Raw genomic sequence first — 223,178 nt, 5'->3', positions numbered from 1 at the left:
GTAGTTTCTGATTTCACCAGTACTGCATGAAGAGCAACTTCACCTGACGCCTGGCATCCAGGGGCTTCTCCAGTTACAGAGGGGTCTATCTCTCTCCTCGGGCTGGAGGGAAGTATGCCCTTCCAGCACCACTCGTGCCCCAGACCCAAAGGCCTTTGCCCGAGAATGCTCAAGGCACAAATTCCAAAGCTTCCAGTGGCGCCAGTTCAGCAAGAGGCTGTCACCTCCCGGTCCTCCCCACAGCCGCGTCCCAAAGTGTTCCTGGTCGCCCTTTGTCACAGGCTGAGTTGCCAGGACGGAGGCCGCCTGCTGCCCCCGGCTGCTTTGGCTCAAGGGAACCGCAGGGGAGCTGAGAGAGAAGGTTGTGACTAGACCCAGCACAGCTGGGCTCCAGCAGGAGCCTTGAGACACCACCGCAGGGGAAAGCCCTAATCCTAGATGAGCAGAGCAGGCAGTGATGATTGAAAGGCACTCTGCACGTGCTCTAGAAGTAAAGCCTCCTATTGCCCTTGCCTCTAGGTGGGGTGGGGTGGACCAGAAAGCCCCCAGGACCTCTCCACCTGCCATCCAGAAGCCAGGAGTCCATGGGAATCCCCCAGAGGCCGCCAGGTCTATGCCAGTCAGGCTGAGGGAGGGATCCATTCGTCTGCCCACTGTCCAGCCGCCCCAAGAAAGAGAGGAAGCCACAGCCGTCCCGAGAGGCGTGTTCTGTTTTATTCCACGCAACTCTTTGATTCCCCTGGACAGACCCAGGCTAAGGAATTATGTCCGATACATCGCAGCGCAAAAACCAGTCAGTGCAAATTGTGAGTAACTGGATTGTTTCCTGTATATATGCACAAAGAGCAATATGACCATTCCATACTGAGGCGTTGGTGACAACCAAACTGCAGACTTGGCAAAACAAGAAAGAACAGAAAGATGGCACCGCATCGTGGACTGGCGGGTGGGTGGCAAGAGCAGGAGGGGGAGCCCACAGACGTGGCTGGCCGGACCAGCAGGCGGTACAGTGCAATTCCGGGGAAGGAGCCAGAGGCAGAGCCAGCTCAAGGGAGTTGCAGGCAAACCAGGGCCCTAAGCCAGCCCACCCAGCAGAGCCCCTGGCCCGCCCTGCAGGGGGGCTTCCCAGGGAACGGGCCTTCCCTGTTCTCCTCTGAAGGACAGCCAACCAGCCAGCTCTGTGTCCAGAGGCAGGGTGGGAGGGGGGCTTTGCAGGGGCACTTAGCAGGGAGCGAGGCAAACCAAGGGCAGCAGCAAGGCAGCTGGAAGGGGAGGGAGGGGAGGGAGGCCCACCCTGGCCACCAGGACGGGGAGCCCTGGGACTTGCAGGGAGCGTCGTTCCCATTCCTTTGGTCCCTGGGACTGGCTGCGTGCAGGAGGAGCCCGGCAGCCGGCAGCCCCTTGGTCGGAGATCCAGCTGGCCTCTTGGACAAGGATGGCAGCAGGTCATGCGGGGCCAAGGTTTCAGGGGCACTTGCCAGTCCTTGAGCCCAGCTGGTGCTGCATGTCAGCAGCAGTGGCAATGGGGGGTGGGGGAGGCGGCCGAGACTTGCCTTCTGGGCCAAGAAGGTGCACCAAGCCCCAAGGCAGCCTGACCCAGTCCTGCCAGGCCCAGAGCTGGGAGAGCTTTCTTGACAGCAAGCAGCTGGCAGGCCTGACCTGCCAGTTAGGTGTGTTCTGAAGGGATGGCCAGAGGCCTGGCAGAGACCAGGGGAGCACCTGGGGGAAGGTGAGCCCAGGAAGGGAAGCAGGAACCCGGCCTTCCATTCCACCTAGGCCTCCTGGCCACTTCCAGGGCTCAGAGCAATGACCGTGCCCAGGGCCATGTGCAGAACGATCTGGGAACCCCCACAGGCAATTAAAAAGCATTCTCCCCCCCACCCCACTCCCAAAGACCTCCCCCCCCCACTGTGCTGTGCAGAGGGAAGGTCAGCAGGTCAGGTGATGGGCTGGGAATGAGCAGCTCCTGCCCCAGCAGTGCCAGGTGCGAGTTGGCAAAGGCTGGGGGTGGGGCAGTCCCCTGGGGCCCCACAAGGTGCCCAGCAGGACGGGCCATCCTCTCACCCCGCCCACCCTCCTGGCAGTGAGTTGCCTTGGCAGTTGTGGGTTGTGCTTGGCTTTTGTAGGGGCAGGTGAGAAGTGGCAGTTTCTGCATCAGAGAGGAAAGCCCCTGGCCTCCTCCTCTTCCAAGCATGAATGCTCCCCTCCCCCTCATGCAGATGCTCACCCTCTCAGCACCCCACCCAGCCCATGGCATCAGGACTGCCCCTTCTCAAGAGACCTCCCCCATGAGCAATCCTTTGGGCGGGGCTTCCTGCATGGATGCCCCTGTGCCTGGGCTCCTGGGGCAAGGAGCAAGCCTTGAAACCATCCTGGAAAAGGCTTGGAAGGGGGCATAGTAGAGAGCAGGGGCAGCGGGGAGCCTTCCTGTTAGAGGCCCTGCACCCAGAATGGGCTCCCCACCCCAGCTCCAGCTGCAACAGGAAGTGCAGCCTTTCTGCAGCTCCCCCCCCCCCAAGAAGCAACCCCACATTGGCCCAAGAGACAAGCACTCCATGAGGCCAGGCTCTCGGTTCTGCTGCAGCCCTGCCCAGCTAGGCAGCACTATGTCAGGGGGATATGTGGGGCCAGGGTGGGGCATAGAGGGGACCTCAAGATCTCTGACCCTGTGGGTGGCATCCTTGCTTCAGAGGCAGTGCATGGGTGGGGGGCAGGCGGGGGCTGGCCTGTGGAGGGCGCCCGCTACTTGGTGCCTTCCTCAGGGTTGCCTTCACCATCCGTCTTGGCCTCATCCTCCGTCTTCTGGTCATCCGTGTTCAGCCGCTGCTGCTTCTTCCGCCGCACGCACTTGACCGCGACCAGCACCAGGATCACCACGGCCAGGAAGCCACCCACTGTGGCTCCCACGATCACTGCCACGGTGGAATCGCGCTCGGGGGGCTCTGTGGAGACACCGCCCGGAGGGTCAGCCACATCGGGAGTGGGGGGATGGGAGGATGGCAGCCAGCCGACTCTCCCAGCAGCTGGGCTCCCCTCCCCATGTGAGGCAGGCCTGGCCCCAAAAGACTCACGGGGTGGGGGAGAGGCGTCTGGAAACCAAGGGAAAGGGGGGAGGCCTGTGGTTTGCCAGAGGAGGGGGCTTCAGGGGGGCGGGTTAGAGGAGGCCTTCCTTGGGGCCCGGCACCTGGGCAGGACAGGAAAGGTGGTGGGCGGGTGGGACTGAGATCTGGCCTGGAGCATGGTAGGGAGGGGCTTCCAGGTGCCTCCCCCACCTGCATATGCACTGACCTTCCGTGATGACCCTGAGGCTGATCCTGCCATGTCCCTTGTGACGGTCGGGCGGGTTCATCACGTAGCAGTGGTAGGTCCCTTCGTCGTCCAGCTGCACGTCATGCAGGGTAAAGGAGACGTCATTCTTGGTGGGGTTCCCGGTGAACTCCACGCGATCCCCAAAGCGATTCAGCTCCATGGGAACCGCCTTCAGTTTGAACTGCAAGATCTGGGGAGGGGGAGATGGAGAGGGTGCTTCTGAGCACTGCCAGAGTGCATTTCCATGGATGGGGCGCCCAGAGGGCCTCAGAGCCAGAGCCGCCCCATCCAAACCTGATCATGGCGATCCCTCATGCCAGTCTAGATTTGCTGGGCCTCGGCTCTCAGGGTTCGTCTTGGTGGGCCCTGCGTGCTGCTGCCCCCTGCGATCTGGGACATGTTACATGGGCTTCCGAATGAGAGGCGTCAACTTCTGGGCAGGCTTTGGTGCCAGCAACAGCCCCTCCCCCTGCGCCTGGCCTACGAACAGGCCGAGAGGAGCCGGTCCACACGTGAATGCACCGCGCCTGGGGCTTGGTTAGGGTTAGGGTAAGAGGTAGCCTCAGCTCCCTGCGCCAGACACTCACTGGCTCTTCTGTGCAGTTGTCACATCTCTGGTAGGTCCAGTTGAGGGAGAACTGCTTCTTTTCCACCTGGTAGCAGGAGTTGAAAGTGCAGCTGAGGCGGATGGAGGAGCCGTTCAGGGCGTAGATGGTGGCCGGAGCCGTCACCTCCATGGCCGGGCTGCCTGGCACTGCCAAGAGAAGACAGCGGCCTCATCATGGGCCTCCTCCTCTTCCACACATGACAAGCAGCTCATCCCGCCCCACCCGCAGCCCCACCAGGTCACCCCCGCAGCCACCCAACCCAGGACCACACCCTGCCGCTTGCTGAGTCCGGCAAGCACCTTTGCGACCAGTAGCGTTGGTCGCAAAGGTGCAAATCACAACGCCTTGGAACGGGGGAGTTCCCCCCACTCCCAAGCTCTGTGCTGCGGTGGGTGCTTTTTAGCATCTGTGGGAACGCTCTGGAGATGGGGGTGAGCGGCAAGGTGGCCATGTTGGCTGACAGCACCAGCAGCGAGGTGGCCACGTTGGCTGCCTCAGCAGTACCAGCAGCTCTCCCAGTGGGAGCGTCTCCTCCAGGGCGAGCGGCAGCAGCAGCAGCACCAAGCCGAGCGCGTCTCCGCTGGGCTGTGCCTTGGCTATCGGCGTGCCTCCACTGTCCAGGTGCCTGGCCACTGCTCCTGTGCTCCGGGGGGGGTCCCCCCCGCCCGGTGTGGGCCACAGCCCTTTTCAGGCCAGGCAGTGGGAGGCAGGATGTGCCCTTACCTGCCCCGTCCTACTCTTCTACCGTAGGCCCAGTGGTAGAAGGCCCCCCTGGGCAGGGGGCCTTCGCTTCCTCCACTACCACCACCGGCCCCTAGGGAACGCCTCGCCAGGGCCGCCTCTGCCACCTGCAGGGGTGGGGATGCCGCCTCCGCGCTCGCCCAGCTCTAGCAGGGACAGGCAAGCGGCGCTTTCCTCGGCAGGGCCCGTTCTCCGGGCCCACCAGAAATGCCCCCCCCGCCGCGCTCAGGGGAGCGCGAGGCGGGGGCTTCTCCGCGGACTCGATGCCGGCAACGGCGCGGGGGGAGGGGGCACACGACCATGCCAGGAGAAGGCGCTCCCCAAGCGGAACGGCCCCCGCCCCAACCTTTCCCTGCGCCGCGCGCGGTGTTGATTCCCAGCGGCGCCAAGGAGGGGCTGGGGCTGCTGCCCCCCCCCCGCGAATGTACGCTCCCCCTCGGGGCAGTGGGGGGGGCTCGCTCTCCTGCCGCGCTCGCGGGCCAGACCCTCCAACCCTCGGCCAGCGCGACTCACCCAGCGCCAGGAGCAGCGCCAAGAGCGGCGGCGGCAGCGGGAGCCGGGGGTCTTCTCGGCGCATCCTGGCCGGGCGGGCGGGGCTGCGCTGCTGGAGGCCGCCGGGCGGGCGGGGACGGCGGGGAGGGGTCAGATGCGGCGGCGCGGCGGCTGCGGGGGGGTCCTGGCCGAGGCGCACATGATATTGGGGCCGCCGCTTTATTTCTAAGGCGCCAAGATGGCCGGCTGGAGGCTCCGCTGCCGCTACCCAAAAACGGGGGGCATAAAAATTCTCTGGTTGGTGAATCTCCGGAAAGGAAGTGGGAGGGCAGGAAGCCGAGCGGCTCCCGGCTGCTGGTTGCGCAGATCAGCCGCAGCCGGACCCCCACCCCACGCCACGCCAGGCTCGCGTGGGCTGCCTAGTCGCAGGAAGGGGCGGCGGCAGGGGCAAGCTCCCACTTCCCCCCCTCCGCTTGGGATTCGCTGTCCTTCAGTCCAAATTGCACGCCATGGGCCGCGCCTGGAGCTGCCCGCCTCCCGGACGGGGCCCCAGCCTGGCCCCCCAACTTGAAGAGCAGTGAGGCTGCGTGTACCCTAAGAACATGAGTGCCCTCAGGCTGAGTCAGACCAAGGGTCCATCTAGTCCAACACTGTTCACACAGCGGCCAACCAATCCTGTTCCCAGGGCAGCTTGTAATGTTCCAATGCAATGCTAACAGCAAAACAGAAGAACAGCACCTGTGGACACTTCACAGGAGCCAGCTGGCCACCCTGGGGTGCCCCAGAGGGAGCAAAATGCCCCCTAACCCCAGATAAATGCCCATTGGCGAGAGAGCACACGCTGCAACTCCCCTCCCTTCCTAGAATCATAGAATAGTAGAGTTGGAAGGGGCCTATAAGGCCATCGAGTCCAACCCCCTGCTCAATGCAGGAATCCACCCTAAAGCATCCCTGACAGATGGTTGTCCAGCTGTCTCTTGAATGCCCCTAGTATGGGAGAACCTACGACCTCCCTAGGTCATTGGTTCCACTGGCATACTGCTCTAACAGTCAGGAAGTTTTTCCTGATGTCCAGACGGAATCTGGCTTCCTGTAACTTGAGCCCATTAGTACATGTGCTTGAGTACATCTTGCTATGTACTGTTTTACTCTGTACAGCACCATGCACATTGATGGTGCTATATAAATAAATAAATAATAATAATAATTAGTCCATTTCCTGCACTCTGGGAGGATCAAGAAGAGATCCTGGCCCTCCTCTGTGTGACAACCTTTCAAGTATTTGAAGAGTGCTATCATGTCTCCCCTCAATCTTCTGTTATCCAGGCTAAACATGACCGGTTGTTTCAGTCTCTCCTCATAGGGCTTTGTTTCCAGACCCCTGATCATCCTCAATGCCCTCCTCTGAACATGCTCCAGCTTGTCTGCATCCTTCTTGAAGTGTGGAGCCCAGAACTGGACGCAATACTCAAGATGAGGCCTAACCAGGACCAAATAGAGGGGAACCAGTGCCTCGCGCAATTTGGAAGTTATACTTCTATTAATGCAGCCCAAAATAGCATTTGCTTTTTTTGCAGCGACATCACGCTGTTGGTTCATATTCAGCTTGTATTCACCATCTTATAACTGTTCATTTGGTTTCTTTTTCCTAGATGTAGAACTTGGGGGTTATCCCATTTAATTCTGTTGTTTTCAGCCCAGCACTCCAGCCTATCAAGATCACTTTGAAGTTTGTTTTAGCTATCCCACCCAATTTTGTGTCATCAGCAAATTTGATAAGTGTCCAAATCATTAATAAAGATGTTGAAGAGCACTGGGCCCAGGACTGAGCCCTGCGGCACCCCACTCGTTACCTCCCCACAGTTTGAGAAGAGTCCGATTTTGTAGCCAACTGTGAATCCATCTAATAGTTGTTCCATCTAGCCCACTTTTAGCTAGTTTGTTAATCAGAATATCATGGGGCACTTTTCCTAGGTGTAGAATTTGGCATTTGTCGCTATTAAATTTCATTCTGTTGTTTTGCCCTTTTTGAAGATAGGGACAATATTAGCCCTCCTCCAGTCATCCGGCACCTCACCCACCTTCCATGATTTCACAAAGATAATAGACAGCAGTTCTGAGAGTTCTTCTGCTAGCTCCTGCATTACTCTAGGATGCAGTTCATTGGGCCCTGGAGATTTGAACTCATTCAAAGAAATTAGGTGTTCTTTGACCATTTGTTTATCAATCTCAAACTGCAATCCTGCCCCCTCAGCTTGTGCTTCACTCTTTCCAGGGGGGGTGTCATAGACCCTCCTCACCCTGGGACACCGTCCTTCCACCTCAGCAATCCACAGCCCTTTCAGGCACTTGTCCAGGGCAGCCCAAACCCAAGGGCCACTGCAGCCATTCCTCGATCGTCCAGAAAGTTAAGAAGAGGAGCACCGACAGAGGTGGCAAGGAAACAGAGCTCCATCCAATGGCAACCCTTCACCCCACTACTGCTGCTGCCACCACCACCTCCCCCACTGGGGAGCAGCTGGCCAGGGCCTCTGCCGGGTGTCCCACAGCTCCCTCCTGAGCTACCGGCCCTGCCGGTGCTTCCTCTTGGGAATGGAGCTGTCGGCACCAGCCAGCCACCTGGGAGCCAGCCACAGGGAGGGGTAGCAGAACTCCCGAAGTCACCCTGGCCCAGGCCCTGCGCATGTGGGGAGCCAGCACACTTGAGCCAGGTGGCATGGGGAAAGAGCTGGCAGGGCCATCTTCTGCTTCGGAATCTAGATGCATGCCCTGGCCTCTGCTGGAAAACCAGGTAGGGTGGCAACGTGAAACAAGAGATTGCAGCGCAATGTGATGGGGTCTGCTCTACCCCCCTCTTCCCAGCCTGCTCAGGTGGCTGCAGCTGTCAACCATCTGTGCAGCAGAGAGCTGGAGGCCTGGCTGCTGCAAAGCCTTCTGGGAGAGGTCAGGGCCCCCAAAGTGTGGGGCAGTAGCCAGGAAAGGCAGCGGGTATTGGGCAGGTTGCCTTTCTTAGTACATATGGTAGGCTGGCCCATCCACATCCCGCCCCCCCACCCCGCCCAGAGCCAGCCCCGCCCTGCCTCACTGCTGCTGTCCATCGTGCTGCAGCAGGCAGCAGCCACACATTAGCCAGCCCCACTGGGCTCTGCCCCACCTGCCCACTGGATGCTTCCTTCAGTAGAACAGGCTGGTGGGCCATCCCCATGTAGGGACAGGGAGCTGCCTTCCACTCCCTGTAGCCCAGGATTAGCATCTCCACTAGCAGCCCTGGCTCCCCCTCCAGGGTGCCAGGCTGGGCGTTTCCCTAGCCCTCCCTGGAGATGCCGTAGGGCAGAGCTGGGGACTGAGGGACCTGGCACCTACTCCAAGCAAAGCAGTGGCTCTGCCACTCAGCTAGGACCATGCATGCAAAGGCACCACTTGCACACACACACACACACGCACACACACACATGCAAGAGCCCTGTAGGTGTGGCTCTATCAAACAGTATACGTCAGGGAATATAAATGTAATGGGGGCTTCACATATCCAGCAGAAAGAGAGGGCTTCTGGTTCTGGGTACCACACATAGGGGAGGAGGAGGGAAGAGCGAACGAGACCGGAGCAAGGGCTGTGACTACCTTGCCCTGCTGGGCCCCCGGCCCTCCTCACCAACCCCCAGGAGGCTCCCAGGGGCAAGGAGCTAGCAGCAGTGAGGCACAGCTCTCCCTGCCCACAGGCAGAAGGCATCCCCTGCCCACAAGGGCTATCTGGATGGGAAGTTCAGCTGCAGCAGCAGCAGCCCACGTCACTCTCCTCCTGGATGGCGGAGCACCCCATCAACATGCCAAGGCCATCTCCCTGTGTGGGACAACATGCAGGGCCCACTTCTGCAGAGCCAGAGGAGCCCTGCCCTGCTGAGCCAGTCCCTTCTGCACCACTAAGCTGCCTGTCTCTCCTAAGAGGCTCTCTTTGCATCATTCTTCACTGCAGAGAATGTAGGGCAGGTGCTTGTGCCCGAACTGCTGCTAGTTTCAGGGAGGGAGTCTGAAGAACCAAAGCAAAGAGTGGTGAAAAGAGGTGAAGTTCTAGACCATGTCGACTAATTGAAAATAAACAAATCGGAGGGTCCAGACGGTCTCCACCTGAAAATTTGTCATCGGCCATGTGAGATGGCTGAACTTCTAACAAAGGTATGTCACATGTCCCTAAGGTCAGCCTCTGCCCGGATGGCCGATGAGACCCACATTCTTAAAGGGGGACCCAAGAAATCACAGGCCAGTTGCTTAACATCTCTTCTGGGTAAATTAGTGGAATGCATGGCTAAAGATAAAATGAGTAAGCAAACAGAAGGACACACTCTTTTTTCTCCCCTCACTCCATCCCGCTCTGGCAGCCAAATTATTCCCCCCTCCAATCTCTTTATCTGTCTGGTATGATTTAAGGTTAATGTCAAATCCAAATCAATGGATAAAGTTATGCCCATTTACACATGTGTTGATAGGTGGTGACGGACCAAGGGTTCTCTGGAAAGGCAAGTTCTCTGTTTGGGATTGTTAGGGAAATCCCTGGCTTGCTGCATTCTGGAGTGAAGTAATACACTTCACACACACACACACAGAGTAAAACCATTAAGTGCAGCATATAAAACAGTGGAGGCTGGCAGCTCCGATGTCAGGTTCATGAGGAAAGGAATTGAAAACAAAACTGCCAATAAGGACTTTATGTAAATCGATGATGTGACCACACTCGGAGCGACATGTTCAGTTCTGGTTGCAGCATCTCAAAAAGGGCTTTGCAGAGCTGGAAAAGGAGCAGATAAGAGCAACCAAAATAACCAAGGGACTGGAGGGTCTCCCCTAGGAGAAAAAGTGACATCTGAGGGGTTTCAGCTTAGGGGAAAAAGGCAGGTAAGGGGGACGTGGTAGAGGTGAATGAAATTGTGGCTGGCATGGAGGAAGTCCCCTTTCTCTCCCTCCCTCTCTCACCATGGGGTTCATCTCATGAAGCTGAATGGTGGGAGATGCAGGACAAATAAAAGCGCACACACACACACACACACACACACACACACAGGGCAGAGTCAAATTGGGGAATTTGCTATCACAAGGTATAGCAACCAACAACTTGGATGGCTTTAAAGTGGGATTGGAAGGGATCCATGGCTGCTAGCCAAAATGGCTATTATCTTGCCTCCACTATCAGAGGCATCAAGCCTCTAAGCTGCTGGGGAACATGGGAGGGAGGGAGGGAGGGGCTGTTGTGCACTTGCCTTGCTTGTGGGCTTTCCACTGGGGCATCTGGTTGCCCACTTTGGGAACAGAATGCTCGACTCAGTGGACCCTTGACGTGATGCAGCCGCAGGGCTCTGCTGACGTTCTTACGGTTATAAACCACAGGAGAACACAATGCAGCACAAAAGAATTCCAGCAGCAAAGAAGAACCAACTCAGCGCTTTTGTACTGAAGCAGCCCTGAAAGTGCAGGTGAAGCCACAGGGCTCCTTCAGGAAGGTGAAAGAGATGAGCTCAATTCCACTTCGCCAGGGATTAGAAACCATCAGCTACAGCCAGTCATTGCACAGCAATGCTCAAGTTACTCACACGCCCCAAGCCTTCGCATCATAGATGTGGAAAAGCACAGAATGTTTGCGCAAGGAGAGCAGGCAAGAGCCCCGCAGAGAGAGGGGGCTGCCCCACAACCCTTGGACCCCCTGGGCTCTGGCAGGACATGGCCAGCTTTACCACACCACAAGGAAGCCATTCCACCATGCAGGAGAGCACCCCACCCACCTAACCCACCCCACCCAAAGCTCAGCCCTCTGGCAGTGGCTCAGCCCACCTTGTTCCACTCTTCTTGGCTGCTGAGAGCACAAAGTCATCCCCCCCCATATGCACACACTCTCCACAGGCCACCCCACCCCCACTGCAACGTGCAAGGAGTAATGACTGCTCCGGTTGAAAGTTGCCCTGTCTCCCGGCAGCCACTCCTTTGCCCTCAGCTCTGCAATGTCTCAGCATGCTCCAACACGCAGCCTCCCCTCGCAGAGTTCAGGACCAGAGCCGTTTGTGAGCATGAGGCTGGAGGCAGGAAACAGGTAGTGCACAGCACACAGGTGTGCTGCCAGGGCCCAGCCAAAAGCTGAGCCAGGGCGACAGCCACAGCCGTCAGAGCTCTCCCAGAACAGGAATTGCAAGAGGCCCAGAGGAAGCCTGGGAACAGGTGGCCATGTGTGGAGTCCACATAGGTCACTGAGGCAATCCCACCCGCCTTTCCAGACTGTGGGCTGCAGCAAGGCCCGGGAGACAAAACACCTCTTGTAGCCATGCCAGCTAAGAGGAGCCTCCATGTTCAGGAGCAGCACACCTGTACATGGCTGGTACTGGAGACAAGCAGGGCAGGAACATGTTGAGAGCTGCTGGGTGGCTGCTGTCAGAAGCAGAACACTGCCCTAACATGGATCTTGGTCTGACCTTGCAAAGCAATCTCCAGGACTTTTGGAGTGGGGGAGGGGGTGGTCCATTCAAACACTGATACGTTCTTAGCAAGAAGGAAAGAGACACAACAAGCCAATTCTGTACTCCCCAAAACCCAGGGAAAGGGGCGGGGCTGAAACATGCCTTTCTCAAGTCCATGGCGGCCCTGTCAACAAAAGGAAGAGTAGACTGAGCTGGTTCAAGATGTTTATTGACTCCAAGAGAGAGGAAACCTCTTTTCCAGCTCCTCTCTGAGGAAGACCCACCATGGAATGGAACGATAGAGAATAAGAGAGAATCGAGACCCCCAGCAGCCACTCAGAGAGGAGGGGCCAGCTGGCAAGGAGGGAGAGGGGGCTCAGACCAGGAGAGGCCCAGCACTTCAGCCTCTCAGCCCAGCAGCTGCAGGTTCACACACGTGTCCGCGTTCAGGCCACCATTCTCCTGATTGCGTACAGCGGAGTCACACCAACCAGGAGTTGCAAGAACAGGCATGTGGCACAAGGCCCGTAGCCACACTTGCCTTTGTTGGGGGCCCCAGTTTCCCGCAGCTGACCTTCTGCCCCCACCCCCGCAAAACAGCAAGCACAGCAGCCGCAGGGGGAGGCCCTGCAGTGGCCCTTCTGCCATCCGGAAAAAAAGTACAGTGAGTCCCTGTGGCACCCTGAGCCAGGAAATGCCTGCAGCCACCTCTCAAGGTCATTGGAGCTGCCACGCATGGACTGTTTCAAGGCTAGCCCAAATCCCGCATACACGTGCCCATGGCAACGGACCGTCGTTTCCCAGCTGCAACAGACACAAGCAGCCTGTCGCAAAGCTGGCAAGCATTTCAAGGCATTTTGCTCCTGCTGCTGCAGCAGCTAGCGTGGGCCCAGGAGCCAAGACGCTGGCTTTCTTAGGTAGCTGGGAGGTTTGTACAAAGTCACAGACAAGGACTGGCTAGTAACTGTGTCATCCCAGCACACGATGCCTGCTACAATACGGCTGAGTCCTATGTAGCACATGGAGATGCGACAACTCAGGAGTAGATGATACGCAGAGACCTGGTGAGCTCCCCAAGAGTTTAGCCGTCTCCCCCGTCCCCGCTGCATCAGCCCCGCTCTCAGTCCAGACACACAGGGCAAGAGATGAACCAACAAATAAGAAACCGAAAATTGTGTGTCTTCCCAAGTTGAAATAAAACTGGCCCTATGGCATCAGCGTCCTCCTGACACTCTCAAGGCGAAGTCCTATTCACCATGGAATCACTGGGGCAGATCCTGGCGGCCTTCCAACAGACAGTCCAACGGGTGGCCTTTGCCTTCCAGTCAGTAAGGACCCTCCTCATCGGTGTCCTGGGCAGGTAGCAAGAAGAGGAGATCAAACGAGGGTCCACAAACATTTCACACTGCACAGTCTTGGCAAACTGAGATGGCAGCTATTCTGCCAAGAAGCCCCCCTCCCCCCACCCCCGGCCCAGACCTAGCAACATCCGCAGGGAAGCCCCTGCATCATCTCTGAATAGCCCAGCAAGAGAGCAGTGGTGCTCCCCACACCAGCCCAGGGTGCCATAGAGGCTCCTTGCAAAGCCTGCCTGTGGGAACTGGGCCCTTCTGTGGGGAGTGGCATTGCACAATGCTGGACTACGAGGTGAGCGCACACACCCTGCAAAGCCGCTTCCTGGTGCAGCTGCCAAGATCCTTCAACGCAACACTATTCTGTATCCTTGCTGTCAACTTCCCTGAAACTTTGCTGGTTTCAACACCCAGTGAGGGAAAACCAAAGTGCTTTGCAATCCAGACCTAAACTAGCTGTAGTTTCCTTGTGTTTAGCATCTTTTATCACTTACCGCACAGTTGACACCTCTAGGTGCAAGCCAGCCCCCCCACCCCACCCCACCCACACATCCCATGCAGGCAGCAAGAGGGACGAACTCTCTGTAGGTCTATTGCAAATGGGCTCAGCCTTTCTGATGCTGATGATGCCCTGATATCTCTATTGGGTCATGGCTAAAGGGGAGTTTGGCCACAGGCCCAGGGTGCTTTGAGTCTTTCTCCTGCCAAGCCAGGGGTCAAGGTGAACCAAACAGACCACGAAGCTCGTTTAAATCTCCCCTGCGTTCCCCCAAGAAATTCACATTGGGCAGCTTTCCCCCCTGAATTCACAAGAACGGGTTCCTTCCTGTGCCAACTACATCTGGCAGCAGCAGGCAGTATTTCCCTGACTTCTCACCTCCCTTCTCTAGTTCCCACCCATGAAGACAAGTGTTATTGCCTTCACTGGCATGTGAGAGGCTGACATCAGGCAGCCCTGGCAGAGAGGAGGTGAGAACTCCAGAAAGACGGTGGCCCTTAGGGTGCTCGGCTGTCTTCACCCTGATACCCACAGAGGCCCAGGCCTGTGGAACCCTAACATGATGGTTGTTTATTGCATCGTGCTTGTTTCTCACTCTGATCCCTGTCCTCTTAAGCTTAGTAAAATATCTCTAAATTGGACCCTGGTGTTGGCTGTCTGCCTCATATGTCCATAGGGAGTAATCCCCCTCCCTTCTCCCCCACACCCACCCACATGCCTGATCTCTTGTCTTTACATTGTCTACTTTTCGAGTTAGAAAGGAAAATGGGGAAATGAACTGAAGCTCTCTCAGCAGCAGTGGGCCAACTGACTATGACACCCTCCCAAATGCAATGACCTCTAGGCTGTGGGAATCCCCTGCATGCCACAAGCCAGGGGGAATAAAGGCTGGGGGGGGGGGGGCTAGCAGTGCCAAAGAAAGAAGACGGCACAGCAGTCAAGCTCCCTTGAAAGGCTGGTGTGTATCTGTAAAAAGCAACTGGTGTTCCAATGGCAGATTTCCTTACCAGGCACTGCACACACCATCTTGTCAGCCGCTCCCCACAGCCAGCCTGCTCCGGTCTAGAGGAAGAGCACAGAGGAGAGGAGAGATCAGCCCTTCCCAACTCCAAAGCTGCCAGGGCCCAGGATCTCATGGGCAGCCAAGGGGCCCCGGGTCCCAGTCAGCTTGCGCCGAGCCAAGCCCCTCTCAAAGCAGCCCCTGGCAACCCCAGCTCCCCTGTTAGCCCTACAAGTGGCTCCTTACTGCTGAGGCCTGAGAGCTGCTCCTTCATGAGACTGGCCAGGCCGGACTGGAGGGCCCAAGCTGGTGGGCAGCAGTGGCAGACCATCTCTACATGCCCTTCTGTCCGTCCATCTTCTGGTATTATGCAGGAGCCACCAGAGGGCAGGACACATACTGGGGGCACCAGGTAGGGCAAAGTGGGGGCAACCCCCAATATGCAGACCACCACTTGATTCTGTACATATACCAGACACCCCCCTCACCCAGCTCTGAACCCCCCCACTATCCAGTGCTGCCCTATCTGCTCTGCCCCCCCCCTTGCCTTGCAGCCCACATGGTGGCTGGAGGAGTGAACGGGGGTGTGGTGACACTCCTGCCCATTTAGTGGCCTAGAGAACATGGCTGGGGCCAGGGCCTGACCCTGAATGAACATGAGATGCCCTCACTCATCAGAGACTTCAATGGAAGACTTCTTGCAGCTGACGTTTTTCTTGCGCTTCAGCAGCCCGAACTTTTTGCCCATCCGAATCAGCAGAAGAGTCACCACGACAGCCGAGGGCAGGAAGACCAGGATGGAAAGCAGCCCGGCTGATGTCAGCTGCAGAGAGGCACCTGTGGGAAGAGGCGGGAACCAGGCCATGCACCCACAGAAGCAGCAAACTGGGCCTCTGAGGGCAATGGCAGTCCCCCTTGGGCAACCCCAAGGATGTTTCCACCCCATGCGAGAAAAGCAAGGCGAAGCCTCCCACCCAGCAAAGATCGACAGGGCATAGGTGGTTCCCAGGGAACTCACAGGACAAAACAGGATGCAAGTGACCCTGAGGCTCTGCAACTCCCAGGGAGGGAAAAGGGGAGACACCAGAAGGGCTGTCTCTAGCCGTGGCAAAAAATGTGGCATCTACTTGGGGGCCCTCATCTGCGCAGCCTCCCTCCCCCCCTCCCCCCACTGTCCTATCTCTTGTCAGCACATCCATGCCTCTAGGACCAGGGCAGGGAAGCAGCTCTAAGGCCCATCCCAAAGATTCCAGGGAGCAACTAGATGGTGCCCAGCACGCCAGCCAGGAGGTGGGGACTTCAGAAACATCCCCGGGGGGTGGGGTAACTTGCTGGGCAGATAGGGTTGGCTCTGCAGGGCGGGCAGCTGCCTCTGGGGGCAGCCATTGACCCACCTCTCTGAGTGACAGTGAGCAGGGTCTGAGGGATGTTGTGCTGCACATCTGGCGGATTCTTCACAGTGCAGCTGAAGGTGCCGTTGTCATTCAGCGTCAGGTTGGCGATCGCAATGGAGGCATCCCGCTTGGCCACATCGCCAGCCCAGGAGACTCGGCCGCGGAAGGTGCCCCTGTTTGTTGGGTAGGCGTCGGATTGGTAGTGGAAGATCTAGAGGGGGCAGAGAGGGGGAGCGCTGCACCTCAGGGTGGCCAAGAGCCAGAAGCACAAGGTTCCCTTGGTGCCCGGAGCTGATCCCCAGCACGGCTCCGGAGCTCATCCCGGCTGGAGACCCTGCCTTTGCTGCTGGGAGGAAGCACTTCTCCGGGCCACCAGAAATGCTTTGAGCAGCCCCCACCCACCCGAGAGAACAGCAAGGCAGAAGCCCTGCAGCCCCCAGCCCGTGAGAGCTGAAGCATCAGCACTAAAGGAGTGCACAGGAGAGGAGGCCCGCCCGGGTGCCAGAGGACAGGCAGCGAGAGTCACTCACCGGCTGCAAACTGCCCCCTGAAAGGGGCCGGAACGTCCAGTCGATGGTCAGCTTCTCTGTGACTGGAGAGGAGGACTGGAACCAGCACCTGAGGGTCACTGGCTCCCCCACAAAGGCCTGGACTTCCGGGTCAGCCTGGATCTCCAGAGAGCGGACTCTGCCAACTGCTGCAAGCAGAAGCACCCGTGACGGGTCAGCGGCTTGGGCTCAGGGGGCAGTTCCCACAGGGGGCAGCACTGCCTTCGCCCTCATCCCCAAGCCCCGTTTTACAGGATGCCGCGTTTAGCCCAAAGGCTTCGCCTGGCAGCGGGGAGGGCGCCAGCCGGGCCTCGGGCCCTGCAAAGGGCTGGCAAGCAGCCCCTGCCAGGGAAGGGAGCGGGGCCTCACTGCAGCTGCCCGGCTGGCCGGCTGGCTGGCTGGGGAAAGGATCCCAGGCAGGACGCCGCACCTCCTGGGGCGCCCGCAGCTCTGAGAGCAGTAGCAGAAAGCCCAGGTCCTTCTCTCGAGGCCCGCTGAGGCGCCCACGCGTGGAGGGGCCGCTCCCGCGGGGAAGCCGAAGCTGTCCCTCCGCGACGGCGCCCGCCTGGCTTTCGCCGAGGGGCGGCGCTCTGGTCCCCCTCCGCGTCTGGCCCGCCGGCCCAGGCCCTCGCTCAGCGCCGGCCCCGGCTCAAACCACCCGCGCGCCCCCACGCCCCCCCCCCCACTCCCCGCAGAGGGAGGGGAAAGCCAGGCCCAGCTGCCTCACCGAGCAGGAGCAGCGGCAGGAGGGCCGCCCCGCCAGGCTTCTGCCGCTTCCGCCGCCCCAGCAGCGGCCCCATTTTCGCCTCGCCGGACGTACCTGTCTGCCAGGTGAAGCCGGAAGGGGCGGGGTCACCTCCCAATGGACGCCCAGCGAGGCGGGCTGCCTGCCTGGCCGAACTCTGCGCGTGCTCAGAGGCTTTCGCGTGGTGGCAGTTGAAGGAGGCGGCGGGACGCAATCCTTTCAGCGCCCCTCTTCTACCGCGGGCCGGCCCTCCTGGCCTCGGAAAGGAGGCGCTCAGCTGCGGGTGGCGGACCCGGCAGGAGGACGGGACGGGACGCGGCCGGGCCGTGCGGGAACGGCGGGCAGCTGCGTTCATTCGCCCTCCCGCCGCCTCCGGGGGGACTTCTGACTCGGGAAGAAGGCCGCTCCGGCCCTGCCCAGGTCATAGGAGGCCAGCGGCCCTCCCCACATCGGTCATGGCCGTCCAGCCTGGGCCAATCCAGCCACCAGCGCGAAAGAAGGGCCGGGAAGATCTGCGGAGCCGAGACGTCCAGCACACGGAACAGCGGGCGGCGGGCGCCCAGGGCCCGTGTCGCCACGGGACGAAGCCTGTGGAAAACGGGCCCGTTCGTCTTGCCGGTCTTTCGACGTCAGGCCAGAAGGGGGAAAGGCCATTTCACAGAGGATGCGCACTAGAGAAATTTAGTTTTCTAAATATTTCTGTTGGTGCCTCCTCTCCCCCCCCCTCCGCTTTCATGCACCAGGAGCATCTAGAAGGGGGGCTCCCTGCAGAGCCTGCCCCCCTCTCCTTGTCTCAGGGAAGGGAGGGGCCTCAGTGCTTTGTGGGGGTGGTTGGCGGGAGGGGGGGCAGGATTCCAGAGCTTCCCCATCGCTGCTTAACAATAACTAGGCAGGCTGGACTTCCCTGGGCTCACCCACAGTTCCAGCCCTCACCCCCCCCCCAACTTCCTGCGGTTTGGGCTCACAGCCCACTTCCTAAGGGGCCTCCAGTCCCTCCCTTTCCCCACCCGCCATTCCTCGATTCCGGATCTTGGGTGGGGGCTGCAGCAGGAGTTGCACCCTTCACCCCCGTGGTGCTTTTCATGAAGCCAGTTCAAAGTCCGTTTGTTTTTAACCCTGAAGTTTTCTAGTTTTACTAGCTTGTGCTGGAATAAATTTGTTAGTCTTTAGGACCATTTTTATTACAAAACTCAAGTTTATTTGCATACAAATGTTAACAAGACTCTTAAAAATAAATTACAGTATAATAGTAAGTTTGAGACTCTACAGATGTGATGTCACGTGTGACCCATGGGGTTTTGGGTCAATGAAAGGCAGTGAAAGCAGCTTTTGAGTGCTAATACAAAAATAAAGAGGTGCTTCCAGTGGGGGTGCTGCCCTGCCAGCTGCTCTGGGTGCTCCGGGCCCAGTGCTCTGAGCAAGCTCGGCTAGCAAGGCCCTCCCGCACCATTGTACTGATCCTGTTGGAGGAGGGGGGTTGGAAATGGGGAACTAGGCAGACAAATGAGGGGCAGCTGGTAAAAGGCCCAGAAATGCTGCAAGCCAGGAACCTTCCTCTCCCCGCCCCGCCCCCCAAGTTCCTTCCAGTTGTCAAAATACTGAGTGCTCCTGCAGATACTGGAGCTGCTCCACATACTGGTCATAAATCCCCCATTTGGAGCACTAAGGACTTTGATGCTGAGCAACACAGAAGGCTTCCAGAAAATTCAGCTCTGTGTGTGTGTGGAGGGGGAAGTTCTTACATAATTGTTTGGGCAGAAGGGTTGAGTTCCTCTGAAACTGGGGAAGGCACCGCTGTATTTGTGCTGGTGGAAGAGCAACTTCGTCATGGCTGCAAAGGAGGCCACGTGTTGGAAGGCCCTGTAGCCTCACCTACCCCTTTGAAAAGGAAGACTGGCCGGAGGGCCCGGAGAGGAGGGAGTGGCCCTTGCAGCTCCAGGACTCTGTCTCTGGCAACAACAGGCCCTGCTTCCAGGAAGAGCCTGTCCAGCTCAGCCTCCCTTTCTTGGCAGCATTTGCAGGATTGCCCCCCTGTTTACTTTGCATGGCATTTGCTGGAGGCGTCTCTTATCCAGTGTTCTAGAAGTGCTGTGGTTATTTTAAGGGCCAGAAGCAACAATAAAGGAGCCCCTCTGCAATCCCCACCCCCATGTCATATAATCATAGAATAGCAGAGTTGGAAGGGGCCTACAAGGCCATCTAGTCCAACCCCCTGCTCAATGCAGGAATCCACCCTAAAGCATTCCTGACAGATGCTTGTCCAGCTGCCTCTTGAATGCCTCCAGTGTGGGAGAGCCCACAACCTCCCTAGGTAACTGATTCCACCGTCGCACTGCTTACATGTGTCCATGTAAGAACCTGGCCAGGTTTCTTGCTTCCTTTTGCACGCCAGGGGCTCCGTTTCTCCAGCGGCCTTCCCACCCCTGCCCCCCAGGGCTACAGCCAAAAGGGCCTTGGAAGGTCAATGGTGGCCCGTCGAAGCCTCGTGTCACCTGCCGTCTCGGATCCAGAACTCTGAAGAACCAGCCTTGAGCTCCCATGGCATCGATGGCACTGGGGGTGGGTGGGCGCAGTGGACCTGGGAGGAGAAAAGACATGCAGGCAGGGCGGTCATCCCTCGGGCCCTTGCTAAGCTGGAAAGCAATGCATGGACTGGTGATTGCCCAGAATGCGGCAGCAAGAGCAGCGCTGCTCAGAGGAGCCACCAGGCTGCAGCAACAGAGTGTCTGGGAGGAGGGAGAGCCATAGTCTGAATACCTCTGAGATGGACGGACCTCCTGAGGCCTTTAGGCTGGGGGCGGGGATGTGGGGAATCAGCCTTATTTATTACATTTACAGCCCACCTTTTTTCCTTCAACGAACCCAAGGCGGTGTACATAATCCTCTTCTCCATTTTATCCTCACAACAACCACCCTGTGAGGTAGGTTGGGCTGAGAGTCTGTGACCAGCCCAAAGACATTCAGTGGGTTTCCATGGCCAAGTGGGGACTAGAACCCAGATCTCTCGACTTCCAGTCCAACACCTTAGCCACTACACCACACTGGAGCTTCCTTCCCTACTCCTTCCACTCAGGTAGCCAGGCAACATCTGAGCTGGCTCCCTGCACAGCACCCACACTGGATTCCCCACCACCACCACCACATCCCTTGGTGACAGAAAAGCCCTCTGCAGAAAGCAGGTAGGAAACCCAGGACACCTACCGGGCCCCTCAGGCCTCCTCTCCTGGCGGGGGCATCTCCTCCTCCTCCTCCTGGACCTCCTTCAGCATCTTCTTCTCGGGGCTGAGATTAAAGGCAACAAAAGCAGCAGTCAGAGCACCAGTGAAGCAGCCCTGGGGCGCAACATGGGAGAGTCCATCCTGGGCTTGGAAGGGACTATGGGGCAGCAGGAAGGCTCCCCCCCCCCCATCCTAGCAGACAGCGGAGCCCTGGGCCGCCGCTAGGTGGGTTTTGGCTCCGGCACCTGTCCTTGCTCCTCCCTTCCTGGGTCTAGCCGAAGCCACAGCCCTGGTGTACTCAGCGCAGCACTGTGGGAGTCGTGATTCTGAGTTAGTCCCATGGCAGATGTGCCACAGAGCGGCAGATGCGCTACTCTCCTGGGAGCCAGCGCTGTCCCTGAGCTGACACTCTCGACCTCCTGTGCTTGGCTTTAACCTCCTCCCTGTCACAACCCTGCCCTTTGGCACCCACCCAAGCGCCACAGGATGCAGGCATTCCTGGTTCCTCACTGCAGCTTTCACAAATGCTGCCGCCCCCCCAAAACCACGTCCTCTTCATCTCTTCTGAAGTGCTTCCTGCATCCACTGGCCCTGTTCCCAGGGTGCTCCGAGGTGGCTCCTCCAGAGCCGGGCAGGTTTCCTCTTGCCAGCTTTGGTAACGCCCGCTGCAGACACTTACAGCTCCGTCTCCACCATCTCCGTTTTCTTGTCTTCCCGTATCCTCCGCCGATGGCGGCAGACCACGACCACGACCACGACCAGGATCATCAGGAGACAGGCGGTGCCGATGGCCAGAGCCAAGATATGGATCTCCGAGAAGGACACTGTGCAGAAATGGAAGGCATGAGGGGTGCAGAAAGCCCCTGCCCCCCCAGAGCCCTCTCAGTTCAGCAGACTCCCCGCCGTCCCCCTCCTCAGCTCACAAACCTTTCAGCACAACGCTCAGCTGGATCTCGCCAGCGGCACCATCCACATCTGGTGGGTTCTTCACGTGGCACTGGAAGGTCCCGTTGTCACTGGGGCGCACGTTCCCAATCACGATGGAGGCGTCACTCCGGTGGGCATCACCATCCCACATGACCCGGTCCGCGAAGCGGCCTGTGCTTGGCGGGTAGGCCTGCTCGTTGTAGTAGAACACCTGGGAGGGGCAGAGAGAAGCCAGACTCAGGTTCCCGCTACTGGTGGTCATACACGGCACTCGTTTCCTGCTCCGTCCGTCATTTCTCTGTTCGTGCGCCCCCACCCCACTCCCCACAGGAGATTTTGAGACTGAATATCTCTGGAGGCCACAGGACGTGGTTCTGTGAGGGAAGGAAATGGCTGGGGGCAGGTGGGATTCGCCACCTGTCGAGGCCAGCCCTGCCATGCAAGAAGGGCAGAACGATCTGCTTCAGGCAGTGCACAGGGGCTGCGGAAGAAGGCAGGAACTGGTGTTTACATGCCAGCTGCCCTGGCTGGGGCGAGAGGGGCACCATTTGAGCCATGCATGGGGGCCACAGAAACTCCTGGGCCAGCCCTGCCATCAGAGATGGATTGTCCTTGATGAAGCCGATCCCAAGGGGAAGGGGCAGTTGTAAGGCCTCAGCGGGAGGGGCCGCAGCTCAGTGGCAGAAGAGCCCGCGCTTTGCACGCAGAAGGCCCCAGGTCTGATCCCAGGCAGGACTGGGAAATCTCCTGCCTGAAACCCCAGGGAGCTGCTGCCAGTCAGTGTCGACAATATTGGGCTAGATGGACCAGGCTGGGTCTGACTTGGCGCAAGGCATCTTTCTCACATCCTCAGGAGGTTGTCAGCGCATGGATGTCAGCTCTTCAGACTGCAGAGCCGTGATCAGAGAGGGGACTGCAATGCAAGCTATTTCCACGATGTCTTCAGAGTTTTGGATGCCTCCCTTCCGGGAGGGAGCTGGCCAGGCCAGGCCAGGCTCAGCTGCTTACAAGCCCCTGCTCGTCCGGTGTGATAGGGCTCTGAGGACTCATGGCACAGAACAAGGGGTCACCCACTCCCCCTTGCTTCCCAGGGGGTGGGGGGCAGGCTGCTTGTTCAGGCATGGCTGTGAGTGGATCGTGGGTGTGGAGAGGTTAAGCGGGGCCCAAGTGCAAAGCCACCAGGCCTCTGCCCTTGGGGAGAGGCTGTGCCACAGGGCACCGAAAGGCAGAGCAGGATTCACCGTCTCCATCGTGCCCTTTGTCTGAGACTGGAAGTTCCAGGACACTGTCAGCTTCCGCCCGATGGGGGAATGGCTGCGGAAGGTGCATTTCAAGCGCACGTCCGTCCCATTCAGAGCTTCCAGGGATCCGGGGGTGAAAATTTCCACAGCCACCACAGGCCAGAGCACTGGAAGAAAACAAGCAGAATAAAGAAAACATTGCAGGCAGCAAGGAAGAAGCCCCAGTGGCAACGGACTAGCTTGGCAATGCTGACCTCCGGAACTAGAGAGGAGGCTCTGCCCTCAGGGCTGCTCCTCATGGCCTGGCCCAGGCTGCACAACCATCCCAGAAGCTGGCTGGAGGACATTCTGGCTTCCGCTCCTGAAGGGACCCTCGAGGAAACGGGCCCCTGGGTCATACTGAAGCACAGGAGCTTTGGCCTCCTCCTTGCTGGGTGGCAGGCAGGTGGGAAACGAAGCGAGGCTGCTCCTCCAGACAGGGCAGGCAGCCCAGGAGGCAGGCACCTCCAGAGTCAAATATGCCCCTGCCGGTTATTATTATTATTATTATTATTATTATTATTATTATTATTCATTGCATTTTTATACCGCCCAGCAGCCGAAGCGCCACAAAAACTAAAACCATTCAAAGTATAAAACAAACAGTATAAAAACATGATATAAAATACATATTAAAATTCTAAAAGACCGTCAAGTTGACAAATTTCCTCTAGCAGGCCATTCCACAGTCTGGGAGCAGCAGAAGAGGAGGTCCTCTGGGTAACAGTTGTCAATCGAGTTTTGGTTGACTGAAGTAGATTCTTCCCAGAGGACCTGAGTGTGCCGGGCAGATTGTACGGAGACGGCGATCCCGCAGGTAGCCTGGACCCAAACCACGTAGGGCTTTAAAGGTGATAACCAACACATTGTACTTCGCCCGGAAGTTGTCTCTCCTCCCCAGACCCAGAGAGACCCAGGTCCTTTGGGAGGCCCCCGCCTCGCGAAAGCATCTGGAGGAGACACACGGGGGCTAAGGCAGAATTCGGGGGAGGGGGCAGGGATTAGCTTTCTATAATCCTGGGCGCGGCAGAAGCTGGGCAGCATCCGCCGCCCCCCGGGAGTGTGTTGCCCCTCGAGCTGCCTCGCTTGGCCCGCCTCCCCCGCCGCCCCCCGGAGGCACGGCCGCGCCTGTCCGGGACGAAAGCTGCTTAGCGGAGGCGACTCTCGGTTCTGCTGAGCCCGGCGGAGGTGACTCACGTCGGGGCGCGCAGGAGGAGAGCGAGGCCGTGCGTGCTGCATCCGGGTACGGTTGCACAACAGGCGGCCCGCGTCCAAAGCGGCGGCGCCCCGCCGGCCTGCGTGATGCAAGGGCGGCGCTCGGGCGAGCCCTGCCCCGCCGCGGCCCGGGGGACGGCGAAGGGCGCCGAGCCAGGCGGCAGCCGCGAAGCCCTCTTCGCGGGGTCATTGGTCCCGCGGGCGGGGAGAGGGGTCGAGGCCTGGCGGGGGGCGGCGGGGGCGGTCGCGACCTCCCAGGGAAGCAGGGCCTCGCCCTCCCCTTGGCAAAGCCGCCCCGAGAGGGGCAGGCGCAGCGAAGGGCCGCTGGCGCCCGTCGAGGCCGCGCAGGAGCGCTCCAAGCGCAGCCGCGGAAGCCCGCCGCGCGCCACTCCTGCTCCCCCCGCCCCCACAGGGCCCCTCTCGCTCCGGCGCCAGGCCAGCGGGAGCCGAGCTGGCCACGCCGGGCTCGGCGCGCCTCTCGAGCCCAGGGGCCAGCCCGGCCTGCGCTCCTTCCCTGGCGCGCCGCCCGGCTGCGCCCCCTCCCCCGCCCCGCGGGGCTCCAGCAGCCCTGCCGCCCGCCCGCCTGCTTGCCTGCCGGGGGGCGGCGGTGTTCTTCACCTAGCAGCGGCAGCAGCGCGCAGGCGGCCATGGCCGGGCGGGGGCAGCCGTGAGAGCGGGCCGCAGCAGAGCCCCGGCCGCCGCTCCCCTCAGGTGCTCGGCTGGCGCTGGAATGAGCGAGGTGGAGCCTGCCGGGCGCTGGGCCCGACTGCGCTCCCGCCCTCCCCTGCTCTCCTCCCACGGGCCGAGCCAGCGAGGCGGCCTGGGAACACTCGCCCCGCTTGGGCCCTCCCGCCTCGCCCGCCCAGGGCCAGCTGTGGGGCGACGCCTGCCCCCCTCCCCGCCGGCCGGGAGCAGCCCCTGTCCTGACGCCCGAGGTGTGGGGCTGCCTGAGAGGAGTCGGGGGGGGGGCTACCGAAGCCCTCTCCGCGGAAGAGCCCTGCTGCAGCGGCATCAGGCCAAGGGGCGAGGGGGGGCTGCACCGAAGCCAGCCTTCTGCTCGCGCACTGGCCAGCCAGAGGCCCCAAGGGGAGGCCCGCAAGCAGGACGGGAGCGCCAGCCCTCGCCGCCCCCCCCCCCCCATGCAGCTACTGAGAGGCTTGTCGCCCCCAATACCGGGGAGGTAAGAGATAGCCATGAGGACTAGTAGCCATGGATAGCCGTCTCCTCCTCCATGAATGTGCCCCGTCCCCTTTTCAACATCGTGACATTTTGGGCCAGCGAATCCCCTACTTTGTGCTGTGTGAAGAAGTCCTTCCTTAGAGCTTTATCACGCCAGCGTTATACTGTGCAATCACGGAGTGTATCTTCCGAGCTGGGGCGCAGGAGCAGGATTTTAAAGAAATGCTTACATCTGCGTAAGATTTAAAGATAAAGACCCCAAAATTGGCACAGTAATAGATATTAGGGAGAGGTTTAAGCATACCAAATTTGAATTGAATTGAGTCATCCGTTGATTTTTTTAATGATGTTTTACATTTCCCCCCTTAAACTCACTTCCTGGTATGCAAAGGATCGCTGTCGCCCGGTAGCAAAAACAACCACCACCGCGAAAGCTTAGCGCTACGGGGATAATCCGAGGGAAGCAGGGACGTGGGATGGAGCTTTTAGTCTGTCCTGAATCTCTCACCAATCGGACCCCATTGAGTTCTAGTATTATGAGGGAGTGAGAAAAACATCTCCCTTTCCACTTTCTCCACACCAGGCATAATTTTGTACCGTTCATGTTTGTGAAATAAAACACCTCCTTTGCTTACCTCATTGCTTTTTAGCATACTTTTATATCTGTCATGTTCCCTTTTACCCTGAGCTAAAGAACCCTAAACTTTTTTCTCACAGGAGAATTGTTCCAGCCCCTTGGTCATTTTATTTGCTCTTTTCTGCACTTTTTCCAGCTCCAAAATATCCTTTTTGAAATGCAATGACTAGAATTGTACAGTGTTCCAAGTGTGCTCACATCGTAGGTTTGTATATGACCATTGATACTGGCCATTTTATTTTTAATAACTTTCCTAATAAATCCTATCATGGAACTTGCCACACATTGGGTCCACGTTTTCATGGAGCCACACATTGGGTCCACCACAACCCTGAGATTCCCTTTCTTAGTCAGTCACCGCCAAGTCAGACATCATCAGTGTAAACATGATTGGGATTTTTTGCTCCATGTGCATCAAGTTATAGTTGCTCATAGAGAAGTGAAGTGAATTTGCTATTTTGATGCCCATTCCCCCAATTTGGAAAGATTATTTTGGACCCTAAATAATTTTATGTCATCAGCAAACCTGACCACCTCACTGTTCACCCCTAACACCATAAGAAGAGCCATGCTGGATCAGACCAAGGGTCCATCTAGTCCAGCATTCTGTTCACACAATGACCAACCAGCTGCCCATGGAAAACCCACAAGCAGGACATGAGTCCAACACCATGTTCCCCAGCAAGTGAGGTACATAGCTATACTGCCTCTGATACTGGAGTGAGCATACAGCCATTAGGACTAGTAGCCATTGCTATTAAAGCCATCCAAATTGTTAGCCATCACTACATCTTGTGGAAGTGAACTCCAAAGTCTGACTATGTGCTATGCGAAGAAGTCCTTCCTTTTATCTGTCCTGAATCCCCCCCCAATATGACCCCACTAGGGTCTAGTATTTTGAGAGAGGGGGAACAATGTCACCCTGCAACTTTCTCTATGCCGTGCATAAATCTGTACACCTCTGCCACCATTTTTCTAAGCTAAACCATTCCAGATGTTGTAACTCCAGATCATTTGCAAACTATTTAAAAAGCACTGGTCCCTACGCAAAGCCTTGGGAGACTGATGTTGTTTCCACACATACGCATTATGAGAACTGTCTATTTATATCATTTTCTTTCAGTTCTTTAACTACACGCCATCGATTGTAAGACACACACTAATTTCAGTACCACCAACAGGAAAAAACCCTAAGACACACACACGATTCTAAGACGCACCCCATTTTTAGAGATGTGTATATGGGGGAAAAAGTGCGTCTTAGAATTGAAGAAATACGGTAGTTACGGATCCATAAGAGAACCTCTCCGTTTATTCCATGCCTACTACATTCGCTCATGAGTCATTGGTGAGGGGACTTTGTTGAAAGCCTTTTGGGAGCCTGAGTAAACAATGTCAGCTGGATTACCCCTGTCACACAGTATGAACATAGTATGTATTGTTGATAAGGGTTCATTGCTTTTCATAGACTCATAGAATAGCAGAGTTGGAAGGGGCCTATAAGGCCATTGAGTCCAACCCCCTGCTCAATGCAGGAATCCACCCTAAAGTATCCCTGAAAGATGCTTGTCCAGCTGCCTCTTGAAGGCCTCTAGTGTGGGAGAGGCCACAACCTCCCTAGGTCACTGATTCCATTGTCGTACTGCTCTAACAGTCAGGAAGTTTTTCCTGATGTCCAGCTGGAATCTGGCTTCCTTTAACTTCATAGGAGTGCTATCCCTAACTATCTGTATAGGCTGACTGGAAGCGATCAGTAACAGATGTGGCTAGTTGTGTGTACATGTTATGAGAGAACGATGAGTAATAGGCTGTGTTCTTAGAATTGAAGGGAAGTTCCCACAAATAGGCTGGTCAAGCTCTGGAAGCAGTTCAGCTTAGCAGAGATATCTTCATCTACGTGTTACCGGTGTCAGCAGCAAACCGAGTTACATCTAAGTTCTTTAAGAACTCTCGGATGGAGATCCCATCTGCACCCAGTGGTTGGCTGGTTGGCTTTCAGTTTGTCCACAAGGTCTGGAACATCATTTCTTGTCACCACTATTTGCTTCTGTTCCTCGGACTCCCCTCCTGAATAGATCAGTTCAGGCACAGCAGGCGTTGCCCCTACACCTAATAATAATTTATTTATTTATTTATTACTTGGAATAATAATAACAATAATAATAATAATAATAATAATAATAATAATAATAATAATAATAGTAATTATTATTCATTACCCGCCTCTCCCTCTGGATCGAGGTGGGGAACAACACAGAATACAAAATATTATAAAATACATAAAACTGATTAAAACATATAAAAACTAATACATTAAAATAATAGCCAGCGAGACATCTTAAATTTCAACTGGGTGAAGACAGGCGGAAAGAATGCATTCAGCTCCTCTGCTACAATCTCCTTCCCCTCCTTTTCTCTAGTACCTTCCTGGACGCTGCTGATTAGCCATGCTGGTGACTTTGTGGTACCTTTCCTGGCCTGAGGTCTACATTCTTCGCTGAGCCTCCCAATTAGTGTGGTTTTGAGTAACCACCGAGCATTCCGGAGAGATTGTCAGAATTGAGGGTAAAACGGAAGTTGAAAGGGAGAGTCAAGAGGGTCGGATCTGTTGCTCAGTGGTTACTCAGTTTGACCCTCTTGACTTCCCTTTCAACTTCTGTTTGACCAGTCCCCTCATGTTAGAGATGTTTCCACTTTTGAAGTAAAATGTGAGTGTGTTGGACTTCTTTGGCAATTTTCCACTTGCATATAAATTGAACTTGATAGCACTGTGGTCACTGTTTCTATTCACTTCAACAACACTCAAATCTCCCAGGTCCTGAGGATTAAATGGAGGGTCGCCTCCCCTCCGGTCGGTCCCATGACCAACTGTTCTAGCACACAGCCATGCAAGGTTTCTAATTGAATGGGCACAGACATAGGAGCACCCCAGGCAGGGAGAACCTGGTGGCGGCGGCGGCAGCAGCAGCAGCCTTTTGTGTCGGTGGCCAGGGAGAGAGGAATACAGACAGACGGGCATCTTTTCCAGGAGTCGCAGCACCACTGACCCTGCAGGGCCTTAACCCTTCCTGGGACGTGGGGAGAGTGATTGTGGCTATTCGGTAATGATGCAAAAGCTCAAGGTCTAGAAGCAGGCGGGTGGATGAAACGAGGCTGCATCCCAGGGTGCCTTGTGCACCACAGGGGCCTGCGACTCCCCCTCCCCCAGCGCATGCACAGCTCCTCCACAGCTGCAGGGCGCATGCCACTGGCGCCAGGCCTCAACATGCAGCAGCAAGGAGGATGGCTCGACACGTTCCTCTCTGAGCCAGGCTGGGGGGAGGGGAGAAGAGAGAGCTGCACCTGCCCCACAAAAGCAGGAAGCAGATCTGACAGAACTGGACTGTTGCATCTCGGCCTGTTCTCCCTCGGTTTGTCCCGGAAGGCAGAATCAGCAGGGCTGGGGAGTATCAGCTCTAAGGTCCGCTGCAGCCACAGTGCTGTAAGGGGGGCATTAAAAGAATCCTGCAGCTGAATCAGACCGGCGGCCATCTGGCCCTACACTGGCCATTCAGATGCCCCAGTCGGAAGCCCATAAGTGGGGTGTGAGAGAGCGATCCCTCCCTGCTGTTGGCCCCCTTAATTAGTAGCCCTGCACAGCCGCTGCCTCCTCCTCCTCCTCCTCCTCCTCCTCCATGTATTTCTCTAAGTGCCCTTTCAGCAGTCCATGGCCATCTCCACATCTTATGGCAGCAGCTAGCCCTTGCACTAGCCTGGCCCACCTAGCTTGCAGAGCGTTCTCCTTCTCCTTCATCATCTTCTTCTTCTTCTTCTTGGGGAGAGGGGCCTGTAGGCTCACCAGTGGAGTGCTAGGGCCCAGAGGGGGCTCTGGAAAGGAGGTCCCCACTGTCACAGGGTTTCAAGGGAGCCCCAGAGAGGTCCTGGGAAGGGCTCAGGCCCAGGAGGAGGTAGGCGCCCCTGCGCTTCGCCCTTCCGCCTTGCCCTTGGAAGTGTGTTCCCTTCTGCCTTCTTCAATCCACAGTTATTCGTTAATAAACCCCTTACTGTAAGTTGGAGCACAGCTCAAGGGCTTTGAGGGCTGATGGGAGCTATAAGGGGCAAACTGGCTAATACTCAGTACTTGGCAGGGCCCGCAGGCTGACTTGGGGAAACTGAGGCAGGGCTTGCATTAGCCTCAGAGGACTGAGCCTGCTGAACCCTCATGTGGTCCTAGGACCAGCCGGTTCTGCCCTCCTCATTCCAGCCCTCACAGAAAGGCCCCACGAGACGCCCAGCGGTCGGCAGCCGCGCACTCTTCCTGACGGGCCACATGCAGCTACCGTGCGCTTCTGCACTTCCTGGCTGGGCTGGGCTGCCACAGGCGCGTCAAGCAGCACTGGAAACACTGAGCCTTTGTTTCTCTTTGCCTACAGACCAGCCAAGCTCAGCACTTCTGGGGCACCTCAAAAGCTTTGCACCTCCTTCTCTTCCCAGGTGCAAACGCAGCGGCACTTGCCGGATGGGATCCAAAGCAGCCGTGAGAAGAGCAGAAAGCCCAAACATGCACCTGGCCGCCTGGCTCGGTGCTTTGGGGGCCGCCCTGTTCTGTCTGCGTAAGTACAACTGGCCAGTCGCAGTGGAGGGGTTGGGGGCACGTTGGGGTCAACAAGGAGCCCTGCTGGATCAGGAAAGTCTGGCTGGGTCCATCTAGTCCAGGCCTTCCCAGTAGTGGCCCACTAGATGCGTCCAGAAGCCCACAAAAGCACATGGCCGTGGACTCCATTCCACCCCCAGCCTCCATTTCACTTGCAGCCATTTATAGTCTCCCCATCCCCACCATCCCTGCTGCCATGAATGTCTTTAATCCCCCTATAGAGCCAATGGTGGCAGCAGCCCACCAGCAGCCCACCTTCTGGCAGAGAATTCCGGGTGTTCATTAACTGTCTGTTGTGTGAAGCAATGCGGCCTTTGGCCTGCCCTGAATCTAGCAGTAATTCAACAACAGCCATTTCCCCTCCCTCACCAAGCGATCCCCCTCCCAGCTCAGGGGCTTGGATTCTCCTACGGGTGGTTTTGGGATGGCAGTTCATGCAGAGACCACAGGTGTGATGTAAAATCCATGGCACTGGAGTGGTAGTCCTGGGAGCCACGGTTGGGAGTAGGGAAGTGGCCACAGCAGATCACCCAGAACTTGCCCAGGCTCCTTCTCTGGAGAGAACAGGGCCCACACGGTCAGAGATCTTGCCCTTCTAGTATCGGCCCTGTCTCTGTGGGGGTGCTTGATGGACAGCAACCACCTCCCCACCCCACCCCGAGAGCCTGATGGCTGAAGCAGGGGGTGAAAGGGGGCCCGGCAGCCTCTTCCGCTTGGCAGCCTGGCTCTTCAGCAAGCGTGAGAGACAAGCTCATTTGTTACAGGAAGCAATCAGTGTGGGGAATGGAGGGACCCAAGAGTGGGGCAAGGTTCTCTGAGCTGGCCTGGCCCTGCAGAACAACAACAGAGTGAGCAGACCAGCCAAGGGTCTGAACATGGGTGCAAACTTTCAGGTTCCACAGGAGTCCACTTTTGGTAGGGGGATTCGCAGCACAGATGAGCCCAGCAAAAGGATGCTGCTGCCTCTTGTTGTTGACCCAGGGATGGGGAGGGTCTCCTTGGTGAAAGAGCTGGCGGATCTTTCAACAGGACAGCTGGAGCTGGCTTACAAGCTGCCTGGCCTGGAAGAACAGAACGGGTGAATCCATCTTCCAGGTGTGGGCAGGACATCAATGGTCCTGGAGGCCTAGAGAGGCCTTATGAACCCCTTTCTGCTTGAGAGCTTGGCCTCCTTCCTCTGCGATGTTCTATGAGCCCTCCAGCATGCCCCCCCCCACATACATACATATCAGTCTGCTCTCAGCTGGGCAGAAAGAGCATGCAAGGAGGGGGCTGAGGGGGCAGGAAGTTAAACTGGAGCTGCAGGAGCCTTGCCCTCCCTCCACGGCCTCAGAAGAAGCGGCTTTGCTAACTTTCTGCAAAAGGAGCCTTTTGTGGGTAGGGGTGATGGGGGTGGAAAGGGGGCCTTTGCTTTTGACATGGGGGTGTGGGAGGGGGGTCACTGGTAGCGGGATGGCCAGCTCCTCACTGCCACTCTCTTTTCCTCTTCACAGCCAGCCCAGTCTGGGGAGAGAATGCAGGTAAGAGGGGGGCTGACATGCACCAGCACCGGAGGCCACTTCTTTCAGGCATTCCTTCGGAGGGGGGAGTGTGGGATGGTGCTGCTATGGACTGGGAAGAGGAGGCACTGGGTGAACTGGGACTGGGAAATGGGTGATTTGGGGCACTGATCCGGCCTCCCATGCGCCAGGTGAAGCCTTGCCTCCTTTAAACCTAGCCCAGCCTAGTTGGGTTCAACTTGCAGTTTGGGGAAGGCGGCTTCTTTGCACATGCCTCTCAGGTTGCGTTCTTGGACTCTGCACTGGGGTTCCCAACAAGAGAGCAGTCTGGTCAGCAGAAGGTTAATCTATTTACATATCCTGTACCTTCTGCATAAATTTGGCGGCTAACAAACTAACAATATAAAAATACAATTAAAATTAGAGAGAGAAAATAAAATATACAAACCTACATAACAACCTAAAATAGCAACAGCCCGTTCAAATAGTCAAAACTGCTCCAAGCCTAAAAGGGAAACACTTGTGCCCCACAAGAGTCTGGGAGAGCAGAAATGTTCCCCACAGCCGTGGCTCCCTTCCTTGGTCGCTGGCGCCCTCCCCGTTGCCCTGCGACGCATGCAGGGAGGGAGGGGCGGAGACCCCCTTCTTCCAGGCAGGGAGGGGTCCGAGGTTTGGCCCAGCACCTGGCGGCCCCTACTTCCACACACCCGGGCAACTGAGTCCATCTGCGTGGAGGAGGCCCCTCTCCTCACTCAAGGCCTCCTCCTCCTCCTCCAGAGGTGCTGCAGGGGGGGCGGGGGGGGTTCAGGGGGCCGCTCCTTCAGGGGCCTCTGCGCACCCAAAGCTGCGGGCGGAGGGAGAGAGGGCCGTGGCGGGGGGGGGGCGAGCTGGGGCCTTTGGCCGTTGCCCCAGGGCCTCCCTTTCTTCTTGCTCCCCCGCCGCAGGGATCCGTGTGGATATCTCTGGGAAGTCTGTGACCCTCACCTGCCCCCTGGGGAACGCTAAATGGGAGGAGAAAGTGGGGGGCGCGTTCAGGGCCATCCTCAAGCACACCGACGTCGGACCCTATGTCATCACCGCGGAGAAGGAGCTGAAGGCCGTCGAGGAGGGGAAATACTTTCGCTGCGCCGTCGGCGGCGGCGAGGCCAGGGCGATTTTCCTGAAGGCCCGAGGTGAGGGCTGCTGCTCGCGAGGGCGGGCGGCCGGGGTCGGCGCTGCCCCCGGCCCTTCGGAGGCGCGGGAGGCGCAGGGCTCGCGGCAGCTGCCCAGCGCGCCTCCCGCGGGGGAGGAGGCGCGGCCCTTCCCCGGCCCGCGAGGCTGCCCTGCCCTGCTTGACCGGCTTGCTCTCCCGCGCAGTGTGCGAAGGCTGCGTGGAGCTGGGCGTGGGGCTCGTGGGCGGCCTCGTGGCGGCTGACCTGCTCATCACCCTGGGCACCTTGGTCCTGGTCTACTACTGCAGCAAGAAGCGCGCGGCTGGCTTCGGCGGGGGGCTGGCCAAGGGAGGCCCCCGCGGCAGGCCCCGAGGTGAGTGCCGCGCCGGGGCACCCGCTCTCCGCAGGGAGGCCGGGGCCGCCAGCCCCCCCCCCCAGCGCCTCCCTCTTTTCTCTGACCTGCGGCTGGAGGCTCTGGACCAGAGGGTGGGCAACCTGAGAGCTGCGGAAGGGTCCTGCTCAGCCAAGCCAAGACCTGGCTGGAGGGTGGGGGTAGGACCGACCACAGAGGCGGCTGCGGTGGTGGTGGTGGTGGTGGCGGTGGCGGGGCGAGGGTTTACTGCTCCATCAAGACACGGGGTCCTGAAGCACCTGCCAGGCCCTCCTTCGTGTGGACAGAGACTGTTCCCCCAGTTACCAGCCTGGGATAACAGCTGCCTCTCAAACATGGCTATGGTAACAACCACGCACTCTGCATTTTGTTCCAGGCCCAAAAGTGGACCGTCCCCCACCGGTCCCAAACCCAGACTACGAGGTAAGCACAGGGTTGAGAGGCTGGAGAGGGAGCACCCCACCAGGCAGCTAGGCTGGGCGCCCCAGCCCTCACTAGTCCCTCACTCTCCTGGGGCAGCCCAGCCCTGCTTCCCGGTCAGCAGCCCACCCCCTTCAGGGGGGAGAGAATGGGCCCCATCTCAGGGAGGGCCCTGGGGAGTAATGGCCCTCTTTGTCCCACCAGCCCATCCGGAAAGGCCAGCGTGAGGTGTATGCTGGGCTGGAGCCCAGGGCCTTCTGAGCCACGGACACGGGCAGATGCTGGTGGAGAAGCGCCACGAGGAAACTTCTTCTCTGCTGACGGGCAAAGGGCTCATCGGATGCGTTCACCCCCTTGGGCATCGGCAGCTTCCCCTCCAGGAGGGAGGTGTTGCCCCTCCCCTATCTCTGTTTTCCACAGTCTAGCAAAAAACTGCTCCTTGGCATCTCTGCATCCCTGTGACCACCCTGGGGTGCCTCCGGAGGGCCGGCCTTTCCCAGCCCCTCGCATGGCCCAGAAGAAGACGCGCCTCCATCTCAGAGCCCTCAGAGCCGTGGCTGGAGCTCCTTCAGCCTGCCCTGGAGACGGGGGTGCTGCCGGGGGCAAAGAGGTCTCCCCAGGGCCCTTTCTCACACCTGGACAGATCACGGGAGGGGGGGAAGCTGCAGAGGGACAGGACAAGCGGCCCTCCCCTGCCCCTTTGCAGTCACAGAGGGAGGGGGCACCAAATCCGCACCTGGTCTGGTTCTCTTGAATCCACAGCCCCCTGCCCAGACCTGAGTGGGACCTGATTGCTGGGAGGTGTGGTGGGGGAAGCTGGATGGGGGAGTTTGGCCCAGTTCTGGAGCTGTTGACTCAGGGCTGACGGCAAAGGGGCTCACCTAAGGAGTCCCCCCCCCCCCGTCATTCATTCATCAGCCTTTAAGGCTACTTGCAGCCAAGCCCACCTACAAGGTTCCTGCAACTCAGCGATGACCAGCGCCGGCCTGGTTAACCCAGCTGAGTGTGCTGCCCATGGCTGTCCAGCCCTCTGCGCTCTCTTGCTGCTCCTCCTACCTTTCGGCACCCCAGGGCGCAACTGGGCTCTGCCCCTCGTCACAGCAATGGCTCTGCTCTTTTTGAAAAAGACCGGCATTCGGGTGCCATTTCTGTTGTACTTGCAAGGAATCCTAATAAAGCCCCTCCTGGCCCAGCATGCTCCATCCCACAGACTCTGCCTGCGATTCTTTTCTGTCCTGGTCTGATCCTGCTTGCTGAGGACCCCAGGTGTGCCTACTTGCTACTTAGAGGAGATACAGGGAAAGCCGTGGGCGTGGGGTAGTGGGAATGAGGTGGGCTGCAGAAGGCAAGAGCTGCAGCAGTGCAGCAGGTCATGTCCAAGGGGTGGGGGAGGCAGCAGCAGCCCAGGGTGTGCTGATCACAGGGCCATAAGCGGGGGGGGGGGCATTGTATGTATTGCCATCACAGGCTCCAGAGAGGCTGCAGCCCATCCTCAGCCAGAGGAGCCCTTGGAGGGGGGAATCGGGGGCCCATGACATCCTCTTGGGAATACACCAGACAGGATCTCCCGCTCAAGGTGGGATGGGCACCGTGCCACAGACTCCTTGCTAGCCCCGCCGGGAGGCAGATCGGCACAGGAAGTGGCGGGGAGGAAGGATTGTGGTCCCACGTAAGAGTGCGCGGCCCCCAGCCATTGTGCTCGTTCCACAGGATGTGGTCGGAGCAAGCGCAGCTGCACTTCAAGAAAGACACAAACAACACCCACGGCCTGCCAATTGCACCCGCTGTGCAGCTCTCCTGCCATGCGAACGAACATCCCATGTGCAACTACATGTTTGTGCAAGTAACGGCAGCTGAAACACTCAGAATGGGCCAGTGGACGTGCATTGAAGACCACACAACTTGAAAGAAGAAAATAAGCAAAAATGTTTATTAGGGAAGACATCGGATGCACAGGGATGAAATAAAGAAACGGAATTTTAGTTACATAGAGACGAAAAGTGCTGAACTCACCCTTCATCTCCATTCCTAAAAAAAAGGAGGCCCCTAAGGCCCAGGCCTCTGATTGGCTGCACCGTAGTGCTGCCCACCTCTAGGCAACCTGCCAAGGGGGGTGTTTGCCAAGATGCTCCAACTGGTTAAGCACCCCCACAACAGCAGCCCTTCAGTTTAGCAAAGAAATGGCTGCTATGAAATATTCTACCCCTTGACTTTTTAGATATAGGAGTACTTAAAACCATGGGTAAGGGAACAGAGGCCAGCGGCTCACCCCTTTACAGAATACAAAAAATGGGTGTGCCCTTCTGAGATGAATGCACAGCAAGATTTGGACTCCTCTTTTTGCTTCCTTATCTGCTGCTTGAAACAACTTTCATTCTCGAACTCTTGATCACCAATGCAGCAACGGACGGTCAGCAATCCCATCAAGTTAAATGCTAGGCAGGAAGGGCAGCAGCAGACCAATTCGTCCCCCTTTCACCGGTGGCGGGACTTGGCTACTCCAATGTGGCTGTATTGCCCGTTGTTGCGTTCTCCAAGGGGCTGGAGGGAAAGACAGGCCGGCATACAGAATCAGGGCCTAGGTTTCTTCTCCTGCATTGCTCGCAAGGCCGGGGGATTGACAGAGGAGGCCGCCGTGGCCTGAGACACAGGCATGACACAACTGGCCCCGCAGCTGGGCTGCGTTGGAAGCTCCCAGCCCCACCCCACTGCCTCCGGGCACAGAGGCTCCACTCCGCTGTCACAGCTACCACCACATCCAAGGGGGCTGCGGCTGTGTTCATCTGCTGCGGCATAAGCAGCCACGGCCGGTTCTACACGAGCTCTTGAGTCTGGCTCTCCGTTGTTCACTCATGAGTTACGGGGAGGTCAGAGAATGGGGGCTCCCAGACTGGGGGGGTGGGGCTGGTGGTGTTCTCAGTGCTAGCAGATGGAAGGAGTTATGCAGTTCTGACATCTTTTTCTCCTTAATGGAGAAAAAGACGGAAGAGCCACTAAGAAAACATGGGAGGGTCATGAGCCGCAGGCAGTGTTGTCCGGACCCTCCATAAACCTCTGAGAATCAGGCAGGGCGAGGGCCTGCCACAAAAGCCTCCTCTGGAAGCCCCCGATGTGGCTTCTGATGTATCGGTGTCTCCTCAGCATTTCCCCCGGCATTTCTCAGACCGGAACAGCAGCATGTTGGTCACCTCCGCCGTCAATCCTGCAAAGGGCTCATCTCCGTGGCACGACCGAGGCCACAGACGTTCTCAGTGGTGAGCATCAGCTTCTTCTGCCTGGCACCAGGAAGGAGCAGCAGCGTCCTTCCCCTACACCAGCCCTGCTAGCAGCCACGGCCGCACGCCCGGGGCCGGCACATTCTAGCCACACCCGTGTGCGATGATGACGACCGCCTTCCAATGCCAGCAGCGCCACTGCCCAGACTAAGGGGCTGCCGTCATGACGCTGGGTTAGCACCGCTCTGCCAAACCCCACGGTATCACTGGGGTGGTGGTGGCAAATAATCCCCACCGGGGGAGGCAGCGCGGGCTTTGCAGCGACCATTAGGCCCGCCCGGCCCCCTCCCGCAGCTTCTGGCGAACCATGGGAAGTTGCCTTCCGCCCAGGAAGGCCCCCGGAGCAGCGTCGGAGTGAGGACAGACAGCAGAAGAGCCGTGCCGTCCTCGCTCAGGCAGGTAAAGTCAGATCTTCCGCTCTTTGCTCCAGGGTGGCTCCGAATTGGGAGCTACCTCATCTAACTGATGCAGCGCAAATTCAGAGCCACCCTGGGGCTTCAGAGCATGCAGACAGCCCCTCACTAACGAAGCACTTCCGGCAAACGGTGTGCGAAGGGGACTTGCAAGGCCACGGCCAAGGCCCCTGAGGCCCCTCCCAACACCTCCAGTGGGGCCAGGCCAAGCACACAGCAGCAGGGAGGAGCCGGCTGACTGGTGGGGGGCTGCATTCATTCTCCCTCTTGTTCCATCAGGGCCCTCTGGGCTTTTCTACCTCAGGCACCACAGGGTCTTGTGCTCAGCCCACGGGGAGGATTATCTCTGGCCACAAGGGCAAGCAATGTGCTTTTTAAAGGAAAGAGAGGTGGGGGCGTTCCAGAGGACAGACCGTGTGCCAAGCAGCTCCAGGGCTGTCTGATAGGGGCAGTGAGAGCCCTGCCATGGGCTGCGAGAGGCAGGTAAAGTCCAAGTGAAGGTCTGCCCACCAGACCCCTCTTGGGAGGGAGGGAGGGAGGGAGGGAGGGAGGGGAGGGGCCCGGGGCCCAGTGCAGAACCAGGGACTCCACTCACCTGGTAGAGCTGATCATTGGCTAGCAGAGTCTGCTTATCAGAAGCTACAAAGGAAGAAGGAAACCTGAGATCGTGGGAAGCCGCCTGGATGGCCAAGCATGGGAGCCCAGGGTCAGCCTGTCTCTGGAGCCAGGCTGCAAAAGCAGGAGGCTGGCTACTGGGGCAAGAGGTCTCTGGATCCCAACCCCCTTCTTCCCAGGGTCCCACAGCGCAGGGGTGCGCATGCGTCTGCTGCCAAACGGGCTGTTGCTCCTCTGCCGGAGAAGCTGCCCACGCCGCCCATCACTCACCTCGAGATCGCTGGCCCGACTCCTCTGCACCAATGCAGTACACGGCGACACCCAGGAATGACGTGGCCACGAGGCTGGCTAGTGTTAGCCCAATGATTGTGGGTAGGTTCCACTCGATGCAGTTCTGGCACACTGTGGCAAGAGACAGCACTGAGCACCGTCTGGCTCCCACTGCAACATGCCCAACAGCACGCCCAGACATGGCCCACACATGACTTCATTTGCACAGAGGGTACCTCTGCGCATGTGCAAACTGCCTGCCCCTCATCAGTGAGTGATCACAAACAGGCCCTCCCCATGTGAGATTAGGGGAAAGCCCGTCCAGGTCAAAAGAAACGGTTTCCAGGCTAACATGGACCCAATGCCTCCCCTCCTTCGTTAGAAACGGATCCAAAGAACTGCTGCAGCCCCATGAGACACCCCCACCCCAGCCTCCAGCATAGCTGTTGGCAAGGTACTACACACACCCCACCCCCAGGAAAAATCAGGTCTGCAGGAAGGGCTTGGAAGTAGAGTGGAAAAACACTTGCTCCCCAAAATTCTCCTCTGCAGCGTATTCTAAGTTTGAACACACTAATTGATGTCCAACAATATTTCACTTTTGATCTCAACGTTTAGTAGGGGATTTTAAATCACTGGGGCAACTGATGTGATTGACAGCTGACAGCAACGCCATTTAGTACTGAACAGCTGACATGCAGAAGCATTATGTATATTAGAGCTGACAACTAACAGTAGATAGTGAAATGCTTGCTTTTGTACTAAGACCACTGATTTCATTTAACCAATTAGAAAACCACTTAAAGATGTGACAAACACCTAATAAATGCTGATTTTTGAAGTAAAATTTGAAATGTAATCAAATTTTCCTTCAGCTCTTCCTGGGCACTTTCTTGCCTATCTGCTTTACCTTTGTCAAGACCCAATCGATCCTCCACCCCCATCCCTGATTTCATCCTGCCCAGAAGGATTGTCGGGAAACCTGTTTCCCACACAGATCATTTCCAAAGCCCCGAGAAGAAAAGGAGCGGGTGGTCACAACCGGGGGGGGGGGGGCAAAGCTGCCTCCGGCCAGGCCCTTGGTGCTGCACTCTGGCCAGGCTTGCCTGCTGGCAGTGGAAAGGGGTGGGCGGGGCCTTTGCAGCTCTGCCCTGGTGATGAGCTTGAAGCAGGGGCTGAGGAGGCTCACGTACTTCGGACGTACACCTGCAGAGTTGTTTTGCTTCCATTGACACACTGGTAGACACCTCTCGGGTCATCCATCACAGAGCCCAGGCGCAGTTGGGTTTCACTGTGGCTTAAATCCATCCCATCTTTTTCCCAGTTTATCATGGGGGGGTTGTTTTCACACTCCAGAATGATGATTTTTCCATCCTGATTCACCTTGATTGATCCACCTGCAAAACAGATGGGAAGGATTGAGAGGAGTGGGGAGAAAGTGCACACAGCACTGGGACCCAAGATCTCTACTCCACCTGCACAGGTGGAAACTTTCTTGGTAGGAACAGTACGACAAACATGCCCCCCCTATTTAGAAAAGCCCTGAAGTGGGGTGGGGTGGGGGACTGTGCACTAGTCAGCGCCAGGAAAGGGCTGGCCCCTTCCTCAGCCCTACCTATGAAAGCCACATCGTGGGCCATGCCTGGGAGCATCCCCCCCCACTCTGTGCATCACTCTTGGCTTCTGCCCACCCACCCCCGGATCTCTGCCTTGCCCTCTCTTCCTCTGTGCATGACTCAGGGAACAGGGCATCCTTCTGCATCCAATGGGTCTTCGTTGCCTAGTAAGTGTGCTGGGCCTGGCAGCCTCGCATGCCCTCCCCACCCAGGAGCTGCAGCCTGGTGAGATCTCAGAGCAGAGAAGCCCCCACCCAGGGCCACTTCCCACTGTGCCCTCCTTGGGCAGCTCCAGTGCTTGAACATTGGGTTCCCACCGTCAGCTCACAAGCTCAGGAGGTTTCAGAGGGCATCTCTGCAAGTCAAAGAAGAGGACAGAAATCACGGGGGTGCGGGGGAGCTCCCCATTCACCAAGGAGTAGAACAGTGGGAAGGGGGCCAAAATGAAGTCAGCACCACCGCCCTACTTCTGCACATCCTTGGTACTCAGCCAGGACCATGGCCTTCCTTCCCCTGGGAAATCAGGATGAGCTGTACCTTTTTTAGATCCATCTTCTCCAGCAGTGATAATGCCTGAAAAGGAAAGAAGGTGTCACATATCGAGCAGCCCAGACCAAGCACCAGCAACTGGGGCAAAGAGGCTGGATTGGCCCTGACTAGGTTGGGAGCGCCAACGGTTGCCAGACCTGGACCCAGTCATGGATCAGGACCACAGCCCAAGGCACACATGCCTTTTTGTTTAGAAAAGAGGCAACCACAGAGGGACATGGCAGAGGTTTTAAAAGCCATGCCCGGTGTGGGGAACGTGGGCAGAGAGAGGCTTCTCTCCCTCTCTCATCGTACTAGGGCCCCAGAGGGGGTCAGTGCATGAAGCTGAGCGGCGGCCAGCCCCAGGGAGGCTCATAGAGGGAATTATCCCCTAGATGGAGCTATGGCCGCTAGCCCGAATGGTTTTCAAAGGGGCTGAGGCACATTCGTGGAGGTGGTGGCATCTCTGAAGGGCTCTTAGTCCAGGTGGCTTGATGGAACTCGCTGAGGCAAAGGCTGCTGGCATTTAGGCAAGGGCAAAGTGCTGCTCTTTCTAGGGTCTTTTGAGGGGGGCGGAGAGGCTGTGTCACCAGAGGCATCGGACACCACAGCCTGCTCCTTTCCGGATGGAGGCCAGAAAGCAAATGGGGCAGGGGTCTTCTTTTCAAGCAAGTGATGTGGCCCTGGCAAGGGCCACTTTTTAGGAACATTCTAGAGAACCACTGTAGACCACTCCCACATGGGAAAGGCGCATTTCGAGGTGAATGGGCTGCCTGCCTTCTTCTGCCTTCCCCAAAGGGACCCTCCCTTCTCCCTGTCTTGAGGACTCGGTGGCTTTCTGGCCCTGCCCACTGGATGGTTTACCCTGGAGTCAAGCCCTACCTTTGAAGAACAATCCAAGGACCATTGCACACAGGAGACAGTGGCCACCCCCCATGCTCTTTCTTCAGAATGTGGCCACGCGTGGGGATCCCCTCACTCGTCGTCAAAGAGAAATCGCTCAAGTTGCAGAAAAAGTACCAATTGAACCTTCGTGACTTTTGCTGACTGCTGTGCTGCACAAGGAAACTTCTCTGCAATGAGGCTGCCACAGGAAGCCTGTGGGTGGGGGCCTCTCCGCCTCCCCCTCCCTTCACCCGTGTGACTGAAAAGAGGCTGCAAAAGAGGAAATGGAGCTGAATCATCTCCACCTACTACCTGTTAGGAAAAACAGCCTAGAGCTGAGTAGGAACCAGACTCTGCTGGCAAAGGCGAAGGAAAGGACAGTGAGGAAGTCCTTCCTTTTCATCGGTCTTGAAGTCCCATTATGAGAGAACAGAACCAGGCATCATTTTGTACACCTCTATCACCTCCCCCATTACCTGCCATTTTCCTAAGCTACAGAGCCCCAAATGCTGTCATCTTTCCCTACAGGGGAGTTGCTCCATGCCCTTTGATCATTTTGATTGCCCTCTTCTTCATCTCTTCAATATCCTTTTTGGGGTGCTGCTATTTCAACATTTATTCAAAACTTAAACTAATAATTTTAATAGCCCCTTTCTAGAATGAATAAACGAACTAACGTGTCCACAGCACCAGCAAAAGTGACCATTTTTTATGATGTGCACAGAAAGTTGAGCACATCTCTTGCTGAAGTGCCACCAAGCTCCACCACAGCACATGTTCAAACAGCATTCATTGCTCTCCCAGAGTCACTTGACCTCTTGGATCATGACGACAATGCAAATGCTGAATCCACTGGATTGCGGTTGGGAAGAAATGGATGGCATTTTGCAGCCACCAAAGTGCCTTCTGCCTTTACCAGAGTAACAGATGACCACACATGGGTGCAAATCATGCCACACAAGAATGTGCAAATGCAAGAGGTTCTTGGTGAGTGCTGTACTTTATGCAAATGTGAAAAGCTGTGTCACAATTAGAGAGATTTTTAAAAAAAAAAAAATCCTGGAGGATAATTTTTGTTTTTCTGTGAAAAATTCAACAGCTTTGGATTATGAAATATTTTCTTTCAGAATTTAAGACAAGATATAGAATCATAGAATAGTAGAGTTGGAAGGGGCCTATAAGGCCATCGAGTCCAACCCCCTGCTCAGTGCAGGAATCCACCCTGTAGCATCCCTGACAGATGGTTGTCCAGCTGCCTCTTGAATGCCTCTACTGTGGGAAACCCCACAACTTCCCTAGGTAACTGGTTTGTTTATTTATTTATTTTATTTATTTATTACACTTATATACCGCCCAACAGCTGAAGCTCTCTGGGCGGTTTACAACAGTTAAAAACAGTAAGCATTAAAAAGTATACAAAATTTTAAACCATCAAAAACATAAAAACAACAGTATAAAAACAATGGTATTCATTGTCGTACTGCTCTAACAGTCAGGAAGTTTCCCCCGATGTCCAGCTGGAATCTGGCTTCCTGTAACTTGAGCCCATTATTCCATGTCCTGCACTCTGGGAGGATCTGTGTGACAACCTTTTAAGTATTTGAAGAGTGCTGTCATGTCTCCCCTCAGTCTTCTCTTCTCCAGGCTAAACATGCCCACTTGTTTTAGCCTCCCTTCATAGGGCTTTGTTTCCAGACCCCTGATCATCCTGGTTGCCCTCCTCTGAACACGCTCCAGCTTGTCTGCGTCCTTCTTGAACTGTGGTGCCCAGGCAAATATATATATATTTGCCAAACCTTTGCTCCCCCCCAAAAAAAAAAATTTCTAAAATTATGTAATAAGAGTATTTTTACAGGAAGACTAGATATGTAAAATGTCTGGAAATAATGAAGCTAGGTGTGGTGGTAATCTTTGTAAGATTCCCAGCATAATTATATCTTTCATTCCTTATTAAAATTATTGATCTAAAGCCTATTTTACTTATAGATATTTATGCTTAGTTTTCCAATGTGAGCAGAGTCACCATTGTGCATTTTTGAGTTTGGGTTTTGTTCTAAAGAATCATAGAATCATGGAATAGCAGAGTTGGAAGAGGCCTACAAGGGCATCGAGTCCAACCCCCTGCTCAATGCAGGAATCCACCCTAAAGCATCCCTGACAGATGGTTGTCCAGCTGCCTCTTGAAGGCCTCGAGTGTGGGAGAGCCCACAACCTCCCTAGGTCACTGGTTCCATTGTCGTACTGCTCTAACAGTCCTGTGTTCCGGATGCTGTAGCAGTCATTTAATGTAGTTCGAATCTATTCAGACAATAATTACAAATTTGCTAGCTAGTTTACTTTTAAAAGTTTTAAAATATAATGATGACTTCACGAGCAAGCAAAGCTCTGTTTTACTCTGTACAGCACCATGTACATTGATGGTGCTATATAAATTAATAATAATAATAATAATAATAATAACATAAAATAGCTTTAGGAACAGAAAGGCTTCTTTATGTTCCTAAAGCAGCCCACCCCAATCTGGTGCCCTCAGGATGCGTTGGGCAACACTGCCCAGCAGTCCTGGCCACCTGAGGCTGATGGGACATGTAAAGAGCGCGAAGAAGATGAAGAGTTTTGCTTATTTTTCAATTCCCCCAAAATTTCCATTTTCTTTCCAAGACGAAAGGAAAAGCATTGAGCCACCCTGCTACATGTTGGAGGGCCGGAGCGGGGCAGGCGGGACACGCTGCTGCTGCCGCTGCTGCTGCCGCCCAATCCGAGCTACGCTGAATAAAAGAGCGGTCTACACTGCGGGGCTTCCCCGCGGGCGACGACGACGACTACGTGTGGAAGGGCCCCTGGAGGGCCGCGTGGCGTGGGTCGCTCTGCACGGCTGTATCTCTGTGGCCACATTGGCCCGGCTCCGCGTCCCCCTCTGATGACGCAGAGGCGCTGCCCGCTGGCGTCACGCGTTGCCAGGTTGACTGCCTGGGAAGTGGGGTCGGAGCTGCCGGCCCGGGAAGGAGCGGGGCGGCTGCGGGGCGGCTCTTCCTGCCGGGCCTTGCCGGCGCAGCGGGTGGCCCGGGCCTGGCCGGGAGTCGGGCTCCGCGCCAGGGCGCCGCTCGCTCGCTCGCTCGCTCGCTCGCTCCGTCCCCCCCTCCGCCTCCCCGCTTCCGCGGCCCTGCCGGGAGCCGAGCGGGCCTGGCCTGGCCAGCACGGGGGCCCTTCTCGGGCGGCGGCGGCAGCAGCAGCAGCGGCGGCGGCGGCGGCGGCGGCGGGGTCCACCCGACCCACCGCCCCTGCAGCGCAGGCGGGCTCCGCGGGGCTGCGCGGGCCCTGAGGCGCCCTGGCCCTGGCCGCCAGCCCTCCATGGAGCAGGCGCTCGCCGGGCGGGGAGATGACCGACCACGAGAACAACAACAGCGGCAGCGGCGGCGGCGGCATCTCCGGGAACCCCTTCGCCGCCCTCTTCAGCTCCGTGGCCGACGCCAAGCACTTCGCCGACATCCAGAAGCAGACGCCGACGACGCCCCCTCCGCCGGCGCCCGCGGGTGAGAGCTTGCGGGGAGACGGGCAAGCAGAGGCCCCTCGGCCAGGGCGGGCGGCGGGCAGCGTCTTGGGTGCTCGCCGCCTTGGAAGGGACAGCTCGGGTTTAGCCCAAAGGCTGGGATCAGGAGCAGGGCAGCAGGGCAAAGCCCTGGCTTGCTCGTTGCAGGGACTAGCAGATCGCGCACACACACCAGCCCCAACCCCACAACTCTTTGCTGGCTTAATTACAGCCTCATGGCTGGAAGGGTTTTACATCACTTCCCGAGAAGGTGCCCAGTTTGGCAAATCTCTGGCAGACCGGCATTCAGGGCAGGAGGGCCACCACTGAGGCTGCCTTTCTGTGTCCTGCTTAGGCAAGCAGGTGGCCGCTGTGAGACCACAGGGATGGTGCTGAGGTGCCACGCAGGAGGAGGAGACGAAGTGCCCAAAGTGCTCGGTCTACGTTGCCGGCAGGCAGGCGCTCCGCATTTTCCCCAGAGGCACCGATACCTTTGTTTTGGGCAGTCTGCTTGGCTCGCAGGCTGGCAGCTCCCGAGTGCTGTCGCTACGCCAGCCCCCTGCTTCTTGACCCACAGCCTTCCTCCAGGGCAGGGGTCGGGCTGCACAGGTGGGGCCTGGGAGCCAGGTTAGGCCAAGCTAGGCCACTTGCTGACCTGCTCTACTTCTCCAGTGGAGGAAACCTCGGCCAGCCAAGATGATTCTGACAACAGCGTGTCTGAGAGTCTGGACGACTGTGACTACTCGGTGGCCGAAATTAGCCGCTCCTTCCGCTCCCAGCAGGAGCTCTGCGAGCAGCTCAACATCAACCACATGATCCAGAGAATCTTCCTGATCACACTTGATAACAGTAAGGCTGGGGATTGTGGGTTCCTGGAGTCCAGGTTGGGGAGAACTCCGAGCCACTGGGATTCTTTGTAGTCCAGTAGAGGCAGGGCTGCAGCATCATGGTGGAGGTGACAAGGCTGCAGACTCAATGAAGACCCTGCGTGCTGTATGCTGTGCAATCTTCTGGAAGAGGAGGAGGACAGCTGTTGGTCCCACACTCTCTTCTGGCTTGGCTTTTGCTTTTGGGCGCCTTTGTGGGTTGGTCAGTCTTTCGCAAGGATCCAAAACTTGTCCACTGACACAATGGTGAAGCATTTCAAATTACGTTCACTGGCAGGATATGTGTTTCTTGCTATGGTGCTGCTGCTGCTTTCTCCTCTCTCAGCTGGAAGGTGGGCGGGTGCGGTGGGGTGGGTGGGGGGAACCCTTGAAGCTCATAGCCAGCCAGCCAGCCAGCCATGCAGGGGCTTAAAATTTCCTCATGAGTTCCAAGCTGTTCTTTAGTTTCTTACCTTTCTGTGTAGTGTCTATGTCTCTTCAGGCATGGGCTACACCATTGTCACTGAATAAAACTAAGCTTAGAGTCCATCCCCCCCCCCTTTCTTCAAGCAAAGAGATAAGTGTTTCCTGAAGTTAGCCATTATTTTTAAGGTCTGCCAGGCCAGGAAGGCCTGTGGACAGGGGCTTGTAGGTTCAACTTTTGTGCTTGAGGTGTCACTGGTGGCTTTGTGATTCCTAACCTGCAGGTGATCCCAATCTGAAAAGTGGCAATGGGATTCCTGCACGCTGCGTGTACTTGGAGGAAATGGCAGCAGACCTGGACGAGCAGGACTGGCTGGACATGGAGAATGTGGAACAGGTATCTGCGCATGCCTGCCAGGCTGAGGACTTGGCAACGAATCAAGAAGGCTTGGTTTGCTCTTCAGCTCAAGCTGGTCTGTGTGTGTGTGATGGGGGAGGAACGTTCCGCTGAGTGTCTTGTGGCAGGGGGACTTCTGCCTTCCTCTTGTAATGCTTGCTCGGCTCACTTTCTAGAGTCATGTGCATTGCTTTATTGGACTCTCCCTTAAGTCAGGCAGGCTCCTCCGACATGGGGGCATTTTGGCCCCATCAGCCTGCTGCTTTGCAGCCTCTGATAATTAGGATGATGAAGGTTGTGTGTGAAGAATCTGGCCTTAGCCACAGGGGTTGACCTTTGAGTTTCTTTGCTTGCAAGCAAGTAATTGTGAATGATACATAATCGGGTTGGGATGGCAGAGAGGGTTGTGTGCTGGGCATTTACGTCCTGGGTTGGCTTGTCTCTCCAGGCTCTCTTCACCCGATTGCTGCTCCCAGAACCAGGGAATCACCTGATTCACATGACTTCAGCCGTAACCCAGAACCTTTCTGCCGACAGAGATGCGGGGGAGAAGCACATTCTTCGCTATCTTTTTGCCTGCTTCCAGAGGGCAAAGGAGGAGGTGGGTCAAGCCCTCCCCTGTCCCTTCCAAACTGCCTGCCTGCCGGCTGGCTTGAAAGAGGCAGTCCAGAGACTAAGCACTCTCCTCTGTCCTTGTAGGTCACCAAAGTGCCAGAAAACCTGTTGCCCTTTGCAGTGCGCTGCCGGAACCTGACTGTGTCCAACACCCGCACAGTCTTCCTCACACCAGAGATCTATGTCAACCAGAACATCTACGAGCAGCTCGTGGACTTGATGTTGGAAACCCTGAGAGGAGCAAGTAAGTTGGCAGAGGCAGAACCGGACACTTCAGGAAAGTGGATGGGCTCCAACCCTAGAAATCCTTCAAAGGTGCTCTTCTAAAACCCTCTCCTCATCTCTTCTCTTCCCCCGCCCCACCCCTGCCCCGGTAGACTTTGAAGATGTCACTGAGTTCCTGGAGGACGTCATAGAGGTCATCACCACGGACGAGGAAGTGCGGACCTTTGAGGAGGTCATGGTGCCGGTCTTCGATATCCTCTTGGGGCGGATTCGAGAGCTGCACCTTTGCCAGATCTTGCTGTGCTCCTACCTGGACCTGCTGCTGTACTTCACCCGACAGAAAGATATAGCCAAAGTGAGCCCTGGGCCAGGGAGCAGCAAAGCAGCAGCAGGCCCAGCCCTCTTCGGCCTTCCTCCTGGGCGCAGGGCCTGCCGCTTGCTTTCTGCACAGCTGCCGTGGTGCTTGCAGCCGACAGCAGGTTCCTGTGACAGAGCCATGGTTCATAGAATCCTAGAAGAGTAGAGTTGGAAGGGGCCTATAAGGCCATCGAGTCCAACCCCTCGCTCAGTGCAGGAATCCACCCTAAAGCATGGGTGGTTCTGTGGAAGGGAAGGACAAACGCATACTTTATTTTCCCCCACCTCAGTATTTCTGTGGTGTGGCTGGCCAGCAGTACCTTCTGTTTCATTTGTTCAGGTTTTTGTTGAGTACATCCAGCCAAAGGACCCAGCCAATGGGCAGCTCTACCAGAAGACTCTGCTGGGAACCATCTTGAGCATCTCATGCTTGCTGAAGACCCCTGGTGTGGTGGAGAACCACGGCTACTTCCTGAACCCCTCTCGGTCCAGTCCTCAGGAGATCAAGGTGCAGGAGTCCAACATCCACCAGGTGCCCACTCATATACCCTCACCTTCTTAAGCTGCACTCTACTACCTGGGGTGGTCAGGCAGGTCTGTGTCTGTGCCCTAAGCTCCAGGTTCTCCACCCAAATGTCTTGTACCATGGAGATCTCCCTGCAAAATCTCCTTTGGTGGTTTTTCAGGCAAGATTAAGAGGCGGAGTTTTTGGCAACTGGTAGAAATGCTGAAATCTGGGAGGGAGGGAGGGAGGGGGGGGCCAGAGCTGAGGGGTACAGCCCATGAGGAAAATCGCAGGAGCATGTGTGTGCATGTGCATGTGGGCGCACAATAAGGCTGCTGGTGTCTTGGTAACAGTTCATGACTCAGTTCCATGAGAAGATCTGCCAGATGCTGAAGAACCTGCTGCAGCTGTCGCCACAAACCAAACACCGGATCCTGTCCTGGCTAGGGAACTGTCTCCATGCCAACGCTGGCCGCACCAAAATCTGGGCCAACCAGATGCCAGAGATCTTCTTCCAGGCGTACGCCTCAGATGCCTTCTTCCTGAACTTAGGGGCTGCCCTGCTCAGGCTCTGCCAGCCCTTCTGCAAGCCCAGATCTCCCCGGCTTCTCACATTTGACCCCACCTACTGTGCTGTTAAGGAGCTGAACGAGGAAGAGCAGAGGATCAAGAACGTGCATCTGAAAGGTGAGCCGCCAGGGCTTGGGCCAGGTGCACGTCCTGGCCAGGTGGACTAGGAGAGAGGAGGCCGCTGGGCCTCAGCTCGAGCACCAGCTGAGAGAAGTGGAGTGAGCTCCCTGTGGGCTCCAGCATCCCTCTGAGAGGGCATGGCCTGCTGCAGCTGGTGGGGGAAAGCTCTCTCTTTAACTTCCTCCAAGGTTTGCAAAAAGAAACCTGCTTGATCCCAGCTGTGACTGAGCCGGAATTTGCTCCCAGCTACAACCTGGTGACGGAAAACCTGGTGCTGACACAGTACAGCCTTCATTTAGGATTTCACAGGTACTGCCTCGAGGGGTTCTGTTGGCAGAGGGGAATGGCAAAGGCCTTGGGAACAGCCTTATTTGTAGGGACTGAAAACTTAGTTCTCCTGGCCTCTCGGGTTGAACTGGCAAAGCCTGGCTGGCAGCCTGAGCAAGCCGAGACGACCAGAGATGCTCTCTTCACAGGACAACAGAGCTTCCCCTGGTGAAGGAGTGTCCCATGCCAAGCATGTTTAAGCAGGCATTGGCTTGGGGAAAGAGCGGGTGGGTGCCCTGCTGCGGAGAGGTTGGAGTCAAAGTGGACGCCGTTCCAGACTGCCCTCTCAAAGTGCCCCTTCAGATCAAAGCCTCCTTCCAGAGCTTGCAGGAGGGCCCTGGGTGCAGACACGTGGTCCAGCTTGACTTTTGTGTGGCGAGAGGATTGGATTTAGAGCTGAGGGACCTCGGTTCCAGTCCCCTCACGAGCGTGGACTTACTGGTGAACGTTGGCCTCCCCCCGCCCTTTCTGCACTACTTGCAGGGGCCGTCTTGTTACACACTCCACCTTGGTTCTGCCCCGCCGTTTTATTTGTGTTCTTCGGTTGCTTGTACAGGTTGCATGACCAGATGATCAAACTGAACCAAAGCCTCCACCGGCTGCAGGTGGCGTGGCGAGACGCTCAGCAGAGCTCCAGCCCCACAGCGGACAGCCTTCGGGAACAGTTTGAGCGCCTCATGACCATCTATCTCTCCACCAAAACAGCCGTGACGGAGCCGCAGATGCTGCAGAACTGTCTCCACCTGCAGGTGTCCATGGCTGTTCTCCTGGTCCAGCTGGCCATCGGAAGCCAAGGGACTGAGCTGGCTGAACTGACGTTCCCTCTGCCGGTGGTGGAGAACAGCGCGCTCGCCTACGTCCCAGGTGACGGGCATGCCCTGTAGCTGCTAGGCAAGGGGCTCCCTGTCAGTGCTGGTCCCAGTCTGGACTAAGCTAGCTGGTTTACTACCGCATCCCTGTTGGTACTATGGGAATGGAGCACATATGTCGCTCGGTAAACTCGAGTGGGTCACGAGGGTGCCCACGGCCGAGACTTGGGCTGTTTTGGAGCAAGCCTCTGGCAACCGGAAAACAAAATCCAGATACTGTTACTACAATAACCTGGGTCCATCTTCTCTTCCTTTTGCCTTGGTTGCAAACCCCTGTCCTGGGTGTGCTTGTGTGCAGTCTCTCTAGTCCCAGGGTGGAGAAGGATGCTTGGGCTTCTGGAACACAAGAGGGCAGGGCATGCTGAGGGCTGGGAGGGCCGGGAAACGGTCCTGGCTGCGGAAACACCACACAGACAGCCCACAAGGAGCATGTGTGAAAGTCTCAGCTGGTTTCAGGCTCTGCTCTGAAACTTGTGGCACCTGGGAAGTGCTCTTTCAAAATGTGGAATTCGGCATGGAATACCTGACCTGCTGTGCCGTTCCACAGCTCTCTTAAGGCACCCCAAGTTCCCCCTCAGCAGCCTTTGCCCTGTAGGTTCGGGTGGGTGGGCTGGTCCCAGAAGAGTAGCCTTCCATGCTGCTGGGTCAGTGCTGGGTACCTCTCAAAGGCTAGCTAATTCAAGGGAGGAGTGGAATGGAGATGAGGAAGCAGGCCGCCCATATCTGTCCTTGTATGTGAGATAGACATACACATCTACACGCATGTGCGTCTGTTTCCCACGCCTCCTACACTGTCCAACAGGTTTGCCTGCCTGTGCGTGTTGCCCAAAGGCAGAAGGCCTTGCAGTATGTTTGGCGTGGTCTCCTATGTTGCATGGTTGACCTTGGGGAAGCCCCAATGCGGACCGGTTCCAGAGGAGGCTTTGTAATGGTGGCTGCTCTTGGCCTTGGAAAATCATGGGGAAGGGGCGTGTGGGGCTGAGCACCTTCTTGGCAACAGGCTCACTCAGCCCCTTTGCCTTCGCAGAATTCTTTGCTGACAACCTAGGTGACTTCTTCATTTTCCTACGTCGCTTCGCCGATGACCTCCTGGAGACGTCTGCCAACTCCCTGGAGCATGTACTTCATTTTGTAACTGTCTTCACTGGGGATGTAGACAGGTAAAGTCCTCTCCAGCCACCTTGGGGCAGATCAAGTAGCAGAGGCAGCCTACAAACACCAGTTGCTGAGGAACGTGGGCAGGAGGGTGCTGCTGCACCCGTGTCCTGCTTGTGGGTGCCTGGCTGGCCCCTGTGCGAACAGAGCGCTGGACTAGATGGACCTCTGGTCTGATCCAGCATCAGGACTCTTTTTATGATCTTATGTCCAGGGTACCATAAAACAACAAAGCTAGTTAGGCCATCAGACAAGTAACCAAGAAGCCTCATTTCAGACCATAAATATGTAGGGGGGGGAAAGCTTACAAGACAGGATGATATCAAAAGAATATGTTTATGTCAAAGAAATCTAAAATGTTTGGATAAGTATGTTACACACATCAATCTTAATAAGAAGCTTCAAAATTCGATAATCTTATTTAAACATATGGAGATTTAAAGTAGAAAGGTTATCTTTGGAATTCTTAGATAAATATTAATCATTGTAAAAATAGTTTGGACATATTTTACAGCATCCAAAAAGAGTATAAAGGAAATGCAGGGACATGAGAAGTTGCCCTTACACTGAGTCAGACCCTTGGTCCGTCCAGCACAGTGTGGTCAGCACTGACTGGCAGCAGCGGCTCTCCAGGGATTCAGGTGGGATTCCTTTCCTCACCCTACCTGGAGATGCCGAGGATTAAACCCAGGGCCTTCTGGGTGCAAAGCAGGCACTGCGTCACACTGAGCTGATAGTAGAAGCTTATCCTTTGGGATCAGCCTGGCAAGCTTGATATTGAGTAACTCTGGGAACTAGGAAATGCACTTGATTCTGCTTAGAAGCCTTGTTTAAGAATGACGTTGGATGATTCAAGTGTTTGGACTGATGCCTGCTTAAGCTCTTGTATTTAGTACTGTTTATGCTAATATTTTGTAACAGAAAGGCAGAGAGCCAAATCTGGTCTGAGAGAGAGTATCACCCATATCAAGGGTGAAGTACTGAGCTTACTCTTAAAGGGTGTCTGATTTTAAGAAAAATCTGACTGTATACACCGTATACAGGTAATCAATGGTTGCCAACGTACTGACAGTCTAGTTTGAGAGAACCTCTGAAGCCGGGCATCTGCCACCACTTGCCCACCCAGGGTGGCAGCCAGCACAGGCACTCCGGCCCATCTTCCGAAGGGGCTTTCTAGTAGTCGCTCGGCTCAACTCAGCACTTCCTGGGCCCGGCTGGGATTCTGCCATTCCCCCACCATCACCTCGAAGGCCAGGCCAGGCCAGTGTGGAAACCTTCTGCTCTGCTGGCCTCCCTCCACATCCTCCCGGCGGGTTCTCCCTGGCAACTGTGTTGGCAGGAATTTGGCTCTAGGTGGCTTTCAATCAGCACGCTGTAGGTGGGGCTGTGGCACAGCAGCTCCCTTCCAAGGGCGGCCTCCCGCATCTTCCGAGGCCTTTGGGCCTTAAGAGGCAGATGGCACACCCCCGCGTGAGCCAAGGAGGCGGTAGGAAAGCTGCGCGGAGCGGGCCTTGCCTTGGGCTTCCAGCCGCCGCCTCGTTCTTCCCCAGCTGCAGTCCCCAAGCAGTTTTCAGGGGCAGCCCCGCGTGGAACATGGCCAACTTAACATGGAGGCACAAAGAACCGGCACCCGTGAACATCCACCCAAGCTGTTGACCCTTGTTGCAGGATGAAGAACCCACACCTGCGAGCCAAGATGGCCGAAGTGCTAGAGGCCGTCATGCCCCACCTGGACCCGGTGCAGAACCCCCTTGTCTCGAGCGTCTTCCATCGCAAGAGGGTCTTCTGCTCCTACCAGCATGCTGCCTACCTGGCTGAGGCGCTGATCAAGGTCTTTGTGGACATTGAGTTCACAGGTAAGGTAGGGGAGCCTTACTCCAGCTCGATGCATGGCCAGCTGGGCTCATGGGCTCTCATGCAAGCAGCAACGGCCGCCTTCTTCCTCCGGAGCTGCTGCTCCACTCCAGGCAGCCTCCCGTTTCTGCGCCCACTCAGAAGGCTGCCCGGCATCTTCGGTACCAGTGCTTACACTGGCATTGGGTGGGGGGTGGGGGCAAAGGGCTCTTCTTTCCTACCCGGGACTGTGAGCCCCTTATTCTGCACCAAACACGGATGGCTTCTCTCGCTCTGCCATTGATGTCCGTGGGCAGGTAACTGAGCTGTCCTTACCATCTTCTGGCAAACCACGAAAGTGGTAGGTGGAAAGGGTCCGTCCTCCGTTGCCCTTGCTCTGGGTACCCGGGTGGAACTTCAGAGGGAGCCCAGGAGGGGCCTCCTGCCTGGTGGGCCGAAGCGTCTTCCTTGGCCATGTGGTGCTTCCAGATCGTGGCCTTCATTCTGGCTCAGCCTGCTTTCTTCCCCCTGCTTAGGGGACCCCCATCAATTTGAGCAGAAGTTCAACTATCGCAGGCCCATGTACCCCATCCTCAAGTATATGTGGGGTACCGATTCTTACCGGGAAAGCATCAAGGTAAGGCTGGAGACGGACTCAGGTCACTTGGGCCAGGGCCGGGACGCTGCCTGGGGAGGAAACGGCTACCCCTCTCTCCTCTCCTCCGCCACTTGCAGGCACTGGCAGTCTACGCTTCGGAGAACCTGGAAGCAATGAATCCCCCTCTCTTCTTGCGCTTTCTTAACCTGCTCATGAACGATGCCATTTTCTTGTTGGATGAAGCGATACAGGTAAAGCATTTCAGAGGGAGTGGGGAGGGAGCCGAGGAGAAAAAAACACAACCCCAGAGTCAGCGAATCAAGACTCGTTTGTAGCAACGGTTGTTGCAGGAGTTCCCATGTTTGCTTCCCCTGATAGCAGTGCATCAAGCAAGATGGGAAGAAGGTGGGTGGGTGTGTGTGTGTGTGTGTGTGTGTGTGTGTGTGTGTGTGCTCTCGTATATGAGAAAGAGAGAGAGATTTACTCCTGAACATTTCTGGGAGCATTTTCTGTCCTTTTGTGAACTGATCATTGGAGCAGCTCAGGAAAGGGAGGATAGCTGCTGTGCCGTCAGGCCTGTTCCTGTGGCCTTACCTTGCATGCTGTTGAGGCTCATTCTCTCGTCCTCACCTGCGCCCCAGACCTACAGGAATGCATTGCCGTGACTCGCCTCGCTTTCCCGCGTTCTGGGTGTTCTCCTTGCTCCTCCTCACCCTCTTGGACTCTCCCTGGTTTCTGCTGGGCCAGCTCTGGGCCTCCAGCGGAGGCTGTGCTGCCCAAGAGGGCTGCAGCCAGCCAGCCCCAGCTGCAAGAGGGGGAACTAGCCCAAGCTCTGATGCTCTTTGCCCCTCAAAGGAAGGCTTCTCCCTGCCTCGCTTGTGCTGGCGGGCCAGATGAATGCTGAGCATGCCGTTGTTCACAGATGCTTCCATTCCCCCCCCCCCCCCCGCCAATCTCTCTGCAGTACCTGAGTAAAATCAAGATCCAGCAGATCGAGAAGGATCGAGGCGAATGGGACAACCTGTCCGCTGAGGCACGGCGTGAGAAAGACGCCAGCCTGCAGATGTTTGGGCAGCTGGCTCGTTTCCACAACATCATGTCCAACGAGACCATTGGGACCCTGGCCTTCCTGACCTCAGGTACAGGCGGCGCTGCCCTAGTTTGGGGCGAGGCAGGGGGCTGGACTACTTGCGGGCCTCACCGAGACCTGGTTTGCATTGCAGAGATCAAGTCCCTCTTTGTGCACCCTTTCCTGGCTGAGCGCATCATCTCCATGCTCAATTACTTCCTGCAGCACCTGGTAGGCCCCAAAATGGGGGCATTAAAGGTCAAGGACTTCAGTGAGTTTGACTTCAAGCCCCAGCAACTGGTTTCTGACATCTGCACCATCTACTTAAATCTGGGGTAGGTTGAGGGGGACAGATCAAGCCCAAGGTGGACTGCTCTAGCTGGGAGAGAGAGCTGGGCAAATCCCCTGGTGCTTGCCTTGGGGATTGCTGCTCTTCCCTCCCCCTCCCCGAGGCAAAGCTTGGCTGGAGTTGACCTCGCTCTGGTGAGGATGGAGGTGAAAGGGCAGCTCCCAGCTTCTGGGCTTAAAAACAACCAGGGGGAAAAAAGTCAGCCGCTGAAACGGGGCAGCGGTTGAGCTAGGAAAGAAGGCCTTTATTTATAGGTTTTTAATGTATATCTTTAAATTTTGTAATGCTGCCTTGAGGCTCAGCATTGGGCAAAAGACGGGATATAAATAAATATAATAAGGCCGTTATCCCACCCAGGGAGCTTCGGCTATTGGGCGGTATAAAAATGCAATAAATAAATAAATCCCAGCTTTTGGTCTGACCAAGCAAGGGTGTTCTTGTGCTTGTTCGGGTGCAAGAGAAAGAGTGATTGACCAAGGTCAAAGGCACGGCTGACCGGGCTTGTCTGGGGAGAGTTGGCTGGCTTGCATGGCCAGCGGCCCTGCCCCGCTGTTGCAGGAAGGACAGAACTCGGTTCCTGCGTGGACCAGTGCGGCCCTTTCAGCCCTTTTCTCTGTTTCAGTGATGAGGAGAACTTCTGTGCCACCGTGCCGAAGGATGGACGGTCATATTCCCCAACTCTTTTTGCTCAGACGGTCCGAGTCCTGAAGAAGATTAACAAGCCTGGCAACATGATTGTGGCATTTAGCAACCTGGCAGAGCGCATCAAGGTGAGATGGGGGGCTGGCACCGCTTCTCTGCCCGCCCCCTTGCATCCCAGATATCTGCTCCGTGGAGGGGCTGTCTGCTGGGTCCTCCCCCTCTGCTGTTAGCATTTTGCGCTGGGGAGCTTTGCATGTCCTTCTGGCTCAGGGATGAGGCTCTGGCCACCTAGCAGCACCTGAGCTTTAGCCCCTGGAAGAGGAGGGTCTTTGAGCTCAGTGCTCTCATTAAGGCCCCAGGGTGGTTGAAAGCCAGAGAGGCAAGTGGTGGGAGCAGCAGCCCCTTCCCCAAAGCTGGGATGGCATTCCTCACCTCCTTCTGGGGGCTCAGCCAGGCTCAGGGACGCAACGTGGCTCTCAAGTGCCCATTTGCTGACACTCAAAAGACCCCGGCTGTGCTTTGGTTCGGGGGCAACCAGAAGCCTCATCCCTGAGGTGGAGCCATTCCATCTGCAAGGGAATCCGGCCTCTGCTCTTAACATGGGTGAGGGGGTGGGGGTGGCTCTGCTCACGGCTGGCCTTTGCTCCTCTAGTCCCTTGCAGACCGCCAGCAGCAGGAGGAGGAGACCTATGCTGATGCCTGCGATGAGTTCCTGGATCCCATTATGAGTACTTTAATGATGGACCCGGTGCTGCTGCCCTCCTCTCGGGTCACTGTGGATAGGTCAACAATTGCCAGGCACCTCTTGAGGTATTCCAAAGGAGGGGGACGGGGTGGTGTGGAGGTTGAACCTCTTGGCAGCTTCCCCTTTGAGGAAAGGGGTGAGCTTGTATCAAGTCCGGATTTGCCCCTGTGCCTGCTGCAGCCAGCACCGCTCCCCCAGATCCCCAGCTGCCTTTGGCCGGGCCCGGGGCCTCTCCTGAGCAGAGGCAGTCCTCTGAAACATGCCTGCTTCCCGTCGCTGCCAAAGGCCGCACAGAGACCGCTAGTTGCAGTGAGGGCAGGAAGCAGGTGCGTCGAGCTCTATCAGAGCAGCTGTTAAGGCTTCGAGAAAGGTAGTTGGAGAAAAACGGGCCTTGCTCTCTGCCAGGTGGTTCTAGGTCCCTGCTGCTCACAGGGTGGACAATTTGCCATCCTGCAGATGTTTTGGCCTTCAGTCCCCATTGGAATGATAGGAGTTGTAAGCCAAAAAATCTGGAGGGCTGCACCTTGCCAGCCTCTGGTGTGGCATCTGGCAGATAGAAATCCACGTCCAGCCCATAGGGTCAGCCGGTCCGTCCGTCCCCGGCACAGCTTGGGGGGCGCTCCTGCCCCCGTCTAAGCCTCCAGCGGGGCTTCCCTTTGACCTCTTCGCGCTTCCTCCTTGCAGTGACCAGACCGACCCTTTCAACCGCAGCCCCCTCACCATGGACCAGATCAGACCCAATACTGAGCTGAAGGGGAGGATTCAGCAGTGGCTGGCGGAGAGGAAGAAGCAGAAGGCGCAGTTGGGGGGGACCCCCTGACCAGGCCAACGCCGCTGGGCATGTGCCTCCCAGGACCTGAAGCAGACGGCCCTCTCTCGTCACCGTTGCGGAGGGCGGGGCGGAGGGCGGGGCACGTCTGTAGCCCTTTCCATCGGTTCCTTGCCTTCAAGACTTGGTTCAGCTGATCCCTGGCCACGCTGGCTTGCCCGCTGCCTTGTTTTCATGGCAGTTGCCTGCCCGAAAGCCCCCCCCCCTCCACCCCCAACCGGTTCCCATTCTCTTGTTGCAGCAGCAGTTTTTTTCTCTGCTTAAGGTGAAGGCAAAAGCCGTGTTCCCCCAGCAGACGCGCCTTCCTTTCTGCAAACCCGTCCTGATGTATGGCTCCCTCTGGCCTCCGCAGAGAGGCAGGGGCAGGCTTTGGGAGGAAGGGGCGGAGCTGAAGGGGCGGAGCACACGTGGGCTGTGGCGTTTCCGTGGCTCTCCCCTCCCAGCGCCTGGGCTCAGCATATCCAACCGTCCTCCTGGACCGCTGTTAATTGCTCCTGTTAGGAATGACCATGCCCTGGGCCAGCACTGCGTACATGTTTGTGCAGGCACCCTGGAAATCCTGCCCACACTTCTACTGTGCCTGTCGCATGTCAATATGTATGCAGTGTATATATACTATGACATTTACCGTAGATCAATAAAAGTGTCAGGTGTCTATGCAGTTTCACTGAAAGAGTAAAAAATGCACGCGAGAGAGAGCGGCTGCCAGGCAGGAAGGTGGGCTTGGCGTTTCCCCAGTGCCCATCACTTTGCACTTGCTTACCCTGGACCTCATTTCCATGTCCTTGCCTTTTCGTGAATAGTATCATGTCAACTGCAAAAATAGCCACGTCACTGACCGAGCATTTAAGGACAAACAAAGTAGCACCAGTCCTAATCCAGATCCTTACCACAGTGATCACATACGTGTGATAACTATTTATCTCTACCATTTCTGATCCATGTTCTCATCTAGCTGTAAACACTCTGGCTTTCTCTTTCTTGCCTTAGAGGCTTCTAGTACAGACATTTAAACATATATACCAGTGTGCCCAGGAAACCTTTTGTGGTGCCCTACTCAACCTCCCGTCCCCTCCACTTTATGTTTTTACCCCAAAATTAACCCATTTCCTTACCAACAGCTGAGATCGCTTCAGAGTCACACGAGGGCTTTCTGCCTCGGCCATCCTCATTTCCCACAAATGCCTCTGGGCCAGATGTGAGGCTCAAGCATTCCCAGGAAGTGAAGGTGGCGGGAGGCTGCAGGCCGAGGCTTCCCTCTGCAGCACATCCAGCCACCAAGGAAAAGAAGGGTGGGGAAAGGGCCCTTCTGTCATTTCCGCCTGCCAAATGGGGTGGTGGCGGCGGCGGCAGAGTGTTGCTTTCCCCCAAGCTCTCTCCTGTATCAGAGATCCTGAGTAGCCCTGGGTGGAAGGGACTGCTCCTGAATGCCCGGTCAGTGAAGGGGAGAATAGCAGCCCCCCAAGACTGGATCCTGGATGAGTCGACTGGCCTGACCTGGCTGGACGAGACCGGGGGGGGGGGATAAATCTCTCCCCAGCTTTTCCCACCCGGGTTCTCCATGTTGCAGCAGGCAAGTCCTTGGGTGGGTGGGTGGGGAGTTGCAGTGGTTATCCTGATTCTAGCCCGTTGCCCAGGTGCCCCATTGCCAAATTTTGAGTGGGTGTTTAGGACAGAATAGGGATTCCGTTGGGGTATTGCCTGCCCCATGATCAGCGGTCTCCTTTTCTGAGCTAGTTGAAGTGGTCTCAGAGTTGGTGCTGGACTCTGCAGCTTGCTGTGCTCAGGGGGCTTCAACATACATGCTGAGGGCACCTTGATGGGAGTAGCTCTGGAATTCATGGCAACCAATGCATCTGCCCAATTTGTATCTGGGGGCCCTCATTCAGTAGAGCATACTTTGGATCTGGTTTTCTGTGCAGGACAGAATTACGGCAATCTAGGAGTGGAGGAACTTTCTATAATTCCATTGCCATGGACAGATCACTACCTGGGACTCCGTGCCTTTGCCGGGGACCAATTAATATGATCTGCTCCAGGAGACTGATGGATCCAGGTGGTTTTCTGATGGCTCTTGAGGATTTTCTTGTTGCTTCGGCAGGCAATCTCTGGGGTATTTTTCCATTCCAGAGATCAACCAGGGCATTGACAGAATTGCCTGCCAAGGCGACAGGAAAATCCTCAAAAGCCATAAGAAAACTATCCAGATCCATCAGTGTCCTGGGGCAGGTCATTTTAATTGGTTTACATGATCACTCCTGAGTATTTCCTTCCATGGAATGAAGCCAAACAAACCTTTTGTTTTTCCAGGGTGCTGCAAACAATGAAACAAGTGGGATATTAACTAGGGCGACATTGAAAGCCTGTTCCATGGCAATGTAGGTGACAAAGAAATTGTACTTCTCTGTGTCTGTTTAGAGATGCCCAGTGGAGCCTTTTCAGGTAGAGAGCTTTGGCTCTTGGGCGGTATAGAAATGCAATAAATAAGTAATAAATAGAGGCCTGTTGGCCCACAGGAAGAAATGGACCACTCAATATCCTGCTGCCAACCATTTACACAACACTATACAGATTGATTGTATCCATGCTTACTTAGATGCCATAGTTGATATAGGTCCAGTGGATGTAACTTTGTGTTCTGCTTGTGCAGTTCTGATGGATACTTTTCAATTAGCAAAACCCAAGGATGTGGGCAGGATCCTTGGAGAGAAGAGGTCTACCACTTGTGAGCTAGACCTTTGCTCTTCCTGGCTTATGACTGGCTGAGTGGGTAAGGATAGTGGTGAACTCCTCTTTATAGCAAGGTGTGATTCCATCTTGCCTAAAGGAAGCAGTGTTGAGACCTAATCTGGCTTCAAGACTGGTCATGAGACAGAGACTGCTTAGGAACTGGACAGGGGGAGTGTGTGTCCCTGTTCTGCTGAACCTTTCAGCAGCTTTCAATACCATCAACCATGGTATCCTCCTGAGATGTCTGTCTGAGGTGGGACTGGGAGGCACTGTTATGCTGTGGCTCCGGTCCTTCTTGCAGGGGCGATTTCAGAAGGTGGCACTGGGAGATTCCAGTTCAATTCCTTTGGGTTCCATCGTATCCCTCCTGCTATTTAACATAGACATGAAACCGCTGGGAGAGATTGTCTGGAGTTTGGTGCCACCAACATCATGACACCCAACTGTTTCTCGCCTTTCCATCTAAATCCAAGGAAGCTGTTCTAATTCTAAATTGGTGCCTGGTGTTAGTAATGGATGAGATGAGGGCAAACAAATGGAAGCTTAATCCAGACAAGACAAGAGGTGCTCCTGGTCAGTCGAAGGGCAGATCGGGGAATAGCGCTTCAACCTGTGCTAGATGAGGTTACACTCCTCGAGATTCAGGTTTGGGGGTACTCTTGGTCTCGGCATGGCCAGGGGTGCATTTGCACAGCTGAGGCTAGTGCCCCAACTGCACCCATTCCTAGAGGCATCTGATCTGGCCATGGTCACACATGTCTTAGTCGCATCCCATTTGGACTATTGTAACAGTGTAACACACTCTGTGGGGCTGCCTTTGAAAACTGTTCAGAAACTTCAGAGCAGGTCCAGAACGCTGCAGCTGGACTGTAGACGGGCCTATTACAGGGAGCACGTGGCTCCCTTGTTACAGGAGCTTCTCTGGCTAGCGGTCTGTTTCTGGGCGGAATTCAAAGGGCTGGTAAGGCTACTTAAAAAGCCCTCTGCACGGCTTGGGACCAGGCTACCTGAAAGACCGCCTTCTCCCAGACGAGATCTTTGGGAGAGGCCCGTCTTTCAAGACCGCCGGCTTCAGCAGTGCACTTGGTGGCGACCCAAGACAGGGCCTTCTCTGTGGCTGCTCCCAGGCCGAGGGAAGCTAGGTTCGCCCCTCTCTCCTGTCTGGCAAAGGCAGCTTTATTCAAGAAGGCCTTTAGCCTGTAAGTGGGTCCAATGGGTTGGGTGCTGCTTCAGCTCTATATGATAGCCTACCCATTGTTGTGTGTTTATTGTATCTAATGCATTGTTTTAATCCATTTTGATTAGCTAAGTCATCATCATCATGGGAGCAGTGGGGCTGGTCTAGGAAGGGCAGCAGGGTGCTCGTGTGTGCGAAGGGATGATTGGCTGCGGGGATCGGGCCCTCCCTGGGCCTGTCTCTCCTCCGGGGAAACCGGGTCATGCTAACACGCATGCGCCTCGCGCCCACTTCCGCGTTCTCTCCCAGTGCGCCGCCGCCTGCGGGGAGCGCATGCGTACGTGCCCGAAGTGGCAGGGTGTCCTTTGTAAACGCCTGCCGAAAAAGAGACCCGCGGGCGGAGGTCTCAGCCGGCTGGGCAGGCGGCGCTGCGGTCTTCCACGCGCTGCGCCGAGCGAGAGAGCGAGCGGGCGGAGCCGGCGTAGGCAGGCAGCCGTGAGGCCAGCCGTGCGCGGGGTCCTGGCGTGCGTGCCGTGCGTGGCTGACCTTCAGGGCCCTTCTCTGGAGCGGCTGGTGGATCGCTCTGCCCGCCTGTCCCCCCACTCGGCTCCGGCATGGCGCAGGCTGCGCAGAAGCTGGTCAAGGCCGTCACCACCAAAGGCCCTCAGTTCGTCTCCGGTGAGCGCGGGCGGGCAGGCGGGCGGGCGGGCGCGTGGGCCGGCTCCCGGCTGCCCTTCGCCGTCGTGGGCTCGGAGGGCGGCTGCGGGGCCCCGGCCTTCCCCACTGGCCCCTGCTCGAGGCTCCCGCGCCCAGCCCGTTGGAGGGCTGCATCCGGGGCTAAGGCGCGGCTCAGCGGGCGGGCGGGAGGCCGTTCGAGGCTCTCGCTGAAGGGGCGGAATGCCCGAAGGGAGCCCGGGCTCCTCGCGAGAGTGCCTGGGCTGCGCTTGTTCCGGCTGGAATGGGCGCTGCCCGCGTCCCTGCTCCCTTCCTCCGGCGGCTGGCCGGAGACAGTCCTGGAATCTACCAAGAATAATAATAAAAAAATAATAATAAGGGAGCATGAAACGCAAGCAGGGAAGCGGCACCGGCCTCGCCGAGATCAGCATCAGCAGTAGCACCCTTTATAAGCCTCCAGTAGGCCAAACCTCTCCTTCGAGCGTCTGGGAGAATAAGGCAGCCTTAGCCTGGTCCCTGGACGCGAACCGTGATGGCACCAAGAACGCCCTCCGGGAGGGAGGGAGCCGCCCCCCCCCCGCCCCTTGGTCGCATGCTACTTGTCCTGGCTGCCTGCGGCTGCTGCTGCGCTTTGCCAATGGCCTTCAAAACGGCTCAAAGCTGTTAGTTAATGTGCTGCAAGCTCTTTCCCCCCCGTCGGGTGTTTTTTGTTGTTGTTGGTTTTGTTTTTTTGACCTTGGCAAAGAACCTGGTGTCTGAGGCGGTGGTGGGTGGTAACGCCCGGGCAGTTCCTGAGCAGTGCCTTGGGCTGCATAGTGGGTCTGATGGGTGTTGGCACAAGAGATCCTTTCCTTTCTATTCAGTGTTTGCCCTGGCTCTTGCTTGGAGATGCCTTTCAATGCTGCAGTGCTCGGTATCATTGGACTTGCGTTTTCCCAAATGTTTGTAATCCGGCCCATTCACCTTCTAGCTCTATATCTTATAGATTTCACTATTCATTTTACTTGTATAACAAGACTTTGAAGCGATCATCATCAATGGAGGCAAGAACTGCTCAGTTTTGCTTTACTTTTAATTTTAAGAACTTAGCCGTGTTGGATCAGAACAAGGGTCCATCTAGTCCAGCACTCTGTTCAGACAGTGGCTAATCAGCTGTTGACCAGGAACCCACAAGCAGGACACAGGTTCAATAGCACCCTAATGCCCATGTTCCCCAGCAACCAGTGTCTATAGGCTTACTGCCTTGGGTACTAGAGCAATTTTGGTGCAATTCTGCATTCAAGTGAGTTTTTCTACTGAATATATTCATACTGTGAGAGTCTAAATAGATACATGGAAGCCTAGGGGGGAAGCAGGTTTTCTTTGTCAGGGTGCTTAAACACTTATGAGTATCAGGGTTTTGAAATACCTTTCTAATCTTGCTTAATCAGCCAGAGATCTCACAATGGGATGGATTACAGACTTAAATAGCCATGTGTATATAATAGTTCCTCAACTGAGCGCAGCCCCCACCCCGACACAGGTGATCTATGCTGGTGTTACCTCTGTGACTGAATATCACGATGACGTATGAATAAATATTGTCCGCCTTATACACCTGCTGTTTCTGCTCTCCATCTCATCCTGCTCTTATCTCTTCTAGCTGCTATCACTTATTCAAGGCCTCGTCTGGCCACTTTCTGGTACTATGCCAGGGTTGAGCTGGCTCCTCCAACTCCTGCTGAATTTCCTAAGGCCATTGACAGCATGAAAGCACTGGTGAAGAGCTTCCAGTCTGGTCGCCTTACACAACTCACTGTCAAGGTAACTGCCAACTATATCTGTTTCTGTAAAATGCTGCATCTGGCTGTGTAAAATGTGAGATCAGTAAACAGTCAACCAAAAGACCTCCCGACAACATTATGAGCTTGAATACCTGATAAAAACAAATGGCTTGCTGTGTAAAACTTAACTGGTCAGTCGAGTACCCTACTTATGGGTTCCTGCATTGAGCAGGGGGTTGGACTCGATGGCCTTAGACTCTACTCTTCTAGGATTCTACTGAAGTTTCTTCTTGCCTCCCCTCAAGCCTACTGTTCTAAAGCTGTTGTAAATTGTCATATCGATTGCATTTTCATACCCTTTTAAAGCATTGTAGGTGGTATGGCTTGCAAAGCTTTACCACCAGCAATCAGGGCGGGCAACTTCTGGAAGCCATTTTCACCCGCAGCAGGCCCAATCCCCCAGCAGGCAACACTTCCCCCACGGGTGCCAAAAATGGAGCTGGGGAGGGGATTAAATACAACAACAAAATAGTGTCCAGAGCTGCTATAGAATGCCAAAAGGATCAAAATTAACTTGCAAACAACTTAATTTGTCCCTTCTGGCACTCTGTGATCACTCTGGATGCCATTTTGTTTGCAAACTAATAATTTGGGGGGTAGTGGGGGCTCTACAGGGGTGCTTTTTGTAAAGCCTGGAATCTTTTAAAAATGTGTGGGTCACAAGATGAAATACTATCATTTCTACTCCTTTGTCAGTCTTGTAGTGGAAGTATGGGGACAGATGTTTTATAGCAACTTGAGTACGTCATTGTAATGTCTGTGTGAAGCACCATGACCAATGATAAGACGGCTCTTGGAGGTTGCTTGTGGCTCTCAGGAATGATCAGGGGAGGGACTTGCTACAGTGGCAAAACTGGTAAAATGTTGGTTCTTTTTTCTTTCTTTCAGGAAGCCCTGAGGAATGGTTTGGTGGCTACTGAGGTGCTGATGTGGTTTTACATTGGTGAAATCATAGGCAAACGTGGCCTGGTTGGCTATGATGTCTGAAAGCCTTTCTGCTTTTGAGTCCTAGAGGTGTCTTAATAATATTAAATTATGGCGCTGAGATGGAACGCTGGTAGTTTCTACTAATACTGTTCAAACCAAGGCAGAACCAGAGGATGATGACCTGAAGGCTGACAAGAAGCCCCGAAACCACCGTTCCTCTTCTCCCCACACCCCAAATGTATTTACATGGTTGTTTCCATAAACACTTGAAAGGAAGTCTGTGCCCTCCAGTAATGAAGGGGAGTGTTTCTTGATTGCTGCCCTGTCCGTAGAAGCGCTTTTGTTCTGAGATGATGCTTGAGCCTGTAGAAATGCCAGACATTAAAATCCAGGCAGTATTGCAAGCAGTATAGTTGGGGTCGTCCAGGATCCTGTTCCATTAGGAAATTGTGAGTGGGTGGAATGATTCCCTCTGAAGTCCTAGGGCTTAAACACCCCACAGCACTAGAGATTTCCTAACAGAAACCCACCACCATGGTGGAATACCTTTGCACGTTCCACTTTTATTTCACACGGTGTGTGTGATGCTAATTAGAGTATGACTTAAAATAGTACATACACTTCTAATCCTGAATAGTGGTGGGTGAAAACTGTCCATACCTCAATTACCCCTCCCTGAAATCTTGCTCAAATAAGGCTTTAAGAGTCTTCGTAGAACCTGAAGGGAATGGACTTGTCTGAGTTTCATGCAGTCATGTGTTAAGGGGTGAGACCACCACCGAGAAGGCCCTGTTTGGATAAGAGAGATCTTGCCTTCTGAAATGATGGGAACTGCTTCCTAAGATGGGTTGGTGTCTGAGAGAACAATGTCTGTAGTCAAAGGTGAACTGGCCTTTGATCAAATAATGCTCCAATGGCCTTCTAGCTGCAAATGTGCAGGAGGCTGGCTGATGGCAAGGATACCTTACTAAATTTAACAGATCAGTTCCACCATCTACATTAGTGGTTTCTTCATTTAAAGAATGAAAACAAAAACCTGGCTGTTATCATGGCTTTGGGAATTAATCAGACCTGGCTGCTGGTCAGAATTTTTGGGATTTTGCATGACCTAGTTATTGCAAAATATGGTTTAGATGTTGCAGTCCCATAAAGTCCAACTTAATTCCTGCATTGAGCAGGGGGTTGGACTCGATGACCTTATAGGCCCCTTCCAATTCTACTATTCTGTGATTCTATACTGGTGGAAGTGCAAAAAAACTGCAGCTCCCTTTCCACCAAAGTTCAGCCCTTGCTGGAAGCAACGTAAGCTATGGATGCTGGTGATTGGTTTGAGCTGTTGGTGGATATGAGGCTTTACCAAGGGTTTCCTTTTGTGTGCCATTGAATCGCAGCATGTACATAAAAACAGTTGTCTAGAAATCCAAATACATATTTAAACCTCCAAGCCGGGAGCACTTGGGGGCAAATATGGTGCCTCATTCTCCTACTGCAGCAGAAAGATGTAGGAAACTTTCTTCTATCAGTTAGCATTGCTACCTTGTGTAAAAGGCCAACGTTGTCCTCCTTGACCGAAGTGTACCTGTGTAGTGGTGCCCCCTAATTGAACATTCTCTGTAAACACTTCTAATCTCAATTTTTATAATGGTGATTTGAGTTTTGATCTTTGAATTTGTACTGTCTCACTTCCACATGGAGCAACACCTCCCCACCCCCCGCCCACACATACTGTCTTTCCTTGGTTCAGTTCCTTACTACTAATACAGGTACTTCAGCAATGGCCATCTCTGCTGGTCTGCATTCATGTGAATTTGTGCTGCAGCTGAAGGTGTCGGCCTTGTTTTTAGAGTGATCACCACTGCCAAATCAGTGTGGCACCCTGTGCTCTTTAAGCCTGGGCTGTAAGTCCAGGGGTGGCAGTGCTGGTGCTTCGTGCCCTTCCATAGTGTAGGGAGAGGGGGCTGGGGCTGGCCCTTGGAGGACAGCCAGGGGACCCCGAACCTTCCCAGCCTTCTCTGAGCAGCAGAGGCTGCAGTGGCTTGGAGGGACGTCATTGAAAGGGGTGGGCTGGTGTGGTGTTTCTCTTCTCCCCCCTTGTTTGGAAACAGGCTACTTCCATGTCATTACTGAACCATCAACCCTTAAAATAGGGCTAGGGATGTCTACCTTGGGGTGCTGTCGCTATAGTAAAACATCCCAGTTGGCTCAACAAGGAATTTTACCTTCCTTACAGTCCAGAAACCTACATGCAGCCATAGATTCAGCGCTGGCCCAGCTTGGCAAAGGGTTGGGTGGCAAAGAGACCTTCCAGCCCTCTGAGCTGCTGCCTCCTGTCCTGGCACACCTCTCTTCCCTGGCCCTCCTTTCCCAGCTTGTTAGAGACACCAGTATTGTTACAGCACAGTTGCTTAGCATCCCAGCAGGCAATGCCTACATGGAGCGCAATCTCCGTTGACTGAGGAGAAACCCCTAGAAAGAAACTGGGGAGAGAGAGGCGACACTTCTACCTGCAGCGACCAGCCGAGAAGGCACAGGCTGCATTCACCCACATGGCAGGGTGGAGGTGGGGGTCTGGGTCTCGTCTCTGCCGAGCATCGCTCCTTCCACTGCTCAGTGTCAGGGAATTCAGGTAAACTCGGCTTGACCCGTCATGCTGCTGTTTGACTGGGAAGGCAGCAAGAACGATGCCTGCGTTACGCGGGGCGGGGTTGGGGTTGGAGGAGAGGGTCTTCTGGACCCGTCTCACGTGTCTTCCTGAAAAGCGGCCCCATGAAATACAAATCCGAAACGGCGCGAGCCCCCACCCCATCCCCGCGAGCCTTCCCAGGGATTCAAAGGCGGCGCCCCCCCCCCCCCCGGGAAACAGCCCGAGCCTGCAACAAAGAGGGCCCCGCGCCGGCTCCTTGTTGCAGGCCCGCGCCGGCCCCGCGCCGGCTCTTGCTGTGCCGAAGCCTTTTGCCTCCCTGCCCGGTGGAGCGGAGCGGAGCATCGGCCCAGCTCGCCCAGGGAGGCTCCCGCCAGGCCTTTCCCGGGAAGGCGCGAGGTGACCCCGGGGCCTTCGGCACGCGACGTGCGTGCTCCGTCAGCCACGGGGCCGTGGCGCTCTGCAGCCGGCATCTCGCCTCCGCCGGGCTGAGCCTCGACGTGGCGCTGCGCGGCGGCAGGAGACAGACCCTCCGCGGAAGCGGCCCTTGCGGCAGGGGCCGGCCGGCCGGCCTCCCTCCCTTCCTTCGAGCTCCGGTCCTCCCGGGGCGCGCCCTGCGCCTGTTCTACTTCGGAGGCACGTGAGAAAGGCTGCACGCGCGTCCGCTCTTGACCCGGGTCTGGCTGCCGCGGCGCGTGCCGCGCGACCTCCCTCCCCTCCCTCTCTGCCTGGGTCTCTGCCCCGCATCCTCGCAAGGGGTGGCTGCGGCCTCCCTCCCTCCTTCCCTGCCTGCCTCCGCTCGGCGGCATCTGCAGTCCTTACGAAGCGCCGCCCTCCCTCGCCGGGCCCCGGAGCGAGCATGGCGGGCGGAGTTATGCCGGGCAGCAGGGCGGGCTGTTGCGCCATGCCGCTGGCGGGGCGGCGCAGTGGCGGCGCCCCGGACCCTGCATAGGCGCCGCGATGATGCAGCGCCCCCTGCGGCGCGCGGGGCGCCAGGCGGGGCGCGGGGCGGCGTCGCGGCCGAGCCCGGGAACCTGGATGGGCGGCGCGCGCGTGCAGCGCCCCTAGGGGCGGCGGGGCGGCAGGCAGGTTCCCGGGCGCGGCCGGCCCCGCGCGCTGGCTCGTCGCCTCACAGCGAAGATGGCGCACAGCGGTCGGTGGCGCTTCCCGGCCCGGCCCGGCAGCGGCGGCGGCGGGCGCCGCGGGCTCGGCGGCTGCCGCTTGCGGGTGCCGGCGCTGCGCAGCCTGCGCGCCGAGGCGCCTCACGAGCCGCTGCCCGCCGCCGCCGCCGCCGCCCCCCCCTCAGCAGCAGAGGCCGCGGCGGTGGCGGGAAGCAGTAGCGGCGGCGGCGGAGGGGGCGGGGCGGGCGGCTCCTCATCGGCCTCGCCGCCCGCCCCGGCCTCTTCTTCTTCTTCCTCCTCCTCCTCCTCGTCGTCGTCGTCGTCGTCCTCGGCGGCGGCCGCCAGCGCGGGGGTGGCTCCCGGCTTCGACGCGGCGCTGCAGGTCTCGGCCGCCATCGGCATCAATCTGCGCCGGTTCCGGGCGGCCTGTGGGGCTGAGGCGGGCAGCGGAGAGGTGAGCGGGGGGGGGGGGCGGAGGCGAGCGGGGGGGCGCGGGCGCACGGAGGGGTGTGAGGCATTAGGGGGCGTGCCTGTGCCTGTGCTCGCGCCCGGCGGGAATGGAGCCGCCTCGCGGGGGGGGAGGCAGGGAGGGGGGTGCCTCTCCTCCCCCCCTCCGGTCTCCTTTTCTCTGGCCCGAGAGCCGCCCTCGTGCAGCCCGCTGCGCATCCAGCAGCCCCGGGCGCGGGAGAGAGGCAGGGAGAGAGGCAGGCAGGCAGGCAGGCACGCCCACCTGGCCTCCCCAGGAGATGCGGCGGCAGGCGGGGGAGGCGCGTCCCCGGGAGCATCCGCCCTCCTCCCCCCTCCGCGCTCTCTTGAGTAGGGCTGGGCGGTGGGCAGGAAGGGCCGAGCATCACCACCACACCCACACCCGCTACGCTTCTTCCCCCCTCCCAGCTGTCAAAGGGTGCGGCTGGGCCACCGTCCAGCCTCTTGCCCCAAGGCCGCGAGCGCAGCATCCGAAGGGCCTCGCCTGGGCTGACGCCCCCCTCCAGGCAATCTGGCGGACTCCCCCCCAAAAAACACACACACACACACACACACACACACACTCTGCAAGAGACACGTGTCAGATTTTAGGTAGGGCCATGATGTTCAGGAACAAGCGGGGTTGGGGGCGCCCTCTCCTCTGGCCCTCAGCCTGTCCTGTGGCAGCCCAGCCAGGCCCTTGAGAGCAGCAAGGCAGCCCGAAGCCACAGCCTTCAAAGTGGTCCTCTTGGGTGGGGGCTGGTTATTTAGAGTTGGTGATGTCAGGGGAGAGCATCCTCCTCTGGGACACTGACCTTTGTTACAGACATATTGAGGGAACAAGGATTTGTGGGTTGCCGCCAATCTCTTGCCTGCAGGCACAACCTCTGAAGGCAGGGACAGCGAAAGGGGAGCTGTGGTACCAACCTGTGTAAAGCTTAAGGAACTTAAATCATGAGGTAGCTGCTTGGAATTCCTCTCTTCTATTCTCTGCCTTTTCAGATTCTTGCAAAAGTCTGGTCACTGTTTAAATGTTTAAAAAGAAGAGAGGGGAAAGTATCTGGCCACTGTGAACATTAGGTGCATCACAAACAGTGGCCCTGTGCCAACCATTAAGGTAGTCAGATTGGACCATCCACAGACAAAGTGGTATTTTTTGCATAGTCAGTGGACTTTCCAGGTATATAGAGCAATGCTGCTTTTGTTTAAATAAGGAGAGACCCAAAAACAAAAGCTCTCTCTTCATGAAGCCATGATATGCACAACCCCTTGTGGGTAGGGTGGGGGGAGATGTCAAAATCTAGTAGAAAAGCAAGAAGGAGCAAAAATTGGCGCCTCTGGGTCCCAAATTTCCTTCACTTCCAGTAAAGAAAAAGGAACTTTGCCCCCATTCCAGAGTGTACTTTACTGCTCAGAGTCAAGGCTGTATAGTAAGTCCCCACATCTCCCCAGTAGTGTGCAAATCTATAGCACTGTAATTCTTAGATGTGCTACCTGTCTTTAGGAGTTAATTTTCAGGTAGAGGATTGGTGAAGCAGCTTGCTGTGCAGCCTAGCCCAATCCCCCTCCCCCATAACACTTAGGTTTGGAGTTGGCAATACAGTATATGGAGGGGCAATTTTACCCCCTTCTGTACTGCTCAGTGTGGGGGCTGTTCCTGCTTTCCTCTCCCTGATGATGGAGTGGCTAACCCACTCCCGCTCCAGTCCTTGTGGGGATGATTAGGGTGAATGCTGTTCCAGTTTATCATGCTTTTGACACAGTGCTGCTTCATAAGTTTTGTAAACTGCCCAGAGAGCTTCGGCTATGGGGCGGTATACAAATGTAATAAATAACTAAAATATAGATGAGAGGTAGCGGTATAGATGTGCTTGAGCTGATTCAAGGGTTGCCTTAACTTTTATTGTTGCTGTAAATCTTCATTTTCTTGTACTATGCAAAGGCATGACCTGAAACATTCTCCTGACAGTCAGATAAGCGACAGAAAAGACACATAGGCAGGAGCCTGGGCAGTGAAGTAAAGCTCCTGATGTGTTCTTGCTGCTCTTCTTCCTGACATTTGCATTATCAGAGGTGGGGAATGTGTGACCCTCCAGACGGTTCGGGCTGTAACTTCCATTTGCCCTAGCTGGCAAAGCCAATGGCAAGGAATGATGGGAGTTGTAGCTCAGACAGTTAGAGGGGGTCAAGTTGGCCACCCTTGCATTTAGAGGGGCATTTCCAGGCTACCTAATTAAAGGGTGTGTGTTGGCTGTCTTCCTTGAGACCTGGGATATAGTCCACACACTTGTTGAAGTCAGAGGAGCTATTCTAGAACAATTGGTTTGAGAATTGCAGCCCTTGTGCTTTTGATAGGTAATTTGTCAGTGTGGACTCAAGTTCTCAACAATGTCATGATCTATAGTGTAACTGAAACCTCTGGATACACACAAAGAAAGATGCTGGCTCTACATGGCTCTACGGGGGCAATACAGATACCACTGCAGTCCTGCTTGATGTGTTTATTGTTAAGCAGGACAGAATTGATGCATATTTAATCCCAGGCAGACAATTATTACTCCACTGTTCAACATGCTTTTTCCTTCAGGTTGCAAATAACATCCTGGGATGCTGGCCTGTTTCCTGCCCCACACCCCCAATTGTACCTGACGAATATCCTATGAACAATTATGCAGCACATACATTATTCATGGTTCCTGTAAAGTCAAGGCTTTCATTGGGTCCAATCTGATACAGGCTGCTGCTGCTTACCTGCTCTTACTTCTTATCAAGGCAAGGTCCGTTGGCATCTGGTTGTTCTGCCTCTCCAGCAGTTTCAACCCCAGATAATATTGAGCACAGTCTCCTAAAGCCCCTAATGAGTTGGGCCTTTGGATATAGTAATGTTACGTAATTAACTTGGCCGTTTAAAAGCAGTTTGTTTCCTGATTTGCTTACATTTCTGTGAAAACGCGTGAATGCAACAGTGTAAATAAACTAGGATCAGTGAACTGTAAGGCTGAGAGCCGCATTTCACCTACTGCCCCATCCTGTCTCCAAGAAAATCAGCTGTGTGTGCTGGGGTTCATTTTATTCTCTACAATCATGAAAAACCAATTAGAAGGAGAAATAGTGATGTCCAAGGCCATTGCGTCAGCTTTCTGTCTGAACAGATATTTGAAACTGGATTTCATGCATTCAGTCCCCAATGCACTATCAACTACACTCTCTCTCTCTCCATAATGAGCTTCTCAAATAAGCAGCTCACTCCCAAAATTTGTATATTTGGGATGGGGAGATTTTTCCAGTAAAACATTGTTCAAGGTGAAACATACTTACATCATCCAGTGGGGCATGTAGATACTTTTGAATCCCCTTTTCATTGCACATTAAAAAAAGAAAAGAAACGAAGTTTAAATTCTTGTATAGTAAAGCTGCCCCATTCACAGAGGCGAGTCATTTGGTTGGGCCAATGGTTGTAAATGAAAGTCTGTGTTAGCTTTTGCATTATGCAGAACCCTGCTCAGGTGATTTATGGTGCCCAGTTGTTTGCAGATGCATACAGCTTTCCGGTTTAGTCAGAAGACTTGCTGCACCAGCAAATATCAGTGCAGTATCACAAACCTAATGAGGAAATCTATGCAAAAGTTATCATCTTGAAACTCCCAATGCAGTTTTTTAAAACTTCAGAGTATTTAGACTTGGAAAGGCTAAGGCCATGGCTAGACCTAAGGTTTATCCCTGGATCATCCAGGGGTCAAACCTGTTTATCTAGATGACACACAGGGGATCCAGTGCTCAGGCAGAGGCGAAACCTGGATGATCCCAGGATAAACCTTAGGTCTAGCTGTGGCCTTAGATTCTCATTGCCACTTGGATACTTGCTGTTAAGGTAACTCCTCTGCCATTTAGTGTACACTGTATGATAGGATTGTCATAGTCATATCATCCATCTCTTCCAAACGGTTTGGTATCAGTAAGTCCGTACCTTTTGTTGTGAGGTCTTGTTCCTTCTGGCCTGGCAGCGCCCTTTTCTGTCCTAAGAGCCGGAGATTTTGAGGATGTGGCTGAGAGCCAGCTGCTCTTCCAAGCCCCCCACCTTGCAGGTGTTATTATTATTATTATTATTATTATTATTATTATTATTTATTTATATAGCACCATCAATGTACATGGTGCTGTACAGAGTAAAACAGTAAATAGCAAGACCCTGCCGCATAGGCTTACAATCTAATAAAATCATAGTAAAACAATAAGGAGGAGAAGAGAATGCAAACAGGTACAGGGAAGGGTAAGCAGGCACAGGGTAGGGAAAGACTAACAGTAGAAAGTAACAGTAGTTCTGAGCAGTTAGAAAACAGGAGCTTATCTTTCAGCAACAGGTGTGTGTGTGTATGTGTGTGTGTATTTGTTGATGTTGTTGTGATTATATTTGTTATTATTATTTTAATAATACAACGATAAGCTGAAATTTGCAAATAAAATTAAAGTTGCTATTTCATGTTCAATAAGTCTGCGTTTTAAGTATGTGGGGAAGAAGCTTAAAATGTAAATGACATCTTCATTGCTAGTGCAGCGTGTCTTTCTCCCGCCAGGCCAGGGTCTTTTTGTCCAGCCCTTTTAGTGCAGTCTCCTTCTTGGACTGTTTCACTATGTTTTAGTATTTCTTTGTTGTTGTTGTTGTGTTTTTATTATACACTGTAAGCCACCCTGGCAATTCGGTAGAAGGCTAGTATATCAAATATTAAAATTGTATAAATACAAATAGTGGTGCCCCTATTGTGCTGCAACAGTGAATGGCTCATAATGTTCCAGGAGGAAAGCTTTATTGAAATGGTTGTGGGAAGGGATGTCTTCCTTATTGCCTCCATGGTCATGCCAGAGCTGTGTGTGAATATACTTATCCTTCCTAGGTGTGAAATTTTCACTTTCAAAATTGTGTGTTTTACACTGTTCCTTTAGAAACCAGACTCTACATTTGATGCATTGTTACTTTACATTGTGCTTCTGCTCAACTGATACATCAGTTGCTCATTTGATGCTTCTGCTGGGCAGCATCCTGGATGAGCAAACCCTTCGGAACTAAATGTTGATGGCAATTCCCCCCATATCCACGCTTTTGGATATGTTTTTGGCCTCTTAGAAAATTGCAGTCCCAGGCTTCCCTGGAGCCTTATGATTACTGGGCATCCAATTTGCTGGATGCAAATACCTTTCAGGTCATGCATATTTTGTAGGCGCTGGTGCAAGAATGCAGCTGTTTGAGTTCATGAATAAGTGCAGTCGTGCCTGCATTGACTTTTGAACGAAGCAATGGTTTGTGGTAGGCAAGTGAAAGGTGCTGTCTCTGAACCAGGAGGACCTTTGCTGTAGGTAAAATTAATAGGGGTCTTTGGAGAGGGAGAGAGAGAAAAAGAAAGAAAGGTTTTTATTTGTAAGAACTTCTGAGTCTCTCAAAGTCAAGTGCAACTCAGCTGTTTAATTAAAAGCAACACATGCAGCATAACAACCATCTTGCTTAATCTTAAACAATATCACTACAGAAGGGAAGGGTTGAAAGCTGAGTACTTTAGAAGTAATTTCTCAAGATCACAATGGGTAGGCAGCCTGATTCTATGCTTCCACTACTACACAAAGCCCAGTGCTGGCATAATACAGTTGTGCTTCTATGCCCAACCAGCAGTAGAATCAACAGCAGCTATGCAAACATAAACCAAGGCAGTGACACTGACAGACTCTTGGAGTGTCCCTAGAAACTGTGCTACCAACCACCAACTGTGTGTTGTTTGTTGACGATGTCCCCAAATTATGCATGTGTGCAGTGCACCAATCAACATGTGTGGCAGAGGGAATGCCCTAAAGACGTTGCTCTTTGCAGCACACACCTCTCTTGTCCTCATGAGGCCTCCCACAGCCCAGCAGTCATTCATGTAGCACCCCAAGGTTTCGCAGGAGAAAGGCTTGAGTCCTTGGGTGCCGGCAATATCACACATTTGGATTCGGATGTGTGGAAAGAGAACTATCGTTTTGCAAGGGATAGGGAAGAGAGACACATAAACAAGTAGAATGGAAGCAACAAGCAGGCAAAAGGAAGTAGCGTTATGGGCTGCCCAGTTGTTCAGTGGGGAAAAGGAGTTGCAAGTCTTGAGTGCTGTCCACGAGGGGGAAAGCTCACCACTTTGGGGCAGCAGTAACTTGAGATCAATAAGAGCTTACCAAAGAGGAACATGCTACCTGAACAGCCACAGAAGCAGTTGGATAAAGACAGCAGGGTGGGGGCTTGGTTGCCTTCCAGGAGCCAAGCCCATGACATGCCCCGCTGCCTCCTCCATGGGGAGGGCTCCTAGCCACATGAGCCAATACTGATTCCTGCATTGAGCAGGGGGTTGGACTTGATGGCCTTGTAGGCCCCTTCCAACTCTGCTATTCTATGAAGGAACCTGTGTTGAGTTGTTGCAGGGGCTTAGCATACATGTGGTCACGTGTTCAATCCCTGGCTACAGTCTCCAGGGGAAAAGGACTTGGAAGAGTCACCGATGCAGCAGCTGGTTTCAAATTTGGCTGCCAGATTGTTCTCTGGGGCAGACTTCCTGAACCACATTATTCCCATGGTCAAATGCCAATTGTTACTTCTGGCCCCAATTCAAGGTGCTGGTGCTTACCTATGAAGCCTCGGATGGTTTTGGGCTGGGATATTTTATTTATTTACGGCATTTATATACAGCTGAATATAATAAAATCTCTCAGTGGTTCACAATATTATCCCTGCCTTATGAACTTGCCTGCGGGTTGAGATCATTGTCGGAAGTCCTATTTTGTGTGTGGTTGGTGAGAATGCAAGACAGAGCCTTTTCTGTGGCAGCACCCCAGTTATGGAGTTCCCTTCCAAAAGAGGTGAGATAAGTCCCATCCCTGCTAGGGTTGAAAACATTTTTATTTCACTCATCCTTTAGTGGTTTTTAATTGAATGGTTTAAATTTACTCCTTTCTCATTTTAGGGCTCTGGTTTTAATTGTTGAACTCTGTTATGTAAACTGCATTGGAGGTCCTTGTTAGAGCTGGAAAGCAGTATAAAAGTGTGATGGATGGATGGACGGTTGGATAGGTAGATAGACAGACAGCAAATCAGAGAGACTGATATGTGGACCGATAGTCTCACTCATAACTGACACATTTCTCCCTCACTCCATCTCTCTCTCTCTCTCTCTCTCTCTCTCAACCTGACACACAAAACATGCACACTTTTCATTAGGATAATTGCCAGCGTCTGCTGGTTATTTTTCAAAGCTCCTTGTTTTATTTATTTTATTTATTTATTTATTACATTTTTATACCGCCGAATAGCCGAAGCTCTCTGGGCGGTTCACAAAAATTAAAACCATAATAAAACAACCAACAGGTTAAAAACACAAATACAAAATACAGTATAAAAAGCACAACCAGGATAAAACCACGCGATTGATGTTCCCATCAATCGCATGGTATGGCTGCTGGATTTCCTGTCATAGCAGTGAGGCTGGGAAGCTGTCTAGCGGGGCAAGAACAGGCTTGAGGCAAGATATGCAGAAGCAGCAGGGGAGCTGTCCAGCCAAGGACTAGGCCAAGAGCAGCAGCTTTCGATTTGACCCAGCCCTTCCTGGAGTGTCAGCAAGGCCTTGGAGTGTGGAGCGTGTTTCCGTTCTTATTTCTTTGGCCTGGGAAGGGCTCAGGGATGGGAGGTCACATGCCACCAGGTGTGTACTCAGCATCTGTTTTAGGTTTCAGTTCTGGCTCATCATCGTCTCTGCTGATCCAGGTGATGGTGAGGGACCTGGAGTTGGGGCCAGGGGCCATTCAAGGTCATTGGTCCCCTGACTCAGCTGAATCCCTGTGTGGGGTATCCTCCAGGGTAGCAGCCTCAGAACGTTCATCAAGATGTGGCAATTCTTCTTGGTCCCAGAATGGCCTTCTCAAAACTTGACAGGGTAGCGTGAAGCTCCCGAACTGGGAGGAGTGCTACTGTGTGGTTGCAGACCTGAGGATCATTACAAGCCATCCTTGGGGGTCAGCCTAGAAGGCAGAGCTTGTTTTGGTAAAATTGTTTCACAAACTATCCCATCAGCCCCAGCCAGCATGGCCAATGGCTAGGAATGCTGGGAGTTGTAATCCAAAACATCTGGAGGGCACCAGGTTGCTGAATGCTGCCTTATGTTCTAATGGTGCTGCATTGATCCTTGCCACTCATGCTGCCTGCCTGTGAGATGAATTGGGCAGAGGGATGGTGACTTGCCCAGGGAGCTTCATGGGTTGAGCCCTGGTCAGTGCTCAGCCAGAGCTCAATCCATTACGTCTCACTGACCCTCACACAACACTCTGAAGCTCTGGACTTCAGATTGGTGCTGAAATTTCAAGATATCATTTAATAATATCCCACCTCTTTATTTGTATTTACCTCAAGCTAAATATTATCTTTTGTAATGGAAGTTGGATTTCCTCCAAGGCTTTCCTAGTGAAAGAACACTGGTGAATGTCTCTTGTATACCCAGTGAAGGGAACAATGCCACTGAAGCAGAAGACGGGGAAAATTCTTCCCCACTGATACATTCTGCAGGAAGGGCTAGGGCCCAAGTGTCAGGGAACTCAAGAGTGGGGCTCTGAAGTGCCGCCCTGTGGTGTGGCAGCTGTCCGCAATCTCAGCTGCAAGCTGTGAACCCTGCAGCATTCTTTGTCCAGTGGGCTGCCTGGCTTCTGCTCTGGCACAGAGTTCAATCTCAGCCTAGTCTCTTGGCAGGCAGGGAGCACCATGGCATTCAGCAGGCGCCCTGTTGGGCTGCTGCTGCTACCCAAGGCAGTGTTTTCTGGGGCCTCTCCCCTAGTTTATTTATTGTTTTATATTGTACGATTTTATCTGTACGCCGCCCTGAGATCCTAGTGATATAGGGCAGGATGCAAATGTTTGAAATAAATAAATAAATAGTTTGCTGCTTTTATGAGTAAGAAGATGCTGCATTATCTTCTTGGCTCTAGAAGGAAGCAACAAAAGCCAAGGCATATTGAGGGATTGCTTTTATATATGAATCAATAAATCCTCTTTAGATGCTGGCACGGTATGATTCTTGTCTTGTGCTCCTGTTTCTCTGGAAACCTGGGCTGGTCTTCCTCAGCAAATCCACATCCTCCTTCAGAATAGAGAGCTTAGGTTTATTTGCAAAGTGCTACTTTGGCCATGTTCTTCCAAAGGATTTTTAAAATGAATGGATGAAACTAGAGAAATCCATATGATGCTTGCTTGTCTTTTACTAGTTTTGTCATTTCAGGTTCCTTGAGGGGCCAATCTAATATGTGCCACCCTCTGGTAATCCCAAGTAGCCTTGTTTCGGCACTGGGGCAGTGTGTGTGTATGTGTGTCAGGCAGCATGTGTACCACTTCCCCAGCTGTCATGTTTTAAAGCTTAAGGAACGCAGCTAGATGGGTTCCACTTCGCCTGCCTTCTATGAAGACTTGACAGTACCTGCGTCATCTTTCTCTAGATTGCCACTGGGGTGTGTGGCAGGAGGTGGGAGAGAGGCTGCCTCTGCAAAGCAAGGAAGGAGATGGGGAAATGCGCTTTCCTTTCCAAGCAGGGCGACTGGAATAGCTGCGAGAGCCGAAGTGCAGCCTCCATCTTCAGAGACCTCTTGATTACCCAAAGGCATTGCCAGCTTTCCCAGTCTTCTTGTGGGTTGCTCTTTAAAGGAATGCTGTTCTTGACCCAGCAAAAGAATTCAGGTGGAAGGCAAAGTGCCCATTGCAAGTTATAATATCTGTTGCTTTACACAAACTGAGAAATCTCCATTTTCATTTTTGTAAAGAGAGTATTTGGCTCTCAAAGCTACTGCTGAGTGAAAACGTAAGAAGTGAAGAGAGCAGATTCTTGTAGTAGCTCGGCTAGAGCTCCTCTGGGTGGACACATTGAGACATGAGTGGGAAGGACTTCTTCACCCCCTGCCAGGAACACTCAAGTCTGTCTGCTCTTGTACACTGGCCGAGTGTTGCCATGGGGCCAGCCGGGTGCCTTGCCTAGTTTCAGTGGCCATGTTGCCCCTTTGGTCGACAGAGAAGACGTTATGAGATTGCCCTGAATTCTGGCACCAGCCTTGTTGTCCCTGGGGCCACATCAGTCTGGTGTATTCCAGGCAATGGGTGCAAAATGGCATGGCCTCGGGATCTAGGCACTTTAGGCATGTGTTGAGTCAACGTTGTCTCCAGGAACAGCCTCTCCCCCACCCCATGCGTTTGCGTGTGTGCATGTGTGTGTTCTGTCTCTCACCAGCTGATGAGGATGCAGTGTTTGCATGTAGAGCCCCACTGGCTCTGGGGTGATGCTGTGGGAAAGTAGTTTCACTCACAACTGGACGCCCTCCAGAAGAGGAGAGCAAAGCTTTGCACTGAGCGACTGAAGGCATGCACAAGGCAGAGAAAATGAGAACAGTGGCTTCACCCAACTATTGTGGATGACTGAATAAGCTTTCAGGGAGCACACTGGCCACTCTGTTTCAGCTTTTGTGTCATCCCAGTTCTAGGGACCAGCTTCTGGATGGGTTGTAACAAAGGCAGAAAAGACCCAAGGGTCTGTTTTTAAGCTTAGTGCCTCGGCTTGGAAAGAGTGATGCAGCAGGCCAAAAATGCAGTGAGATGAGTTGGTGTTCTAGGGTGCATTGTAAAAGTGGAGATCAGGAGCATTTGCTTGTGTTGGGCAGGAGCAGGGAGGGGGATGTTGTGGGAACAATAAGGGCTTGGCAGGGCTTTGAGTCATGGGGCTGGGGAGTGGGGCTTTCAGATGGTTGGCCCTCGGGGAGCCCTCCAGCTGTACCTCTCTTTATCCCTCACAACAGCACGGAGTAGTTAGGTGCAGAGCTGTGGCTGATGTAGAGGCATTGGCGGGCGGGAGCATTGCTAGCCTTTGGACTTCGCGAACGGCTGTCCTTGAAGCTGCTTAGCACCTGTATTGTCTTTCCTCCGGCTAGTCAAGGCTGCTGTTTGTTTCAGAATTCCTGGGATTGCTGTGCTCAGCTTTCTAGGAAGGGGGAAATGAAGCTTTGGTGGCATGCCCAGACTTCCCTGCCCGCTTGCCTGTGCATTTCTCTCCCAACTTAGGAGTGACAAAAGCTGTCCTTATGCTTTCCAGAGCGCACCAGTCTCTCTTGATGTTCGCCAGCTGCCCTTTCTGCCAGGCTTGTCAAGCAAGTCTTGCTCCGTCCTCAGCCGCACATTGTTTACTTCTTGCAGGGAGCCCCACGTGTCCAAGGGGAGTGGCTGACAGGGGAGAGGAGACATGATGAGGCTGCTGGTCTCTGCAGTGCTGTGTGCAAAATAGGAGCCTCCGTGTGATGCGCTGGCTCCCACAGTGCTCCTGACGCAGCTCTGCTTAATTCTACTTGGTCACAGAAGTCATATCTGAGATGGTCTTTCATGAAATGACCTCCTTTAGAGGGATCCCCTGGCAGGTTGCACACATCTTGCGCCCCCCCCCCCCTTTCAGTGCTGGCAAGAGAGCTTGCCCGCTTGACGTAATGCTGAAAAAACGGCCACTTTGCTTCCTCCCCAGTCACCATCTATGCTGTGAATGCCGAAGAAAGGCAGCCAGAAGGCAGCTCTTCCTCCAAGCTGCTTTTCTAAGCCTGACCAGGGCTGGGCAGAGGGCGGGGGGGCAGTGGGGGCAGTTGGCATGGGCCTATGGTTTGAGGGGGCCTACTCCAAGTCCCCCTGGGCAAAGTTGCTTGATTTTTCTGTTGTTGATGATGAATTTGCCCAAAGAAAAGCACGTAAAGCATTTCTGAATGTGAAGAAGTGATATCTTATATACATCTTGAATAAAAGTGCCTGCCATTACCTTTTTTATAAATCGCTCTAATTCATATGTTTTTAGAACTGATTAAAAAATACTTAATGAGCAGTTTGAAATGGGGCCTATATTTCCTATCTGGCCTGGGCCTATTACCAGCTTTGCCCAGACCTGGGCCTGACATCTAGCAAATGACCCTTCTTACATCAGCTGTTCCTAGCAAGGCTCTTCCAGAATGAATGTTCCTTCATATGTCAAATACACGTGTGTGTGTGTGTGTGTGTGTGTGTGTGTGTGCGTGTGCACACACACATGGATGTGCTCTGGGAAGTACCCCAAGTGTTTGTGATCAGGCAGGATGCTCAGCATTCCCTGGGAAGAGTGCAGGAGAGACAGCAAGGATGACTTTGGTTCCGAATTAAATGTGGGAGCAGGCTCTGTTCCATTTCTCCACTGCTGGCAATGAACAGCCCTAGCAGGCATGCAGGGTTGGGACCTTCTGCTCAGGCTGTCCTAGTTGGCTTCCTTCTGCTTGGGGTGGGGGTCATGCCATTTCCCTGCCTGCCTGTTCAGGTGCTTGGAGCGGCTGCCTTCACTGAGCTCTTCCTTATCCTGGCTGAATCCTACAATGACTCTGGCAAGGAAACAGGCTGCAATTTGCAATGCAGCGGCGAGGAGGCAGCTAAGTTTACCTGCCTCAGCAGTCCCTGAGCCTCTCTCTCTCCGTGGAATAAATGCCCCCCATTCTGTTCCTGTGGGGCCCTTGTGGCAGTTGGGCCCTTCGCCCAACTCTGCCCAGCTTTCTGTGTGCAGAGTGAAGAGAGCTGTGCTCTGTCTCCACAGGGGCTCGTAATCCACGGGCCTCTTCTTGCCTGCCTTCCACACAGGCCTTTCCCAGCACAGGGACAGGCATGCTGGTAGCTGCTCATCGGTTTTCTTTATCACTCAGGATGTCTGTGGTCAGCAGTTTTTTGATGCCACAGAGCATTTGAGAAATGTAGCTGAACAGAGGGGCTTCCCTCCCTGCACACACACAAATAACCATGAGGGATTCAGCACCAGCAGATGGATGCTGAGCTTCAAGTTGAATTGCATCAGGTAGAAATCAGCCTAGTCCCACCTTCTGTGTCCAGTAGCAGCAGCTGCCTTGCAGTGGCCCACGTGTCAGGCATGAAGGCAGCTGCCCTCTCCTCATGGAGGTTCCATTGAGCCACCATGGCTAATAGCCACTGATCGGCCTGTTGAGTTTGCTATGGATTATCTAGTCCATCTTTTGTTTTCTCTGTAACTTTAAACCAACTCTTTCTCTCTCCCACCACCCCCCTTTGCAGGATGAGCAGTTCCTAGGCTTCGGTTCAGATGATGAGCCCAAAGGACAAAGTTCTGCCAAGCCTCCCACGGGTATGTTCAGTTTGCTGCAGACTTGCCATGTTTGCGCTAATGAGATCTAGTGCTGAAGACCCCTGGGCTACAGCCTCAAACGTACCACCTGTCTCATCGCCTTGTCAGTCTGCAAAAGGGAAGGCGACTGAGCTCCACAATTCAGTCTGCTTTGGACTTAATTTTTGGGGAGGGGGAGAAATGGGATGCAAATCCTGCAGTTGATGTGGTTTCTGTGTTATTCCGCGGCATTGTGAATCTACAGCTGCTGAAGAGCGTACCTGGAGAGTGTACCTGCGGGGGTGACTATTCATCCCCAACTGTCCCTCCTGCTGCGCTCTTGGGGCTAGCTAGCAACCCAGCAGGGAGTGCTGGATCTAACAGGAAAAGTTGTGTGCATGCCTTAAGCTGCCCTATTCTCTCCCAGCCTCAGCTGCCCAGGGCTCCTGCCTTAATTCACTTCCAGGTAAATAGCACTGGTTGAATACCTTCTCCCAGTATTCTAGGCATTCCTGCTTGGCCACTGGAACTGTGAAAAGGAGCCTAAGGCTGCTTGAAGAATTCTTTTTGCCCGAGTGATGTGCTGAGTAAGGTTGTACATTACTTCCAGTCATGAGCAATGGTTTCAAATCAAATAATGCGCTATTAATAACGCAGTACACCCTGACTGCTACCCTGGCTCTGTGTTTCTAAAAAGAAATGAGAGGGCGTTACCAACCAGTTGACTGTAAGGAGAAAACTTTGGTGCCTTATAGTCAAGTGGACAGAAGCTCTTTTCCTATAGCATACGAGTCGGAAGCGACTGAATGAATAAACAACAACAGTCACCTGGTTCAGACTATCATTTTAAGTTGCCTTAGCAACTTAAATAAGCTACTGTGGTTTGCAGCAGATGCCCATTCCGTAACCCAACACCCGTTTGGAGGTTTTTGTATTGTCCAAACCATCAAGAACCCATGGGTTGTGTTAGGGTTATGTATGATTTGTTAATCAACCCACCTTGCCTGGTTCGGACAACACAGCAGCCTACGATATGGGCCTGGCTTGGATTATGAAACAGGAACCCGCAGGTACCTGCCATGTGCTGCAAACCACCATGGCTGAAAATGATTGTGCAAACCCACCAACTGTTTAAATTGTTGGGTTCTATAGCCTGTTTGTATCCCATGTGACTTCTTAGGAAGCATTCATCCGTGTCTTGCAAGGGGCTGTGTAGACAGGATATAGAAGTGCTTAATACAGAGCTGGCCTTTCTAAGAACTGTGTGACATTAAGAACCTGTGTCTGAATTTCCTTGTTTTCCCTTTTCCTCCTCCCCATTCCTTTTTCCTTTTGTGTCGGGTGGGTTGGGAGGGGCGGTCTCGTTTTTATTGATGTAGAAGCCACTCTCAGAGCTTTTCTGGCTGAAATGCTTTAAACAGGCAAATAAATAATGTATGATTTTCCCTTCGTTGTCTTCCTCTGCAATCTCAGTCAAAGTTAGTGCACGCAAACCTCGTGGGAGACCCCGAAACACCTCAGACCGAAGCTCAGTCGTGCTCTCAGAGTCTTTGCCAGTGTATTTGCCTTCAAGCAAACCAGAACCCACCACAGCCATGGAAAAAATGCAGAAGAAAGACTTGAAAAGTGGAGAAAAGCGGCGAGGAAGGCCTCCTGCACTTACCGGTGTGAAGTTCAAGATCACCCACAAAGATGGTATTTCAGATGCTCAGAAGGGAGGCAAAGAGGAAAAAGAGAATCTAAAGAAAATAAAGCGGGCACCGTCCACGACATTTCAGCATGCTGCGAAAATCAAGAAATTACGGGCAGGCAAACTGTCCCCACTGAAGTCTCAGTTCAAGCTTGGGAGAAACGGGGTTCAGATCGTACGCAGGAGAGGAAGGCCGCCGTCTTCTGACCGCTTAAAGACTGTGCCGGCGCTCGTCGTGAGCTCCCATTTGGAGAAAGCCCAGCGGGTGCGGAAGGAGAAAGAGGGAGCCCTACCGCTCCCCAAAGAGGAGAAGCTGGCCGTCAGGCAAAGCCCCCGCAGGCCGGTCAGGGTGATTCCTCCCTCCAAGAGGACGGACGCCACCATTGCCAAACAGCTCCTGCAAAGGGCCAAGAAGGGGGCCCAGAAGAAGATTGAGAAGGAGGCCGCCAAGCTGCAGGGCCGGAAGGGGCGGACGCAGCTCAAGAACATCCGGCAGTTCATCATGCCGGTGGTGAGCGCCATCTCCTCTCGGATCATTAAAACTCCCAAGCGCTTCATCGAGGACGAAGACTACGACCCGCCCATCAAGATCGCACGCCTGGAGTCCACGCCCAACAGCCGCTTCAGCGCTACCTCCTGTGAGTCCAGCGAGAAGTCCAGCGGCGCCTCTCAGCACTCCTCTCAGCTGTCTTCGGATTCCTCGCGGTCCAGCAGTCCCAGCGTCGATACGTCCACAGACTCCCAGGCCTCTGAAGAGATGCAGGTGCTGTCGGAAGAATGCAGCAATGCTCCAGAAGTCCACTCCTCGTTGCCCGTCTCCCCATCCCCTGAGAATGAGAGTGGCGAGAGGAGGAGGAGGAGGAGGTTTTCGATGGCAGAGAGGAATTTCGTGCCCAAAGCAGCTAAAAAGCTGCCCGGCCTCCAAAGTGTGTCCCAGCAGCAATCCTCCTCCTCCTCCTCTCCTCCCCCGCCGCTCCTCAGCCCACCCCCACCACTTCAGCCCGCCGCTGGCATCTCCGACCACGCGCCCTGGCTGATGCCTCCCACCATTCCCTTGGCGTCGCCCTTTTTGCCCTCCTCAGCTGCTCCGATGCAAGAGAAGCGGAAGTCGATTCTCCGAGAGCCGACGTTCCGCTGGACCTCCCTGAAGCACTCTCGGTCCGAGCCCCAATACTTTTCCTCAGCCAAGTATGCCAAAGAAGGTCTCATCCGCAAGCCCGTCTTTGACAACTTCCGGCCTCCACCGCTGACCCCTGAGGACGTTGGCTTCGCCTCTGGCTTTTCGGCTGCTGGGGCCGCAGCTCCAGCCCGCTTGTTTTCTCCTCTTCACTCTGGAACAAGATTCGATCTGCACAAGAGAAGCCCCTTGCTGCGGGCTCCCAGGTTCACCCCAAGCGAGGCCCACTCCCGCATCTTTGAGTCTGTCACTCTGCCAACCTCCATCAGTCGAAGTGCTGCTGGAGGCGGTGCAGGAGCAGCTTCTTTGAGAAGACGCAGGCGGAGAGTGTTCAGCCCAATTCGATCTGAACCCAGATCGCCTTCACACTCCATGAGGACCAGAAGTGGGAGACTGAGCACCTCCGACCTGTCCTCCCTCACTCCGTCAGCATCGGTCTCTTCCTCCCTAGCAAGCATTTCTGTGGGTTCCCTGACCACCAGTGCCTTAAACTCCGCCACATTCACCTTTCCTTCCCATTCCGTCTCCCAGCCTGGGGAACCAGCCGAGAAAAACCAGAGGCCAAGGAAGCAGGCAAGCATTCCAGCCGAGCCCTTCTCCTCCAGTGGCCCCGCTCCCCTCTTTCCATGGTTCACACCAAGTTCCCAGACAGAGAGGGGCAAGAGCAAAGACAAAGCCACCGAGGAGCCCACCAAAGAGAGTGACAAAGGTCTTGAGAGGGAGAAGAGCAGAGAAAGAGGCAGGGAGAGGGAGAAAGAGAACAAACGGGAGTCCAGGAAAGAGAAGAGGAAAAAGGATCCCGAAATCCAGAGCGGCTCGGCTATGTTCCCGTTGGCTCGCGTTTCCAAGGGGAGAGTTGTCCATGAGGATGTGGCCGTTCCTTCTTCTGCCAAGAAAACGGCAGGGCGTAAGAAAGCGGCTGCGGCGGCGGCTGATCCAGCAGCAGACCTGCCTCCAGTGGTTCTTGTGGACTCCGCAGCAGCCATAATCAAGACCAAGCTGCCCAAGAAAGGCCGAGCAGGGTTAGAAAAACCCAGCCTGGACCTTGGCCTGGCCCCCTCTCCTGTGGAAAAGGGAGACTCCCTACGTCTCCCTGCTGCTGCAGGCAGCATCGTGAAGCATTCCTCCATCAGCTCAGTGTTGGCTCATGCGGACAAACTTCCCATGACTGACAAGAGGGTGGCCAGCCTCCTGAAGAAAGCGAAAGCCCAGCTGTACAAGATTGAGAAGAGCAAGTCCCTCAAGCAAGCGGATCAGCCAAAAGGACAGGTATTTCCCCCGGAACGGTGGCTTAAAAAAGCACTAGCACAGAGGCTGAGCCTGCCAGGCGTGTTGTGGGGTTTTTTTGGGGGGGGGGGCAGGGGGAGCAAAGGCTGCTGACCCAAGTGGCCTCAGGCGGGTGTAAATGCAGCAAGACCCTCGGGGATGCCCCTCTTGAGTTCTGTCAAGCCTCCCGTTGCCTTGATCTCGTGTCTTGCCCATTGTGCGGGATCTTGTACCTCTAGGGAAGAGAAATGGCTCCCAACGCTTTTGAAGCGCTTTTATCCTCATGCTGCCGCTTGCCTGTTCCCTGCCCCTGCCGACGTGGGGCGCCACGCATGGGAGCTACTAGGTCTCCTCCAGCATCTAGAGGTGGTTCAGTGTTTTTTCTATCTGGCATCGCATCCGACAGGCTCTTTGAGCTTAGCTGGCCATTTCTTGCCCTTTATGTAGAAATTGTTGCAGTGAAAGTGCTAGCTGAGGTTGGCCTTGGTCATTGTATTTTTTACGTGTTTTTAAAAAGTCCCTGTTCATTAGAAATCAATGCTGCCAGTCTCTAGTCTGCTAACCTGGGAAGGGGACTGGCTCGGAAACAGAGGCTTAGGGAAGAATCAGGAGGCGGCCGCTGATGTGCTGGAACCTGCTCATTCCTGGAGGCCTTGAAGTGCTCCTGGTGGGGTGGTGACTTGTGCCTGAGTGCTCCGAACGGCCTCATCCGAGCGTGTCCTGTGTGCTTGCCCCCTCGGAACCCAGGGTCAAGAGAGCGATTCCTCGGAGACCTCCGTGCGAGGGCCACGCATCAAGCACGTCTGCAGGAGGGCAGCCGTGGCGCTGGGCCGCAAGAGAGCGGTCTTCCCAGATGACATGCCCACTCTGAGTGCCTTACCCTGGGAAGAGCGAGAGAAGATACTGTCCTCCATGGGGAATGATGGTAAGTGGCAGGGGCTGCTTTCCCTCCGCCAGGAGGCTGCAGGGGGCTGGAACGGATGGAGGACTGTGGGGGAAGGGGCGGCCTCGCTGGGCTGCTGCTTTAGGGAAAGAGCAAGCGGCCCTTCTGCGCTCAAGCCCAAAGTCCATTCGGCTGATGAGCCGTTTCTCCTGGGTTAGCTGCTGAATTAACAGCCGGCGTTTCATTTGACAGACAAGTCCTCAGTTGCTGGTTCAGAAGAGGCTGAGCCCCTTGCGCCTCCCATCAAGCCTATTAAGCCAGTCACCAGAAACAAGGCCCCGCAGGAGCCTCCCGTGAAGAAAGGCCGGCGGTCGAGGCGCTGTGGGCAGTGCCCGGGCTGCCAAGTCCCAGAGGATTGTGGAGTCTGCACAAATTGCCTGGATAAGCCAAAGTTTGGTGGGCGGAACATTAAGAAACAGTGCTGCAAGTAAGTGTGTGGGTGTGAGTCCTTCCCCACACCCCAACCCGCCTTGGAGGAGCAGAGCCTGCCCGTTGGTCTGGGAGGGAGGGAGGGAGGGAGGGAGGCCGTCTTCCGTTGCTCTGTGACATGTTTATCCTGCCTCTCTGTAAAATACCCTGGGCGGAATTTTTAGCCAGGGGGCGGGGACGACGACACTTTGGCTCTGAGAAACGTCGCGCAGAGGCGCCTTTGCCATGCTCTAGCAAAGTCCTGCTTGGAGCTCTGCCTTCTCTGCCAGCTCACAGTGACCACACGGTTCTAAACGCTTCTCTCTCAGGCAGTGGCAGAGAATTGGGGAGCCCCAACGTGGCCATGCTCCACTGACCTTCCTCCTTCCTTCCACCTTTCTGGCTTTGGGTTGGACTAGGCTGGGTAATCTGTTGGACATGGAAACTAAAGTGTTGCTGTGAAAGTTGCTCCCTTGTGTGTAAATGGGTGACAGGATGCTGGCTGTGAGCAGTCTTCCTCACGGCAGCCTGGCCAGCCTTCAAGACAAGGCTTCAAGCCTTAGTCTCGGCGGGGTGGGGACAGTTATTTGGTCTACTCAGCTGGAAAGTAGGACTTTGAGCTCCAGAAGGTGCTTCAAGAAGTAGCATCTTTGCTGTCACAGCAAAGCCAGTCCTGCTTGGCAGGTGGGGAAGGGGGTGGCTGTGACCGTTCTCCTTCTGTTCCACCAATTGGCCTGCAGTTGCTTTCAAGAGGGTCCTTGACCTGGCTGGGAATGTACAGCACGTGTGCCTTGCAAGCGGTGCCTTCTCTCGAAGGCCTCTTGGGAGATGCTGTGAGCCCAAAGCCTCCTGCAACATCTGAATGGAAATGCAGTGCTTTGTGGGGGGCGATGGGCCCTGCGCTCTCCTCCCTTGATGCTCCCAACTTGCTTATTTCATCCTAGGATGAGGAAGTGCCAGAACTTGCAGTGGATGCCATCAAAAGCCTATCTCCAGAAGCAAGCCAAAGGTAGGACTCAGGGAGGTGGTGGGGGGCCTGCAGGGGGGAGGCCACGGTGGGGGGGGCGCCCTTGCCCCTCTCCCCTGCCCCTGGCAGCACTGCAGGCTGCGCCCCCTCCCTTTCCTGCATCTGAGGTGCTCCTATTTGCTCTACAGCTGTGAAAAAGAAAGAGAAGAAATCCAAGTCCAGTGACAGGAAAGAGAGCCAGGCTGGGAAGAGCCAGGCGGAGCCTGGGCAGAAAGCTCCGGCTCCTCCGCTCGTCCCACCGAAAGAGGACCAGGCCTCTAAGAGGGGCAGTGAACCTGCCCGGAAACCCAGCGAGGAGGGGCCACAGCCGCCTCCCCCAGACCCCAAACAGGCCCCTCCACCGGCAGCTGCTCCTCGGAAAACTGGCAAGCAGGTGGCGGCACCCCCCCTGCAGGTGCCCCCCACCCCGCCGCCGAGCTCAGGCCCACCCAAAAAGGAAGCCCCCAAAACCATCCCTGCTGAACCCAAGAAAAAGCCAGCTCCACCACCAGAACCAGGTACGTCTTGACATGCCTTGGGGGACACGGCCAAGCGCCTGCTTGGGAGAGAGCAGCCTGGCCCATCTCTGGGCGGCACAGCTGCCTCCAGCTGGAAGGAGGAGACACATCTGCCTCATAATCTGGCTCTAAATGGGGCGGGACATGGGAGCCCTCTCGGGCACGTCAGGCATCCACGTTTGGAAGAAGACGGCGTGCAGCAGGAATCCTGTGTTGCCCACTCCCTCTGCACCAGGTTAGAATTGCCAGCTCCATCCCTCTCTCGCACGCTCGTGCACACTGCTTGCCGCAGAACGGCTGCTGCGCACGCTCTGTCTGCCTGGCAAAGCAGGCCGGCACTGTGGAAAGCCCAGCATGGGTCGCTCCCTTTGCCTTTTTACCTTTCCACCCAGTTGAGGCCTAAACACGGGACGTGGGCAGAGCTTACCTGGGGCTGGCCTGGGCTGCACGTTCGTTACCCAGATAAGAATAAAACAAGAAACGAGGTGTTGGACATGCTTGAATGTTTCTGTAAGCATCTGATTTGCAGATATCAGCACGGGGCGACCGGATGTCATTTTCTGCTTCCCACCAGTTGCTATTCCCTCAAGAGGCCACTCTTTGCTTGTAACCAAGTGCACTTGTGCTTTGCCTAGGCATAGAGCAAAGCAAACCGAAGAAAATCGCTCCTCGCCCAAGCTTGCCAGTGAAACAGAAGCCAAAAGAAAAGGTAACTGGGCTCTTCTGCTCTTTGTGGGTGGGGGGGGAGGAAGGGAAAGAGTTTTTCATCTTTGGATCCTTGTACGTAGCAGCCCATGAAGACGCCACAGCTTGAGAATTCCCTCGGAGTGGCTTGTTGGTTCTTTTGCTTGGCTCCCCGAGGGGCAGGCTGGCGCCCACCTCCTTCACAGCATGTCTTCCCCCCCTAATGTGGTTTGCGCAGGGAATAGTCTCTTGCCCAGGACAAGCAGTGCTAATAGCGTTCATGGAGTGTACAGATGATGATGATGATGACAACTGCTGAAATGAGTTCTGCTTTCACAATTAGACTGACAATTTTAAAACTCAAATCTTGCTTTTATTTTCTGGAACTCCTGTCACTCCTTGCTCTTCAAAGTCTGCAACAGGGGAGGACAACCTCCAGCCCGCAGAAGTGCCCTGTCTGGCTCTCGGAGGGTTGGGCACTCTCTGTGCACCTTTGCCCCTTGGTCATGGAGAAAAGGAATCCCCATGTTATCTCCCATTTCTGACAGGAGATCAGGATTCCTCCACGTGATTCAGCGAAGGCTTGCAGGAGCAAGAAGGAGGCGACTGGTTTGGCCTGGGGCTTGCAGGAACCGCCCTTGTCTCTCCCTTTGCTTCCTGCACCCCAGTGGCACAGGGAAGAGCTCCCTAGCTTGGCCAAGGCTCCAGGAGCCTGCTCCTGCAAGCCTGCAAGTGCCAGCTAAGTCGCTTTCTCTGTGCGGATTGGCACAGAGCTCCATGCTTCTTTGCGCTGGGGGAGAGCGAGAGAGAGAGAGAGAGAAAGAAAGAAGTGGAGGGGGGCGGTTGAAGGAGGGGTTCAGGGCAGGGGCCAGCCTCCAGTCATGTGTTCAGAGGAGGGCAACCAGGATGATCAGGGGTCTGGAAACAAAGCCCTATGAAGAGAGACTGAAAGAACTGGGCATGTTTAGCCTGGAGAAGAGAAATTGAGGGGAGACATGATAGCACTCTTCAAATACTTAAAAGGTTGTCACACAGAGGAGGGCCAGGATCTCTTCTTGATCCTCCCAGAGTGCAGGACACGGAATAACGGGCTCAAGTTAAAGGAAGCCAGATTCCAGCTGGACATCAGGAAAAACTTCCTGACTTTTAGAGCAGTATGACAATGGAATCAGTTACCTAGGGAGGTTGTGGGCTCTCCCACACTAGAGGCCTTCAAGAGACAGCTGGACAACCATCCGTCAGGGATGCTTTAGGGTGGATTCCTGCATTGAGCAGGGGGTTGGACTCGATGGCCTTGTAGGCCCCTTCCAACTCTGCTATTCTATGATTCTATCACCTGGCCCACCAGCATGGTCAGAGTGGGGGAGGAGTGGGCGGGGGCAATCTGACCTCTGGATCAGACTTGGCTGGTCTAAAAGAAGCCAAGTAATGATAGTCATCCTCAGATTCAGCATTTGAATAACTAAATATATAGTTAAAGTTGCTTCTACTGGTGCCTGAGAAGAGAACTTGGGGGGTAGAAAATAAAATGCTTTGTGTGTCTTTATGCAGGAAAAGCCCCCTCCAGTCAACAAGCCGGAGAACAGCACACTGAATTTGCTGAGCACTTTATCAAATGTTAGCAGCTCCAAACAGAAGCCCCTAACAGATGGGGTCCACAGGATCCGAGTGGACTTTAAGGTACCTGGATGGCTTTGGGTGTTGTTTGTTCCTTTCTCCACTGAGAATGCAGGAGGTCCGTCAGCACCTTGCCCCCCTCCCCCAGTTCTCTAAAAAGCTGCTCCATGTTCAGCATGGATGGGGCCTGTGGCTCTGTGACGTGGCCACGCAGCGGATGTGTCCGCCTAACGATTACAAATGGCAATGCCGGTACATGCCACGAATGGAGGCAGCCTCCAAGGGCCTCTCTAGTCCAGCATCCTCTTCCCCACGCTAGCCGACCAGATGACCCACTGGGAAGTCCACGAGCAGGACACAAGTACCACGGCTGCCGCCTCCACTTGTTTCCCAGCAAATGGTATCAAAAGCTCACGGCCTCTTATGCTGGAGGCGAGATCTAGCTATCGCGACTAGTAGCAATTTGTAGCCATATCCTCCATAAATTTGTCTAATCTCTTAAAGCTATCCGAATTGGTGGCCATCGGTACATCTTGCGGTAGCAAATTCCATAGTTTAACTCTGTGCTGTGTGAAGAAGGACTTCCTTTTATCAGTCCTGAATCTCTCACCATTCAGCTTCATTGGGTAACCCTGGGTTCTAATACTATGAGAGAAGGAGAAAAAACCTCCTTCCACACCATGCATAATTGCATAAACCTGTATTGTGCCACCTCTGAATTGCCTTTTTTCTTAGTTAAAGCCCCAAGCGCTGTAACCTTTTCTCACAGGGGACTTGCTCCAGCCCCTTGATCATCATTTTGGTTGCCCCGTCCTGCACATCTTGTTCCAGCTCTACAGTATCCCTCTCGAGGTGGGGTAACTGTATTTACTTATCACATTTTTATTCCACCCAATAATTCATGTTCTCTGGGAGGATTACAAATGGTTAAAAAACTAAAATGCCACGGAACAGTTAAAAATATATAAAATCCAATACAAATATTTCAAAGAGTAAAAAACAGTGAACAGCACAGGAATTAGTAAAACAGCCATAATAACCTAGAACCTGGTCTCTGGAACGCCTGGGAGGAAAGAAAGGTCTTTGCCTGGCACTGAAAAAGGAAGCTCTCCACCACCATCCAAAGACCCCGTCCGTGGCCAGTCACCAGTAGCAGCTCGGATCGCGTCAAGCTGGGATTTGAGGGGTCGAGCAAACATGCATCACTTCACACTTGCTTGCATCAAATCTCATTTGCCATTTTAATGCCCATTTCCCCAGTTTGGAGAGAACCATTTGGAGATACCTCACTAGTCTAAGAGTTGCCAAGGCTCAGTACAGGACTTCCCTTAGTATGTGGCAAGAGCGTCAGCAAACTAAACTGTTTCATAACTGTGTTTGCAGGATCTTTCTTGTGCTTATTGCTCTAATTCCTGACTTCTGCGCAGTAGCTGGGCCTGGCATTTTCTTCTGATGTTCTTGTTTTTCTGCTTTTTAGGAGGACTGCGAGGCTGAGAACGTTTGGGAAATGGGTGGTTTAGGTATCCTGACTTCCATCCCTATAACTCCCAGAGTAGTCTGCTTCCTCTGTGCCAGCAGTGGGCATGTGGAGGTAAGGGACAGTCCGCCCCCAAGCTGTTTGAAAGGTGATGCGTTTGCAGTCATGAAGCTGAAGGATGTTGGAACATTTTATTTATTTTATTTATTTTATTTATTTATTACATTTTTATACCGCCCAATAGCCGAAGCTCTCTGGGCGGTTCACATAGAGATGGGATTCAACCCTTCATGCAGACTATCCATTATTTTTGCAGAATCCACTACCGTTTGAAACCCAGCTTTGCCCCTTCCTCAGAGCACAGGCTAGCTGAGGGCTTCTGCCTGCAGCCCCCAGCTCCAGTTGGCCTTTCATGAGTCTGACAAATGCTTGTCGCTCTTTGTGGTGCCTGGAGCAGTGGGCAGTGCACTTGGGGTGGGGGACAACAGAAATTGGGTTATCTTGGGCTAGTTTTGCATTGCCATTGAGTGTGCGTGGGTGTCCAAGCCTCTTTGCAACGAATGTTAAGGAAGCGTGGAACTGAGGACCAAACAGTGGGCACGAAAGGCCTGAGTGCACGTGTGCTTCTTCTGGAACCAGCGCTTGGGCAGGCAGGTGCACTCCGGCCAGCGTCCTGCTGACTCTCTCTCTCTCTCTCTCTCTCTCTCTCTCTCTCTCTCTCTCTCTCTCTCCCCCCCCCCTTGTAGTTTGTGTATTGTCAGGTGTGCTGTGAGCCTTTCCACAAATTCTGTTTAGAGGACGGTGAGCGCCCCCTGGAGGACCAGCTGGAAAACTGGTGCTGTCGTCGCTGCAAGTTCTGCCATGTGTGTGGGAGGCAGCATCAGGCCACCAAGGTAGTCAGGGCTGCTCTCTGGCTGCCTTTGTCCTGCTGGAACGAGGGACGGGGGATCCGCGGCAGCGGGGAAGTGCAGGCTCCCAAACGCCTCATGGCAGGAGGGCGGTTTTAACAGAGCCGTACGGTCGTGCTGAACTGCCGTAGCGTCGGACGTCTCACGCACTGCAGGGTGGGTGGGTGGGCGTGGCTTAACGTTACTGCTGTTTCCCGTGTTTCTGCAGCAGTTGCTGGAGTGTAACAAGTGCCGAAACAGCTATCACCCAGAGTGCCTGGGGCCAAACTATCCAACAAAGCCTACCAAGAAGAAGAAGGTTTGGGTACGTTCTGTCGTGTGGGCGTTTATAAAGCGAACGTCATGACTTCTCCCCTTATGAGGAGACCAAAGGCCAAATGTCTTAGCCTGGTCTCCAAAGTGGTGTGCCTTCTTCCCCCTTCAAAGTTGCTCACCATTTACAAGAGAACACACAAGAAAATCTTTGTCTATCATAGGCTATATTGGTCATTGCAAAATAGGTGGGTTGAGGCCTGTGTTCTGTTGCCTGGTTCACCAGTAGAGGACACCCTCTTTATTGAGTTTTCAGCAGTAAAAACTACACTGTTTTGCCAGACCTTGGGTGGATTTCAGTGGTGCTCTTTTGCAGTGCTTGCAACCCACCGGACACATGTGGCCTTCAGCCACTCTCAATCTGGCCCACAGAAACCCCAGGGTGTCCTGCCCACTTTTCTAGCTGATCGGCTCTTCGCTGCAGTGCAGGGAGCAGATTGCTGTTTCCTTGCTGCTGTTAGCAGTGGGAATCACTGATTGTGATGAAGATCACTGGGGGGGACGAGAGGATTTAACGTCACTCCCTCCCCCACCCCCCGTGATCCTCGTCAGGGCTGCTGCAGGGGTGGGGTGGGAGTTGGTTGAAGTCTTTCCTCCCCCGCCCTGCCAGTGAACTTCATCAGGATTGTTGTTACCTACCAGCAACAAGGAAACACCGGACTTGATGAAGATCACTGAGAGGTGTGGGGAGAGAGGCTTTAACCTTGCCCCTCCCTCCAGTGATCCTGCTCAAGCATGTGTGTGTGCATGCACTGAAGAGAGAGAGGAGAGACTCTGTGTGTGTGTGTGTGTGTGTGTGTATGCATGCCCCTGGCATACACACACGCCATGCATGCTCTTTGCCTTGCTTTCAAGGCAGCTCCGTTTCTGCTTTCATTCTGCTGTTGTGGTTTGCTGATTTTGCTATATTGCGGCTTTAACTTGTATATTGCTCTGAGGGCCCTGGTGAGGAGACAAAGTGACCTATCAGTTCTCCTTATAAGTGAATGATTCTTTGATGCCTATCATGGATGCCGTGAGCTCATAGACCACACGGTCCTTGAGCAGAAGCCCAAACTCCTGGCCTTTCTTCCCAGATCTGCACCAAATGTGTTCGCTGCAAGAGCTGTGGGGCAACGACGCCAGGCAAAGGGTGGGATGCCCAGTGGTCTCACGACTTCTCTCTGTGTCATGACTGTGCCAAGCTCTTCGCTAAAGGTATGGTCTGCCGCCGAAGGGCCTGGGAAGCGCTGGAGGGAATTCTATGTCCCTTGCTTTTGGAGTGAGGCGGGGGGGGGGGGGTCAACTTCTGGTGTGGCCGCGGGAACGGGCTAGCAGAGCTTTCCACCATCTGTCACTGGCAGCATTAACCAGGAGCCATTCTTACCTTGTTGGCCGAGTCCCCTGATTGCCACCCTTCACCCCACGTGTGCTTGTGGCAGGAGGCCAGGTTCACCCCTTTGTCTTGTGCACAGGGAACTTCTGCCCCCTCTGTGACAAGTGCTATGATGACGACGACTATGAGAGCAAGATGATGCAGTGTGGGAAATGTGACCGCTGGGTCCACTCCAAGTGCGAAAACCTCTCGGGTGAGGCCCCGCTTCCAGAAGAGTAGCATTTGCAAGCCAGAAGCTTAGGCTTGAGAAACCTTTACAGGTTGATCTTGGTCTAGTAAGGCCTGGGCAAGTTCTTCAGGGAAGGGTGGGTGGGGTGCAGAGATGCTGAAAACCCAGGAGCGCTCCGGCTGTCCTGGGCTCCTTGTGCTGGGCTGCGGCCTAAGGTTTGGCAGGGAGCCCCACCGTGGCGGTGGCGGTGGCCGCTGTGGGTTCTGGAGAGCAAGCAGAGAGGGCTTTTCCCTGTTGAAAGTTGGGGTGGGGGTAGTCTGCACCCCCAAGATAGAGAGCGTCAGATCATCAGCAGGCCAAATCCTCCTAGCATCTTCCCTGGGTTTCAGGGCAAAGTGATGTGTTCTCTAGGTCCTCAGGTGTGTAAACCCCTGACCCCCACCCCCCAGTTGAGCCACTTTGCCTGCAATCCCATGTCCCTTCCATGCCACCGCCTGCCCACCCCTCCTCTGACACATTCAGCCTTCAGCACCCATGACATCTGTCGTGTCTGCCTTCCTTCAGACGAGATGTATGAGATCCTCTCCAACCTGCCCGAGAGTGTGGCTTACACCTGCATTAACTGCACAGAACAGCATCCAGCAGAATGGCGGCTGGCCCTGGAGAAGGAGCTGCAGCTTTCTTTGAAGCAGGTTCTAACAGCCCTACTAAATTCGAGGACGACCAGCCACTTGCTCCGGTATCGACAGGTGGGCCTACCTGTCCTCGTTTGGGGCACTGAACAATTGTTTCTGAATTCGGCTCCTGAGAGTTGAGTTGTTGGGCTTAAAGTGTCATGTTTGTTCTAGGATTTCTAGAAGAAAAGCTGAGTTGGCACTGTATTCTGAGTTCTTGGCAATGGTAGTTGTGCACGGGACAGGTTCAGCAGCGCCATAACGGCTCAAATCAACAGTTTGATTTCCTGTCCCCCAGTGGAAACCGCAGGGGAGACCCTAATATCAGCAAGAACCCCCATGGCAATGGCCACCCCGTCTTACTGGTCATCAGTGCCTGCTAGTCGGAGGGACCTGGCTGAGGCTGGGAGGAAGGAGTTAGCATGCCCTGTGGATATGAATGTAGGCGGCGGCGGCCTTGTCCTGAGCCAGCCCACTGCTCTGTCTAGCACAGCATGGTCTATTCACACCTGCAGCCACTCAGACAGGTGTCTTGCTGGGCTGGTGATGCTCTGGCTCAGAAGTCACTTCCACAGAGCCACTGCCGATGGAGCTGTTCTGCCCCTATTTACTCCTCTCAAAAGCGAAGAAGGACTTCCTTGCCTTTGTCTTAGCAGCTACCTGTCATTTTTGTTGGATGACTCCTAGTTTTAGTATTTTAAAAGTAAGCATTTCCCCATTTTATACTCCCTGCACCACTCAAAGTTTTATAAACTTCCACCGTGTCCTCTCTGCCATTTTGTTTCCTAAGCGCTACAACTCTAAAGCCCTTTTTGTCCCCATTAAACAAGCTGTCACTCCCGAAACGTGTGAATGTCCTGTACAGGCATCACACATGGAAAGGGGCGTTAGAGCAACATGGCTTCTGCTGCTCCCAGTGTCCTCACATTAGGCGTGGACGTCCATCTGCAGGGGAATCTGCAGGATCTCTTCTCGATCCTCCCAGAGTGCAGGACACGGAATAACGGGCTCAAGTTAAAGGAAGCCAGATTCCGGCTGGACATCAGGAAAAACTTCCTGACTGTTAGAGCAGCACGGCAACGGAATCAGTGACCTAGGGAGGTTGTGGGCTCTCCCACACTAGAGGCAGCTGGACAACCGTCTGTCAGGGATGCTTTAGGGTGGATTCCTGCATTGAGCAGGGGGTTGGACTCGATGGCCTTGTAGGCCCCTTCCAACTCGGCTATTCCATGATTCTATGAATCGTGGGGACCAAGTGGCCAGTGGTAAAGCCCCTTTCAAAGGGCAGGTAGGGGCTTGTTACCCCCTGTGCAGCTCAGCTGTTCCGTTCTGTGCCTCCTTTCAATCTGCTAAATTGGGTATCAGCTTGCCAAGGAAATACTTGCATTAACACCTTGGTGGCTTTTGATTGTGTAACATGGTGTTGTTTGGCGCCTGAGTCAAAATAATATCCTGCCCTCTTACTGTCTTTCTCCAGGCAGCCAAACCCCCTGACCTAAATCCTGAGACAGAGGAGAGGGTACCATCCCGAGGTTCTCCAGAAGGTCCCGACCCTCCTGTGCTAACAGAAGTCAGCAAGCAGGAAGAACCGCAGCCCCTGGACCTGGAAGGGATGAAAAGGAAAATGGATCAAGGAGGCTACACCTCTGTGGTAGGTGGTCACTGTTCAAGCAGCTTCCACCTTTGGCTTTCAGTATAGCTTCCGTTGGCTCTCCTATGAGGAGGAGAGGTTGGGATATGAAATCGAAGAGAAAGCCTACCTCCTCTTCCGTGGTCTCTGGGACTAATGCATATGGGTCCTGCGCGGGACAACAGCCAGAACATTCTAGAGCGAAGTAACGTTTTTGCAGAAATCCGCCCACTCAACCTTTCCGCCGCACACACTGAGGGTGCGGCGGCTGCTGCTCCTGCTCCGTTCCATTCCACCGGCCACAGCAGCAGCGGCACTGGGAACATCCCCCTCAGGTCTCAGGCTGTGGAGTGTTCTCGCCGTTCTGTTCTTTATCTTGGTTTCTTCTACTTTTTGTCTTTGTCTTTCTTTCCTTGTTATAGCTTACTTTTCATTTTTCATTTTGCTTTCTCTGATGGGACTTTTGTTCCCTTGAGGGGTCTTTGAAAGGCGCCTCATCGGCTCTTGTTTCCACCGTGAAGCCTGTACAAAGCAGGAAAGAGGTTCTCTCGCCTGAGCCCTCTTTCGGGAACAAGCCCTGAAGGCTGTGGACTCTGCGGCTGCTGCCTCTTCGTTGATCTGCTTGAGGCCGGCAGTGGCGATCTCTTTACGAACATCAGAAATGTGCTTGGCCGGTCTTGCATCTCCCAAGGGGACTCTGCCCCTCAGGGAGTTCCTTCGTTTGAAACTGGGGCTTTGACACCGGCACGGAGCTTGGTTCGGAGCCAATCTGTCATTTGATTCAAGCCTGAGGAATAAGCCTAAGTTGGTGAAGGCCAAGCAGTCCCTCCCAGTACCATTGTGGGATGACCCTAAGGAGAAGAAGGTGATGGGCAAGAGGCCAGAGCACTCCGTCCCCTTGCAGGGCTCAGCCAGTTTGGAGCCAGTGAGAAAGGCGACTGACGGAGCTTCCGTTCCAGACCAGGTGGATGTGTTGAACCTGGGACATCAGCCCTCAGTATTGCTGCCGCCGCCTCCATCCGGTGCTTGAAAAAGACACAAATGGTACTTGGTCACTGCTCGTCTGACAAGGCCCGCTATATCGGCTCCTTTGCAGAGGAAGAAATCCACGAGAAGTCCCCAATCCCCCCCACTCGTCGATCCCCGCCTGCCTCTCCCCTCTGTCCTGAAATCCTTTGTTGGAGTCCCATTTTCCTCCGGCCTCAGGCTGCCATCACACTTACCAGCAGCGGGGCCTGGAGATTGTCACCACAGCTGCATCTCGTGTCCCCGATCCTATGTGTGGGATAGTCATTCGCCACATGGGTGGGATCACCCTCCATCTCGATATGCGACACTGGATGAACCACGGCATTCAGCCTGTGGCAGAATGGCGATGGCTCAATCATTAATCCTATCCTCAGCCGAGCCAATTGCTTTTCATCGTAGTTGGCGCAGGGGACCCACGTCTGTGGTTCCAAGGCCTCCCAATTTGAAGTCAGTCATTGCACGATCGACTGCAGCGACCGTGGTTCTGACCTCCGCTTTAGCCTCAGTAGTGACAACTACTTCCACCTCCTCCAATTCCAGCAGCATCCCTGTCGATGTATCTCCCTCCTCACCTGGTCCTTTCTTAGCTTTGGTGCTGACGCTGAAGGTACCAAGATCAGTCCCAGTAGCATCACCAACATCACATATGTTGAATCTGACTGCCTCCAAGCTGGTTTTTTCTCTAGTAACCCTTGGCTTGCCCTCTGCTAGCCATGATGGGCCTGTGTTCCTGCCCTGGTCCCTCCAGTTCTAATGGATCCAGCATTGGATCCAGACCACTGTTGCTCTGATTCATATTCTACACAATCTGCGATCACATCAACAAATTCCTAGGATGCACCAGTGGGCAATCAAACCCCACTGTCTTCCATGGATGATGTGTGTCCCTATACTGAAGAGGTCCCCAGGATGGCGAAGTCATTGGGTCCTGAAAGCAAAGCTCTGCTGACCCCAGGAACTGACCTTTTCTGAAGTTATCCATCTTCCTTACTGCCACTTTCTCCACTTTGCCTTGGGACATCAGCTGTTCCATTCTCAAGTCTTCCCTTGTGGACGTGCCACAACTCCAAGGATATTCACCAAATGTATGGAGGTGGTGACAGCTTTTTGTCACTCCTTCCTGTCACATGTTGAGCTGCCATATAAGAACATGTGCTGTGCTGGACCAGACCAAGGGTCCATCTGGTCCAGCACTCTGTTCCCACAGTGTGAGTACACAGGTGACCACTCAAAAGAACCAGTTACAGGGAAGCAACCTGTCCTTGCTGTTTATGAAGTGGTTTGAAATTTCCCTGAAGCACTGCATTTCTGCTGGAACTGCCTGCGGTGTGCCTGGACATTGCAGCCGTGCTACCATGTTTTACCTTGTACATGCTGCTTTGGTGGAGTGCCAGGTCAGGGTTTGGCAGCATCCCCCTGCCAAGCACTTCACAGGTGGGGATGAGAGGGTGGCCCTCTGTCACTTGACGTTCAGCACCCATGGGGAGAGGGAAGCGTGCAGAAGAGGGTGGTAAGCTGTCCGTTTTCCCCTTCTAGCTGGAGTTCAGTGATGATATCGTAAAGATCATCCAAGCAGCCATTAATGCTGATGGAGGACAGCCAGAACTTAAAAAGGCCAACAGCATGGTGAAGTCCTTCTTTATTCGGGTAAGCCAGAGCTAGCTACTTTTTGAATGGAGGCTGCGCTCTGCATGGCGATGCTGCACCTTAAACACTCCCCAAGGAGCTCATGTTTCTCTTTAAGTTCCTGCTTGGCTGTAGTACCTTGACTTGGCAGACTTCTGAGCCCATCATAAATTCCTCTTGGCTGTCCGTTTGCAGAGATCCTGGACAGTCTTCTTGAAATGTTTAGTCTTGCAAAGTGCTTCCAATAAAATACTGGTATTTTTCCCTTTAGCAAATGGAGCGGGTTTTCCCGTGGTTCAGTGTAAAGAAATCAAGATTTTGGGAACCAAATAAAGTCACAACCAAGTAAGTACCTGCTCTGCTTCCAGCCGTTGATCAGCTGCCTATTGAGGCCCCAGGTTGCACCAGGGCTCTTGCACCTTGGACGAAAGAGGTGAATTGGATTCCCAGGCGGGGTTCTCCTGCTCCTCAGAGCCATTGCCGGCAGGCACGTCGTTCCTGGCGCCTCTGTGGCCATCCTGGCAGGAAATGGGACATGCGCCCTGCTGTGCCGTCTGGGGGCCTTCATGGGGACTGGGGGGGCGGTGGCCGCCCAGTGGCTGCAAGCCTGAGGCTTGACGATGCCCTTTGTTGCCTTTTAGCAGTGGGATGCTGCCAAATGCTGTCCTGCCCCCGTCACTTGACCATAACTACGCACAGTGGCAGGAGCGCGAAGAAAACAGTTGTGCTCCACAACCCCCTCTGATGAAGAAAATCATTCCAGCTCCAAAAGCCAAAGGGCCTGGAGAGCCAGACTCCCCAACTCCGCCACATCCTCCTACACCACCCATATCCAGTGAGAAGCTAAGCCTTGTTGTCTCCTTCGTCAGGCGGGTTTGGGTTGAGCTCTGGGGTAACCCCTTGTCCAGCCAGATTTGGGCACATTGAGGGGCCTGGCTGGGGGCCTTTCTCCCTGTCCACCAGCTGTCAGTGTTTCCCTAAATTGGGACGAAACCTGTCTCAGACTCCCCCCCCCCCCTCGGTGTCTGTACCATTGGTTGGATTGTTCTTTATTTAAAAGAGAAACGGGCCCCTCCGGCAAGTGGCTGGAACTGTTTGCTGCTCTGGTCTTTGCAAGCCGATCAATTTCTCCAGTAGATGGTTTCCAGCCCACGTTTGCTTCCAAGTGTTACAGTCCTCCTTTTCTTTGCTCTGAGGTGCTGACAGGAGCCGGGAGGACAGCCCAGAACTTGCCCCCCCTCCAGATGTGGAAGACAACCGGCAGTGTGCACTTTGTTTGAAGTATGGCGATGATGGGGGGAATGTAAGTGGCTTTGGCTGGACGTGGCGTGAATGACGGAGCAGCTGCTTTGCCTGCTCCTGGTGCAGGTTAAGGTGAAAAGGTCTGACCTCCAAGCCCGTGTTGCGCTCTCAGTCTGACTGAGCCAGACGAATCCTGCCAAGCTCGTCTCTCTTTAAGGTCCCCAAGGTGTCTTGGTTAGCTAACTGCTTACATGCAGGCTGGAGGATAATATGCTCAGATAGACTGGTGGCTGGTTGAAAAACCCTACTCAGAAGAGGGTTCACTCAACTGGAGCCCAGTGGTGGCTTCAGTCAGTGTGGGCAGAGCCTGTGGCCCTCCCAATGCTGTGGGGCTCCATCAGCCCCAGCCTGCCTATGGCCAGTGGTGATGATGGGAGTTGCAGCCCAACAGCGTCAGTGGGTGATCTGGGGGGGGGGGGGCACAGATCACCCACACACACACACACCAACTTCAGTGAGTGGGTGAAGGGAAAATGAGGCTCAGTAGAAACCAGTGCAAAGTTCTGCATGTAGGCGAGAAGAAAACAGCAACTGCACAGGTCTTGAAGAGGGAATTCCTGGCTTGGCAGTAGTATGTGTGAGAAGGATCTGGGGATTGTTGCTACAAACAATGCAAATGAGGTTTCAGGTTGCATTACTAGAGAGCCATAATTCCCAGGGGGGCTTCCAAAGGGAGAGCTCCTAATGCTAGCTGCCCAAAGGCATTGTGCAGCGGCTCTGGGAAAAGATGGGAGAAGCAGTAAGAAAACGGAAGGAAGTCACAAGTCGTAGACATAGTTTTTTGGAACACGCAAGGCGTACACCCACCCACGCACCGTGAACTTCAGCGGATAAGGCAGGATGATGGTGTCATAAAAGCCTGGTCTGGAAGCAGCCTGCGTTCCACTTCGTTCTGCATTAGTCAGATGCCATCCTAAAGTGCTGTGTCCAGTCCGGGGTGCCTCCCTTTAAGAAGGATGTAGATCGACTGTAACAGTTTAAGAGGAGGGCAGTTAAGATGGCCAAGGGCGTAGAAAATCACCCCTGTGAGGAAAGGTGGTAGGAACTGGTTCTGTTTAGCCTGGAGAAGGGAAGGCGGAGGGCAGGACATAGCCGTACTCTGAGTGGCGTTCGGTTTTCCTGCAGGATGCTGGCCGTCTCCTCTACATCGGCCAGAATGAGTGGACCCATGTGAACTGTGCCCTGTGGTCAGCAGAAGTGTTTGAAGACGATGACGGCTCCCTGAAGAACGTGCACGTGGCAGTGATCCGAGGGAAGCAGCTGGTGGGTAGCAGGTGTTACTCGAAAGCAGGATAGATGTTGTGCCCAGAGCAACTAACAGGCTTCTCTCCTGCTGCTACAACAGCAAAGATTTGGGGAGGCCCATCACACAACTCCGCAGAGAACCAATTTGTATTGGACTTGAATTGCCGGGCAGCTGCAAGAAGGGCAAACGCCTCTTCTGGCTTGATTCGCCCCAGTTTAAGTCAGTGATGTGGAGCCCCCTTGGGTTCTCCTCAAGGAATCCCCACTGTTATTTCCGAGACGCCAGGGACACTCAGCCAGAGCTAGAAGGAGTGGCCGCTGCTCCCAGCACCAGGGCCGACCCAGTCCCTTTCCCTGTGCTCAGAGAGGCATGGAACTCGGTGGCTCTCTCAGGACAGAGAAAGGCGAAATGGGCCGGGGGCAGGGTGGCCGTGGCCGTGCCTGCTGGTGTCATCCAAGGTAGAGTGCCCCTTTTACCCATATTGTGCTAGTTCAGTGGATCTATTTCAGCCATTGGCCATAATAATCAAACGCTTTTTTAAAACAAAAAACCCAAACCCATCTTGCAGAGATGTGAGTTTTGCCTGAAGTCGGGGGCCACCGTGGGCTGCTGCCTGACCTCCTGCACCAGCAACTACCACTTCATGTGCTCCCGGGCCAAGCACTGCGTCTTCCTGGAGGACAAGAAAGTCTACTGCCAGCGCCACAGAGACCTGATCAAAGGAGAGGTGAAGGCCGCCCCCTGTGCCCCGCTGTCCCCTTCCCCGGTGCTCTCAGGGGCGCCACCCCCACCCCAGCCCTCCAGCCCCGTCCGAGTCTCTCTCTATGCTTGCTGTAGGTGGTGCCTGAGAACGGCTTTGAGGTCCTGAGAAGAGTCTTTGTGGATTTTGAAGGGATTAGTTTGAGGCGAAAGTTTCTGAATGGTCTGGAACCGGAGAACATCCACATGATGATTGGTAAGGAGGCCCTGGCCTCTCTGGCTCTGGAGGACGGGGCCCTGCTGCTGCTGCCACCTCCACCTCCCTTCACCTCTGCTTCTCTTTCCGTTTCTGCGCAGGCTCCATGACTATTGATTGCCTGGGGATCCTGAGTGACCTCTCTGACTGCGAAGACAAGCTCTTCCCCATTGGCTACCAGTAAGTGGGCGGCAGCGGAGTCCTCCGGAAGGCGCTCTGGGGACCCCAAGGGCGGCTGAGCAGGCCTTGGCTGAGGAGGACAAGCCTCGGCAGGCACGTGCCACATGCACAGGTTGGTCATGCGTGTGGACATTTCTTTCCAGATGCTCCCGGGTGTACTGGAGCACGACTGATGCTCGGAAGCGCTGTGTGTACACTTGCAAGATCATGGAGTGCCGCCCTCCCATTCTGGAGCCAGAGATCAACAGCACCGTAGAACATGGCGACAACCGGACGATTGCGCACAGCCCAGGGCCGCTGTTAGGCAAGTCCCTGCAGAGGCGGCCCCTCGGCCCACGCGCCCGGGGACTACCTGGGATTCCTCAAAGGCAGAAACGTCCGTCTTGCTTCTCTCCGCCCTTCCTCTCCAGTGGGCAGCCTTTCTTGAGTGCAGATGCTTTTCTGTGTGGGGCCTGTTCACCACTACCCACTTTCAGAGGAAGGCAGAGGAGGATTCCCTGGCCAAGGCCATGTGGCTGTAGGGTTTACTGGGTTAGAATGGCACCCCAGCAGTACGTGGGGTCAGAGCAGATAGCTGCCTTTGCTGAGAAAGTGGAGTCTTCACCTGTTGGCTGCGTGGAAAAATGTCCCAGAGTCGGGGAGGGCCTTTTAAATGGTATGAGTTTGTCCTGTTGACCCAGGAACTGCTGCGCCTTCTGCTTTGCTCCGGGTGCTCTACAAGCCCTCCCTCCCTCCCTCCCTCCCTCCCTTCTTCCACAGGCATAAAGGCCCTTCAGCTGATGCTCCGTGGTATAGAGAAAGAGAGAGGAGATGTGCTTGAGAAGGGAAAATGCCGCCTTCTCCCCGCTGCCCACTTCTTTCCTGATGTTGCGTTGCTCAAATGCGTCTTGATTTTTGTCTAAATCCAGAAGTTCCTAACCTTATTGTTTTATTGTTTGAAATTGCTGTAAACCGCCTTGATTGCTGTTTAGCCAATGAGACAGTATATAAGTACTGATAATAGATAAAGAAATCTTCCATTTCTCTTCTGCAGCCGAAATAGCAGCCAGAGAGGGCCATGCAACATCAAGAGCGGTGAGCCCTCCCTCTTCAGACCTTCCTCCGCATTCTCAGAACTGCAAGGCTCTGCGGATCAGAACGCCGAGTTTCCCCCTTGCCCAGCGATCGCCCGGCTCAAGGCCGCTGCCCTCTGCAGGTCTGACCCAGTTCCACGGCCCCAGCCCCTGCTGCCCCCTCACTGCTTTCTCAGGTTGTGGCGTCTTGCTTAGTTTTGGCGACTGAAACAGCTGTGGATTTCCATGACCAGCATTTCCTTTGAGCTGCTCTCAGTGGCCTGGAGCCTCCTCCTACCTATGCTCAAGCCATCTGTGCAGGCTTTGAAGCTTAGTACAAGTTGTGCTGGGATTTTGATGGATAAAACCCTGAGGGCAGCAGCTATACGCTGTGCGAGTGCAGAGAGGGGCGTCCTCAGCTGCAAGAGTGCCTCCTCCTGAGCATCTTTCAGGCATCTTATTTGCATTCTGAATTCTTAGTTCTTATTTGCATTGATTTTGTGGATACTGCTGAAGTTGGTGATAGCTTGTATCCCTCCCTAAACCTTTGGGATAGGGCAGTCTCCATTTTTAGTAGAGGAAAGAGAGCATATGGAATCTGCCATTCCATCCTGGCAACTGACTAGTCATAGCTTTGAAGTCAGGAGACTTGGCCTGGGTAAGAAATGGGACCTTGGAGTATTGGAGCTGAGCCCTCTGGTTGCCAGCCACAAGAATGGCAAGTTTGCGGAGTTCCAATAGAAAGAGAGGTAGACTCTAGTGTTGAAGAGTGGAAAAGTTTTTAATCTCTTTACATGAATGTCTGTACTGTTTAAAAATATTTTTGTAAAAAACTGTTTGAAAAAGGAGCTTGACGTTTTGGATCTGGCGATCCTTCCTCAGGATCTGGGATTTGGATCCTGATCTGGAATTTGGATCAGGATTTGAAAGAGCCCCACAGAAAGCTCGGCCTGCTCTTTTTACTGTTAGGAAATATTTCTGGATAGCAAAGATTAAACTTGCTGTACTACAACTTGAAGCCTGGGATGGGGGAAGTGTCCTGCTATGGCTGAATCAGACCCTGTGTCAGGGCAAATTACAGGGTATCCAGAATGCAAGGCAAGGAAGCAGACGAATGGTCAAGCACAGTATTACCAGGCTAGCAGGTAGTTTACAGAAGAGAATTCTGAGGCACAGCCAACTTCAAAACCCAGATAAGCAGTCAGATGCAATACGCAGTCCAAGAAACAGAACCAAGCAGGTGCCCAAGGATCAGTAACGCAGAGGCTGCGTCACAAGGCAATGTCAGGGATGTTGCCGTTGCCACGTGGAGCTGGTAGAACAATGTTCCAATACTGGCTAAGCTGAAACTGAGGGCTCCTATAGTCCGAGCTTGCCAAGCTCCACCCGTGGCTCAGCTGACAAAAGTCCTGCCTAGGAGGAGGGGCCTTGCTTCCTGGAAGTCCTTTCCGGTTGAGGGGTCAAGTGCTTCGTAGTCAAGCGCTTCTCCTCACAGGAGCACTACTGGCCCGTCCCCTGACACTCTCTGGGGCTAGGTGGTCACCCGGCCTCTGTCTCCTCAGAGGTGGGACTCCCCCCTCCTGCAGGGACAGACCTGCGGCCACCTCCACACACCCCCGAGGGCCCATGGAGGGCTCCTAGCCCTTGCCTGTACCTGGGAGCTCCAGCTCCTCCTCAGGAGGATCCTCCAGCAGGGGCCTGGCAGAACGTTGCTCTGAGCATTTTCTGGGGGGGGGGGGGGGAGTTTTGACAACTTGTCTGAGGAAGGAAAAATGGGGCTGACGTAGAGAGAGGTAGGGGGCGTTTGGCTCTAGGGTTTGGGGCCCTGTGTTGATCCTTGCCTGTGCGGGCCTGAACACATTCACAGAGGGTGACTCGGCCTTTGGCCCCATTTGGTCAGTTCTGTTTAAAAAACCCTTCCCCCCTCTCTCTCCCACCCCCAGGGAGTCCAACTCCTGTGACGCACGAGATCGTGACCGTGGGAGACCCGCTGCTGCTGTCATCTGGACTTCGGAGCCTCGGCTCCAGGAGGCACGCTACCTCTCCTCTTTCCCCCCCTCAGCAGCTGAGGTCCTGGGTGCTGCCGCCCGGCAGAGCTGGAGCCACAAACGCAAGGCACGGCACTTCCTCGGCAACCAGCCTGGGTCCCTCCCCACACCATGACTCGACGGCAAAGCTTGCAGAGCGTTCCGTGGGCCCGGCAGCCTGGCACGCGACTGTCCAGGGTAGCTCTGCCCCTTCCAGCTGCCAGAGGCCAGCAGTGGCGAGTGGAGGCAAAGGGACGCCTCCCACGGAGGGAGCCGTGTCCTTCGAAACAGCGGCTCCGGCAGGGGCAGAAAAAGGCCCACTGACGAGCCCCCAGGACTCCGGCGCTTCCCCCGGGGACTCCAGAGCAGGCACCCAAGCGCAGGGCCTTGAGCCAGGCAGCAAAGTGGGGAAGTTGGCAGAGACCCCTCCGGGCCTCTTTCCTTCCAAAGAGCCAGCAGCATTTCCACCGTTACATCAGAGGCCCCCGAAGAAGGAGCAGGAGCAGCAGGTGGATCTCGCGCAGCCGGAGAAGAGCTGCCCGTCGGAGGACCCGGAAGCCAAGCCCTCCTCCACACTTGCTGGAGCAAGTCCCTGGCCGCCTCTGCTGAGCGATTCGGCACTTTCTGTAGGCAGAGAGAGGCGGCAGAAGGCAAAGAAAGGAGCAAAAGAGAGGCTTCCCAGCAAGCCCTTTGCGAGTTCGAACCTCCACCCCACTAGCAACAAAGACGGTGCGGAGCCGGAATCCGTTCACCAAGCCGAGCAGGTGGCTCAGAGGCACGGTAACCACGTGGCTGCTGAGAAGGCTGCGGAAAGCAGCCTGTTGAGCCAGAGGGCATCCAAAGCCCCTTCCCAGGGTGACCTGGCCCCTCCCAAGGAGCTGCAGGCTTCCCAAAAGCGCACGGTGAAAGTGACTCTCACCCCACTCAAGATGGAAGGCGAGAGCCAGCCCAAGAGCGTTCCGAAAGAGAGCGCGGCGGATTCCCAGGCCAAGGAGAGCAAGCCGGCTCCCCTGGCCCAGGCCTCCTCTTCTGCAGCAGCCACGGACCGGTCGGGGAACGGCTGTGCCGCCCAAGAGAGCCCGAGCTGTGCGGCAGCCCCGGAGCCCCCGAGGGACCCCTACCAGGGCCTCCCTGTTCAAGGCAGCAGCCTCATGCTCCAGGATGGCACGAAAACACAGGAGGACGGGGCCTACAAGCGGAGGTACCCCCGGCGCAGCGCCCGGGCCAGGTCCAACATGTTCTTCGGGCTCACGCCCTTGTACGGCGTGAGGTCTTACGGCGAGGAGGACATCCCCTTCTACAGCAACTCCACGGGCAAGAAGCGGGGCAAGCGGTCTGCTGAGGGGCAAGTGGATGGGGCTGACGACCTGAGCACCTCGGATGAGGACGACCTGTACTACTACAACTTCACCCGGACGGTGGTCTCGAGCACGGAGGAGCACCTCGCGCCTCACAGCTTATTCCGGGAAGAGGAGCACCTCAGCCTTCCCAAAATCTCTCAGCTCGATGGCGTGGACGACGGAACAGAAAGCGATACCAGCGTCACGGTGGCGACGAGGAAGGCCAACCCCGTCACCAAAAGGGGCGGCAAGGAAAATGGGACGGAAAGCTTGAAACCGGATCGGAGCGAAGGCGGCAGCGGGGAGAAAGCGCAGGTGACCAAGAGCTCCTCCGGCCACAAAGCAGCCGAGCCCAAGGTGGAGAACTGCCGGGTCAAGGCTCCGAGCCAGGACCCTTTGGAAGCGCAGCTGAGCTCCTTGGAGGCCTCGGCTGGCCGCCGCCCCACCCGGGCCAGCGCCGAGCCGTCAGAGAAGAACCTGCTTGACCCCTTCAGCACCGAGCTGCTCAAGTCCGACTCGGACAATAACAACTCGGACGACTGTGGGAACATCCTCCCTTCGGACATCATGGACTTTGTGCTGAAAAACACCCCTTCGATGCAGGCCCTGGGAGAGAGCCCTGAATCCTCGTCCTCCGAGCTCCTCACCCTGGGGGAAGGGCTGGGCCTCGACAGCAACCGCGGCAAGGACATGGGCCTCTTCGAGGTGTTCTCCCAGCAGCTGCCCACCGCCGAGCCCGTCGACAGCAGCGTCTCCTCCTCCATCTCGGCAGAGGAGCCGTTTGAGCTGCCCTTGGAGCTGCCTTCGGATCTCTCCGTCTTAACAACTCGGAGTCCCACGGTGCCCGGCCAGAGCCATGGCCGGCTCGCTGTCATTCCAGAGTCCTCCCTCTCCGCCTCAGGGGAACGATCCATGTTAGCTTTGCCTTCCACGGAGTCTGCGGAGAAGAGGGTGACGGTCACAGAAAAGCCGGCCTCCAGCGAAGGGGAGCCAGCCTTGCTGAGCCCACGAGGGGACCCGAGCCCGGACGGGCCCCTGACCCCCGACCCCTTCATTCAAGGCCACTTGGAAGCAGAGCACATCACCAGTCCTGCCTGCGGGCCAGGAGAGCCGGGCCACAGGGCCGGCCAGGAGTTGGCCAGGAATAGTGGGACGCCAGGGCTCCAGGTCCCAGTGTCTCCCACCCTGCCGCTCCAGACTGCCAAGTACAGCGGACCCAACGCTGCCGCCAGCCCCGGCCCGTCTCAGATCTCCAATGCAGCTGTGCAGACCGCGCCCCTCCACCTCAAGGCCACGGCGGAAAAGCTGCTGGTGGTGAACCAGAACATGCAGCCCCTGTACGTCCTTCAGACTCTCCCCAACGGGGTCACGCAGAAGATCCAGCTGACCTCCTCCGTCAGCTCCGCCCAGGGCATGTTGGAGGCCGGCGCCTCTGTGCTCGGGCCGATGGGCGCAGCGGGGCTGGCACTGGCGGCAGGCCTGGCTCCTGGCTTGCCCTCCTCCACCCAGCCTCTCTTCCCGCCCACCAGCAAAGGGCTGCTGCCGATGCCCCATCACCAGCACTTACATTCCTTCTCCGCCACACCCCAGGGCGGCTTCCCACCCGCTCTCGGCAGTCCAGCCTCAGGCCTCCTGATTGGTGTCCAGCAACCCCCTGACCCCGAAGCCAACCAGCGAGCCGACGTCGGTTCCACTGCTGCCCCCCCGCCCCCGGGCCTCAGCAAGAAGCGGCCAATTGCGCGCCTGCAGTCCCGCAAGAACAAGAAGCTGGCCCCGTCCGCCATCGCCCCGTCCGACATGGCCCCCAACATGACACTCATTAACTTTGCACAGTCCCAACACCCCGCCGGCCACCCGGGCCTGCTCGACCTGGGAGCCGTTGGCAGCACTGCCTCCCCCAGGACCGTCCCCAACATCATCAAGCGGTCCAAGACCGGGGTGATGTACTTTGAGCAGGCAGCCCTCTTGCCCCAGGGCGGGGGAGCGTCCACAGCCGCCGGAACCCCTGCAGCAGCGGCTGGGCCGGAGGCCGGGCACCTTGCGCCGGGGCCGAGCCGAGCCTCTGCCCCTTCTGTGCTGAACGTGGTCTCCATGCCCACGCCGTCCGTGCCCGCCACGGGCACCTCCATCCCCGGGCAGCACATGCTGGCGCGGGGCTCCGTGGCGCTCGCTGGCGCGGGGCTGCCAGGGTCCTCTGAAGTGGGCTCTCTCAGCAGCCTCTTAATCAGATCCTCCCAGCAGAGCCTGGCCCTGCCAGAGCAGCCGGCTGCAGGGCCGTCCTCCGGCTCTGGGATGTTTCCACCCCTGGGCGATGCCACCTCGTCGGCTCAGCCTGCCTCCTCCATGACGGCTGCAGCATCCAGCCTTTGCGTCCCGCCCTCTCCGCAGTCCATGAGCCTGAGCACTGAGCCGGAAGACTCTTACCAGCCTGGCCCTCTGACGCAGATCCTGGCCGGCAAAAGTGGGACTGCCCTGCCTCAGGCGGCTGACCTCCCTGCCTCCCGAGCCCCTTCCCTCTCGAGCTTTCCCCAGTTGGTGGACAAAGCCCCCTGCTCGGCCACCCAGGCCCCCTCGGCCGCTCCCGGGAGCCCACCGTCTGCTGAGCAGCTGCCTGGGAGCGCCGTGAAGACCAAAGGCAAAGCCAAACGGCTTCAGGCCTCATTGGAGAGCAGAGGGCCTGGGAAGCGGCACAAGACGGCCCCCTTCTGGACCAGCTCCCCTGAGAAGCACGTTCCCCAGCGAGGAGGCGCCAGTGGGTCCCCCCAGGACTTGGGCGGAGGGTAAGAGCAGGAAGCCTTCGGTCCCCCTTTCCCTGCCCCTTCCTTTTCCGTTAAGTTCTTGTACGACAGGCGCAGGCAAAGAGCACGTGGGCGGCCTCTGCCAGGCGGCCATTCAAGCCGAAGGCTGCCCTGTCGTCGGCCCCATTCCTGGATCTATGTGAGCCGTACTTCTGGAGGCCGTTCCTTTGCAGGGGAGGGGCCCTTCTGGGCCAGGGGGGCTTCATTAGCAGCAGCGGATGGGAAAGGGGCCGTGAGTGGCAGGGCTGGGAAGAAGCGACGCAGCGGGCGGGCGGGCCGGCCGGCCAAACCCCGTGGCAGCTCCGCTGGCTCTGAAGGCCCGGGGCAGGCCTGGCTTGTGGGTCTCCAGCACCTTGGCAGGTTCAGCTCAATCCTTTGGGGCTTGAGGGTTCCTTCCGACAGCTCCACTGAGCGCTTTCCCCTGGTGAATGGCCCCTGGCCAGGATGTGGCACAGAGAGGTCCAGGAAGTTCTGTGCCGCTTCTCTCTCGCATGTCGCCAGGCTGGTGGCGAGCTTGGCTGACTAAACGCTGACCGCGTAGCCACACTGACTCTTCCTGAATCTCCTAGGACCCCTGCCTGGAAGATGCACGTGGAGGAGGCCACAAGTGTAGAGCCACCGCCTCCCAAGGCACCAGGGTAAGTGTGCCTCTCGGGGGGGGGGCAGGGGGGGGGCTCCAGTTCAGCAGTTGAGCTGCAGGCACCTCCAGAGCAGCCGTGGCTTCGTGGCCTCCTTGTGGGGTGGCAGGAGGCAGAGGTGAATTGTTATTTTTATTTATTACATTTATGTACTGCCCCATAGCCAAAGCTCTCTGGGCAGTTTACAAAGATTAAAAGGCTGGACATTAAAAATCAATATACAAAATGTGTGCCAGGGCTGTGCTCAGGCCCTCAGAGGAAACCAACTGAGGGATTCCAAAAGAGCAGTTGCCAACCGTGTAATGCTGTGTGTGTCTTGGTTTGTTTGGTTTTATCTTTGTATTTTATTTTGGTTTGTTTTTTAAATGAATATTGTAACGAAGGGCAGCATCTAAATATTTTAAATAGTAAACAAACCAGGCACCAGGCCCTTGATGCAGCCACACTGCTTAATTAGTCCTGGGCAGATCCTTGAATGGATTGACAACCGACACCTCCAGTAGGAATGCTCTCACCGGGGTGGGTGGGTGCTTTGTGGGTGGATGTGAAGGAGGGCGTTTGAGCATGCCTCAGACATGCCGGCCCCTGCAGGCAGCGGCCTCGGCCTTGGTGCCAAAGGTCCCTGCGTTCCTGTCCATCCAGCGGTGGAGCAGGGTGGGCGGAGCTGCGCTGAGGCCCGGCTGCCCTGTGCTGATTACCATGACAGGTTTCTCAGTGGAGCCGGACCCCAGAAGGCTCCCTCTGTCAGACAGCAGTGGGATCTCACATGGTTTCCAACTTCTCTCCACAGACAGGCACCATCACTCCCAGAATCGCAGCCAACGCCACACCCAAGTGAGCAAGAGCACGCAGGTATGTTCCCCTACACGAGGGCCTGGTTCTTACCTCTGGAAGACACGTGTAGCTTTGCCCTGTTTAAGACTCTGTGTATCTGGGTGCTGCTTGCAAGAGTAGCCCAGTAACACGCTGGATTCACGACCGCGTTTCCCGGAGCTCTGGACGTTGTCCGGCGTCTCCTGGTTTGCATTGCCGGGAACTCTTGAGGCAAGCAGGTTCCTGCTTCTCTTCCAGACTCCGGGGCTCCTGAGAACGAGGAGGGCACTTTCAGCTCCCCACTCATGTTCTGGTTGCAGCAGGAGCGGAAGCGGAAGCAGAGCCTGGCTGAGAGGAGAGCCAAGAAAGGGCTGCTCTTCGAGATCTCCAGCGACGATGGCTTTCAGATCTGTGCAGAAAGCATCGAAGGTGGGAGCAGGGGCGGGGGTGGGGGTGGGGGGAAGGAGGAGGCCTTGCCAGCCGCTGCAGGGGAGGGCCCTGGGCCAGGGCGCGCTGAGCTTCGGAGCCAGGGGTGTGCAGTTGTGGGTTGCTTGACTGGAAGAGGAGCCCGAAGGGAAGCTTTTTGAGGACGCTCCAGCCTCAGCAGAGTGAGCCATTCTTTGCTTCTGTTCCCTTGATCGCAGAGGCCTGGAAATCCCTGACTGACAAAGTTCAAGAGGCTCGTTCCAATGCCCGCCTGAAGCAGCTCTCCTTCACAGGTAGCAGCAGCAGCAGCAGTAGCCACCAGCGCCGGCTGGAGGTTCCGCTTCACAAACAGTCGACCTCTTCCTCGAATAGTGGCGGCGGCAGGGCAAGCAGCCTGCGCAGCCCTGGGTGGCAGCTTGGGCTGCCTCCGTCAGCCAGCCCTTCGCTGCTGGTGCCCTGGAGGCCGTGCCGCCTCTGGGGCTGTGACGGGAGCCTCTGCTGGGCGGCCGGGCTCCACTCTGGGCTTCACCCGGGCCGCCCTTTCCGCGCTTGAGCAGTGCGGCGTCCTCTCCTCGGCACAGGTGTGAGCGGGCTGCGGATGCTGGGCCTCCTGCACGACGCCGTCGTCTTCCTCGTCGAGCAGCTCTGCGGAGCGAAGCACTGCCGCAACTACAAGTTCCGGTTCCACAAGCCCGAGGAGGCAAAGGAGCCCCCGGTGAACCCCCACGGCTCTGCCCGGGCCGACGTGCACCTCAGGCGAGTGAAGCCCCGGAGGCCCCTTCCGTGGCGCGTCCCGGGGGAGCGGGGGCTCGTTCAGGCGGGAGGGGGGTCTTCCGCACGCGGGCCTGGGTGGGGGGACGGAGGCAGAAACTCGGAGGCCGCAGAGCACTTCAGAGAACCCCGCCCTCTCTCTCCGGCTGCCGCCGTGGCACAGACTTCCCTGGCTCAAGGCCAGCTTTGGAGCGTAGCGCGTGAGCCTTGCTGTGTTCTGCCCTTCAGGAAGTCGGCCTTCGACATGTTCAACTTCCTGGCCTCCAAGCATCGGCAGCCGCCAGAGTACAAGCCCAACGAGGAGGAAGAGGAGGAGGTGCAGCTGAAGTCTGCCCGGTACATAGCGGGGTCAGAGGCGAGTTGGAGGGGGGGCAGCAAGATGGCTTGTGGGCAGCTGGGGATGCTGGGGGCAGGCTTTGGCCCCCACAGCTGACCTGTAAGCCAGCTCCTCCCGGGCTGGTGCTGCAGAATGGATGGCAGCGTGTCACAGGTGGGAGGGGGAAGAGCGGGTGGCTCCACGAGCGGTCAGGGCACCTCCTGTCCCACAGCTCAGCCTGGGGCGGAGGGCAGAGGGGGCACGTGGCTGAAAGCACGCCGTTTGGGCTGAGGGGCTGGCTGAGGACTCTCTCCAGCAGCAGCAGCAGCAGCAGCTGCAACCTGTCTCCTGCCTGCCTGCCTGCCTCCAGGAGGGCCACCAGCATGGACCTGCCGATGCCAATGCGCTTCCGGCACCTGAAGAAGACCTCCAAGGAGGCGGTTGGGGTCTACAGGTACGTGGGGGCTTGGGCCAGAGAAGACGCCCCTGGGGGGATGGCGCGGGCTAACCAAGGGGAGGAGAGCCAGGCCCAGGGAGCCCAAGGCTGCAGTGGGGAAGCCCCCCCCCCCCGCCATGTGACTCCCCAGGGAGATTGCCAAGGGATCCGCTCGTGGCCTAGGGGAGGGGCTGCCTGAATGCCCCCAGGCTCTGGCGGCGGCAGCGGCGGCGGCGGCATCTGACACGGCCGGCTGGGGTGTGTTCTTCCTTGCCAGGTCCCCCATCCACGGCCGGGGCCTGTTCTGCAGAAGGAACATCGATGCAGGAGAGATGGTGATCGAATATGCCGGCAACGTGATCCGCTCCATCCTAACTGACAAGCGCGAGAAGTACTACGACGGCAAGGTGAGCTTCGTGGCGCCCCGTGGGCCACAGGTCTGCTCATGGAACAAGCTGGAGGTTTTGTTGGCAATGTCCATCCCCAGGGATGGGCAGAAAGAAGAACAGCTGCCCAGACCCACCCGACAGTACAGGAGGAAGCGGTGGGCGCCAGGCAGGCAGCTTCTGGGCAGCACAGAATTCCGCATGCTGACAAACCTGTTTTCTTTTTGTTTGTAGCCCTTCCGGCTGCTGAGAGTAGCTTCAGAGCTGGGGGGTGACGCCTCTCAAGTTGGAGGGAGGGCGTAGTCCGGTCTTCGATGGCCATTGGACGGGGAGGGGGCAGGATCGCAGCCCCTGAGTCCCTTTGCCATGACTGGAAGAATTGAAATGAATTGTGCAAATTAAGTCAACGCATTCAAATTGGTAAAATTAATTAAGGTCACAAGATGCAGCTGTTATTTGGTCGGAGTATATTTATTTATTTATTTATTTATTTATTTATTTATTTATTTATTTATGTATTTAAAACATTTATATCCCGCCCTATATCATTAAGATCTTAGAGTGGCGTACAGATAAAAGCATACAGTATAAAACAATAAATATGCACAGTTAAATACAAATTAAACCATGAACCAAGTTAAGACAATATATAATTTAAAAGCAGTTAAAACAGTTAAAACCATGTGCCCTCTTAGTGGATTTAACCATCAAAGGCTTGTTAAAAAGCCATGTTTTTACTTGGCATTGAAATAAAATCAGCATTGGCGCCAGTCGGGCCTTCCACAGTCAGGGTGCCACAACAGAGAAAGCTCTCCCCCTTGTCCCATCATAGCGTATATGTTGCGTCGGTGGGATGCGGAGAAGGGCTCCTCCAACAGATCTCAAGTCTCAGGCAGGCATATATAAGGAGAGGCGCTCCCTCAAGTATCGAGGTCCCAAGCCATTTAGGGCTTTAAACGTCATTACCAACACCTTGAATTCCAACCAGGAGCGTATAGGCAGCCAGTGCAGTTCCTTTAAGACCAGTGTTATGTGGTCTCTGTAAGATGTACCCGCCAGCAGTCTAGCTGTTGCATTTTACACTAGCTGCAACTTCCGCATTGTCTTCAAGGGCAGCCCCATGTAAAGTGCATTGCAGTAGTCTAATCGTGACGTTACCAGTGCATGCACTACTGTGGCTAGGTTGTCCCTGTCCAGGAAAGGCCGTAGCTGGCGAATCAGCCAGAGCTGATCCCAAGTACTCCGTGCCACAGAGTCCACCTGGGCCTCTAGTGGCAATGATGGATCGGAGTACTCCCAAGCTACGTACCTGCTCCTTCAGAAGGAGCGCCACCTCATCCAGAACAGGTCGCTTACCCCATTCCCGGACTCGGGAACCACCAATCCACAGAGCTTCCGTCTTATCAGGGTTCAGCTTCAGTTTATTGGCCCTCATCCAGCCCATTACAGCCTCCAGGCACTGGTCCAGCACCTTCACAGCCCCAGCTGACTCCAACGACAAGGAGAAGTAGAGCTGAGCATCATCAGCATACTGATGGCACCCAAACCCCTAATGACCTCACCCAACGGCTTCATATAGATGTTGAACAGCATGGGGGACAGAATAGAACCCTTAATTGCCATGGGGTGGAACAGGAATCCCCCAGTACCACTCTCTGGGACCGGTCCTGCAAGTAGGAGCGGAACCACTGTAACACAGTGCCTCCTACTTCCATCTCGCAGAGCTGATCCAGTAAGATACCATGATCAATGGTATCAAAAGCCGCCAAGAGATCCAGGGAGATCAACAGGGTAGCACTCCCCCTGTCTTTCACCCGGAGTAAGTCGTCAGTCAGAGCCACCAAGGCTGTTTCAGTGCCGTGCCCTGGCCTGAAACCAGACTGGAATGGGTCCAGTTAATCCATTTGAAGTTGCCTGGCCACCACCCGGTCAAGCACCTTGCCCATTTAGGAAAAAGAAAAGTTTTTAGCTGAGCTTTAAAAGCTGAGCTAAAAACTTTTCTTTTTCCTAAAGCTTTTAAAACTTGATTTTGTTCTGACTTTACCATGTACATTGATGGTGCTAAATTAATTAATTAATTAATTAATTAATAATAATAATAATAATAATAATAATAATAATAATACCACCTCTGGATCCAGGGAGGGCCTCTTCAGGAGAGGGCGCACTGCAGCCTCTTTCAAGGCAGCAGGCACCACTCCCTGACAGAGGGAGGCATTTACCACCCCCTGGACCCACCCAACCAATCCACCTCTGCTAGATCGAATTAGCCAGGATGGGCAAGGGCCAAGCTTACATGTGGTGGGACGGCCCAGGCAGCGTCTTGTCCACATCATCAGGCTGCAACAACCGGAACTGATCCCAGAAAACATGATTAGACCGGGCACTGTACACCTCCCCAGGCTCTGCGATAATTGTAGCATCAAGTTCTGAGTGAATACGAGCAACTTTCTTTTCAAAGTGCCTAGCAAATTTATCACAGCAGGTTACCGAGGGTTCCAATTCCGGTCCTGCCGGAGCCTAAGTACCACAGGGCCCAATCCCGTGCATGTTTAGGCAGGAAAGAGCCCCACAACATCCAGCATTTCCCAGTGAGCAGCGCTGGCTGGGAGATGCTGGGCGTTCTGGGCCGTTTTTCTGCCTAAGCATGCACAGGAATGCGGCTTTCAGCAGATGCTGGCGCTTGCTGCCAGAAGGCTGAATGGCCACCGGGAAGGAGGGCTGATCTGGCTGCACTGTCAGAGATCTCTGGGATGCCACCTCCAGCCCTGTGTGCTTCGCCATGTTCCTGGCACCGCTGAGCCAAGCTGCTTTGGGGCGCTCCCTAAGTGTGCTGTGCGCCAGCGGAGTGCTTGGCCAAGTGCATTGCCCTCGCCTGATGGGGCAAGGTCAGGTCCTGGGGTTTTCTTATGGTTCTGTGCGTGTGCGTGTGCTGTCTATTTATATGTTTGTATGTAAGTGGGTTTTGTACTATGCATAAGTCTGTAACTTTAAGGTTCTTCATCTTCGTAAACTGCCCAGAGAGCTATTGGGTGGGATAAAAACTAAACGAAGCCGCCCGTGGTGCCCTGAGGCCTGCTAACGCCCCTCCCCCTCTGCTCTTGGCCCAGGGCATCGGATGCTACATGTTCCGCATCGATGACTCGGAGGTGGTGGATGCCACCATGCACGGGAACGCGGCCCGATTCATCAACCACTCATGCGAGCCCAACTGCTACTCCCGAGTCATCAACATTGACGGGCAGAAGCACATCGTCATCTTCGCCATGCGCAAGATCTACCGTGGCGAGGAGCTCACCTACGACTACAAGTTCCCCATTGAAGATGCCAGCAACAAGCTGCCCTGCAACTGTGGTGCCAAGAAATGCCGCCGGTTTCTCAACTGAACGGCCCGGCGTGGTCGGGGCCCTTCGCCTTGAAGCTCGTGCACGCAGCCAGCGGCCAGGGAGCGCCCTCCGAGGCGAGCGGTCGGGCCGAGCAGTTTGCTCAGGCTGGCTGCTCCCCTGGCACCTTGACTCTCACCCAGAAGGGGGGCTGTGCTGTATTGTGTCATAAGGAGACAGGGGGAGGGGGGGGTCAGGCTGCAGCAAGCAAGGGCTGCCCTGAGAGGTGGGGGTGTCCTTTCCAGCCTGCCCTCCCCTCGGGCTCAGACCAAGTGCGGTGGGCCGGTCTCGCTGGCCGGTCTCTGACTTGGGATTCCCGTGCCAGCTATAGAGGCGTCCCTCCAGTGCGGAGAAGCCCCCAGCCCTCCAGGAGGGCTTCCTGGCAGAGGGAGCTGCCTGTCCCACCAGGGGGCCCTCCCTGCTCCTGTATCCACGCTCCGGCTGAAAGTCCGGAGGCACCCAAATAGGAAGCGGACCCCTTCCCAGGCAGCAGGCCCAGGGCCTCGTGCAGGCAGCTTCTGCAGCAGTTGAGAGAGGTTCCTTTTCTCACACTTACCCACAAATTAGGAAAAGACAGCCCTCGTGTGTGGGGCGGGGGGGGGCAGCACTCCTACTGAGCTGCAGTCTGTGGATCTACTGGGTCCGAGAAGATTAGGAAAACTGGATTCCTCAGCCCCCAGCCCAAAGTTGTATCTTGTGCCCGTTCGAAAGCTGGTCCAAGCAGCCAACCCTCCCTCCCTCCCAGCCTCTTCAGTTGCACCCTCTTGAATTACGTCATTGGATTTTACTTGGTTCTGTTTACAGTTTAGTATTTAAGGTTTTGTAAATGTAAATATATTTTGTATATTTTTCTATGAGAAGCACTTCAGAGGGAAGAGCACTTAAGAGACTATTTTTTCAATCGTGGCGTCACCCTAGCTTAAAGGAATCCGTTTCCTAGGATGGGCTTTAGGAGGCTGCCGGCTGGGCCTGCACTCTGATCCTCCCCCTTGAGGTACGGGGGTGGGGGGTGGGGTGGCATTAGGGGCTTTGCTGTTTCCTGGAAGCTGCTTTGGCTGGGATTCCTCGGATTCTGCCCACTCCCGGGGAGATCCGTGGAAACCGCGTGCCGGTGCCCCCTGACATCGAGACCTTGGTCACTCCTTACATGCGAGAGATTCCCCTCCCTCCCTCCCTCCCTCCCTCTTCCAGGGCCAGAGGGGGGTAAACATCCCACTTCCCACCCTGTCACCCCTCAGTAGCTCAGTGTTCCTGGCCTGCTCTGCCTCATGCCGGAATCCCCTTGGCTCTGGCCTGCCTGGGGAGCCTCTGGAAAGCAGCAGGGGATGCAGGCCTGTCTGGAGGGCCGCTTGCTTGCTGCTGCTGCTGCTGCTGCTGCTGCTGCTGCTGCTGCTGCTGCTGCACCAGGTTTCCTCCAGGCCACCAGGCACATTCCCTGCAGAGTCCTCGTGAGCCCCCCTGGCTCTGGCCTGGCGAGGTTGGGCTGGCATTACTAGGCCTCCCTCCCTCCTCTGCCCCAAGCAGGATGTGGGCTTTGGGGAGCTGCCTTTGATAAAGGTGGTGGAACACGTGCAGCAGCCGCCAGCCAGCCAGCCAAGGAGGTCCAGGACATGTGTCCCTTGCTGCTACCAAAGCTCCGTGCCAGCTGCCTGGTCAGAAGAGAATCCGTCCCGTGTCCTCCCCCCACCCCGCACTCCTTCCTGAAGGAAGCTCTCAGCAGGGGCCTGAATGGAGGAGCACAGCACAGCTCAGGGTGAAGCCGGGTGAGGGCTGGAGCTCACAGACGTTTGCTGCTGCTGCTGCTGCTGCTGCTGCTGCTACCCCATTCCTGGCTGCTCACCCGTTCCTGCTGCCACGGCTGCTCTGGCCAGTCAAACTGTCCGTAAGCCAAGGGAAGCCCCGAGTGCCGCCCGCCCCTGGGCTCCTCCCCAAGGGACTTGGGAAGGAGTCAACGGGCAGCTCCGAGCCGCTTGCTGGCAATATGAATGTATCTTTCTAAGAACTGACGGAGATCGTGATCCCTGAGAATACTAAGAGTCAAACCTTTAAGGTGTTTTATTTTTTTAAAGGAAAAGCGGGTCACTGCAAAGGGCTGGGCTGTCACCTTCTCTTCATTTTTCTCCATTGCGAAGCAATACTTTGTGCAGAATCATGTCGATCCCATCCAGAGTGCTGGTCCCTCCCGCACCCCACTCCCCCTGCAAGTTTTTAGAACTATAACTATGGTATATATAGGAACTAATATCGTACTGCACCGTGTCTTGAAGCCTGCCTTTGAATCCTCCTGAAGACGTTAGATACCAGTTGCTCTGATGGCAGGAGAAGCAGCAGCAACCCAGGGCTTTGGGGGGGGGGGGAATTGGCCCCTCCTGCCTCCCCCAAGTGGGGGGGGCAGGAGAGACGCAGGGGGCGGGTGCTGTGCCTGAGCCTGCCTGCCTGCCTGCCCCCTGCATGCACACCCCCAGGAAGCGAGGGGAGCGGGCTGGGCTGCACATTCTCCTGGCCTTCAGTGCTAGCAGCCCAGCCTTGTACAACTGGTTCCTCGCTGCCGCCTCTCCGTCCTCTTGGGCTTCAAGTGGCGGCGGCTGCCGCCGCCAGCTGTGTCATGTGTGCTTTCCTGATATCTCCCCAAGCTCCTGCAGCTTCGCCTCTCCGCCGAGAACCGTGCTTGTGCCGTTCCTTTGGTTCCGCGTAGCCGTCCGTCCTCAATAGCAACAGGTAGTGAATAATTGTCTCAAGCCGTGCAAAAGCTACGCAAACCGGCTTCTGTTCCAGACAAAAAGCAACGTATCATGTAAAACCAATTTCTCTCCTTTTTCTTCTCTCTACTTGTGTTCTTCCAAATGATTTGGGTTTGTTTTGTTCTTGTTTTTCTTTAAAAAGAGGAAATGTGTCTCGTGCTGCATCAGTGTTAATTCCCTGTCGTCACAGGGATGAAGGAAAGTACTTTCAATAGTTCCAGAAATGACTGAAAGACTGAATGTAAAAATAAGTGTATATAGTTGTACAAAAAAAGGAGTTTTTAAACATGTTTATTTTCTATGCACTTTTTTATTTAAGTGATAGTTTAATTAATAAACATGTCAAGTTTATTGCTTCAGGGGATGGCGTTTCATTTATTGATTTGGGCTGGGGGGCTACATAGCTGTCAGAAAGGGATTCCCCTCCCCCCTCCCCGTGGTGCGGTGCACACCTGTCTGCTACCCACAAGGAAGTCATGGCCCCTCAGCACCGCTTCATTGCTACCACACCAGCGATGTTTGTCTGGCTGGCTGCAATTGCCTTCACGCTGCTCCTTTAGAAACAAGGGGGAGCCTTGCGTGGAGAAAACCCTTCTCCACCAGCACTTGCCTTAAAGAGCCCCCCCCCCCGCCGCCGCCGCCGCCGGAGAAGACGGCCTTAGGGGGAGCACCGTAAAGGAGGTGCAGCCGTGGGGCGTGTCTCCAAGGGAGGCTGGGCAAAATTCAGGGCAGCCTGCCTGGAGCTACACACCAGGAGCCTCCCTGAAATCCAGCCGACACAGCGGCTACACTGGCCAAGGAGCAAGTTTGGGGATATCGTTCAGATGGTTTCGTTGCCTTGCCCATAATGCTTTTGGCTGGGTTTTTGTTTTATTTTTGCAGACTGAAAAAGTCCTCTTGAACCTATTTCTGTAAGTGTTTCAAGGGATGGAAAGTCCTTTGGCACGCGGGGTTTGGCTTGGTGACATGACAGCACGGAAGATTATTTGAAGGACCTTAAACACACCCACCAGCAAAGGAAACGAGTGAATGGCACAGGGTTGGCGGACGAAAATCAACCGCATAGGGACCATACGGGTGAGCTTACCTGCTCAGCCTGCCACTTGCCCCTAGACTACCAGGCAATAACTTCAGAGTCTTTTCCTTGCTGGATTCCTTTATTACTAAAGCCTCCTAGAACAGTGACACTCCAAAAATCCTGTAGCAAGGCCCACACCACCAAGTGGCTGAAACAGAGGCCCCGCCCCGGCCTTCGATGAGGACCTGGAGACTAGATTGTAAGCCTATGCGGCAGGGTCTTGCTATTTACTGTGTTATCTGTACAGCACCATGTACATTGATGGTGCTATATAAATAAATAATAATAATAATAATAGCAGCTACAGGCCTCTTAAAGGTATATACATCCACATATCACATCCCCCCTTCTCCATAAAAACAATAACTTTTGTTCAATTAAATCTTAACTCATCAATCTCAGCTCTTCACCACTATCCCATAACATAGTCCTTAAACTTTGCTGGTAGTCTCACTTCTCGCCCACTCCGTGTCCGTTCGATTCCATCTGCTGTTACATCTGACGAACCCTCTTGAACCTATTTCTGTAAGTGTTTCAAGGGATGGAAAGTCCTTTGGCACGCGGGGTTCGGCTTGGTGTCATGACAGCACGGAAGATTATTTGAAGGACCTTAAACACACCCACCAGCAAAGGAAACGAGTGAATGGCACAGGGTTGGCGGACGAAAATCAACCGCAGGGGGTTTTGCCCAAGTTCGTTTGCCCCAAAGGATACACGACGCTTAATTCTATTTGCATGTTCTCGTTCTATGGAGGAGGCGCGTCGCAAGTAGCCAAGCGCGCATTGGAAACGCGGGAGGCAAATCATTCACAGCGCTGATTCAGCACTTGGCGCTTCCTCCCGCTCGAAGCCGCCCTCCCGGCCGTTGCCCGCTCGCCGCCCCGCGGGCCATTGGCCGCTCCGAGGCCAGGCCCGCGGCCACCCGCCCGGAGCGCCTCGCCCGCGCGCTGCCGACATGGCCACAGCCAACGACCGCGCCGTCTTGCGAAGCCTCCTGCACCCCAACGCGCCCTTCGGGGACCTCTCGCCCGAGCCCGAGCCGGAGCCGCGCGCGAGCCGCGAGGAGCAAGGTGCCTGGCGCTCCCTCTCGGGGCCTTCGGGGGCGGGGCCCCTGGAAGCGCTCGGGAGTCAGGAGCAGGACGGAAGGGGGGGAGCGCCCCTGCGGGCTTCGTCGAGGGCCGGGCTGGGGAGCGCGCAGCCAAGCCGGCCTGCCCGGAGCCCGGGGAGCGAGTGGCGCTGGCAGGCCGTCCGGGGTGGGGGGGCCGGAGGGGTCGGCTGGGCCTGGGGCGGCCTTTCTCCTCGGGCGCCCCCAGCTGCTTGCGACCACGGCTGGCTGCCCACGGGCCAGGCCGGCTGCGGCTGGGGCGCGTCGGCGTCCGGGCGGGGGCTCGGCGAAGGCGCCGGCGCGCGCCCGCCGCTCGGCGTCCGCGGCGGCTCAGCCCGCGGCCTGCGGAGCCCAAGAGGGCCGCAGGGCGGTGGGGGCCGGGCCTGGGTGCGGGGCCGCTGAGCGGGCTGCTGGAGCCCCGCGGGCAGTCACGAGCGCCTGCTTCTCCCCGACGGGGTCAGGAGGCGCCTTCGCCCCGGAGCTGCTGGAGCAAGCCCGGCAGCTGGAGATCCAGGGCGTCGCCGCCGCGGAAGCGGGAGACCTGCCGGGGGCCTTGGAGAGCTTCGGCCGAGCCATCCAGCTGCTGCCCGGGCGAGCCTCAGCCTACAACAACCGGGCCCAAGCGCTCCGCCTGCAGGGCGAGGTCGCGGGTGAGTCAGCAGCGGGGTTCGGGGGGGGGGTCCTCGGTCCCGCTCACGCTCTGACCCGGTGAGCAGGAGCGCCGAGTCTGCCTCCGCGTGCGTCTCCTGCAGCTCTGCTTGCCGGAGTGATGGGCAGGGCAGGGCAGGGCATCCCTTTGGCCCCCGCTGCCTGCAGCAGCCCGCCCAGTCCTGAACCGCCCCCGCCCCGCAGGGCAGCTTCTGTGTGACGGGTCCCCCCAGCCCCCCACCTCACCTTCCTTCTCTTTCCCCGCAGGAGCCCTGGAGGACCTGGAGGTGGTGCTGAGGCTGAGCCAGGGGGGTGGCCACGTGGCCTGCCAGGCCTTTGTGCAGCGCGGGCTGATCCGGCGTCTGCGAGGGCAGGACGAGGAGGCGCGCAGGGACTTCGAGCAAGCAGCCCGTCTGGGCAGTTCCTTCGCTCGCCGGCAGCTGGTCCTCCTGAACCCCTACGCGGCCCTCTGCAACCAGATGCTGGCTGAAGTGATGAAGACGCTGCGTGGCCCGGCCGAAGGGCCTCGGCCCAGGGGAGAGGAGCCTCGCTGAGTGCCGTGGCCCAGGGTGGGCCTCCATGGCGGTGACGCCTTCTCCCCTTTCCAGCCACCATGGGTCCCGATCCAATTGCCCCTGGAGCTATGCCCCGGAATAAATGGTGCCAATTCTGCCACTTGCAAAGCCTTGTTTCTCTGACCCACTCAATGGGGAGTGGGGTGATCTGTGGCACCTCGGGCGTCGATGCCGGCACTCGGTCAAGCTCCCCCAGCTCAGCTGCTCCCTGCACAAGAGTGCCTCTGCCCCGCCCTCAAGGGGTGTCCTATATGAACCCCCTGTACTTAATTTATTTTTGAATTTGTACATTTATTTATTACATTTTATACCGCCCAATAGCCGAAGCTCTCTGGGCGGTTTACAAAAATACAACAATAACAAATACACAGAGAGGAAGAGAGAGAGAGAAAGGGGCATAAAAGGGAAAGGGGAAAAACCGAGCCTAACAAAAAACATATCCATACATAATAATAGTACCTTAACTAGGAAAGAAAGAGGGAGGGGAGGATTTGATCCTTCCATTTCAAATATGTACACTGGTATAAGCAGCCCAGGTATTGGGGGGGGGAACCTCCCACGAGAACGACAGCTGTGGGTGGTCTCTCAGATGCACTGAGGGCCGTAAGCGCTTCAGGCCGCTGAGGGGCAGGTGCGGCGCTTCCGCCCTTCCAGGCTTGCAGTGGGACCCTTTCCAGCCAGGCGCTTCGAGGCATGTGCCGGGCGCCCATTCCAGAACCCACCCCCTGCTCCGAGGTGGTTGTGTTGTCCAAACCTGGGGTGGGTCGTTGTGTGGTTAGCAAATCGCACGTGCGCCCAGCGCGTAGAGGCCGCCCGCTCCAGCACCCCACCCTTGCGGGTTCAGGGGCCATGACCGCCTAGGAGCTGGGGCTTTCCCCCAGAATGAGGCTGGCCTGTCGACGCCTGGCAGGTGCCACGAACCCGGCTGCGCATTGAAGCTTACCCAAGCCCCTGGCTGATCACGGCTCTCCGTCCCTTCCCAAGGGAGGCGTTCCCAGCCCCGCCCGCGCCCCCCGCTATCCATCCCTTAAACCCCCCAACAGGGCGATGGCACTGAAACGCGCAGGTTTCAGGGGCTGATGCGTCGCGAACAAGCCCCGGAAGGCTCAGCACCGAGAGCCCGGCATGCGCGGCGCTCCACCAAGGCGCTGGGCCGGAGGAGGCCCCGGCCCAGCGCCGCTGCGCTCTCCCCGAAAGGCGGCGCGCCTGGGCCGGGAGCGCGCGCGCGCCTGGCTGCTCGCGCTGGGCCTCCCCCCCAAAGAATCCAGGCCGGGATTCCGCAGCGGCCGGCGGAGGCGGCGGCCGGCTCGCCCGAGCCGCTCGGTGCCGCAGCGCGGCAGCCCGGACGGGGGCGGCCTGAGCGAGCAGCCCGGCCGGGGCGCGAGGCGCAGCCCCTGAAGGCCGCGCCAAGGGCACCGCGTCTCCCCGGCCGGCCCAGCGGCATGGCGCCCCGAAGCCCGCCGCCCTGGCGGCTGCCGCTGCTGCTGCTGCTGCTGCCGCCGCCGCCCCCCCTCGAAGCGCGGCTCCCGGCGCCAGGTGAGCAGGGGCCGGCGGGGAGGGCGCGGCGTCCCGGGGCCGGGGCGCCGCCCGTGCTGCCTGCGGCTGGGCTCCCGGCAGGCGCGGCGGAGCCCGCGGCCACGATCGACGGGCGGGCGCTGTCGGTCAGCAGCCTGCAGGAGGCCGAGAGCCGCGCCTTCACGTGCCTGGCGGCGGCGCCCAGCCTGGCCTGGTACCTCAACGGGGAGCGGCAGGAGACCAACGACTCCAGCAGGCTGCTGGCCACGGCTGGTGGCGGCGGCGGCGCCTTCGAGGAGAACAGCAGCAGCACCTTCGTGGTGACGGCACGGCGCCTGGACCGCCAGCTCAACTGCTCGGCCACCGACCCGGCCACGGGCCGCGTCGCCAGCGCCTCGGTCCTGCTCAACGTGCAGTGTGAGTGGGGGCGCCGCCGAGGGCAGGCGGGCAGCGGGGACGGAGCGGGGCCCCGCGCCTCAGGCCCGGGAGGCTCTGCCCCCAGGCCCAGAGCCGTCAAGCCAGGGCTCTCTGGACCCGGCCCCAGACAGCCTTCCCGGCTCTGCCCCCAGGCCCACCGCCCCGCTACAGCCGGGGGCTTTGCCTCTCTCCCCTGTAGTTAAGCCCGAAATCGTGAAGATGGATGCCCATTACGAGGAGTCGAGGGAGCCGGGCCTCCTGCTGGTGCTGTTTGTGCTTGTCCAGGCCAACCCTCCTGCCAACATCACCTGGGTGGACCAGGATGGGCAGGTGATGGTGAACACCTCCGCCTTCCTCATAGTGGACACCAAGACCTACCCCTGGCTCACCAACCACACCGTGCAGGTGCAGCTCAGCAGCCTGGCCCAGAACTTCTCCTTCAGCGCTGCCAATGCCGTGGGCATCAGCAACGCCTCCCTTCCGTCGCCCGGTAGGCCTCTGAGCCGTGCCCTGCTTGCCCCCGGGAGAGCCCTGTGCCTCCATAGGCAGCCCAGACTCTCTGGCCGGGGTGGGGGCTGGGGGCTTGTGAGGGCTTCCCAGTGCCGGGTCCCCACTCAGTCTGAAGCTCAGCAGACAGCCCCCCACCCCCACTAGCTGCTGGGAGGGAGGCCCCTTAAGAAGGAAGGGTACTGTGCCCCCACCTCCCCACCGGTGCTCAGCCATTTAGACCAAGACTGTGTCACCAGCAGCCCCCAGCAGCTCACCTGGCCAAAAGTGATGCAGGGCAGTGGCAAAGGTTTCACCACCCACCCACCCACCCACCCCCGCCAGACAGAGTTCAAGGGAGAAGCGTGGGCCATGGCTGCAGAGACCGTGACCCGTGTTCCTGGCTTCCCCAGGTCTCCTGGACACCCGCATCGAGCTGCCCCTCCTGGCACTGGTGGTGGCGAGTGCTGTGGCCCTGGGGACTCTCCTGTCCCTCGGTGCCCTCATCAGCTGTGTGCTCTACCGGAAGGGCAAGAAGGCAGCAGGTAGGAGATGCAGGGGGCAGCAGCTGGCGCCAGGGCTCAGAGTGGCCCACCTTCTAGAGGACTGACCCCATTCTCTTTCTTCTGGCTCCAGGAATTCCTCCACCAGCACCACTGCCTCCAAGGTAACCTCGCAAGCCACAGGCTCCTCTGCTGGTGGGGCCTGGCTTGGGGTAACAGCATGTGGCGGGAGGCTGGGTCCCAAGGCCTCAGCTCACTCATTGCCTTTGCTCTCTCTCACCAGTGACTCCAACAACCTAAAGCCGACAACAGCCCGGCTGCCACGGGCCATTATGTCCCTCCCGTCCAATCTACAGCTCAATGACCTCACACCTGAGTCCAAAGGTGAGTGGCAAAAGGGGGGGGTGAGGGCCTCAGGTGTCAGAGGAGGGGCACCAAGAGGCACTAAGAAGGGTCCCAGCCCCACACCTTTCTCCCCTCCACAGTCAATGTCAGGCCAGATGGCCCTCCAGCAGAGCGGGAAGAAGAGGCCCTCCCAGAGCCGGAAAACCACCTGGCCCTTGCAGGTAGAGGTAGGAGGGGGCTACATCCAAGGCTGGGGGTGGGGGCATGTATGGCCACAGCGCCAGCTGGGCGGAGAGCCTCCCGTTGTTCTGAGAAGTGGCTTCAGCAGCAGGGAAAGGGCAAATTTCTGTATGGAACTCCAGCTCATTGTCCGATGAAACCGATTGGTAGGAGATTCAGAACAGACGGCCGGCCATCCTTCTGCACACAAGCTTAACGCATCTGTGGCATTCACTGCCACAAGGGGATGCGTGGTTTTAAAAAGGGGTCTGGATGAGTTCTCAAAACAGTCTTACGTGGAAGCACTGTGCTGAGGTCGTGTGCCATGGAATGCCAGGCAACAGGGGGCAGTTCTGGGGCTGGGCGGCCTCTTGATCCAGCAGGGCTCCCAACGAACTGGGCAGCCAGGAAGAGGGATGAGGCCCACTCTGCTTACGTTTGCTCCTATGACCCATGGGGAAAGGCCCTGAGGCCCTGGCCCCGGAGCCCTGTGGAGATGCTGTCTGTGCACACTCAAGCCTGCACGTGCAGCCTCCGTCTTGGAAGGATGCTTCACTTTGCTTTCCTTAAAAAGTAGGTGCTGAATTCTGAGACCTGCATGTAACGCAGAGGAGGTGCCTTCTGCAAAGTCACTCCAGTGAGAGAGCAGCAGCTGCTGTGCGTGCAAATGGCCCCGGGTTAATTTCCAAGCAGGACATGGAGAAATGTGCCCAGCACCCTGGAGAGTGCCAAGCAGAGTCGTCAAGCCAGGGCTCTCTGGAGCCGGCCCCCGGCGGCTTTCCAGTCGGTCCGCTTGGCCCCCGACTCTTGCCTCTGCAGGCAGCTCTCCCGGGCCTTTGCCCAGCCGGCCTAAGGGGAGAGCCCCTGGGAGCGTTGGCGTGCCACCTGCCCTCCTGCTTGTCAGTACCCACCCGTGAGCAGCTCTCTCTGGCCCTGCAGGTCTCAGCCCGTTCCCGATGGTTGGATACATTTACAGAGCATCCAGCATGAGCAGCGACGAGATCTGGCTGTGAGGCCCAGTGTCCGTTCCCAGCACCACCAGTGGCTGCAGCAGAGCAAAAGCCACGGACTCTCCGGTGCCTGCAGGATGGGCCCTGCGGGGGAAGTCCTGCTGCCACATCTCTGGGGAAGAATCCTGGGGGACCCTGGCAACAAGCCAAGAGGACGCAAGGCGAGTGCGAACAGCACCCCCTCCCACAGCAAGAGCAGCTGCTTTGTGGCATCTCCGGCAAGCAGTGCTGCCAGGTAGCTTGAGGCCCCTTCCGCACGGCGGGTGCTTGCCTGCGCCTCTCCCCCCCCGCCCAGCCCCTCAAGGGGAGCCTCAATCTGCACGTGGGGCATCGATTGGTCGCTCAGATCAGTAAGAAACCGGAACGGCCTGGTGGGCTGCTTCTGCCGCCTCAGCTGAGACCCGTTGCATTGCCGCTTCTTCTGCACTTTAAAAATAAACGGCTGTGGTTCAAACGCTGCCCGTCTTCTTTCCCCCACCTGGACTCTGGAGAGCAGCTCCTCCTGTGAGGGCATCTGCAGGGCCGAGGGAGGATGGAGCCAAGCCTCCATCCAGAGAACCTGCATATAAAGTGCCGAAGGAGAATAAATCCTAGCAAGTGGGGTCAAGGCCTGCAAGCATGGATTCTGCGGCCCCTGGCCAGCCTTGGCCAGGCCTGGGGAGACGGGCTGCAGCCCAAAGCAGAGGTGCTCCAGGGACAATAGGCTTGGCTGGCAGTTGAAGCCCCCCCCACCCCAGGGTCGGTGGGAGAGTGCGGATTTCACCAGATGCAGCCCTTGATCTTAAGCAATGAACTGTGTGCCTGGTTCCCCCTGGTGTTCCTGCAGTCCTTCAACAGAGAAACATTTCTGGGGCAGGTCTTGCTGACTCGCAGATAAGGTCGAAGCGGCCAACATCGCCAAGAAAGCCCCCGATTGGTTCCAGACCAAATTGGTTCCCTCCCACCACTGGATTCCTGCCCTCAAGCACTTTCTTTCAAGGACACAGTCGTAGTAAGAGCAAAACTTTACTGAAGCCAACGAAGGAGAAGGTGCTGAACGTCTGCCTTCTGGCAGCCTGCCCGGCCAGTCCCCCTGCAGCTGCCGGGGGGCCCTCGCGGCTGCCCCCCCCCGCCTTGGCCTTGTAGCTCCTGCAGCAGCACTCCCCCAACGAGGCCACCACCTCTGGACTCGAGGCAGGTGGTGCTCTTGAGAGGATCCCCTCCTGGGGCAGGTGGCGGTCTCAGGTGAAGCTCAGGAGGTCCGTCTCCCTGGCCTGCGAGGGGGGGTTGGAGGAAGGCCTTGCAGCCGCCTTGCCCTCAGCCAGGGCCTTGAAATGCTGCGGGAGAGAGAGAAGCACGCGTCTCATCCGGCCGCTGCAGGCTCCCCAAAGGGCCAACGGCATGCGGCTGGGACGCGACGCCATCCGGCCTGCCCAGGCTAACCTGGCTGGCGAAGCACGCATCCCGCTTCCCGCTCACCCCCCCGCCCATTGCAGATGGCTGGAGCAGCAGCTCCTCCGAGCCGTGTCTCCTCCTACCTGTGAGTTTTTGAATTCAGAGTATAGCGAGAAGAGGGTGTGCAAGGGCTGGATGTGGCCCTTGTAGACGGGAATGTCCAGAATAGCTGAGGAGGAGGAGAAGAAGCCCACCCCCAAGGAGGAGGCATTCAGCCGGATTCAAACCAACGAAGGAAGCAGCTGCAGGCCCAGCTACATCAGGGCCACGTGTTGGGCACCCAGGAGCACGTCATGTCTGGCCACGGGACCACAGAATCATAGAATAGTAGAGTGGGAAGGGGCCTATAAGGCCATCCAGTCCAATCCCCTGCTCAATGCAGGAATCCACCCTAAAGAGCCAGTCCAGCTCTTCATCCCAAAGAATGCAAGCCTATGTGGCCGGGCATTGCTGTTTTATTCTTTTACTACATACAGCACCGTGTACGTTGATGGTGCTATATAAATAACAATAATAATGATGGGGATGACGACGTCCCTCCACCTCTATCCAGACATTGGCCAGTGCTCAGGCAGGCGCTCTCCCAAGAGAGGCTGGGCCGGGCTTGGCAAGGGCAGGCACGGGCACTCACCACAGACCATGTCCGTGTATTCAGCCAGGCTGCAGTCGATGTCAGCAGTGGGGAGACCCACCTGAAAGGCAGAGAGTGCAGGATCGGGCCTGGCTTCTTCTTACTCTGGAGGCAGCTCTTGGGAGGCCCACAATCACCCTCCCCAACAAGCCTCCACAGAGAGCACCCAGCACAAACCAGTCACGAGGGGAGGGTCAGGCCAAAGGCAGAAGGTGGGGCAGGGCATCCCCCATACCTTTCCCAGTAACTCTTCAAACTCTGGGGACCACTCCTGCATCAGGGTGTCGATGTCAGGCATGGGCCTGCAAGGGGGAAGCACAGGGGGCAGCCTGAGGCCGGGGGCCACCGCTCCATGCGGAGGCTGCTTCTCTGGGGGTGGGGTGGGGGGAGGGGGGCTGTGCAAAGGCTGGCGGAGCCTTGGCCGCCTTTCCCGCCCCGCCCACCGGGGCCGCCGGCGCCCACCTGGCATAGTGGACGGTGGCGGGGGCCTTGCAGCGGTGGAGCTCGCTGATGCTCTCGATCCAGCTGTCGATGGCTTTGGGGTTCTTCTCGGCATTCTCCAGGCTCTTCACTTTCACCTGCTGCTAGAAACAGAAGCCGGAAGCTGCCCCACTTGGCTGCCCCACGTGGACAAGCAGCCCCCCCCCCGGCCTGCCCCCGCCCCGCCCTCACTTACAGCCACGTTGTGCTGCTTGGAGTTTTCCGTCAGCCAGAGGGAGAGCACCGTGGGATCCGACTGCCGGGTCGACGGCTCGTCCAACACCAACAAGCCCAGGTTGTCCGGCTTCCCGTCGGGGCGCGGCACCTGCGAGAAGCAACCCCAGGGGCCCTTCATGGGTGCCCGTTCTGTCGTCTTGGGGCAAGGATCTGCACAAGAGGGTTTCCTCTGGCCAAGACCATGGGCCGCTGCCTGCCCAGGAGGACTCTGCAAAGCAGCCCCTGCAGGAGTGGGAGCAACACTCCGGCCGTGCAGCTGCCTCGCAGGGGGGCGGGGGCGGTGCTGGGTGGCCCTGCCCAGCGAGTGCTGAGCACAAGGGCGCGTCAGAATGAGCACTGCACCTTTAAGAAGGCATCAATGTCTCCAACCGCGGGAATGAAGTCTGGAATGAAAGGCTTCAGCTTGTGCTCCAGGTCGATCATCTGCGAGGAATACCTGAGAAGAAGGCTCTGTGAGCAGTAGCCGGAGGAGGAGGAGGAGGAGGAGGAGAGGGTCTATCCCTGGCATAGCCAGCACCCACCCTCCCCTCCCTCACCTCCGGATGTACTGGAAAAGCTCTTTCACCTCCAGGGAGACCGGCAGGTAGTCGTAATCTGCTGAGTTGTACGCCCTGGGGAAAGAACCAGCGGTGAAGAGGGTTCAGGGGAGGGAGGGAGGGAGGGAGGGGCAAGGGAAGTCCTGCTTCTTAGCATCACCCGTTCTTTTTTTTCTAAGTGATGCTGGCAGCTGCCCCTGGGGGCCGAACAGGAGCCATCCTGCCTGAGGGGAAGGATTCTCCTCCAGACTGCAGCAGAGAAGCAGCTGAAATCCACACACACCCACTGCATGCTGCCATAACGGCCACATTTTTAAAAATCTGCAGGCTAAATAGAACATTTAGGGCCCAATCCTATGCAAAATGCTGGGAGCTGTACGACTTTTTCTCTCTCAAATCAGGTATAGGATTGCGTCCTTAACATCCTGGCTAGTTTGGCCCTGCAGGGCCTGCCAGAGACGGCAAGGCAGGCTGGTTCTCCCAACAAGAGCTTCATGTCGTAGCAAGCGCAGCTCTGCGTCTGATCGGATTTAGTTGCTGTCTCCTACATGTCACAGTTGATAAATACCAATTCAGCAATTTCATGGGGAGAAATTCTGAAGGCCAGCAGAGCCTCACTTGAGAGGTCTGACTTCCTTACTTGGAAGAACAAAGTCTCTGCTATTTAGGCCCGGGTCTCACCAGAAGTAACCTGTCCTTAAGATGCCTAGCTGACGAACCCCAAACAAAAACCCATAACGCATCCCTAAGATCGGTCTGTGTACCAGGACTATGGGAAGTGGCCTCTGCAATATCAGCTGTTAAAAGGCAATCCAGGAATTCACTCATGGCAGCCGTTGAATGGACGGATTCAAAGGGAGATGAGACTAATTCACGAAGGAGAAAACTGTCAAGGGCTGCAAGCCAGGATGACGATATCGTCAAGCCCCGGGCAAGATGCCTCATGAGGGGCAGAGGGCTGCTGTGCTCTTGTCCTGCTTGGGGGCTTCTTCTTGGGGCATCCAGCTGGCCATTGTGGGAACAGACTGCTTGACTAAGTGGGCCTCTGAACTGATCCAACACAGAACTGATCTTTCGCTCTTCGAAGTTTCCACTGTTCCAGAACTAGGGGGCGGAAGGAAGGGCCCCCAAAGCGAGGAATTGCATCAGGGCTGCTTTGTGCAAACGGCATTCCACAGATACGGCACAGCCGGGTCCTGAGGCAGCCCACCGGAGTCAAGCGAGTGTGTCTCGCCCTGCCAGCGCCACTCTGGGCAGACCAAACGGGCCGGCTTGGGACCCCACTTCTGGGAGGGAGGGAGGGAGGGAGGGAGGGCACCCGCTGCGGACCCCCTGCCCCTTCTCCACCAGGCAGCCGAGGCGCCTCTCTGCGGGACAGGGCCAGGCTGCCGCCCTGCCCAGCACATACCCCTCCAGAGGAGCGCCGTGTTCATCGTCGTCGTCGTCGTCGTCAGAGTCTGTTTCCGAGGAATCGTCGTCCTCGTCCTCCACTTCGTTCCCGCTGAATCGCCGCTGGGCCCCCAGTTGGGCGCCCTTCTTCTCCTGCAAGAAGGGAGCAAGCAAGGGGGTGCTGCCTCCAGCATCCTGCGTGCACCAGTGCTGGGGAACATGGGCGGGAGGGTGCTCTTGCACGGTGTCCTGCTTTGTGGCTCCCTGTGTGAACGGAGGGCAAAGGACTCCATGGACCCTGGGTCTGATGCAGCCGCCTCGGGGCTCCTCTCACTTTCTTATGGGGTGGGCGGGGGGGAGGAGCCTCCTGCCCCCCTGCCCCCCCAGCATCAGCCCTGGAGTGGAGCTGCATCCGGGGCTTGGGGCCTGAGCCCACCCACCCGCGCCCTCCTCCCCGGCGCAAAGGGGCATCCGAGGGGGGAGGGGGCAGCGGCGGTACCTTCAGGATCGCCTCGTCGTCGTCGTCGTCCTCGCTGCTGTTCTCGGCCAGGCTCTTGCGGTGGGCGCGCACGGGCCGCGGGCCTGAGGAGGGGCGGGGGGGAAGGAGGGAGGGGGCGTCACGGGGGCCGCCCTGAGCGGAGCCAGCGAGGAGCCCCCCCCCCGACACACACACACACGCACGCACGCACGCACGCCCGGGGAGGGGCAGGGGAGCGCCCACCCCCACCCCCACCGCGACACCGCCCCCATCCCCCATCCCCCATGCCCCATCCCCCCCCCCCCCGCTCACCTGGCTGCGGCGGGCTGGGCGCGTAGAGGCTGGCCACGTCCTCCGTCTCGTTGACGTCCAGGCTCTCGTCGTAAGGCTGGTTCTCCACGATCTGCGTCTGCGGGGGGAGAGCGGCGGAGGCGGAGGGTCGGTCTCCCGCTCGCTCGCTCGGCCCGCGGGGCGAAGGCCGATCCGGCCCGCGGCCTCGCATGAGCGCCCCCTCCCCGGGCCGTACCTGCAGCCCGGTCTCGGGTGGCGGCGGCGGCGGCGGCGGCGGCGGCGCTCCGGCCATGTCACGGTCGGGGCCAAGACGGGCAGGCCTCGGGCGCTCCGTCTCCATGGAGACGGGAGGGCGCGTCGGTGCTCGCGAGATCCCGCCTCGCCTCGCGCGGCTCTGGGGACCCGGGGCGGCGCCCCCTGCCGGCTGGAACGTGGGAGCTGCGTGCGTGCGTGCGTGCGTGCGTGGGCGGGGCCTGGCGGACGGCTGTTCGGACGAGGGGCGGCGCCGAACGTGCGTGCGTGCGTGGCGACGCCGCTTCCGCTTGGGAGACGTGGCTCGGGCCCGCCATCTTGTGTGGCAGCCTCGGCAGGAGAGCCGGACGGGCAACCAGACGCCGCCGCCGCCGCCGCCGCCATGGTGAGTGGTCCGCCCCTCCTCGGCCGCCGCCGCCTCCTTCCCCCCGTGTGTCCCTAGCCGTGGCGGTGCAGCGGGGCCGTGGACAGCCCCAGGAAGGCCGCCCGCCCGCCCTGCCTTCGCCGCCGGCCTCCTGCTCCGTGCAGTCCGCGCCGGCTCTGGTGCGCGGCGGGGCCCGGGGGCGGCAGCGGCCTTGCGCGGGGCCTGGAAGGGTCGGGCTGCCCTTGCGGCGGGGGGGCGCATTCCCCGGCCCCGCGGGCGCCGCCCTCTCGCCCTTCTCCGGGCCCCTGGCAGAGGAACGGGCGGGTGGGCGAGCGGGCGGGCGAGGAAGCCCGCAGGGGCCCAACGGAGGGCCGCGCCGCGCTCCTGCCCTCCTCCTCCCGCGGGGGCGAGGCCAGGCCTGGTCCCGTTACTTCGCCGAGCTCCATCGCAGTCAACCGATGGCCCCCAGCGACGCCGCCAGCCGGCCGCTCGCTGGGCCCGGGAGAAGGGGCTGGCTCGGCCGCCGCCTTTCCGATTGAGCCCGGCCCTACCGGTGCCTGTGCCGCGACCGACCCCAGCTCACGCAGGCTTGCTTAGGGGGGCAGTGCGGCGTAGTGGCTGGAGTGGCGGACTGGGAGACGGGAGGTCCGGGCTCTAGCCCCCACTGAGCCATGGAAGCTCCCCGGGTGAGCCTTGGGCCGCTCACCGACTCTCAGCCTAACCCCGCCTCGCAGAGTGGCCGTTGTGAGGATACTATGGGGAGGAGGAGGAAGAAGAGGGTTTCGTTCTCCACCTTGGCTTCATCCGAGAGAGAGAGAGAGAGAGAGAGGAAGGCGTTATTGCGGGGTGTGTGTGTGTGTGGGGGGGAGTCTTCTCAGGCCAACTTGCTTGGGGTTACCTGCCTGTGACTCTGTGGTGTTCCCCACACACGCACGCTCTGTGCCTGGGTTGTTATTTACCCAGATTGTGTGTGTGTCTCCTCCCAGCAGCGTTGTGAGGTGGGCCCGGCTGGCAGGGGTGTAAACCCGGCTCCCCGTTGCCTGAGCCCGGTGTCCCTCTCGGAGTGCCTGGAAGCCCTGTGAGTGCTGGGCCTCAGAGGTGGCTGCGTGGAGGGCCGGGCACTAAACTTTGCTCCCTGTGCTCAAGACTCCTGCTCTTCTCCGTGGCTCGGAGGGCCTTTGCTCACTCAGCCCAGGCTGAGCCACCAGCTGCAACAACTGAATTGCGTCTCAGAGCTGTGCTGGGCTACCGCAACACGCTGTCCGTGGGGCTGCCTTTGAAGAGGCTTCAGCTAGTGCCAAATGCAGCGGCCGAGTTGTTGGTGGAGTCCAGATGTGCCGATTTTACACCAAGTGTCCCGGCTGCCTGTTTGCTTCTGTGCCCAATTCAAAGTGCTTCAAATGGCTTGGGGGTGAAGTTACTTAAAGGGCCGGCTGTGCCCATCTGAACCTGTTCAAGGGTGATCAGCAGCAGAAGCGTGGCTTGAGTGCTCACCAAGAGGTCAGGCTGGCAGGCACCAGAGAGACGGGCTTCTCAAGAGTGGCCCCAGCGTGGTGGCGTTCCCTTGGGGGGATATGTTGAGCCTCTTCTTTTTGAGTGCGCTTTGAGAACGTGGCTGTTTGACTTAGTTTTAGAAGAGAGGCGGCTTCTAAATTTGTTCTGCAAATAAGACCGAGAAAGGTGGCTGAGAGAATCCTTGTTTCCATAGGTGCTCTTGGCTGCTGCCGTCTGCACAAAAGCCGGGAAGGCGATTGTCTCACGCCAGTTTGTGGAGATGACCCGGACTCGTATTGAGGGGCTCCTGGCAGCCTTCCCCAAGCTCATGAACACTGGGAAGCAGCACACGTTTGTGGAGACGGAGAGCGTGCGGTATGTCTACCAGCCAATGGAGAAGCTGTACATGGTGCTGATCACCACCAAAAACAGCAACATCCTGGAGGACCTTGAAACTCTCCGGCTCTTCTCTCGAGTGGTAAGGGTCCTGCTCCAAACTTGTTTGCTGAATGTGTCTCGTATCCCGAAGCAAGGTTGGGGGGCGGCTTGGCAGCTGTACTGCAGGGGGTTGTTTGGGTAACAAGACAAAGCTGAAGCGCTTTGAACAGCACCGTCCAATTTCCACTCCTCTCTTTCTTTCGTGACTTTGATGTGCTTCGCTCATTGAGGTTTTGGTGGGGGATGAAGGGTTGATCTGCAGGAGGAAGATGAAGCCGGGGGAGGGGTGGGAGGGGCTTTCTCTCACCCCCCACCCCCGGTAAGTCTGGAGAACTGGTTGTCCTTGATGCAGGCCTCTTAGTTGGTCTCCGGATCAGTGAAATCCAACTGAAACCCTTGTGGGACTCGCTTGAGGAGAGTTAATTAAGGTGCCTTCTTCTTCCCTGGCTCCATCCAGATCCCTGAGTACTGTAGAGCACTGGAAGAGAATGAAATCTCTGAACATTGCTTTGATCTAATATTCGCCTTTGATGAGATTGTTGCACTTGGCTACCGGGAGAACGTCAACCTGGCCCAGATCCGCACTTTTACAGAGATGGACTCTCACGAGGAGAAAGTCTTCAGAGCTGTCCGTGAGGTAGGACAAAGGCTCTCCTCCGAGGTCCTCCCTTGGAGCGCTGCCAGCCGTGGTCAAGGCCATCAGCATCTTGCTTTGCACTTATTTTAAGAACCGCTGGGTCATCTCTCTGTGTGTGTGCGTCTCCTGTTTAGACACAAGAGCGTGAGGCCAAGGCTGAGATGCGCCGGAAAGCCAAGGAGCTGCAGCAAGCGCGCAGGGATGCTGAGCGCCGGGGCACCAAAGCACCGGGCTTCGGTGGCTTTGGCAGCTCAGCTGTGTCGGGAGGAACCACGGCTGCCATGATCACTGAAACCATCATTGAGACCGAGAAGCCCAAAGTGACTCCATTACCAACCAGGTAGAAAGTCTCCCTTGCTGGAGTGGGCTCATAGCTAGGGCGGGGGGGGGGGGGGGCATTGCCAGGGGGTTTGCTTGCTGGTGTGAATCAGGGCCCCCAGCAAACGTCGCTGCACTCTGGTTCCCGTGAGCGGCTGCCTTCAGGAGAGGGGGAGTTCTGGGCCTCCTTCCCACCGGAGACATTGCCCCAGCCTGAATCAGTTTACTAATTTTAGGAGGCTTTGTTAGAAGTTGAACGACATGCTCCCTACCTGAAGGGCGTCACAGGCATCGTGCAGGCAAAATGATCTCTGCCTTTGACTTGCCGGGAACGTGCTTTTCCTTGTTGAGTGGGCAACTTGGGCTGATGGGGAAGGGAGCAGCAGCACCTTGTTCCCTCCGTGGCTTCTTGCCATCACCAAAGGGCTGTGCTTCATTCCGTCCGCTAGGCCGTCTGGTTCAAACAAGGCACTCAAACTTGGCGCAAAGGGGAAAGAAGTGGACAATTTTGTGGATAAGCTAAAGTCTGAAGGAGAAAATATTGTTTCCTCTTCTGCCGGCAAGCGTTCCTCGGATGCCGCCACCATTCTCGCTCCGCCCATTAACATGGAGAGGTAGGTGTTTGTGTTCTGCCATGGGAAAGGAGAGCGCTCCACCCTGGGCGGCTTTGGAACGGCTTCCAGGCCTTCCGGTGATCCAACCTGAACCTTTCCCTTGTGGGGGAGGGCTGGGCACCATTTTGCTTTCCTGGGAATTGGCACCATTTGGGGGCTCTCAAGCAGGTCCTCGGTGGGCACCCTTGGTTCCATGTACGGGGAGATTTCTAGTGCCTCTTTGGGGGTGAAGGTACCTGCTCGTCACAGGAGACACTGCGGATGCTGTCCTGAAGGACGAGAGAAGCAGGGGGGCTGGGAAGAGCAGCAAACTGAAGCAAGGCCAGGCCTCCATGTGGCGAGAATCCCAATGGGGCCCTTGCAGGGGGGGGCACGCTGTACCATGCATGGATCTGGAATCTCCCCGCTGCCTCGGTGAGAACGGAGGAGAAGGAGCTGCGGGGGCTGCTGTGCACTGGTGACAGAGGCACTCTCCTCTACAGCGTGCACATGAAGATAGAGGAGAAGATCTCGCTGACCTGTGGCCGGGACGGGGGGCTGCAGAACATGGAGCTGCATGGCATGATCATGCTGCGCGTCTTGGAGGAAAAGTTTGCCCGGATCCGCATCCACATCGAGAACGAGGACAAGAAGGGGGTGCAGCTCCAGGTAGGCCGTGGGCGTCGCTGCCTCCGTAAACAGGTGCTGCAGGCAAGGGGGGGCAGAAGGGGAGGGACCGCTTTCCGCTACATGTAGTAGGTGGCGAGGGGGGGGCGTTAAAGTCAGCACGGGGGCCTGCTTGGCTGAACTGGGCTTGGTCCTGCCTCCGTGGGCTCAACCGTTCTCCCTGCTCCCCTGCACATGGGGAGATTCCCAGCCTCTCTGTATTAGGCTGGGGTTCTGCTTTCTAGGTTTGGGCTGGTGGTCTGAGGAGGGACCCTGTGAGCTTGCTCATCCCCCCTCCCTCCCCCTACCGACAACGTCTTGGAGCTCCAAGTCAGCTGGCTTGGAGGAGGAGGTCTCTCTTAGCTGGCTTTCCTGCCTGACCAGGAGAAAGCAGATCGTCAGTCTGGAACTCTGAGTGGGGCAACGCTTGACTTCCGTCATCCCCAGCTTAGCCTGTGCTTCCCTGTTTTCTCCTCAGACTCACCCCAATGTTGATAAGAAGCTTTTTACATCGGAGTCTCTGATTGGCCTGAAGAATCCAGAGAAGTCTTTTCCCATCAATAGCGATGTGGGTGTGCTGAAATGGCGGCTGCAGACTACAGAGGAATCTTTCATTCCATTGACAAGTGAGTGTAGTAGTAGGGTGACAGATGGGACAAGGCAGGAATTTGCCACATTTTCAGGGTGGTGGGATGGGGGTAGAGCCGGACATGGGTTCCTTGCCATGGCCCATTTGCAGGGGCTTTTTCTAGGGCCCCCCTCGGGAGAGCCCTTTGCTGGGATGCAGTCATGTGACCAACGGGGGATGCCTCTTTGCTTTAGTTAATTGCTGGCCGTCGGAGAGCGGCAGCGGCTGTGATGTCAACATCGAGTACGAGCTGCAGGAGGAGGGCCTAGAGTTAAATGACGTGGCGATCGCCATCCCCTTGCCGTGAGTAGCTGCCCCCCACACACACACCTCCCGAGCCCCAGCCCCCCCCCCCCCCCCGCCAGCACGGCGCACCCTGAGGCAGGCCGGGGCTAAGTTATCGCTGTGTCCGTAGGCCTGGCGTGGGGGCTCCCGTGATCGGGGAGATCGATGGGGAATATCGCCACGACAGCCGGAGAAACCTCCTGGAGTGGTGCTTGCCTGTGATCGATGCCAAAAACAAGAGCGGCAGCCTGGAGTTCAGCATTGCCGGGCAGCCGAACGACTTCTTCCCCGTCCATGTCTCCTTCGTGTCCAAGAAGAACTATTGCAACATCCAGGTGAGCCCTGGGGGGAGAGTGGGGGGAGCACGGCTGGGGCTCCAGTGGGGCGCCTGGCCCCTTTCTCCTGCCTTCCCTTCCGGAGACGACCTTCTTCAGGCCTCTCTCCCCACCAGTATGTGAGCAGGGCTGCACGGCTCTGCTTGCTGTGGCAAGTAGCGCACCGCTATCTGGCAAGGCCAGCGAGAAGCCAGCCTTGGGGCCCTCCGCAGTCAGGCAGTTCCAGAGCTGGGAGAGACGGCTGGGGGTGGTTTGCCGGCTGAGCCATCAAGGGGCCCAGGCCCCCCAGCAACCTCCCCCAACAGAGCCTTTTCTCCTTTGGAGCCAAGATGGCCAGGGAGGGCAGGGGGTGTCTCCAGCTGGAGAGGGGCAGGCTGCCTCCTGCACACCAAGGAGGGGCTTCACCCCTGGCCTCTGCTACTTCTACCCCAGGGCCGCCCCTCTGCCTGAGGCCTCCTGTGGGAGGACACGTGGTCACAGAGTAGTTGCACTTGTCCTTCCCTAGTCTGTCACACTGCTTCCTCAAAGCGCTTCTTGCATTTTCAGGGGTGGGGGAGTCTTTCTTTTTGTGTTTGGAGGTGGGGGGGAGCGGTGCAGGGTCGCAGCCACGTGCTGTGGAGTCTTGAGGCCTGTGCCGCAACGCGATTTGACCAGCAGCAGCACGCTTCTCCCCAGCTGACCTTTGTGGCTCTCACTCTCTCTCTCTCTTTCTGCAGGTTATCAAAGTGACCCAGGTCGATGGGAACAGCCCTGTCAGGTTCTCTACAGAGACCACCTTCCTCGTGGACAAGTACGAGATCCTGTAGCCCCCACTGCAGAGAAGCGGCAAGCAAGACTGAGGCCGTGGCCTCTTGGGACAGGGCTGCAGCCTTTCTGCATCCGGGGATACTGACATGTTAGTTCGCCCACCGACATTTCCGAGGTCACAGCCATTCCGGCAGGGAGAGACTGCTTGCTTCTCTGGCACAGCCGGGCCCGACCAGGCAGCCGCCACCGCCACCTCCCATCTTCTTAGGCACGCTCCTTCTGTGCTTTAATTCACAGTGGGTGCCTCCCTCCTCTCCCCTCCCCCCTCCCTCCTCCCCCCCACAAGCAGACACACACTCCCCCACCCAGGGCATCCTCCTTGTTAATGGCCACTTATTTTGAGGGGTGGGGTGGTGGCTCTTGCACCCAGCATCAGTCAGGGGAGACCAGCTGGGATCCCTAGCAAGCTCTAGTGCAGCAGGGAAGCGCCCGCCCGCCCCTTTGCCAATGCATCTGGCGCCCTGGGTGGGTGTTCTGCGGGGGAAGCCTCCGTGCTTGTGCAGCTCCTTTCTGGCCTGGTCCGGCTCTGGGCTCTTGCCCGAAGGCGCCTCCTTTCTGCCCTTGAAGCTGCTGCCCACCCAGAGGAGCACCTGACGACTGTCTCCGGCCCTTCCTGCCTGGGGGAGTCCCTTGAAATCCCCATCACTGGAGAGGGATAGAAGTAGCCTTTGGCATGTGCCAGTTGTGCCCACCTGCTAAAGAAGTCACCAGCCTCTCCCACATTGCCTCATCGCTGGCGTGGCCCTTTCCAAAGTGTCCTGTGGATGGGGTGGGGGGGCGAGCCCTGTACCGTAGCTAGTAGTTTGCTGATCTCAGCTGTGTTCGAGAGTTGTCTGTCTGGTTTTTAAAATGGAGTTAAGTTTAGTTCCAACATCAAATGAGTTTTTTCTCCCCTTTAAATTACATTTGGAGAGGGGGCGATATTTAAATAAGGTTTTGTAACCCTGTAAAATAATGAGCTAGGGTCTATAACACATTCCAGTGTACACAAAGAACCCCCCTGCCCCAGAATCCAATAAAGAGTATTCTAAAAGGAGATGCGTGGAGCGGTTTAGCTACCTGCAGAGCTCAGGGGCGGGGTCTTACCTTGCAGCTAATGTTATGAGAGGGCTGGGGGCTAAATACAAGGCAGGCCCCCAGGGGAGCTTGATGCGTTTTGGCTGGTGGGCAGCTCAGCAGTGTGGGGGGGTGAGAGAGGGGGTGGGGCTTGAGGCAGAGAGATTGGGGTGGGGGGGTGGAAGAGAGAACAGTTCGAGACTTCGGCTGTGTGAGCAGCAGCAATGGTCTCCCAGCTCCCTAGCTGAACGGGATGCACACCCTGCCCTGAATCTGCCGTGGCTGTGGCCATCGTCCCGAGTGGCTGCCCGGTGACAATTGTAGAGTAGAAAGAAGAGACGGAGCTGCCACGGCCATGCAAGGGCCCCCACGCCGTGGCCTGACAACTTCAGGCTGTCTTTCAGGAAGCGGCTTCCTAGCTCTTCTTGTATGGTGGGGGAGGGGGAGCGCTGTAAAAGAGCCAGGTTTGCATGTGAAAGTGTAGGACGTGGACCTTCCTGCGTTCTTCCTTCTTATTCCACCCTCATATGCGGTATCTAAGCAAAACCCAATGTCTGACCTGCATAGAAATGTATGTGGAGTACAAGGGAGTTGCCTCAGGTGCAGCCTTTGATGCTGTGTGAAGCACCAAAGCCCCCCACCTTGCAGGCAGAAGGTCCAGGGATGGTCTCTGGCAGCAGTTCCAGGTAGGGCTGGGGAAAGACCCCCCCCCATGCCTGAAACGCTCCTGCGGTGGTGGACTACTGGTGCCCTCCATGTTTTGGAATCTAACTTCTATCGGCCCGAGCCAACAGGGCCGTCATCTGGGAGTCTAGGAGTTTGATTTATGTATTATATTTCTATACCACCAATAGCCAAACTTCTCTGGGTGTTCCTCAAAAAATAAAACCATACAATACGACATGAAAAAACGTAATACAGAATCCTTAAAAGTTTATAGTGGAATCAAACGAGAAAAAGCCTGCAGGAGAGTAAAGATCTAAAAACAATCACACACTGAAAAGCAAAACGGTGACTAAAAAGCCTGAGGAAATTCGAAGGGCATCTGCTGGTGCCAAAAAGACTGCAACGTAGGCACCAGTCAAGCCTCCGGAGGGTTTCCCACAATCGTGGGGCCCCCTGTGTCCAAGGACTTTAGGGCTCTGGAAGTGAAGGCCAGCACTTCGAATTGGGCTCCGAAACAGATGAGAAGCCAGTATAGATCACAAAGCAGGTTGGGCACAATATGTCAACTAGCCCCTCTTAGCAGAAGAAGAGCCCTGATGCTGGGTCAGACCGAGGGTCCGTCTAGTCCACCATTCTGTCCACACAGTGGCCAAACAGCTGTCGACCAGGGCCCAACAATTTTGTTGCCTTATTTTGGGTCAGCTGAAGTTTTTGGGTGGCTGTCCAAAATATCGGAGGGTGCCAGCTTGCCTTTATTTGCCCTGGAGCGCTCCTGTCAGATGGACCTAGTTTCCTCAAGCTCTGAGCGGTGCTGCTGTCCTGACAGGTTCTGGTGCAGAATTGCTGCTATGTGCCACCCTTCTCGGGGACTAGCATCTGCGAGGCACAGCAAGTGCCACATAGCACACTTCAGCGCCTTGTGGCTGGATTACCCCAGCTCTCTTCAGGTTCTTCACTCTCCAGCATAAGGTGGAAACAGGTAAAGTCAGCACCTCACCTGTATCCAGTAGAGCAGAAAGAGTCGGATGCAGCCAAGCCAGGTGGGTTGGGCCCAGATCGAAGGCTTGCACGCTGAAAGCCCCGCGGGGACAACTTCCTGCTGGAATCTGCGCTGCATTTGAATGCATGCGGACCAGTGGTGCTGGCTCCCCGTTTCTCCACTTCTCCCATCTTCACAGACCGTGGAGGGCGGATGCCCCTCCCTCCCTCTGCCTGCTGTGGGTCATCTTTTTTTAAGTGGAACTGAGGTGACTTTGAAAAGGGATGGCCAGTGGGAAAAACTCCCCCCTTACTCTGGATGATGCAATGTTTGGCTATAATTAGGTTGTTTTTTGAGTGAGCAAATTTGTTTTAGCTGGGAAGTGTTTGAGATTCTTTGGCGTGCTCTTTCTTGGGAGTGGGACCCGGCTCCTTGGCTGGACTAGGTGGGCGTAGCAGGAAGGCTGTTCGCGCCCCCTGGCAGATGGGCAGGCTACGCATTCCTGCCTGCTTGCTCTCTAGGAACACGGACGCTGGTAGCTGTGCTGTTGGGTCCCTTTCCTGGAAGGCCTGCTGAGGCTGCTGCTGCTGCCACCTCATGTTCCTGATGTCTCTGGTATACACAGCTGTGCAGCCTGTTGTGTAACAAAGAGCGTGGGGGTGATGGGTTCCAGATGTGGCTGTGTGTCCAGACTGTGGGAAATGGGGGGGTGCTGCTGCGTTGCGCTGGACGTCATTCTGCTGCTGGCTTAGCGTGCTTGCTGGGGGCTGGAGATCAGGCCTCGCCCGGCTCTGCAGCTGCTTCTCCTGCTGGGCCCACGATGTGCCTCTTCACTGCACAGCAGCAGCAGCAGCAGCAGCGGGTCTGGGCTGCCCTGGCCACCCCAGGCCCATGACTCAGGGCAAGGAACAGGGCCAGGAAAATTCCCCACGTTGCCTTTGGCCCTGCTTCTGCGTCTTGGCGCATTCCAGTTCCCATCCCTCCCACGTTTCTCCCCAGAAGTTTCTTCCCAAATCACTCAGCATGAGATGGGCCAGGCAGAGCTGTTGTGATCATGAGGGGTGGGTGAGGGGTGGCGACTACTTGCTGCTACCCGTTTTCTATAGCCAAGAGCCACCAAAAGCACCTGTTGTGGGGGTGTTTGCCTAGCTTTAGTGGAAGGCAGAAGGGTGGGCAGGCAGGCAGGCAGGCATGGCTCTTGAGCAGGGTCAGGAGCAAGCGACTAACAGCTGGGGAGTGGGGCAGGCGACCCCTGGCCTTTCGAACTGAACAGCCTCCGCCCTGCTGCATGTAAGCAAGGAGGGGCAGCATCCTGTTCCCAGGAGCAGCCGGCAGGGTCTCCTCCTGGGAAGCTTAAAAGCAAGGGCAGGAAGGGCCACAGGCTGCCCCCTGCTGGCTGCTCCCTAACGCCTCCTTGGCTTGTGGTGGAAAATAATGCAGCTCATGGGGGTTGAGGAGGCAAGTCTGTCTCAGAGGTGTTTAGAATTTGCAACCACGTGTAGCTGTGTAGTTCTAAAAGAACATTTCTGCAGTTCAAAAAAAAGTCCAACAAAAGTTGCATTAGCAGCCACTCATACTAACATCACAGTGATGAAGGTGGTGATATTGGAAACTCTCCCACTTCACATACTTCACAAAGATCTCACCGGGGCAAAGCGACATGAAACATTTGTCTCTGAAAGTGTAACCCCAATGCAGCAACCAATCTGGTCCGCAGCGAAAAACTGCTTCTTTCCCCCACGCTGTCTTGGAATGTGGACTCGCAGTGACAGCGCATGTGTGCGCACCTGCAAAATGCACAGGTGTGCGGTAGCAGTGCAAGTTACAAATACATCTCTCTCATTCAAGAGGCTGCTGGTGCTGCCCTCTGACTCACAAGGGAGGGCGGAGCAGGAAGGTGATGCTCGTTCCACTTGCCCAGGTGGAGGGGCCCTGCCAAGGGGACGCAGGTGGGCGCTGCGCCCTCTGACCGCCCTGCTCTTCGGCAGGGCCTTGTCTTCGGAGTTGGAGCTTCATCCCTTTCGTCTCCATCCCTCCATCCTCAGGCGCCCATCCAGTGGCAGCTGGGCTGGAGGGCGCGGGGGGGGGGGGTGGGTGTTCCCCCCACCACCACTGGGAGCCACATGCAGGCAGCGCCCCAAACCCAGGGGGCGGTGGCGCTCTCGGTGTCCCTTCAAGAAGCCCCCGCTTTGCCCCCAGCCCCAATTGCACGTTCTAGGCAGTGGTGGGCTGGGCCAGGGGCACCGGAGGGCATTTGAGGCCCTGGACCTCATGGCCTTTGGATTGGGGGGGAGCGTTCGATGGCTCTGCGGGAAGGGCAGCGCCGCGCTCTCCCTCGCCGCCTTCACTCGCCAGTCTTCCCGTCCTCGTCTCGGCTGCTGATCTGCCAGGGCCAGCCCAGAACGGCCCCGCACCCAGCCCCACCCCGCGAGCCCAGTTTTTCCAAGGCGCGACTCTGGGCTGGCGCAGTTTTGCGCTTTCGGGTCGCTTGAATCCTCGCACCACCCCAACGCCGGGGATGAAATGGGATCTGCTCCGGACCACTGACGTGGAGTCAGCACCGGTCCGGTCTAGCACAGAAGGCGCTGCGCGTCAAGAAAACGAGAAGAAAGCGCGCACCTGCAACTCCAGCGCTGGAAGGGGGCTTTCCCCGCTCCTAGGTAGGCAGCCGCGGCGGCGGGGGGCGAGGCCCGGGGAGGCCGGGGCGGGGAGGCGGTGCTGGGCCCCAGGCCGCGTCCCAAGCCCGGCCCACGCCTCGGCGCCTCGCTTTGTCCCGGCGGCGCGTTGTCTTTCCGGCCGCGGCACCGCAGGCTCGGGTTGCAGGCAGCGCCGCCGCCGCCGCCTCTCCGGTTGCAGCAGCAGCAGCAGCAGCAGCAGCAGCAGCAGCAGCAGCGCTGCCCCCGGGGTCGAGCCCGAGCCCGAGCCCAGGCCGGCGGGAGGGGCCCGCGAGGGGCGGCACGACCCACGAGCCCGGGCGGGGCGGCGGCTCACGGCGCTCCGCTCGGAAGGACGCACGGAGCGGCGGCGGCGGCGGCGGACGCGGAGCAGAGGCGAGAGCGGCCGGACGGTCGGCGCCGCCAACAGGTACGCAAGAAGCGGTGGGGGGTCGACGGGGCTCTCTGGATACGCGGCGGCTTGGGCAGGGACCCCCCCCCCCCCACTCGCCGGTCTGGTAGGCGCCCGCGCAGCCAGAGCCCCCCCCCCGCATCGTCCCGGTAGCTTGGCGATCCTCCGCCCGGCTCTGTCTCCGACGGGGGGGGGGGGACAGGTGGCTCCTGGCGGGAGACGGCGCCCGGAGGACTCCTCGCCCGCCGGCCCGCCCGCCCGCCTGGACGTGGCACATTCCCGGCTCGCGGCTCTCCCCAATCCGCGCGGCCCGTCGCCCCGCGGAGCGCGCGAGAAGAGCAGCCCACCTGCACGCTCTGGGCGGAGGGGAGCGGGCAGGGGCGACTGGGACCCGCCGAGCCTCGCGGAGCGGGGGCGGCAGAGAAAGGGGGGCTCAGGTGCCACCCGAGGGGGCCTGATTCGGAGCCAGACCCCGCACCCGCGCCTGTTTGCGGCCACTTGGTGATGGGGGGGGGGAGTTTCTGAGCATGTGCAGGTGGCAGCCCCCTCCACATCACCAAGTGGCCGCAAATAGCCCCTCCGCGATTTGGGACAAAAGTTCTGATTGCCGGTGGGGGAGGGGGCCTTCGGGGCGAACTGCACTCTCTTTCCCCTCTTCTCTCTTCCGCGCGGTGCCTGTGGAACGGATCTGAGGCTTGCTGATTTCGGACTGGCGGCGGCGGCGGCTGGGCTCGCCTGTGCGGGCAGTTTCGGGGAGGCTGTGGTGCCTGCAGAGTGGAGGCAGCCACGTGTCTTCTTCGCCTGGGTCGGCTGTGCCACCCGGGGGGGGGGGGGGCAGGATCTGGGGCCGCTTCACGGGGCCGTGTCCAAAGCCAGGGGAACCGAGCTGCCCCCAAAGAGAGCAATGCCATTCCCAGCTGGGAAGCTGGCCTGCTGCAGACCCTTCTGGAAAGGTTCCCCTGCGGTGCGCCTGGCAGTGTGCGTGGGCGGAGCCGTGCGTTGCTGCTGCTGCTGCTGCTGCTGCTGCTGCTGCAGTGCCCTTGGTGATGCTGTGGAACTCACTGCCACAGTGGAGGAGGAGCACAGCAGCAGCAGCCCTTAGCCCTGGTGGCAGGGGGGGAGCTGAGCTGAGCTGAGCCGAGCCTCTTGCTTTCAGGACCCTTACAGCCCCCGCAAGATCTCCAGTGTGGATGGCGGAAGAGGGCTTGGGGGCTGAGCTCCCTGAGTTTCCTTCGACGGAAGCACAAAGGGACGGCCTGGCACCCACTACCTGGTGCTGGGTTCAGGGCCGCCCTGCCCCTGGTGCTGGGTTCAGGGCCGCCCTGCCCCTGCAGGCCACTCAGTGCCCCCCTCGGTGCCTGGGTGGGGGCTGCAGAGCAGCTGCCCTTGATGCTCCCAGCGAGGCCCAAACGAAGGAGGGCAGGCGGGGGCTCTCCGACCTGCCCCAGGACAGGGGCCGTGGGGGCTGCGTTGGGGGGCTGGGGGGTTCCTCTCCAACTGTCTCCTTCTGCTGCATTTCACAAGGACAGGTCAGGCCTTCCTGGGACCATTTCTGGCTAGCAGGGCTGAGCCACCGGGGACGCTGAGTCAGTCTCTTCTTGGAGGCTGATGTTTCTCCTTATCTGGTGGCAACTTCAAATCCGCAACGTTTCAGGATTTGCAATGCCTTGGAAGTGAGTCTGCAAGGAAGCCCACATGCCCGTGAGCCATGGTGGGCTTTCTCCTTCCCCTTTCGCACAGGACTGGGCGGCTTGTGACCCCCACCCCCAGGCTCCCTCCCCATCAGCTTGGCTGGCTGGGGTGGAGGGAGGGGCCGGCCAAAACCCCTGCGCGGCCACAAGGCGTTAACAGCCCGCATGCTGGGCTCCGGACTGGACCTCGAAGGAGGCATCTGGCCCTTGGGGTGTGGAGAGGGGGGAGAGGGAGCGGGGGGGGGCAGCCTCTCTTCGCGGGTTCTCCGAGGGGAAGTGGATGCTGCCCTTGTTGTTGTTGTTGTCTGCCTGTCGCCTTGGCAACCAGTGACCCAGGCCCTCCCTCATCACTGGGCCGCCAGAGTCTGAGAACGGGACAGGAAGGGCCGCTTCCTCCCAGTGACTCAGGCCCTCCGGTGGCAGCGCCAGGGGAACTGGCAGCCAGGGCCTCCCAGCTGTGGTTGGGGGAGAGGCAGGCGCTAGGCTGCCCCTCCAGGACCGGAGGCGCTTCTTGGATTGCCTCTGGGGTGAGTCTTCTGGGCCAGGCGCCCCTCTTTGGGGGCCAACTGGGCTTCCTGGGCTTTTGTTGGCTCCGCAGGCCTGGTGGGGGGTGAGTGGTTTGCACTGGGGGGTGGGGCAGAGAACACGCCTCTCCCTTGCCTTGCAGCTGGCTTGGGCAGGCTCACCGCCGTTGGCTCTCCTTCCCTCCCTCTGTGGCCGACAGCCTTGCGTGATGGTCCGGGGTGGGCACAGCGATGCCTGCCCCTGCCTGGTTGGATCTGGGGTGGCCCCCTGGGCCCCCCTGCAGGCTTTCTCTCTGTCACTTGCTCCACAGGCCTTTTGGCGGTCAGCTGCCGTGGGCAGCCTGGGCTTGGCCCAGCTTCAGACAAGGGCTGTTGCCCCCTCATTTCCCAGGCTGCCTCCCCAGGGAGAGGGGACAGGCCAAGCACAGGCTGCCAGGGTGGGGGGAGGCCCTTCAGTCCCGAGAGGGGGCAAGTGACTCCTGGAGGCTAAAGGCAGTCTGCCCTCCCCCTCCTCCCTTCTCTCTCACCTTCCCTTTTCAGGAGGGGGGTGCAGCGGGAGCAGGAACCCCCTCACTCCCCAAGCCGAAAGGGAAGCTTGCAGCCACCCGGCCAGCCTCCCTGACGCTGACCACTTGGCATTAGCTGCCAGCCGCTCCCCGCCACACAACGGCCTCATTCTCTGGCAGCCCGGAGAAGAAAGGCGCCTTGTCGCTGGCAAGGTGGGGCGCCCTCCCCCTGCCCCCGCCCCGTCTCCAGAACAGAGGCTGCTTGTCAGGGCTTGCAACTGGCCCCGGCTCTGGAGGTTCTGGGAGAAGGGAGGAGAAGGAGGAGGCGGCGAGGGATCAAGGAGTCCCTCGGCCACCCCCACCTCCAAGGCCATTCCTGCTGAGCCCGGCCTACCTGCTGCTGGATCTGGGGGTGGAGTGGGGGGCAGAGGCAGAAAGCCAGGCCCCCTCGGTGGCTTTTCTGCTGAGGCGGGGTCTTCCCTCCGCAGGGCAGGTTGAGGAGAGCCGGTGGACCTGTGCGTGTGTTGATGGGGGTGGGGGGCGAGCAGGCCTTTGCTTGTGTCCTGCCATCGCTGCAAGGGTGCACAGAGGGCTCGGGCAGGGCGGGGCAGTGTTGGGCATGGCCTGTAGAGGGGGGGCTGTGACCATCCGCTCTGGCTCTTGGAGGAGGAAGGGGGCAGAGATCTATCCTGAGCCCATGGGGTGAGCTAAGCTGGAGGATGAGACCAGCGAGCCAGGAAAGCTTCGCGTGCTGCTGCTTTCCATGCACGGGCCGCATCCTTGGTGACTGGTAGAGCAACAGTACTTCCAGTAATCAGGCCAGAGGGTCCTGAGGGGCATGAGGTCCCCTGCCTTCAGCGTTGGCCACCCAGATTCCAGCTGCAAATGAGACAGCTGGGGAGGACGGGCAGGGGGTGGACAGGTGCCGCCCATTGAATCCCAGGTCCAGCATTATTTCTTCCCAAGCCCTGAGATCACTGGAATCCCCGTTCTGCTTCTACGCCCTTTGAAGAGGCTCTGTTTTAAGTGACCTACATCCAGAGGTCAGGACAAGATGGTTGTGGGGGTGGGCGGGGGGGGGGGGCTTTCTTTGGGGGAGGTCTCTCCGGTGATCTTCTTGGCCAGAAATCTGGACCCTCTCCTTTTCTCTAGGAGGACTGTTGCCATGGAGACCTTTAACCTCAATTTGGCTAGCCCAACCTGCCGAGTGCAAACACCTGTTCAGGTGAGTGGATGCTCTGAGGCAGCTAAACTGCAGCTTTGGTGGTGTCTGTTGTGCATCTGTTTGTGGTGAGAAGTAAGAACTGGTAGGGCTGAACAGTGGGAAATAATTACTGTCAATGAATGGCTTGTAAACAGAGGGGGCTATTAACTTCAACCCGGTGAGCGAGACTTGGGAAAGAGAGGGCCTTTTCTACGTGTGGAGCTCCCTCACCAGCCCAGCTGGCCTAGCACAACCTTTGTTCCTTTTCTGACGAAGGGCTAAGACTTCCCCAGACTTCCAAAGCTCTGTTTTCAGTTATTTTAGGTGGTGCTTTATTGCTGTTTTTATTATGAGCCATTTGCTCTACTGTTTTGTACTGGATGGTTTGTGTTTTACTGTGTGCTGCCCTGGAACTAGCTGGCGGAAGGGTGGGCTGCACGTCTAGGTAGGAAGACAGACAGCAGCTTGACACGCCAAGGCGGCCCGCTTGCGGCTGCCACCTCTGTGTGCTCCAGCCTGAAGTGACCCGAAGAAGCTCCCCTCCCCGGCTCCCAAGCCTGCAGGGCCTCGATCGGCCAGGCCGGGTCCTTGCCCTCCGCGGCTCCTGCTGTGGTCTCGTTAGGGGGATTGGCCATAAGGCCCTTCGGGTTAATTGGCTTGCTCTGTGATCCTATTAGACTGAGCCACCAAAGCCTGGATTCTCCCTGTGACTGGGGCAGCCCTCTCTGTCCCCCTCCACCTCCCTGCCCCCATCATCAAGCCCCTCCCTGCTTGTCCCAAATCCCAGCTGGCCCCATGCCCTGGCCATGCTCCTGCTCCCACCAGCCCCCAGGGTGCAGGGACCTCTGCAGCCACTGACAGCCCTTCTTCCCGGCCCTGCAGAAGAGTCTTCTGGACCTGACAGAGATGGGCAAAGGCCTGAAGGTGCAGACCGAGAAGCCGCACCTGGTGAGCCTGGGCAGTGGGCGCCTCAGCACCGCCATCACTCTCCTGCCTCTGGAAGAGGGTAAGGGGCTGCTGGGGGCGGGGCGGGTGGCAGCTGCTTCTCCTGTTGGGTGCCAGCAGGGTGGCAGAGCCACACGGGAGGGGCCCACGCAGGGATTGGCCCACGTCCACTCCCCCCTGCTGAGCCCCTGTTTACCCGCCACATCTTCTTGCAGGCAGAACAGTGCTGGGCTCCGCTGCTGCAGGGGACATCGTGCTGCAGGGGGCCGGGGTGGCACCCAAGCACTGCTTCATCGAGAACATGCGCGGGGCTCTCACGCTGCACCCTTGCGGGAACCCATGTGCCATTGACAGCCTGGCAGTCACACGGCCCACGCGGCTTTCCCAAGGTAAGGAGACGGCTGCTCCTGCTTTCATGAGGAGGGACTGGAGGACGGCAAATCCATCATGTCCTGCTGGGCTGAGGGGTTATGGGGGGATCCCAGTATCCAAGCATCCCAGACTGTTTCCAGGGTCACTGCTGCTGGGGAGAGTTGCTGCACCAACACACGTCCATCCCAGCCCTGCTTTTTGCTGGAGTTGTGGAGCTCGCCTGGTCCATAGCTTATGGGGTGGTGGGTGGTGGTGGGGCTTGGCTTGGCTTGGCCATGCTGCACATGAAGTAGCTGAGACAAGGCCTTGCTCAGCTATGCCCACTCCCCAGTTTCAGGCATGGCTCCAGCGCTGATAGCAGCTGGCCGGGGGGTCTTTGGTTTGGCCGTGCCTGGGCCGCCGTGGACCTGTGATCTGCGGGCAAGGAAATTGCTGGAGTGACGTTGGCTGAAGAACATAAAAAGGGCCCTGAAGCTGGACCAGACCAAGCGTCCATCGGATGGGCCCAGCACCCTCTTTCCCGTGGCGGCCCAGCAGGTGCCCAGAGGCTGGACACGGGCGCAAGAGCTTCCATCCGCTCACTGGCGTGGAGAGGCAGGTGGCTCCCGAGGCTGGAGGTAGCCTAGAGCCTCGCTGACTTGCCCCCATTGCACGCCCAGGCAGCTCTGACAGGCCAGGCCTGGGGAGGCCAGCGAGCCCATCCGGCGCTTGTCCGCTGCTCAGCTCGGCTCAGCATTGCCTTGGGGAGAGCTGCCTTGGGCTCACCTTGGCCTGCGGAAGCAGCAGGGAGGGGCTGCTGTCGGGCTCTGCGCAGCACACATCCCAGCACCCCGCTCGCCAGGATGAGGTTGCCGGCAGACACAAAAGTTGCTTCCTGGGAGTTGCGGTGGGACCAAATGACAACCAAGCAGGCCTGTGTGCAGGGGCCCTTGAGCAAAGCAGGTGGCTAGGGGCCCCAGGCCCCAGCGGTGGGCCGAGGGTGACTTGGGGAGCCCCCTTCCTGGGGGGTCTGGCACCCCCTCTAGTGACCCCCGATGGCCTGGGTCAGCAGGCCCAGACCCAAGAGGGAGGGGGATGATGCTGGCGGAGGTTCACTGCTGGGGATCCCCCAAGGCACAGGCTTTGCACTGGCATCTGGGCCCCCCTTTGTCCTTGGCCGGGAAGGAGGGGGGCAGGCCCCTCTGACACAAACAAGGGAAACCAAGCAAATACAAGCGGCGACGGCGGTGGCAAAACCGAGCCCGGGGAGGGGTTGGGAAGGGAGCACAGCCTCTTGGGCCACGTGCTGCAGGGAGTGAAGGGGAGCGCTCCCCCTCCCCCACTCACGGGCAGTACACAGACGCCCGCCAGCCTTTGCTCGCCTGCCTGTCCTTGTCGCTGGGGCTGCCAGACACAGCAGGGGATTGTTCCCCAGCAAAGGCCAAACTGGCATTCCTGGGAAGGCAGCAGGGCAGGGAGCTCTGTGCTGCTCCTGTTGTGGCTCCAGCCGGAGGGGGAAGGCCTGCGTGGGGCCGCCCCGGTGGGCTCCTCGTCCAGCCTAGGGAGGTGCAGGGACAGCCTGCCTGCCTACCTGCCATGGCTGTGGGGCGAGGCGCTTGCCTTTGCTGACGGAACCGGCTCTGTGGGGGAGAGCCGTGCTGCCCAAGAGCCGTGGGGCCAGGGAGGGACGGAGGTGCCGGCCCGGATTCCGGGGCTTCCTTCCTGCATCTGCTCCTAGCGCAAGGCCGGCTGGCGGCCCTCGTATGATTTCAGGGGTGGGAACGGCAGTGAGGCCTCAATCACCTGTGTGGATCCTGACCGCGATGTCAGGCGGGAGGGAGCGGCTGTTGCAGCCAGGCTGGGCTTGGCACCTCTTTGGAGCACGGGGTTCTGGGGGGAGGGGCTTTGGAGCTCTCTGATGCTTTAGCGGCGCTCTGTCTCACCTAAGCACCTGGGCTGAATGTGAGCCCTGAATCCTGGCTGGATGGCTGCAATAACAGAGCTAGCTCAAGCAGGTGCTCTGAGAGGCATGCCTTCAGCGGGGGCGCTGACCCTGGCCAAGCCGCTCTTGAGCTCAGGTGCTGCATGCGGCCGTATCCCATGTTACCCTCACAAGGACCCTGTGAAGCGGATGGGGCTGGGAAGGAGTAGCCCCACGGCGGAACGGGGCCAGGCACCCTGCTTTGGTTCCTGGACTGCAGCGTCGCCTGGAGGGGCCGTTGGCTGTACCATCGTGGGGCGGCTCATTTGGAAGTGATGATTCACTTCTGATGCTGCAGGTTTACGTAGCCCACTGGCTAGCAGCAAGCCAATTCTGAGATTTGCAAAAGTAATTGATAGGAGCAGAGTCACTCCGTGTTCAGGTAGATTATAGCATCCTGCGGCTGTCGAGAGAGAGGGAGGCCTTCCTGCCCTTGGGGGCACCGCTAGGCAACAGCAGCCCGCCTCCCCCATCCCCACCCCTTGCTCTGCTTTGGCCTTGGTGGAACAGGGCGGGGGCTTCGCTGTCTGTGCCTCTGGAGCTTCTCCTGGGTCCCTTTGCCCACAGTCACACAGGCCCAACACGCACCGCAAAGCCCCCACTCAGCCTGCAGCCAGAGCCTCGTCTTTTCCTCCTGCGGAAGGAGCAGTGCCAGTCTGGGGCTGATCCGTGCACTACAGTGTGGAGCGCTGCTTTCTGCAGAGCAAGGGGCTTCTTGGGCTTGAGACCTCCCCACGCAGCAGCCCTCCCTGATTCTCCAGAGCGCTCCCCTGGCTCTTTCTCACACGCATGCAGCCCAGTGCTGTAGGATCACTAAGCAGAGATTGATTGATTGATTGATTGATTTATGTATTACATTTTTATACCGCCCAATAGCCAAAGCTCTCTGGGCGGTTCATTTGCAGGTCAGATTTTCCAAAGACAACGCTTCCTGCCTGAATCACACACACACACCCGACCACTCGCCCCTGATCAGAGCTTGGAAAAAAGAGCTCTGTAGGAACGCTTTTAAGGCCTCCCGTGGGCAGCAAGAGGGAGATCGCTGAGCTACTTCTCTCCATGACTGAGTCTGTCCCAGCCACAGCCCCCTCGCTCTGCCAGGCACTGAAGACTCTCTTGCGCCTGGCTGGAACGGAGAGCAGAGGCACACAGATGTGCTCACATGGGCTAATTCCCCTCCACACACACACACACACTGTGCGCTGAACTCACACGTGGGTGGGATTGGGAAGGAAGCAGCACCGGAGCGGGAGAGAAGAGAGTGGCCGCAGCTGTCCATCTGCCTCCAGAGGACCCTGGAGCCGCCACCGCGGCCTTCCCAGGTGGGTCCAGGCCCCCGGGACTTTCCTTGTCCAGGGCACAAGTGTTGCGGCATCACAGGAGCCCCAGATGTGCCCTGACTGATGCACCCAGCAACAGAGGCCCGGCAGCTGGGGAAGCCAGGGTCCCCAAGCATCCCCCCACCCCCTTGCCTGGCAGAGGGCCAGAGGGGAAAGGGCCCTTACTGCACTGGAGAAAAGGCGGGGCGGAAGCCCTGAAAATGCCCCCGCCCAGGCCCTCCCTTGTACCCTGCCAGTGTGCCCTTCCCGGCCTCGCATGGCTTGTGCTGCCAGCCTGCGGCCGCTGCTTTGGCCTTTTGGAGGAGCCGGCCCTCTCTCTTGCTCCTGAGCGTGGTCTGGTTTCCTTTATCGTGTCATTTATTTGCGGGGGGGGGGGGCGCTGCCCTGCCCTGCTCTGCCCTTCAACAGGGTTGTGGGTGGCTAACAGAACGCTAGAAACGATGACAACACGTTAAAACCAAATAGTGGAAACAAAAAGATTAAACAGCGTGTGCAAAACGGCAGAATAACTTTCTCTTTGCAACAGCCCTGCAAGGGGGATCTCCTCCACCTGTGTTTTGTGCCCGCCGGGGCTACTATGCCCACTTGTGGTCCTGGGTGTCCACTTGCTTCGCTGTCTCTCCCCCGGCCAGATAGGAGAACCGGAGGGGGCGGGACGGGACGGGACGGCACGGCTCTGCCTTCTTTTCTTTCTCTTTGTCTCCGTGGCGTGAAGGGGCCCATTCCCTGGGTGCAGCTCTTCAGCCAGGTGGGCGAGGGCTGCCTCTTGGGGCAAGCCCGCTTTGGAGCGTCGACAGGCAGGCAGGCAGGCGGGGAGCGCTGCAGCCACACGTGGCGTTGTGCGCGCTTGCCCTGCGAGGGAGGGAGGCGCAACCGCGCTCGGGTGCCGCGGCTGGTCCCTCGCTCATCCGGGCGCCTTCTAGGTAAGTCTGCCCAAAGCCCCCGAACCGCCACGCCGAAGGCGAGCCAAGCGGCCCTTCCGCAGCACTGCCCAAGAGCCCCGCGAGAAGACGCGCGTTGCCTCACGGGCGGCCCTTCGCAACAGCCCTGGAAGGCAGGCCGCCAGCATCGCGGCCTCGGCCCGGGCCTGCGAGGCCTCGGCCGGGCGACGCGGGGGGCGGGGTGCTCTGCTGCCCGGAGGACCGCCGGGGCGGGGACTCGGGCGGCTCGGCCGGTCCCCAGCGCCTCCCTCGTCTGCGCCCGCAGGAGGAAAGGCGCCCGGCGGCCCTCCTCTTGCTCCTCCGCCCGCCCACTCGCCGGCCGCTGGGACCCGCGCCGCGCCGCCCCCGCCCGGCCGCGCGCTACGGAGGAGGAGGAGCCGCCGCCGCCGCCCCCTGACGAGACCCCGCCAGCTGGGGCCGGCCTTGGCAGCGCCGGGGCGGGGACGGCGAGGCGGAGATACGGAGCGGCGGTGGCCGGTGAGTGTGCCCGAGCGGGGCGGGCGCGTGCCTCCCATCGCGGCCCTTTCCCCCCGCCGCGGGCCGGCTGGCCTGCCTGCCTGCCGTAGGCGCTTCTCCAGCCGGGCGCCGGAGCTATTTTTAGACGCCTTCCCCACCCGGCTGGGCCTGCCCGGGAGGCTGGGTTCCGCTCCCGCGGGGACGGGTGCTAGCGGCACCGGGAAGGCCCAAGAAAGGAAGCGAGGCGCCTTTCCGAGCGCACGCGCCATGGGCTAGCGGGGGGGGGGGCGCCGATGGGCCGGGGGCTTCTAGCCACGTCGCGGGAGCTGTGGCCTGGTCCCCGACGGACGTCTTTCGCTCCAGACTGGGCGGTCCCCGTTGTCCGGGGGGGGGGCATCGCCGCCCTCGCGCGGTCGGGAGACGTGGCGGCGGCGCTTGTGGTCCGGGGGGAGCCCGCTGGCCCCCTCCGGGATGAAGCCAGCCTCCCTCCTTCGGGGCGCTTCAGTGTGGGGGGTGGGTGGGCGCTGTAGCCCGGCCATGGCGGGGTGGGCGCGGGACAAGATTGCTCATTCATGCCCAGCTGGTCAGGAGCAGGTTGCGCCCAGCTGGGGGACGGCGCTAGGGCCGCTCCCAGGTCTCTGAGGGGGGGCGGACGGACACAAAAGCGCTTTTGGTGCCGGTGGGGGCAGAGGCGCTTGCAGGCTCGGTGGGCTTGGAGCGGATTGCCTCCTCCTGATCCGGCTGCAGCCGCCGGGCCTGACGGCCATGTAGGTCGCCTGGTAACACGCCATCCCTTTTTCTGGGAGGCTCTGTGTGCGTGCGTGCGTGCGTGCGGGGGCTCCTCTCAGGTCTGAAACACCTGGCTGCCTTGCTGAGCATCTGGGGATGGCCGCGAAGCCTTTGTTCTTTGGCCTCCGTGGTGTCCCATTTGCAAAAAATGTTCTACTTGATGGGGTTGTTGTGATTAAGATGAAGGTTGCAATGCATGGCTGCATTTTAAAAGTGCCAGTGAGGAAGGTTTGGCAGTGCCCCATTCCCCCCCCCCCGCCCGCGCGCAGTCCAGATGGGGAGCAGCAGCCCGGTGATGTATCTCTGAGATCTCAGCACAAAGGCCCAATGATGCTGTGAAGCCGGCTGGCGGAGCAGCGAGTGGAGCGATTTATAGAGCAGATTGTTGGGGGGGGGGGGGACACACGACTGGGCATGTGGCAGTTCTGGTGCTGAAAGGATCCCGGAGCCCTCGTGACGTCCCCTGGCTGCCCCCTCCCTGGCCGAGGTCCAGCTGCCGTGCCTCACGCTGGGACTGCTAGAGCCACTGCCCACTCTCCCTGCAGCCACCTGTTCCTTCTGTGGCACTTCTGCGTACTTCTGCCTCTTCAGGGGTTGGAGCAGGACAGAGGCCAGGGCTGCTCCCACTTTCCCACCCACCCCCAGCCCAGGTTTCCTGGCTCCATACTGGTTTGAAGGGGAGTGGAGAGCCCTGCCGAGCCTCACTGGACCTCCACAGCTGTCTTTTCCTCCTCCATGGAGTGGCCAGTGGCCCTGCAAATGCCACCCTCGGGCAGGCATGGGAGAAAGAGTCCTTTGCCACAAGGCCTTTTGCCTTGCCTTGCCTGGAGCAGGAGAACAGCTCCCCACAAGCTGCGCCCAGACAAGGGGGCTCAAGTGCTCTCCCAGGCCAGGCCCCAAGGGGAGACTCACCTTGTCCCCACACAGAGGTGGGGGGCTTCATTCTACAGTTCAGCTGTGGGTCAGGAGGCTTGCAGCCGGTCAAGTGTCCCTTTCAGAGGTGTTGCTGCAGGGGTCCTTTTCCTCTGGAGGGAAAACGTCCAGGGGCTCCTTGGCTCTGGATTAAGCAGCAGCAGCAGCAGCGTCCTCTTCTCTGAAGGCCTCTTCACTTTGCTTCTCGCAGAGGGCCTCTGTGAGGGAAGTGGCTTCTCCCTCTCTGCAAATATTTGGAATTTGTGGAGTTGGAGTGCTTCGAGCATCGCCCCTCTTGTTCCGTATTCCGCGGCGTGCCCATTCTGAGCAAGCAGAGATGAGGCCGCCTGGGACAGGGCTGCTCGTGGGCTGAGCAGGTGGCCTGGGGGGTGGGGTCATCCCTGGTCGAAAGCATACCTTGGCCACAAACTCATTGGGCGGGGAGGTCAGAAAAGCCGCCCCCATGTACTCATAGCCTCAGCCCCCACCCCAGTGACATCTCCAATGAAGATATCAAAGCGGTTGTAAACGTTGCTGAAGGGATACATGGAGGGAATATTTTGGCCCTTTGAGTCTGCAGCCCCCACGGCTGCCAAGGATGGAAATGATGTCTGGGCCAGGCTGCTCCTGCCCTGTGGCCCTCTGTGGACGGGGGGGGGGGGGGGCGCCGCTGCTGCTGCCGCCCAGAGTCTGCAGCCTTTCCACTGGCTTCGGCGCAGCCCCTCTCCTGATGCGCTTCACTTCTGGGATGCCGTGTGATGCCAGCGCAGATGTATTGCGGCAGATGTGCCGCCAGGCAGACCGCGAGAGCTGGCGCGGCGCAGGAGGCTGAGCCAGGTGCGTGCCTTCAGGCACCCACATGGCCGAGGTGGGCAACCTGTGGTGCTCCAGATGTTTTTGGACTGCAGCTCCCATCACCCATCACCATTAGTGGGGCTGGCTGGGGCTGACGGGAGTTACAGCCCGCCCATATCTGGAAGTTGCCCGCCCTGGGCCAGGGCCTCCCTTGCGCGTGGCGGTGAGTCGTGCCCTTGGTGGAGGGTCTGCTGTAGCTCCTCCTCATGGGATTCGCTAGCCTTCTTGGGGTGCCAGTAGGACGGCTGTTTGTGGGATCAGGGAATGCAGGCTGCTGGCGGTCGGCCGTCTGTTCTGGGAAGCCGTGTGCCGGCACCCATGTTACAAAGGAGGCAAGAGGGAGTGCAGCCGGCGTGGCGGCTTCCTGGCCTGAGATCTACGCCGTGCTTGGCTCAAGGGCTCTGAGGAGAAGGCAGGAGCCGGTTGGGCGGTTTCATGATGGAGCCGCCCAAGGCTCCGTTTTTAGCAACCGTCAATTTCTTTTGTTTGTTTCAAAAATGGTCAGGAAAAGCGGTGCCAGCGCACACAGCATTCTTTGTGGTTCAGGCACATCAGGGTTGTTTTTCCTCCGCCAGCAGCTGGCGAGTGGCAGCGTGGAGCTGCCTTGGGCCCTGGGATTTGGCTCCGGCACGGGGTGAGCACAAGACCAGAACGAGTTGTGGGTTTGGCTCTTGTGGCGGAAGGAGGCGGCCCTTGCCTTGAGGGTGGGGGGACGACGCCACAGGGCAAGGGCCTGGCGTCACTTGGGGGGAGCCCGTCCCCGCAGAAGCAGCGTCAACTGCCTGCTCTGTAATGTGATCAAGGGCGGGCGGAGGGCTGAGAATTCCTGGGGGAAGACGGCTCGATGGGGTGGGGCCTCAGTGGATCCATCCCGCCCAGGCAGAAGATAAGAACTGCCCGTCCTCCCTGGCCCCCAGCCTGGCATCAGCGCCAATCCCTCCTGGGGGCCTGAGCAGCCTCTGTCTGGAGAGGCCGCGCAGCTGGGTGTCAGGTCGAGGGCATGGGAGGGGGGCGTCCTCCATGCCTGCATGTCCACACCTCCTGGCACGCCGCTCACATTCTCCCTCGGAGCTGCAGGCAGGAGCTGGCTTGTCTGCTAGCCAGGGATCCTGGAATGTTGCTCCCTCCGGCGCCGAGTTCTGCAGCTCAGCCCCAGCGCACAAGGCCGGCGTCACACCAGGCGCGTGTGCAAGGCAGCTCGCCGCAGAAGTGCCGTGGGGAGCTGGCAAGTTGGGCGGGGGCGGGTGAGGCCTTCAAGGGTCTTCCAGCCGCCCCATCCCGTGCCCCAGCCCTCTCCCGCCCGGCCATTGCTGCTGTTCCCCCACCTGATTCTGCCTCGTTGCTTCGGAATCCCCTGGCAGGTGGCTGCTGCTTCCAGCTTAGGGCCTCACTTGGCCTCCTGTGGGCCCAGGGTGGCCCATTCATTTGACTGTCCCTGTGACCCCTGACCTTCCCCCAGAATTCCCTGGGACTGATGGCTAGCTCCCATGTGCCTTCAAGAGGCAGCCGGGCAGCCCTCTGCCAGGGATGCTTTCAGGTGGATTCCTGCACTGAGCAGGGGGTTGGACTTGATGGCCTTAGAGGCCCCTTCCAACTCGACTCTTCTGTGATTCTATCCCCTCCACCCACCTTTTGGCAGGATCCCAGGATCGTAGAGACGTTGCTTTGAATCCACCGAATGGACCCAGAGGGCTCCTGCTTGGGAGTTCTGTCCTGAGGAAAAGACCGGGGTGTGTGTGTGTCCTCGTGTGTTCGTGAGGGCACAGGGGTGGGGGGAGGGGTCTTCTAAGAATCAGTTGTGTTCGAACATCAACTGTTTTATTGGTGTAAAGAATATGTTTATAGGGCACCTCTCTGGACAGAGGGCTCCCCTTGAGCTGGTTCACAAAATGAATCCAAACAGTTATGAAAATAAAATACCAATAACATAAAGACAATACTTTTAATACCAGCAGTAAAACAGCAGCAACTATTAAAATTCAGCAGTCAGTTGGCTAATCGGCGTTTCAGTTAAAAGCAGAAATCGGCGGCTGCTTGTTGCTCACCTCCCCTTTCTCTCTCCCTCCCCCCCCCCCCCCGTTTGCAGGTTGTATGATCTGCCTGGGCCAGTCGACCTTCCTTCGGTTCAATCACCCAGCTGAGGCCAAGTGGATGAAAAGCATGATTCCCGGAGGGGGACGAAGCCCTGCGCCCCAGTATGGCCTCATAGCAGGTGGGGAGCTGGCCAGGCGGGGACCCAGGCCTGGGCTGGGCCCAGGGTTAGAGTGTTCAGGCCAAACCGTTGGGTTGGCTCAGGTGGGGCCCCTGCCGGCCATGTGGCCCTTGGCTCTTCAGGCTCCCACGGACCTCTCGCTCTGCTAGCCGTGGGAGGGGCAGAAGCGGCACACCCTCCCCTGTCCCCAGGCCACGAGTGGCTGTACAAAATGATACCTGGTGTGGAGAAAGTGGAGAGGGAGGCATTTTCCTAGAACCCCAATGGGGCTCCTCCCTAGAAGCTGATGGGAGAGGGGACATTCCAGACAGGTCCAAGGAAGCCCTTCTTCACACAGCGTGGAGTGAAACCATGGAATTCGCTGCCACAAGATGTGGCGAGGGCCACCAATTTGGATGGCTTTAAAGAGGGGCTGGATACATTCCTGGAGGAGAAGGCTCTCCACGGCTACGAGTCCTGACAGCTACATGCTACCTCTGGTATCAGAGACAGTGAGCCTACGTAATCAGTTGCTGGGGAACATGGACAGGGTGTGTGTTGTTGCACCCGGGTCCTACTTGTGGGTTTTCTACAGGCATCTGGTTGACCGGTGTGTGAACGGAATGCTGGCCTGATCTTCCGTTCCGTCCTGTTCTGTTGGGGCCTGGAACTCAGTGGGCAGGTTGCAAACTGGGCCATGTTGTGGCTGCTCGGAACTTGGTGTCCTGGGCAGAGTCCAGAGCATCTGGGCCGCTGCTTGCTTCCTTCCAGAAAAAGTATTTCAATGTTCCTGGAAGAAACCCTGCAGCAGGCGCAGAGCGTGGCTCAGCCCAGATTCCGCCAACGTGGGGTGGTAGGAGCAGCCCCCTCTCTTTGCCCCTTCTCACTCCTGGGCTCTCCCTCCCTCCCTCCCTCCCTCCCTCTGCAGAGTCGCAGAGCCTTGTGAATGGCAACCCAGAGACAACCAAGGCCTCCCGGCCGAGTCACAGTGCCCTGGTCAGCTCCATCGAGAGGGACTTGCAGGACATCATGGACTCCCTGGTGCTGGAGGAAGAAGGCGGCAGCGCCAAGCACCTGCCCAGAAGCGCTCCGTCGCCAGACGCGAACGGCCGGGTGGGGCGCTACCTGCTGTCGCCCCCCCAGAGCCCCGGCGCCATGTCTGTGGGCTCCAGCTATGAGAACACCTCTCCGCCCTTCTCGCCGCTCTCGTCCCCTGCCAGTAGCAGCAGCTGCGCAAGTCACTCGCCCGGCAGCCAGGATCAGGGCCCCGCCATCCCGCCGGTGGTGCCCGTCCGCTCCTCCAGCTACAACCATGCCATGTTAAGTCCCCCCGGCGGGGCGGGGCTGGACGCAGGGAGCCCCAGGGCAGCGCGGAGGACCAAGCCGGAAAGGCCCCCCAGCCCCACGCCCAGCCGCAGGGCCCGGCCTTCTGGGGATAGCGCCCACCCTGGCCAGCGCAGCTCCCCTCCGCCCACGCTGCTCGCCGGACTGAGCAACAGTCTGCCGGGCAGCCCTCGGGCTCAGCTGCCCGGCAGCCCACGCCTGGCGTCCAAGCTCCAGCCGCTCTCCACTGCACGGACCAAGGCTGCGCCCCTTCAAGAGAGGCCCCCAAGCCCCTTCCGGGAGGCACCTACCAGCCCTTCGCGGCAAGGCCTGGGACGAGGCCTCCAGGCGTCGGAGGCGGCAGGTGGTGGGAGCGTCCAGCAGTCGGGCCGGGCCCTGCAGCCCCCTGAAAGCCCCCGGCTGAGTCGGCGGCCCCTGGAGAGCATGCGAGAACTGCCGCCGCCCAGCCCTGCGCTGTCCCGCCGAGCGGCGTCTCCGGCCCTCCTGCCACAGGCCAAAGCCGGCGAGAGCCCCTCTGCCTGGCGGCGGGCGGCCCTCGACGAGGCCTCTGCCGCTGCCACCGCCACCTCCCTGCCCTGCCTGCGGGGCCGCAGCCCGTCGCCCATCCTGCCGGCGGGGGGAGAGGCTGCCCCGCGCAAGCCAGGCCCCGGCCTGAGCCCTGCCCCCAGCCTGGGCTCCCTCAGCCTGGCCTCCGCCTCGCCCCGCCAGAGCCCCCGGGCGCAGCGCAAGTTTTCTGGGGAAGCCCAGCTGCTGGGGGGAGCACCCATGCGGGAGCGCAAGCACAGCATCTCCGAGCTCAGCGGCGCCGAGGGGGATTTGCTGGAGTACCACCGGTGGCAGCGCCAGGAGCGCCTGCGGGAGCAAGAGATGGAGCGGCTGGTGAGTCGGGGCAGCTGCGGGCACGGCAGAGCCTCACATCCACTGCCGTGGGGCGAGAGGTGGCGGAGGGCCGTGGCTCTCAGAGGGGAGGAGCGCCTGAGGCTGCCTGGCCTTGGGGGCCCAGCTGCGTTAGTGCCTGCAGCTGGGTCGGCCTTCGTAGTGAACAAGGGGCCCTGGGATGAGCCGAAGGAACTGACGTTCTCGGGGCGGGGTGGGGGCAGCAGTTGGAGCCCACCTGGCTGAGGAATCCTGGGGGTTTCCATTTGGGTTTGTGCAAGTTGGACTGCTCTTTATTGGGAGGGAATGTCATTTTCATGTTTTTGGAATTTCCTGCTTCCCACACGCACAACGATGAGATCCTGTTACCGAGCTGTGTGCAGGGGGTGGGGTGGGGTGGGGTGGGGTGGGGTGGGGTGGGGGTGCCATGCCAGGCAAATGGGCTGGTGGGGGCAGAAACATTTGGCTTTCAGACCGTTGCGTGCGGATCTTGCGCAAAGCATGGAAAGGCCGGCCGGCCAGCCTGTGTTCATCGCTGGGCGTGGGGGCCTCTGCAGATGAATCCGGGGTGGGGGTGGGTGCTTCTGGGAGGAGGGGGAACCTGGGCCTGTAGCTCCAGATCTGGAAGCTCCCTGCTCCCTGGGACTTTCCCATGCGGCCCCCACGGAGCATGCGCTGCTGCAGCTGCCCGCAAGGGGTTTTCGTTCTTGTTCCTCGCTTTGCCTGCCTAGAGTTAACTCTTCCCCTCCCAGGGATCCCTCACCGCGCCAAGGGGCCCTTAAGCAGGCAGATCACAAGTTCCTGGAAGAAACCCGGCTGGGCCCACAGCTCCTCAGGAGCAGCACTTTGGATGCCCTGACGCAGCCCCCTGGGCACCAGGTCCCACTGCCAGCCGCTCACTGGCCCTGCCCCAGAGCGTGTGCCTGGGGTCAGCACCAGCGTGCTCTTCGGAAGCCCCCCTGCAGGGCCGTGAATGGCGCCCTTCCCTCACAGAGGTTGAGGATTCCCCGTTCAGAATTTGCTGGCAGGGTCTAGTGGACAGTGGTGCCCTTAGGAGAGAGCACCCCCTCTCTCCTGCAGTCAGATGTGCTGGCAGGCCCCACTGTGTGAGCTTGGTGTGGGGCAGAAGAACTCACGCCGTTCAAAGAGGCAGCCCCGTTCCCTTGCATGCTCTGCCCTCCCCCTCTCCCCCCACCCAAATGACCAAAAGCTTGTTCCAGAGTGAGCCCAGAGAGGAGCCCTTGCTTGCGTGGAGCCAAGGCTGCTTCCCAGCCACTCTCCAGAGCTCTGCGTCCTTCGGTTCCCCTCTGTCGGGATGTCTGGGGCAGGTTTGTGGCACAGGTGCCTGGCAAAGAACCTGGTGCGCCTTTCTTTCCCTGGGCTGACGACGTTTCCCTGGGCTTTGTGGGTGCTGGTCGCCCTGTTGTGGGGCTCTCCTTCCAAGCGGCCGCCACGCCCTGGGGGTGGCGAAGGGGCCCTCTCGCTTGCTCTCGACGGTCCTGGCTTGCCATCGAAACGGCTGCTTTCACCTCTTGCTGCTGGAGGGCCCCAGCCCTGGCAGAGTGGGCGGTGGGCTGTATGGTGCGGCTTTTTAGGGGTCGAACCCTGGCTCCTCTGCTAGGCCTCTGGGCCCCCGTGTGAAGTTGTGGAGGCCGTGCGCCCTCACCCTGCCGGAGCTGCCGTCCTCTCCGGCCCAGCCGGCTCCTTGCCTGGCCTGGGGTGAGCTTGGCCATCTTGCGCCGTCTGCCTTCCCTTCCCCCAGGCCGGCCGTCGCGCCAACGGCTGGGCACTGACTCACATGTGCTGCTTGTTTGCACAACTCAGGAATAGGCGGGGGGGGGGGCTGGCGCTTGGCCCGCACCCTGCCATTAGTCGTCTTGCTCCCTCGTGGTCACGTGGGGAGGGAGGGAGGGAGAGCTTGGCTTTGTCGGGGGAGGCTGGCAGCGGTTGTGTTCCTCGCTAGAAGGGGCCTGGAGGGGGGGGGCGCAGGAGTCAGGATGACGGCGCTGAGAGTCACTCGGGATGGCGCTGTGAGTACAGCAGGTGGCAGCGAGGGGGGGCTGTCCTGCTAAGCCCCTTCGGATCCCCTCTGGACCCTCTGCCCTACACCTCTGAAGTTGCTCTGGGGCTGGGGGGGAGGCACTGCTCTCCAAGGGCGGAGGGAGAGTTGCCGGGATCTTTCGTCAAAGACCGGGGGGGGGGGGGGCTGCAGGGCAGAGGGCTGGGGTGGGCTGGCGGGTTGGCCAGGGAAGCCTCCAAGGCTAGCTGGGCAAAGGGCCCCTGTTTCCCCCAGCTGGCGTGCCCCTCCATCAGAAGCCAGAGGGGGCTTTGATGCCGGGCTTGTCCTGGAGGTAAAAGGCCACGCTGCTTCCCCAGGGTGGGCTGGGGCTGTCCGGGGAGGGGGGCACCTTCCCCAGGCTCACAGCTTCATTGTCTCCCTCCCTGCTCCCATGTCTCTCCTGCTTTTACTGAACAGCTGATCTGGATGTCCCTGCAGGGAAATTGGGGTGGGGGGATTTCCAATGGGCTGCAGAGGTCCAGGGCTGCCCCCCTCCCTCGTTGTGACGCCGTCAAGGGACGCTCCAGCTCCTCAGATCTCCCAGGCCTCAACGATTCCTTCTGCACTCGGCGCTGGCCGAAGCCTGAGGCCAGGCAGCCCTCTCAGCAGGTGTTTTCTGGGTGCTGCTAAGTCGCGGCAGAGTAGCAGGCAGGTGGATCTGTCAGCCATTGGGTGGCGGCTTCCTGCACAATCCACTGTGCAGACAGACCCTGGAAGGACCTTCTCAGTGGTGGCTCTGCAGTGGTGGCGCTCCCTCCCCAGGAAGAGTTACTAAGCCGCCCCTGGCTGTTCAGGGGCCCTTGGGAAGCCCACGGGCCCAGAGTCGTCCTGTGTACTTTGTGTCTCGTGTTCAAAGGTAGGCTGCCATGTAGCATGAAGGATCCATTTATGGCTCTTAGCCACAGATAGGGCTGACTCGGTTCCCTGTGGCTATGAGCCAGAAATGGATGCTGCGTGGCAGCAGAACTCCTCTGTTTATTTCCCTTAATGCATTTTGATCTGCTCTTTAGCCAAAAGGGCTCCCAGGGTGGCTGAAATACCATCAATGTCAACAAGTTGGTCCCAGCCCACAGGCGGACAGGTTCTGTGAAGGAGGCCAACTGGCTGGCCGGTCTTCTCCCTCTTTTTCTGCCTTTCCCCCCTCCCTTGCCCGGCTCTTTTCTGCCTTCCTTCCTTTCATCTGTCCTGAATCACTTGCCAGTCCGTGTCGCAGGATGACCCCCGTCAAGGGAGAGGAGCGCCAATGGGTCTGGCTTTCCCCGTGTTCCCCCCCCCCCGCCGCCTTGCCATGACTTGGAGGGGGCTTGCGCCTCGCAGGGGGGCGTGTGTGCGTGAGGCCCTCCTGAGTGGGTTGTGTCACGTGCCTGTGCAATTGCACACCTGCCTTTTAGTTTTCTCTGCTCACAACCCAAATATCTCGGGCTGGATTTGTCTTGAACTAGCTGGGCACCAAGTTAATGAACCAGTTGGTTGAAACTAAGGAGTACCAGGTTTTCAGTTTGTAATTTTTGCTCTTGTGAAGAAACTGGGTAAAATTCTGCGTTTGGAGAAATTGCGGGGGGCTGGGGCTGCGAAGCCTTCCCTGAGGAGCTGTGGGGCGGGCCCACATGTGGCTCCGGGGCAGCAGCAGCAGCGGTGGCACCGGGTCCTGCCCAGGGCCCTCATGGAGCTGTGGGCCTTGGGGTGCTGGGGTGATGATCCTCTTAAGAACGGAAGAGAGCCCTGCTGCCTCAGGCCGAGGGTCCATTTGGTCTGGGGTTCTGTTCATGCAGTGCCGACCTGCTGCCCACAGGAAGCCCACTAGCAGGCCGTGAGTGCCACAGCACCCTCCCGCCCATGCTCCCCAGCAACGCGAACCCCCCTCTCTCTTGCTCAGGAGCGCCAGCGGCTGGAGACCATCCTGAGCCTGTGTGCCGAGTACACGCGGGGCGACGGCGAGGGCCCCCGGGAGCACTGCACCTTCCCCAGCGCTGCTGAGAGCACCGCCCAGTCTGGGGGGCAGAGGCCCTCCAAGGGCTCCGCTGGGCTTGGGCCGGCCAGAGAGCTGCTGGCGGGGGCCCTGGGGCCACTGGAGCGGGAGGGCCTGGAGCGCTCAGACGAAGAACACCTGAAGGAGGAGAGCAGCAGCACGGAGAGCGCAGGCCAGGAGGTGAGGGGGCGGAAGCCAGGCCCAGGCGCCGGCAGGGGCTGGGGGGCGTCCATGCCGGAGGGCTGCTCTGCCGTCCCTGGGTGCCCCCCTCCCCAGCACTTACAGACCCAGGCCCCGACTGTGGGTCCATCTCCGTGTGCACAGAGGGGGGACGTGGATTGTGGGTGTCCTTCCTCCTCCACCTCCTCAGGGAGGCCATCTGGCCAGGTGCAGGGATGCGCAGACCTCGTGGGTGGGTGGGCGTAGGGAAGAGGATGCCCCCTTCACTGAACCGCCGAGGTCTCTGCAGCACGAGGAGCCACGCAGCAGCAAAGCCGGTCAGGAGGCGGCCCGTCTGGAGGAGGATCGGGCCCGCGCCCTGGCCCACATCGACCTGCTCAAGAGCCGCACCAAGGAGCTGGAGCAGCAGCTGCAGGAGACGGCCCGGGAGGTGAGGAGGGGGGCAGCGGGGCCCTCGCCCTTGGCTTCTGTGCCCGCTGAGGGCCGGGAGGGGCCCATTTGCGCAGCGGGGATCGTGGAACGGCGGAGTTGGAGGGGGCCCTAGGAGGCCATCGGATCCAGCCCCCTGCTCCATGCAGGAGCCCACCTGGCTGGGGGTGGAGAGACCCCGCGGCCGAGACCGTCACTGGCGCCTCCTCATTCGGAGAGAGATTTGGGGAGCGGTGGCTGCTCCCTGGGGCATGGAGGGGCGCCCTGGACAGACCACCCCACCCCACCCCACCCGTCATGCAGCCCTTGTCTCCCCTGCCCAGGCGGAGATGGAGCGGGCCCTCTTGCAAGGCGAGCAGGAGGCCGAGCTGATCCAGCTGCAGCAGGAGCAGAAGGCGGCTCAGCACTTGCAGGAGCGACTGTCCGGCCTGGATGCCATCATACGCCGCGACCGGGACAAGGTAAACGGCCCCAGCGCCAGCCTGGAACTTTTGGGGAGGGAGGGAGGCCGGCCGGCCGGCCACCTTCCTTACCAAGGCGGCCACGTCCCACGTGGCCTGGCCCTGCTGCTCCCCGCTGAGTAGGCTGCCCACGCACACATGCACACACACGCACCCCCAATCTCGGGATGCCGCAGACGGGTGGGGAGGGGCAGGCCTGGCAGGTGGCCTTGCGTGGCCCCCGTCCTGCTGGGTTTTCAAGCAGAGATCGCTCGCTTGGGGGTTTCTGCCTGCGTGGCGTTGGGGCCATTTCTCTGGGTGCTTCGCCGTCCGCTGGGACGCCTCTCCTCGTAACCCTGGGGGAAGGCCGCTCTTCCCCCTCTCTCCTCCGGCTGGCCCGTGCTGCACCAGCGCCCAAAGGCCAAGGAGCCCTGAAGGGGGCTTGAAGAAGAAGGCGGCCCGTGAGGAGGGCGGCGTCCCGGCTGGCTCGCCTGGGCAGCTGTGCTTGCTGGAGAGAGACGTGCCTGGGACCCTGGGCCCTGATCCCTGCCCACCCGCGTGCACCTTGCTCATGGCGTGCAGCCTCCCAAACGCTCGCTCGCTCGCTCGTTTGGGACTGCCACAGCCCAGCCTTTCTCAAACCTTTGCTCACACAGGGAGCCCAAGGGGAGCACACGCCCTGCGCCGCACGGCCACTAATCACCTGCCTGCACTAACCCCCTCTAACCCCCTCTCACCTCTCTCTCTCTCTCTCTCTCTCTGTCTCTCTCTCTGTCTCTCTGTCTCCCTGCCTTCAATCACTTTGATGTTTGCCTGCCTGATCACCCTGCCTCCAGCCTCCTGGGTGGCCCACCTAGACTGAGCGTGGCAGAGCGTGGATGAGACCTGCCCGTGGCCCCAGGGAAAATAGGGGCCTCCTGCAGGTGTTGAAGCCTCCCTTCCGCCAGGCAGAGCCCCAGAGACTGCCCAGGAGAGGAGGGGTGCTGGGCCGCTGACACAGGGAGAGGCTGGGCTCCTCTGGCTGCGCTAGGGAGCCTTGAGGGTTGGGGCACCTGGAAGACCGCTGTGGTCAGCTCCAGCCCCGTGGGGTCTGGGCCCAGGTGCTGGATGCAGGCAGAAGCCCCAGCCCACTGCCCCCGAGGTGCTCTGCCGCTCCAGTTCTTCCCTCTAGTGGGGGTAGAACGGAGAGGTTAGAGGGGGCAACTGCCAGACATTGTGAAAAGGGGGTTGGTCGGCCTTCCCAGCATGAAGCCAGCTTGGGGGTCTTCCTTAAGGACCGGGGGGGAGGGGGGAGGCAGCCAAGTCTGTTGCTGGCGCACTTGTTGCATCACGCACGCAGCCTGGAGTCCGTGGGCATGGGTGCAAGTGCTTGTGCGGTTGATGGGAAACAGAGATGCAGGGAGTCCTGTGGGTGCTTTAAAAAAGAGGGGGTGGGAGCAGCAGCAGGCCATGCACAAGCGGCGTGTCATTCTGCCCAGAGGGAAACGGAACGGGGCGCGCTTGATTGGTGGGCTTGGCTGTGCATCCTGCACGCGGCTGTTCCTGGCTCTCGGTGGGCTTTGGGAAGCCCCTGAGCTGCTGAGAACTGTCCTGAGCGCTCCCGAGCCTCTTCATTGGCCGGGGGGGCTACAACCACCTTCACCGCCACCCCCCCCAACTGAAAGCTGTCTTCTAAAATCCCAGACCTCATCACGATAAATGACCAGAGCAGCCCTTTGCCCCCAGAAGCCCCTCATTGTGCACCACAAAAAAGCTCCATTCTGCAATATGTATAAATTATGCAAATCCGCAGCTTTGGTCTGATTTTGCATAATTTGTCCTTCCACATCTACTATTTTGCATGACTAATTCTGCTTTGGCTCATCACGGGGAGGGGCCCAGAAGCCCCGTGGCCCCCAGCCCTTGGAAATCTGCTTCAGGCGTTCCCTGTAGTGTTTTGCACATGATGCTTCTCTTCGTGGCCATAAGGGCTAGGAACCCGCTCTGTTAGAAATCAAGGCTGCCAGCTGAGACGCTCCAGAGGCCGCTGGTGCAGGCCTGGCCCGGCACTGTCTGCAGGTTTGCTGCACTCGGCGGGGTTGCATCAGGCACCCAGCCCACTTGGTCCTGGGGGATGAAGCGCCCGATCGCCTGGAAGGGTCCCCACCCCTCTGCTGTGCCTAACTCACTCGCATGAATCCCAGACTACCCAGAAGCCCCCCCCCCTGTGAAATGGATCCGCACTAACTCTGAGAGGTCGGGTCCTCTTTTTGCGTCTCCCAATGTTGCACCGGCTTGTCCGTGTGAGGAGCCGGCTGGCTGTGGTGGTGGAGGGGCTGGGGGTGGGGCCTCTCTTCTTGGAGAGAGCTGGAGCTGCCCACATGCCCGGCTGTCCTGGCCAGGCCCAGCAGTGGCCTGGCTGGAGAGGGCCGTGGGCAGGCGGATCCACAGTCATCGTGGCTTTGAGATGCAAGACGGAGGCCCGGTAGAAGCCCAGTAACCCTGTTAGCGTTGGAGTCCCTTGCTAACCCTCCGCTTTGCATGGCCTGCTCTTGAGAAGTGCGTGTTTTCTCTCTCTCCCTCTCTCTCTCCCTCTCTCTCTCTCTCTCCTTCTTCCGTGTGTTGTTTTCTCCCGGATTCAGGAGAGGGCAAAGGTTGATGCGGAAAGGAAGGAGCTCGAGCGACTGCGGGCGCTGTACTCCGAGCTCCGGAGCCAGCTTGATAACTGCCCCGAGTCAATGAGGGAGCAGTTGCAGGACCAGGCACAAAGGGTCAGTGTCTCCCCACCCCCATCTCTCCACCTGCGCTGGGGCAGGGAGGCCACTCAGCACCTGGGCCAGGATGGTAAGCAGGGCAGGGGCCGGCTCGTGTGCTAGCGGCTCAGCAGGGCCTCCCTCCCTCCCTCCCTCCCTCCCTCCTGCCCGCACCCCACCCCCTCACCAGCCCAGCCCCTTTTGGGCTCTTCTGTGTGAGGGTGGAGTCTCTGGGGGCTCCCTGGCCTTCCAGTAATCTGAGAGGGAGCTCAGGCTATTGGGGGGGGGCAAAAGTGGGCTGAGACGGCTCCTCTCTGGAGCCCTGCAAGGGGGCTGAGTCTGGAACCAGATTGAGCTCAGCACAGGCACACTTTGGCCCTTCCAGAGCTGCCGTGCCAGCTGGCAGCCCACCCTGGGAGGAACTCCGGGGATGCGGCCGGGTCAGCCTGTCCGTCCAGCAGCAGCGGCTCCTCGCCGGCCCCTCACGATCCTTCCCTCGCCGCGTGGCCACTATGTCCCTTCTCTTAAAATGGAGCAACCCTGGTCCCCCTTGGGAATCTCTGGGGGTGTTTGTTCCCTCCTGGTGCAGACCGGCCGCTCGGCTGCAGCTACCCTGGGGAAACGGAAAGCAGCCCAGAGACTTCGGACACTTGTCCCGTTTGCCCAGCGACACTGGGAAATTCAGACTGGCGGCCTGCAGCGCCTGTACGAAGCGCAGCTTTGCTAAGGAGGCTCTCTCAGTGGCCCCGCCCCTCACTCCATGCCCCGCCCCCAAAGCCAGCAGGCCCCGCCCCTTCTTTGAGTCCTGACTGCCTCCCCCTGCAGGAAGCCGAGGCGCTGGAAGCGGAGACCAAGCTCTTTGAGGACCTGGAATTCCAGCAGCTGGAGAAGGAGAGCCGCTTGGAGGAGGAGCGGGACCTGCTCAGCCAGCAGCTGCTGCACAGCAAGGCCGAGAGCCACCACAGCATGGCGCGGAGGAAGGTGGGCAGGCCGGGGCAGGGAGGCCTTTGGGGCCGGCCTGGCTCCGGGGCACTTGCTCACCCCCTTCCTTCTCCCCGTGTCCACCCAGGAGCGCGTGGCAGCCCTGGAGAGCCAGGCCGACCAGATCCGGCTGCAGGCTGCTCAGGAGGCTGACCGGCTGGGCAAGCAGAAGAGCGCCGCCCTGCAGCTGCTGCAGAAGGTAATGACCAACCTTGGGGTGGGCAAGCTGGGAACTGGACAAGCACTGCAGTCAGGGAAGAGGGCTCAGGTGGGGGCGGTCTGCCAGTCATCCGGGCCGTGGCTGCGGGCCACGGAAGGCAGAGCGAGCATGCAGCCCACACACACCCACACACACCCAGGAGTCCCTGCCTCTTCTTTCCATGACAGGAGAAGGAGGCCCTCCTTGCGCTGGAGAGACGGTACCGGGCGCTCACCGGGGGCTCCGGCTTCCCCAAGGCCTCGACGGCCCTCCGAGAGGTAACGGGCTTCTGCGGCTGGCGGATGTTCTCCCTGGGTGGATTTCTGCAGAGCTTCCAGAAGCTTTGAGCCGGGCCAAGCATCCAGACGTGCGCACACCCACCCGCCAAAGCCCTAGAACTGCAGTGGGGGAGGGGTTGCTTCGTGGCGTTCGACTTTTCTCCCGCTTTATCCCAAGGTCTTAGGGTGGATTCTGAGGGTCAGGGAGGCAGAGTGAGAAGCCCCACGGTGGAGGCGGTCCTGCTTCAGGCAGTTTGTGGGGGGGCGTTCCCCTGTCGTAGCCCAGCGCTCAGTTTCGTTAATCAGTTAAAAACCCTTTTAACCAATTAAAAAGGTGTCTGTATTAAGGGCGTTGCAGTTGGTGGCCGTTTGCAGCGGGGAAGAGGCCTCCCGCCTTTATTCTGAAGCAGGAGGGGATTTCTTTCCTGAGATGCCGTTTCCTGCAACTTCTTCACAGAGCTGCACTAAGAGCAATCAAAATAAGCTTTTCCTTCAAAACTATAGATTCAGTACTATGCGGTGACCCCCTATACCCACTTCCCTGGGCGTAAGCGCCATTGGCCTTGGCAGGACTTTTGAATAGTCCTGTATAGGGTTATATTGTGAAGCAATCAAAACTCATTTGATTTGTTAGCTAATCTGTCTTTAATGAAGCAGCAGCCCTAATTGCAAATATATCTGAAATTCCCAATAACACCCTAGTAGCCTTTCACAAACTCAGACACAAAACAAAGAAAGGGGTCAAGTCCCGCCAGTCTTCGAATCATAGAGTTGGGAGGGGGCTTGAGGGCCACGGAGCCATAGGAGAGTGGAGCTGGAAGGGGGCCTCGGAGGCTCAACGCAGGCATCCACCTCAAAGCATCCCAGGCAGGTGGCCGTCCAGCTGCCTCTAGAAGGCCTCTAGTGCGGGCGAGCCCACCACTTCCCTAGGTCATGGGTTCCATTGTCGTACTGCTCTAGCAGTCGGGAAGTTTTTCCTGATGTCCAGCCGGAATCGGGCTTCCTGTCACTTGAGCCCATTATTCCGTGTCCTGCACTCTGGGAGGATCGCGAAGAGATCCTGGCCCTGCTCTGTGTGTCAGCCTTTCAAGTTCTTGAAGAGTGCTATATGCCTCCTCTCAGTCTCCTCTTCTCCAGGCTAAACATGCCCGGTTCTTTCAGTCTTTCCTCACAGGACCATGTACGTTGATGGTGCTATATAAATAAATAATAATAATAATAATAACAGGGCTTTGTTTCCAGGCCCCTCTTTGCCCTCCTCTGAACTCCCTCCAGCTTATCTGCACCCTTCTTGAAGTGAGGTGCCCAGAACTGGACACCGTACTCAAGAAGAGGCCTAACCAGGGCCTCACGCGATTTGGAAGCTAGACTTCTATTAATGCAGCCCAAAATAGCATTTGCTTTTTTTGCTGACACATCTCGCTGTTGGCTCATCTAATCCAACCCATCCAACCCCATTGCAGGATCTGGAACGTAGGCCGCAGCTGCAGCCTCTGCTTAAATGCCTCCCATGAAAGGAGAACCCATCAGCTCCCGAGGCCTTCTTTGCTCTGTTGCACAGTTCTCACTATTAGTGGAGCCACTAAAAAGTGCTAACTAGGTAAAGGTAATTCAGCCAGCTGAGGTCCACCTCACAATAATATTGTCCAGCCCACATTTTACCACCTTGTCAACGAGGATATCGTGGGAGAGTTGGTCGAAAGCTTTGCCAAAATCAAGATATATTATAGCTGTGGCCTTACTAAGATCTACTTGAACCAGTACTACTATCCAGAAAAAAAGGAGATCAGGTTTGCTGTCTCCTAGTAATGAATGAATTCTTGTCTAGATGCTCACAGATTGGTTGCTTAACAAATCAGCTGTTCTAGAATTTTGATGGTCCGTAGTTCTTTGGATCGTCATTCTCCACCCACCCACTCCCTTTTTGAAGATGGGGTCAAGATTTGCCTGTCTCCAGTCATCTGTTCCCCCCCCCCCCCCGTTTTCCAGGAAACCTCTCAAGATTACAAACAGCAATCCTGAAACAGGGCCTTCAACACCCCACCCCCGCTCCCGTCACTACCCAGGTCCAGGTCACTATCTGGCCCTGCAAGGCTTGAACTCATTGGAAGCCCCCCGTTGTTCTCTGACCGTGGCCTTTCGGCTCCTGGGCTGATGGATCCTCCATCTGCCAGTTGTCCGACTTTCCCCATGTTGAACACAATTCTCCTTGTGGGAGAAGATTGAAGCAAGATAGGCATCGATTTCCATCACTTGTTAACACTTCACCATCGTTTCCAGGCAGGAGGCCGAACCCTTCCTTTCCTCCTTACTCCAGACATCGCAGGTCCGGGCTCCTCCTTGGTGATGCATCCCTGTTCTCATCGTTCTAAAGGCCCTACTCACCACAGAGCACCCTGTGCAGCCCGACGGGCTTCTGGCGGCATCTCCTGTTTGTCCTTCTCCTGGGACTCGTTCGCATCTGGGTCTCCAGTATTTTGCTTTTCAGAATCTCCCCCCTCCTTTCCTTTGCGCTGTTGCTGCTGCTGCTTCTCCTCCTCCTCCTTCTAAACTCCCAGCCATTGATCCCGCCCAACTTCTCCCTGAGCAATTTGAAGGCTCCACGCCCAACTGTGCTCCGTTTCCACATCCTCCACATCCGTTGCTATCTCAGATTCCAAGGTGATGCTGTCACTTTCCCCCGGGGCTCCCGCCACTTTCACTTCATCAGCCAGTTCAACCCCATCTTCAGCAGCAAGTAGGCAGGAATGTACTGGACGCCCTGCTCTTAGCAGAGCTCCAGGCTTCTAGCAGATGGCAGAGCAGCGGAGCACCCTCAGGACCATGTTCCCCATTCACCACGCACCATTCCCAGACCAGTGGCCCATCCAGCCCGGGGCTGCGGACTCTCGCTAGCCGCAGCCGCTCTCCAGGGCTCCCAAGCAGAGCTCCGGGGTGGCCTGAGAGGCCCGGGCTCGTCCTTTCCCAGTAGATCCGGATGCAGCCCCCTCCAAGCTGGCACCGCCCCCTCCCCCAGGCGTGTTGGGCCAGAGCCAGCAGGTCTCCCGTGAAATCATCCTGAAGCCCTCTGTGTCGGGCCCTGGCTCCAGCACTTCGATTTCAGGGACCTGTCGCATGGTTTCAGGAATTAAATGCCACCAGTCCAAGATTGCTACAGCGGTTCTCCTTAAAATGTCCTCGTAGAGGGTGTCACTGGGGCATGTGCAAAGACACTTCCTTCTTCGTTTTTTCCTTGTGGCAAGAAAAATGTGACTCGCCCCCTTTTTCTCATGATGTTCAGGGCTGGGCATTCTCCTCCACAGCCCTTTTCTGTCTCTGGTGGCCCCTCGCTTTCGTTTCCCCCTCTTCTTTCTGGGAAAATCCGAGGGTGTTGCCACTCCTGGGGCTTATGGGGCTGAGGGGCAAATGGGGAGGGGCAGGAAGGGAGCCCCATCTGCAGCTGCTCCCTTGCCTCCGGCTTGCACAGGACGTGCCCAAACCGTTTGCAACCAGGAGGCCGGGGGAGGGGGGGTCTGTGCACGTGCGCCCTCCCACCAGGTTTGCAGCGTTTGCTCCTGGATTGGATGTCACAAGCCCTGATTGGTCTTCCGTGGTGCAACCGTAGGCAGACCCAGACCTGCCCCCCTCCTCCTGCTCCTCACAGAGCTTCCCCCCCCCTCCTATTCCCTTATGGCTTTTCCTGTCCTAACAGGAGTCGCTTGCTTTTTCCGAGTTGGAGGAGGGGGCTGACTTTGCGAGCCCCCTCTGTGCAGCGGCTCCCTCCACTCAGCCCTGCCCGGTGATGCTGGAGGTAATGGCGCATGGCTCACTGCATGGCGCATGCCTGGGGAAGTGCCGCTTGCTTGCATGCCTGTGTGGCCCCCTCCCCATATCGGGCTGGCTTTGCGTTATGAGCTGGCGTTTCTGCCCAGTCTGCGTTCTGGCATCGTCTTTCTCTTCTCCCGCTCCTGTCATGCACACAGTGCTTGCATGCTTACTGCCTTCGCCCCCTCCTGCCCGGTGATGCCTCCTCCCCGACTGAGCCTTTGGCCAGCGCCCACGGAATGGCGTCACGGGATCCCGGGGGGCTGGGCAGCAGGTGGCCGCGCGTCCCCCTCCCCCCGTAGCTCTTCCATGCAGGTGCAGGTGCCACTGGCCTGGGCTCAGCTCTGAGCCGTTGCCGCCTCTTGCAAGCCACAGCGGAGGGCCTTCCCGGTTGCACGCTTGCCTGTGGCCACCCTCGCATGTGGCTGAGGGTGCCTCTTCACCCCCCCACCCCAAGCTGTGCTCCAAACCTGCCTAATTCTCCTTCTTTCTGCTTGGCTGCTTCTAGGAGCACATGAGGCTGTCTGATGTTTTCAGGGTTTGCAGCCGGGGGACGGATGGTAACGCTTCTCCAGCTGTCCCCCCACCTCCACCCCCACTTGCCTATGAGGTACCTGCCCCGCCCCGCCCCCCGCTGGAGCAAGGGTCCGATGGCGATGACTCCTTGCTGTGGGCGAGTCCGTGCCCACCCTTGGATTGGGCCCTGTTTCCGGCCCCTTGGGTGATAGCCAAAGGGCCCCCGTTGCCCTGCCACCCCCCTGCTTCAGGCACTTATGGGGGACCCAGCACAGGAGGGGTTATAGTCTGACTGTCCCAGAGGGAGGGAGGGAGGGAGGGGTGGCACCGCACGCATCTCTCTGCCCGCCTGCCTGCCTGCCTCTCTCTGAGCGCTTGGGTGAGGCAGGCCTTTCCCTCTGCCCGCCAGTGAGCTCATCCACGGGCAGGGGCAGAGGCAGAGGCCTCCCTCCGCCTCCCCCCCCTCAGCGCCAGCTGTGCTTGCCGCCGCTCATTCTGCCTTTCCTCTCTGCATAGTACGTGACAACTGACCAGCTTGCCGCCATCCTGGGCAGGGTGAGGGCGGCCGTAGGGCTCGCTCCTCCGCCCCGCTCCCCGGCGGCAGACTCAGCGGCTGCCCTGCTGCCGGCGCTGCTCTGCTCCTCCAGCTGCACCCAGGTTCGTTCTCCTCCCGCAGCCCCCTCCCGCCCCGCCCTCGCTTCCTCTGGGGCAGGGCGCCTGCCCTGCGCCCCACGCTGAGGCTCTGAGGGGGGAGGAGGAAGGCCAGAGAGGGCTGCCTCCTCATAGCTACGGCCGAGAGGGAGCAGGGATGCTCCCGGCCCGGCTGCGGATTCTCCTTCTGCGCCACGGGGGTCTGGCTCGCTCTGCTGCCCCTGGCGCAGGGAAGGGCTCCTGCCCGGTCTCCGGGGGCCCCGCCTTGCGCAGGGCAGGGGCTGTCTGCAGAGCAGGCAGCTGTGCGGAGGCCGCCTCGGGCCTCCCTTCCGAGTCTCCCGCGCTCTGCCTTTGCCTTCTCTCTCTCTCTCGCGGGCTCTGCCTTTGCCGCCTCCTTCCACTTGTCTCCAGGAAGAGTCGCGTGGGCAGGGAGCCCCAGCAGCTTTGAGGCTGACACAGACCCCCTCTGCTACGGTGGCGGCTTCTCTGCTGCTGCTGCTGCTGCTGCTGCTGCTCCGAAGCGCTCTGCTCCACCTCCAGGGCAGGTGACTTCGCCGCCCTCCAGCCCCCTCCCACCTGGAGCAGAGGCTGGCCCCCGCCGCTCCCTGCCCGGCTCTCAGCCCTGCGTCTTTCCCGCCCCTTGCTCAGGTCTACCGTTCCAAGATGGACGGCGGCTCCGGCGGTCTGGCTTGGCCCAAAGCGGGCAGCAGCGCCTCCTCCGCCTCCGCCTCCTCCTCCGCCTCCTCCCAGCTGGCTCTGGCCACGCTCGGCCGCCGCAGCCCCTCGCCCAAGGTATGTGGGGGGCAGCGGGGGTGGGGGGCTGTCCTGCAGGCAGAGGGCTGGCCTGCCGGAGGCCCCAGGCCCGCTTCCACCCTGCTTTCCTCCCACAGGGCTCCCGGCCCCCCCAGAACGGCACTGGCAGCCTCCCTCGCAACCTGGCCAGCACCCTCCAGGACATTGAGACCAAGCGCCAGCTGGCCCTGCAGCAGAAGGGTAGGGCAGGGCAGGGCAGGGCAGGGCAGGGCAGGGCAGGGGCCGGCCTGGCACAGGAGGGAGGGAGGGAGGGAGCGGGGGAAGGGAGTCCGCAGCCCAGCGACGGAGGGGCCCCTCAGCCGGCGCTGAGCCCTGCCCTGGTGCTGAGCCAGCCTTTGTCCTGGGCATCTCCGCAGGGCAGCAGGTGATTGAGGACCAGCGCAGGCGCCTGGCCGGCCTGAAGCAGAAGGCGGCGGCCGAGGCCCAGTCCCAGTGGGAGGCCCTGCATGGGGGGCCGCCCCCCCTCCTCTCCCCCGCGTACTCCCCCCTCATGCACCACTCCATCCTCCATCATCACCCACCCTGGGGGCTGGGCCCCCGGGACGCTGACGACGCCAATCCCCCCGAGCGGGCCTACGACACCCTCAGCCTGGAGAGCTCCGACAGCCTGGAGACCAACCTCTCCACCGGCGGCAACTCGGCCTGCTCCCCTGACAACGGGTCCAGGTACCAGCTGGCAGCGGTGGCCCCGGGCCCCTCTCGGCAGCTCCTGATCGGCTGGCGGCTGCTGCGCAGGGGAGGGGCCCGTCCCCGCTTTCCCGCCCTGAGGGCCCTGCCCCCGCCTCTCGAGGCGGCCCCGGGCCCTCGCATGGCCTCCCCAAACCTCTTGGGGCATCTCCAAAGTCCTGGGGGAAGGCAAAGCAAGGGGGGAGGCAAAGCGGGTGGGGGCAGCCCTCCGCCGCCCCCGGGCCTCGCAGGGGATGGTGAGTATGCCTGCCTGCCTGCCAGTCTCACCATCCATCCATTTCCTCCATCTCACGTGGCTCTTTGGTCCTGGTCAAAGCGCTGCCTCTGCATGGTCCGGTCTGCCGTGAAGCAGGGATCCCACTTGTTCTTGGCCAAAGCCTGGGATGGGACGCAGAGGGGGGGGGGGCAGGCAGGCAGGCAGGCAGGCAGGCAAGTGAAGCTCCTCTCCTGCCCCCTCCATTCATGCCACTGCCCTGGGTGTTGAAGTGGGCAGGAGGAGGAGGCAGTGACGGCCGGGGTTTGCCTTGCAGCGCCAGCGGGGCTGAGGCCGGCAAGATCGAGGAGATGGAGAAGATGCTAAAAGAGGCCCACGCGGAGAAGTCCCGCCTGATGGAATCGCGGGTGAGGGACCCCCGCCCCACCGGCCCCACCAGCCCCCTCTTGCCTTCACGTAGCTGCCCAGAGTCCGCCGGCGGCGCCCTCGCCCCGGGCAGGCCTTCCTCAGGCGCATCGCGCAGGCCAGCATGGCCCCTGCGGGACCCTTGGGTGGCTCTTGGAGGGGCTTCTTCCCTGCCCCACTTGCAGGAAGGCGCTTGTTTGACAGCTGCTTGTCTGCGAGGGATGGTGGCCCAGAAGGGGGGCGGGGGGTGGGGGTGATCTCTCCCCTGCCCAGTTGCCCCTAGCATGCAGGCCAGTGGGGAGCGCAGGCGGGCAGTGCCCGCGCAGGACGCCAACCTGGGGCTCTCTGGTAGGAGCAAGAGATGGAGCTGCGGCGCCAAGCCCTGCAGGACGAGCGGCGGCGCCGGGAGCAGCTGGAGCAGCGCCTGCAGGACGAGACGGCGCAGCGGCAGCAGCTCGTTGAGAAGGAGGTCAAGATGCGCGAGAAGCAGTTTGCCCAGGTGTGCGGAGCGGCCCAGGGGGCGCCCGGCCGGGGGTGGGGCGGGGCGGGCCGGGCCGAGCCGCTGCTTCACTGGCCTGAGGCGGCCGCCCTGGGTACAAGAACGGCCTCCCGGGGGCACTGGCCTCAGGCACCGGCGCTGCCCTGCGCCTGGTGGGGAGCGGAGCCTGCCTAGGGAGCTGGCGCTCTGAGGCCGGAGAAGGGGCGGGAGGGGCTCTTCTCAGCACCGCCCTCGTCCAGCCTGGTCTAGGAAGGGCCCCTCCCTCTTGAAGAAACCCACTCGGCCATCAGACAGAGCGGCCACATGCTGCGGCAGGAAATGTGTACAAAATCGGACTCCCCCAAAACGTGCCGCTGCCCAGGCTCCGTCCGGGGGGCTGCCTGGTCCCAGGGGCATCTGCCCCTTGCAAGCACCGCCCCTGGGACAGGGGGTGGGGGGCTCCCGCCAACTGGATGCCCCTGAGGCTCTTGGGAGCCACCCGAAGGCGTGTCTTGAGAACTCTGCCGCTCTGCCCGCCCCAGGCCCGGCCCTTGACCCGCTACTTGCCCATCCGCAAAGAGGACTTTGACCTGCGCCTGCACGTTGAGTCGTCCGGCCACAGTGTGGACACCTGCAGCCACGTCATCCTCTCCGAGAAGATGTGCAAAGGCTACCTGGTCAAGATGGGGGGCAAAATCAAGTCCTGGAAGAAGCGCTGGTTTGTTTTCGACCGCCTGCGGCGAACCTTCTCCTACTACGTGGGTGAGCGCTGCTGCGGAGCTCCGCTCCGGGTGTGGGAAGCGGCCGGCCGCGCCAAGGGCTCTCTGCCCCTAGCCGAGACTGACGGCCTTCTCTCCCCCACGTAGACAAGCATGAGACAAAGCTGAAGGGCCTCATCTACTTCCAGGCGATCGAAGAGGTGTATTACGATCACCTCCGGAGTGCAGCCAAGGTAAGCCAGGGGAAGGAGGGGGCCGCCCAGCCTCCCCCCACCAGGGCCACAGGGGAGGGGTCAGCCAAGCCGCTGTGCAGGGGCTCCGCTTGGCCACTTCTCGTCCTCTTTCTTCACCTGCCTCTCTCCTCCTCCTCCTCCTGCTCCTGCTCCTCCTCCTGCAGAAGAGATTCTTCTCCCTCAGCCTGGCCAGCGTAGGTACCGACTAGTTTCCTAGGCATGCTGGCTGGCTCCAATAACCCTGCCTCGGCCAGAGTCCCTCAACTAACAGGGCCTCCCCAGTGTTGGTAGCTTTGGGCTGGGATTCCACAGGAGCTCGGCCCATGCAGGACGGGACGTAGTGTGGGGAAACGGCCTCAGAAGCGCTGGGCGGGACCCGAAAGGCGGCAGGCAGCACGCCTGCACGCTCTGCACAGCGGCTGCTCGTCCCGCGGGCAGAATTTGAGCTTAAATCAAAGAGCAGCCGTGTGACGGCAGCCCAGCTCCCTTCTAGCCAGATTTGGGGAGGAGGAACAGCCCTGCGCTGGCAGACGCTGCCGCCTGGCGCGGCTGTGCTCCCAGCAGCCAATGCCAGTGGCCCCTAACTGCCCGGCCTGTGGCCTCGCCGTCTCGAAGGCCTGAGCCTCCCTCCCCCGGGCGCCTGTCATGCTCCTGTTTCTCTGCTCTCTTCTAGCACATGGCTGACTTCCTCCCTGCTGCCTTCAGCGGAGAGGTTGGTCTTGGCGCTCCCTCCGAGGTTGGGTGGGGGGCCTCTTCCATGCACTTGAGGGTCCCGGGGGAGAGGGCATTCTGTGTAGCCCCCCCCTTTCATAATGGACTCTTCCATCTCTCTTTGGTACCTTTACACCCTTGCTTACAACCCCCCCTTGCAAATGTTAACAACCATTTGGGGTCGCTGGGGGAAGCCCCCCTTTGCATCAGGGAATGCGGTGGGGGGTCACGGGTCACAACCAGCAGCCAGAGCCGACGGCTCCTTCTCTCGGCAGAGCCCCAACCCGGCGCTCACTTTCTGCGTCAAGACCCACGACCGCCTCTACTACATGGTGGCTCCCTCCGCAGAGGCCATGCGCATCTGGATGGATGTCATCGTCACAGGCGCCGAGGGCTACACCCAGTTCCTGAACTGACGGGCGGGAGCCAAGAAAGGAACCCCTCCCCCTGGGCTCCCTGCTGCCGCTAAGCAGGGCAGGGGAGAGGAGCAGCGGCAACCCTGGGCCTTTGCGGCTCGGATCCACGGTGCTTTGGGCAGACAGCTCCTCCCAGGCCACGACAACGCCGCCGCCGCTCCAGCCAGGACCCTTCCCAGCCTGGGCAGCCACCGCTCCCTGCCCAGCTGAAGAAGGGCAGCGCCGTGTGCCCAGCGATGCCAAAGACTGCTGCGCTTCTGTGCACAGGCTGCCAGGGCCGGGCTCTGCCAACCATTCTGCTGTGTGCTTCCTTCGTTTGGAGGCTGACAGACTGCTGGGGGCTGCCCCCCCCCACCTTTGAATAACCCCACTGGCAGGCTGCGAAGGGAGGGAGGGGTTTACTTTGTGCCCCAAACATCACCACGTGCCTTGGGGGGGGGGGGGAGACTCCAACCCGTGACCTCCCTGCCTTTGCCTCTTCTAGTGCTCAGGGTGGGGACGTGGCTTGCTGCCCCCCTTCCAGCATACACCACCCTCCCTGAGAAAAGGGGCCACGCCTGAGCGGCCTCTAGGGAGCCTGCTTGGAGGGGGCTGGATTTGTAGCCCCAAGGCTTGACTTTATACACTGCTTTTTAAAAAACACAGCTCCCTCCCATGACTCAGGCTGCAGAGGCAGCTCAGAACTTGGATTTGGCGGGGGTGGGGGGGTGGGCAATGACTAATAAAACCTTTTCCCTAACCTGCCTGAAGGGCTGTTTCCTTTGCTGTTTAAAAGGACCCTGAGATAAGAGTTCCGTCCCTCCCGGACCACTCAAGCACAGAGCGGTGTCATGACAGGCCAGGCAGCTGGTGGGAAGAAGCCCCCAGTCCTGCTCCTGCCTACTACCGGGATGCGGCCCCCGAGAGGGTCTCTGCAGTGGAATCCAGGCCCCAGGTGGGCCAGGGGAGCCCAGCCCTGACAGACGGCCCTCCCCCAGCCTTCATGCCTCCAGGGAAGGAGACAAGAGGCTGAGAGTCTCCCACGGTTAGGCCACGTCTCCTCACGCTTCGCTGAAGCCGGCTGCCCTGCCATTCCCACCGGCTGGTTCTAGCCCTGCCCTCAGCGTCCTGGTCGTTGTCAATGGCCTTCTTCAAATGGGGTGCCCAGAACTGGACACCGTACTCTACTACGTGCAGCCTGACAAACTCGGGAGAGAGCAGAGCGATTGTTTCCACACTCTGCTGCTACTGAAGCAGCCTGAGATGGCATTCGCCTTTTTAGCAGCTGCATCACACGCCTGGATCGTGTTCAGCTGGAGATCCATTAGGTCCTTCCCACAAATCCTGCTGCCAGGCCTGGTCTCCCCCGTCCTGTATTTGCGCTATTAGTTTTCTGTAATGTCCGTTTATTCCTTTTGAAAGTCGTCTTGTTCAGTTCGGCCTGTCAAGAGAGTTCCGAACCTCGGCGGTCTGCAGTGGGGGTCCTGCTCCATCCCAGTTTGGTGTCCTCTGCCAATTGCACGGGGCTCCCCGGTCTGAGCCCAGGAGAGACACCCCTCCGGGCCGACGCAAAGCCCCTGACAAGCATTTGCTGTCAAATCCATGGATCTGTGCAACAGTAGGCACATCCGGCTCACATCTCGTCATCTTGCCCACAAAGAGAGACACGGAAGCCTTTGCTAAATGCTTTAATGAAGCTATGAACACCCCCCCCCCCCGACATCCACAGCACTCCCACTACGCGCCACACTGGTAGCACCTAAAAGGGGCAGGGAAGGTGGGGCTGACCGGAAGCCCTACAAGGCGAGAGCGGGCCAAAGGGGCCGTCCAGCAGCCCGCCTCCCTCCGGGGCGAAGCAGAGTCTGCTGGAAGCCACCCCAAGGGCCCCCGGCAGCGCCTGCTCCCTCGCGTGCTCTGCGGCGACTGGTATGAAGAAGCCTGGGGCCTCTGGCCCTGGGGAGAGGCTACGGGGGCCTTCCCAACCCAGGGGTGCTGGACTTCACCTCCCGCCAGCATGGCCAAGGGTCAGCGATGCTGGGCGTGGCAGTCCAAAACCCCTGGAGGGCGCCGGGTTGGGGAAGGCTGGTGCAGAGTCACCGTGACTGGCTGCCCTCCACAGCCTCATGGGCCGGTCACGGTGGCTCTACACCAGCCTTCCCCAACCTGGCGCCCTCCAGGGGTTTTGGACTGTGACGCCCAGCATCGCTGACCCTTGGCCGTGCTGCCTGGGGCTGATGGGAAGTGGTCCAAAATATCTGGAGGATGCCGGGTTGGGAAGGGCCGCCGTGCCTCCTCCCCAAGGCGTAGTTCTGTTTTAAAACTGCCGAAGTGGGCGGCCATCACTACAACTTATGGTGGCAAAAGCCATTGCTGTAACCCTGCGCTGTGTGAAGCAGGTCCGTCCTTCTAGCTGCCCTGAATCTCCCACCACACGGTCTCACCGGGGGACCAGAAGTTCTCGTAAGATAGGAAGAAAAGCCGGTCTCTGTCCCCGTGCGCCATGTTCTACATGCCACCACCACCACCCACCCCGCTTTGCTTGCCTCCCTTCCAACCTGAAGAAGCCCCCCAAGTGTTGCATCTTTGCCCGTGGCGCCACCAGGCAGCCTGCCCCCTCCGGGCCTCTTTTTAAATGGTCTGTCAGGACTTCCCAGCACACGAGGCAGGCCACCGATTACAGAGAGGGAAACGTGGCTGGGGGCCACTCTAGCTGCCACGTACCGGCAGGCCATGGCGGGATCAGGCCACGTTCTAGGCAACGGGGCACTGCCTAGAAAGAGGCACCTTGGCCTGAGCCTGCAGGGTTCTTCACACAGTCTTCCCGAGTTTGAGCGGGCAAATCAACAAGCAGAGATGCGCAGGGCCAGCCGCCCAGCCGCCGTGACCCCACCCCCCAAGCCTGACCCCATATACCACCAAGGGAGCCGAAGCTCAGCCCCAGGTGTCCAGAAAGGCGGGGTGGGGGTGGGGGGAGGACCCGGGCTGAAGTGGGGGGATCACAAGCCGCTCCTAGACCAAAGACACGGCGAGGCAGGCCCCGATCCAGAGCAGGAAGTGAGACGCTGAAGAGCCGGCGGAGGTGAGGCGCTCGCCGTAGAGGTGCAGCAGCTGCAGGGCCACCCCGTTGGTCCACCCAAAGCCCTCCTGCGTGGGAGACGGGAGGGTCAGGCAGGCGGCCCCTTCAGCACAGCCAGAGGCGGAGAGCCCAGAAGAGAGGGCAGGGCAGAGCAGGGCAGGGCGGCCCCCAATCCTCCCTCTGGGCGTGGGCAGGCCAGGGAACCTTACCTGGACCTGATACTCGCCCCCGGCGCCTGGCTTCCCGTCACCGTCGACCTCGTACTAGGGAAAGAGAGGGGGGTTGGCAATGCGGGGCAACGGAGGGGGGAGGCTCCACCAGCTCAGAGGGGCCACTAGGAGAGTGACGTGATCAAGGCACAACCCCCCCCCAGGCCACTTGGAGGGGGTGCTCTTGCCCCAGAAGTGGCTTTGGAGGCATCGTTCAGGGCAGGTGGGGACGGGGAGAGCCGGGTAGGTGCCTGTGGATCCAACCCCCCAGCAGAGGCCGAGAGCCAGGAAGCCCCAGCCGGCCCCTCGGAAGCCGAGCCGGGCGCAAACGACGCACCAGGGCTGCCCCGGAGGCCGTGGCCGATGTCCTCACCTTCTCGTACATGCCGTGGGAGCTCTCGTAGACAGCCAGGTTCATCCGCACCCAGCGCTGGGCCAAGGTGAAGGCCAGCTCTTGGGCTTGGGGCGAGGCGGCTTTGGCCAGACCTGACAGGCAGACAGTGCGGTCACCCGGTGAGCAGCCATGGATCCAGCCCTCCCAGCACAGCCCACAGCGCTCAGGCAGAGCTGCCGCCATCTGTCTGCCGTGGGCAAGGAAGAGCGGCAGAAGGGCACACCCAGCCATGCAGTGAGGGCTGAGGCCGGGTGCAGGCGCTGCACTGCTGCCTGAAGGCCCCGGGGGACTCTGGGAGCCACGCGGCCCACCCTTGAGCACCCTTCCCTCAGGGAAAGGAGGACTGGAAGCGGTGGGGGAGGGGGAAGCACCGTCATGCCAGTCTGGGCCGTGTCTTTACCTGCAATTACCATGTGCTGGAGGGGGGCCCAAGCGTTGGGCAGATCCCACTGCTGGCCCGTGCGAGCCAGGGAGGCGGGCAGCCCGTTGGTATACGCCAGCGCTGGACTCCCCTGTGGGGGGGGGTCACGCGGTCAGGTGTCACGCTGCCCCTGGAATCTCCTTCAAAGGGGGAGGAACCAGAGCCCCGGGAGGCGGTTGGCCCCGCAGAAGGCCCTGGCATCTTTTCCCTCTCCAGCCTTCCCCCTGTGGCTGGCCAGCCAGCCGGCCCGCATCCACCTAGAACATGGGCCAAGCCAGCCCCCTGCCCCCCCCCCGCCACTTACCTCGAGGTAGCGAAGGGCCTTCACAACAGAGGCTGGGTCCACCCCACACTGGGACCACAGAGGGGTTAAGTTGGTGGGATAGAAGGCCTGGTTCCGCCTCTGGCGCAGGAGGTTGTAGTCGAGCCAGACCCCGGCCTGGTCATCCCAGAGGACAGCCTGGACGGCAGCCACCCGCTGCTCATGAGCCGCTTGGAACTCTCTGGCTTTCCCAGCATCCCCTTGAGAGGAAGCGGAGCAGGAAACAGCAGCAGCTTCGTAGGCAGCCGGGGGCCAGGCCTGCTCACAGCTCCGCTGCCGGATTAATCCCAGCAAGCTGGCCGCCCAGCCAGGCTGCTTTGACCCGCCCTCCTCCCCTGCTTCACACAGGCCACATCTCAGGGTGCATCCCCAGCCACACCGCCGGGGGAGAGGGGGCCTTTCTGCACCAGCCAGCCATGGCCCCGGAGAGCAGGGACCGGGGCCACGGGATCGGCCACTGCCGGAGCGCTGGTGCAGCAGCAGCCTGGACTCCTGCAGCTGCCGCCACCTCCCCCCAAAGGCCCCGATCCAGATTCCTCACCCAGCTGCTCATAGAAGGTGGCCAGCAGCTCCTCCACTTTGCACAGGATGGCGTTCAAGTCCACCGGCACAACCTCACTGGCTTTGGTGTCTTGCAGCGTGGCCTGAAGTGGGGGTGGCCCCGGCAGGAACCAGCGAGATGAGAAATCCCAGCCTGATTCTGCGGCGCTCTTCAGATCTGCCCAGAGCAACTGCTTGGCTTCTGCATGGGGGAAGGAAGAGGACAGGCAAAGGGGGCGTGGACGACGACGACACACACACCAGCCCTGCTTGCCTCCGGTCCCTTTCAGCACCCCCACCCCCAAAAGCCCAGGTTGCATGCAGCCCTGGTCAGGTCTGCCGGCCTCCTGGGCTGACACTTCACCTTCAGGGGGCGGGGGCACTCCCCCCCTCCCCAGTTACCTTCATCTAAGCCCGTCGCCACTTCCACATCCTTCATGTAGGACTCCGGTCTGGGTGGCATCGGAGGGACAAGAGAGGACGGGAGAAGGGGGGGTGAGGACCGCGCTCTTGGGTGCCAGGGCCAGCCTGCCCTGAGAGAGCAGCTCTGGCCCCCCACCCGCCCTGCCCCCCACCTGCTGCCATCCCCATCTCACCTGGGCTCCCCCACCTGGACGTTGTAGCGGTTCAAGCGGTACTGTTTGCCCCCGGCGGAGACATTGACAGCCCGCTCTGCCTGCCAAAAGCGGTACTCGGCCTCCAGCAGGTGGATATTTTTCCTGGAAAAGGCAGGAGCCAGAAACAGCGATGGGGCTCAGCACCAAGCAGTGGGCAGGATGTGCTCAAGTAGCAAATGTTACACCCACAGGCGGGAAGGGGGGCATTTGAGCTGCGTCTGCCTTACAACCTGCCCCCATTGCTCTCCCTGCAGGCAGACCCTCCCCCGGCTTCCCCACCCACCACTGCAAAAAGTGGGGGGGGGGGAGAAAGGATGCACCAACCCAGGGGTCTCCAACATGGGCCCCACAGACACCTGCCTCAGTGCCCCTCTTGGGTGCAAAAGCAGGGTCTAATCTTTGGGAGCTCAGACCCTGGCTCCGTCGCGTTGTTGGGTACTTGTAGTCTCTCTGGTTTATTTTATTTATTTATTTATTTATTACATTTATATCCCGCTTTTTTTCCTCCAAGGAACCCAAGGTGGCATACATAAGACTCTTCCTCCTTTCCATTTTATCCTCACAACAACAACCCTGTGAGGTAGGTTGGGCTGAGAGTCTGTGACTGGCCCAAAGTCACCCAGTGGGTTTCCATGGCTGAGTGGGGACTAGAACCCAGATTGCCCGACTCCCAGTCCAACACTTTAGCCACTACACCACACTGGCTCTTTTCTGGGCAAGGAGTCTTTTGTGACTGGCCGTGCCTACCCAGGCAGCCATTTTATGGCTGGGTAAGCCCTCCCCAGCAACCATTTTGTGAGAGCACCCACAACACACTTTCAATGTTTCAAATATGTCCACTGGCACAAAAAGGCCTTTGGGTGCTGTTTCTTGTTTTAGCTGAGAGAGGAGAACTGCGGTGCTGACCTCAAGAATTCTGTGTTGTTCGTGTGTTTCAAGTAACTCTCCACCATCAGGCTGAGGAATGGCGGTTGGCTCCGGCGCTCGTAATAGACCCGGCCCCCGTTTGGGACATGCCCAAATCTGTCATCAGGGAGAAACACCGGAGCAGATGAGCGCACGGCTGTTCGTACCGCTGGGAACTCCTGGCCTGGGGGTGGCGATGGATCCCCGCCACTCCCCTGGACAGGTCAAGACGCATCTGACTGGCCCTCCCCCTTCACATCCCTTGGAGAGCGGTCAAGGCAGAAGGGAAAGAGCGCCCCCCCCGCCCCCCTGCCCTTTCTCAGGCAACTCTCACTTGTTCACAAGGTAGAGGAAGTTCTGGATCATGCCCTCGGATGTGTTTGTCATACCGGAGAGCAGCAGGCCTTCAATGACCCAGAAGGAATCCCTATGGGGGAAAGGCCCAACCTGAGCACTCCCCGTCCATCTGGGGGCCGCGTGGGTGGTGGGGAGGGGGCGGCTAGAGAGAAGCAGCAGCAGCAGCTGAAATGCTGAAAGCTGCTGCTGGTGGGCCAGATGCTTCCCCCCCCCGTTGCCCCCCCCCCCCATGCTTCTCACCAGTAGTAATACTCGATGAATCGCCCACCAGGCACGATCAGAGGGTGGGGCACATAGATCAAGGAATGGCGGTCAGGGCTGGCTTGGACGTCTGGCTTCATCTGAAAGGCAAATGCGTGGCAGCCTTGGCCGAGCGCACAGCCAGACTCCCTCCCCACCCCCCTGCTCTGGTGACAACCTCCCCCCCACCCCTGGCATTTACCTGCCTGCCCAGCTGCTTCCACTTGGAATTCAGCTCCTGCGCCCAGGATCGCAGCTTCTTGTCCAAAATCCTCCCAAGCAGTGGAGGGCTAAAAAGGCACCGGAGAGACAAGAGGCAGTCAAGGAAGTTGCCGGGGGGAGTCGGCGGGTGTATAAGCAGCCCCTCCACCGCGCAGCCACTCCAGGGCCTGATCCGTGCCTCCAAGGAGAAGGAAGTGTTTTACCAGGCTCTCCTCATGCTTTGAAAAAGGAAAGGCCCTCCAAAGCTTGGGAGGCTGGGCTGGAAGAGCCAGCTAGCCAAGCTCAGGGGGGGGGCCCTGGGCATTTCTGGGGGGTGGGGGTGGGGGTGGGGAAGGCGGTGGCCGCGGCGGCATTTCTTTCTTTTTTCTTTTGATTATTTATGGGCTGCTCTCTTCACCAAATGCTCTCAGCACAGCTTGAAATAAATTAACAAAATTACAGTTTTGAAACAGTCGTAAAAACAAAACAACATACAGCAAAGCAATAAAATATGATAAAACGCCAGCATAAATCCACAAACACTTAAAAGGCCTCAGCAAATAAAAAGGGCTTCATCTGGTGCCAAAAGGAGAACAAGGACGGTGTCCGGTGCAGCTCTGGGTGGGTGGGTGGGGAAGAGATGCTAGAGACAGCGTGCCACAACAAAGAAGGCCCTGTCTCCTGTGATTTATAGCTCATGCTTCCATGCCATGTGGTGATGCCCACCAACTTGGATTAGTAAATTTCATGGAGGAGGTGGAAGAGGCAGCTATCAGTGGCTATTAGTCTGGATGGCTGCATGCTACCTCTAGTATGGGAGGCAGCATGCTAGGTACCCCAGGTACTGGGGAGCAGGAGCAGGAGCGCGCTGTTGCACTCATGTGCTGCGCGTGGGCCTCCCAGGGCATCTGCTAGGCCACGGAGGGAAGGCCAGGTCCTGGACTAGAAGGAGCCCTGGCCTGAACAAGCACAGTTGCTCATTATTTATTTATTTATTTATTTATTTTATTACATTTGTTCACCACCCCATAGCCAAAGCTCTCTAGGCAGTTTACATAAGATTAAAACACTATGCAAAATTTAAAACTGCAAAGCTATACAACATACACAGAAACATACATTTAAAACAACTAGAAACAAGTTTAAAAACAAATCTAGGATTGGTAAAGTTCATCACATATTGCTAAATGCCTGGGAAAAGAGGAAAGTTTAACCTGGTGCTGAAAAGTTATCAGCGTTGGCACCAGGCAGGCCTGGTTGTTCTTATCACCTACCTCAGAAGGCACAGAAGCTCATAGGCTGGCCTGAGCACCCAGACAGGTCCACGCTGGGACAGGGAACACAGCCCCAAGACAGTTAGGGCTTAGTAGGTTAAAACTGGTGCTTTGCTGTACCCAGAAATGGACAGGGGCCCCGTGGAAGGGCTGCCAAAGAGCTGGCAAGGGGTGTGCCCTGGGCCCGGTCACAGTCAACCATGGAGCAGCTGCGTTTTGCGCCCACTGAGGCTTCCGAACCATCCTCAAAGGCAGCCCCATAGAGGGCCCTGCGAGCACCTCAGCCTGGGGTGTGGAGCCTCAGGCCTGTGGGCCAAACCCCCCCCGCCCCCAGGATCCCCAGATGGCAACATGCACTTCCCCTGTGCCAGCTGCCGCCCCCAGCCACCAATTATCTGCTGTCTTCCCGGCTTTTATGTGCGCGTTCCCCCGTTCCAAACGGTGGAAACGCCCCTCCTACCACTTGGTTACTGACAGTGAGGCTCCTGGAGTGCCAGTCTTTTGTGGAAAGGTGGGGTACTAATTAATCAAGACCTTTGAGCTAAAACCCTTTTGCCAGCCACTGGGCTGTGCATGTCCCCCCCCCCCCCCGAAGGCTTCTGTGAAAATGGATTTGGCCCTTTGGCTGAGAGAGTTCGACACGCGGATCGCGACCCCTCCCAGCTCTGGAGAGCATGGAGCGGACAGGAGCAGAGAGGGTCTGGCGGCAGGGGGAGGGGAGGGGGCTGAGCCACGTGGCTTGGAGGCAAACGGTACCTGTGGCTCCAATCCGGGGGCTCCCAGGGCTCCAGCTCCTGCCCGGGGGGAAGGAAGTGGGCCTCCACAAACGCTGCCAGCTGCTGCTTCGACAAGGCCCCGCCAGGCGTCGCATTCACCAGTTGCTGAAAACGCGCCAGGACCACCTCTGGGAGGAAGGAGGGCAGCAGTCAGAGTAGAGGCCAGGCCCTGCCCTGCCAGCACTGGGCCGACAAGGAGGCGGCATCAAGCCACTCAGCAAGAGGTTCAGAGCACCATGGCCCACAGCCGCACCATTGGCGTGGCGCATAGGAGCAGCCAATGCTGCAGCTGCTGCTGCTGCTGGGGGTGGCCAGACCCCCAGAGGTGGCCGCTCCCACCTGTGCCCTTCTGCCACTCCTGGAACGCGTGGGCGGCACTTCCGGTGGGTTGCAAACCATGGCTATGGCAGGTTTTCTAAGCCAGGTGGCTCAGCGCATTACAACAGCAGGAAATCCCAGCATGCCGCATGCCATGCAGGCGCCAGGGCGAAGAGGGGGCCTGCTGGAGCTCACCCACCCCAGAGATTCCACAGGCAAGCAAGCAAGGCGGCTGTGGGGGTCTGCTGGGCCGTGGACATTCACCTGGTGTCGCGTTCAGGGGCATGTCCACAAAGTGCTTATCGTCTTCGAAGAGCCGGGCCTGCTGGACCTGTCGGAGGAGCTCCCCGGTGCAGTAGATCTGACTGGGGAAGAGCAAGGGCAGGAGGGTCAGGGGCAGCCTGCGGGCTCCAGCAAGAGTCCTTCTGTGCTGGGGGGAGCGTGAGAACAGCCCCACCCCACCCTGGCTGCACACCAGGCTCTGCAGACCCCATTTTCTTCCCTGAGCATGGCTGCCGCCTCCCGCCGCCCCCCGGACTCCTAATTCCTGATTCCCCAATCGGTACTTACGGAAGGAACACACACACACACACACACACACACACACACACACACACACGCCCCGGGCGTCCTGCTCTGGCTCAAGCCCGCAGCACCTCTCGGCAGGTTCTGGGTGGGCCCACAGCTCCACACAGCGTCAGGGCTGGCGCTAAGGGGAGGCATGGTGGCCATACACCTGCCAAGACTCGCCCCCGAGGGGCCCCCTACCGAGAGCCCCCTTGGGTGCTCCTCCTTGGCAGCATTCCAACCTGCCTGTCCACCTGCCTCTCGCTCTGGGCGTGGGAGGAGGGAGGTGGCCCGGCCTGCTGGGTCCCTGGCTCTCTGCCTGTCCAGCAAGGAGGAGCAGCAGCAGCTGCTGACCAAGGCTGAGGAGGAGGTTGACTCACTGAGGGAGGGGCGCTTTGGCCCTCCAGCCCTGTGCTGTGCCCCACAAAGCGGCAAGCGGGGTCATCACACTGGCTCCTTGCTCAGTCCAGGGGCCCCCACATGCCTCCTCAACCCTAACCCTAAAGTACTACTGAGACGTGCCTTCAGCCACCAAGCCACTGAGCAAGCTGTCCTGGTGGCCCACTCCGTCTGCCTGCCCTGCTAGGCTCATCTGTGCAGCTGGGAACTGGGCTCCCAGCAGCAGCCAGAGTAGCACAGGCAGCATCGTGGGCAGAGGTGCGCCACATCTTTCCGGAGCGACCACCATACTTTTTCTCGTGATAATTTTTCTTTGGCTTCCCAGAATGCCAAAGGACAGGTCTAAATGTCTAAAACTTGTCATAGGAAAGAGGAAGTGTGTATGTGGGGGGGGGGGGCGGGAGAGCAGATGCCAAGAGCAGAGGACTGAATGGTTGTTCCAGCTTGCTGGGGCAGAGTGACCGAGGGGGCAGCAAGCGACTGAGGGAGCAGCAGGAGTCCTGGGCAAGGAGAGAAGAACCAAGAGAAGGGCCGTGGCCGTGGCCGCCCTGGAAGGCAAGGGTGAGGCTGGATCCGGGGACGGACAGGAACGGCAGGTTGTGCCCACGGGTCCTGAGCAGCGAGCGCTGGATGGCTCTGGCAGCAGAATGCTGCATAAAGGTGAGACCACAGAAAACCAGGCCAAAGATTGCACTGGTCTAGACAAGGGATGGCCAACAGGAGAGGGCCTGACCCCCCACCCCACCCCAGACAGGGCTGGCTGTTTTCCAAGTAGCCACTTTGATTCATGAGGAGCAAGCAGCACAAGCACTTGGGGCCTCCTCAGTGGAGAAAACAACGCAGGGCGAGATGCCCCTTATGCTGCCCTTCCTCCACGGCTCTCCACCGGCCCATTTTATCCTCACAAGCCCCTGCGTTAGGTCAAGAGACTGGCCAGGCCAAGGCCACCCAGTGACCTTCATGGCTGAGCAAGGCCCAAATCCTGGTTCTACAGTTGCCACCCCACAAGGCTGGCTCCCTACCATGCCATTGCCTCATGACAGTGGCAAAGTGGTCCACTGGCCAGGCCTCACCATCCGCTTCTCCGCTGCCCTTGCCCCTCACTCACCTGTCACAGGGTGGAGGGAGGCTGCTTGCTACCCCTGCCTTCCCAGGCATAGCTGTGCAGAGCGCCAGGAGCAGCCACCCGACTAGGACGGACATCCTGGCAAAGGAGAGCTGTAGCACCAGCAGAATGCGTGCTCTATGGAGTCACCGCTACAGAAATAGGCAGAACACACCTATGCAAAGTCCACACAGCCAAGTCTGAGCTTGACTCGGAACCAAATCCAAATAGGGTGTGGAGGCGTGGGGAGCACAGTGCCCAAGTGCCAGCAGTTGACTTTGGATGCAGAGGAGGGTTGGCACACCCATGTGGGAGGAGTTGGAGAATGGCTGTCAGCACTAAAGGTGTCCTCTGATGCTCCCAGGTGCAATGGCAAAATCCAGTCCTGCATGCGATCAGCTAAATCAAGAAGAGCTACCAAAGTCCTCTCTGCTGATTTAGAGGAGTGCAAACTCAGCATGTGCAGTTGGGTGGGGAGGGGATTTAAAGGCAAGGATTTCCCAGCAGCAGCAGCTTCTTCCTTCTTCTCCCGTGCCTTCTCTGTGGCCTCTGCCCTCTCCCTTGCTGCTTTGCTACTTGCTGGTCCTTTCTCTAGGAAGGCAGCACCTCCCCTCAATACAAGTGCCCCGAGCTCGGTACCTGAGGGTGGGCGGCCAGTTCTCCCAGCTGAGCCTTCCCTGTCCTTCAGCCTGCTTGCAGGGGTGAGGGGCTTGGTTGTGGGTGCTCAACATTGTGGCGCCCGCCTCATCGAGCAGCTACAGCCCAGGAGCAGGGGCGGGCTCTGCTGGGGCGTGGCACAACAGGGGGTGGGAGAGGGGCCCCCCATCTTTGCGGTGAAGCTCCCAGACATGGCACTACATCAAACCCTCTCAAGAACCCCCCACCCCCACCCCACCCCACCCCACCCCACCCCACCCAAGCAATCACTCCAGAGAAAAAAAAGACTGAACAGGCTCAAGTCCCAGTGAGCTTTTATTGAGCTAATTTTCTCTTAAAAAGCAAGTCAGGATTTTATCATTCATCACTTCTGCCCTCTGACACCAATACGGTCAGCCTTCCATTACATATTTGTGTACATAGATACACACTGAACCAAAAACTGAGCTCTCCTGGACATTTGCCAGTTACCAGTTCAAAAAAAAAAAGTTTGTTTTCCCTCCCACCCCACCCTCTTTCCCCAAATTCTAGTCCCCATGGTTCACAGTGAACATGGCCTGGACTGAGGACCAATGAAATACGTTGCTTGAACTGAACACAAAAAAGATGCCCCTTCTAAATCTTCCAGTTTGTTTCAAAACAAGGGAATTTTGACTAATGTTTTTTTCCAGATGCCTCCCCCCTCCCCCCCATTCCCTGGTTAAAATACAGCAAAGCTGTATCTTAGTATATTCTCCACCCCCCACCCACCCACCCACCCCCTGCACAGGACTGTAGAATGCTACAAGGGAGGGAGGGAGGGTCTTACACAGCACAGGCAGATCCTGGCTTTCTATCCACTCGTCTTCCTAACCCCAGAGGATAGAAGGACGCAAGCCTGCCTGGCCCCCAGTTGGGTCCGACACGCCCATATGCTGCCCGGTTAGAAATGGCGACCGTGCTCCACAGTCAGTGTTCAGGTTGCCCAAGCCAGTGGCACGCTTGGCACCAGCAGCATGGGTCAGCGTACTGCTGGGAACAACTACACACTGAGGCAAGGATTCCGGCAGACCACGGGGCCCCCCTTTGCTGGCAGGATTCGGCAAGTCCTGTGCAGGCAAACCCACCCCTAAAATAAAGAAAATGCGAATGAGATGTCTGATGCTAACACATCTGCCTTTGTGTCCTGTTTCCATGATCTCATCCAGCCCCAACAACAGACACAAAAGCAGAGGGCGAAGGAAAGATGCTCCCATCTCATTCGAAAGAAACTTAAAAAGCAAAACACCGCCCACCCCCCACCCCACCCCACCCCACCCCACCCCCGGGCAACCTCTGGCGAGTGCAGCACTTTCTGAGCTGAGCACACTGAGGTATCGAACTGAAGTCTGGCTTTGCCTCCAGCTCGGAGGGTTTTATTCCTACAGATTGGGGTCACTTGACGTACCACAGGAGGCGAAGCCAGTCAAGACACCTCAGGGTTTACTCTTTGGATCTCCAGAGAAACAGCTGCAATCAATGGAGATATTGCTGGCAGTTTACCTTTATGAACAAGAATCCAAAACCCTCAGCGTTTGTTTTTAGATGATGAAGGGAGGAAAAAACGGACCAGGGTCTGCCTAGTCATCGACTGGAGCATCTTTCCATTTACAAATCCCTCTTGGCTCTGGAGAGAGAACTCTATGCACCGAGGTCAGGTGGCTTTCTGACCCAACAAAAGCCACCCAAAAATGGTGCTCAAGAATCTAGGCAAATGCCGCTCTTTGGCTAGGCGGCCACATTTAAAGTAATACTTTCCATTTAAAAATGCTGTGCTTAAAGAGTGACTAGATGAGCATGGCATGGGGCATAGCTGCCACCTCAACTCATGGCACCACATCAGGTGTGCATGTTCTCACAGGACTCTAGATTTCTGCACACTTGTCACCTTTTGCACTAAAATGACCCCTCCTCTCCTCTGTTGGGAAGACAAAACTGGCTGCAGCGGAAGAGCAAGGTTTTGCTTTTGGTCAGTTTCCCACGCGCAAAGCCTCCCCCCCCACCCCACCCCCGACACACACAGAGTACTTGCCAGTCTGATGCAGCCGCAGTAAAGTCCCCAACAGTGGAGCTGTACTTTAGTGCAGCTTCTGCTACGTTTCTGTGGAGTTACTTAAACAAAACATTTTCACTTGAAAGGGCTGTCAGGAGGCAGCCAGTTCCAGCACAGATCTCGAAGGGGTGGGCTGGGTAACGTTGTCGTTTTCCAATTCCAACGCAGAGAGAAATTTGGGCAACTCCGCTTCGAAAGCAGGGCGGCGTCACAAGTGCCGTTTTTGAAGATGCGGGGCCTGGGCCAAGAGGGGGCTGTGCTGGCCCTGCTGCCTCCTGGCAGCCTGCTGCTGGTCAGGCTGGAAGGGAATTCTTAAGAAGTTTACAGGCCGAGTTGTCTCACTCCTTTTGCCTGGAGATCAGGCCAAACATCAAGCATATTGGGAGGGGCACAATTTAAAGCAACACTACTTGGACCGAAAGCATTTGCCTGCCACATACAAGGCAAGTGGGAACAGCTGCAGCAAAGGAGAGCAAACCGCCCAGGCAGGGGGCTTGCTCTGGCCTGGGCAGACAGAGGCTCTGGGCAGACAGACTTGAGACAGAGTCACAACGAAGTTGCAGGAGGCAACCCAGTGCACGATCAGCCAATGGCATTTGCTCTTTGTAGTCCCAAGTCCACGCTTGGTATGTCCTGCTCTGCCTTGGCCAAGGCAAGCAAGGCCTTTGCCCCTGCAGGGGCCCCAGGCTCCCTTTCTGTCGTTTTGGAAGGGGAAATACGAGATGCCTCAAAGCGCTCACGGCACATCTTTGCCCCAGACCTAGGTCTCTTCCGAGCAGAGCAAGCCCCACGGTCTGACGTTGTAGCGCTTGGCATGGAGCAGTGTTGCAGAAAACTGAGCCCCTCTCACCTTTAGCTGCTGTCAAGATCTATCTATAATCCCTTTAACCCCAGCAAACTTCATCAAAAACAAGGAAAAAAGGAAAAAGAAAAGTTATATATGAACCCATAACAGAAAAACACATATTTACAGAGTTTATACAAGTATACACATCCAATTTTCTGTGGAACACACTTCAGGGAGGAAAGACTGCCACGGCTCTGAGACCAGTCTGCCTAGCAAGTGCTGTGACCACCAGTGGAGACTCACGGAAACCAGTCTGTAGTGTTCTGCAAGAGCACGAGGGGTTTTTCGGATGTGGCTCCGGCTGCAGGTGGGTGGCAAGTGGCTCTTTCCTCCTGGAGTGCCGAAGTTGCACTCAACTCAACCCAGATGGTCCAGGTTATTTTGTTTAAATACACGTTATTTACAGAGTGGGTGAACTGCAACTGCATCTCAACTCCTCCATTAAAAAAGGAAAAAAAAAGTTAAACAAAAAACGATTACTGACAAGTGTCACCTCCCGGCCCAGTTTGCGTGCAGGGAGAGGAAGGGTGTGGAGGTGGGGGGAGAAGGGGGGCTTTGACCTGTACCAAAATGACTCCTTGGGCTGTATCTGAAAGGTGATATTCTGAATGGTCTCATAGCATAAGGCACTTTGCACAAATAAGTAACAAGCTCTTTAGCTTAAAAGACAGATGAGGAGCCGGGGGTGGGGGGGGGAGTTGAAATGCACTCAGTCAGGCGGCTGTGGGTGAGAATCTGAAATCGCAGTCAAGCTTGAGTTTGGGAGTCTTCTCTTTTCAGAGTTCTTCTTCTCCACCACAAAGAAAGAAATTAAAACCAGCAGTTAGTGCAACTAATGTTCAGTCAGCACACAGTGCAAACAAGTGGGGAAAACAAAGGTATTTCCTTCCTATCTTCTGCTTTCATCCTCACAGCCAGATTTTTTTAAAAAAAAAAAAAAAAAAGAGGGGGGGGGGGAGAAAAAAACACTCAGCTCTTTAATCTTCATAGTTCCAAAACAAAAAGATGGAAAAACCCACAAAGAGAAGGGCATCCCCAAAGAAATGATGTATCACGTGTCCAGATCAAAGGGCTTCAGCTTGTGTGTTTAAGCAAAGCCTAGAAAGGAAGAAACACTTTCGTTAGTATCAAGCAAATGTTGTGCAGCTGCCACTCGGTGAGGAGGCGCCTCGACTTTAGCCGAAGAAGGGCCTCGATGAGCACTGGAGCGGAGCCCCCAAACACCTGACTCCCCCCCCCCCGGGCCAGAGCAGCGTCTCTCAAGGAGCTGCAACCTCTGCTACTAGTTTCCAACGCAGACTCGTCAGCTCTCTTGTCTGCAAGGTGGAAGAGCTATCCACACGCTACACTGAACGTGGGAGCATGAACATCAGCTGCCTGAAGGGGGGGAAGCGGGAACACACAAGGCCAGCCATGCTCCCCAGCTGACAGGTGTTCGGTTCAGCCTGCCTCCTGCACATACAAGATTTCCAGCAGGCAGACAGGAAGGTCTTGTCCCCAAGGAAACATTACTTGTGTGGAGGGCAGCCCCTTTCCTGCTGAGCCAATCACGTGTGGCCAGGGGGCTTGGCCGGCTGCTGTGCGTTGAGGGTGTGTGGCTAGCCTGGCATGCTCCCACATGCCCCTTTGCATGTTCAAACTGAATGCCTGAAGAACACACATTCATACCTGATTTGTACACAAGCACTGGAATTCTGTTTAATCCAGCGTACAAATAGTGCGCACAGCTGTACGGGCACGTAACAAGCACACATATAGTTGTGTGTCATTCCGTAATGCTTAATCCTCTGCTGGAAGGGCAACCCTTTGGGGCTGTGAGGAGCGGCCAGAGGAGGTTTTGGGGAGTTTGTGAGGGAGCGTGGAGGGGCTGGATGGGGAAAGACAACAGGGCAGGGGATGAACAAGCACCACCATCTAGAGAAGAAAGGGGAGGGGAGGGGAGGGGAGGGGGCAACGTTCTGCCTTCACACAGCAGCAGCTCTGCAGGAAGCGCCAGGGCCCCCCACCGAGAGCTGCGTTCCAGCCCGGGCGAGAGACCCAAAGGGCTGGAACGCAGGATTGCCGCAGCCACTGTGGCTTACTTAAGCCATGGTGGGTTGTGGTGTGTGCCGGCGGCCAGTTTGAACATTCAAACCATGGTGGGCAGTCACTGTGGCTTATTGTTCAAAATCCCTGAGAAATCATGGGGTGCCTCGTGACCAAGCTATGCACTCTTATCTGACCTTGTAAACACAGCGTCAGCAGCTGATTGAGGAGTACAAAGTGCTTCACCTGCCCATTAGCACTGTTCAAAGAGTGCCATTAGCATATGCATTCAGCCTTGCTGGGCAAAGAGGCCTCCAACCCACTCCTTCCCCCAGCTCCCAGTCTGCAGCACGCAAAGCCAGATACGTACGCAGCGGTTAGGGTTTCTCATCTTCTACGGGCTCACTGTGGTATTCTGCCACATACAGGCTCTTGTCAATGTTACTGGGGATGGGCTTGATTTCTGTACCCAGCTGCTCTTCAATACTTTTCAGGTTGAATCGATCATCATAGGTGATCAAGTTGATGGCTAGGCCAAGATGGCCAAATCGACCTTGAAGAAGAAAAATGGGCCAATGTAAAATGAGGAGGCTCTCAGCAAGCTTACAGCTTGTCCCACACGGGCTACATGTTTGGTGGTACTGCTGAAGGACCCCTTAACATCGGTATGACAGTCAGGTGCTACCAGCTTTCCACGTCCCCTCTCCCTCTCCCTCACACACTATAGCTGCAATTTCAAGTTTTATATCTCCATTTACTGTGGTATTTCCAACTTTGGGGGGAAAATGCATCATTTTACTATTGCCCTGTGGGGAGGGGTGCAACAGAAGGTTGTGGAGAAAAAATCCTCGCAATTGGATCTCTCATAGAACTAAGAATATACATACACTGATTTTCTTCTGTCCAAAAGCTGGTTACAAATATCATATCAAACAGAACAAGAAGGATTCAGCAATCCCCTTGAAAACCTCGTATGGGTAGTCAGCCCCTGATGTCTAGCCTTTGGGCTTCCCTTGGGGCTGATCTCATGGCCCCCACAGGGACCCCCGTTCCGTAGGCCTGAGGTGACTCCTGAACATGCCCCAAACCTGCCTCTACCCCTTCTTGGGAAAGCGCAAATGCTGAGAATACAACCGATTGGGTGGTACCACGGGGGAGGGGGGGAGGGATGGCTATCGACTGAAGCATGCAGAACCTGGGCTGAAAAGGGCTTCAGTGGTGCACTGACTTGAGCTCAGAATCAAACTGGCAGCCAGCACAGTTGCTACAGAAAATGTATTTGAGCCAACCCACTCCCAAGAACAGTGAGCTGTGGCTACACCAGCTGAAACTTCTTAACCAGTTTCAAGGAACAGCTCCAAGTCCAAGTTCCAGAAGATTATAAAAGCATGGATGAAGAGAGCTCCCTAGGGGTTCTGTGGACCTCTTCCAGCACAGGTTCAGAGCACTACTGCTCACAGATGCCTGCTGCTAACGGAACAGGGCCGGTGCCACACAAACTAAGTCCCTAGTTCATCCATGGCTGCAACACAAGGGACGCAGTCAAGGACGGCTGCTGCCTGCCCAGGATCCCCACCTCCTATCAAGGGATTTAGCTATTTGCAGCACCAAGGAGCACTACTCAGCTGGCAGCCGCCACCACACCAGTTACGCGACAGCTTCCTCACCTGATCTGCCAATGCGGTGGAGATATGTCTCTGCCAGCTTTGGAAAATCAAAGTTTATCACAACATTCACAGCTTGGATATCAATACCTCGGGTAAACAGATCTGAAAGACAAGCATCCCAGTTTAGACAATTTGACTAATGAAGCAAGCAGGGCCCTCCTCTACCCAAAAGTAGCTGGACAGACTGTTAAACAATAACACATAGCTTAATTTGCATTTTGTTTTTTATTTAGGCTGAAGTATTCAGGTTACAAATATGTTCAGAGTTGCAAGAGTTTCATGGACAGATTCTCAAAGACCCTTCACAGCCGTCAAGATAATTATGGTAGGTAATTACACAAGCACCCCATATCCCCACCTCCAAGTCTCCCACCTTTCAGCTATCTTATCTCGAAAATCTGGGAACTGGGACAATCTGATTCTTGTCTACTCACACAGTTGTCACATTCAACTGTGAATACTCTTCAGGACTGGTCACCGAGCCAACAAGAAACTGATGGAGGACCGCCAAGGGGGCTACCCCGCCCCTCATCCTTCTATTCATCCATATTAATTCTACCCCTCTTGCATTCTCACATTTTCACAAGATCCAATTGTAACGGTATCATCATGGATTTCAAAAATGGAAGTCAAAGCACAGGGGAAATATCTGAAGTCTACCTTCCCTTTGAAATTGCGTGTTCACTAAAGTGCAAAGTCTCCAGACAGTACATGAGGCAGAGGGAAGACAAAAGGATACTTACCAGTGCAAACAAGATTACGGCATAAACCATTCCGGAAATCGTGGAACACTCGATTGCGGTGCTCCTGGTAAGAAACAACGGCCGATTATTCACCAATGGAAAGAGCAAGTGATCTTGCCTGCAGAACTCTGCAAGCCCCACAGCACAGCTTGCTAAAAGGAGACTGAGAACGTCTGGCCTGCCACTCACACTACCAGTTCACCTCTTTTGCCCTCACACTAGGACCTCTCCACTTCTATCTGAGCTTAAATGAACCTTCTCTTCAGCATGCCCCTGGAACAAAAATATCCCCCTGGAACAAAAAAGCTGATACAAAACTGACTCAAAGAGCGTTGGTGATGAAAGTGCTGTTTGAGTTGCAGTAACGGAATGAAGAGAGTTCCAAAAAGCATTAAAATGCAGTGAAGTGAGTAATATTTGAGGAGGTCCTCTCCTCTCCTAGCCCAGTACCAGCTACAGAGTTATATTACAATTGCTCTGAACTTCATACTGACCTGTCTCATTTTTGCATGAATGTAGAAGCACGAATACCCCAGCTGGGAGATTTTCTTAGCTAGCAGTTCAACCCGTTGGGAGGAGTTGCAGAAGATGATCGATTGATTAATTTGGAGCTAAATACAAATACAAAAGGGGTCACATTCTTCACTGCCTGTAAATTGCAAGATAACTGATCTTTAAGAAAAGGCAGAGTACATGCAAAAATCTTAGACAAGCATCTCATTTATAGTTCTTGGTTAAATGTTCAGCTATGTTGACAAGTATATACTGTCAATAGCACAAACATTCCCCTAACACTACTTATTGTATTTATTTATATCCCACCTTTCCAAGAATGGTGCTCAAGGCAGCTAAAAATAAAATACACTCAAATTGTGAACCTGAGACTTCAAGAAGAGCACAACCCCATCTGGCACAGGTTGAATTGCTATGCCCTGATCTGCCTTTCAACTAACCAGGAACCTCTCTTTTGTCTGGATTATGCTTCCATTTGTTCACCCTCATCCAGCCCATCGCCATCATCAGACACCAATTTATAACTAGAATAGCTTCCTTGAATTTAGATGGAAAGGAGAGATAGAGCTGGGTGTCAAAATGCCAGACCACCTTTCACAGTGGCTTCATGAATATATTAAATAGCATAGATGGAACCCGATGGGGGACATCTTCGGAAATGGCTCCCCCAAGGAGGACTAGAGCTACCGTAAAACAGTGCCCCCAAGTCTCGTCGCAGACAGACATTCCAGGAGGACACCACGCTTGATGCTACTGAAAAGTGCTGAGAGATCGTGCTGAACCAGGAGAGATACACTCCCCCAGTCCAGTTTCTGGCGTACATCTTCCACCAAAGCAGCCTCTGTCCCATAACTGGGCCTGAAGCCAGACTAATATTGATCTAGACAATTGCCTCATCCTTGGAGCTAAGATACTATCACACAACCCAGCACTTTGCCCAAGAATGGATCTAGAGACTAGCCAGAAGTTATCCAATATGATGTGCTTCAGGGAGGTTTTTGGGGGGAGGGGGAAAACAAAAGGAAAACAAGACCCAGAGGTCTTACCATCATCTCTTGTAAACATTCTGGTACCATACCTTATTGTAAAGAGGCATTCACCACTACCCTTTAACCATTCAGACATTCCTCTGCCCCCATCCCCCATCTTTAGGCCGTACCAGTTCAAAAGCATCCATTATAACTGAACAAGCAGAGACCATCGTTACATCCACTGGGCTTGTATCAACTACGGCATCTGAGTTGGCACGGCTAAAAGGGATTTTATCTTCGACATATCATTCAGATTGGTTGCAACAGGCTACTGCATGGTCCACACTGCCTTCTTGTGGCAACTCTGCACAGATGCAATGGTGGCAGAGAAGAACAATTTCCTCGCCTTCCGTCACCGCTACTGAGTAGGCTTTCAAATGCACTTCAGCCTGGGTTCAGTCGGATTCACACCAAGTTTTACACCAATGTCGCTGTAGTCACTGTCCCACTAATTTATTTCTCTCTCTCTCTCTCTCTCTCTCTCTCACACACACACACACACACACCCCTAGCTACCTGGAAAACCAGGGAGCCTGTTTGGTGCTTGGGATCATCCTCCATTTTTAACTCAGATGAGGAAGTTTCTAAGCCGCTCCAACAGTTATGGAAAAATACCTGCCCTCTTTCAAATGGAGAATGCAGCTACAAGATGAGCCAGGTGATACTGCTTCAATTCAGCGCAGCCCCTTTGCACCTCACCAGGGCAACACCTGCAACCCAAGCTGCCCTTTCCAAGGCAGGAAACACAGCTCCTTCGCTAACCAGGACATGGAGCAATGCAACCATGTGTATCTACCTAAAACGGTGTAATATTTCTCTGTCAGGGTTCTAGTCCTATTTTGAAAGCCGCTGACACACTACTAGAAAGACTGGGGTGGCTGGGAGGACACACAGTGAAAGGGCAGGCAGGTTCAACAGCTAAAGAGTTGTGGGAGTGATCGGTACAGCTGAGGAAGTGACAAAATACAACCCTTTCACAGTGAACTACCTTACTGAGTAGCCTCTCCAGATTTCTTCTTTCTTCTCTAGATGAAAGAGGCTTTTCTTTAGTTTACTCTTTAGAGATATGGCTTGGTCTCTTTGATTCCATACACAAAACACAATTTTGGGGGACTGATGTGGGAACCAGATGCCACTGCTTACCCTGGAGAAGAGTGTGTTGAGACAATGCACTTTCTGGCGCTCTGTTACATAAGCATAGTACTGGGTAACTCCCTTCAGTGTCAGCTCCTCCATCAAGTTAATCTCATATGGTTTCTGCAAGTGGGAATTCTGAAAGAGAAGCATGCAGACAATTAGGGAAACAGGTAGATTACAGCCTGGCGGGAAGTGTGACTCATCCTTTTGCTCATTTATGGATGTGACATTGATCAAAACTGCTGTACAGCACGTCCAACACAGTGCAGACCCACCACTTCAACTTCATCCACACGGCACTCACCATAAACTTCTGTACACTTAGAGGGAACGTGGCCGAGTACAGCAAGATCTGCCTGTTTTTAGGTAGCGTGAGAATAATGTCCTCCATTATTTGAACAAAATCTTGCGACAGCAACTTGTCTGCCTGCAATGAGAAGTAGGCTCATTTAATATTAAAGTGCTCGTGAAACATCTGAAAGCTTGTTCCAAGTTTGGGTACCCCTACTGGACACATAACACTAGGTTCCAGGCCAGAGTTCCAGCTTCAGTTTTAAAATGTTCCTTCTAGGGCACTGCTATTAGCTTCCCAATCCTCAGCCAGAAAGAACTTGACCTGCTTTTTCAAGAGAAGTTATTTCTTCAAGCTATGCAGCCCCACCCCTTCAGAGAGGAAGGAATCTCTCCCCTTGCAAGCGCTCATGATATCGATGAGATTTCAAAAGCAAAAGCAAAGCCAAACCCAGGATAAGAATCCCATTGAGTGCTGCTGCTTTAACTTGCAAAGAACGGTGGCTCAACCAATGCTGCTATTACCTCATCTAGAACTATCATCTGGACATGGTCCACCTTTGCTACTCCTTTCTTGATGAGATCCAGAATCCTCCCTGGCGTAGCTATAACCACATGCACTGCAAAAAGAGAAGACCACAGAGATGAGATGCTACTTGGATTATGGGAGTCTGAAGCCGAGCAGAACAAAGCAGAAGCGCCCAGGCTCCATCTGGGGCTTTCATTCAGGAGTCAATGCTTCAGAGCACTGCCCAAGACATCCTACCTGTATCATCAAGCCTCATTATGTCATCACGCAGGTTGGTTCCTCCTGTTGTTGCCATCACTTTGGCTCCTCCCATGTGTTTGCTGACCTGGATGCAGATCTGACTGACCTGGAGGGCAAGTTCTCGTGTGGGAACAATCACCATTGCTGAAAGAGGAGAAGAATATTCAGGCTACTCTATTCTCACGCTCCCAGAGAACTCCAAGGGCCTGTATGCTAATAATATGTGTCCTTTAAGAGCTAAACGTGAGCTTTTCAGAAATCCCATTGTTCTCACCAGTCTACACGGACTTTTCAGTGAATATGAAGCAATTGTTAAATTATGAATTATGTGCGAGTGGATAGAAAAGTCAAGGAAGTCGTTCTTCAAAACCTGCACAATTAACATATGGAATTCACTGCCACAGAGGTGGTAATATGCACCAGTTTAGAGGGCTTTAAAAGAAGATTTAACTCAATGGAACTTCCTGGTCCAGAAGTAGTATACTGCTCAGCCACAGAGACAGAGGACAAGCAGGGGGTGCCTGTCGACCACTCGCCTCACACGTGAGCTATCCAGAGGTATTCTGAATGGACTACTTCACAGAGGCAGAATGGAAGCAAGGTCATTTTTAAAAAAGCAGTCATGTCCCACCATGATTTCCAAGATCAGCTAAGTCTACCTTCAAAGATTTGATCTATACAACGCAGAGACATTCTCAGCAGTAGCAGTTTTACAACTCTGGAACCCTTTCCCCTTACTGGGTGGGCAAATTCAAAATTAAAACCTTCCATCCGAACATTTTCTTACTAAGTGTTGTGTAAATCAAAGGAACAGCCTGGATAAACCATGCAAAGTGCTTCAACTACTGAGCGCTACAAAAATGTAGTAACTAAATGAATAAAAATAAACGGGTAGCTACAGGTGAAAGGGGTCTTGCTGAACAGGCGGAGCCAAAGGAACACGGTCGATCCTGACAACGTTTTCTTTCTCCTGATCGCAATGAAGTGGGGAGTTGAGATGGTAAGCAACACAATGCAGCCACAGGTGAAGATAAAAGGCACGTCATCACTGAAGCCCCCTGGATCTTCCTTGTGTTGCCACCTTTAACTTACCTTGTATGTTATCCTTCTTTAAGTCAAGCCGTTCAAGTAAGGGAATGAGGTAGGCACCGCTCTTGCCGGTTCCGTTCTTAGCTCTAGCCAAGATGTCCCTCCCAGACAAAGCAATGGGGATGCTCTCCTCCTGAAAAGAAGACACAGGCATCAGCATGAGACAACACAACGCTTAACTCCGGGGTGGGGGGGGGGTGGGGCGGAGGGAAGAGAGGAGAATATAACCAATGTACCAATAATCAAGATTTTATGCACCCAAGCACACTCCCCCCTCCCAAACTTCTGCTCATCATCCATGCCAGCAACAGGTTGCCACCCAAACAATCACCATGAACTGGCCTTGACAAAAACAGCAACAGAAAAAGAGCTGCCAGTCATGTCAGTAAAATGCCTGAGATGTCAAACTAGCCGTCAGATGTTTCGGAGGGTGAGCAGAGACGGGAGCCTTCTGTGTCTTCAAAATGGTATACAGCTTTCAAGGTATCTTTAGATTTAGGACCGAAGCCAAGCCAAAAGAGCCTTGTGCTCAGCAACAGACCATCACAGAAAGGGCAATACGAGTCAGCCGTGACATGTAGGGGCGTTCCCTCTGTTGGCTTTTCCAGAGATGAGGGCTGGGTGTGCAGAGAAGCACTGAGTATTTCAACATTTTCAGGCAACAGTGTCACCACTGAATTACGCAAAAACCGAACAATGGCTTTCCTCCTATTTCGTCAGCTATGAGAAGTTTTCAGACTTCTTAGACAGAGGAAGTTTTGTAGTAGTAACCCTACCCATCCCATCCATGCATGAGGGAGGAGCCTCAATTATCCACAAGGGCTGCAGCATCAAGTTAGATCACTGGATGCAGACAGAGCACCGGCGAAAGCAACGGAGCACGCTTAAGCATGCTATAGCACATCATGCTGCCATCTCAATTTCCACTCACTAAGCAAGCAATTCACACCACAGTTCTTCTCAAAACAACAACAGCCGCTAGCTGTTGTGCACCTACCTGAATAGGAGATGGCTTTTCCCAGCCCATTTCAAAAATTCCCATCAGCAACTCCCGCTTCAGACAGTAATCTTCAAATTCATTTCCTTTTGTGGACGTCACATCCTGGACAGGCAAAGCCAGACAGTCAGTGGAAGCTCACTCCCACACTGGCATTCTTAATACAAGGTGTATCCCAAAAGCTGGTTATCCGTATGGAGGGCAGCTTCCCCACCACCCCATGCCCTACACACCTGCTTGTCATGGGGAGGAAGACATAAAGTGAAGCATGCATAAATCTTTCAGTCCATTCTATTAGGCCAATGTGGTCACTAGAAAAGTTGAGCTGAAAATTTTTCTCCCATCTGAAAATGGAAGACTTCCTGCCAAATATCTATGTAACTCCCACCCTCACTTAGGTTTAAAGCAAAACACCCTGGATATATCTACCCTCTGTAGCTTTAGGAATCCCTTACCGAAGTTTTGATTCTCAGATCTTTTGGTGGGAGTTTTAAAGTCTTCTTCCAGTCATCGCCAGGTCTGAAGTGAGAAAATGCGTGTTATGTCATCTACTGGATTTGATTTTGCCAGTCTAAACCCCTCTTCATCATGCAGGATGCACCATCTCACTCAGGGCTGAGAGTACGGCAAACTCGGAAATGCACAAAAGAAAAGCTAGCTCCCACAAGTGAGCATATCTATCCCAAGACTTAGACTCGTTCAGGCCACTGCCTTTCCCCAGAGCGCTGTAATTCTGGAAAGAGGATAAGGAAACTAATAGCTAATACTCAACATCCCACAAATCTATTGGTCTTACCTCAGTTTAATGACTGTGCCTTCCCCAACGAAACCTGAGAATTCTATTTCGGTGAAGCTATGACACTTAAACTAGGATAAAACAAATAGATTTGTGGTACAGCTGTGTTGTATGAGATCCATCCACTTATGGCATGCAATGGGCAGTTCCAAATTCCATGCCCCTGAAACTGGCCAGAATGAGTGTTACCTGGCAGGCAACAATAGTAATTTTAAATTTGGCTACTTGACAGGGTAACATTCCCTCCCAGTGACAGCTTGCCACCTCGGTCTACTCCTCAGAGACCATGTTCTTCTGTCACATGAACCAAAGGCTGATTTATGTAAACGCAGTCCAATACCAATCCAGCATTAAGCAGATACCTGATGCAGACAGGCCTTTGATCTCATCCACAGTAATAATAAAAAGCTAGAAGCCGATTGCCTTCCTCTTCAATCATTCATTGCAGAAGAGTGGTTTTATCAATTACGAAAAATGCCATAGTAAGGTATTAGTCAAAGCAGCTCTCTCTGGATCCCCACAAATCAAGAAATGTAATAAACAAATAAACAAATAAATAAATAAATCAAGGAACTTTAGACAAGTATGCAACTCCCCCACTTCCTACCCAAGGTAGTTGAGTAAGCCATGGCTGAGCAGGTCCTGGATGATATAACTGATTCTCAGCCCAATTCATCAAGGCTTCTGGGTGGGATTCAGGACAGATAGTGCCTTGATTACCACGGCTGGCGATCTACACTGAGGAAGACACAAGGGGAGCATGACCCCTGATGACCCTCTGGGGACTGTTATCAGCTTTTGAGACCACTGACCATGGCATCCTTCTGGATCAGCCGATAGGGGCACAAGATGAAGCTGGAGGTCTGTTCTTCCCTGCGGGAACTCTTGTGGAGTCCAGCGGACATCCATTTTGTCCCACCCTACTCAACATCCTCTTTTCCTATGTGAACCAGGTGTGACTGAATGGACTGGGGCAGTTACAGTGCTTGGTTTTAAAAGAGAACACATAGTGGACATAACAGAAACCTGGTAGAATGGAAAGAACCTGTAGGATATGCTAATCTCTGGATACAAATTCTATAGGAAGGACAGGGGAGGGTGTGCTGTCACTCTGTACGTTAAAAAAAAAAACATGTCAAAAGCCAGGTCAAGCCCCAAAAGGAAATTAATAAGAGGGACATATGCTATCCTCCCCTGACCAGAATGCTCAGGGTGATCTTGAGATGGAGAATGAAGTCAGGGAGGCATTCAAAAGTGAAAGTGTTGCTGTAATGGGGGTCTTCAATTAACCACACACAGATAAATGTGTGTTCCAGTCACAACAAAATAGGTAGACATTCTAGATGCCTTAATTGTGCACTACAACTGTTGGTTATGAAATCAACCAAAGGGAAGGCAAGCCTGGACTTAAAATCTTAAATGGTGCCAAGAATCTAGTGCAAGAACCAGTGTTGTTGAACTGACTGGAAATAGGCACAACAGCGCTATCAAATTGATATACTCACATTTTACTTCAAAAAAGGGAACTTCTCACAATGAGGGGATTGGTAGAAAAGGAAATTGAAAGGGAAAGTCAAGATGGTCAAATCTCTTCTGAATGCTTGGGGTTTACTCAAAACTACTACAACAGAAGCACAGCTAGATCTATACCGCAGGCCAGAAATGTACCACATAGTACAGTAAGCAAGCAGCATTAAGGAAACGGTTAAAGCTTCTTTCAGAAAATGGAAGTCTTGCTCAAATAAGAAAAACAAAAAGGACACGGACTTCCACCAAATAAATGCAAGTAGACAATAAGGAATTCAAAAAAGGATCTTGAGGAGGATATCACTAAAAACATTAAGACCAACAATAAAAAATATATTTAAATACATCAGAATCAGGAAACCAGCTGGGGAAGGAGTTGGACCATGGATAAGAACATCAATGACTACTAATTATGATGGCTATATAGAAGTGAGGAAATCCCTGGCTCCTGGAGGGACCATCAACAGTCTGAGAGGAATTCTGGGGCGTTCCCTCCCCCATCTTCTTGGGGCTGTGTTCCCTGGGGGAAGAAGGAACTGAGGAAGCCCAGGAGCTAATCAAATTTGCAGATGACACCAAATTGGGTGGGATAGCTAATACCCTGGAAGACAGAAACAAACTTCAAAGTGATCTTGATAGGCTGGAGTGCTGGGCTGAAAATAACAGAATGAAATTTAATAGGGATAAATGCCAAGTTCTACATCTAGGAAATAGAAACCAAAAGCAGTTACAAGATGGGGAATACTTGGGTCAGCAATACTACAAACAAGAAGGATCTTGGAATTGTTGTAGATCACAAGTTGAATATGAGCCAACAGTGTGATAGGGCTGCAAGAAAGGCAAATGCTATTTTGGGCTGCATTAATAGAAGTATAGCTTCCAAATCACGTGAGGTACTGGTTCCTCTCTATTTGGCCCTGGTTAGGCCTCATCTAGAGTATTGCATCCAGTTCTGGGCTCCACAATTCAAGAAGGACGCAGACAAGATGGAACGTGTTCAGAGGAGGGCAACCAGGATGATCAGGGGTCTGGAAACACAGCCCTATGAAGAGAAACTGAAACTACTGGGCATGTTTAGCCTGGAGAAGATTGAAGACATAGCACTCTTCAAATACTTAAAAGGTTGTCACACAGAGGAGGGCCAGGATCTCTTCTCGATCCTCCCAGGGTGCAGGACACAGACTAATGGGCTCAAGTTACAGGAAGCCAGAATCCAGCTGGACATCAGGTAAAACTTCCTGACTATTAGAGCAGTATGACAATGGAACCAGTTACCTAGGGAGGTTGTGGGCTCTCCCACACTAGAGGCATTCAAGAGGCAGCTGGACAACCATCTGTCAGGGATGCTTTAGGGTGGATTCCTGCATTGAAAGGGGGTTGGACTTGACGGCCTTGTAGGCCCCTTCCAACTCCGCTATTCTATGATTCTATGTTGTCAGCTCCTAAAGAGACCTCCAGTTGGCCTAAGAGAACTATTTTCTGGTGTTTGGAGGGTTTTGTTAATATATGTGGGTTACTGTATTTAAAATTTGTTAAATCGCTTGTGTGCCTTGGCAGAAATGTGTTTAATAAATAAATATATTACCTCCTGCATTAGCTGCAGTATTGTCTCTGAATACCAGTTGCTAGGGAAGACAAAGAAGGTGCTATGGCACTCATGCCATCTGTGGGCTCCGTATTGTTAGTCCAGCCCTGCTAGGCCCACAGAACTACTGATTGCTGAAAGCTCTAGTCTAGAGCATCCATTATGGACTAAGATGGATGACAACTACGGAAAGATTCACCTCGGTGCAAGCTTTTTGGGGGACACCCCCCTTGGTAACAGCTAATGACCTTAGCACCTGGACTGATAACATCTTAGCAGGTACAAAGATGCCATAGGAACAGCAACAGGCATCACTACAGATGATGAAATGCTTGGGGTGCTTTGGAAAATGATGCTGTTGGGGAACGTGCTTACAAGACAATGAAATAAGCACTGGTGCCGACGTCTCCCCTAGACAGATGCGAGGCGGAATCATGTACATGTTTCACAATCAAATTGACAGAAACCTTGAAGTATATGATATGATCCCATCTCTGATCAATATAAACAGGGATTCAGGATCACTTTCAGGGGGTGGCAGCTACACACCTCACCTCACCTCACTCCCTTCTAGTGTTTTATCTCCCCATTCCCCCTCCCTTGCTTTTTCTCTCTTTCTCTGGCTCTGGCTCTAATGGGAGATGAAAGGATTTGTGACCCACTGGATTGGTGGATAGGCAAAATTCCTATCACAGTGTAACAATTTAAAATAATCAGGAAACTTATGGCATGCGCTGAAGAGAGATGTACGCCTAGGAATACCACTCAGATTGCTTTGTCAATGAATTTCAATACCATTCTTATGCTATTCTTAAAGCATTAGTATTGTTTTGGTAGTTTGTTTACTGCTTCCTTATGACCTTCATTGATCATGTTATATTTTCTAAAAATATAACTATGAAGATAATATTAATTTCCAGCACCGTATATTAAAAAACTCTGATTCATTTCAGTTAAAATCTTGAGCCTGTGGTTGTTTACAAAGGTCACGCTTTACCCTCTGATCCACTGGGTTGCAAAGATGCAGATTCCAGCTCAGATTAGATCACCAAATGAAGACTTATAGGCAGGTTGGTCCTACTGTCGAAACAGAATGTTGGAGCTACGAGGCCTTTGGCCTGATCAAGTCTGACTCTTATGTTCTTATGAATGACTGCTTGAAGTTGATAAAGGGTTGGACGAAGTTGAGTAAATTGAAACATAGCACAGACAAGACAGAGATGCTCATAGAATGCTATACAAGAACTCGAGAAGTAATGGAGCTATCTGCTCTGGTCCTCCTTCCCCTGAAAGAGTCTTATTGCTCCTGGATGTTCAGGTCGAGGCTGTGAAGAGGAGCATATTTCACCAGCTTCAGCTAGTCAGTCAATGGAGACAAGTGACCTTGCCACTGTCGTGCAGGACTGGGTGCCTCCCAGTTACCTTTGTAGACTGCTTGGAAACTTCAGTTGGTCCCAGATGCAGCAGCCAGACTAATTGCTGGTGCTTTGAAGAACATGTAGCATCAATTCTGAAAAGAGTCCGGTTGGCAATCAATGTACTTGCTTCTGGGTTAAATTCAAGCTGTTGTTTCTTACCTTTAAAGCCCTGTAAGGCATGAGTCCTGGGTCCCTGAGGGAGCTCCTTCTCCCATATAAGTCTTTCCATTCAATGAGACACAGTACTGAAAATTTGTGGGTTTCACTGCTATCAGAGAAACAACTGCCAACTATTAATAATACTCTCTCAGTAGTGATCCTGTGATTGTGGAGCTTCCTGCTATTGGATCTGTCAAATCTAAGAGCCTGGGCTATTCAAGTAAGGAGTTAAAGTCTCTCTGTTTAAGACTTTTTCTTCTACACCTGCACATTATTGGATAAACGATGCTTGGTTAACAACACATTTATCATGCTTATAGCGTTATTATTTTGTTGTACTCTTCGAGATAAATAAAACTTTCAAATCAACAAGCAAGTGACAGCCTTTGCCTCTTCCACTGCCAAATTAAAGTCCTCAAGGTAGGAATTTGCTTCTACCTGTGCTACAGCACCATGTATACTGATAGCAACACAATGAAGTTAAAATAACAAATCATAAGAATCCTACTAAGTGCTCATCAAGAACCTAATTAATCAGTTGAAGGACCAGTACTGGAGACCAAAACTGTTCAGAGCCTAATGCAACCAAGGTGGATTCTGTCAGGCTCACACCAATGGAAACACTGGCTGTTCTGAAGGCAGAGGACTTTTAACCAAAAGCAACCAATTAGAAAGAAAGCAAAATAATCTTAACAAAACAGAAAGGATGACAATTAAGATCTAGCACCAAATATTGTCCTAACTGATAAAATAGGCCCAGCAACGGGAACTCATTTTCCAGGCCAAAGAGCCAGGCCCTGGAAGCCGTGTCATCCAAGCACGAACGTGGCTGCTGAGCCTTTAGGCAAATACTCACTTGATAGTGGAGGCCATGCTCTGTGCTTGCTGCTGAGTGCCGTTGTTGATTGTGTTGGGATGTTTCAGCTGGTTTATCTGTTGCTGAGCCTGTGTTCCCCCGCCTCCTGGACCGCCAGTGGGTTTTACTGGGCCCCTAAGTTGTCCATTTTGACTGGAGAGACCCATTATAACAGGGTTCTCTGTTCTGGCTGTACTCATGTTTTGCTTTGTAAAGATGTCTTTTCAACTTCAAAACTTTGTGAGTACAGAAACGGTAATAGTTTATTAGACTCTCCAAAATGAAGAGATAAATAAGGTCCTGCTCAATAAATGAGTCTTTTATTGCAATGCAGGCAAGCACCTGTAAAGTCACTCAAGAGTAAAGCAGTCACTTGCACTGATGCACTGGAACAACTCTTTTTAAAAAGTCTTCGAACAAACTTGAGTTCTATCCAAAACCATTCACTTCAATCTGAAAAAAAGACAGACAATACTTTTAGCACTTGCAGTGATTTGTTGCAACCAACACTTGTTCAAATGATGCAAACCAATTAGGGTATTTTACTAACAGAATCCACAACAAAAGAGAATTGAGGAACCTTAGAGATTAACACATTTATTCTGGAATAACCTTCCATAGATTACATCCACTTCATCAGATGTATGAAATGTTATCCTCAGTTGCTAGGTATAGAGAAAAATATATAAACAAGGCCAGATAAAAATGAAATGCAAAAATATATAGTCTGTGTGAGCATTTCGTTAAAAACTTAAATGGATGTAAAATAAACAGAGTGATCAGAATGGTCACTGTATAGTAAAGTTTAAATGTATGCAAAGTAATCATAAGTGTATGATGGCCCAGTACTGGGCAAAAGGTGGGATACAAATAAATATAATAATAACTTAATGTATTTATATTTCTTTTCCATCTGACCTGTTTAATTTTTTTTTACACCCTGCCAGCTGAGGATAACACTCTATGCATCCAATGAAGTGAACTATGGTCCGTAAAACTTATACCGTAAGATATTCTTTCATCTTTAAGGTGACGCAGGAGTCTTTGTGGGTTTTGCAGCAACAGAGTAGCATGGCTGGGGATGGTGAGAAGAAGTCCCCATTCATAGATTGTTAGTGTAAAGACCGAACCTGGGCACATTGGGTTATACAAAACAAAGTTAATCTAATTTTGCTGCCAAATGCCACTGTTACGTGTGAACCGGGTCATAGAAAGACAGTCTCTACCCAATTTCTCCTGCTATTCCTCACCAGTGCTGCAGAGCAAATCATGTTCTTTGAGATTAATAAACTAACAAAAAAAAACCTTCTTTGTTTGCTTACTTTTTTTAAACAAAAGTATTGTTTTGCTTCATATCCTGATACTAGATAATGCAGGTCTCTTGCCTTTGCTTTGCTTTCAAGTTTCATTTTACTGCTCTCCCTTCTCTAGAAGGGAGCACCATGTACATTGATGGTGCTATATAAATAAATAACAATAATAATAATAATAGAAATGTTGTTGTGAAGGAACCCTACACCTTGTGTACTTTACACGTGTGCGCGCGCGCGCACACACACACACACACATATTGAGAGGGATTTCTTTCTGCACTGCAATCAGATGAAAGTACACTATGTATGGTGGCAGTGAAAAAGATCCCCATTTTCAAGGCAGGGCAATTCCAACAGAGATTAGGGGCCTTTAATCTTGCTTGTAAATCTTTCTGAGGTGGTGCTATTATTAGGAAGCGCGGAGCTCGACGGCACTTGAGAACCGCAGAGCGCCTCTTCCACGGGAGCCGCCTAACTGGGAATAACGCTCGAGTTTTGCCAAAGACGTCTATTACGAAGCGGGCCAAGCAGAGCCTCGTTACAGTGGTCAAACACGGAGGCCTCGGGAGTGAAGCTGCGCACGCAGGGCCCTCGGGGCGCAGCCGCCGCCGCCGCCGTTCCTGCCAGGGGCTGGAGGCCGCGAGGCGGCACGAGGACCGCAGCGTCGCAGGAACCGGGCCGCGGGGCGGGAAGGAAGCGGCCTTTGGCGGGCTCCCCTGGAAAGGCGCTGACGTGAAGCCGCGCCAGGCCCGGAGCACGGCAGGCGCCTCGCCCCGCGGTGGACACAGGCTCAGGGACGCGGGGGAAACGCTCGCCTCGCCCGTACCCCCGCGGGAGGCCCCGGGACGCGGGCGGACGCGCGGATCGGCCGCTCGCCTGGCCTGGCCTGGCCTGGCCCCCCACGGGCCCGTGCCGGCCCTCGCGCGGCCTCGGGGGGGAGGGGCGCGGCCTGAGGGCGACAAAGCCGCCGGACCAGGCGCCGCTCCGCCAGGCCCGACCGGGGGCCGCCGGGCCTACGATCGACGCTCCTTCCTTCCTTCGCTCCTTCCCTCCGGCGGAGGCGGCCCGACGCGCGTGTGGAGGCGGCCGCAATCCTCGGGCCCAGCTGCTCGCGCTCCTGCCGCCGCCGCCGCCGCCCCAAGCAGGGGAAGCGCCTCGGTACCACCGAAGGCCCCGCTCGCCCGCCCGCCCGCCCCTCCGGCCGGCCGCCCCTCCCTCCGCGTCTGCCTGCCTGCCTGCGCTCAGTCGCCCGCTCCGGCTGTCGGTCGGTCTGTCTCCCCGTCCGTCGGTGGCTCTGCTCCGGACTGCGGCGGCAGCAGCGGCGGCGGCGACGCGACAACAAGATGGCGGCTTCCTCCTTCCTTCCTTCCTTCCTCCCTCAGCGCAGGCCCCGCCCCTCGGCTTCCGAGCGCGGGTGCGCATGCGCTGAAGCGGCGCTAAATGTCCACGGCTGGCATTCGGAGAGCGGAGGGAGTCGCGAAGACCCGGATGCAGGCGGGCGGCCCTGCGAAGCCTCCAGGCTCCGGCCCGGGAAGCGCCTGGCGGGGCGAGGCGTCAGGGCGGGCGGGCAGGCAGGCAGGCAGGCGGGCCCCGCTCGGGCCTCATCCGGCAGCCCTCTCGGAGGTGCTGCCTGCCAGCCTGCCTGCCAGCTAGCCGTCTCGCGTACGAGCAGCCGCCGGCCTGGTGGCACCCAGCTGCCGTGGCCTACAACTCCCATCGGCCCCAGACAGGGGATGATGGGAGCTGTGGGCCCAAACGCTTGGCAGGCCGCTTTATTAGCTCAACAAAAATGCAACCCACAGGGAGGAAGGACGAGCCAAAACAGTGCAAATAAGGAAGAAATGCGGACACAGATGGAAAAATACAGAATATATTATAAACACCACACCAGTCACAGCCTTTCTGATACATAAATGGGAGGAAATGGTTGAGAATCTTATTATTGTTGTTGTTTTTACACTAGAAATTCCCCCATCTTCCTCCATCTCACCACTTTTGCCATTTTAATTCACAAGCCTTTTAGCAACCCAGACAAATACAAACAATGCGAGAACTGGGATTCAAAACATTCATTTGGATAACAAGATTTATTCTTCTGTGGGGAGGGTGGAACTCGTAAAATCAGAGAGCAAACAGAAGAACCATTGGGAGATATTGAAGTGTCCTGGATGCAGTTATGTCAACTAGGCAAGAATCTGATCGTCAAGCAGTTAAGACTTCTCACAAGTTTTGAAAATGTAATACTTGTATCCAAAACTTAAAGGTTTTTGTTTCAAATATATACAAAGTTATAGAATCTGCTGGAAATTCAGACGGCCTATTGGAAGTAATGGGAGAGGGGTACGGTTAACAAATAGATTCAGGACAATCGGAAACTATATGGACTAAAATGCCATTTAAATCTGTACCAACCAGAACAATCGAAAATACATTAAAACTACACGCAGGTAGTACCACCCTCCACTAATTCTATGTACAACTGTGTTACTCTGGGGTGTTGGTGGAAGCGTGGGAGAAGAGAAAACATTTCCGTGTGTAGCAGGAAGGTGAGGTCATTAAAGAATTTTGGATCAAAAATCTGTAATGCATGTAGCAAGATACTCATAAACATTATGGAAAATGATCCAATGTTTCTACTATTGTTGATTTTCAATGGATCTAACAAGGCTGTACTACAGAAAGAAGAACCAGCTTTTTTTATAGCGGCAGCAAGACAAGTCATAGCTAAATCCTGGAAATGAAATACTGTAGCCTTGATGGGATATTGACCAATAACATTTGGACCATTGCACTAGCTGGAAAGTTAACCAAGTACTAAGAGCTGCAAGAGGAAACACAGACGTGGTTTGCACAACCACCATGAGTTAAGCAGGTGGTGGCTTGTGCAGACAAATGGTTCTGGCACTTACCATGGCTTAAATCACCCACCTGGGCACAGCTTATTGCATCATCTGAACCCAGGCACCATGGCTTGTTGGAGCAGGGGAACAACCCTCAAATAACCCAAGAGCAACTCATAGATTGAGGGTTGTTCCCCCCTCCATCCAACAAGCCATGCTGCCCAGGTTCAGACAACATGACAAGCTGTGTCTGGGCATCTGATTAAACAAATGGCACCTGGCACACACCATGCTTTGTTTAACCCATGGTGATCATTCAGACCAGATCACAGAAACAGACAATTTTGTTGAATCTGGGTAGAGTTTTATCACATATGAATATATACGTGGTGACAGCATGAAACCACTATGAACAAATGAATTGTGGAATGGCATCATTAATTCCACTATCCTATACATGTCTCCTCAGAATGAGTTCAATAGGGCTTACTCCTAGGAAAGTGGGTATAGGATTGCAGCCTAAGTGACTCAAATCCTCATTGAACTCATTTTCATTTAGTTACTTGACAGATCCAGATACCTCCACATGAATTACACCAGCGTTTTCCAACCCAATTCCCCTGAGATGTGTTGGACTGCAACTCCCATCATTCCCAGTTAGCATGGCCATTGCTGCCTGGGAACGATGGGACTTGCAGTCCAACATATCTAGAGAGTACTGTGTTGGGGAAGGCAGAATTCCACCCTTGGTCTTCCTCCTTACCAGTTTATTGTTAAGTTTGAATTGTATACAAACACACTGTTGTCTTGTTGGGCCAGGCTGAGACTTGGTCCTGAGGTAGTCTATGGGGCAAATCTGTTTAAAGGTCCAAAGACAGGCAGGGGTTAGAAGCACAGGCAAACAGTGCAATCCAAGCACAAGCTAAGGAACAGGACTTTTCAGGAACTCAACATCAGCAGCATGAGAGATCAGTCCAGGCAGAAGCAAGGATTTCTGGTACTGGAAACTGAAATAAAGTGTGGTCCCAATAACCCTCCCTGCCTACCACTGTGTCTTAAAAGGTGGAGCTTCCTGCGCCCCACCCAGGACTCAGCTGCAGCAGATCAGAGGCCTCTGGAAGAAGTCCTCATAAGGAGGGCCCTGCTCATGAGAAGCCCTTTATTCATGAGAAGTCTTCTTTTGCAAACAGGCACCCCTCCTCACAGCGATGGTTCTGTCCTGGCTCTTGAGACGCTGACACTCTAGTGGTGGTGGTTCAACCTTCGTCTCAGAGGCAGAGTTCCTCCTGTTGTGGGGTTGGACCTGTGGTCATCTCACCTGAGGGCCTAGGCGCCTTCTGGTCTCCTGGCATGGACTGCTCCTTGCTGCGGTTTGCCTCTGGAAGCTCTAGCTCCTCCCCTGAAGAAGATTCCTCCAGCAGTGGCATGGCAATTCTCATGTTTATATTGTGTACTTGTTGGATGAAAATTAGAATATACATTTTTAAAAAATCATGCCCCAGCTCCTCTCAGTTTAGCCCTTTGCCCCTGCAGAGTTTTGCTGGCATGCGGATCTCACAATGCTGGCGAAGGTTTTTCCACCAAAGGAGCAGTGTCACGTGGTGCAACAGCACCACATGGTGCCCAGAAGACAATCGGATCTGCCTGCCCCACTGCCTATTCTTGTGCACAGTCACCTTGGAGTCACACTCTGTTCAGTAGGACCTGCTTCAAGTGAAGCTGCATATAGCTTAATTGTGATCCCTACAAAAAACCAACAGGTTATGTAATTTGGGTGACTACTTTAAGTACATATTCAAATCGAAAGGGGCCCTTTTCTTCATACTTTCAGTTCATGCTTTGATGCAATGATTCACAGCGAGAGAGAAACCTGCTTCCTGCCACAGAGATTTCTCAGATAGCTCTGCTGCTTCTGTCACTCTCACTCCACAGCATTGCTTTTGGTTCTAAATGTTTTTAAGACAAGAGTCAGTATGAATGGTCCAAAGCCAGAGGCTCATGCACCCCGATTCTCTCTTCCTCTGCGGCCCCACATCCCCTGCCCCAAGGAGTTCAGCACAGTCAGAGGGAGGCCAAAAAGAGGACACACATCACCAAAGCACAGGTCAAAAGAGAGGCACCTGTTTGCATAAAATAGACAGATGCTGATTTATTTGTATGGAAGTCAATTTAGAAGAGATGATGGTAATGGGAGTAGAAATAATCGTACCACGGTGTGGGCCAGGTGACTGAGCAAGGGAACACCTGGCTCACTCTGCTGCCCAGGTGTAATGGCTAATGGGCAACTCCAAGGCCCCTTTGCTCTTCTTTCACTTGGTTCTTTGTCTTTAAATTGGACAGTCCTCTACGAAAGAGGGCACTCGGCACCTTAGGTGCCAACTGCTGGGGATCTATGCTGAAGTGTTGGAGGACAGAGCTGAGAGTGCCACACGGGCCCCCTGTGCCCCTGAAGCCGTTCTGCTGCCCTCAGGTGCTGTGGCGGTTGCGGCTCCATCCTCAGAGGTGTGGTCAGGCTTGATGGTCAGTCCAGGCACGTGGAATGGGGAGTGTGTGTGGCATCTTACCCTTTGCCCTAGGCGCCAAACTAAACGACTTGCGCAGCCCCGTGGCACTGTGTGCTGCTTTGATAGCTCATCTTATCTCTGGGGGTGAACGGACAGATTCCTTCTCAGATGCACCCTGGAGAAGGAGCAGAGAGTTCAAAGCTAGGACTCCTCTGGACATTCTCCCTCCCCAAATTCCCGACTCCTTCCCCCAGCTGGTGTTGGAGCCCCCCATTGAGGCAGGCAGGGCAAACCTTGAGGCAGAAACCCATCCATCCCCCCCCCCCCCCCACACACACACTGGCAAACAGGATTGCAGGCCCTGGGCTGGTTCGTCTGCAGCAGGAAACTTTACCGGCAGGCCCACAGAAAGGTGCTTCCTTCACTCACCACGCTGAATGTTGTCAAGCAGCCGGATATGGCAAGCCATGAGGGGATCCACCCACCTAATTTTGCTACCTGCCTGCATGCCTGGGACCAGGAGGCAAGGGCAGGGTAGGTGGATGCACCTGGCTGAGCACCACCAGCGGGGGCACAAGTGGGGCAGGGTTGAGAGGAAGGCTGGCTGGCTTTTGTTTTGTATCGGGGTGGGGTAGGGATGTATGGGGGTGGTGGGGGGCAGTGCCACTGGAGCAAGAGCAGCCGGAGAGAGTTGGTGTGCTCAGGGCAGGCAGGCAGGCAGCCCCTCCGGGGCGGGGGACGACTTGAGAAACGGGAGGCGACACACAGCCCCCCCCCCCGCCAAAGAAGTGGGAGTTCAGGCTTCTCCAGCCAAATGGATCGGAAACTTTCCAAAGTCCTTGGCTCAAGAGGCCATTTATGAGGGAAGCAGGATCGCTCCCTGCAGGAGAAGGAAGACCCAGCAAGTCCTGCTTGGAGGGTTTACTCTTGTACAAACTGAGCAGTGGCGGCCGTGGTTTTTACCAATCCAGAGGCATTTAAAACCTTGTGATAAATCTACTATGGCTTCATAGAATCACAGAATAGCAGAGTTGGAAGGGGCCTACAAGGCCATTGAGTCCAACCCCCTGCTCAATGCAGGAATCCACCCTAAAGCATCCCTGACAGAGGGTTGTCCAGCTGCCTCTTGAAGGCCTCAAGTGTGGGAGAGACCACAACCTCCCTAGGTCACTGATTCCATTGCCGTACTGCTCTAATAGCCAGGAAGCTTTTTCTGATGTCCAGCTGGATCTGGCTTCCTTTAACTTGAGCCCGTTATTCCGTGTCCTGCACTCTGGGAGGATGGAGAAGAGATCTTGGCCCTCCTCTGTGTGACAACCTTTTAAGTATTCAAAGAGTGCTATCATGTCTCCCCTCCATCTCCTCTTCTTCAGGCTAAACATTCCCAGTTCTTTCAGTCTCTCTTCAAAGGGCTTTGTTTCCAGACCCCTGATCATCCTGGTTGCCCTCTTCTGAACACGCTCCAGCTTGTCTGCATCCTTCTTGAATTGTGGAGCCCAGAACTGGACGCAATACTCTAG

At 56.7% G+C, this 223,178-nt stretch overlaps 15 protein-coding genes across 25 annotated transcripts; 8 read left to right on the top strand and 7 right to left on the bottom strand.

The window, feature by feature from the left end:
• Window positions 1-2,540: 2,540 nt before the first annotated feature.
• SCN2B (sodium voltage-gated channel beta subunit 2) lies at window positions 2,541-5,247 on the bottom strand. The gene is made up of 4 exons (XM_063139062.1): window positions 5,172-5,247; window positions 3,897-4,063; window positions 3,289-3,499; window positions 2,541-2,942 (listed from the first exon to the last, which is right to left on the bottom strand). Exons 1-4 carry the CDS (start codon window positions 5,233-5,235, stop codon window positions 2,743-2,745), a joined length of 642 nt encoding a protein of 213 aa, XP_062995132.1. The 5' UTR covers window positions 5,236-5,247; the 3' UTR covers window positions 2,541-2,742.
• A 6,552-nt stretch (window positions 5,248-11,799) lies between these two features.
• On the bottom strand, window positions 11,800-17,294 carry MPZL3 (myelin protein zero like 3). Of its 2 annotated transcripts, none has more exons than XM_063138863.1 (6): window positions 17,108-17,294; window positions 16,363-16,526; window positions 15,833-16,043; window positions 15,110-15,275; window positions 14,446-14,500; window positions 11,800-12,939 (listed from the first exon to the last, which is right to left on the bottom strand). In XM_063138863.1, exons 1-6 carry the CDS (start codon window positions 17,178-17,180, stop codon window positions 12,913-12,915), a joined length of 696 nt encoding a protein of 231 aa, XP_062994933.1. In that variant the 5' UTR covers window positions 17,181-17,294; the 3' UTR covers window positions 11,800-12,912. The 2 variants fall into 2 exon arrangements, with proteins under 2 accessions (XP_062994933.1, XP_062994932.1); XM_063138862.1 differs by having other exon boundaries at window positions 16,363-16,529; window positions 17,108-17,283.
• Window positions 17,295-18,300: 1,006 nt separating this feature from the next.
• MPZL2 (myelin protein zero like 2) lies at window positions 18,301-23,500 on the bottom strand. The gene is made up of 7 exons (XM_063139032.1): window positions 23,454-23,500; window positions 23,200-23,372; window positions 22,512-22,678; window positions 21,271-21,481; window positions 21,023-21,167; window positions 20,327-20,407; window positions 18,301-19,703 (listed from the first exon to the last, which is right to left on the bottom strand). The coding sequence occupies exons 1-6, from the start codon at window positions 23,498-23,500 to the stop codon at window positions 20,335-20,337; spliced, it is 816 nt and encodes a 271-aa protein (XP_062995102.1). The 3' UTR covers window positions 18,301-19,703; window positions 20,327-20,334.
• A 177-nt stretch (window positions 23,501-23,677) lies between these two features.
• On the top strand, window positions 23,678-34,877 carry LOC134407342 (T-cell surface glycoprotein CD3 epsilon chain). Its single transcript, XM_063139065.1, has 7 exons — window positions 23,678-23,793; window positions 30,055-30,173; window positions 31,708-31,734; window positions 32,658-32,885; window positions 33,070-33,237; window positions 33,632-33,678; window positions 33,880-34,877. The coding sequence occupies exons 2-7, from the start codon at window positions 30,080-30,082 to the stop codon at window positions 33,934-33,936; spliced, it is 621 nt and encodes a 206-aa protein (XP_062995135.1). The 5' UTR covers window positions 23,678-23,793; window positions 30,055-30,079; the 3' UTR covers window positions 33,937-34,877.
• A 700-nt stretch (window positions 34,878-35,577) lies between these two features.
• LOC134407389 (T-cell surface glycoprotein CD3 gamma chain-like) lies at window positions 35,578-41,430 on the bottom strand. Its single transcript, XM_063139135.1, has 6 exons — window positions 41,275-41,430; window positions 40,402-40,437; window positions 39,442-39,645; window positions 38,249-38,380; window positions 37,959-38,002; window positions 35,578-36,216 (listed from the first exon to the last, which is right to left on the bottom strand). Exons 1-6 carry the CDS (start codon window positions 41,327-41,329, stop codon window positions 36,151-36,153), a joined length of 537 nt encoding a protein of 178 aa, XP_062995205.1. The 5' UTR covers window positions 41,330-41,430; the 3' UTR covers window positions 35,578-36,150.
• A 3,144-nt stretch (window positions 41,431-44,574) lies between these two features.
• On the top strand, window positions 44,575-57,955 carry UBE4A (ubiquitination factor E4A). Its single transcript, XM_063139612.1, has 19 exons — window positions 44,575-44,810; window positions 45,479-45,655; window positions 46,380-46,492; window positions 46,941-47,093; window positions 47,192-47,351; window positions 47,485-47,687; window positions 48,030-48,221; window positions 48,548-48,881; window positions 49,073-49,193; window positions 49,768-50,075; window positions 51,108-51,240; window positions 52,904-53,091; window positions 53,605-53,705; window positions 53,804-53,917; window positions 54,631-54,805; window positions 54,890-55,070; window positions 55,707-55,854; window positions 56,379-56,536; window positions 57,156-57,955. The coding sequence occupies exons 1-19, from the start codon at window positions 44,657-44,659 to the stop codon at window positions 57,289-57,291; spliced, it is 3,249 nt and encodes a 1,082-aa protein (XP_062995682.1). The 5' UTR covers window positions 44,575-44,656; the 3' UTR covers window positions 57,292-57,955.
• A 3,796-nt stretch (window positions 57,956-61,751) lies between these two features.
• Window positions 61,752-64,757, top strand: ATP5MG (ATP synthase membrane subunit g). Its single transcript, XM_063138977.1, has 3 exons — window positions 61,752-61,885; window positions 63,525-63,685; window positions 64,594-64,757. Exons 1-3 carry the CDS (start codon window positions 61,822-61,824, stop codon window positions 64,690-64,692), a joined length of 324 nt encoding a protein of 107 aa, XP_062995047.1. The 5' UTR covers window positions 61,752-61,821; the 3' UTR covers window positions 64,693-64,757.
• A 3,622-nt stretch (window positions 64,758-68,379) lies between these two features.
• Window positions 68,380-121,692, top strand: KMT2A (lysine methyltransferase 2A). 2 transcript variants are annotated; one of them, XM_063139318.1, is made up of 36 exons: window positions 68,380-68,848; window positions 81,974-82,043; window positions 83,496-86,158; window positions 86,903-87,080; window positions 87,291-87,525; window positions 88,451-88,515; window positions 88,662-89,030; window positions 89,666-89,739; window positions 91,266-91,394; window positions 92,809-92,922; window positions 93,555-93,701; window positions 93,925-94,020; window positions 95,105-95,225; window positions 95,483-95,596; window positions 96,137-96,321; window positions 97,724-97,897; window positions 100,442-100,552; window positions 100,803-100,876; window positions 101,173-101,366; window positions 101,728-101,834; window positions 102,959-103,096; window positions 103,648-103,806; window positions 103,917-104,034; window positions 104,136-104,214; window positions 104,358-104,518; window positions 105,248-105,409; window positions 107,210-111,413; window positions 112,001-112,069; window positions 112,860-112,921; window positions 113,141-113,311; window positions 113,527-113,601; window positions 113,890-114,064; window positions 114,308-114,415; window positions 114,766-114,849; window positions 115,109-115,238; window positions 118,328-121,692. In XM_063139318.1, exons 1-36 carry the CDS (start codon window positions 68,414-68,416, stop codon window positions 118,601-118,603), a joined length of 11,826 nt encoding a protein of 3,941 aa, XP_062995388.1. In that variant the 5' UTR covers window positions 68,380-68,413; the 3' UTR covers window positions 118,604-121,692. The 2 variants fall into 2 exon arrangements, with proteins under 2 accessions (XP_062995388.1, XP_062995387.1); XM_063139317.1 differs by having other exon boundaries at window positions 113,890-114,068; window positions 114,312-114,415.
• A 1,682-nt stretch (window positions 121,693-123,374) lies between these two features.
• On the top strand, window positions 123,375-124,847 carry TTC36 (tetratricopeptide repeat domain 36). Its single transcript, XM_063139064.1, has 3 exons — window positions 123,375-123,489; window positions 123,986-124,174; window positions 124,440-124,847. Exons 1-3 carry the CDS (start codon window positions 123,375-123,377, stop codon window positions 124,724-124,726), a joined length of 591 nt encoding a protein of 196 aa, XP_062995134.1. The 3' UTR covers window positions 124,727-124,847.
• Window positions 124,848-125,826: 979 nt separating this feature from the next.
• On the top strand, window positions 125,827-129,679 carry TMEM25 (transmembrane protein 25). Its single transcript, XM_063139030.1, has 7 exons — window positions 125,827-126,679; window positions 126,879-127,169; window positions 127,579-127,710; window positions 127,802-127,832; window positions 127,952-128,052; window positions 128,154-128,240; window positions 129,172-129,679. Exons 1-7 carry the CDS (start codon window positions 125,827-125,829, stop codon window positions 129,243-129,245), a joined length of 1,569 nt encoding a protein of 522 aa, XP_062995100.1. The 3' UTR covers window positions 129,246-129,679.
• A 552-nt stretch (window positions 129,680-130,231) lies between these two features.
• Window positions 130,232-135,073, bottom strand: IFT46 (intraflagellar transport 46). Of its 2 annotated transcripts, none has more exons than XM_063138897.1 (12): window positions 134,954-135,073; window positions 134,740-134,836; window positions 134,449-134,531; window positions 133,969-134,102; window positions 132,561-132,635; window positions 132,367-132,460; window positions 131,984-132,112; window positions 131,770-131,891; window positions 131,543-131,609; window positions 131,308-131,368; window positions 130,760-130,845; window positions 130,232-130,558 (listed from the first exon to the last, which is right to left on the bottom strand). In XM_063138897.1, exons 1-12 carry the CDS (start codon window positions 135,056-135,058, stop codon window positions 130,463-130,465), a joined length of 1,149 nt encoding a protein of 382 aa, XP_062994967.1. In that variant the 5' UTR covers window positions 135,059-135,073; the 3' UTR covers window positions 130,232-130,462. The 2 variants fall into 2 exon arrangements, with proteins under 2 accessions (XP_062994967.1, XP_062994968.1); XM_063138898.1 differs by having other exon boundaries at window positions 131,770-131,888.
• Window positions 135,074-135,254: 181 nt separating this feature from the next.
• On the top strand, window positions 135,255-142,571 carry ARCN1 (archain 1). The gene is made up of 10 exons (XM_063139016.1): window positions 135,255-135,355; window positions 137,043-137,306; window positions 137,724-137,903; window positions 138,038-138,243; window positions 138,671-138,835; window positions 139,318-139,483; window positions 139,959-140,106; window positions 140,303-140,411; window positions 140,524-140,728; window positions 141,445-142,571. The coding sequence occupies exons 1-10, from the start codon at window positions 135,353-135,355 to the stop codon at window positions 141,532-141,534; spliced, it is 1,536 nt and encodes a 511-aa protein (XP_062995086.1). The 5' UTR covers window positions 135,255-135,352; the 3' UTR covers window positions 141,535-142,571.
• An 8,608-nt stretch (window positions 142,572-151,179) lies between these two features.
• On the top strand, window positions 151,180-183,739 carry PHLDB1 (pleckstrin homology like domain family B member 1). Of its 8 annotated transcripts, XM_063138915.1 has the most exons (23): window positions 151,180-151,248; window positions 152,110-152,233; window positions 152,388-152,561; window positions 161,884-162,009; window positions 162,917-164,211; window positions 168,144-168,416; window positions 168,706-168,846; window positions 169,169-169,306; window positions 171,907-172,035; window positions 172,843-172,998; window positions 173,087-173,197; window positions 173,386-173,475; window positions 177,167-177,265; window positions 179,095-179,238; window positions 179,337-179,439; window positions 179,616-179,925; window positions 180,477-180,567; window positions 180,918-181,064; window positions 181,586-181,805; window positions 181,910-181,995; window positions 182,160-182,189; window positions 182,669-182,707; window positions 182,982-183,739. In XM_063138915.1, exons 1-23 carry the CDS (start codon window positions 151,189-151,191, stop codon window positions 183,120-183,122), a joined length of 4,227 nt encoding a protein of 1,408 aa, XP_062994985.1. In that variant the 5' UTR covers window positions 151,180-151,188; the 3' UTR covers window positions 183,123-183,739. The 8 variants fall into 8 exon arrangements, with proteins under 8 accessions (XP_062994985.1, XP_062994989.1, XP_062994988.1 ...); XM_063138919.1 differs by lacking the exon at window positions 171,907-172,035; XM_063138918.1 differs by lacking the exon at window positions 177,167-177,265.
• Window positions 183,740-186,110: 2,371 nt separating this feature from the next.
• TREH (trehalase) lies at window positions 186,111-194,921 on the bottom strand. Its single transcript, XM_063139029.1, has 15 exons — window positions 194,827-194,921; window positions 193,017-193,117; window positions 192,415-192,562; window positions 190,386-190,473; window positions 190,184-190,284; window positions 189,921-190,013; window positions 189,587-189,703; window positions 188,660-188,782; window positions 188,466-188,515; window positions 188,065-188,265; window positions 187,506-187,723; window positions 187,181-187,292; window positions 186,760-186,872; window positions 186,387-186,440; window positions 186,111-186,245 (listed from the first exon to the last, which is right to left on the bottom strand). Exons 1-15 carry the CDS (start codon window positions 194,919-194,921, stop codon window positions 186,111-186,113), a joined length of 1,749 nt encoding a protein of 582 aa, XP_062995099.1.
• An 856-nt stretch (window positions 194,922-195,777) lies between these two features.
• Window positions 195,778-215,451, bottom strand: DDX6 (DEAD-box helicase 6). The gene is made up of 13 exons (XM_063139146.1): window positions 215,002-215,451; window positions 209,116-209,179; window positions 208,661-208,765; window positions 207,667-207,796; window positions 206,572-206,718; window positions 206,331-206,425; window positions 205,819-205,941; window positions 205,521-205,649; window positions 203,328-203,444; window positions 202,834-202,897; window positions 202,091-202,192; window positions 200,794-200,976; window positions 195,778-199,496 (listed from the first exon to the last, which is right to left on the bottom strand). Exons 1-12 carry the CDS (start codon window positions 215,199-215,201, stop codon window positions 200,801-200,803), a joined length of 1,452 nt encoding a protein of 483 aa, XP_062995216.1. The 5' UTR covers window positions 215,202-215,451; the 3' UTR covers window positions 195,778-199,496; window positions 200,794-200,800.
• Window positions 215,452-223,178: the final 7,727 nt, after the last annotated feature.

Source organism: Elgaria multicarinata, chromosome 12, assembly GCF_023053635.1.
Source record: "Elgaria multicarinata webbii isolate HBS135686 ecotype San Diego chromosome 12, rElgMul1.1.pri, whole genome shotgun sequence".
Lineage (NCBI taxonomy): Eukaryota > Metazoa > Chordata > Lepidosauria > Squamata > Anguidae > Elgaria > Elgaria multicarinata.
This window is presented reverse-complemented; position numbering and strand designations above follow the sequence as displayed.

Excerpts from the sequence above, each read along its gene's own strand:
- SCN2B (XM_063139062.1), bottom strand. The coding sequence starts at position 5,235 with ATGCGCCGAGAAGACCCCCGGCTCCCGCTGCCGCCGCCGCTCTTGGCG. Across the intron at positions 3,500-3,896 it reads ACAACTGCACAGAAGAGCCA|ATCTTGCAGTTCAAACTGAA; the intron begins GTGAGTGTCTGG and ends CCCCCTCCCCAG. Across the intron at positions 2,943-3,288 it reads CCTCAGGGTCATCACGGAAG|AGCCCCCCGAGCGCGATTCC; the intron begins GTCAGTGCATAT and ends GTGTCTCCACAG.
- MPZL3 (XM_063138862.1), bottom strand. The coding sequence starts at position 17,180 with ATGGGGCCGCTGCTGGGGCGGCGGAAGCGGCAGAAGCCTGGCGGGGCG. Across the intron at positions 15,276-15,832 it reads GCTCACTGTCACTCAGAGAG|GTGCCTCTCTGCAGCTGACA; the intron begins GTGGGTCAATGG and ends CTCTTCCCACAG. Across the intron at positions 14,501-15,109 it reads TCCATTGAAGTCTCTGATGA|ACCGGAGCAGGCTGGCTGTG; the intron begins GTGAGGGCATCT and ends CTCTTCCTCTAG.
- MPZL2 (XM_063139032.1), bottom strand. The coding sequence starts at position 23,500 with ATGCTTTCGCGAGGCGGGGGCCTCCCAAAGGACCTGGGTCTCTCTGG. Across the intron at positions 23,373-23,453 it reads AAGGACCTGGGTCTCTCTGG|GCTACCTGCGGGATCGCCGT; the intron begins GTCTGGGGAGGA and ends GTTTGGGTCCAG. Across the intron at positions 20,408-21,022 it reads GAGATGGTGGAGACGGAGCT|CCCCGAGAAGAAGATGCTGA; the intron begins GTAAGTGTCTGC and ends CTTTAATCTCAG.
- LOC134407342 (XM_063139065.1), top strand. The coding sequence starts at position 30,080 with ATGGGATCCAAAGCAGCCGTGAGAAGAGCAGAAAGCCCAAACATGCAC. Across the intron at positions 30,174-31,707 it reads GGCCGCCCTGTTCTGTCTGC|CCAGCCCAGTCTGGGGAGAG; the intron begins GTAAGTACAACT and ends TCCTCTTCACAG. Across the intron at positions 33,238-33,631 it reads CCCCCGCGGCAGGCCCCGAG|GCCCAAAAGTGGACCGTCCC; the intron begins GTGAGTGCCGCG and ends ATTTTGTTCCAG.
- LOC134407389 (XM_063139135.1), bottom strand. The coding sequence starts at position 41,329 with ATGGGGGGTGGCCACTGTCTCCTGTGTGCAATGGTCCTTGGATTGTTC. Across the intron at positions 40,438-41,274 it reads CCTTGGATTGTTCTTCAAAG|GCATTATCACTGCTGGAGAA; the intron begins GTAGGGCTTGAC and ends TTTCCTTTTCAG. Across the intron at positions 36,217-37,958 it reads CCAATGATCAGCTCTACCAG|CCCCTTGGAGAACGCAACAA; the intron begins GTGAGTGGAGTC and ends CTTTCCCTCCAG.
- UBE4A (XM_063139612.1), top strand. The coding sequence starts at position 44,657 with ATGACCGACCACGAGAACAACAACAGCGGCAGCGGCGGCGGCGGCATC. Across the intron at positions 49,194-49,767 it reads CTTCATTTAGGATTTCACAG|GTTGCATGACCAGATGATCA; the intron begins GTACTGCCTCGA and ends TTGCTTGTACAG. Across the intron at positions 53,706-53,803 it reads CTTACCGGGAAAGCATCAAG|GCACTGGCAGTCTACGCTTC; the intron begins GTAAGGCTGGAG and ends CGCCACTTGCAG.
- ATP5MG (XM_063138977.1), top strand. The coding sequence starts at position 61,822 with ATGGCGCAGGCTGCGCAGAAGCTGGTCAAGGCCGTCACCACCAAAGGC. Across the intron at positions 61,886-63,524 it reads AGGCCCTCAGTTCGTCTCCG|CTGCTATCACTTATTCAAGG; the intron begins GTGAGCGCGGGC and ends TATCTCTTCTAG. Across the intron at positions 63,686-64,593 it reads TTACACAACTCACTGTCAAG|GAAGCCCTGAGGAATGGTTT; the intron begins GTAACTGCCAAC and ends TCTTTCTTTCAG.
- KMT2A (XM_063139318.1), top strand. The coding sequence starts at position 68,414 with ATGGCGCACAGCGGTCGGTGGCGCTTCCCGGCCCGGCCCGGCAGCGGC. Across the intron at positions 82,044-83,495 it reads TTCTGCCAAGCCTCCCACGG|TCAAAGTTAGTGCACGCAAA; the intron begins GTATGTTCAGTT and ends CTGCAATCTCAG. Across the intron at positions 104,519-105,247 it reads CAGCCCAGGGCCGCTGTTAG|CCGAAATAGCAGCCAGAGAG; the intron begins GCAAGTCCCTGC and ends TCTCTTCTGCAG.
- TTC36 (XM_063139064.1), top strand. The coding sequence starts at position 123,375 with ATGGCCACAGCCAACGACCGCGCCGTCTTGCGAAGCCTCCTGCACCCC. Across the intron at positions 123,490-123,985 it reads CGCGAGCCGCGAGGAGCAAG|GAGGCGCCTTCGCCCCGGAG; the intron begins GTGCCTGGCGCT and ends CGACGGGGTCAG. Across the intron at positions 124,175-124,439 it reads CCTGCAGGGCGAGGTCGCGG|GAGCCCTGGAGGACCTGGAG; the intron begins GTGAGTCAGCAG and ends CTTTCCCCGCAG.
- TMEM25 (XM_063139030.1), top strand. The coding sequence starts at position 125,827 with ATGCGTCGCGAACAAGCCCCGGAAGGCTCAGCACCGAGAGCCCGGCAT. Across the intron at positions 127,833-127,951 it reads CCAGCACCACTGCCTCCAAG|TGACTCCAACAACCTAAAGC; the intron begins GTAACCTCGCAA and ends CTCTCTCACCAG. Across the intron at positions 128,241-129,171 it reads CCTGGCCCTTGCAGGTAGAG|GTCTCAGCCCGTTCCCGATG; the intron begins GTAGGAGGGGGC and ends CTGGCCCTGCAG.
- IFT46 (XM_063138897.1), bottom strand. The coding sequence starts at position 135,058 with ATGGAGACGGAGCGCCCGAGGCCTGCCCGTCTTGGCCCCGACCGTGAC. Across the intron at positions 134,837-134,953 it reads CACCCGAGACCGGGCTGCAG|ACGCAGATCGTGGAGAACCA; the intron begins GTACGGCCCGGG and ends CTCCCCCCGCAG. Across the intron at positions 131,892-131,983 it reads CCAAGCAGCACAACGTGGCT|CAGCAGGTGAAAGTGAAGAG; the intron begins GTAAGTGAGGGC and ends TTCTGTTTCTAG.
- ARCN1 (XM_063139016.1), top strand. Across the intron at positions 137,904-138,037 it reads TCTTCAGAGCTGTCCGTGAG|ACACAAGAGCGTGAGGCCAA; the intron begins GTAGGACAAAGG and ends TCTCCTGTTTAG. Across the intron at positions 138,836-139,317 it reads CCGCCCATTAACATGGAGAG|CGTGCACATGAAGATAGAGG; the intron begins GTAGGTGTTTGT and ends TCTCCTCTACAG.
- PHLDB1 (XM_063138915.1), top strand. The coding sequence starts at position 151,189 with ATGGAGACCTTTAACCTCAATTTGGCTAGCCCAACCTGCCGAGTGCAA. Across the intron at positions 179,926-180,476 it reads TCCCCTGACAACGGGTCCAG|CGCCAGCGGGGCTGAGGCCG; the intron begins GTACCAGCTGGC and ends TTTGCCTTGCAG. Across the intron at positions 181,806-181,909 it reads AACCTTCTCCTACTACGTGG|ACAAGCATGAGACAAAGCTG; the intron begins GTGAGCGCTGCT and ends TCCCCCACGTAG.
- TREH (XM_063139029.1), bottom strand. The coding sequence starts at position 194,921 with ATGTCCGTCCTAGTCGGGTGGCTGCTCCTGGCGCTCTGCACAGCTATG. Across the intron at positions 193,118-194,826 it reads CTCCCTCCACCCTGTGACAG|TCAGATCTACTGCACCGGGG; the intron begins GTGAGTGAGGGG and ends GCTCTTCCCCAG. Across the intron at positions 186,246-186,386 it reads GGGGCGAGTATCAGGTCCAG|GAGGGCTTTGGGTGGACCAA; the intron begins GTAAGGTTCCCT and ends TCTCCCACGCAG.
- DDX6 (XM_063139146.1), bottom strand. The coding sequence starts at position 215,201 with ATGAGTACAGCCAGAACAGAGAACCCTGTTATAATGGGTCTCTCCAGT. Across the intron at positions 208,766-209,115 it reads ATCTGAGAATCAAAACTTCG|GATGTGACGTCCACAAAAGG; the intron begins GTAAGGGATTCC and ends TTGCCTGTCCAG. Across the intron at positions 202,193-202,833 it reads CCGTAATCTTGTTTGCACTG|ATCTGTTTACCCGAGGTATT; the intron begins GTAAGTATCCTT and ends CTTGTCTTTCAG.